This window comes from Trichosurus vulpecula, chromosome 1 (genome assembly GCF_011100635.1).
Source record: "Trichosurus vulpecula isolate mTriVul1 chromosome 1, mTriVul1.pri, whole genome shotgun sequence".
NCBI classification, from domain to species: Eukaryota; Metazoa; Chordata; class Mammalia; order Diprotodontia; family Phalangeridae; genus Trichosurus; species Trichosurus vulpecula.
In genome coordinates this window covers 566,379,423-566,667,780 of record NC_050573.1, presented here as the reverse complement: position 1 = coordinate 566,667,780, position 288,358 = coordinate 566,379,423, and the positions used below count along the sequence as shown (strand labels likewise).

Below are 288,358 nucleotides of genomic sequence, written 5' to 3'. Positions count from 1 at the left end.
TGAGAGCTTCTGTGAAGGTAGACGTGACAAGATTTGGCAACCGATTAGGTATTTGGAGTGAGAAAGGGTGAGGTTGTAAACCTGAGCAACTATTAATATAAGTTATTTGGAATGGATATGTAGAAAAGCTTTGATAGAAATAGTTAAGTTCAGAAGTGGGATATGTTTTGCAGGAAGATCATATCCAAGAGAAGCGTTCATTTAGTCCGATTCGGCTTTAGAAAGGGCATTTAGTATTGCTGTGGTATTTTGTTTATTTGTTTGTTTTAATTTTGGCCACTGAAGACTCCAGCATACCCCATGACCTCTCTCCTTGCTATACCACTGTATACAAATAGGGATGTTCTTCATTGTTTTAGAACCTAAGAAACTCTTAACCACAGGAGTAGTTCACATGCAGGAGTGAACTTGTAGCTCTTAGTGACCTTGGCAAAACTACTCCGAGTAATGGTTTCAGTAGAGAAATCTTTCTGGATATGTTTATTTAAATTTTCTTGGCTTCCAGACGGAAGTGCCAAGCAGACATGTAATTTCTTCTCTATATTATTTTATTTTTAGACCAACATGTTCAGAAAAACTAATGCAAAGCATGTTCGCAATTGTTTTCATTTAGTTCAAATTCTTCATTTTCTCTAGTGTAAGGAAAATGAAGACTCCTGTTCTGTACTTATATAACTTTCCCCATTTACCAGTTGTGTGTGTGTATGTATGTATACTCATGTGTGCCATGTAGCTACCTTTTCTAAGGAAATATCCCTAACTATTGTTTAGCAGGCATTCATTCTTTTCTTTACTGTCTTTCTCCCATCACTTGCTGTCTTTTCACCATTACCCATACCCACTATGTTGAGTTTATGCCATTTAATACTACCACAACAAGAAAACCATGTACTAGGGGGTGGAGCCAAGACGGCCGCATGAAGGCAGCGTCTTACTGGAGCTCTCTCACAAGGTCTGTCAGATTCCCATAAAAAAGTGAATTTGAGCAGATTTGAGAGAGTTAGAAACCGCGAGCAGTCTGCATGGGGCAAATTTCTGAGCCGGGAGAGTCTGAAAGACCGAAGGCCCAAATCTGTAGGCTTGGAGAGTGCTCTGTGTGCGGACCTGCTCCAGGCCAAAGCGGAAGTGGCCGGCCGGGAAATCCACGTGGGAGACAAGCTGGGAGAAAGCTGGGCACCTGAAACCGGCAGAGATCCCCAGGCCTCCCAACACAGGACGGCAGTCTGTGGAAGCAAGGAGAGGCAGCACAACGCCACCGGCTGGGAAACACCAACTTCTGACACTTGCAGCTCAGAAACTCGGATTCTTGAACTTCCAGGAGACATAATGGCCAGGTAAACGGGTCTAATCCCTCCCCTCCCCACCCAGAGAATTCCTCGGGGGAAAAAAAGGAACACTGGAAAAGAGGAGAAAGAAGTGGGGCTTCAGTGGTCAAATAGTAGAAGTTCATCAGTCCCAGAGGGGCAGAGTTAGCAGGGGTCAACACCAGGAGCCCAGACGTAACCTTGCTCCCCCAGGGGAAGTGCCAGACATCAGCTCAAACAACAAACAGCTGAGACCATTGCTGAACAGCAAGTGCTGGAGAGCACCCATAGGGAGTGAGACGCCAGGGAGCCAGACTCCTCCCCCACACCTCAGGAAACTGAAAGCTATAATTCTAGATTCACAACCCCCAGAATAAGAAAACTGGAACAGAGAGCCCTGAGCCCCATAGGCAGAAATTTGTTGTAAAGCCAGGAAAAGGCAAAACAACAAACATGAAGAAGAACACAAAAAAACCGAGGACAATAGATTCTTTTTATGGAGACAGGCAGGATCAAAATACAAATATGGAAGGGGACAGTAATGACACTATAGACGTGTCTGATACCTCAAAAGGTAATGTGAACTGGTCTCCAGCTCAAAAAGCATTGCTGGAAGAGCTAAAGGAGGATTTTAAAAACCAAATTAGGGAGCTAAAAGAAAATATGGAAAAAAAAATCCACTGATGAAATCAAGTCCCTAAAGAATAAGATTGGCAAAATGGCTATGGAGATTCAGAATTCAGAGAGAAAATGACACCCTGAGAGGTAAAATCAACCAATTGGAAAAGGAGACTCAAAAGCAAAATGAAAACACTAACTCATTAAAAATTAGAGTTGAGCAAGTGGAAGCTAATGAATCTATGAGGCACCAAGAAGTAGTAAAGCAAAATGTTAAGAATGAAAAAATAGAAAAAAATGTAAAATACCTGATTGGGAAAACAACTGACCTGGAAAATAGATCCAGGAGAGACAATTTAAGAGTTATTGGTCTACCTGAAATCCACGATGAAAAAAGGAGCCTTGACAGTATCTTCGAAGAAATTATGAAAGACAACTGTCCAGAGATCCTAGAACCTGAGGGCAAAATAGTCATTGAAAGAATTCACCAATCACCCCCTGAAAGAGATCCCAAACTGAAAACACCAAGAAATATTATAGCCAAATTCCAGAACTATAAACTCAAGGAGAAAATACTGCAAGCAGGCAAAAAGAAGAAATTCACATATCGTGGAACTACAGTCAGGATCACGCAAGATCTCTCAGTTTCCACATTAAAAGACAGGAGAAATTGGAATATGATATTCTGAAGGGCAAAGGAGCTAGGACCACAACCAAGGATCAACTACCCAGCAAAACTAAGCATAATTTTTCAGGCAAGGAGATGGACATTCAATGAAATAAGGGAATTCCAGACCTTCCTGATGAAAAGGCCAGAACTCAATGGAAAATTTGATCTCCAAATACAAAACTCAAGAGAAACATAAAAAGGTAACCAGAGGGAAAAACCCCACAAACCTTATTAACCAATAAGGGCAGGTAGTTTGCATCTTTATGTGGGATTATATCATCTTATGTATGTTTAATATATATATATATATATATATACATATATATATATATATATATATATATATACACATATATATGTCAGTCTTGAGAATGGCACAGCTATTATGACAATTGAAAGGGATATACATAGGTTATGAATGCCTGTATAAAGTAACTGATGTAAAGATAAAAAATATAAGTAAGAGATATAAAGGGAGGGCTATGAGAGAAGAGGTAAGGAGGTAGTAGAAAAGGGTAAATTACACCAAATGAAGTGGCACAAAAACATATTATAGTAGAGGGAAAGAAGGGAGGGAGAAGAGCAGTATTTGAGCTTTACTGTCATCTGATCTGGTTCAAGAAGGGAATAATATACCCCGATAAGTTTAGAAATCTAACTTGTCCTACGGGAAGTAGGAAGGGAAGGGGGGAAAAATGGGAGGAGGGTGGTATGAAGGGAGGGGAGAAGTAGCAAGTGGGAAATGGTAAGATAAGGGAGGGGAACAAAGAGGGAGGGTAAACTGAGGAAGGCGGCAGTCAAAAGCAAAATTTTGTTGAGGAGGAGAAGGGGAAAGGGAGAAATAAAAGCATAAACAGGGGGAACTGGGATGGAGAAAAAGACACAGATAGAAATTATAACTCTGAATGTGAAGGGGATGAACACTCTCATAAAACAGAAGTGGATAGCAGAACGGATTACAAAGCATAATCCTACAATATGCTGTTTACAAGAAACGCATTTGAAACAGGGGGATACACATAGGGTAAAGGTAAAAGGCTGGAATAAAATATACTGTGCCTCAGCTAAAGTAAAAAAAGCAGGTGTAGCAATCCTAATCTCAGACAAAGCAAAAGTAAAGATAGATTTAATTAAAAGAGATAAGGAAGGACATTATATCCTGCTAAAAGGCACCATAAACAATGAAGCAATATCATTGCTTAACATATATGCACCAAGTGGTAAGGCATACAAATTCTTAGAGGAGAGGTTAAGGGAGTTACAGGAAGAAATAGACAGCAAAACTATAATACTGGGAGACCTCAACTTCACCCTTTCTGAACTTGATAAATCTAACCTCAAAATAAATAAGAAAAAAGTTAAGGAGGTAAACAGAATTTTAGAAAAGGCAGATATGATAGACCTCTGGAGAAAACTGAATGGGGATAAAAGGGAATATACTTTCTTCTCAGTGGTACATGGCACATATTGAAAAATTGACCCTATACTGGGGCATAAAAACCTCACAATCCAGTGCAGAAAGGCAGAAGTAGTCGAAGCATCCTTTTCAGATCATGATGCAATAAGAATCATTTTTGATAAAGAACCATGGAAAAATAAGCTAAAAACTAATTGGGAACTAAATAATCTAATTCTAAAGAATGAGTGCTCAAAAGAACAAATCAAAGAAACAATTAATAATTTCATTCAAGAGAATGACAATAATGAAACAACATACCAAAACTTATGGGATGCAGCAAAAGCAGTTCTTAGGGGAAGTTTCATATCCCTAAATGCTTACATGAATAAAACAGGGAAAAAGGAGATCAATGATCTGGGCATACAGCTGAAAAAGCTAGAAAAAGAGCAAATTGAAAACCCCCAATTAAATACCAAATTAGAAATACTGAAAATCAAAGGAGAGATTAATAAAATTGAAACCAAGAAAACTATTGAATTAATAAATAAAACAAAGAACTGGTTTTATGAAAAAACCAATAAAATTGACAAACCTTTGGCCAATTTGATTAAAAAAAAGAAAGAAGAAAATCAAATTACTAGTATCAAAAATGAAAAAGATGAGGTCACCTCTAATGAAGAGGAAATCAAAACAATAATTAGGAATTATTTTGCCCAACTGTATGCCCATAAATTTGACAACCTTAGAGATATGAATGAATATCTACAAAAACATACACTGCCCAGGTTAACAGAAAAGGAAGTAAAATTTCTAAATAACCCCATCTCAGAAAAAGAAATTGAGCATGCCATCAATGAACTCCCTAGGAAAAAATCTCCAGGGCCAGATGGTTTTACATGTGAATTCTATCAAACATTTAAAGAACAACTAATGCCAATACTTTGTAGACTATTTGGGTAAATAGGAGAAAAAGGAGTCCTACCAAATTCTTTTTATGACACAAATATGGTACTAATACCCAAACCAGGTAGAGTCAAAACAGAGAAAGAAAATTATAGACCAATTTCTCTAATGAATGTTGATGCAAAAATTTTAAATAAAATATTAACAAAAAGATTGCAGCAACTCATCATGAGAATAATCCACTATGACCAGGTAGGATTTATTCCAGGAATGCAAGGCTGGTTCAATATTAGGAAAAATATTAGCATAATTGACCATATCAACAACAAAACTAGTAGAAACCATATGATCATCTCAATAGACGCAGAAAAAGCCTTTGACAAAGTACAACACCCATTTCTATTAAAAACACTAGCATAGGAATAAATGGAACCTTCCTTAAAATTATAAATAGCATCTACCTAAAACCATCAACAAGCATTATTTGTAATGGGGATAAGCTAGATGCATTCCCAATAAGATCAGGGGTGAAACAAGAATGTCCATTATCACCCCTATTATTCAATTTGGTACTAGAAATGTTAGCTGTAGCAATAAGGGAAGAAAAAGAAATTGATGGAATTAGAATAGGAAAAGAAGAAACTAAATTATCACTTTTTGCAGATGATATGATGATTTATTTAGAGAATGCTAGTGAATCAAGTAAATAACTACTTGAAATAATAAACAACTTTAGCAAAGTTGCAGGATATAAAATAAACCCACATAAATCCTCAGCATTCCTATACATTACTGACAAAGCCCAGCAGCAAGAGATAGAAAGAGAAATTCCATTCAAAGTTACTGAAGGCACTATAAAATATTTGGGAGTCTGTTTGCCAAGACAAACCCAGGGCCTATATGAACATAACTATGAAACACTTTTCACGCAAATAAAGTCAGATCTAAATAAATGGAAAAATATCAGTTGCTCATGGTTAGGCCAAGCTAATATAATAAAAATGACAATTTTACCTAAATTAATCTATCTATTCAGTGCCATACCAATCGAACTACCAAAAAATTATTTTACTGAGCTGGACAAAATAATAACAAAATTCATCTGGAAAAACAAGAGGTCTAGAATATCTAGGGTATTAATGAAAAGAAATGCTAGAGAAGGTGGCCTAGCCATACCAGATATTAAACTGTACTACAGAGCAGCAGTCATCAAAACTACCTGGTACTGGCTAAGAAACAGGGGTGTGGATCAGTGGAATAGGATAGGGACACAAGATGGAGAAGTCAACAACTATAGCAATCTACTCTTTGATAAACCCAAAGAGGCCAGCTTCTGGGCCAAGAATTCACTATTTCACAAAAACTACTGGGGAAATTGGAAAAGGGTAGGGCAGAAACTGGGCATAGATCAATATCTTACACCATATACCAGAATAAAGTCAAAATGGGTTCATGATCTAGGAGTAAAGGCTGATACTATAAATAATTTGGGAGAGCAAGGAATAGTTTACTTATCAGATTTATGGAAAAGAAAATAATTTATGACCCAACAAGAGATAGAGAGCATTACAAAATGGAAAATGGATAATTTTGATTATGTTAAATTGAAAGGTTTTTGTACAAAAAAAGCCAATGCAACAAAAATTAGGAGGGAAGCAGAAAATTGGGAGAAAATCTTTGCAACTACTCTCTCTGATAAAGGCCTCATTTCTAAAATATACAGGGAACTGAGCCAAATATATAGGAATACAAGCCATTCCCCAATTGAGAAATGGTCAAAGGATATGAACAGGCAGTTTTCAGAGGAAGAAATTAAAGCTATCTATAGGCATATGAAAAAATGCTCTGGATCACTACTGATTAGAGAAATGCAAATCAAAACAACTCTTAGATACCACATCTCTCCTGTAAGATTGGCTAAAATAACAAAGCAGGAGGATGATAAATGCTGGAGAGGATGTGGGAAAATTGGCACATTGTTACATTGCTGGTGGAGTTGTGAGATGATCCAGCCATTTTGGAGAGTAATTTGGAACTATGCCCAAAGGGCCATAGGAATGTTCATACCCTTTGACCCAACAATACCACTTCTTGGGTTGTATCCCAAAGAAATCACACAAGGGGGAAAGGGACCCATATGTACAAGGATATTTATAGCAGCTCTCTTAGTGGTAGCCAAGAATTGGAAATCAAAGGGATGCCCATCAATTGGGGAATGGCTGAACAAGCTGTGGTATATGAAGGTAATGGAATACTATTGTGCCATAAGAAATGGGGATGATGCAGACTTCATAACAACCTGGAAAAACCTACATGACATAATGCTGAGTGAGCGGAGCAGAGCCAGGAGAACATTGTACACAATCACAGATATATGGATTCCATGAGGACCAACCCTGACAGACTTCGCTCTTCTCAGCAACGTAAGGTGCAAGGACAACTCCAGGGGACTCACGATGGAGAATGCTATCTTCATCCAGAGAAAGAACTGTGAAGTTTGAATGCAGACTGAGGCACACTACATGCTGGCCTTTTTTCTTCTCTTTTGTTTTTGTTTTTGGGTTGTTTTTTTTTTTTGGTTCTGTCTCTTCTTTCTCATGATTCATTCCATTGGTCATAATTCTTCTCCACAACTTGACTAGTGTATAAATTAATTCAATGCGAAGTTATACATGGTAGTTATATGAGATTCCATGCCGTTTTGGGGAGGGAGGGGGGAGGGAGGGGAGAAAATCTGGAACTGAAAATTATGTAGAACCGTGTGTGATAAACTAAAAATAAAAAAAATATTAAGAAAAAAATACTACCACAACGTATACATTTCAGAAAACTTATTTCCTTGGGCCACTCTCTGGCCATAGAATAACAATTCCACATACTAAGTACTGGCTTCTGTGAAACTGTTGGATTCCAAATCAGAATGAGGAATAGCTGGTGTTTGGAGACATAGTTATACTGTTAGAGCAGTCTTTGAAATGTGAGTCCTGATCTCATCAGGTGTGAGAATCCCCACTTTAAGTGAACTGCAAAGTTAGAATGCAGTCACCTTCTCTTTACTGAAACATTAATGTGGGTGAAGGTAAGAAATCAGAAATAAGGCAAACTTAGATTTTTCTATCTTTGTGTCAGAGGATGTGTTTTCTCCCATGTAAAAGGAATAAATGTGTAGCTGTGGGTCTGTGAAGATTATTTGTATAGGGTAGAAAAGTGTTTTTCCAGAATAGGGAGTTTGAAGTTATTTCTAGGCAACAGTGAGCCACCTGGAATGTAAAGTATTGGAGCAGAGGAATAACTGTGATTAGATCTATGTGCAAAAGCAGTTATCCTGGCAGTAGTTAATGCCTGTTAGGAGGCTGCTGTAGTAGTCTTTTCCGTGTGGCAATGTCGTCCTGTAATACGATGGTGGTGGTGAGGGAGTGTAAGAAACTGTGGAGGTAGGATGGATTGGTCTTGGTAACTGAATGTGAGAGATGAAGGAGGAGAGGCAGAGAATTGAAGAGGGAAAAAATGCACACAGAGGCCCTTTTAAAACCATTACACACCATGCCATCCATAATGTATCATTTATTTAATAATAATTATATCAAATAATATATCAAATTTATATCAAATGTAAACTTGGACATTATCCCTCTGTCTCACCAATACCCTATGCTTCCAAGATGACCAAAGTCTTCCCAACCAGCAGAATGGTCTGGAAAGACAACTGACATTTCCCAGTTATGCCACAAGATTGAATCATTCTTATAAAGGGAGAGAAGGGTAAAGTTTCAAGAAAATTAAGGGATTGTTCTTTGAATAATGATATGACCATTCTCCTACTCAGGCATGTCTGAAATCTAGGAGCCATCATTGACTCTTCCCTCTTCTTTGTCCTTAACATTCTTTTCAAGAAGGAGATTTGTGACAGCAGCAAGAAATTATCAGGATCATTCTTTGACTAATGGCACCACCATTCTCCCAGTCGACCATGCCTAAAATCTAGAAGTCATCAGTGATTCCTCTGTCTTCGTTGGCCTTAATATCCATTCACTAAGTTTTCTCCATTTTACATCCAGAAAGTTTCTTACAGTGGTCCCTTCCTTTCCAACTTTAATCACCTTATTTCAGACCATTGTTGCTTTTTACTCAGTCTCTTTCGCAGTGTCCCAACCTCCATTCTATCTATGCCTTCTCCTTTTAAAACTAGTATTTTTAAATGAATACTTTTGGGGAGGGGACTTCAAATTTAGATCCAATTTTTTCAAGGAAAAATTTCCAAGGAAATGTTAATTAATTAGTTAATAATTAATCAATATTCCAAGGAATATTAAATTTGGACCATGGTAAAGATCTAATGAGATACAGTTTATAAGGTGTTTTGCAGAACTAGACCTAGGGTGGGACAAGCAGGTCTTTCCCCATATTCTGAAATTTTGAAGGGTGCAATTTCTAACCTCTAGTCAGTGGACAGAGACAATTTAGTTACTGGCATCAGATATGAAAACAGCCAGACTCTCAAGGCATTGTCTTTTCCAAAAGCACTGTTTTCTAAACCACTTGTCTAATGTGGTCAGAGCTTCCTCCTACTTGGGTCTTATTTATTCTGCTCTAAATACCCTTAAGACTATTCATTCCACTCCTTTGTTCTAGCAGAACATTTTTAAAACTTGATTTTACTCTCACAGTGAAGCTTTCTAAGGAGAAACTAAAGTTAGAGTAGTGATTCATGTCTATGTTGTAGGTAACAAGCAAAAAGTCTGCTTCAAAGTGTGTGGACTCTCCTCGCCTTGTCAGCTATGTCCTTTCAGGAGAACTAAATGGAAGGGAGTACTCAAAGATGTGAAAACTATCATTGGTTTAAAGCATTTTTTGTTTTAGCTACTGGCAAGCCCCAGGCAAGGTATGGATTTCTGCTGCAAAAATCATTTCTTCCAGCCACCCAACTTGTAACATCCAAAGAAATCACACTGGAAGATTTCCAGAATAACTTCAAAAGCCGTAGTATCAGCATCTGCTCAAAATGCCTCAACAAGAGAGGAGTTCCATGGCAATCAGGAAAGGAGATCAAAGGAGCCTGGAGTAGTACAGGGATGGGGAACTGAAAGGACTGAGAACTTGGGGAGCTAATCCTGAGGCTCCATCTCCTAGCCGCCACCAGCCCTTCACCACCTGTCCCTCTCTGCTGCCCATCCCATCTGAGACAACTCTTCCCATCCCTCACTTTCCTTGGTTACCACTTCTGAAAAGTGTGCACCTCTCCTGGCAGATGGACCAAGGTGCCTGTGGTCCATCATTAATGTATCCCAATATAACCCTGGAGTCATGACTTCAAACTTATGTGTGATGAGGTAGATTTTTTAAAACTCCAAAATCATAGTGATTCTGCCCTCGGAAGTGAGTTATAAAACATATGATTGACTTTTGATTATGTTCCAACTTAGCAGAAACTCTCTAGCAATGGGCTGAGGGGCTGGGATCCCAGCCCTGTACAGAAACAGGTCACTGTCCTTTGTGTGGCTCTTCGAGTTCTCCTGATCATCCATACCTCAAGCGAAGGGACGTCAGGAAATGCAGGGACAGGATTAACTAGCTAGGCAGTGCACTGGATGCAGTGGAAGCCCTAGCATCAGGAAGACTTCAGTTCAGATGTGGCCTCAGACACTAACTGCATGATCCTGAGAAAGTCACTTTTGCCTGTTTCCTCAACTGTAAAAGGTGGATAGGGGTGTTTCGGGCATTCAGAGAGAACGAGCACCTTTGATGTGAGGGCTCTTTTCAGAACTGCTCATCCTCCTTTAGTATTCACCTGGCAGTCAATTTTTACCTGCGCCTCTCTAATGTTAATGGAATAGGAAAATCTTCGCTACCCATCAATAGACCTATGTGACCACATGTGTTCAATCAAGGATGTCTTCCTGCTTTAAGCTCTGGCCCACCTGTGATACATTCCGAGTCACATAGAACCCTTTGGGGCAGAGACTTGCCTAAGGAGAAGCTTGTTTAGGGGAGGCTTGCTTGTAGGAGGGCTTTCACACCTTTTGGTACTAAGTCGATTAGGCACTGAGGCATGAGGGTTGTGATGCCTTCTGGCTCTGAGAAGTTTATATATACTCTGAGTTGGTATTTTGTTTTGGGGGTTCGCTTATGAGAAAGATCTTCTGATTTCCTGGTCAAGACTCTGAGTAGCCATATATTCAGCACCCTCGGACTACTCAGATGTAAAGGCTCTCTCAATCCAGTGATGTGCGTAAAGTGTATAATAGCAACATTGCTTTGATTCAGGCAGTTAAGAGCCCTGTCTGTTGCTAATTTCTCTACTTGTATTTTCTCTGACGTTCAGGGGGTTGACTTTTCCCGTGAACTAGTGAATGTAATTAAAGAAGATTATTGACCCCTTTAAAAGCTATTTTTCCTTTCAAAGCAGATTAAAGAACCTATGCTAGCAGCCACCCTGGGTGTGCCCGTGTAGTTGCCGTTATAGACTCCAAGAAGCTGTAGCATGCACAATGGCCACATTCTGTTAAAACCATTTCAGCACACAGACTAAAGCAGGCTGAGAGTAACGGACAGGCCTCTAACCTGTTAATGAAGTAGGGGGTGTCTGCCTCAAGCATGTGAAGACTTCCCCCTCGCCCCCGCCCAGGGAGAATGGGCAGATGAAAATAGTTTGTTCCAATGGCCATGGAGGCAGCTGAAGCAGGTGCTGGGGAATGCTTTGAGATTGGTCAGACATTGAGGGTACCAAGGTTATCCACTGCATCCCACGTCATCACCAGACATCTTGACTTTTGTCTTGCCACCGGCCTTCAGTGGCTCTGGAAAAGGGAGTGAAGCTGACCACTTTGTGCAGCTCTGGCTCACTTAGATCCAATTCATGCATGAGTTAAGACATATGTGACCCGGTGATGCCATTCATGGAAAACAAAGGACAAACAACAACAACAACACGTGGAATAATAATAATAGCACCTACCTCCCAGAGTTGTTGCAAGCATCAAATGAGATAATATCTGTAAAGTATAGTGCCTGGCACATCGTAGGTACTATAGAAATGCTGGTTATTGTTACTGACCACAGAAGCTTATGAGAAATAAGATTAGATCAATCAGCTACAGTCTGTATTAGAATAAAAGAGGGGAAACCCCACCCTCAAGTCCTGAGCCAGTGTGAGCTTCCCCTCTTCCATCCTGGGAAGAAACACAACTCTCTGGCTATTCAGCAACTTGGGTCCCCTTGCAGGCAGGCAGTAAACTTGGGCCCTATCCAATGAATGTTACACTATGGTTGAGGAAGACAACTTCCATGCTTTTCCTCATGTGCTTTGGGTGTAGGATGGAGTTGGACTACAATCAGTGTCGATGGCTTTGCTGAGTAGCTGCCCCTCCCAACCACAAATGGCTCCTGGGAAAGCCAACCTGGAGACACCGAAGATAAGGGCCAGCTAACCTGGAAGTGAGATCCTGAGGCCTTCCCTTAGCTCTGGTTAGTCTCTCTACGGCCTGGTCCTGCTCTTTTCTCCTGCTAAGATTAGCTTCATGTTCTTTCCCGAGTCCTCCTCAGATGCCAAAATTCCTACTTTCATTTCTAAAACTTTCTAAAATTAAAGTGCATGTTAGCTTTAATGGATAAGAATCATAATTATTAATAATAATTATCATGCTTAATAGAAACACATAGTTTTACCCTTTATTGTTATGATAATTGTCATCATTAATTAAGCAAGTATTACGCATATGTTAGACAGAAAGGTGGTACAATGAATAAAGCCTGGCATCAGGAAGACCCAAGTTCAAATCCAGGCTCATTCACTCAATAGCTTTGTGACCCTGGGCAAGTCACTTAACCCTGTTTGCCTCAGTTTCTTCATCTGTATGAAGAGTCGGATGTGTATGGATTGAGAGTTGGAAGAGCTGGAAGAGTATGAATGAGCTGGAGAAGGAAATAGTGAGCCACTCCAGTATCTGTGCCAAGAAAACCCCAAATAGGGTCACAAAGAGTCAGATGAAATTGAAAAATTACTAAATAACAACTCATTGTGCAGGTTATGGTTATATAAGGATTTATAAGTTCCTACCCTCAAAGAACTTAGAGTCCATATGAAGGTAAAAGTGATGAGCATGCCTTGCCTCCTTATAGGGATATTATGAGGAAGACATTTTGTATACTCTGATGTCCAATATGCATGTGAATTATTATATTTTTAATTATTGCTATGACAGCATAAAAAGTTAGACATTAAAAATCAACACAGGTTAAGTGGTTCAGACAGTAAACGATACAGATATTCCAGCATCTGGAATATCTGGGGCTGTTGGCGTAGCCATGGAGCCTTTACAAAAGGTCTGTATGGCACTTTACGTAGGTTAGCTCTTTAGATCTGAAGATGGCTTCATGGAGGACCTGGAATTTCCAGTTCAGGCAAAGAGAGTGGGACAAGTCTTGGTAATGAAGTAGGAATGACATGGCACATTCTAAGAGCCACGAACAGACTAGTCTGCCTGCCTCGAAGAGTTGACATAGAGTGGTGACTGCAGATAAAGCGGGAGAAGTAGGTAAACGTTGGAGGTTACATGTGGTTTGTCTTCAGCTCCAGGTAAGTCCTGGAGTCAGACTTCAAATGCTGGCTTTGCGATCACTCACATGACATTTAGCCTTTCTGAGTTTTCATATCATCACCTGTGAAATGGGAGTAATAGTACTTGCAATGCCTACCTCACATGGTCATTGTAAGGAAAGCACTGTGGAATATGATTACAAGGATACTTTAGGTCAATGGGAAATCTAGTGTTAGGGTGGCACAGTGGATAAAGTGCCAGGCCTGAAGCCAGGAACACTCATCTTTCTGAGTTCAAATTTGGCCTCTGACACGTACTAGCTGTGTGACCCTGGGCAAGTCACTTAACCCTGTTTGCCTTAGTTTCCTCATTGGTTGGAGAAGGAAATGGTAGCCACTCTAGTATCTCTGCCAAGAAAACCCCAAATGGGGTCATGAAGAATCTGATACAACTGCAAACAACTTCAGATGAGGTCACAAAAAGCCCAAAGCAATTGAAAAGACTGAACATGACAACAATAGAAATCATAAAGGCACAAATGAATTACACTGTGTCATTGCCCCGGGGATAACAGCTGTTCTCTAGTTCCATAACAATTCATTAGGAGATTAAAAAGGTGAAGCCCCAAGTCCCCACCCTTGTATTCCCCTATTCACACGGTGACAGGAAGAAACATGTTTGTACAGGTGAAGAAGACATCCAGCAAAGTGGGTGGTTTAAAAACCTGCCGAGAGAGTTCTGGTGTCTCCTGACCCAGCAGCACCATGTTCCCAATTCTGCTCATTCTTCTGCTGCTGGCCCTCCACCCGACCCCAGGAAAAACACAAGAACCGGAATGTGGTCGAAGCCGCCCCCGGCACCGTATTGTGGGTGGCTCCAATGCCATGCCGGGAGACTGGCCATGGCAGGTGAGTCTGCACAGTGACGGATTCCCCATCTGTGGCGGCTCCCTCATTACTGAATCCTGGGTCCTCTCTGCTGCTCACTGTGTGGTAGAGGATGGGACTCTGAGGCCACCAGAGGAGTTTGCAGTGTACCTGGGCTTGTACTCTCAGTTGAATCAGTTGATGCAGGATCACGGACAGTACCGGGACATAACAGAAATTCTGGTCCCGGACAATTACACTGATGCAGAGTTTGGGAGTGACATTGCCCTGTTGCATCTGTCTGAACCTGCTAACCTCACCGAGTTTGTGCAGACCATCTGCCTGCCCCAGGCCAATCACCGATTCCCCCACGGAGCCTCCTGCTGGGCCACAGGCTGGGGAGACATACATGAAAGCATATGGCTGCCAGCACCTCAGCTGCTCCAGGAGTTGGAACTGGAGATCATTGGACCATCAACCTGTCAGTGTTTCTTTAACTCCAAAGACCCCTTCAACTCAACAATTCAGCTACTACCAGGGATGTTATGTGCTGGCTTTAAGGAAGGCAGAAAGGATACCTGCCAGGGGGACTCAGGCGGTCCACTGGTCTGTGAGGAGGCAGGTCAATGGTTCCTGGCTGGAATCACCAGTTTTGGCCATGGCTGTGCAAGGAGGAACCGTCCAGGTATCTTCACAGCTGTAGCAGCCTATGAAAGCTGGATCCGGGAACGAGTGACTGGTGCGTCCTTCCCTGAACAACCCAAGCCTGTTGCACCACATATGCCAGAGGAGCCCCCTAGCAACTGCACCCTCGCTTTGCCAGAATGTGGTAGTGCCCCCAGACCTGGTCATTGGCCCTGGAAGGCTATTGTAGTTAACGCACCATCCAGTCCCTGCCATGGAGTGATGGTAGCAGAGAAATGGGTCCTCGCACCAGCCACCTGCTTTCTGGGCCTAGAACTAGACCCTACCAACTGGCAAGTGATCCTCCCAAGTGCAAGAAGGGTACCAGTCGCCCAAGTTGTGTTAAATAGCAACTACACATTGGATTATGGGTATGACTTGGCCCTTTTGGAGCTTGAAGTGCCTGTAAAGTTCACTGAAGACAGAAGGCCTGTGTGCTTGCCCAAGTCATATCACTACTTTCTGCCTAAGGGCCGTTGTCATCTGATCCAATGGGGCCCTGGAGATGTACCCTCTGTCAACAATTCCCTGCTGGAGGCTGAAATGATGGCAGCCTGGTGGTGTTATTGCCTCCATGGCCAGGAGGGGGAGGAAGTGCCTCAGCCTCTAATGAACCCTAGAATCCTGTGTGCTCACTACCAAGAGGAGGAGGAGATGAGCAGCTGTTGGTTTGGTAGCCGCTGGAGCCTCCTATGCCAGGAATCTGGGACCTGGTTTCTGGCAGGTGTTTCGGGGCCCACAGAAAGCTGTGTTCGTCCTCGCGTCTTCTCCCCAGTGCAACTTCACAGCCACTGGATTGCCCGTGTCGCCCTTACGGCCTTCCTGGAAGATCAACTGGCCTGGAACTGGGCAACTGGAGTGGTGGCACCAGAGACCTGTCCCCTCAAAACCAAATATGGAGCTTGCGGCCTTAGACTAGAGATGTTGGAAAATAGTAATCCATGGCCCTGGATGGCAGAGGTGCATGGGACCAGGGGTGGAGTTTGCATAGGCAGCCTGGTGAGCCCTAGTTGGGTCCTAGCACCTACTCATTGTGTGACCAGACAAGCCTCCACTGCAGCTGGTCTCCAGGTTCACCTGGGTACAGCAGGATCCCAGGGCTACCAGGTGTCACGGTCAATTACCAGCATTCACTTTCCCTATGGTATGGGATCCAGAGCACCCCTAGTCCTCCTGAAACTAGAGACCAAGGTGGAGTCCTCTCCCTCTACCCTGCCTGTTTGCCTCCATTCTGGACCTCCCCCAAGTGACACAAGCTGCTGGGTGCTGGGCTGGAAAGACTTTGCAAACCGAGTTCCCACGGCCTCTCCAGTCAGCATCTTGTCCTCCAAAAGTTGCCGCTGCCTCTATGATGATACACTGCCCTATGGAACCATCTGTGTCCAGTATTCCAAGGAAATGGACAGATCTGGGATGGACTCAGGGTCATCTCTCCTGTGTGAAGAAGAAAGAGGTTCCTGGGTCCTGGTTGGGATATCCCTAGAGGGAAGCCAGGAACTTTTTACCCCAGTGGGAACCCAGGAGCCCTGGATCTCCCAGACTGTAGGGGAGGCATCCTTTTTGGCCAAGTCCAAGTTCAGTGGAGTCTTGTGGGACACCAGTGGCCTTTGCCCCCCAGACCTGAGCAGTGCCGCAACAGTTCCAAGAGCTGCCCTTCTAATGTTTTTACCTCTGGTTCTCCTACGACTTTGAGGGCAAGGGGAAACGATGCAAATGTCCCTGTTTCTCTTCCCTTCCCATCTGCCTCTTGCTGGAATGTGCTCAGACCAGTTCCAGACTGGGAACCTCGAAAGCTCCCCCCCACCCACACAGCCCCTGTGTGACGGTGATGACAGAACTGTTCAACCCTTGGTGTCTAATTGGACTTGTGTTCCAACCACACCTAATTTGAGCCAAGAATTCTGGTGGTGGAATGAATACCTGAGTTAATAAACACAATACCAACATTGCCAAAAATAAATAAATATGAAAACCCGCCGAGAGGACAGGTGGGACATTAGTTAAAAAAAAAAAATCCTGGAATAGACTGAGAATATTGCTGGGTTTCCAAATGCCCTGCAGGGCACCTCTCTGTGTCATTCCGATTACCTTATGCACCTCCTTGATTATAGATCCCTCTAAAGCACTGAGGTCAGAAGCAATAAAGGATGAAATGTGGCTATTCTCCCTTAGAGACCCAGCCGACAGACCAATATGTTTTCCCTTTCTTGACAGCTGTTAGGAAGGTGATACATAATAAATTCGAGGCTTCCCCTTGGCACCAGACTTTTTCTGATGACAGGTTCTGAAGAAAAAAAATTGAAATGATCAAAGAGGCAATATTGTGCCACCAGAAAATTGCCCTGTTTCCTGATCTGCCTCGAAATACAGCAAAAGGCAATGACGGCTTTTGCTCCATGCTACCAACACTGGTGGGAAGGACTGAATTTCTTCCTCATGACAATCACCCCCACTCCCCACCCCCCATATACACTCCCTGAAATTTGCTTTGCAATTACCACTGGACCATCCTGCATGCAGTAGAAATATCCCCAGGCTTCCCTCACCAGGTTTTCCCATGGTACCTGCCTGCTAGGATTCATTTCTGCCCCCCCTCCCAAAGCCCTGGAGGTCACAGGACTGTATGTACTGGACAGATTGCCTTTTTGCCACCACCCTATGCATTCCTGCCCACCCCCTTTAATTTGCCCCAGGTATACGTTATACCTAGGCATCTAGGTAGGGCAGTGGATAGAGTGCTGGGCCCGGAGTCAGGAAGACTCATCTTCCTGAGTGCAAATCTGGCCTCAGTTACTTCCTAGCTGTGTGACCCTGGGGAAGTCACTTAACCCTATTTGCCTCTGTTTCCTCATATATAAAATGAGCTGAAGGAGGAATCAGCAAATCACTCCAGTATCTTTGCCAAGAAAACCCCAAACAGGATTGTGAAGAGTTAGACACAACTGAACAACAACCAAAACAGTTTTTACCTTAGTTACCTAGTAACTGTCTTTTCACAGTGCCACTGACTGCCCTATTTTTAGGTCATGGCAATTTGGTGCATTGTCATGTGGATAAATTGAAATAAAATTTGTAAAGCATTTAGAACAGTGCCTGGAACATAGTGGATACTTCCTGCTATGCCTCTAAGGTTACTTTGTATCTACTTTTAAATATTTCTATCTATGTAGGTATCTATCCTTCTGTCTATTTCCATGTTGTCTCCTCTACTAGAATGGAAGCTCCTTGAGGGAAGGGACTATTTTCAATTTGTCTTTCTCCCACTCTTACCTTAGTACATGATATCTAAATAAATAATCAATAAAGAATTGTTGATTGACTGCTTCGGGTACACATGAGACCTTTATTTCTGTTTTTGTCTTCTTCGGAATGTATGAACAACAGTCGGATCTTTGGGCCAATAGTATGAAGAGTTGAGTGATTTTCTTCACAAAATTCCCAATTGTTTTCCAGAATAGTCATACCAGTTCACACTTCTGCCAACATTATATTGCATTCTTTTCTTCCCATAGACTCCCAACATTGACTATTTCCATCTTTTGTCATCTTTCCCAATTTGTTGCATGGGAGGTAAAACCTTAGACTTGCTTTGATTGAATTTATCTTATTAATGACTTGTGGCCATCTTTAATACAGCTCTTGATAGTTTGCAATTGTTTTTGAAAGCAGTTTATATTCTTTGATCATGTAACCACTGGGGAATAGTTCTTGGGCCTTAGGTATGTTTTAATCAATCAATAAATATTTTTTCAGGGGCTATATGTCTACAAGTCAAAAAGTATTTAAGTACCTATGTGCCACACCCTGTGCTAGGTGATAGAGATACAAAGAAAGGCAAAAGAAAAAAAAAAACCCTTCTTTCAAGGAGCTCACAACCCAGTAGGAGAGACAATATGCAAATAACTATATACCAATAAGATACATACAGGATGAATTGGAGGTTAAAGAGGAATAGGAAAGGCTTCTTGCAGAAGGCTGGACTTTGGTTGAGACTTGAAAGAAGCCAGAGAAACCAAGAGGTAGAAATGAGGAGGAAGAGAGTTCCTGGCATGGGGGATAGCTAGTGAAAATGCAGAGTTGGAAGGTGAAATGTCCTACTTAAGGAACAGGAATGAGGCCAGTGTCACTGAATTGTAGAGTACATGGAGAAGAGAAAGATAGAAGACCAGAAAGGTACAAAAGGACCAGGTTGTAAAGCATTTTAGAAGCCAAAGAGAGGATTTTATATTTGATCCTGAAGGCAACAGAGAACCGCTGGAGTTTATTGATTTCAGTGAGGAGGGGTAACATGGTCAGACCTGCACTTCAGGAAGATAAATTTAGCATCTAAGTGGAAGATGGACTAGAGTGGGGAGAGGGTTGAGTCAGGGAGAGCAAACAGAAGACTATAACAGTAGCCCATGTGTGAGGTAATGAGGGCTTGCACCAGGCTGATGGAAGTGTTAAAGGAGAGAATGTAACATATATGAGAGAGGTTAGGAAAGTAAGATTGACAGAAATAGCAACTGATTGGCTATGGGGGAGGAAGATAGTGAGAAAGATTGAGGAGTTAAGGGTAACATCCATTTTTAATCCTAGGTGACCAGGAAGATGATAGCACCCTCAGCAGAAATGAGGAAGTTAGAAAGAAGACAGAGTTTGGGGAAAAGATAATGAATTCAGTTTTGTCTTGAATATCAGACTTTTTTTTCAAAAACGTTTGACAAAAATATTTTCCCCAATTAATAGTTTCTCTTTTCATCCAAGCTACATTACTTTGTTCTTTAAAAATAATTTACATTTCAAATGATCGAAATTATATTTTATGACCTCCTTTATCCCTTATTTGTTAAATAATTCTTAATCATTGTTAAAGGTATCTCCCATCCCTTCTAATTTATTTTATGATATGGTATTTTATATTTATGTAGGATATCTATGTGCAGCTAATCGTGGTATGTAAAATGGTGATCTAAAGCTATTTTCTCCCAAATTGCTTGTAGAAGTTCTTGTCAAATGGGGACTCCTTCAGGTGTGTGTATGTGTGAGTGTGTGTGTGTGTGTGTGTGTGTGTGTGTGTGTGTACATGTGCATGTAATGTTCCAGGGCTATTCAGTTGACTTTTTATGCTTCCTTTTCTTTTAAAGACGGAAAATTGGAACTCCAAATCAGAGACCCTGTGGAAAGAGTTCTTTCAGTGTTAACATTTTTGCTCAGTTGTCTTCTAAAGTCACCTCCCCCCCAACCCTGAGTGTAGTTTCCTCAATCTCTGGTAGAGTTTCCCCAATCTACTCAGTAAAACTACTGTTTTCCCTGCTCTTCAGTGACTCCCTCCTAGTGCTCCCTTCCCCTCCAGTGTTGTCCCTAATATTCTTAAAATGTGTCCCTCACTATCCCTTTCTTTCTATTTGATGACCAGTATTTATGGATTCCATTAATATGTTTCAAAGACAAATAGGTTTTTAAAGAATATAATATAAGCTGTTTCTCTTTTTGATCCTGTGAAATAGACAGGGAAGATATCATTATCCCTGTTTTTATAGATGAAGAAACTTGGGCTTAAAGAAGTTAGATTAGTTGCCCATGGATTTATAGATAATAAGTAACAAAGTTCAGACTGGAACCCAGGTGTAACAACAATGTTGCTAGCAGCTGTGGTGGGGGTGTAAGACCAATAACACCAGCACACAGGAGGGCTGCTAGCACAGATTCTTTGATCTGCTTTGCTAAAGGAAAGCAACTTTAAGGGGTTAACAATCTTACTTTAATTAAACATACATTCATCATTCACTTAGTTCAAGGGGAAAAGTCAGCACCCTAAACTTCAGAGAAAATACAAACACAAATTATAAGCAGAAATTATAAACAGAGAAAATAACACAAATCAGACAGGTTTCTAATTGTCTGACCATAGCAATGCATACATAGTTACCAGAGAGAGAAGCACCAACATCTGGGTTCTCAAAGCCAAAGGGCTCATTAGTGGCTACCCAGAGTCTCATCTTGCTGAATCACACAAACACTCTTCCAATCAGTGAGCCCCAAAGCAAAATGCTAACCTCAGAGTATATATACCGTTTTCAATCAAGGACTCTTGATTCAATCAAAGACTCTCAATTCAAACAAAGGCAAGACTCAATCAAAAGCACTCGATTGCCTTAATGTTGAGAAGCACTCCAAAAGAAAAAAATGGCAAAAAGTCCCACTTTGCTTGCATTACACCAGGCTATAACAGCAATTTCATTTTTCCCCATTACGCCTCATTGTAACTTGTAAATGAAATATTCTAGAAGGTTCCATCAAAACATCTACCCGAGATGGCTTGAGTATAGTCTTTCTGAGATAGCAGAACTAATAATAATGACATATTTATATAGGGCTTTAAAATGATCAAAATGCTCACCTTACAACCACTCCTACGGTGGAGTAAGTAGGTAGTTCAATCATCATTAGCCCAGATGAGCAAACTATCGCTCTGAGAGACTGAATGACTTTCTGAAGGTCCCATAGCTCAGAGGTGGCAGAGACAAATTCAGCCTTCCTGACTCCAGGTCTAAAATTCTTTACACTATGGTATTCTGTCTTCTATAAAACTATTCACAAATAAATGGGTAAGATTATTTTTTAGCCAATGCTAGTAATAGTCATTTAATATACAAATATCATCTTTTCTATAAAAAATAAATTTTCAAATACATGATATTTTAAATCACATTAACTTGTCATGAAAAACTGGTTAAATCTACTTTTTTGGAAGATACTTGAAACATATTTAGCATTAATTAAATCTTCAAGGAGAGAGGATTAGGGGAAAAGGAGAATATGGGGTTCTTCAGGTGTTCTTGAATCACTTTGAATTGCCCTTGAATTTGCAAGCAAACTTTTTCATTCAATATAAACTTCCTCTTTTGGTTCTCTATGCATGTTATTCACCTTGCTTAAAGTAAAATGGGTGAAACTTTTACAATCTTCACCTATGTTAGCAGTTTATAATTGTTTTTCATGTAAATAAAGAACTTGCTGTTCTTTATTTCTGACCCCCAACCCCCAAATAACTCTCCGAGAAGTGTGACTCTGGAGTCTCTTTTTATTTTCCCAGGGAAATATATAACTGTTTTAGATAATCAGTTATGTTCATTTCAGCCTTAGCCTCCATCTGGTACAATGCTCCACTATTAGACCTTAAAAAAGATATATTATTCCAATAGCAAAAGCATTTAATAAAGATATAAAATGAGTGATAAAAACAAATAACAAGAGAGTGAATCAAGTAGTAAAATCATTTTCTTCCCATAAACAAATAGACACACTCTACAACTTCCCAAATGGAAGAATAAGATAGAAATTGCCAAGGGAAATTTTATATGGAAGAAACCATTCTTAAGTATATGGGCAAATAGGGTGTCTGGTTCCTCCTTCCCCTCTACCTGCCATTCTCCTCTCACCAGGTCTACCTAGAGATCTCTGAAGCCTCTCATCTGAGTCCTGTGTTTATCAAAATTCTTCCAGGACTCCTGGGATTGGGAGACATCATGGCTCCACATACTCCTCAAGCATGGTAGAGTGGAAAGAAAATGGGTTCTGCTATGCCCAAAGGGCTATAAAAATGTGCATACCCTTTGACCCAGCAATACTGCTCCCAGAGTTGTATTCCAAAGATATCATTAAAATGAGAAAAGGAATGACATGTACAAAAATATTTATAGCAGCTCTTTTGGTGGTGGCCAAGAACTGGAAATCGAGGGTAGGCCCATCAATTGGGGAATGGCTAAACAAGTTGTGGTATATGAATGTAATAAAATACTATTGTGCTTTAAGAAATGGTGAACATGTGGACTTCAGAAAAACCTGAAAAGACTTATATGAACTGATGCTGAGTGAAGGGAGCAGAAACAGGAGAACATTGTACACAGTAACAGCCACAATGTGTGGGGACTGATTTTGATAGACTTAGCCCTTCTCAGAAATGCAAGGACCTAAAACTTTTCCAAAGGACTCATGATGGAAAATGCCATCTACATCCAGAGAAAGAACTATGGAGTTGGAATGCTGAGTGAAGCAGGCTCTTTTCTCTTTTGTTTTGTTTTGTTTTGTTTTCTTTCTCATGGTTTTTCCCCTTCATTATAATTCTTCAGTGTAACATGATTAATGTGAAAATGTGTTTAATAAGAATGTATGTGTGGAGCACATATTAGATTGCATGCCATCTTGGGGAAGGAGGGGAGAGGGAGAGGGAGAAAATTTAAAACTTATGGAAGTGAATGTTGAAAACTGAAAATAAATAAACAAATTTTAAAAAAAAGAAAAAAAAGGAAATGGGTTCTGGAGCCAGGATCTGAGTTCAAATCCCATCTTTGACACTGGTTACCTATGTAACTTTGGGCAACTCATTAACTATTCCTGGGCCTCAGGTTTCTCAACTATCAAATGAATAGTTTGGATTACATGAGTTTTGAGTCCCTTCCAGCTCTATATCTCTTATCTTTCCCATTTAATTATAGCCTAGAGCTTGCCTCAGTAGCAGAAGGGATCTTGCAACTCAGAAGTACCCCAGTAGCGTCTAGATGAGCCCAAGCACCCTTCCAGGCCACTTCCTCTTTCTTCTCTCCCTTTTTCCAGACTGTTGCTCTTGTCCCAGCATGTGTTCCAGAATTTTGATGTCCTGAACTTTCTCCAAAGAACAGTATCTCCCTTTCCCCATAACTGAGGAACTGGAGCTCACACTGGTAGGCTTCAATTAAACCTTCATCAATTATGTATCACCTCCAGGGGCACAATGTTGGGGAGAGCAGATGTCTTGAAGAAAAAAAATACCTTGGAGAAATATTACAAAGGTGAGATTAGAGGTTTCTTGGGGGAAATTATGGGAAAATATCTGGGGAGAGGAACAGAATTGGGGCATATATAGGAAAATGGAGAATCTGTGTAAGTTAATGATCTCTCAGTTTTCTTTGGTTCTAATGTTCTCTGTCTATATAATTTGGTAGGGAGGACAGAAGGGAATAAGAGGTAAGCAATAAGTGCAATGTAATAGATGACCTTGAAGATGACTCATAGGAACTTTTAATATTCTAACTGATCAGAGTAAATGTCTTCACACAAGCAAATACTACATTGAGGCAACTAGGTTGCTCAGAGTATTGGACTTGAAGTCAGGAAGGACTGAGTTCAAATCTTGTTTTCAGACAATTATTGGCTGTATGACCCTGGACAAGTCACTTAACCTCTGTTTGCCTCAGTTTCGTCATCTTTAAAATAAAGATAAATAATAGCACCTAGCTCCCAGGGTTGTTTAGATAACACTTATAAAGTACTCTTTGTTATTGTTCAGTTGTTTCAGTTTCATCAAACCCTTTATGGCCCATTTGGCATTTTCTTGGCAAAGATACTGGAGTGGTTTTGCATTTTCTTCTCTAGCTTATTTTACATAAGAGGAAACTGAGGCAAACAGGGTTAAGTGACTTGCCCCGGACACACAATCAGTAAGTGTCTGAGGCCAGATTTGAACTCCTGTTTTCTTGACTCCAGGCCCAGCCCTCTATCCACTACACCACTTAGCTGCCTCTGTAAAGTATTTTGCAAACCTTAAAGCATTATGTAAATGCTAGTTGTTATTATTTCTCTTCTATGATTCTCCTGTAAACATTCCTTCTCAAGGGTTCCTTTCATTATCCAAATTCATATTCAATGTCTATGTCATACCCATAAATTATAAATTCTGTGTGTGTGTCTGTGTCTGTGTCTCTGTGTGCGTGTGCGTGTGCGTGTGTGTGTGTGTGTGTGTGTGTGTGTGTATGTCTGTGTGTCTGTGTGTCTGTGTCTGTGTCTGTGTACTAAGGATTGTGGCTAATGCCCGCATACAAAGGTTGGATTACCGCAGTGGTAAATCTTCAGAAACAGTTGGTAGCTCTGATGGCTTCCGTACTGCCATCTGGACTGTGGTCATTTTGAAAGTTAACTCTTTACTTCTTCTAATTGGTGTGGATATTGTTGCTTATTCTGTTAGATTAAATATAAAGCGAAGAAAAACCACCCTTCAACCACAAAGATGCCATTTTAGATACACAGTGAGATTCCCTTTGTGAGTTAGTCAGGAATGAATCATCAAGCTACTTAAAGCCAGAGGCCCCAGTAAATCTAAGCCTTTGATGAAACTTGTTTTTGTTTAACTAAGTGAAATAGAGCCAAATATTCAGCCTTTTTCATTCCACATGTGAAAGGGGAACAAGTTTTTCTAAAGGTGTGTGAGCCAGCCTTAACTCCCTCCATACCCCGCTCACCCCCTCCCATACTTCCCCTCATCCACCCCCAAAAGTAAAGACTGCTGTCTTTGCCCAAAGCATTTGCAACTAGCAGGGTTGTGCACGGAGATGACCAATCCATAAGCAAAGCAGTACTAGGATAGTATCCCAGCATCCATCATACATAGTACCTGACATTAATAAATATTGATTTGATTAGGTCTGCTTTGAACATGCTACAAGACTACCTCTCATCACCAAAATGTCCCCCAAGGACTATCACATCACTATTGGTATCACTTTATTTTCCCCAGAAGATCCCAAAGTTCCCATATGCATGGGTTAAGGGAGAGGTATTCACATCCATTAATGCATTAGGCTGTAAGTTTATTTCTGTTTATTAGCTAATTGTCTCCTAGCAGAGAACATTGTCCTGAAGGGGTGGGTCCATTGTTTCAGCACCAGTCCCCACCAGAGCCCAACTTTCTTATGTTTATTCCATACCCATTCTTTATCTCTCCATCCCCAGCACTTCCCAAATAATCCCATACCTGACTAGCATGTTAAATTAGCTTTTTTTTGTATTAGGGAGAAAGAACGAGAACCAAAAAGGAGCAAACAGAACAGTCAGTGGGGAAGGAACCAAATAGCACAGTGGAAATATGGTAGCCATTAACTTTCTGATGGCGAGGTGGAAAGAAGAGACTTCTTGCTGAGATATTAGAGAGAGGGCTATCCATGATCACTTCCCCCATCCAGTGGGGTCTTGGGGGGAGGAAGTGAGAGTGTCTCTGAGGGGGCTATCTCACCCCAAATAAATTCAATCTGTATCACAGGGGTTGTACCTCCTGTGGCCTGGATGTGCATTCAACAATTCTCTGGCTTTCTTGATGCAAGCACCGGGAAAGAAACAAATTGGAGGTACTGACTCTTCCCTACCTCAAGATGGAGAACATATACGGTCCCCTCAAACTTCTTGCTTCCTTCTTTTCTTTTGCCTTTCCCCCCACAAAAACTTCATGAACTATCCTAGTCACCTCCACACGTAACTTCTCAGTGTTTCTATCTAAAACATCTGATGCCATGAATTCTGGGAATTCTTGTCCTTGTAATTGATGGGGGCAAACCAACGTGATGTGTCTGTGTTGAATATATACGGCAGCATGGTAGAGTAGAAAAAGTCCTGGGTTTGGAGTCCTCTGAATCCCTGCTGTGACCCTGAACAAGTCATTTTTCCTCCCTTCACCTCTAAGTTCCCTTCAAGCACTCTTTACATGATTCTGTGATACCATATATAGAATTAAGCTGGAAGCCACTAGGAAGCTGCTCAAACAGGACCCCATTAGCAGATCTATTTCAGTGGAGCTCCTCCCCTTAGGTACAGTAAATTTCTACTATCTAGCCATCTGCCAAAGAATAGATTGAGTCATATTTGTAGTTCTTTCATTTTATTCTATTAACAAAATAATAACAGCAATCCCAGCATTCAGAAATATCACTTACCTGGAAGATTTGGCCATGTCCAATTCTCTTAACCACAAATGGGAGATTATGGTATGTCTAACTGGGGGGCTGAGGACTGAGTTGGCAACACTTGGACGTCAGGAACCAACACCTTACAGAAGGGACTCTTCCACTATGTTAGGGAAATGCTTATTTTATTTCTTAAGTTCAGAATAAAATAATTGAAAAATTTAAAAATGTAATTGTGAAATATTTAATGAAATTAATAAAAATACCATAAAATAGAGATTTTTTTTAAAAAAGGGACTGAGAGATTTAATCATTCCCTGTCATATTCAAGCAGACATACTAGATACGGTAATAATTCAAATGCATATGTTTCCAAGATTGTCACTGGCCTCTATAATTTTCACTGGCCATATTTCCTAAGTCTATTTTTCCCCTTCTAACTTTCTTCATTTCCTATTTATTCCCTAACAACAAAAGATCAAAGAATGTTATGCCTTGTCTGTAGCAGATGTAACCCCATCACAAAATATATTCCCTTGAAAATGAAAAGATACAAACACAAAAGCTAGATGAGATTTTAAAAATATATAATATATTAAATATTTTGGGGTTAATAGCATCATTGAGACTTATCCCAATTTCTTTTGGTTTCTGGACATAACACTCTTTGGTGATGTCATTATAGTAACATTATCCAGTTTTTTTTCAAAACGAACATTTTAGGCACTTTTCTAAGTTTTTACTACTATACATACATTTTAAAACTCTACACTTGGGTACATCTTGTATTATTTTTGATGATCAAAAGTAGTATCTTCTAATCATAGATTTAGAGCTGAAAAGCAGAAATGAAAGTTCTAGAAATGATGCATTACTATGTCTAGAAATGACTATTGTTCCATAGTACGGAAATTTAGACTATTAAAGTCTACATCCTGTTACAGGGCGCTTAATTGCCTGGTTGAAGTAAATGCTAATTTTCTTTTTTGTGGTTTATCAATTTTCTGGTTAAGCTTAACGCCCATGAGTTTTCAGAGGAGGTCTGAGTGATGCACAAAGTTCATGACATAGCCTACCATGTTTTATGAGCTAAACTTTAGGATTTAGGCATATGTTTATATTTGCCTCCTAATATTACTCTCCAGCATTGATTTTCCCAACAGACATTTGAAGTATCAATGTAGTAGAATGTATTTGGTAGGAATTACTTCCTAAGATTGTCTGCATAGGAGTTATGCACGATCTCTGGATTGTGCTTGATGGGGCAGAAGGCATGAGAGAGAAAGTTTTAATACGGTTGTGTGCGAAACTATGACAATAGGATGGGGACAAGGATAAAGCATGATGGAGGACACAAGAAGACCAATAAGAAACACAAGTGTGACTATGAATATGTGTAACATTGTAAATCTATACCTCTCTAGTCTGAGGACTAGACTAATTATCAGTCACATTGTGTTGTAAAGATTGCTAGACACAGTATTAGAAGAGATCTGAGTACGAATCTCATCCCTGTTATTTGTTCGCTCTGTGACCATAGGGAAATAAATTACTTTTTCCGAGTTTCTCTTTCCTCAGCTGTAAAATAGACAGAATAATACCTATAGTATTTACTTCATAGGGTTGTTGTCAGGATCAAATGGTGTAATATATGTGAAATGTTTTGCAAACCTCCAAACACTATGTAAATGCCAGTTATTAAGTATGGAGTAGCTTATAACAAATAAATTGGACACCAGGTCAATGTCAGTCCATGGAGAAAATGGCTCTTAATCCTGTATGACTGGCTATCTTCCCCTTCCATAACAAGTGTGTTAAGTGATCCAAGAAAAGATCCCTGGCATAAGAATGCCAGAGCACTGGACTGGACATCAAGAAGACTTGAGTTCAAACCCTGCATCACTCACTTACTAGTTGTGTGACCTTGGGAAGGTCACTTGAAGTTTCTGTGTTTCAGTTTCCTCATTGATAGAATGCCTCAAGGGTCTCTTCTAGCTCTAAATCTCTGGCTCTTGGAATCACTAGCTTCCTTGAAGTCTCCATTCAAGGGCCAATTTCTACGTAAGGTCTTTCTCTATCTTCTCCCCTATCCTTAGTTACTAGAGGCTCTTCTACTTGGTCAAAATTACTTCATGTATAATTTATATTCATTCATCTGTATACATACTCTATTCCACACCCTGACACTCCCAACAGAATACAAGTTCCTTGAGGGTTCTCACCTCATCAGTTTCCTCTGTCCCTCTGACTGGAGGGTGAAAACATGAAGGCTAAAACTTCATTTAAGGAGGGGACCCGGGCCAGCCAATTTTTTATTTCCAAATAAGCTGTGTGCCCCCCTTTAACATGCCCTCAACACTTTTCAGCTTCCTTTTGTGTGCCCATTAGAGTATAAGCTCCTTGAGGGCAGGTACTTCCTTTATTTTTTCATATTTTTATTCCCCTTAGCATAGTGCCTGGGACATGGTAGGTGCTTAATAAATGTTTATCGACTAACTTAGCCGTGTTTTGGCTCATGCCATTTTTTTGTTTTGTTTTTTGGCAGGGCAATTGGGGTTAAGTGACATAGCTAGTACATGTGTCAAGTGTCAGAGGTCAAATTTGAACTCAGGTCCTCCTGACTCCAGGACTGGTGCTCTACTCACTCCACCACCTAGCTGTCCTGGATCATGCCATTCTTTATGTTGTTTCATATGCCTGGAATATTCTCTCTCCTCAACTGTTAACACTCCTGCGTATTCTTTAAAGCTAAACTCAAATGTTACTTTCTCAATGAAACTTCCTCTAATTTCCACTGTAAGAAATGACTTTTATCTCATGAATCTAACCTGGCACTTTGTTTTCCAACTCTTTAATGCACTTTTAGTGTAACATCGAATGCTACATTCAAAAGTGATTATATTGTTCTTCTACTCTACCGTAAGCCCGTTGCATCATGGACTGTATCCTATCTAAATTTGCATCAAACCTATCACCTAACACAGCTATCTTCACACAATTGATACTTAATAAATATCTGTCAAGTTGCCATTATCACCACATATGTCAAAACTTGATAAGGGCTTATTTCTTGGAATTTAAATGTAGGCTGTTTTTTTTTTTCAAGTGCAATAGGGTTTGTACTGGCCACCCATACTGATAGTGCCTCACACCTCGAACACAGGGTATGTGGACACCTACTACTAGTTTCTGGGCAGGCTTGCTCACTCTAAGCTACATTCACAATGACAGATCTAGGTTCCCAGAAGAGGATCACCACTGGTTGCATTCAGATTATATCAGAGTCCTAGGAGTTACCCTGTTATGAGTAAATATACATCTCCTCTTCACTATTGTAGCTCCTGAGACCGCCTCCCAAAAAACACCATTCACACAAATCAGTTATTTACCTTGATGACATCTTTTAGATATTAAACATAATCACTTACTTAACAACAAAGCAAAAGAACTGAGAACACTACACATACTCATATATTAAAGCAAATACATGAATAATAAATACATCACAATCCATACATACACTTGTGTGACATTTTCCATTGATGCCTGCAGTGTCTGTAAGGGAGACTGGACATACAACTACAGAATCCTGGCAAAGAGGCACATGGGAAAGGAAAACCCATGTGCTAAGGGTTAATCATAGTTCTGGTACTATTGGTGTCTTCTGTCTCAGGAACTATCCATGAAAGTTCTTTGATGATGAAAATAATTGTGTTGAGCAAATGGATCTAATGCTTATAAGAGCTAATCTATGCTTGACTCACAACTCACAAGACATGATATCCCAGCCAAACTAGTTGATCCTTTTAGTTATTTCTTTGAATCTTTGCTTCTAAATTGTTTCCTACTCAGTTGGACTTACTCCATAACAGCAACTGTAGTATCCATCACTTCCAGGTTCAAACTTTGATGATGTATTTCTAAAGTCTATTCTTTCATTACTCATTTTTCTGGGTTCAGACTCTGAGTCTTCTTTGTGAATGACCTCACCTTAGCTGATGATTATTCTCTATAATCAGATAAGTTACATTTGTCCTTTAATCATAGAACAGTTTAGATAGCCATATGTCTCCAGTATACTATAGCCTGTTATATTCAGAGCTAGCAACAACTCTTTTAGAACTGAACCATAATAAGTGCTTCTCTTAGAACTCTGAGTATACCTATTCCCCTAGACAAGTGAAGTGCCAGAGAAACCTTAACTTAGCAATGAACTGCTCCATTTGAAAGGGCAGTACCTTAAAGCAACAGCATTTTACACAAATCAGGAAAATAGAGATGTTAAGGTGATGCTAGAAACATAGAAAGACTAATAACAAATTAGTTTATTTAGGACTAGTAATTACACCGGTTGAGAAAAAAAATTGACTTTCAAAATTTACTCTGTATCACTAGTAAATCTAAAAGATGCATTTGTGTGTGTGTGTGTGTGTGTGTAGGGGACAGATAATTTATTATTTTATTTTGGAAGTATAGGGAACTCAGCATAGGAATTCCCTTCTCAGCTACGGATTGACAACTTCTTTGTATTTATAGTTTTAGAGAATCGTCTAGAGACATTAAAAGGTTAAATAATTTGTCCCCTGGTTATGAAGTTAATATATGTCAGAAGCAAATTAGACACACTTCTTCCCGAACCAAAAGCTAACTTGCTCTCTGTTCACCATGCTGCTTCTCAAAGATGTATTTACAAATAAAGTATTTTAAAATATATAATTACTATGCAAGTAGCTATTTTTAATGGGGAGTAATTTAGGGTGGGTAGAGAAGGTAAGAAGACTAAATTTCATCACAAAATCAACGGGTAAAAATAAACATTTCAATTAAGCAAAAATGAGGAATGTTATTATTGCTGTCCATGGTGCCAACTAACGCCTTCTCAGGCAATTTACATGTGCACAACTTTTTGTTGTTTTGTTTTGTTAATTTGGTTCTTAAGTATATAAAGTTTCATTTCCCCCACTGAATATCTTTTAAAAAATATTTATTTCATTTTTCAATAATGGAATGAAACAAGCATTTCCATAACATAGCATAATTTAAAAAGATGATTGCACATGAAAATGTGAATCTATTATATACTTGCCATTCCTTTTAAATATATAATAAAGTTATCATGTAAATTTTTTTTTTCATTTTTTATTCTTCTGTTTCCCTCCCCCTTGTCCTCGAGATGGCTGCCATTAGACACAAATATTCATACACATGTAAAATAATTTTATACATACTTCTACTTATCAGTTCTTTCTTTGGATGCAGATAATATCTTCTTTCATATGCCCTTTGGAGTTAATTTGGCTATTTATAATAGTCAAAATGACTAATTCACTCAAAGATGTTCTTAAAACAATATTGCTGTTACTGTATACAATGTTCTCTTGGTTTTGCTCATTTTGCTCTTCATTATTTCATGCAAGTGTATCCATGTCTTTCTAAGATCATTGACCTCATTATTTCTTTTTTCATATTTTATTATTTAATATTTTTAGTTTTCAACATTGATTTCCACAAGATTTTGAGTTACAATATTTCTCCCTATTTCTACCCTCCCCCCACTCCAAGATGGCATATATTCTGATCGTCCTGTTCCCCAGTCAGCCCTCCCTTCTGTCACCCCACTCCATCCCAAACTCCCTTCCCCTTACTTTCTTGTAGGGCAAGATAAATTTCTATACCTCATTGCCTATATATCTTATTTCCCAGTTATATGCAAAAAACAACTTTTTTTTGAGCATCTGCTTTTAGAACTTTGAGTTCCAAATTCTCTCACCTCTTCCCTCCCCACCCACCCTCCCTAAGAAAGCAAGCAATTCACACATGTATCAATATGCAAAACACTTCCACAACAATCATGTTGTGGTTTGGGGGGCAGAGCCAAGATGACGGCTGGACAGCAGGGACTTGCTTAAGCTTCCCTCCCAGGTCCCTCCAAAAACCTATAAAAAATGGCTCTGGACAAATTCTAAAGCTGCAGAAGCCATGAAATAGCAAAGGTAAGCAGGGCTTCCACCCAGGACAGCTTAGATGGTTGCTGGGAAGGGTCTATCACATGGAGCTGGGAGCGGAACAGAGCAGAGCCCAGTGTGGGCCATGTCAGAACCAAGAAGACCAGGAGCCAGGCAGAACAGGCATAGCACCCTGAATCAGTGAGCTGTGGCAGTTACCAGATTTTTCAACCCACAAATGCCAAAGACAACAGAAGTTAGTGGGAAAAGCTTTTGGGACAGAGTGAAAGGAGTTCATGGCTGGCCACTGCCATGGGGGTGGCAGAGGTGGTGCAGCTCTGAGGCTGCTTCCAGAGCTACAGCTGCAGTTGCCTCTGACCCCAGGCCCAACTGGTAGGAGGAATTAAGCAGAGGATCAGAGCGGGAGTGCAGAGCCTGCTTGGATCTGAGTCTTGGTCCAGGTTGGCTGTTCTTGGGGGAGGAGGAGTGCTGGTGTGGCAGAGCTTGCTGTGTAGAAGTAGCTCTGAAAATAGCAGCACAGCCCCTCAAGCTTGGGACAAAGTACTCTCTACTCTACAAGCAGTCATACCCTGACAAAAAGCTCAGGGGTCAAGTAGTTGGCTGGGAACGTGAACAGGCAGTGCAAAAGGACTCAGACTCAGACTCAGACTCAGACTTTCTTTGGTGACAAACAATACCAAAACATACAGCCAAAAGAAGTCAACAAAGTCAAAGAGCCTACATCAAAAGACGACAAGAAAAATATGAATTGGTCTCAGGCCATGGAAGAGCTCAAAAAGGATTTGGAAAAGCAAGTAAGAGAAGTAGAGGAAAAATTGAAAAGAGAAATGAGAGTGATGCAAGAAAACCATGAAAAACAAGGCAATGACTTGCTAAAAGAGACCCCAAAAATACTGAAGAAAATAGCACCTTAAAAAATAGACTAACTCAAATGGTAAAAGAGCTCCAAAAAGCCAATGAGGAGAAGAATGCCTTGAAAGGCAGAATTAGCCAAATGGAAAAGGAGGTTCAAAAGACCACTGAAGAAAATACTACCTTAAAAATTAGATTGGAGCAAATAAATGGCAGTGACTTTATGAGAAATGAAGATATTATAAAACAGAACCAAAGGAATGAAAAAATGGAAGACAATGTGAAATATCTCATTGGAAAAACAACTGACCTAGAAAATAGTTCCAGGAGAGATAATTTAAAAATTATTGGACTACCTGAAAGCCATGATCAAAAAAGAGCGTAGATATCATCTTTCAAGAAATTATCAAGGAGAACTGCCCGGATATTATAGAGCCAGAGGGTAAAATAGAAATTGAAAGAATCCACCAGTTGCCTCTTGAAAAAGATCCCAAAAAGAAAACTCCTCACAATATTGTCACCAAATTCCAGAGCTCCCAGATCAAGGAGAAAATACTGCAAGCAGCCAGAAAGAAACAATTTGAGTGCTGTGGAAAAACAATCAGGATAACACAGGACCTAGCAGCTTCCACATTAAGGGATTGAAGGTCTTGGAATACGATATTCTGGAGGTCAATGGAGCAAGGATTAAAACCAAGAATCACTTACCCAGCAAAACTGAGCATAATGCTCCAAGGCAAAATATAGATTTTCAATAAAATAGAGGACTTTCAAGCTTTCTCAGTGAAAAGACCAGAGCTGATAGGAAATTTGACTTTCAAACACAAGAATCAAGAGAAGCATGAAAAGGTAAACAAGAAAGAGAAATCAACAATCATGTTGTGAAAGACTAACTATATTTCCCTCCATCCTATCCTGTCCCCCTTTATTCAATTTTCTCCCTTGACCCTGTCCCTTTACAAAAGTGTTTTCATTTGATTACCTCCTCCCTTAATCTGTCCTCCCTTCTATCATCCCCCCTTTTTTATCCCCTTCCCCCTACTTTGCTGTGGAAATTACACAATCGAGTGTGCATGTTATTCCCTCCTCAAGTCAAATCTGATGAAAGAAAGATTCACTCATTCCCCCTCACCTGCCCCACTTCCCTTCCAACAGAACTGCTTTTTCTTGCCACTTTTATGCGAGATAATTTATCCCATTCTTTCTCTCCCTTTCTCCCTCTCTTAATATATTCCTCTCTAATCCCTTAATTTTATTTTATTTTTTAGCTATCATCCCTTCATCTTCAACTCACCCTGTGCCCTCTGTCTATATATATATATATATATATATATATATATATATATATATATATATACATATATGTATATATTCCCTTCAACCACCCTAATACTGAGAAAGTTCTCGTGAATTACAAACATCATCTTTCCTTGTAGGAATGTAAACAAAACAGTTCAACTTTAGTAAGTCCCTTATGATTTCTCTTTCTTGTTTACCTTTTCATGCTTTTCTTGATTCTTGTATTAGAAAATCAAATTTTCTATTCAGCTCTGGTCTTTTCACTGAGAAAGCTTGAAAGTCCTCTATTTTATTGAAAATCCATATTTTGCCTTGGAGCATTATGCTCAGTTTTGCTGGGTAAGTGATTCTTGGTTTTAATCCTAGCTCCTTTGACCTCCAGAATATCGTATTCCAAGCCCTTCAATCCCATCTCCTGACTCCAGGGATTTTCTCTGGCTATCTCTCATACCTGGAATTCTCTCCCTCCTCATCTCTGTCTTCATCTCCTGCCCTAGCTTTCTTCCAATCCAAGATAAAATCTCACCTTCTAAGAGAAAGCCTTCCCAATCTCCCCTATAATCCTAGTGCCTTCTCTCTTTTGATTATCTCAAATTTATCCTGTATGTATGTTATTTGCACATGTTAGTTAGCATGTTGTCTCCCTCATTAGACATTAGCTCATTGAGGCCAGAAACTTTGTTTTGTATTTTTTTCTATCTCAAATGCTTAGCACAGTGCCTGGCACATAGTAGGCACTAAATAAGTACTTATTAACTGACAGGCTCTTGATCTATCCACCTCTTGCTTATTTAGCTCCTCTGTGTTGAATATAATACCGTTCAAATCACCAAACATATATTGCATACTTACTATGCACAGGGCACGATACGCTAGTTGTTAAGTGAGAGGAAAATGTAATTATGAGTTTCTATACTCATGGATCTTATAATCTTGTGAAAGAATATGACACATACACAAATACATTAAATTATTGAATTACTAATAAATAAAAGAAATATAAACAAAATGCTATGTGGTGACCAACAGTGAAAATATCATTACCAACTTAGGCAGTAGGGAAGGCTTCATGGAGGAGGGAAGGGTTCGGTTGAGCTTTAACAAATGAGGGGCATTTCAATGGATGAGGGAAGTGGTTTTAATGACAGAGGATGGGGGGAGGAGAGACTGTTCTGAGGAAGAAGACTATTTCAGACATAAGGAAGAGATCAAGCAAAGGAATGAAGCCAAGAAAGCAATTGGATGTATATGGGAGATAATGAGTAGTCATTTTGTTGGTATATAGAAATAGAAATCCTAGTGTCTAAGCATCTGAGTATTCGACCATGATCGGTAGTCTGATCATTTCATATATTGATTCCCATATAAATTCTTGGTCAACTAGTAAGACACTAATTTTATGAAGGAAATTGTTAAGCTAATGAGGATAAAATTAAAATCAATCAAAACCCAGTTTTTCAACAGATACAGTCAAAAAGATTTTCATATAGCACATTTTTAAATGATTCTGGAAGTTATTCTAGTGTGGCATATAAACTGTGTATTAATTGAATTCTGACCCCCAGGCACTACAGACCCAAATACTCTATTAGTGGGTGGGATGGAAAGTTGAAATCTCTAGTACATTTTTCCACATAGAGTTTCCATTGGTGACAACAGACATTTTCTCTTTCTAAAAGAGTCCTCCACTTCTTGTTCAAATAAATAAGACACTGAATATGGACCAGGTTTTATTTCACCCAAAATTAATTGTAGAAGAAGCTTATACTCAAGACTTCTGTCAGTGAGAAAAACTCTAGGTGCCTTTTCTCAGGAGTACCAAACATCACTATACATATGACTCACAGTGCCAACAAAGAGATAGGTTTGGGTTTTTCTTTGGTGATTTGGGTTGCCTGCTATGCCCGTATTTCTTGCTGGTGTTAACCACATCTTCATCATGGTCTTCTCAAAGCCTGAATAAGGCCAGGCATTTCTATCTCCTCTCCTACCTTCTCAAATCAAAGCTCTTTCTCTCTCTACAATTCTGTCGGGGGATGACAGCTCCTTGTTTTCTGGAGATGGGGTGAGGACAGAGGACAGGAGCCTTTCTGTCGGTCTATGTGTCTGTCTGACTTAAATATAGTTGAGTTGAAAGAGCTAAAAATTAAAAGACTTAGTCAAAATGTGTTTTACAATCTGATTTCAACCATGTTAAATTGGTACTTAGCCTTCATACATTAATGGAAAAAAAGAGTCTAACACACCATAAATAAATATATTTGAATAGTTAAAAGCTGGTATTTAAACTGCCAAGCTAAATCAGCCACATCTAAGCATGGTAACTATAATACATGTCTTGCTATATGGCAATATACAGCAATTTATCTTCAGCTTTTCTGCTGGAGACAGAGAGAGGGTGGCTACATCAAAGCTGCGAAACATTTCAGAATTCAATAATGCAGATTGATTTCTTCTTCTTATTCTGATCTGTGGGTTTATTTAACTGACAAATTGGACTTTATTTCCTAGTTAACTATATCTTTCATTGGTCGGTCATCATCCAACCCTGAAATAAATGTTAGATGATTAAAGAAGTAAAGGTTAAAACATTTAAACCACATGCTGTAGATCTCAAAAATCAAGTCAAGATGTGTAAGGGAAAGAATTATTAGAGGATTTATGAAATCTGCCCCGAACAAATTAATTCATCAGTTTAGCCAAAGGCTTGTCAATGAATTCAAGAGACATTTTTTTTAAAAAGGAGAACATCTGTTGCATATTTAAGGTCCTGTTTATAAGTGAATGTAGTGGATTAATTTTTCTTGAGAGAGGATACACAGTTTACACAAATTCATTTGAAAGTTAATTTGGAATTGCTCTATGTCTTTCAGGATCAGGGATAAACCTTAGGGGATTTGGACAATTACTGTAATCTCCACCCTTTCTTGATGATTAAGAGAAATTTGAACTCCACTGGAGCAAAAACCAAATGCTACCTATAGTGGCACTCTAGGAATAAGCCACTCTTTAGAAGAGCAACATGGTATATACCTGCATACCTGTGTATGATGCAAAATAGAAGTGTTTTTAATAGATTGAGAGAATAAATTGGAATGCTGTCTCTAAAGTATGCTTCCCAACTTCATCAGAGGGTCTAAATATCCTTTCAAATAATATCATGGCAATAAATTATAGGCTATTTTACTTCCTCATTAAGAATATGAAAAGAAAGGCAAAAGACAGTCGCTGCTCTCAAAGAGCTCACAGTCTAATGGGATGACAGCCTAAAGGTTAAAGCACGATCCACTCAATTATTGAACAGAGTTGGTGACAATATTGGAGTAAGAATACAGGTATTATAAAACAAATCAGGAAATACCAAATATTTTCTAACAATGATCTAATTAGGCAGCTTTCCACCTGTTTGAATTCTAAAAATTTTTTGATCGATCTCCATGAAAATCTTCTTTTCTTTCTTTCCAGACATTCAATCTAGTTTATGCTTACTTTCACTACCCATCCACTAGGGACCTTTATCTCTAACTAATCCCAGAAATATTTTCCTAAATTATCATCAGGGATACTTTGAATTCTCCTTTAGGAAAACTATTAAGCCATATACCTTGGAAAATATTTGTTTAAATAATTCTGACTTAACTCTTAATTCACAGTGAATATATCACTTCGCTGTTCAGAAACCTTCAATGGCTCCCTATTGGCAATAGAATAAAATGAAAACTTTCTAATCTGGCATAATCTGGTTCCAACCACTTCCTATCCTTATTTCACTCTGTTTCACCATCTGCACTCTAGGTTCCAGCCAAATTGGACTACTATTTGTTCCAAAATATCATGCTGCTCTCTCCTTCCATTTGTACAGTGTATCCTCTCTTTCCTGGAATGTCTGCTTTTATTGTCTCTTGTTGAAATTTTTCTATTACATCAAGGCCTAGTTCGGGGTTCATTTTCTCCAAGATACCCCCAATTGAAAGTGCTCTCTTTCTCCTCAAATTTTTCTAAATTTGTCTGGACTTCTCCTTTTCTCTATCACAGTCCACCTTGTTTCATACCTTTTTGTTGGTATATCATGTGTTCCTCACATGGGATTATAATATCCTTTGAGTAGGGGAATCCTTTTTATTGGCGTATATGCCAAGTCAAGAACAATGTCTTGCTCGTAACAGATGCTTAAAAGTATTGGTCAAGTTTAATGGCATTCAGTATGAAATCCATATTTTTATAAGTATTAAAAATGCTCTGTTCCAATGGTCAAAGCAAATTAATAAAAAATGCAGGATTTACTCAATTTTGTTTATTTTACAGAATGGAGGAAAGAAGGCAGAGTGTGGTGGCTTTGGTTCCGCGTTGCCCAAAAGAGCAATCATCACGAACATTGGCATAGCACTCACTATCTACTGGGCACCATGCTAAGTCCTTTACAATCATTATTTCAGTTGATCCTCCAAACAGCTCTGAGAGATAGATGGCTGTTGTTAGCCCCTACTCTGCAGATGAGGAAATTGAGAGAAACAGAGCTTAAGTGACTTTCCTAGGGTCATATAGTTAATAAATGTCTAAGTTTAGATTTGAATTCAGTTCTTCCTGACTCCAGGCCTGATGCTCTGTCCGCTGTGTCACCAGGTTGCCACTAACTGAAGAAAATGCCAAGAAATTGAAGCAATTTGCTAAGAATAACCCCTGATTCAAGAGGACATCTTTTTAGCTTTTTTTGTCTTGGTTATTTGAAGTTTAAAAGTAATGGTTTCTCCTATTCCTTGCAGCTCACACAGTTGTTTAAATGGAAGCAAGGGTAGGTAAGGTAGGATGAATACAAAGTGTGGTATAGTTGTGGCAAAGTATGGCATTTGTTGAAGATCACTCCTTGCTTCTGGGGATATCACGCTTCACTGGCTACAAAGATAGATTCTGGAACAGTGACTGCTCTCCTAACCTTTCAAAACTCATAGGAGCAAAAGCTCTAACCTCTTAACCTAGAAGAGAAAAGAACAAACTTAGAAGCCAAATACTGAGGCCCTTCAATAGGACCATATAGCTTCAAAGGGAAGGAGTGACTAAGATCCTCCAAGAGTAGAAATGAAAGGAAAATGGCTAAAAGGCATGAGACTAGGCCAAGGATGACAATCACTAGAAGATGCCCCCAGTTCTGGCTATATTGCCAATCAAAATAGAGTCCACCTAACCCTTTGGTTAGCAGATTGGAACCAGTTCCAGAATGTCCCTCCAAGACACTGCCTTTCCAGTGCATTACAACTCACCCTGAATCATATGCCTCAGCTCCTCTACCTGGGGAGACACTCTTTCAGGCTCTATGAGTGTGCCAAATCCCTGCGACAAGAGGAATGGTTAGGAAACATATACAAAGCTTTATCAAGAACAGGTCATGGCAGATTTGCCTCTTACCCTTTTTATTGATAGATTGGGGAAATGAAGTAGAAGTAGTTTGTCTCAATTTTAGCAAACATTTTGACAAAATCTCTCATGCTATTCTTTCTTTCATGCTGTTATTATGTACAAGAAGGAGAGATGTAAGTTAGAAAAAAGCAGATTTAGATGAATTTGGAACTGGTTGAATAGTCAGATCTAAAGAGAAATCATTAATGGTTTTATGTCAATGTGGAAGGAACTGGGAGGTTGCCAACTAGTGGGGAGTTCGAGGGACAAATACTTGGCCATGAACTGCTTAAGATATTTATCAATTACTTTGGTAAAGCCACGGATGACATGCTTATCAAATCTCTTGATGGCACAAAGCTAGGAGGATTAGCTAACACATTAGATGACAAAGTCAGGATTCAAAAAGATCTCAACAGGCTAGAACATTTGGCTCAGTCTAAGAAGATGGAACTGAATAGGGATAAATGTTCAGTCTTACACTTTTAAAAACTCAACTCCACAAGTTTAAGATGGGGAAAATAGGGATAGGCAACATGTCTAAAAAAAATTGCTGTGGGTTTCAGTGATCTGCAAACTCAAGATGAATCAGTGGTGGTATGATGTGGCAGTTAAAAATGAATATTATCTTAGGTTTCATCTCGAAAGCCTTCAGCAGACCACATATGGGATATTGTGTTCAGTTCTGTTTATTGTAGTTTAAGAAGGATATTTATAAGCTGGAAAGCACCTTGCGGAGGACAACTAGGGTAACTGATTATTAGTTCAACTTGACTTATTTTTTAAATGTTTAATTCAGTCAGAGTGGTAAAGTCCTAATGCAGCCAGAAAGCATCCGGAGGGTACCTGGTACCTGAGAAATCAGAGAAATTCATGAAGGGGATTTTAAAAAGAAGACAAAAGAGGTATCAAAACAATTTTTTCCACTTTTGCTTAGGCCCATTGCTTAGGCCCCCACAGCCTGGAGACATGCGAATGTAGAAAATCATTTATCTATTTCTGCCAAATTTCCTAGTTCTTAATCACATTTCTAGTGAGAATATGCAAACAAAGATTTACTTTTCCAGGACAGCTAAAGTTTCACCAGAACACAAAGGAAATCCAGGCCCATGGAAATGTCAAAACAAACTAACACACTACTACGCTGCTCTGTATTGTTTGCACTCACCTTCACCGTCCTGCACATCTTAAACTATGTTCCTTCACATTTCTCCCCTCCCCTTATGATAAAAATAAGATCAAAGAAGACAAACTCAGTTCCTCTGCCAAAGTTTATTTTAGCAAGCGCCAGGCAAGGATCAGTTGACAGGGTCAGTGAAAAGCAGACAATCTCAGTATGACTAATTGGCTTCTACTTTTGAGAACTTCCTTTATGAGAAATGAGTTGATGTCTTGAGGTTTCGCCCCTCACATGTTATTACAGATTTCTGTTCTGCTCTATTAAAATTGTAATAAAACCCAAGATATACAGGTGTTATATGTGTCTTTCTTCTGAAAAGAGCTTTTCAGTTTGCTCTGGGCTCTCCCTCCCTCGAGATCAGAAGACAATATCATTCTAGTCTTAAGTACTTTTAAGTACTATTTCTTAAGTGGCTAAATATTATTACTCTTTATTTTAGTTTTTCAAAAATTAATAATGATACTGACAAGGACCTGGTCAGGAGAAAGTCTCTGAATGTAGCAGCCAGATGTAGAATGTTTATTCATTGGTGATTGCCTGCACATTGGACAGTTCCACTTGACGGAAGGTAATGATCAAGTGTGGTAATATTTATACTGGGTTGCAAGTATAGCCTGTGGCTCAGAGATAAAACTTGATTCTAGGAGTTTCTCACATATGTCACATCCCTACCCTCAGTTTCAACTCAAGATATCAGGGTTTAGCTCATCCCCCCCCCACCCCACTCAGGCTTTCTGCCTCTTCTGGTAATATTAGAAATTGAGTTTTGTCACTTAACTATCATATGAACATTCATTTTTAACAAAACATTGAATATAGAACAAAAAAATCTACAAAAGACTTACACCTAAGCACGTAAATAATCAAGGAATCTCCTTTCAGCTCTAATTTTTCAGGGAGTCTATATATATAGTCTTTAATATTTAGAGTATTACTTTAGGTTGGCTTTATATGCAAGGGTAAATAATTTGAGATTGCTAGAGAGTCAAGCAATGATCACTTGGGGGTTTCTGTCTCTGCAGTGTCTTATACAGTTTTTTAGATTTGTAGTAGTAACCTGGTAGGCACCCCTAACAAGAGGGGAAAAATTCAACATTGTAAGGGAGTCATGAAATCAATCCTCCTCTATAGTCGGGCCTAGCCAGTAACAGTGAAAGGATAGGTCTGGGTTGTCCCTGCACTTATGACTCTCTGCTAGGCAGACCCTTCTGCTTTATATCTCCATCTGTAGATGCCTTCTTTCCCTCCATATCTCTGTATGGCAGGAGTTCCTCTCCTTCCATACTTCAGTGTGGTAAGGGTTCCTTCTTTCCTTCTGTTTTTCCACATTCCTAATTTGTCAGGGTCACCATTTAGCAATAGTTTTTCCTCTCCTGGGGATAGGGACTGGGGGCAAGGAGGGGGGAAGAAAGTTTGTGTAGCCACTGTGTATAGTCCCTGATCTGTCTAACATCTCCTTTAGAGGTGAAGACCAAGAGTGAAGCTTAAGTATGTAAATAAGTCTTGAACTTGAGTCAGTCAGTGCCAAGGCCTGATCAATGAAACCGTTAGGGCTCAGGCATAAATGCAATTCATACCTTGTGTAGGGGAGTTCACAGATATCAAAATCCAAGAAAGGAGCCAGCAAGAATATGGAAGACCTCAGAAATCTATATACATATTATAGAATATAAAGCAAAAGTTAAAGTTAAACAGAGCTCTCCGCAAAAGGAGGCAAATTTGACCTTGGATATCACTGAGATTGATAGGATGAGAACCATGGTTGGAAAATGACTCTGGATAGATATACCTCATTCAAAAAAATAGTCAGGGTGTGGAGTGGAGTGGAAAATAGCACTGTATATTAAAAAGATATACTCATTTACAGAAATTCAGTAACCAGGATGGGGAAACATAATGAAAAACACTTAGGTGAAAATCAGGGGAGGTAGAAAGAGAAAAAAAATCACATTCAGATTATGGTCCAAACCATCAGAACGAAAAGAGAGAATAGATATGGAGTACGGGAAACATCACTAGCCTGGAACAGATGTATTATAAGAGTAATTACGAGGGATTTCATTTATTTGGAAATCTTCTGATACTTGCTTTCTGAGAAAAGAAAAGCAGTTAGTTATGTTTTAACTGGTCTTAATGAGAATGTAATTCTTCAGAAGGTAGAGGAACCAACAAGGAGAAATGATTGTTGGAATCTAATTCTCAACAACAGATAGGAACTGATTGCTGGGGTGGAAAAGATGGTAACCTGAGGGCTAGGTGGGGTGGAATAGTGATAATTCTATCTTACGATGTATGATTAGCTGAGAATGGTTTGACATGGATCCTAGACCTTAGCAGAGAATATGTCAAAGAGTTCAGATACAGGATGGGTAGAATAGATTAAGTTCTGCTGGGAGAGTCAGTCCTGGAGGGACAGAAAGCTCTGAGGAGTAAACTTCTCAGGAAATCGAAACAATTCTGAAGAGGAAGAAAAGGAGAGTTCTCTAAAGACATTTCAAGTCACCTGATCATGATAAACTGCACCATGGACACCAAAAGAACTGACATGTGAATATGAAGCTATTTTCAGTGATCTTTGCAAGATTACAGAGGATGGGAGAGATACCGTTGGATTCGAGAAGAGCAAATGTTTTCATTTTCCAAATAGGGAGAGAATGGCATTCTCAAACCAGAGGCGAATGAGCCATCCATTCTTGGCAAAATTCTAGGACATACAGGTGACATTTTGGATACAGCAATGGCTCTGGAGTCAGGAGGACCAGAGTACTAATCCTGCCTCAAACATTTATTAGCTGTGTGACCCTGGGCAAGTCATTTAACTTTTATCTGCCTCAGTTTCCTCTAGAAAATGAGGATAAAAACAGCACCTATCTCCCAGGGCTGTCATGAGAATAAAATGAGAGAACAGTTGTGAAGTATTTCACAAATCTTAAAGCTATATAAATGCTAGCTATTATTAACATATAATTAAAAAGGAAAGTAATGAACACTTCAAACATGATGATCACAAAGAACCTGCATGATTTCATTAAGAAGGAGACATGACACATTTGCCTCATATTCTTTTCTGACAGGTTCAATGAACTGGCAAATTAGGGGATGTGGTAGATGTAGTTTACCTAGATTTTAGCAAAGCACTCGATGTTCCCTCTCATGCTATTCATGTGAACAAGTTAAAGAGATACAGACTAGATAAAGTTGGTTAGCTTTAAAATTAGTCGAATGGCTACACCCCAAAATAGTGAGATTACCTCCCTTTTATCCCCAAATTGCCATCCTCCCCACTTTTTGTAAAACAAACCATGTAAATAAAATTAAGTGGCAGAGCTTGGATTTGAAGTGGTCCTCTGATTCCTAATCAAGCACTTTTTCTAATGAATGAATGAATGAGCATCAGTTAAGTACCTACTATGTGCCAGGCATTCGCGCTAGGTTCTGGATATACAAATATAAAAGAGAGACACATGGTTCCTTTTCTGCCCTTAAGGAGCTTATATTCTAATAGTGGGAGAAAACATTCATAGGGAAGGTGACCAGAGAAAGGAATTTTGAGGAGTCAAAGGAAGAGTAGGTAGAATCCTAGGATGGGTGATCGTCACTTCATTTCCAGAAGCAATTGTAATAGTGATTTGATTGCTGTTCTCAGAGCAAAAGATGGGAAGATGCAGGTCACTTGGAGCGTCATACAATGAAGCATCAAGGCAGACAGGAAGATGTCTAGCGTGGATGGTTGGAAAGTATAGTTTGAGGCTAGCAAGAGATAGTAGGTTGGCTGAATTTTCACTCACTCACCAATCAGGATCACTATACTATCTATCACTGCACCACGATACAGCAGGAGATCCCCAGTAACACTAAACCATCACACCGGGATATAAAGACCTGGAATCAAGAATAGGGGAAATATGTAGAGTTGTTGATTGACTCTGGAGATGCAGTAATCCTATCCAGACCAGACCTGAAGTGTCTCAGGGCCCTCATTCACCTGAGAGGAGAGTCCAAGATTGGGGCATGGTTTAGCCCTAGAAAGATCCTTTAGAAAAGCATTATCCACTCACTCAATCAATAAACATTTATTAAGCATAGAATATGTGCCAGGCTCTGTGCTAAATGCTGGTTCACCCTGATCAACTCTATGAGAAACATCTGTGGGCCCCTGTTTTCACAGTCTTTCCTTCCACCCAGTTCCCCAGGATAGGGTTGTGGTGAGGCAATGGATCATTGGTGTGCTCCCCACCATAAGCACCCATCTGGTACTTTCAGTGGTGGGGAGGGTGGATCCTGGTCTTTCTTCTCTGGGGGTGGGGGTGGGGGGGGTGAATGACAAGAAAAGTATCTAGAGCATTCAGGGATTCTCATTGAACAAGGGTGTAGAGAGGGGTGCGTGCAAACCGATCACAGCGTGTGACAGCTTGCTAGTGCCCTTCTTCCTAAACTATCTGATATTTAGCTACTTTATATTTCTTTCCTTTTATTGATTATGCACATAGATACACACAAAGATATGTATACATGTATATACATGTGTTTAAGAGTAGGGATTAATTCATATTTTTTTGAGGGGGGAAGGCGGGGCAATTGTGGTTAAGTGACTTGCCCAAGGTCACACAGCTAGTAAATGTGTCTGAGTCTGGATTTGAACTCAGGTCCTCCTGACTCCAGGGCTGGTGCTCTACTCCCTGCGCCACCTAGCTGTCCCTGACTCACATTTTGTAATTGTACCTAAAATGTCTACCACAACGCTTGGCACACAATAGCCAGCCAGGAAGCATTTATTAAGTGTCTACTATGTGCCAGATATTTGTTTTTTGATAGAATGAGGGCAGCAATATTTTTGTCTTTTTATCATCCACATTAGTATAGTATTTTGTATCATAATAGGTGTTTAAAAATGTTTGTCAAGTATTTGATCCATTGATGAAGTATTAGGGTTAGGTTTAGTTTAAATATAATGAACCTACATAATCATGTCCAGAAAGATACGCCTCCATACCTTAAGTCTATAAACTCTGTCAAGAAGTGAATGAGTAACACATTTCATCATGTATCCTTTGCAAACAAGGTTGGCAGATCATTGCATTGATCAGCGTTCTCAAGTTTTTCAAAGTTGTTTTTCTATACAGTTCATGTATAATATTTGTTCTCTTAGTTCTGCTTACTTCTGATTCTGAAATTCTGTGGTGCTGTGATTTTGTGGCCCATGAAATACATTGCAAATTTAACAAGATATTTTAGCAAAATATTCAGATATCTACATTATACTCTCTGTAATTACACTCTTATTACACTCATATGCCACATGCCAAGGATCTAAAAGAGAGGCTTAACATGAAGTATTTATTCTAAAACTAAATTTTGTTTAATCTTGCTTCTGATTATCGAACTACTCTTTTCTTCATTTTCTCTATTTATCCTGTTATTCCATTCCATTTATCATTATCCTGCCTTTTCCTAGGGTTGTCTTTCTTTTTCTTTCCCTTCTTCCTTTACATGTGAATACACGGATTTGAAATTATACCAGAGGCAGAAGCAATTTCTAGGAATCATCTTCCTGCAGTGGTTCACTCCCCAAAACAGCAAATGCTGAAGGGCCAATCTAGAAAATGTCCTTTTGGAAATGAACTTGGAATGTTAGATGAGGTGCTCTGGAAGACTAAGAGGAATTTTTTTTAAGACCGACGTTTTTACTGCAAATTGGTATTATTCTCTACAGTTTTATTTTGTAGCCAGGCATGTCGTAGAATGAGTTCAGTCTCCCCACTTTAGTCAATCTTCTCCTTCTTTTGTATCATTAAAAAGGGATAAATTCATGTTCATGAAGCCTTTTATTGAAAGTCTCCAGAACCTCTACAGTTAATCCATTCCACTTTTGCATAGCTCTAACTCTTAAGAAGTTTTTTTTTACATTAAGTCTAGAATCTACCTCTTTGCGATTTTCATCCATTTTCCCTAGCCCTGCCATCAGTGGCAAAGCAGACCAAGTTTCCTTCTCCTCTACTCAGGGTTCTTTAATCAGTCTTCATATGACATGAACTCAAGAAGCTTCACCATCCTGGTTGCTTTCCCCTGAACACCATGCGGCTAATTAATATCCTTCCTAAATTAATAACCTAATATTCAGAACTGAACACAGTACTCCTGATATGGTCTGACCAGGGCTGAGTCCAGCAGAACTGTCACCTCCATACTCTCAGACATACTCCTCTCTTAATGAACCCTAAGATTTAATTCTCTTTCTTTGATGCCATATTATACTGTTGTTTCATATTGAGCTTGTGGTCCACTAAAACTCTCAGACCTCGTTCAGATGAATTGAAATCTAGCTGTTTGTCCTCTATCTTGTATGTGCGAAACTCATTTTTTAAACCCAAAGGTAGGACTTTATATTTATCCTTATTCAATATGGTTCAATATTCTGCCCTATTAATATCCTTGTAGAACCTGTCATCCACCATATTAGCTGTCTTTCTCAGCTTTATGTGATCAGTACATTTAAAATAAACACCATAAAAATACAGGAAAGATAGCCACCTAAGGAATAAAGTAGTTTCAAAGACAATGACCCCTTTTTACCAGAATAAAATACCTGTTATAGATTCAAGAAAGTGCTTTTCTTAATGAGGAGTTTTGATTTTATACCTTGGACACTGATGGCATTCTACCATCACTATATGCTACATCTACTATCGTATATGTGCTCACTACCATTGTGCTTTACAGTTAGTTACCCCATTCCCATGGATTTATCTCCACTTCTGGGAGAGTGAGCCCCAGATTTTCAGAAAATGCTTTAGGAAATATTTTGTACCAACTATTCTTGCTCTACTTTTTTAGTCAATCCCTTTTCTGAGAGCTAATTCATGTCTACTGGTCATCTCATTGGCAGTCAGTGAAAAACACACTGATGGGGACTCACAAGTCATGATACTAAAAAACCAAAATAACAAAGACCAACCAGCCAACCAACCAAACACTTTAGCTTTTTAGCATTACCCCAAGGTTGCTAACATGAGAAGTAACAGCTGTACCATCTGAGAAAGTAGCCCTTGAGTGCCAATGAAGGTCAGGGGAATTGCCCCAGAGGGACTGCTACAGTATAAAATGAGACCTGAAGGAATGATAGATACTCTTATCAGGCTCTGGACATTTCCAGCTCCAGGAAGAATCACCATGAATATACTGATAAGGGTGAGAGGAAATGATAAAAATTATGTGGATAAAAATTATTATTAGTAGCAAGAAATTTCTTATAATTAGAGCTATACAAAACTATAATGGGCTATTTTAGAAGGTAATGAATATACAATACCCTCACTGAAGGTCCTTCGAGTAATGTCTGGATGATCATTTCTCAGGTAATCTGGTATTGTGGTTCAAGGTACGGGTTGGACCAGGGTGTTTCCCATGTCCCTTCTAACTTTGAAATCTCTGAATAGCATTTTGGAATTGTTTCTTTTGTCATAATGTTTCTTTTGTCTTAATGTCATAAAAAGCACTAAATTAAGTAAGCTAAACCAATCAATTTAAAAAAAAAACCAATCCAGGCGCTTATTAGGTGTTTTTTATGTACTAAGCACGATATTAGATGTGGGGATACCAAAACAAAAAAGGATTAGTTTCTGCTCTTCAGGAGAGGAATAGAAGGGCAATAAACATGCAAATATACATAGTCATTGATCTCTAGGAGTCTAAAGCTAAGAAACTTGAAATTAAAAATACAAATTTCCTCATGGGACCTGACTTTGATCATTACCACCTTGGTAAGAAAGAGTCAGAAGCCACCAGGTTATAAAAGATAGTTTATAAAGGCTTTCTTCCCCAGATAATTAGAGAACATTTGAATTAGAATCCCATAAATAGTTAGAATAGAGATGGTCCATATAGTCCAACTTTCTCACTTTACAGATTAGGGAACAGACCCAGACAGGTTTTTTTTTTATCTAGTGTAAATGTTGAGGTACACAGGATTAATGGGGCAGCTTGGAATATTTAAAAGGGGGAGTCTGAAGGGAAAGTTTCCAGAAATGGCTAGGGTAGAGTTGGCTCAGATCAGCCAAAAGATCAACTAGATGAATTAGGTTTAGCAATTTGGAAAGTTTTTAGTTTTGATGCCATGTGCCAATTCAGCAATCTTTTATCTTAATTTGTTTTCTTTAGTAGATTTACTACTGGGAAGAGAATTTCTTCTCTCAACGTATCAAATGAAGTTTTTTTTTTTCCACACAATCATATCAGGGTGATAAGAGCCTTGATAATTTTTTGGTGAAGTTTCCATGATTTCTTTATAATATTATAGCTATCAGCCTAGTTACCTTGTTCTCATGAGTGAAAGAACCTGTTATCCTTAAGGGCATGGAAGGTGATCTTCACTTTCTTGGCCAGAAGAGGCTAATTCTTGGGGATTATAAATGCAAATTTATGTCTACCTGCAGGCAGGATTTCTAGTTTGAAAAGGTCTTTGCTACTTCTCCTTGGGCAAAGAACATAGTTAAATAATGGCACATGCTTTCCTGTAAAATATTTGCTCTTGAGATTAGCAATTTGCAATTAAGTACTGAAGTGGCTAGAGCACTGGGCTTGGAATCAGGAAGATTCATTTTCATGAGTTCAAATCTGACCTCAGACACTTACTAGCTATGTGATCATGGGCAAGTCACTTAACCCTACTTGCCTCAGTTTCCTCAATCTGTAAAATGAGCTGGAGAAGGAAATGACAAACTACTTCAGTCTCTTTGTCAAGAAAATTCCAAATGGGGTCATGAAGAGCCAGACACAACCGAAATGATTGAACAACATAGATTTAGTTTAACAGACAGGGAACCTGAGACAATAAAACCTAGGGAGAAATGAACTCACAGGGTTAGTAGCCTAGATAGGTATCAGGGAAGAAGCAGGTGGCTTTTCTGATTGCATAGATGTTACTCACAAGATAGTAAGTTCTCTTTGGGAGGTAATGGGCTTCCCCTCATCTGAAGTCCTCAAGTCAGGTTTTACCTCTCAGCCATATTGCAGAGAAAATTCTTGTTCAGATTATAGGTTGGACCAAGTTATCTCTGAAGTCCCTTAAAACACTGAAATTCTCTGATTTTGAATAGGTCGAATAATGCATTTTCCTCCTTTAGTGCTAGCAGACACCTAGTAAGTAGCAGGAGTGGTTTATTTGTAATTGCTGAAATATGGTTTCGAATCCCACCTTTGACATTAGCTGTGTGACCATGGGCAAGAGTATGAGCCTCAGTTTTCTTCTCTGTAGAATGAGGACCAAAAAGATCAAATGAGAGAATGTAGACTTGAAAGCACTACATAAATGCTGCTTATTATTGTCATAAAATAGCATTTTAGTTTTGTGAGAACTATTGTATCAGACTTATTAGCAGTTTTGCTATCAAAAATATATTTTCAATTCTTTTGGTAAAATAAAATTACAAATGTCATCAAATTTGCAGAAAATACAATTCTCCTTTATTTATCTACTATCATGATATCTTCTTTATTCTCCATCCCCTTTGCTCCTGTCAAAGTTAATGAATAGTTTGGCAAATTTTAGCTCACTCTGTAAAATAACTAGTAATATAAGGGCAATAAAAATAGAAGACATCTGGAAGAAGTGAAAAAAAATAAGGTTATGGCTATACAATGCCAAAATTGGTCAATCATTGAAACAAACTAGTTTTTTGGCAGGGTACAGCAAAAAAAAAAAAAATCACTTTGACTTTTGAACTTTTCAGTTGGTTTTATTAGGTATGTAGACAGACTAAATAAGATGTAAGTAGTGAAAAGAACAAGTAACAACCACAATTTACAAAGGAAAATTTATAGTCGACCCATATTCTACCTTTAGAAAGGATGCCTTAAAAAGTGCTTTAAAAGCTTCAATCCATAGAAAAGGGTGACAAAATTAGGAACTAAATTTTACTGCAGGTGGCAAGTTGTATTGCATAAATATGCATTTTTAGCAATTTTTAGGTATCTGTTAGAGAAGGGAGAAAAATCAGCACAATGGTTTTCTGTCATTAGCTGGAGATTGGATTTAGGAAGTTTCAATACAGCCTCTGCCAGCCTCCTTTACTTTTAACCACATACTATTACTTGACATAAATTTAAAAAATAGATTATAGGCTCACCTACAGAGACTGTTTTATACATCTTTGATTTCCTTTGTGTTCCCTAAGGAATTTAGGCAGCTTTAATCTGTACTAAAGGTGTGTGTGTGTGTGTGTGTGCATTATGTATCTCCTACCAAATATGGTACCAGATTTTAGAGTTCACAGATGAATGTTTATAATTTTGTACCTTTGCCAAAATTAACTTGACAATGCGTCCTAGATGGATTTTTCAGTGAGTTTTAAAGTGAGTAAACAGGCAAAGAAGAGTTTTGCTGTATTTATTGGAGACAACTGTTGCAAAACACTTTTCTCTGACTCCTCATTCCCATTTAGACTTTAAGATTCTTTAAAGGATTCTTTTCTTATTATCCCAGCTGAACACAAGAGCAGGCTGTCTTGACAAGGATTTAGAAAGGAAAGGATTTGAGCAAGGCCAGTGGTGGGGTGCTGGACTGAAGACCAGACTAGTTAAGGTCTGAAACATGGATTACACCAGGCCATCTACAAGGTGAATAGTTTTTTGGCCACTCTTGGGGACGATTCAGTAAGATTTGTGATCTGTAGGGGAGGAGGGAACTCCATTGATCAGTGCACCGTTCTTTTTAAGTATTGACCTGAATCAACTTCTTGCGTTCATTCCCACTTCTAAGTTTTGGAGACTCCATGGCCCAGTCTGCCGTCACTGGGTGTTTGTGAACTGGGTCAAACGTAGGAAGACTGTGCACTAAACAAAAAACCGGGCAAAGCTATTTTTAATTGATAAATTTCATTTCCTTACATCGTACACACTCCCCCAAATTCACGACTGAACCAAGTCTCAAGCACACCCACAAACCATCTTAAAACAGCAGAGCCCAGGGACTGACTGTATTTGCGACCTCACTATAGGGCAGTGAATTGGCTGCCCCCACTCAAACGAAGGTTAGTCCACCGCACTTGACCGGATTTTTTTTTAAACCATTTTACTTGTGTTAAGTCACTGTGCATGTTATGGTTTTCTTTCGGGTCGGCTCTCTTGCTTTGCATCATCTTATACGTGTCTACACGTATTTTCCGAGTCCTTCGGTCCTCTTCTTTTTTCACTTTAGACTTGGTCCTCCCGTCTTCTCCCTTTTTAGAGCGGGAGTGAAGGGGCTAAGATCCCCCTTCCCCGCTTTTGCCCAGGCCGCTGGGCCTGCGGTGTTCCACTTCGACTTTGCCTCCGACCACGCAATGCTTGGTTTCCTTCACATTTTAGCCCAGGAGTTTTTAGCCCGGGGGGTGTGTGAGGACTGAACTAGCGGATTTCATCCTTGTATAAACGCCCTCCACGGTCTCTTATGGAGCCTTCAAGTTTGCCAGCCCTTTGCACATCCTCATTTGACAACCAACACTTGTGTAACTTTGCAGTCTCGGCGCTGCCAGGGGCACAGAGGGGTCAGGCGACTTCCCCCGGGGTCGCACAGTGTGTCCGAACCGGAGGCGAGATTTGAACCAGGCCTCTCGTCCCCCTCCTCCGGCGCTACAGAACACATCTATTCGCTCATTTCGCAAACGTTAGCCGCAGATCTGGGTTCCAACGCCCCTCCTTAGGCCACACCGGGAGCCCCTGAAGCTGAGAAAACAGTGACCCACCGCTTCCGAGGCTTCTCAAGTCCCGCGAGCTGTCGGAAATCTCGCGGTACCCTGAACGAGAGGAAACCCGGAAAAGGGTTTCGAGACCGATCGGGACCGACCGCTGGAGCACGAGCTCTCGCGAGATTTTCCCGGTAGACGGAGGGAAGGAAACGCTAAGCGGAGGCTGTGTGGGCGGGGCGGAAAGAAGGGCCGCGGAGATCGCAGGTCCCCGCCCCTTTCCCCACCCTCCTTTACCCACTCGGGGCGAGCTTCCGCAGGGCAGCCGGGGGGGCTTGTGAGTTTCACCGCCCGCCCGGAAGTCTGTGCTCCCTCTCCCCTCCCCCTCCCCGCCCCTGCACGTGCTCCCTCTGTGGCCGGGCTGTCTTCCCGGGGCAGTGGTGCACCCTGAGCGTCCTGTCATATTAAGCATCGGGTGGGCCCAGGCCCGGCGGGCCCCTGAACGCCCGTGACAGGCCGCTGTCTCCTCGCCACATGGATCCCTGGGGGAGAAGCAGCAGCAGGTACAGGTTCTCAGTCCAAGGGGCTCGTCATGTCATCCTCCTTGTTGTTTTCCCCCGGGTTTCTTCCTTTCTAGGGAGGGAGTGAGGGGGCTGAGTTCCCCCTTCCGCGCTTTTGCCCAGGCCTCTTGCCTGCGGGGTTCGACTTCAGCTTTGCCTCCTAGAACGCTAAGTTTCCTTCCGATTTTAGCCCAAGAGTTTTTAATTGGGGGCGTGTGAACTTTCTGTTTTAATATGTGTGTGTATGTATATGTGTATGTATGATACGTATGCGTATGTGTGGATAGATAGATAATGGGCATCCTGTGGGTTACGGTGCATATCGGTTTGTTTAATTTTTTTATTTTGGGGGGGAGGGGTTTGGCAGGGCAGTTGAGGTTAAGTGACTTGCCCGAGGTCACACAGCTAGTACGTGTCTGAGGTCGGATTTGAACTCGGGTCCTCCTGACTCCAGGGCCGGTGCTGTACTCCCCGCGCCACCTAGCTGCCCCTTAATGCATTTAAAAACATGATTTTAAAAAGAGGTCACCTATGACCAAAGGAGCCAGTGACACTGAATGGTCCAGAGCCCCCTGCTTTCGCTGTGTGCCGCTTTGTGCTGGCAGCCTTGCCTGTTCTCCCCAGCTGTTCGCTCCCTCCTTCCCCCCATTCAGCGTGTATACAGTTATTCGTTTATATTTTGGATCCGCCTCATAGACAGTGCGCTTCTGGAGTGTCCCCGGCCTCTGCCTGTGTCTGGCAGGACAGGTAGGAGCTTAATCGATGCCTGTTACCTGACGGACCTGGTGGAGGGTCCCAAACCCCACTGGCTCTGGAGCTCCTGGATTGTCCAATAGGTCCCTGCCCTCCTGGCACAGAGTGAATGTAAATACTGAGCGGGGACTGTTTCACTTTTGGCCAGGAACCCTGGGGGTCTTCCCCTCCCAGTTTGATTTTTTTTTTCAAGTTTTTGATTAAAGGGGCCATCCTTTGTTTAAATTCTTAAAGAGTCCAGTTCGCTGAATGGGTACTCACTCACAGTGAGAACCTGAAAAGACCTTGGCCTGAAAGGGCCAGGGTCTCCCAATGCACCCTGGGCCATCTCTAGTCCTCCTGGTGAATATCTCGCCACTGGACCCTGAGGTCTCTGGAGGAGAAGGTGAGGCTGCTGACCTCCCACAACCCTCCCTCACTTGAATCAAAGTCAGCTGCAAGTTTTGTCATGGTCCTCTTCGAGAAGGAAGGACAAACACAACCACCACCTAATAATTCTTATTGGATTAGCATGTTAGGCACGGTGATGAATTTAAGAGAAAAGATGCTGAGTACAGTTGTTGACATTTGACTTTGAGATGGTTCCTGATATCCAAATTGAAATGTCCAGCAGTCAGTCAGTGATGTAGGGCTGAAGCACAGGAAAGAGGAGAGGGCTGGATGTGTAGATTTGGGAATCAACTGTTTAGAGAGGATGTTGGAACCTGTAGAACTGAGAACAGCAAGAGGAAGACTGGAAAGAGAGAAAAGATGAGGGCCTGGAATAGTACCCCAGGTGTACCCACTGTTAAGGGATGGAAGGCCAGGAAAGATGGGTCAGAGAAAAGAACAGCGTACCTAAAACCTAGGAAAGAGAGTGTGTGTCTTTGTTGGAGTGGTAGTTAGCTGTCTAAAGTGTTGTAGAGGTCATAAAGGGTGAAAAATGAAAAAAAGCCGCCGGACAGAGCACTTTCAGTTGAATGATGTGATTAGAAACCAGATTACAAGGAGTCCTGTTACATGTGATTTATGTACCAAAAAAAAAAAAGCTCAGATCCGTACTCACCAGACTTCATCGGCTCCTTGTTGCCTCTAGGATTCAATATAAAATCCTGTTTAGCTTTCAAAGCTCCTCATAACCTTGCTCTTCCTACCTTTTCAGTCATCTCTTATCCTATTCCCTTCCACGTACTCTGTGGTCTGGTGACGCTGGTCTCTGTACTGTTCCTCACACACAGTACTCCCATCTCCCGGTTCTGAACATTTTCACCGTCTGCTTTGAATGCTCTCCCTCCTCACCTCTGTCTCCTAGTTTCCTTGGCTGACTTCAGGTCTTGCTTTCTGCAGGAAACCTGTCAAAGTCCTCTTTAATCTTTGTGCCTTCCCTGTGAGACTACCTTCAATTTATTCTCTCTGTATACATCTCTTTGCTTGTTTCCTTCACTAGACTGAATTTTTTGAGAGCAAGGACCGGTTTTTGCCTTTCTTTATATCCCTTAGTGCTTATCGCAGCTTCTGGCATATAGCAGGTGTTTGTTAAATCTAGGTGACTACCTGACTTACCTTTGGTCATTATGTAGTTAGGTATCTTACTAGCCTCCTTCTAAATTATCTCCTTCTGGTACTCTGTGCTCCAGCCAAGTGACCCTTCTCTCTGTGTCATCCATAGGACCCTCCATCTCTGGGCTCTCTGCAATTGTCCTGGCCATCCCCATACCTGGAATGCACTTCCTCCTCACTTCTCTGAATGTTCTTCCTAAAGCCTTTCCTGATCCCAGGAAGATAAGCTCCTTGAGAGCAAGGATTGTTTCATCTTTTGTCTGTATTCTTTCTTAGTGCCTAGTACATAGAAGGCATTTAATAAATGTTTGTTGGCAGAGAGCTTGTCAGTTCAGGCTTAACCAGAAAACCTTTATTTTAAACTTAATTATTGAAAGTCTTTCTTAAATGTTTTCATCCATTATATTGCTGAAAAACCAAGCTGACCAGTGCTGGCTGTTGCCAGTACAGTTTTCAGTTCCCAGTCCTGGTTATAAGACACTTGGCGGCAGGACTTGGGCCATGGTTAGGTTTCCTGGGTCAGTCTTCCTGAGTCCAGGTAGCAAGGTGGCTGTGTAAAATAAGCTGGCAGTTGAGAAAGCAGTGGTAAAAGTGACAGATTATGGCAAGTTCTTCAGTGGAAGAAAGGAAGAGATGGGGGCTATGGGTTGGAAAATGACACTTCTATTCACTGAATTTCAAGATTGATTCCGTGTTTACTTTTTCAGCTTTGTCCAAGTAGCCAGATTTCTAGTCTGTTAGTTTAGTTGATTTATTATCCTTTGGTTGTTATATATAGAACTTGTCCAATGCTTAATTGTATGATAGACTGCCTCTAATACCTTCATTACCCCTGACCTTCAGAAGATTCACTTACTTGTTATATTGCCCTATAGCAAGTCTTGACACATTTTTCTTTTATTTACATCAGGTCTGACTACAAGTTTGTGTTCTTTTGGGAAAGAGGGGATGGACCTGTACTCTGATATGCATATCATTGTGGAGTTAAAATCTTAACACATGTCTTTATGGGCATCTCCTCATGGATCAGCATCTTAGGGCTGTGACCAAAATTCCTCTAGGCTGCTTTCTTTTTTTTGGTTCATTCTCAGTACAGGGTGTCCCTAAAGTCTGGACACATACGCAAAAATACATATTTTGAAATATTTGGAATATTACAGACCTTAGCCCCTTTGACTTCTTTTTCTGGGGTATGCTAAAGGAGAAGGTGTACTCAATGAAAATTGCAGATGCAACACATTCGATTGAACACATAAAGAGTGAATGTGCTAAAAATGATAGCAATGTGGAATTATAGCATCGAGGTCATGTGAATCTTGCAGAGCACATCAACCTTTGCATCACAAATGATGGAAATTATATTGAAAATGTAATTTTTTAATATTCCAATTAAATAAAATGTTATTGAAAATTTCATTCATTCATTTCTTGAAAATATACATTTTTCCTTTGTGTCCAGACTTTGAGAACATGGTGTACGTGCTGTTCTCTTGAAGAAGCTGGTGCTTGAGGAACTGAACTAAAGTTTAGCTCGTGGGATCATAGACTTTAGAGATAGAAAGCCCTGTAGAAGCCATCTAATTCAGTGTCTCTTGTTATAGATGAATAGTCTAAGACAAAGAGTTTAGTGATTTGCCCACTTACTCTCAGTCTATTGTTTTTCCCACTGTGATGCACACTCCTCCGCAATGCCAGGTAAGTGAGATGTTACTGAGTATCCACATGGAAATTGGCATGTCTGTTATAACAATTTGAAAACTTCTTTTCCTTTATTTTTTTTTCTTTAGATATGTGGCACACTGGAGAAAGATGTCTTGTCCCTGTCGCAGATGGTGGAAAGCTTCGTGAAGCAACAGTGAAATCCATCATGAAAGATGAAAATGGAAAGTCATTTGCACTTGTGTTATTTTCAGGTTCACTGGAAAAGAAAGTACCTTTAAAAAACCTCCAAAAAGCAACGTCTGGTGAAAGTTCTTTCAGAAGTTCCATGTTTGATGATGTTGACTTGGAAAAGCCTTACTTCCCAGACCAAAAACTTCCATCACCCGCTGTTGCTTTTAAACTATCTGAAGATGGTGACTGTATTCCGTATACAATTAATAGATATTTGCGTGACTACCAAAGGGAAGGAGCCCAGTTTCTGTATGGACACTATTCCCTGGGAAGAGGATGTATTCTTGGTGATGACATGGGCCTTGGAAAAACAGTACAGGTATTTATTCTTTTGTTCACGCGGTAGTTAAAATAACAGCTTATTACTTGTAGTATCGCTGTGGCGAAGGTGGACACAGAAGTTACCTGAATCATTACTTTCACATAAGTTTCTTGACAAATGTTTGTTGAATTCATAAATGAATGAAAAGTGTGAAGCCATTTTATACCCATAGCATTTCTCTAAGGAGGGATAGTATTCTTACTCCTTTTTTGACGTATTAAATTAAGATTAGATTATTTTCCCAAGGTCCATTGGATAGGTTGGTTAGAATTTGAACCTTCTTATATCTTACATTCCCTTGTTAGTTATTAAAGCAATATTTATCTAGTTTACAGCTTATTCGTCTTTCTCCTGTTTTCTTTCCCCCTTCTCTCTCCTAATTCTTCATTGTTCTTTCCAGTTCCATATGAGCATTTCCAACTCAGTAGAACAGTGAGGAAGGGCTGAGTTTTAAAAGTTCAGTTAATAGCAGAATCTTAGATGTAAAGGACCTCATAAGACGTTCGATCTCCTGGCTCCTGATCCAGAATCCCCCCCACGACCTTGCTAACAAGCGCTCGCCCAGACCTCAGTTAATGTCTTCTAATAAGATCTCCCGCCTCGTGGGGCAGTCCATTCTGTATTCGGATGTTTTATTTCATAGGGTAATTGATTTAGAGCTGGACGGGACTTTGGGGTCATATGTTTAGCCTCCTTATTTTACACATGGCAGACAGACACAGAGAAGTAAGCCATTTGTCCAGGGTCACACAAATAATTGTTAGAAAGTATTTCATTAAAATGAATCAGAATTTGCAGTTGTAGTTTCCACCCGTTGCTTCTGGTTTAGTCTTTTGGGGGCAAACTGAGCAAGTCTAATTCCTGTTCTATGTTACAATCCTTCAAATGTTTTTTTTTTGGTGGGGGGGAAGGCAGGGCCCTTGGGGTTAAGTGACTTGCCCAAGGCCACACTGCTAGTGAGTGTGTCAAGTGTCTGAGGCTGGATTTGAACTCAGGTCCTCCTGACTCCAGGGCCAGTACTCTACTCAATGTGCCACCTAGCTGTCGCTAATCACTCAAATATTTTAAGAGAATATCATCGATTTAGAGCAGAGAGAGAACTTAGAGGCTGTCTAGTCCAGTCCCCTCATTCTGCAGAAGTAAGTGACATGACAAGAGGCAGAGCTGGGAGCTCGGCCTCCAGTCCGGTGCGTCTTTCCATGCACCGTGCTTTTCTTTTCCTCTTCCTTTAACTGAGTGTACGTGAGGTACTTTTGAGGCCCCTTTGCCATCTTGGGCCTTCCTTTGGATGCTGTTTTTTCTCTTTAGATGTTTTATTGATGCTTTTTTTTAAACATCAGGGTCACTCCTACAACTCTCCTTTGTAATTATTGTCAAACAAAAGAAATTGGCCCTTCAGCAGTGTCTGAAAGTATATACTTCATTTTGTAATTATGACAAGAAGTGGGAGGAGGTCATGATTGGCCTTGCAGTTCTGCTGACAGAACATCTCTCCCACCTGTGCTGTCCTTTTCTCCAGGTGTAAGATCACTCCCCTAGTTCAGGCCCTCTCACTGCTTGTCTGGACTATTGAATGAGTCTCCTAGTTGGTTTCCCTAATCCGTTCTTCATACAGTTATCAAAAGGACGTTCCCAAAGTACAGTTCTGACCGTAGTACTTACCTGCTCAGTGAATGCCAGTCGTTCTCTAGTCTCCCTCTATAAACTGTAGGCTTCTTGAAGTCAGGCGCAGTTTCATTTCTGTCTTGGTTTCCCCAGTGCCATACACAGTGCATGTAGGCTGACTGATTAGTGGTCTCCTCTGTCTCCTTCTGGTAATTCTCCCCTTAGGCTTAGTGCTGAAGGTGCCTGATCTTGTTGGTTCTAATTTTTTTATGGTCCGGCCTTTTTAAGATTTAGGTCATGCATCCATTTGAGCTTATCGTGTTATATGATGTAAGATCTTAACCTAATAGCTGCCAGATTGCTTTTCAGTTTTCCTCTCAGTTCTTCACAAAAAGGAACTCCTCACAGTGCTTTATGCTCCTGGTTTTATCAAACACTGGGATACTCTTTTCAGTTCCTTATTCAGATGTACCACCAATCTATTTTTTTTTCTATTTTCTAGCCTCTATTGAATAGAGTTGATGACTATTGAGTTATAATATAGTTTTATCTCTTACAATGCTATTTCTTACCTTTTTCTCAAGAATTGTTCTTCCACATGAATTTGTTATTATTCTAGCTGCTTCTAAATCGTGTCCCCTTGATAATTTGAGTGGTATAGTACTGAATGTTAATTTAGGTAATAATCATCATTCCAATTATATTGACATGGCTCACCTGTAAGCAGTGAGTATCTCCAGTTATTTTAGTTTTGCTTTATTTCTTAAAAAAACTCAAAGGAAAATGTTTTATTGATGTCTTTTGCCTTTGTATTGGTCATTCCTTCTACCCCCATTAAACCCTTCCTTACAACAAAGAAAGATAATTAGGTAAAAGCTAAAATAAAATCTGATTATATGGAAATTTTGTCTGACATATATGAGACATATTTTGTCCTCGTAGTCCCTCCATCCATAGGTTTTGAGGGAAGATGAATGTTTCCTTGTCTCTTCTGGTGGCACAGTAGATAGAGTACCGGGCCTGGAAGCTGGAGGATCCAAGTGTCAGTGCAGTTTTAGACACCTGTTAGCTGTGTAACCCTAGGCAAGTCTCTTCATTTCTCTTTGCCTTCGTTTCCTTAACTGTAAAATGGGAATAATCATAGTAGCTACCGTGCAGGATTGCTGTGAAGATTAAATAAGATAATCTCTGTATAAAGCGCTGTGCCTGACGCATGGTAGGTACTGTATAAACACTCACTCCCTTCTTTTCCCCTTCCTCTTCTCTAGGGCCATCATTGAGTTTTCCTTTTAGTGATCTTTTTTCATTCACATTATTGTAATTAACGTGTATGCCGTCTTACTGGTTCTGCTTATTTTGTATCGTATCAGTTTGTTTTTCTCATATTCCTCTGAATTCTTCATATTTGCCATTCCTTACTTCACGATAATTATAACATGGCATAATTTTCATAATATGGCATAATTTTTAAAAACTTGCCCTCATCAGTTTGTTTCTAGGTTTTTGCTACCACACAGGGTGATGCTCTGGATATTTTGTATATATTAGACTTATCTGTCTTTGACTTCTTTGAGCCTTGTTATAGGATTGCTGTATCTCAAAGTGAAATTTGAGTCCCCTTTCTTGCATAATTCCATACTGAAATCAGAATAGGTGGGCTCCTTCACAGCTCCTCCAACACTGCATCAAGTCTGTCCCCATGCCCTATTTGTCACTGATTGTTCCTATCTTTTTTTTCATCTTTGCTGGTTTGCCTGGAGTGAAGTGAAAGTTAAAAGCTGTTTTAATTTACATTTCTCTTACCATTAGTGATTTAGATCATGTTTTCTTGTGGTTTTCAAATCTTCTTTTGAAAATTATTCGTATCCTTTGACCATTTTTCTATGAGGGGATATCCCTTCATGTGCTATCTTTGCAAAAATTCCCTATATAGCTCAGATATTGGAATTTTGCTCATATGTTGTATGTAAAATTGTAGGGTTTACCTTTTACTCTATCTCTACTCCTTGTTTGGTTAAGAATTCTTCCTCTAGCCATAGTTGTTAAAGGTACTTGATCCCAACCTCTTCTTATGGGACTTTTTATATTAAAGTCATGCAACTACTTTGTGTTTATTGTGGCATTTTGTGTAAGATGGCGGTCTAATTAGGATTTTTGTAAAACTTGATTTCCATTTATCGCAATAGATTTTTTCAAAAAAGGAACTGTTTTCAGCAAGTTGTGTTCATCATTGTATCAAACACTGGACTGTTAACTTTGCTTGCTGTTTTCCCCCTTATTTACCTGCCTTCTTCTTTTGATCCACTTTTCTGCTTTTTTAACCAGTACGAAAATAGTTTAGTGACTACTGCTTTTATTACTGCTGGTTATGTGCTTTCATTCATAATTTTCCTTTTCACTTCTGTTTGTGCTTCCAAATAAATTCTGTTATTATCTTGTCCAGTTCCAACAAGTATCCCTTCTATAATTAGACTGGCCTAGAACTAGTGTTTAACCTTGAGTTCTGGTCTGTTTGAACACCTTTTGTGCTTCACTCTATTTCTGTCATGAGTATTTTGTAGTTATATTTATATGTCCTATGTGTGAATACCTGATGTAGATCAGATTTCTCTCATTGCTTCTTCCTGGTTTTTGTTAGTAGTGCATAAAAATGCTGGTCATTTCAAGGGACGTTGCAGAATTTGTTATGGCACCTTCACCTTCAGGGATTTTGACTCATTTTCCTTTGTCGGGAAATACTTGTCTGTTCAATTACACTTCTCTGCAAATGTTTGTTAATTTCTCCTCAGTAGGCATTTTGTCTGTCTTCATGAATCACTTTCCTGAGTTTTCCTTTGGTGTCCCTGCTTATTGCCTTTTCCTTCTGAAAGCTCAGTGTTTGTGCCCCTCCCCCAGAGCTTGGCTTCCTTTCCTCTTTTCTCTCAGACCACCAGGGTTGGAAGAGTCTGTTCCTCAGAGGGTGAAAATGAGAAGTTAGGGCACCTCTCCTGGGAGACTGAGTTGCCATTGTCGTTAGGAACCCGTTTCTTTGCTTTTTTCAGTCTGTCTCTTTTAGGCTCTACCCTCTCTAACTGACTTTTTTCAGTCTGTAGGCTGTGCCCTTGGCACTAGCTGTTAAGGGGTTGGGGAAGAGGTTTCCTAGTACACTGCTGAGATATTTGCTCTGTGAAATCTTTTTCCTTAGGTCTGTTCTCCATTTTGGCTGCAGATGAGTTGTGGGAGAGTGTGAACTAGGTGGGAGAGGGTGTGGAGAAATGCTGTGGGAGCTCCATTCTGCAAAGGACAATAACCTCTGATAGACAGACATGGAATTAATTTTGAAATCATTGCCTAGAATTTCCACTCGTGGGGTAGGAAAGGGTCTTAGTGATACCCTGGGCCAGTGTGCCAGTGTGAGAGATGAGAGGAGTCCACAGCTGTGAGTTCCAGGAGAAATTGATTGATGAAATGATCTTTCCTTGATATTTTGGCAGAGGATACTATGTGGTGGATTATCTGACTTTTCTTCTTTTTGTCATTGCTGAGTTTTCTGCATTTTGGGATTTTTGTGCTGTTTGGTGGGGGTGGGTACAGGGTTTCTTCTCACTGAATCATCTTACTAGGATTCCTTATTTTATTGTATTTCTGCACTATGCTTTCCCCCTTCCCTAACTTCATGAGATCCTTGTTGCTTCCACCATCCCACCTCCATACTTGTTATATTGTTTCATGCCATTCATGAGACTCTTAAGTTCTTCTGTTTCTCCTCATTCCTTCCCTTATATATTCTCCCCCGACTCTCTTTCTTTGTTTCCTTTTTGACCCTTTAAGATAGTGGGATTCTGAAGGAACAAATAATTCTTCTCTTTCTCCCATTAGGATGTAAGCGCTTGATCACCATTTAATCTTTCTAAATTGCCCAAACTTGTTTATCCACTAAGTTTCCCTTGAATCTTCCTTTGTGTTTCAAAGGTACTATAGAGCTCTAGTTTTCTTAGAAGGAATGCTTAGGGATAATTGGTTCTATTAAAGGGCCTTTTGTTCCATCTGTATGATTATCTGAAAAATTAAAAATGAATATCACTTAGAAGGCAATGTAGAGGTGCAGGGTAGATGTGAATAGGCTGCCACATATCACATATAAGAAACTTTGAAGAAGAACAAGAGTAAAGTATTTCAGCAGGGAAATAGATGATTGAAGAAGTTGGGGGAGTCACGTGGTAAGGGCGAGGGTTAACGGTAGAACAGACAGGAGGTTCACTGGTCACCTCGTCATGTCAGTAGTAACTGAAGCAGATCAGTAGCATATTAGGCAAAATCTCTGTGGCAAACTGAGAGGACATACAGGTGATGAAAAGAATAGGCAGACTTGGAGGGGTTGAGATCTGCGTTGTTAGAGTGAGCATCCAAACTGAAGAGATCTTAGTTTCTTTTGAGTATTTGGGAGAATTTTGTTCTATTGGATTCTGTTCTTATCTATCAATATCTTTTGGAATCCTGATGCTGTCAACCAGTGTGTAAACTATCCCTCTCAGGTTTGTGCCGTCTGCAAATTTGATAAGCATGTCATCTGTTTCCGTATAGATTATTGAGAAAAATGAGAACAACGTAGGATGAATGAATGAAAAAACATTAAGTGCTTAACACATTCAAGGCATTGTACTAAGTGAGGCCTGGGGATCAAATAGAAAAGTAAGATACTCCCTTTTTTTGGAGCTCACCTTCTAATGAAGGAGATAACATAGGAGGTTTCAGCTACAAGTATATATCTATATCTCTCTATACACACATGTATACGTACATATGCACACACATATATATGTATGTACACACACACGTACATACATACACATACACATGCCTTGGGCACTACATTTGAAAATTCCAAGTTTTATGGCAACTGTTTGGGTCCAGCTATTCAGTAAGTTGTGATCTGCCTAAATGTGTTATTGTCTACTTCACATCTCCATTCTGCTAAAAAAAAAAATCATGAGCTGTTTTTTAAAATATTGTTCTAAAATCTACCAGTATTATAACCCTGCCACAAAAGAAAATAAGGACAGTGTGCAAGGCCATGGACTCCTAGCTTTTCTTTCTCTCAGCTCTTTAAAATATACTTTCAGTGGTCTTTTGGACCTCCTTTTCCATTTGGCTAATTCTGCCTTTCGAGGCATTCTTCTCCTCATTGGCTTTTTGGAGCTCTTTTGCCATTTGAGTTAGTCTGTTTTTTAAGGTGTTGCTTTCTTCAGTATATTTTTTAGTATTTTTTGGGTCTCCTTTAGCAAATCATTGACTTGTTTTTCATGGTTTTCTCTCATCCTTCTCATTTCTCATCCCAATTTTTCCTCTACTTCTCTAACTTGCTTTTCCAAATCCTTTTTGAGCTCTTCCATGGCCTGAGACCAGTTCATGTTTTTCTTGGAGGCTTTTGTTGTAGGCTCTTTGACTTTGTTGACTTCTTCTGGCTGTATGTTTTAGTCTTCTTTGTCATTAAAGAAAGATTCCAAAGTCTGAGACTGAATCTAGGTGCGTTTTTGCTGCCTGGCCATGTTCCTAGCCAACTTACTTGACCCTTGAGTTTTTCAGTGTGGTATGACTACTTGTAGAGTTTAGAGAACTATGTTCCAAGCTTGGAGGGATGCGCCAGCTCTGCCACACCAGCACTCTTCCTTCCCCAAGAAACCCCAACCTGGACTGGACTTAGATCTTAAGCAGGCTCTTCACTCCTGCTCTGATCTGCCACTTAATTCCTCCCACCAGGTGGGCCCAGGGCCAAAAGCAACTGCAGCTGTAGTTCTGTAGCTGCCCCAGGGGGCGGTGGCCGAACCACGAACTCCTTCAACTTCTGCAGCTTTTCCCACTAACCTTCTGTGTTGTCTTTGGTGTTTGTGGGTTGAGAAGTCTGGGAACTGCAGCAGCTCACTGATTCAGGGCACTAGGGCACGCTCCGCCTGGTTCCTGGTCTGATTGGTCCCTGCCGCCCACGCTGGGCTCTGCTCCGCTCCCAGCTCCATGCGCGAAAGACCTCACCCAGCAACCATCCAGGCTGTCCTGGGCTGGAACCTTGCTTCCCTCTGCTATTTTGTGGGTTCTGCAGTTCTAGAATTGGTTCAGAGCCATTTTTTATAGGTTTTTGGAGGGACTTGGCGGAGAGCTCACGCTAGTCCCTGCTTTCCCGCTGCCATCTTGGCTCCGCCCCTAAAATATACTTTCCCAAACCTGGGGTGGGGAGGAGGAAGGTGGAGTGTCAGACTCACTTCATGGGCTTTCTTTCCTTCATCTGTAAAATGACAGATTTGAACTAGATGATTTTTGAGGTCTCTTCCAGTGAAGCCCCTTTGCTTGTGGTGCTGTCTGTATAATTTGACTATTTTTAGATAGACCATCATAATATTTGCAGCATGCCATAGTTTTTATCTATTCCCTTTGCCTATTCCCTTGATTTCTCTCTCTTATGCTACAGCAAGTATTTCTAGCACTGTTAAATAGTATTAGTGGTAATGAGCATCTTTTTTCACCCTTGATCTTATTTGAAAGGCCTTAAATATTATGTTTTATCTTGGTTTTAGATACATATTCTTTACCATATCAAGGCAAAGCCCATTTATTCCTATGCCAATTAGTACTTTTAACAGAAATGGGTATTGTTTTCTGTCAAAGGCCTTTTCAAAATCTTTTGTTTCTTTTTTCCCTCCTTCTTTCCTTCCTTCTTTCATGTGGATTTCATTATTCATGTTATTAATATGAATTTTATGTTTATAGTCTGCTTTATATTGAACCAACCCTGTATTCCTGGAAGAAATACAAGTGGTAATATATAATCTTTTCAAGACCACATTTCTATCATAGAAAAGAGATTGGAAGGGTCCCTTCTTTATCTCTTTTTACAAATAGTTTATGTAATATTGGAATTAATTGTTATTTGAATGTTTGATAAAATTTAATTGTAAATCCATCTGATCCTTGAGTTGGTTTCCTCCCGTCCCCGCTTTGGGTATTCATTTATGACTTGTTCAATTTCTTTTTCTGATATTGGGCTATTAAAATAATCTATTTCATCTTTTGTTAATCTCATTATTTTTTATTTTTATGAGCATTTGTCCATTTCCTCTAAGTCACCTCATGTAATTGGGCAAAATAGTTTCTGATAGTTTCCTTTGTTTCCTCTTCAATTACTATAAATTCAATTGCAATGAATTTTTAAATTTTTGATAAAATTTGATTTTCCTCACTTTTAAAATCAAATTAGCTATTTATTTTATTCCTTTTTTAAAAAGGTCGTAGTTTTATCAGTTCTTTTTTTTCAGTTTTTTAATCTGATTTTTGGAATTTCTACTTTGTATGTTTTTCTGTTTTCCTAAGTTTTTAGTTACATGCCAGATTTATTGATTTGTTGTTATTCCTTTGTTGATGAAAGCATTTAGATATATAAATTTTTCCCTTAGCACGATTTTAGCTACGTTTTCTACTTCTGGGTATGTTTTTTCATTATTGTAATTTTCAATGAAATTTTATGCCATTTCTACTATTTTGTTTTTTACCCACCAGTTCATATGGTCTTCTGATCTTTTTTTTTCTCACTTTCATTACATTTTTTTTCAGAGATCAGAAATCTACTTCTTCCTCACTCTTTTCCACCTCTCACACATATTAAAAAAGAAATGAAAATAAAACTCTCGTATAAATATGCATAAAGAGGCAAAAAAAATTCTGCAATAGCCTTTTTAAAAATATAAAACAAAAGTTGTCAACACAAGTGTATTATTTTATGTAAAACATTTCCATATTAGTCATTTTGCACAAGAAGACTCAAATAAAAGAAAAAAAATGAAAGAAAGTGAAAAGTAGCATGCTTCAGTCTGTATTAAATCAATATCAGTTCTTTCTCTGGAGGCAGATGGTATGCTTCATCATTAGCTCTTCGGGATTGTCTTAGATCAGGGCTGTCCAAAATGCGGCTGGGCAGTGTGATTTATGTGGACCGCCTATAAGCATAGAAGTTTACATAAATGCTTCAGTAAAGGAAGCCAAGCTACCACAGAGCTCTTGCTAAAATGGCAAATCAAAATATATTATGTATTGTTTCAATAAAAACCTAAGATTGGATAGCCCTGTCTTAGATCATTGTATTTCTGAGAATAACTACGCCATTCACAGTTCTTCATCAAAAAATATTGCTGTTACTGTGTACAATGTTCTCCTGATTCTGTTTACTTCACTATGCATCAGTTCATGTAATTCTTTCTGGGGTTTTCTGAAATCATTCTTATGGCACAGTAATATTCCATTAGAATCATATACCACAGCTTGTTTAGCCATTCCCCAATTGATGGGCATCCCTTAGATTTCCAATTCTTAGCCACCACAAAAAGAGCTGCTATAAATATTTCTGTACGAATAGGTCCTTTTCCTGGATGTCTTTGGGATATAGACCTAGCAGTGGTATTTCTGGCTCAACGGGTATGCACAGTTTTATAGCCCTTTGAGCATAGTTCCAAATTGTTCTCCAGAATGGTTGGATTAGTTCACAACTCCACCACAGTGCATTAGTGTCCCAGTTTTCCCACATCCCCTCCAACATCCAACATTTTCCTTTTTTGTCACATTAGCCAATCTAATAGGCGTGAGGTATATCTCAGAGTTGTTTTAATTTGCATCTCTTTAATCAATAGTGATTTAGAGCATTTTTTCTTATAACTATAGATAGTTTTGATTTCTTTGTCTGAAAACTGTTTGTTCATATGCTTTGAATGTCTGTCAATTGGGGAATGACTTGTATTTTTATAAATTTGACTCAGTTTTCTGTATATTTGAGAAATGAGGCCTTTATCAGAGATACTTGTTAAAAAGTTTTCCCCCCAGTTTTCTTCTTTCCTTCCAGTTTTTTCATTGGTTTTGTTTGTGCAAAACCTTTTAAATTGAATATAATCAAAATTATCATTTCACATTTTGTAATGCTCTCTGTATCTTCTTTGGTCCTAAATTCTTCCCTCATCCATAAATCTGACAGATAAATTATTCCATGCTCTCTTAATTTGCTTATGTTATCACCCTTTATGTGTAAATCATGTGCCCATTTTGGTCGTCTCTTGCTTATGCATTGTAAGGTGTTGGTCTATACCTAGTTTCTGCCATACTGTTTTCCAGTTTTCCCAGCAGTTTTTGTCAAATGGTGAATTCTTTTTTTATTTGGTATTTTATTTTCCCCCAGTTACCTGTAAAAGCAATTTTTAACATTCCTTTTTAAAACTTTGAGTTCTGAATTCCCTCCCTCCCTCCCCACCCTCCATTGAGAAGGAAAGCTATTTGATATAGATTATACATGTGTAGTCATGTAAAACATTGCCATATTAGTCATGCGAAAGAAAACATAGACCCCCCCCCCCAAAAAAAAAGAAAGAAAAAGAAAGTTAAAAAAAAAGTACGCTTCGATCTGCATTCAGATACCTTCTGTTCTTTCTCTGGGGACGGATAGCATTTTTCATCATAAGTCTTTCAGAGTTGTCTTGGATCATTGTATTGCTGAGAATAGGTGTCGCTCATAGCTGATCATCTTACAATATTGCTGTTACTTTGTACAAAGTACACTTACTTTGCATCAGCTTGTGTAAATCTTTCCAGGTTTTTCCGAGAGCATCCTGCTCATCATTTCTTCAAGCACAGTAATATTCCTTCATAATCACATACTACGATTTGTTCAGCCATTCCCCGGTTGATGGGCATCCCTTTAGTGCCCAGTTCTTTGCCACCGGAAAAGAGCTGCTGTAAATATTTTTGTACATTATAGACCCTTTTCCCTTTTGTTTTTTTATCTCTTTTGGGATACGGACCTAGAAGTGCTAGGTCAAAGGTTATGCACGGTTTTATAGACCTTTGGGCATAGTTCTAAATTGTTCTACAGAATGGTTGAATCAGTTGGCAACTCCACTGACAGCACATTAATGTCTCATTTTCCCCACATCCCCTTCAATGCTTGTCATTTTCCTTTTCTGACCTGTTAGACAATCTAATAGGTATGAGGTAGTGCCTCAGAATTGTTTTAATTTGCATTTCTCCAATCAATAGTGAGTTAGAGCATTTTTTCTTATGGCTCCAGATAGCTTTGATTACTTCATCCAAAAACTATTCATGTCTTTTGATCATTTATCAATTGGGGAATGACTTTTATTTTTATAAATTTGACTCAGTTCTCTATATGTTTGAGAAATAAGTCCTTTTATCAGAGAAATTTCTTTCAAAATTTTTTTCACAGTCACTATTGCTAACTGTATTTCTCTTCATCCTATTCCACCCCCTCCCCACTGTTTATTCTATTCTCTCTCTCCTCTTCAAAAGTGTTTTGCTTCTCACTACTCCCTCCTGCAGTCTGCTCCCCCCTCCCCCGCACCGGCCGCTTTTTATTCTTCTCTTCCCCTCCTACTTTCCTGTAGGGTAAGACAGATTTCTCTACCTGACTGAGTGTGTATGTTATTCCCCCTTTGAGCCAATTCTGGTGAGAGTAAGGTTCAGTCATACCCCCTCAGCTGTCTTGTCTTCCCCTCCATTGTAAAAGCTTTTTCTTGCTTCTTTTACATGAGATCATTTACCGCTTTATACCTCTCTCTTGCCCTTTATCCCAGTACGTTACTCCCTCACCCTTACCTTTATTTTTTTAGATATCATGCCTTCATATTCAACTCACACCTGTGCCTTCTGTCTCTATATCCTCCTTCTAAGTGTCTTAATAATGAGACAGTTCATATGAGTTACAAGTATCATTTTCCCATATAGGAATGTAAACAGTTTAACATTATTAAATCCTTCATGATATCCCTTTCCAGTTTCCCTTTTTGTGTTTCTCTTGAGTCTTGTATTTGAAAGTCATATATTCTATTCGGCTCCGGTTTTTTCATCAAGAATGCTTGAAAGTCCTCTCTTTCATTGAATGTCCATTTTTTTCTCCTGAAATATTTTACTCAGTTTTGCTGGGTAGGTGATTCTTGGTTTTAATCCTAGCTCTTTTGACCTCCAGAATATCATAATCCAAGCCCTCCCTTTCCTTAATGTAGAACCTGCTAAATCTTGTATTATTCTGATTGTATTTCCACAATGCTTGAATTGTTTCTTTCTGGCTGCTTGCAATATTTCTCCCTGACCTGGGAACTCTGGAGCCACAGCTACTTCTGATCCAGTGCCCTGAGACCTGCTCCAGCCCTTTCTGTGCCTGCGCAGTCCATACTGGACTGAGCTCCTCTCTCAGACTGGTGCAATAGACCTTTCCTGTCAATTTTCCAGGTTGTCTTGGGCTGGAAATTTGTTTCATTCTGTCATTTTGTGGGTTCTACTGCTGTAGAATTTGTTTAGAGTAATTTTTTATAATTATTTGCAAGAGTTTGGGGAAGAGCTCAAGCAAGTCCCTGCTTTTACTCCAGTATCTTGACTTCACCCTGCCCCATCCCATTCTTTTTTTTTTTTTATCATGGCTTTTAGGTAGCCCCATAATTCTTAAATTATCTCTCCTAGATCTATTTTCCATGTCTGTTGTTTTTCTAGTAAGATATTTTACATTGTCCTCTATTTTTTTTTTCTTTTGGTTTTGTTTTTATTTGGTTTTTGACGTCTCAGAAAGTCATTAGTTTCCATTTGCTCAATTTTAATTTTTAAGGAATCATTTTCTTTTATGGGCTTTTATACCTCCTTTTTCATTTGGCCACTTATGCTTTTTATTTTTTCTTTAATTTAAAAATTTTTGGGGGGAATTTTATCATTTTTATTTAATATTTTAGTTTTCAACATTGATTTCCACAAGATTTTGAGTTACAAATTTTCTCCCCATTTCTATCCTACCCACCATTCGAAGATGGCATATATTCTGATCGCCTCATTCCCCAGTCAGCCCTCCCTTCTGTCACCCCATTTCCCTCCCATCCCCTTTCCCCTTACTTTCTTGTAGGGCAAGATAGATTTCTATTCCCCATTCCCTATATATCTTGTTTCCCAGCTGCATGCAAAAACAACTTTTTTTTTTGAGCATCTGCTTTTAAAACCTTGAGTTCCAAATTCTCTCCCCTCTTCCCTTCCCACCCACCCTCCCTAGGAAGGCAAGCAAATCAACATAGGTCAAACATGTATCATTATGTAAAACACTTCTACAATACTCATGTTGTGAAAGGCTAACTATTATTTTCTTCCATCCTATCCTGTCTCCCTTTATTCAGTTTTCTCCCTTGACCCTGTCCCTTTACAAAAGTGTTTGCTTTTGATTACTTCTTCCCCCCATCTGCCCTTCCTTCTATTGTCCCCCCCTTTTTTAAACCCCTTCCCCCTACTTTCCTTTGGGGTAAGATCCCCAATTGAGTGTGTATGTTATTCCCTCCTCTAGTCAAATCTGATGAGAGCAAGATTCACTCATTCCCCCTCACCTGCCTGCTCTTCCCTTCCAACAGAACTACTTTTTCTTGCCACTTTTATGTGAGATAATTTACCCCATTCTATCTCTCCCTTTCTCCCTCTCTCAATATATTCCTCTCTCACCCCTTAAATTTATTTCATTTTTGTAGATATCATCCCTTCATCTTCAACTCACCCTGTGCCCTCTGTCTATATATATGTATATTCCCTTCAACTACCCTAATACTGAGAAAGGTCTCATGTTTACACACATCATGTTTCCGTGTAGGAATGTAAACAAAACAGTTCAACTTTAGCAAGTCCCTTATGAATTCTCTTTCTTGTTTACCTTTTCATGATGTTCTTGATTCTTGTATTTGAAAGTCAGATTTTCTATTCAGCTATGGTCTTTTCATTGAGAAAGCTTGAAAGTCCTCTATTTTATTGAAAGTTCATATTTTGCCTTGGAGCATGATACTCAGTTTTGCTGGGTAGGTGATTCTTGGCTTTAATCCTAGCTCCTTTGACCTCCAGAATATCATATTCCAAGCCTTTCGATACCGTAATGTAGAAGCTGCTAGGTCTTGTATTATCCTGATTGTGTTTCCACAATACTCAAATTGTTTCTATCTGGCTGCTTACAGTATTTTCTCCTTGACCTGGGAGCTCTGGAATTTAGCTACAATATTCCTAGGAGTTTTCTTTTTGGGATCTTTTTCAGGAGGCGATTGATGGATTCTTTCAATTTCTATTTTACCCTCTGGCTCTAGAATATCAGAGCAGTTTTCCTTGATAATTCTTTGAAAGATGATATCTAGGCTCTTCTTTTGACCTTGGCTTTCAGGTAATCCAATAATTTTTAAATGACCTCTCCTGGATCTATTCTGCAGGTCAGTGGTTTTTATAATGAGATATTGCACATTGTCTTCCATTTTTTTCATTCCTTTGGTTTTGTTTTATAATATCTTGATGTCTCATAAAGTCACTGGCTTTCACTTGCTCCAATCTAATTTTTAAGGTGGTATTTTCTTCAGTGGTCTTTTGGACCTCCTTTTTCATTTGACTAATTCTGCCTTTCAGAACATTCTTTTCTTCAGTGGCTTTTTGGAGCTCTTTTACCATTTGGCCTAATCTGTTTTTTAAGGTGTTATTTTCTTCAGTATTTTTTTGTTACTCCTCTACCAAACTGTCGACTTGTTCATGATTTTCTTGCATCACTCTCATTTCTCTTCCCAGTTATTCCTCCGTGTCTATTACTTGATTTTCAAAATCCTTTTTAAACCTTCTATGTCCTTTGACCAATTCATATTTTTTTTGCATGCTTTGGATGCAGGAGCTTTAACATTGTTATCTTCTTCTGAGTGTATGTTTTGAACTTTATTGTCACCATAGTAACTTTTTATGGTCAGAATCTTTTTCTGTTGTTTGCTCATTTTCCCAGCCTAATTCTTGACTTTTAAATCTGTTAAAGTAGGGCTCTGCTTCCAGGTTGGAGACTGTCTCAAGCTTCAGGGGTTTTATGCAGCTGTTTTCAGAGATGCTTCTAGGGCTTTGTAAGTTTTCAGTTCTTCCAAGGTAGTATGATCTGAGGAGAGGTGTGTTTACTACTCTCCTGGCTTGTGCTCTGGGCTTCGAGCAACCACAAGAACTCTTTTCTGCCCTGAAACTATGACAAGGGTCCCAGCTCCACTCAGCAGCAAGCTCTGGTGTTCTAGTGCTCCTTCTTGCCCTGGGAATGCCTCCCAAGACTGTGACCCAAATCCAAGTATGGGCAAAGCAGCAGAGTCCTGCCTCAGTGCTAGTGAAGAGACCCCATGATCTCCTTCTTACCAGTTGTTTGACCTCCTTACCATCTGTGGGCTAAGAGCTCCAGAAACAGCTGCTTCTACTGTTGATTCTGTGACTCCCAAGGCCTGCTCATGTTTCGCTGGGGCCTGGTCTACATCAGCCTGCATTGGACTGTGCTCTGCTCCTACTCAGGTGTGACAGACCTTTTCTGCTGACTTTCTACATTGTCTTTAGCTTGAAAATTATTTCACCCTATCCTTTTGTGGGTTCTGCCACTTCAGGAATTGTTTTGTGGCATTATTTAAAGGTGTTCGAAGAGGTTTTGGGGACACCTCATTTGTATTGCTGCCTTTTCTCCCTCATCTTGGCTCCACCCTCCCAAATAGTGAATTTTTATCCCAGAAGTGTGGGGATGTTTGGGTTTATCAAACACTGGATTATCTTATTGTCATTCACTGCTGTGTCTTGTGTACCTAAGCTGTTCCACTGATCCACCATTCTATTTCTTAGCCAGTACCAGATTGTTTCGATAATTATCACTTTATAACACAGTTTGACATCTGGTACTGTTTGACTCCCTTCTTTTGCATTTTTTTCCATTGCTCCCCTTGATGTCCTTGAATTTTTGTTTTGATGAATTTTGTTATTATTTTTTCTAGGTCTGTAAATTTTTTTTTGATAGTTTGGTATGGCACCGAATAAATAGATTAATTTATGTAGAATTGTCATTTTTATTATATTGGCTCAGCCTGCCCATAAGCAATGAATATTTTTCCAGTTGTTTAGATGTGACTTAATTTGTGTGAAAAGTGTTTTTATATTTGTGTTCATATAATTCCTGGCTTTGTCTTGGCAAGTAGAATCCCAAGTATTTTATATTGTCTGCAGTTATTTAAAATAGAATTTCTCTTGCTGTCTCTTGCTGCTGAATTTTGTTGGTAATATTTAAAATGCTGATGATTTATTTGGGTTTATTTTGTATCCTGCAAGTTTGCTAAAATGGTTAATAATTTCAAGTAGTTTTTCAGTTGATTCTCCAAGATTTTCTAGGTATAATATCATATCATCTGCAAAGAGTGATAATTTTGTTTCATCATTGCACATTCTAATTCCTTTAATTTCTTTTTCTTCTCTTATTGCCATAGCTAACATTTCTAGTAATAGGGGTGATAATGGGCATCTTTGCTTCACCCTTGATTTAGGGTTAGGTGTTAATGGTTTTAGATAAATATGACTTATCATTTTAAGGTAAGCTCCCTTTATACCTGTGCTCTCTAGTGTTTTTAACAGGAATGCGTGCTGTATTTTGTGAAAGGCTTTTTCCTGTATCTATTAAGATAATCATATGATTTCTGTTGGTTTTGTTAGTAGATAGTTTCCCTAATATTGAGCCAGACCTGCATTCCTGGTATAAATCCCACCTGGTCATAATGTGTGATATTTGTGATATTGTAACAACAGTGCTACTCGCTGCTACTGTGGCTGTGTAAGGCCAATAACACTAGCACACAGGAGGGCTACTAGCACAGATTCCTTGATCTGCTTTTCTAAGGAAAGCAACTTTAAGGGGTTAACAATCTCACTTTAATTAAAGATACATATATCATTCAGGGGGAAAAGCCAGCACCCTGAACTTCAGAGAAAACACAAACAGAAATTACAAGCAGAAATTATATAGACAGAGCAAATAACACAAATCAGCAGACAGGGCTTCTAACTGTCTGTCCAAGACATTACCTACATAATTACAAGAGAGAGAAGCACCAACATCTGGGTTTTTCAAAGCCAAGGGGCTCCTTAATGGCTACCCAGAGTCTTGTCTGGTCAAATCACATAACACTCTTCCAGTGAGTGAGCCCCAAGCGAAATGCTAACCTCAGAACATATATACACTTCTTCAGGTTCAGAGGGTGTCACAACCATGGCACTCAAAACCATGTGCCCTAGGCCTTCCCATGACTTAAGCTGGTCATCAAAGATTCCCATTCAGTCAAAGACTCTTCATTGAAACAAAGGCAGGACTCAAGGGCACTTGATTGTCTTAGTGCTGAAAAGCACTCCAAAACAAAAGACAAGAAAAAGTCCCACTTTACTTGCCATTACAGATATATTGCTGTAATCTCTTTGCTAATATTTTATTTAAAATTTTTGCATCAATATTCATTAGGGAAATTGGTCTATAATTTTCTTTCTCTGTTTTGACTCTTTCTGGTTTGGGTATCAGCAACATATTAGCATCTTCAAAGGAATTTGGTAGGACTCCTTCTTTGCCTATTTTTCCAAAATAGTTTGTGTAGTATTAGGATAGATTGTTCTTGGGAGAATTCATTTGTGAATCCATCTGGTCCTTGGGATTTTTTTCTTAGGAAGTTACTTGATGGTTTATTCAATTTCTTTTTCTAAGATTAAGAATTTTATTTCTTCTTCCTTTAATCTGGGTGACATATTTTTGTAGATATTCATCCATTTCATTTAGATTGTCAAATTTATTGACACATAGTTGGGCAAATAGCTCCTAACAATTGTCTTAATTTCCTCTTCGTTGTTGGTAAGTTCACCCCTTTCATTTTTGATGCTAGTAATTTGTTTTTCTTCTTTACTTTTTTAAAATCTAAATTGATTAATTAATTAATAATAGATAAACCAATGGCTTATCAATTTTATTGGTTTTTTTCATAAAACCAGCTTCTTGTTTTATTTATTAGTTCAATGGTTTTCTTATTTCTTATTAAGGCCCGCAGGGATCGGTTTCTATTTGAGTTTTATACCACTGATGTAGATAACTCTCAGATGTTCTTATCCAGCCCTAATCTCTCTTGAGACATCCTGTTAGATACCTTGAATTGGATGTCCCATAGACATCTTAAATTCAGCATGTACAGAAGAAACTACTCTCTTTTCCTCAAAGCCTCCCTTCTTCCTGACTTCCCAATTACTGTCAAGGGTAACACTGTCCCTCCAGTCACCTACGCAATTTGGGTGTAACTGCTGACTCCTTGTCATCTAGGTGCATCCTTGACTCTCTCTCTAGCCCTCTACATCCAATTAGTTATCAAGTTCTGTTGTTTCTGCCTTAGAAATATCTCTTATTAGGGGGAGGAGGTAATCAAAAACAAACACTTTGGAAAGGGGACAGGGCCAAGGGAGAAAATTCAATCAAGGGGGATAGGTTAGGAAGGAGCAAAATATAGTGAGTCTTTCACAACATGAGTATTGTTGAAGGGTTATACATAATGATATGCATGTGGCCTATGTTGAATTGCTTGACTTCTTAGGGAGGGTGGGTGGGAAGGTAAGAGGGGAGAGAATTTGGAACTGAAAGTTTTAAAAACAGATGTTCAAAAACAAAAAAAAAAGTTTTTGCATGCAACTAGAAAATAAGATACACAGGCAGTGGGGTGTAGAAATTTGTCTTGTCCTGCAAGAAAGGAAGGGGAAAGGGGATGGGAGGGGAGTGGGGTGACAGAAGGGAGGGCTGACTGGGGAACAGGGCAACCAGAATATATGGCATCTTGGAGTGGGAGGGAGGGTAGAAATGGGGAGAAAATTTGTAATTCAAACTCTTGTGAAAATCAATGCTGAAAACTAAATATATTAAATAAATTAAATAATAAAAAAAATACAACCAAAAAAAAAAGAAATATCTCTTAGATATGGCTCCTCCTCTCCTCTAACACTGCCACTCCCCCAGAGCAGGTCCTTGTTGCCTCCTGGACTATGGCACTAGCCTGCTGGTTGGTCTTCCTGGCTCAAAATCCCCCTCACCAAATCTCTGTACTCATCTGCCAAAGTGATCTTCCTAAAACTCTAGTGGTTCCAGTGATTATCTCCAGGATCAAATATAAAATTCTCTCTTTGGTATTTAAATCCTTTCATGTCCTGGTCTCTTTCTGCCTTCCCATACCTTACTCCCTTCCATGTAGTGACATTGGCTGTTACTCATGTAATACAAGGAAAATTAGGAACCCCTGAGAAATCCCTAGCTACTGACAAGCACCCCCAGAAAGAATGGACTCAGATATCTTTGGTATTTAGCAAACCCCCTGGGACTCCCTGACTCCACCAGGAAATGAGATTATCCCACTAGTATGATAACCTGACTGAATCTTTTGATCAGCCAGGACCTTTGTCAGTAGCTAGGGGTTTCTCAGGGGTTCCTAATTTTCCTTGTATTACACTCACACAGCATACCCCATCTCTTGTCTCTGGGCATTTTCACTGGCCGCCCCTGATGCCTGACATGCTCTTCCTCCTCACCCCCACCTCATGGCCCTGGCTTCCTTCAAGTCTCACCTTCTGTAAAAAGCCTTTCCCCATTCTCTTTAAGTTTAACACCTTCCCTCTGACACTGCCCTCAGTTTATCCTACTACATCTTGTTTGTACACAGTTGTTTGCATGTTGCCTTTCCAGTTAGATTGTATATTCCTAGAAAACAGAAACTTTTTTTTTTTACTTTCTTTGTGTCCTTGGTGCCTAACACAGTGCACAGAACTCAGCATTTGATAAAGGATGGTTGGTTGTTGTCCTTGGTTCTTCCCAAAGAAGACCAAAATGACATCACTCTGTTAGATTCAAGTTACATTATGTCCAGCTCTGACTGATCAGACCAGTATGAGCTGGGGATGTTCTGCCACAGGTCGGGCACCAATAGTCCATGTGAACATTTGGGGTGGATTCTCTAAATTTGTGCACCTTGCTTTCTTTTGACCTACTTCAGTTCTGCTTTGCTTATAGAGCACAGCATCATCATAGTTGACAGACTGTCCTGCTTTTGTATTTTCATTCTTTGACATATATTATCCTCTTTGACATCTTGAAAATTAATTCCTGATTGTTTATAAACATTTTTTTGTCTGAAGCACAGACTATTTTTTCTATGTACTATTTTCATTTCCTGCATTTCCAATATTAACACTGATGAGAATGAATAGATTGTCCTTGAATACTGGCAAATCTATTCCATTTCATGGCTTTGTTTTCCTTTAAACTTCATTCCTCAGGATGGTCTAAATCAGTGGTGTCTTAAGCTAAGCTCTCATTTGCCCAACCAGATGCCTTTTACCTACTCTCTTCTGTAGCAGTAGTGCATATAATCTTTTGCAGTTGTGTTTTGCAAATGAGCTTGCACTCTAAACTAGTGTTGCCCTTGGCTGCCATTTGTTTTGTCAAGGAGATCAAATATTTCCTTGCTGGAATGGCTTCTGACCCCTTTCTGCTACCTCATTATAGTAATTGGTTAAACTTCTCCAAGCAATGTCTACTTTGTTCATTTCCATTTTTTGGCAATTTGTTTAAATGAGCTGGGTTTAGTAACAGCAAACAGTATTCTTTCCTCATCTTGATCTTGTACTCACAGGATTCTTATCTTTTCTCTTTTAATTAGGTATTGATTTTGACCTTTGCTCTAAGCAGTGCATGATCCGATCGCATAGAGACATTTGATTCTGAAATGACTACTGTATTGCTAAATTTTGATGATGTGCTTGCAGTAAAAAGCCTTGGGTAGTAAAGAACAATTGGATGAAAGATAGGAAGATCTGGATTCTTCTAGTCCCCCTCTGACATACTGGGGGAAGAGGAAGGGGACCTTACCTCTGAGTGCCTCAAGCAGCTTCCCAAGATTATAAATTAGAAAACAATTGCCTTCTTACTTTAGTAGATTGTGTTCCCTTGCTGGGAGCTGCTCACATCCATGAAAGCATAGGTCCAGACCTAAAAAAAAAAGACTTAGAAAAATATGACAAGGACTGTGTCTGAGACCATCGTCTGTCTTATCCTGTCATAAGAAAGCAGATTGTTCAGGTCAGAACAGCAAGTAGATTAATTCATTCAGGCTGGGGTTAGGCAGACTGAGTAATGTCTTTGGGAGGTGCATTCAGGGAATTGTTCGATTTGCATGATTTCTTGCTCCAAATCCCTAGGAAGTAGGTGTAGCCACCAGAGTTGGGCATTCGTAGGTAGGGAGGGAAGTGAGGAGAGTCCCCTCATTTTGGGACAGGGGGAGGTAGGTAGCAGGGTGCTCTTCGCATCCCAAATTGGAATTTGGAATTCATTTTCCCATAGAAACATCTGTTGCACATGGTAGTTAGAAGTTGTATTGTTATTACAGTCTTAGAGTGTGTGTTGTAGTGTAGCCAGACTTTTTGGTCTCAGGTCACCTTTATATTTTTAAAAAATTATTGAGAACCTTAGCCAAAGAGCTTTTGTTACGTGGGTTATATTAATGGTATTTACCATATTAGGAATTAAATGTCATAGCATTATTGTGAAAACAGTTTTGACCTTCTGGCTATATCCCTGAAAGGTTCTCAGAGATTCCCCAGGGGTCCCCAGCCCATACTTTAAGAACTTGGTCTAGTGTATTCAGGATAACCACCACATAGAATACTTTTTCCTCTTCCTTCCCTTCCCCCATAGTCTCTTCCTCCTCCAGTGTGTTTGAAGTGAGAAGTAACAGTCTTACAAATGACCTTTTGGAACATAACCTGATTTGTAAATTGTGGACTGATCCGTAGTAATCCCTCCAAAAGTTGAATAGGTTAATAAATTAGATAGGTCCTAGAATAACATCAGTGGGAATTTCATAGTGAATTTAAAGCATACTTTTTTTTTTTAATTGATGGAAGCAAGGAGGAAAATAGTTAATTGTTCCTCTGCAACTGATACATTATTTCTGTCTTAAATTTCATTAAGTGTGTTAAAGTTGTGGGAGTACCAGTTCACTATTTGGTTTTGTCCGGTTTGATGTATTTTGTGTAATGTTTGCAAATATTCTTTCCCTAGGTAATTTCATTTCTGGCTGCAGTGCTGCATAAAAAGGGTACACGAGAGGATATTGAAAATAATATGCCAGAGTTTTTGTTAAAGAATATGAAAAAGGACTCTTCTATTTGTGCTCCAAAGAAGGTAAAGTGTACAGAAATCCTTAATTCATTGATAGCTGTCTTTGTAAAGTAGTCAACATGAATTTTAATATTTACAACCAGCTAGATTAGTTTGAAAACAGTATTTTAAGGAAAAAACCAAAACATTTACGTTATAGATTTTAGCTCTCTGTGGACTGTTAAATATGATTTAACTTTGAGAAAGACAATCTATTTTCAAGGTATGATGTTATCTTAAAAAGTATTCATGTCCTAGGTTGGTATTGACTATTATGTGTATATTGTCAAAGTATAGATTAGCATAATATGTACCAATTAAAGAATATTTGAGCATTTCAGCATTGTGTAGGTGTATTTTGTGAATGAAAGGAAGAAAATTGGTTATATTTTCTTTGTACTATTCATTATTTTAAAGTATTTCTGAAATTCTTTATTTCCAAATATATCCCTCTTCCCTCTCCTCCCTAGCCTTTCATCTTTTGTAACAAAAAAGCAAAAAAAGAAAGAGGAGCTGAAAGCCATTCAACGAAAGTACCCAGCTCACCTGCTGACTCTGATATGCAGTGCTCCACATCCTTAATCTGCAGAGAATGGGGAGATGTTATTTGTCTTGTCTTTACTTCAGGGTGAAACTTAGTTACAAGTGCAGAGTTCAGTTCTAGTTTTCCTTCCATTTACATTATTACAGTCATGGTGTATAGCTTTTCTTCACTCTGCATCGGTTCATGTAAATCTTGCCACGATTCATTATTATGATGTACCATTAATCACGTACTTGTCTAACTGTCAGTTACATTTTCACATGACGTTAGATTGTAGATACTGTTCATGGAGATGATTTCAGGATATTGCAACTGAGTCAAATATTTAATAGCAAATTGTAATGAAGAGAACATTGAGAAAGCTATAAGGACAACCGTTCTGGGCTCAAAGCTGTTGCTCCCTATAACACTTTAGGTTCTGGGTACTACATTTAAGGACGTTGTTCTGAATGGCGGGCACACAGGAAGTTAACCAAATGGTGAAGGATCCTGCGATCAGGCTGTAGGAGGTTTGGTTGATGAAACTGGAGAAGAGAATTTGTGGGGAAGGAGTAATAATTGTCTTCAGATATTTGAAGGGGTGACATGTGGAAGAATGGTTACTGTCAATCCTGTTCATTTATTAATCACTTAATATTAAGGCACTGTGGGAAGCACTTTACAGGTTTTATTTCATTTTATCCTCACAACAGTCCTGTAATAGGAACTATTGTTATCTTATCAAAGTAACGATTTTATCTGTTAACAATAAATAACAACCCTTATCTGTTATTATATTAACAACCTTATAATAGCCATTATTAGCCTCATTTTACACTTCCGAAGACTGGAGCAGGCAGAGGTTTCAACAACTTGTCCAGGGTCACATGGCTGGGAAATAAGTGTCTAAGACTGGATTTGAACTTAGGTCTTCCTGACTCTGGGTCCAGCCCTCTCTTCACCTAACTGCCTCAAGTAGGAAAAAAAGTGGGAGAGGGTGGGCATAAGTAAGGGAAGGAACTGGTTAAAAAATAGAAAAGTAGATGAGTGGAAGAGACTGGATAAGGAACGGTGTTTTAATTAACCCGAGTACGTAAAGTTCTTTGGAAAGAATTCCCTGTTTGATAAAAAATTGCTGAGAAAATTGGAAAGCATTGCGTTAAAATTAGACATAGAGTAACATTTTAAACCTTATACCTTAATAAGGTTAAAATTAATTTGTATACTGAACTGAATATTAAAAATTATATCGCAATGATATTAAAAAGCTTTCCTACAGATATAATCAACCACACTAGGATAAGAAGGCTAATTTTTAAAAAGTGCCCCATGACGAATGGGTAAGATTTGAACACAGAGAGAGGAAAAAGGAGGATATGTCATGAGGGGGTAGTAGAGTGAGCAAATATACTGAGATTTTTGGCAAATAATCTTTGCATCAGGTATCTCTGACATAAGTAATCTCTGATGTGGATATACGTACACGCAAGCACAGACATCATATATATATGTGTGTGTGTTTGTATACATATGCACATATACACACATAAACACACATACATGTACATATGTGTATATATGGAACTAGCACAAACATATAAGACCAAAAAACTTTCCTTGAAGGGTAAGTGGTTAGATAGAGGATATGAACAAATAGTTCTCAAAAGAATTATGAACTGTTAACAACCTTATGAACATTGCTACAGATCACTGATAATAAGAATAATGCAAATCAAAAACATCTCAAACTTTCACCTCAAATCTAGGAAATTGTCAAGATGACAGAAGATAGGGACAGTCAGTGTTAGTGGGTTGTAGAAAGGTATATTCGTGGTGTGTGGCTATGAATTGATCCAAGCGTTTTGGAAAACAGTTTGGAATTATGTGAAGAACCAGAGATCCTACTAGTAGGGGCATCAGTGAAAAGAGAACAGTCCTATATATGCCAGATTACTTACAGTAGCACTTGAAATGTTTGCAAAGAACTGGAAACAAAATGGAAACCCATTGACTGGGAAATGAGTCCACAAATACACAAAAAATGAATTTTATGGAATATTGCTGTACTGTTGAGTACAAAGAATAGAGAAGTGTTTGAACTTATGCAAAGTAAAGTAAACAGAACCAGGAAAGCAACACACACACACACACATACACACATAATGATTACAGCAATCTAGATGGCAGAACAGCAATTAACAGGACAATTAAAACTGAATGCTCTGTAATTATGATAGCCAAGATTGGCCCTCAAAAGAGAAATTCGAATTCATATCTCTTCCATTTTTGCAAGGGCATAGTAATAGGGATCTATAATACTACATGTAGTGTTGGTTGATATATTGGTTAGTTTTTCTAAACCATTTTATCTCTTTTTTAAGTTTTTTTGCTAAAAGAGTTGGTTTCGCGTTTGAGGGCTAGATATATTGGGAGATTATGATGTTATAAAAACAAATTATATCAATAAAATTTTTAAATGGTGTGTTTGCCTCTGAAACATTTAGAAATAAAAAGTGTGGTTTTATCAGCATTTAGGAATCAAGTACTTTTGCTTTGTTAAAAAAAAATTAGATCATATATTTGTACAGCAGGTATAATTGTAAAGACATTCTGAAAAATGAACTTCAGGACTCATAAACAAAATCATTCTTGAAATGAATTGAACATTATAAATTAAGGAATGGTGGTTTGGAGTATGTGTATGAGATATGATACATCTCTGTGCACATTTGAGAACTTTTCAAGTGTGAATAAATCATCTGAGAATGTATGAAATAGATGTTTTGTGCCAAGAATAAATTCCTAAAGTAAAAAGACATGAAGTATGCCTTTCACATATTGATACTTGGAAAAGCTCCTAAAATTGAGGCCCTTCATTTTGGGATGGGGTTCAGTGGTCATGAAAATGAAACATAGTAAATTCATTTAAAAATCCTCATTTGTGTCTTAAATATCAATCCCTTAAGGATTTCAAGCATATTTTTCAGCAATAAAGTGGAGGAAGACTGATTTAACACTATAGAGGGAAGGCAAGTAGCATATGTAGGAATGCAAGCCATGGTTGAAAAGAAATCTTTTAAAAATATTTGGTATACATTTTTTGTTCATTGAAAATTCTAAATGGAACTCCCTGTATTCTTAATACCAGAGTAAAAATTGCCAGTTATACGTTACCCTCCCTGAAATGAGAAAATTAACATCGCTGACTCTGTTTTAAGTTTGTTGGTGTGATAAAAGTGAATATGAGTAGAAGTGCAATATTGTAGACTTCTCAGAGACAGCAAGCAAGCAAGCAAGACTTTAATCAGTGATGTACACTTTTGTCTCCTAAAGATACCTTTCTGACTTTCCAAAGCTTAACTCTGTACTTCCCAGACTAACTTGTACTTCCAAGTACAATCACTGCCCTATTTCGTTTCTACACATTTAATCACTTTAGTACTGTCATCTGGCCCAGGGGTGGAGAACCTGTGGCCTGGAGGCCACATATGGCCCTCTAGGTCCTCAAGTATGGTCTTTTAATTAAAACCAAACTTCACAAAACAAATCCCCTTAATGAAAGGATTTGTTCTGTAAAATTTGGATTCAGTCAAAAGGCCGCACCCAAGGACCTAGAAAGCCATATGTGGCCTTGAGGCCACAAGTTCCCTACCCCTTTATTCTGGCATGTTCTCTTTTTTCTTCATTTTGTCTATCCAGATATTACTCATTTATTATCAATTCTTATTCTTTATGAGGGCTCTAACTCACAAATTTATTACTTTCCTACAGATTCATAACACTTAATTTTGTGTACTGTACCCTATTATTTATGTATTTTCTTGTGAAGTCTTGTTTATTAATAGTAGCTAACAGTCTTATGTTACTTTGTGGATTTCAGAGCACTTTACATACATTTTTTCATTAGAACCTTTTAACAGCGATGTGAGGTAGATGCTATCATTATTTTACGGATTTGGAAACAGACTCAGAGAGTTGAAGTGAATTGTCCACAGTCACATAGCAAATGTGCCAAGGGCATATTTGAATTTAGGTTCCTCTTCTGGTGCCACATCTAACACTCTTGACTACTCCATGTTTGTTCCCTCTCATATTATTATTCAATTCTTGTATTATTTTAAACTTTTCATTCGTCTAGACCATGGATTTTCTGCATGTCCCTGATAGCACCTAGGACCTAAGTGCTATGCATATAATTAGTATCTATGAGATATTTCATAGAATAATGAAGTTTAGAGTTGGAAGGGATCTTTGAGATCTCTTATTGTACAGGTGAGGAAATTGAGGCCAAAATAATGATATAAAATTCATGCATTTAGTCTTCTTCGGGCCTAAAATGATGCTAATTTTGCAAAACTTTACTGAGAGATACACTTAGACTAAACACACAAGATACCTTTCAAACACGTATCGTTCATGTCATTGTGCCAGTTAAGGTAGCGCTTCTTACTCTGGGGTCTGTGTGTAGACTTCACACACATATGTATCTTTATGTTCATTTCTATCTAAATGAAATTTAGTATTTCATTCAGTTATGAAGGTAGGCAGCAAAGGTTGTTCTGAGAATGGGTCCAAAGTCTTCATCACACTGTCCCATTGAATTACAAAGGCTGTATTTAACAGGATTCTAACTGAAAGAGTATTTTTCTCTGAAGACCTAGGCCAGCTTTCATTTAAGTCAGGGCTGTCCAACCTTAGGTTTTTTTTGAAACAATAGACAATATATTTTGATTTGCTGTTTTAGTGAGATCTCAGCTGTAGCTCCACTTCCTTTACTAAAGCATTTATGTAAATTTCTATGCTCGTAGGCAGGCTGCATTTTGGACAGCCCTGATTTAAGTATAATGTAGCTTAACCAAAAGAAAATTAGGTGATTTAAAATTAAAAATTAGGTGAATTAGCATTCTTTGTTAAGCTTTGGTTCCAGCATAAGAGTCATTGCTTGTTACTTGATGGGATTTTAATTTTGTTTACAAGTCATTTAAGCAATGCATATTTTTAACAAATAGTATTTGAAGACAACTCCAACTTTTTTTTTTTTTAAATCACCCACTGGTATTGAATTGGGAAAGACCGCCAAAATTGTTCTGTTGGTAACTGATGCAGCATTCATACATGTGCTTTCCATTTTATTCTTTGGTATCATTTACTTAGAAAAAGATTTTTAAAATAAACTATTTAAATAAAATATTCATACAGTAACAGTAAGCACTTCAGGCTCTTTCTTCCCTTTTACCTGTAACGGAATTTCCCTAATCATTCTGTTATACTTTACTATAAAGATGAGTTACTGAGCTTTTACATTTGCCCTACATGATTTCTAAGTGCCAGCAATGTTAGCAACCCCTCGAAAGTTCAAGAAATATTGTTCCCACCTTAAAAATTGAAATCCTTTTGGGTTCTTGGGGCTAATGCTATTGGTACTTTCAGATCGATGGGAATCTTTTTATGATGGCCTCCAAAATTTATATCTGTCGACTATGTGCTTTGATGGAATTTGAATACAATATTTTTTTTTAATCATAATAGCTAATGTTTATATAGCACTTTATGTTACCTCATTTGATCCTTCCAGGACCCTATGAGGTAGATACTCGAGTATTGTCCTCAATTTATGAATGAGGAAACTGAGTCGTAGTTTTAGTGACTCATCCAAAAATCACAACCTCACTTAATTCTTATCTTTGTGCAAACATGAAAAGGGGAAAAGAAAAAAAAAACCCTTTAAAAACAGGTTTTGTGTCTAGCTTCTTTAACTTTATATTTTAAGACAGGAATAAAAGAAGGTCAAGGAATAATAATCTTTCCACCAGAAGACAAAATATGTTTAGTAGTGACCAACCTATGATTGGCAGTGAAGTGAGAAGAAAGAACTGTCATTGATTGAGTCATTCTCTTCTTCATCAAATTCTCCCCTTCCCTACTTTCCTGTGGAGGTGAGGGAGAGATATATCATATTTATTTCTGTCCTAACAAACATTATCCAACCTTAACATTTTGGGATAGAGGTGACCTTACCTGTGGTTAATGATATTCTTTCATTTCTTATTAAACCATACTCTTTCAGTGTATATAGCCAGTTCCCATCTTTATATAGGAATAGGATTGACATTGATAAATTTATAGATAATCCTTAAGTCTACCAGCCCAGGGGTAGCCAAGGAATAGAAAACAGATTGATAAAAATGCTGAAAACAAAATTAGATTATCTCAGATTGGACAAGAATTTGGGTGCTTACTAAAGGGGGAAAATGCTATGTACTAAGGGAGTCAGCCTCCTCTCTCCTCTCTCTCTCCCCAAAGACTTTTCAGCAGGTAAATGAAGGGTTTGGTATTTATTTCTATTAAATTTCATATTGTGGATTTCAACTCATCATTCTGCCCTGCCGAGATAATTTAAACTCTTGATTCCGGCATCCATTGCTTTAGGTACTCCTTTCAAATTTGTGTCTTCAGAAAATCTGATGAGCATGCTTTCTATGTGTTCATCTAAGTCAAAACGCTCAGAGTCTAGTCCAGAATGTGAGCTTCTTGCAAGGAGAGATTATTTCATTCTTTGTGGTTGAATCTTTAATGCTCAGTACTTTGCTGTCACATAGCAGGTGCTTAATAAGTGCTTGTTGATTGATTGATTCTCATCTTTTTTTTTTTTTTTTGCTAGGACTCAGAAACAGCCCTGGGATGTCACTATCCTGTTATCATTCTTTGAATTTTACTGCTTCTTGGGAGGTTGTTCAGGTGGAAAAATAATTTTCTTAAGCTATGTAAAAGTATTAGGATGTAGGCTTGTCTTGGTATTGCTCCAGTAGGAGACATGACAATAGGGAAGTCATGTACCTCATCCTGTTCCCACATAATTTTGATCTATTCTGCTAGATCTCTGTATTTTGAAAGCTTCTTATTCTATGTGGCTTGGAGATTATGTGTTTGCTATTGTAACATCTAGTAAAAACATTGCTTTTTACATATCACTGCTAGGTGCAGCCACTTGTGGGCATTAATTTGGTTTGTGAAAATGGTCCGATTCTAATACAGTTTATTGGTTAAGTTCTTTAGCAAAATATGCCGAAAATATGCAGCAAATATTTATAGCTATTTATTTGTAGGGGATTGGTTGTCTCTTGGTCCATGAAAGATAGTGAATCTCTGATGTATCATTCTGGGCATCAGGCTAGTCCTTGTAAATATTCTTCAGGTGCTAAATTTTTATAGCTTGCAGTGATATGTTGCAGAATTTCTATTATTTCCTTGCATAATCTAAGTCCAAGCTCCTTAAAGATAACCCTTCTGTAATTTCTTGTCAGCACAGTATCTGACACATAATAAGCATTTAATAAATGCTGGTTGCCTAACTTGTTGACTGACTGGCAATGACCTGAGCCTAAATTGTTACCATAAACCTTTGCCTTTTCATAACCAAATTCACATGACTCAGCCATTTGTTTGTAATTTCTTCAACATGATTGACTGAGTTCATGCAGATGTTGCCCTTGGAAGGCCTTTTGGTTCTATTCCATTCTTGGATCTTAGCCATTTCCTAGGCTCCATTTGGAGCCTTTCCGTTACTTGTGACAGATCCTATGTCATTTACCTGTTATCAGCCTTGACTATTGCTTAATGGAGTGATATCTGCTTGTTTGAAGATATTTTTGTTGGTTTTAAACTTGTTTTTCATGTGCCCTAAGAATGTCTATGAATCTTCTTGCTCCTTTATTTTTTTGTGGGGGGGGAGTGAGGGAGGGTGTAGAAGCGTTAATATTGCATGGGTTTTTGTTGAGTTGCTTTCCAAATCTGCCTTACGGGAATCTCAAAGCAGAAGACTCAGGCCACTATCACTAGTTTTATCCTACTCATTAGGGACTGAGAGAAGTCCCAAGAAAAAGTCTGCTGTTTTTCCAACTTGCCCTCTCAATGTCTATCTATCCACAAGACAAGATAATATAATACACTGCTTCATGACTAAAATGTTTCCATTGAATTTTGCCTCATCTACAAAGAGAGCAAGGTTAACTTAGAGATAAATATAAATGCATATTAAGTCAGAAAGCTGACTTAAATGTTAGGAATTTTCCAAACTGTGGGTCTTGGAGTGATTATGCTTGTACTCCTAACTTTTCATCTAAAATAAACTTTCTAAAGCCCTAGAGGCAGGAACCATATGGACTTTAGGGGCCATTATTTTGCACAATGAACTAATTATTATAACAGTATTACATGTGTAAATTCAGAAATGTTTTATATCTTCTGTAAAATATTGTGGGAGAATTTCTGGCCATCTCTAGTCATGCTGTCTGTACTGGTCTACACTAAGGCCACTATTTATCTCTCTGCTTTCCCCATTAGAAAATTCCTTTATACCTTGAACCGTGCTGGGCTTTGATAAGCCAACTTTGGCCTTATTTTGTGTGATTCCAGGTATTCGTTGGATTTCTGCCATCAGACTCAAACGAAAAGGGCCTTTCAAAATTCCAGTCCAAGTATGCCCATCTTTTCAAAATTATTTGAGCCACACATTGTCATTTTTTTTGGTCATTTATTTCCCTTCTGGACTTTGCATCATGTGGATTTTCTTTTTAAAACATTTTTTTACACTTAAAAATATTCTGAATTTAATTAACACCAAATAAGAGGCATTTTTTATACACAAAGTAAAACAGAAAAAGAGGCTTATATGTGAAGCTATGAGTTTCTATTACCTACTGCTTGCTTTAAAAAGAAGGTATTGTACTTTTTACAAGTGTACATTTTACTTTCAAAGCTTTCCTGCTTTTTGGTTTTCCTTTGAACTTCCTTCTACTCTACTGTTTATTAAGCACGGATTTTTCAGTGCCTTTTCATTCTTCAGCATTTTTTTTTCTGATATAAAGAACTCAATTCTTGCCCTTTTTTGTCCATTCTGACCTTAGGAATTAAGGTATTATGCTTATCCTGTATTGATCTGTAATATATTATTGTGTAATGTGGAGTTGAAGGTACTGTTCACAAAAAGTGGCATGAAGGCCTTGCCTGTATCTAGTAAGATCTGTGTCCAGTTTTGTTACGGGTATTACCGGCACCTAGTACAAGCCTTTCTATCTTCACTCACTTTTATAGGCCCTCACGGTTTGACGGCTTTAGTGATTCGTGCCCTCAGCACAGAAATAGGCGGAGTATTGGAATTTTTATTTTTCCCAATGTAACTTGTCCTGCCTTCTTGTGGCACCAGAATATGAAGGAACTTTGTTGTCATCATGGGGCAGCTAAGTGGTGCAGTGAGCACCCTGGAGTCAGGAGGACCCGAGTTCAAATTCAGCCTCAGACACTTGACACACTTACTAGCTGTGTGACCTTGGGCAAGTCACCTAACCCCAATTGCCCTGCCTTTCCCCCCTGCAAAACAAACAAACAAAAATAAAGTCATCATTGTAATAGTTTTGAGTAGGGCCAGCCTGCCATCCTGCGCAGCCCCAGCTCACTCTTAGAATCATGGGAGAACTTGCATCACACTGTCTGGGCTGTTATCAGCAAAGCCCAGTTAGCCAGTGTTTCAGGATTCCTGCCAGGCCTGTGTTGTTCCTGTAGCAGTCTCAGGACACATAGAAGGCCTCACTCTGTATCATTTTGTCCGGTCTTCTTTTGCTTAGCTGTTCGTTCCCTGCCCCTACCTTCCTGTACGTGCACCTCATATTGTGTATGAATCGTGAATTGAGCCTTGAAGGCATCATCATCATCATTGTCGTTGTCGTCGTCATCATTATTATTAGTAATATTTTATTCTGTATTAATGAAGTTAAAATAGAAATGGTCTGAGGACAAAATACTTTCTTGTTGTTCTTGTATATTTAATGTTTAGCATACTCTTGCACAATGGAAAAATGACTTTTATAATCAAATAATAGTATTGAATGTAAGCTCACCTATAGACTCAGAACAACTTCAGAACAACTACAGTAGCAGAGAGTGTGGCAGAAATACCACGTTCCTCATTGTGTACCCTCCTGAGAGAAATTAATATTATGCTATTATATTAAAACCTCATTATTTGTGCTAAGCCCTTTTTCTTTTTATTTCCGTTAAAACCCAACTCCTGAAAAAAAAGTCAGCCTCTGAAGGGCATGGCTGATGATAAGATTTACTTTCAGGTGGTACCCCACCCAACTGGGGGACCTAATTTTTGTTTAGAGTATAAATAGAATGTCTGGGGGAGCCTTTGCTTGGAGGACGAACCCCCTGTCCTTAGTCCCCTTCATTAGAGTTCAGGGCAACCCAGCTTATTATGAAGGAGAAAACTAGCTAGAGAGGTCCAGATCTCCGGAGATGGCTTCCCCTTGCTCAGAATCCATGAGACTGCTTGAGTCTCATGATCAAGCCAGGTTCTCAGCAGGAGGAGCTGAAGACTTTTAGCCCACCTACTTATTAAATGTCCACTAATCAGGGTTGGGTTTCATTTGTCAGGGGAGTTCTCTTTCAGAAGGAATTTAAGGTGGTTCAGGGTCTCTCTTGGAGTCTTTGGTTGCTGAGAGAAACCAGTGACCATCAATTTATCCATTGGCAGCTAGCTTAATTAGTAATTGATTATTAATTACCCAGAAACTCTGTCTTTTGGGGTTTTCACTCATCTCATAACTTTAATTTGTTCTGGTAAGGTTCTTTACTTGAAAGCTTTATATTCCTATGTAGTTTGGAGATTATGAGTTATTTGGCATGATAATAGCTTAACAAATGTTGTTCTTAAATCTTAATGGATCTGTTATTTTGTGGTAGTGAGTTTTTGGACAACAGTTATATTTGTATTTAATTCTCAGTGATGTTTAGAGCTTTGCATTTATAGAATGGGGATATGTTGCTCATCATTTTATTAAAAAGTAATGAGCAGCTGGCATATAATTCTAACCACCTGATTGTATCTGTCTGGGTTATTTGCTGTGTCAGGAATTCTCATATTTTTCTGGGCTTCCCATACTCATTGCTTTCAAGAAACATTCCCATTCACTACGAAAAGAAATAAATTGTAGAGTTTACAATGGATATGCACATAAAATAGATTTTTGTTCATAAAGAAAACTTGATTTGGTATATTTTTTTCACTACCACTTTTGGAATATTTCAATAAAATGCATTTATTTATGAAATATTCTCCAGTTCTCCTTTTCAAGAATATCATACCACTGGAGAGATATGTACCCCAGGTTGGTAACCTTGTGCTGGATGTTAGAGTTTTGCAACCTGAAGTGATGTGTTGCATACTTTCCAACACTTTTTTTAAAACATAATTTGCATTTATCAGGAAGTAATTTCTGGAGGCAGTGGCCTGATCCTGAATTATTAAAAACCCAGGTTTCTAACATGTTATATAACTTAGCTACTAGCTTGATTCTTCTTTGTTGACATATTATTGGTTGCATTCATATAGCTGTGATCCATTAAATGACTTTGGATCCCAGACTTGGATCATTGCTGTTTCATAGGCTTCATCCAGAGATAAATCATACTCTTGGTTATATATTATGATATTTGAAAAATACAGTGACAACTATAGAAAGTTTAATACTTTGTAGTCAAAAGCCTAGTCAAAAATCAAAAAAAGGAAAAAGAAAATTAATATATGTTCTCAAAGCATATAATAAGCAGGTTAAAAGTTTACAGAAATATTTGTGATAAACAGACCTCGCTTCACAAGGCAAAAAGACAGGGTCACAATAAACCTTTTTGACTAGGAAGTACTAACCTTCCAAGATTCCCTGCTGTCATGAGCGCTGCGTTTTATTAATTTTCTGTGATTTTTTGTTTGACCGTCTCCTAGATCCTTTTTCATTCCTTTTACCCTGTCTAAAGTATATGCTGTCTAGTATTGCATACATGTTAATTGTTAGATATATTTTTCCCATTAAAATTTAACTTTAGGGTGCCACTAAGTTTCTTAACATATTTAACCACAGCTTTCTCTTTGATAACTTTATGATGAAAGTGTCTTGCCTGGAGAAGACCAACTAAGTCTCATCTTCATTCATTGATTCAGTTTGGCCTTCAGATTAAAACTCAGAACCTCAGTCTTGATAGTCTCACTTGGTGTACATGAAAAATATTATACTTCTCCAGTCCAAATGCCATTTTGATTCATTGGAGGGAGCTTCTGTGAGCTGAAATAGCTGTTTAATGTGCTTTTCAGTGGATGTCATTCAGGTACACTAGGTGATTAATAATAATATTAATAATAAATAAATGAAATTAATAATAAGATGTTTTGGTTATAAATCCTACTTTGATTTGAAAGTCATATTCCATTCTATTCAGGAGTGATGCTAATAGATAGAATGCTGCACATAGCTGGAGGGTCTCAAACTGTCTCATTGGGAATTGCCATTTTTGGTATCGGTTTGTGCATAATTATGTTGGTGATATTTTAAATAGAGAGAAGTTTTCCATGTGGCCATCGAGTACTCCAGAGGGAGTCATGTGAAGCCCCTTGGCTCCGTCTGGTAAAGCCTGTCTTGAGGGCGGCGATGAGGCATTTCTAGTTTCAGTCCACTTCATGTGCTTTGGTGGTCAGCTGTATCAGTCGAAGCATTTTCAGTGGGGGAGAGTATTGGTATTTCTAATATGTTTGCTGGTTTATCTTGCTTCCTTGTCGTACCGGAGCACATTGGTCGTCACAGTCATTTAACCAGCTGTGAATCCAGATAACTTTACTGTTATCCAGCTCGTGTTACTCATATAACTCGTCCACAAAGATATGGTGAAAAACTTTGGCAAACCCTCTGTTGAAATCCTGGCGTGTTGTGCCTGTTACGTTTGCTGCATCCTAACAGTATTTAAGCCCTATTCTTAATAATAATAGCTATAATGTTTACATAGCTCTTTAAGGTTTGCAAAGCACTGTCCATATAGTGTCTCGTTTGAGCCTCACAACAACTCTATGAGGTAGGTACTATTAATTTCTATATTACAGATGTGGAGGTAATTTCTGAAATCTGCCTTTTTTCAACCTTTTGAAAATTAATATATTTTGTTCTTTCTAGTCTTTTGATACTTTTATCATCCATAACTCCTCAAATTAATGGTCGCAGCTCAAAGATCATATTGTGAAGATTTTCTGTGCCTTACAATTTAATTCATTCTAACTTAGGATGTGAGCTCCTTGAGAGCAGGGACTGTCTTTTGCCCTTTTTTCTATCCTTAGTGCTAGCACAGTGACTGGCATATAGAGGGTGCTTACTAAATGTTTATTGACCTACTGACTAACCTAGGGACTTGTACTCATTTTAAGAATCATAGTGTTTTCTTATATCTTCATCTTTCCTAGACCACACTTCTCTTTTAATATGTTCTGCCTTTATCATTTTGAAGCTTCTTTTGCTCGGTGGAGAAGGAAGTGGGTAGTTTTTTGCTTTCTCAGTTTTATCCGAAGTTGTAATTAGCATTTGGTGAAAAGAATTTAAGTTTCATTCCATGTCCTGACATCTGGTGGTCTTCACACTCTCATCCACATCCATTTACCTAGTCCCTCCTCTACCTCCCGAACTGCACTCTGTAGTTAACAAATAACTTTTTGTCCTAGATATTTTCTTCTCATATTCCTTCCATCTGTCTAGGAGTACTTAACTGAAAACTAGCTTTCTTCTGGAGACACTGCATCTCTTGGCACCATCTCCAAGTCTGGCTTCTTATTTCCCACCCAGTGATACAGAGAACCAGGAAGGGAAGTTAATATTCTCCATGCTGTCCATTGTCACTTTCGTTCCCTCTCTGCCACCCTCGGCAACAACAGCCTTTCCTCCTTCAAAGTCCTCCTATCTGCATCATTGTTCCTGTGAATCCTTTTATTGCTCTCCCTTCTACCTCTTATGTTCCTTCTCCTTTGAATAATTCTGTACCCTTCTTTTCTTCTTTCCTTCAGCCCCTGTTCCCTTTAAATACCGATATTTCCCAAATCCTCAACTTTTTCAACTCCCATGACTTTAGTTTGTAATTTACCTCAATTACATATGGAAGTAGTCATACTTTAGGTACCACCTTTGTTCCCTACCCTCTCTTACTGATTTGATTCAGGGGTCAGAATTCCTAGTCATAGACCTGCTGTCAATGTTACTGATCTTCCCTAAGCAGTGGGTATGTCATTTCTGTTACATAGTTTTCTTGTTGTGAATATACCTTTAAAAAGCTCTTTTTTGCCACTCTTAAGTCATTCTGAGATTTTCTCTTTCTGGAACTAGTTTTATGTAGGCCCAGGTCACCCTTTTGTGTTTGTCCTTAACCCCTATTAGTATCATTGCTTTTTGGTTCAAGTTGACAGTTTCTTATCCTAGCATTCAGAGGCTTTCATAATCTGGTCCTAATGACCTGGCCAGCCTTATATCTGACTTTTTACATCTTAACTTTTACTATTCATTGCCCAGCCCTAGATACTCAGTAAATCCATAATAGATATTTAATAAATATTTGTTGAATGAATCAACGAAGACTCAATTTTGCTGGGATATATGCTATTACCTGAGTGCACTAGTTCATCTTTCTACTCATGTAGTTATCCATGACTAGAATGTCTTCTCTCTTCTGTCTCTATCCAAATCCTGTCCCTTCAGGGTTCAACTCTAGTCCCCCATTTTCCACAATGCCTTCTCCAGCTGCATCGAGCTAAATTGCTTTCTCTTCCTACAGACTTCCTGTGCTGCTTATCAGCTCTTACTTGTATCCCAGCTATTGATTGTATAACAATACCTCTTTTGCCCAGAACGTTGAGACGAGGTAGAATGAATGAATTATCTTTTTTAAAATATATTTTAAAAAGTTTTATTGCTGTCTTTTGTTTTTATGGCATAGGCCTTTCCTGACAAAGCTCCCTTTTTGGAATATTCATTTGTAACAAACAAAAATAAAAACAGTAAGCAAAACCAATCAACACAGTGAATGCATTGGGCAGTGTATGCCATACTTTGCATTTGAAGTCCAGAAAAGTGTGTTTCATCATCTGTTTTCTGGGGCCAAGATAGATTCATAGGATCATAGATTTAGATCTGGAAGGGACCTTAGCAGCCTTGTAGTCCAGCCCCCTCATTTTATAGAAGAAATATTGAGTCACTGAGAGGTTATTTGCCTAGGGTCACACAGTAGAACCATGATTTGAAGCCAGGGCATCTGAGCCCATGCCAGTAATCTAATTAGAGGTTGTCTGTCTTTCGGTGTAACTTCCACTAGTGCTTACTGTTCTCCTGGTTTGCCTTACTACATTTTCATTTATACAGGTTTTCCCATGCTTCTGAATGAATTAATTTTCCACATAGTTGAAGTTTAGCCCTTTACATACCTACCATTAGTAGTTTAACTTTTTTGGTGGATATTTTTCCAAAGCGTATTATATGCTTTCCTGGCATATTAAACAGAGTATTGTGAACCCAATGTAACATTTTTCTTAATAATTTGAGATCAGCATTATAAACTTGTTTTAATGGTGTAATATAGGGACAGATAGGTGATGAGGATAGAGCATTGGCCCTGAAGTCAAGAGGACCCCAGTTCAAATTTGGCCTCAGATACTTACTAGCTATGTGACCTTGAGCAAGTCACTTAAGTAACTTGACTTGGAAAAAATAGTTTAATGTAGATGTATAAAAGTAGATGGCATAGGATATAGGGCTGAGTAGGTACTAACCCCAGAAAGTATTATTGCTTTTTGGTCAGCTACCATTTTCTCATAATGGTGAAGACTGTGCAGCATTTTAACCCCCAGGACAATAATAATAAGGCTGTGTTTTAGCAAAATAAGTAAATGAATTTAAGGATGAAGTAGATTTCTCACCTTCCAGAAAAATATATTTATTGCTTTTGCTGATGTTTTTTGACTTGGCAGGATTCAATACATTATTTTTGTATATTTTTGTGGGTAACATAGTATAAGATAACATTTCTAAAATGCTGGCCCAGGCACTGAAAAAGAATTTAATAAAAATAAAACATAGAGTCTCTGTCCTCAAGGATTTGATAACCTCTTGTAAGGTACAGCACATTCCAAAGTGTTTCAAGGGAGCCTGTGAAGAGTCAGTTACAAATTCTAGATATAGCTGGTCAGTGGTGGCAGCATTAAATTGAGATGTGTGATGGGCCCAGTCAATCTCATACACTAATACACCTTTATCTATTTCAGCCTTTAAATTATACTCTGATGTTAAAGAGAAAACAGAATCTTAGCTTTTCTTGGATTTTTGGCAAGAGGCAAGATCTTTGGAAGGATGATAATGGGATGTGTAATTTTAGTATAGTTATGAGGAGGAAAGCTTTAAGGAGTACTGTGTAGTAAGTGGTTCCAGCCTGAGTCTTCCAGAGCCAGGATGGGTGCACCTCTCACTCACATTCTAAGGGTACACATGAGGGGTTGGAGGTGTCTTTCCCTAATGCCATTTAATTTGAGCTTCCATTCTGATGTTTTCTTCCTCTTGTTAACCATCGGTGATTAATATCTCAGTTTCTTCCAACCAATTAACATTCAGCCTAGTGCAGGGGTGGGAAACCTGCAGTTTCAAGGCCACATGTGGCCTTCTAGGTCCGTGGATGAGGCCTTTTGACTGTGTCCAAGTTTTACAGAACAGATCCTTTTGTTAAGGGGCTTTGTTCTGTGAAGTTTGGATTTAGTTAGAGGGCTGCATTTGAGGACCTAGAGGGTCATATGTGGCCTCAAGGCCACAGGTTCCACACCCCTGGCCTAGTGGCTGAATGAATCTTTTCCTCTTTCATTCCCCAGACTTCTAATGCTAAAATGACAGGCTAAAATGACCTGGAATAGACTCTATTCGTGAATCTTGGATAGCTCATTGTACTGTCCTTTTGCAGACCACATATGGACCTCAGATGGGGAGGGCCTGTGACCTCTACCTTACAACATTGTCTCTTCTTTCACCAGAATACAGTTGGCAGCAGTCGGACCAAATGCAACAGATTTAGGCTGACTAGTGCCTTTTGAACAAATACCAATTGCAGCCAGTCAGTCGGAGAGGCTCCTCTTTACCATGGGGTTAGCAGATTGGAAACAGTTACAGAGTGTTCACACATGCTTCAAATCTTCCCATGGTGTGTCCGTTTCTCTTCATTGTGTCTCTCTGGAAGCAGGCTTCTTGGCCTCCGTGTGGAGGATTGCATCAGCTGAATATGCCAATATTCACCTACTCACCAGCCATCCCCAGCAACCATTTTAAATTAAGTAAAAGAAGAGATAAAGATTGAAAAATAAAATAAATTCAAAACATGTGGTTTCTAGTAGTTTATGTGGAGAGAGTCACCAAAGATAGCAAGGCCTTGAAGTCTAATAAGAAGTGTCTTTTTTGCAGTTCATTTGAGTTTAACATTAGGTCAAACATTAAGAATCTTAGTCATAAAAATTGTAGTGAGTCCATTAATCAGCATCTGGTTATGAAAAGCTATAAGAGAACTCTGCATATTTAAGATCAGCTTTGCCAGGAAGGAAGCAGCCGCTCCATTTCACCTGGTCTGCGTTTAACCATTTTCATCATGTTTTTTGCTCAGTCTGTAGGACAGCACACACCTGATTTAGGAGAACGGTGTGACTGTGACATATCTAGGGTTTTTGAGATGGTCATTCATTATTTCCACCTTTTTTATGTTTTTTATGTATTCTGAGTTTGTGTGTCTTTTTCCTTAAAAATGAGTAGTTGTACAACACAACTAATTCACTTATCTTCTCCTAGCCTGTTTTCTTCTCATTTGGAAAATAGGGACAGTACCTATTATACTTAGTTCACACTAATGTTACAAGACTCAAATACATTGTCTGTGTCGAGTGCTTGACAAACGTTAATTCACTGAATTTAACTGTACTCAGTTATTCATACTTGATAGAATTCTTGCAACGTTCCCATATGTTACCAGTTGTCTTTCAGGTATGTTTTTAAACTGTTCATTTCTATTTTTTCCTTTAACTTAAACAGTTACTTATCATGGTCATTATTATTAGCAGTTAAGTGTTCTCTTGTTTTTGGTGATGCTAGACAGTATGGAAAGACATAGGCCTTACTCTGTTGGGAAGAACATCTTTTGAAGTGAACCATCTTCTTTTTTCGCAAGCCACATACATAACTGAATTTTATCATCGTTCATGATTGCTTGCCAGATGAATCCAATTCAGAGAGATCCCTATGAGATTATTTCTCTTGGCTTTTTCATGGTAGTACAACTGTGTTTGGCTTGGGGTAGAACTGAGTAGAAGATCTCAGCTCTTAGGCTGTCAAGCTTGTTACACAAGTTAAAAGTCACAATTCTAGTTTTGGCTCTCCATTATCTATCACTAGGACACAGATATTTTAAAAATATGTTTACCTCTTCTCTAGCTTTAGTAATATAAGTCCTTGGATAGAGGTTAAGTTGATGTTTACAGCAAACTTTTGGAGCATTTCATTTTTATTTTTAAATCTATTTCATTGATATCTATTGTTTTTTCACAACACCAGAATTTCTCCTAGTATCCCTCCCCTTTCCAAAGGGCTATTTTATGTAATAATATTTTTAAAGAAAAAAAAACAAAAAATTAGCAAAACCAATCAGCATATTGAAAAAGTCTGAAAATATATGCAATTTTCCACACTCATGGACCTCTTAGCTCTGCAAAGGAGTGAGCCGGAGGCATCTTTTCATATCACTACTTTGGGGTCGTGGTTATTCTGTGGAATTTTGTGACATTCACTTTGATTGTTTTGTCATTATTTTTAAAATTTACACTGCTATAGTCATTGTATATATCATTTTCTTGGCTCTGCTTACTTCACTATGCATCTTTCCATGTAGAGCTTTCCATGCTTCTCTGTATTCATCATATTTGTTTCCACATGGTAACATTGCATTAATTTATGTACCACATTTTGTTTAGCCATTCCCCAGTTGATGAGTATTTACTTTGAATCTAATTCTTTTGTTATATATGGGGACTCTTTTTTTTGGTCAAGTCAGCTAGCAATTATTAAGTGCCAGGTACTGTGCTTAGCACTGGAGATACAAAGAAATAATCCCACATGCAATGAACTATATAAAGGGATAATCTGAAAGAAGGTACTACAATTAAGGAAGACTGGGAAGGATTTCTTGCAGAAAGTGGGACTTTAGCTGAGTTGAAGGCAACCAGGGAATCTGGGAGTCAGTGAGGAGGATGAAGACAGTTCCAGGAATGGGGGATACCTAGTAGAAACACTCAGAGTTGAGAAATGGAGTATCGTGTGCCAGGAACAGCAGGGAAGCCAGTGTCAGTGGATTGCAGAGTATATGGAAGGGACTAAGGTGGAAGGATACTAGAAAAGCCAGGTTGTGAAGATCTTTAAAAGCCAAGCTGAGTTTTTAAATATCTGAACCTGGAGACTTCCTTGGACAAGGTAGGGGAGTCTCTTGGTTATATTGTGCGCTTGCATTTCCGATTTGCATTCCAAAACGGTTGTACTGAGACATAGCTCTGCCAACAGTGCACTACCTGGCCTATGTTACCACAACCCTCCAACATTGGCTATACCTATCTTTTGGCATCTTAGCCGTGTTGTAAGGTATGAGGTGAAACCTCAAGGTTGTTTTGATTTCTATTTATCTTAATGATTTGGAACATTTTAAAATTTTTGTCAATAGTTTTTCTTTCGAGAACCATTTTCTCATATACTTTGATTATTGCAGAATGGTTTTTAGTCTTATATCTGTTAATTTCCTCTATTTTCATTTTTATTTTTCAAAAATAATTTATTAATGCCTTTTGGTTTTGCATCATTGCCATTTCTGGATATATCCCTCACCCACCGCATTCCCTATTGAACTTTCCCTTGTAACAAAGAAAAAAAGCTAAGGAAAAAAATCACTGATATAAGGACCATATGTGGTAGTGTAAGAATTTATTTTTCTTTTACCATAAGACTGTGACTTAAAGGTTGAGATGGATAAAGGCATAGGAACAAATGATACTGACTGGGCCCATCGTGTAGCTCAGTTTACTGTTACTACCACCAAACAGTCTTCACATGTCCTTATGAAAATTTCCTGACCACTTTGTCTGTTACACTAAATTATTCCACCCTGTCAATAGGAAGTAAGTTTATTACCTGTTCTTTGGGACCAAGATTGTTCACTGTGGTTATTCAGAGTTTGGCTTCTCTTAGTTTTCTTTTCATTTGTATCATTATATGTATGTATAGTCTTTTGATTTAGTTTACTTCGTTACATCAATTCATACATGTACTTTTCACCTTAATTATTTTTTATTGTATAATGATATTACATTATGTTCGTATTCACAGTTTGTTCAGCTATTCACTGGAATTGTTTCTTTCTGGCTGTTTGTGATATTTTTTTCTTTGACCAGGCAATTCTGGAATTTGGCTATAGTATTCCTGGCAGTTTTCCTTTTGGGATCTCTTTCAGGAGGTGATTGGTGGAGTCTTTCAATTTTTATATTACCCTCTATTTATAGAATATCAGGGCAGTTTTTCTTCATAATTTGTTGAAGGATGATATGCTATGCTCTTTTTTTGATCATGGCTTTCAGGTAGTCCAGTAATTTTAAAATTATCTTTCCTAGATCTATTTTCTAAGTCAGTTGTTTTTCCAATGAGATATTTCACATTGTCTTCTATTTTTTTCACTCTTTTGGTTTTGTTTTATTGTTTCTTGATTTCTCATGAAGTCATTGGCTTCCATTTGCTCCATTCTAATTTTTAAGGAATTACTTTCTTTGGTGAGCTTTTGGACCTCCCTTTCCATTTGGCTAATTCTGCTTTTTAAGGCACTCTTCTCCTCATTGGCTTTTTGGACCTCTTTTGACATTTGGCCTTATCTATTTTTTAAGGTGTTATTTTTCTTCATTTTGGGGGGGGGGTGTCTCCTATACCAAGCTGTTGACTCTTTTCTCATGATTTTTTTGTATCACTCTCATTTCTCTTCCCAATTTTTCCCCTACCTCTCTTATTTGATTTTCAAAATCCTTTTTGAGCTCTTCCATGGCCTGAGATTATTCAGATTTTTCTTGGAGGCTTTGGATGTAGGAGCTTTGACTTTCTTGTCTTCTTCTGGTTATGTGTTTTGATCTTCCTTGTCACCAAAGTAAGATTCTGTAGTCTGAGTTTTTTTCTGCTGTTTGCTCATTTCCCCAGCCTATTACTTGACTTTTAACTATTTGTTAAAGTGGGGTTCTGCTTCCAGTGTTCAGGGGACACTATCCCAAGCGTCAGGAGTTTTGTGCAGCTGTTTTTAGAGATACTTCTAGGGATCTATAAGTTTTCATTTCTTCCAAGGTGGTATGATCTAAGGAGAGATGTTTACTACTCTCCTGACCTGTGCTCCAGTCTGTGAGCAACCACAAGCTCTTTTTTCTGCCCTGGAACTATGAAGAAGGTCCTCCTCTCTACTGTGGCCACAAACTATGCTCTGTAGATTCCTTGCTCTGGGACTGTGACCTGGATCCGAGTATAGGCAAAGCAAGAGAGTCCTGTCTCAGTACTAGTAAAAAGACCCCTGTAATCTCCTTCTGAGTAGTTGTTCAACCCCTTACCATCTGTGGGTTGAGTGCTCTTGAAGTGATCTCTGCTGCTGCTGCCACAGTTCTCCCATTTAGCCAATCAGTCCATCAATAAGCATATATTAAACCCCTCAGGGGGTTTAATGGATAGAGGTTTCAGTGAGGAAATGGGATTAGTGTCATCTCTCCTATTATGGCTTTACTGGGAGATGGGATTAGTGCTAAGGAGATGGGATTAGCACTAAGGAGACCAACCTTTCCTTCAGACTGGTTGGCCAAGTACCCAGAGGTTAAGCAAGGTTAAAACATGGGGGCACTCAGGCTGACTGTACCAGTGGCTGACTTTGTATACCCAAAGATCCCATCTGTTGGAACAAGAACTCACTATTCAACAAAAACTGTTGGGGAACTGGAAAGTAGTTTGGCAGAAACTAGGTTTTGACCATCATTACATCAACTACATAAATGATTACCTAAAATTAAGACGTTTGTGCACAATGGTCAAAGGAAATCCAGACTTTCAATAGACATATTTGTAAAAAATGCTGTAAATCACTTACAATTAGAGAAGTGCAAATTAAAAATACTCTGAGGTATTACATTACACCCATCATATTGGCTAAGATGACAAGAAAGGAGAATGACAAATGCTGGAAGGGCTGTGGGAAAACAGGTATACTAATACACTATTGGTGGATCTGTAAACTAGGCCAGTCATGTTGGAAAGCATCCCAGAAAGCTGTTAAACTGTGCGTATTGTTTGACCCAGCAAGCACATATAGAAGTCTTTATAGTCTATACCACAATATGTCTATGGTTGTTGATCTTCAGTTGTGTCTGACTTTTTATGACTTCATTTGGGATTTTGTTGGCAAAGATACTAGAGTGGTCTGTCATGTACTTCTCTAGCTCTTTTTACAAATGAGGAAACTGAGGCAAACAGGGTTAAGTGACTTGTCCTGGGTCACACAGCTAGTAAGTGTCTGAAGTGAGATTTTAACTCTTCCTCTCTCCAGGCTTGGCACTCTATCCAGTGCACCATCTGCCTGCCTCGATGTAAGTCTATACCACAAAGAAATCAAAGAAAGAGTGAAAGGTCCCATGTATACAAAGATATTTATAGCAGCTCTTTTTGTAGTGGCAAAGTATTGGAAATTGAAGGGATGCCCATTAACTGGAGAATGGCTGACCAATGATTACATATGAATTCTAATGTTATACTATTATGCTATAAGAAATGACAAAGAGGATAGGTTAAGAAAAACCTGGACTTACAGCAGCTAATGCAAAGTGAAGTGAGCAAAGCCAGAAGAACAATTTATACAATAAAAACAATATTGTAAAGGTAATTAACTGTGAAAGACTTAGTAACTCTGATCAACATAATGATCCACCACAATTCCAAAGGACTCGTGGTGAAATATGCCTTTGTTCATCTCCAGTTAGAGAATTGATGGACTCATAATGTAGATTGAAGTGTGTTCTTTCCCCCTTCCTCCCTCCCTTTCTTTCTGGACTTGGCTAATGTGGGGATTTATTTTGTGTGATTATACATGTTGATGTTGGGTTTTGTTTTTCTTGCTTTCACAATGGGTGGGGAGGAGAGGAAGGAGACAATTATAAACTGAAAATAAAATTGAATTTTAAAATTATTAGAAATTATTATACCCAATCATTCAGCAACAAAATTATAAACTTAAATGAAAAGGCTAGATAATAGGATCTAAACTGTCTGATCCTAGAGAAATTAAGCGTGCTATAAAGGGGAAAAAACCCTTGGGCCAAATTAATGTATAAGTGAATTCTACCAAACATTTAAAGAAGAATAACTTTATGCTATATTAACTGTTCACAAAAATAAACTATACTTTTTCTATGAGACAGTAGTAGTAACTGATATGTATACAGTGCTTTAAGGTTTTAAGAATGCTTTGTATGCAATATCTCATATGGCCTTTTCAACTGTCCTATATGATGGATCATATTTTTCCCACTTTTCATATGTGGAAACTTAAGCAGAGAGACTATGTGACTTACCCAGAGTCACACAGGTAGTTTCAGAGGCAGGATTTGAACTTGGGTCTTCTTGACTCTTAAGTACAGTGCTATGGGACCATTGTTCTGCCCAATATACCACACTGCTTACTGTGGTCCTCATATTCACACCAGGGAGAGAGAACAGAAAAAGAAAACTATAGATAAATATTGCTGATAAATATGGAAAGCATGAATAACCTGCGATTTTATCAGCGTGGTAAACTGCCTTTGGTACTTCTTTCACCTATGTAGGCAAGACTGTGGCTTATTAAAGAACTCCTAAGAACTTGCTTTAAGCATGTAGGAATTAATGAATCCTCTAGGATCACACAGTAGATGTGGAATGCTGTCAACTCTGACAGACATGGCTGATGTAGCTGTGTGTGTGTGTGTATTTTACGTATATACATATATATGTGTATATATATTTGTTTAATCTTTTCCCTCTCTTCTTGTTGGGAAGTTTTGTGAAATCACAAGGATGTAAAAAAATCAACAGCGTTTTAAATAATTGGTATTGTAATTATGGATTTTTCTATATCTCTGCAACATTAATCTCTCTTCTAAAAAACTTCTGATTATTTGATATAAAAGTTCTTAAAATTTTATCTTCTAAGACATTTGCCTTTACACTAGGTAATCAGTGAGAGTCCTACTATGTTTGGCACTGTGTACACATACAGGAATTGAATTATTATATGATGAAGTTAGTTTTCTCTTAGGATGTAATGATGCCTCATCTTCTTTCAGCTATTTCTGATAGTGGCTCCTCTTTCTGTGCTCTATAACTGGAGAGATGAATTGAACACCTGGGGATATTTCCGAGTTACTATTTTGCATGGGAATAAAAAAGATAATGAGCTGATTCGAGTCAAGCAGGGAAAATGTGAAATTGCTCTGACAACCTATGAGACGCTTCGCTTGTGCTTGGATGAGCTGAACAGGTAGTAAGAACATTTCTTTTATTCACATTCTTTGTCTCTTGTTTTAGAATCTGTTTTGAACTCGGTATTATTCAGCATGATTAAAGTTGATTTCAGAATTAAACCAATGTTAAAATTTCCTATGAAAATGGAAATGATGATGCCTCTGAGTTTGCCGCTTTTGTCAGTGCTGCCGTAATCACTGTGTCTTCCATGTTTAAAAATTTGGGCTTATCCCCTCTCCTATTCAGTTACCACATTCTAGCAACCCTGTCTTACCTCCCTACTCTTTAGGCCCACCTGAATTATTGCAGGCCTCTTCCTCCACTCTTTCCTCCACTCTAAGACAGCTTTCTTATTTTTATGAGATTAATCTTCCTTATACTTAGCTCTGCTCAATGTGATTCTTTTGCTTATTAATTTTCAGTGGGTTTTTTATTGTCTACTTAATAAAATTCAAACTCTTTAGCTTGGTATTCAGGGCCTTCTGCAATATGGACCACTACCTTTTAACCTTTCCTCATATTACTGCCCTCTGTACATGCTATGCCCAATCTACAGTACGGTACTCTGTTTCCTGGGCATGCTCTTTGCCTCCTTGACCCTGAGGCTTTCCTGTGCCTGGAATGCTGCCTCTCCCCTTTATATATCCATCTTTTAAAACTCAGTTTAAATGCTACCTTCTCCATAGAATTTTTCCTGCTGTTTCCCACCGTCTAGGAACAAACTTTGCTTACATAATTTGTTTTGCACTCCTCCAGTGTGCTTACCATTTGTTATAATTATCTTTATAAATTTCTTCTGCCTACTAGACTATAAGTTCCATGAGCATGGGATTTTTTTTCTTATTTAAATTTTATATCTTCCCTAGTGTTTGGCCTAGTGCTTTTCGTATAAAGTGCTTAATAAATGTTTAATTGAATTGGAAGTTTGCTTTAAGTATTCCATGATCGATCATAGACACGTAGCTAAACTGCATCACTGGGGAGTATTTGCATACCGGAGTAAACCAATAGCTAACTCTATCATTTCCAATCCTTATTGACTTTCTGGGTATTTAAACTTTAATTTCATGGCTTGTTAATTGTAATCATTCATCTATGTGGGATTTACTTATACTAACCAGTATGATCACCAAAGAGTGGAGAGGGAGAAAATCAAATGTATAAGCTGGAAGGGAATGAATAGGATAGGAAGAAGAGATTGAAAGGGAACTTTTACTTAAAAACTTTTTTTTTAATCTACAGTATAGAATGGTCTGCTGTCATTGTGGATGAAGCCCATAGAATCAAGAATCCAAAGGCTCGAGTTACAGAAGTTATGAAAGCTTTAAAATGTAGTGTTCGTATAGGCCTTACTGGCACCATTCTTCAAAACAACATGAAGGAACTATGGTGTGTTATGGACTGGTGAGTGAAAACACATTTTTGTGTGGTTATTTTATCCTCTTTCTAGCATACTGGAGGGGTGGGATAGTACAGTGGTTAGAGGGCTTGCCTAAAAGTCAGGAAGCTCTGGATTCAGGTCCTGCCACTAACATATATCTACTGTATGACCTAATATATTTCTTAAAACTGGATGCTGATCTTTTTTTTGGCAATAACTTAACAAGTATCTGATGTTTTGTTATTGCTTTTAGGGCTGTGCCAGGACTTTTAGGGAGCATGATTTACTTCAAGAAGCAGTTTTCTGACCCAGTGGAGCATGGACAAAGACATACGGCGACCAAAAGAGAGCTAGCTACTGGCCGAAAGGCCATGCAGAGGCTAGCAAGAAAGATGTCTGGCTGGTTTCTGAGGCGTACCAAGACTCTGATCAGGAATCAGTTGCCTAAGAAGGAAGACAGAGTGAGAACTATGGATTTTTCCATTTTAAACTTTGTTTTATTTTGATTTTCTGAACTTTCTAGGTTAGGTCCCCAAGTATTTAGGAATTGAGACCCAGAGTTTGAGGATCATTCTTTCTTTTCTTTTCTTCTTCTCCTTTTTTTTTTTGGAGGGGGGAAGGCAGGGCAATTGGGGTTAAGTGACTTGCCCAAGGTCACACAGCTAGTAAGTGTACAAAGCGTCTGAGATCGTATTTGAATTCTGACTCCAGGGCCGGTGCTCTACTCACGGCGTCACTTAGCCGCCCCAAGGATTATTCTTTAGCTGGTGTGAGAATTACATTAAATCCAGGGTTTTTATTATATTTCATTTGGACACTATTTAGTTGCTAATATAACTAGTCTGATTTTACAAATGATTTTGGGTGATCGTCTTCTCTTAAATGTGAGACAGTAGGATAGCAGGAACAGAAAGAGGAAAGAATTATATTCAAGTAAATCTTGGAATATTTACCTTGAGAAGACAGTAAGTTAGAAAAATTTCACCTATTGCGTGACTATTGAGACTCTTCTCTTCCAATGCTCCCAGGGAGCATTAACCCCTCCCTGTCACTTTATGGGTCATAGACCTGGAGTTTGAAGGGACTTCAGAAGCCATTTAGTTTAATCTTCTCACTTTACAGATGAGGAAACAGAGGCCCAAAGATACACAGGTAGAAGATACCAACATCTGAATGTAGTTCAGTGTATAACATTGTGGGTCCATAAGGTAAAGTCAGAATGAGGACAGATGCCTCTTTTACTTAGGAGACTCTATGAGAGAAGTTAGAAATGAAGGAGGGGAAAAGACATCACTGATAGGCAAGCCGGTCTAGTCAGTAAACCAGTCAGTCAATAGGTATTTATTAAGCACCTACTCTAAGCTCTGGGGATACAAAGAAAGGCAAAAGACAGTCTCAGGGAAACTCATGGTCTATTAGGAAACCCGTGGTAATATTTAAATTTTCAGTTATAATGCCCAGACACCCACTATTCACTCTGTAAAAAAATACAGCAAGATGGGATTAATGTGAAAAAAAAAAGTCGAATTCTCTATTTATTTTTCAGGTGAAACCCAAAGACCTTACTAAAGATTTCTTTTAGGCTTAATATTAATTATTTATGAAGTAGAGAAGCAAGGAACCTAGAAAATGGCAACATATTTGTGACATGACTTTGTCCTTTCTTAATTTAATTAATTTATTTTATATTAAAAACAAAACTTTAAAACATGTACCTCTTGAGATTAGCATCTAAAATGAGATAGACACTGTATTTCAAATTCACTCACAGCTTAAAGAAGAAAGGGATATCTCAGAAAATTGAGATGTTTTTATGGTGGTGGAAGTATAGGAAGGAAAATTAGTTTGAGGGTTACTTGAGTAAGAATATGTGGTTAATATGACCTACATGGTGGTTATTATGCCTCTTAAAGCAGATACTAATAGTTGTGTGGGGTTTTTATCTTGGCAGATGGTTTACTGTTCTCTGACAGAGTTCCAGAAGGCTGTTTATCAAACTGTATTAGAGACAGAAGATGTAACCTTGATACTTAGAGCTCGAGAACCTTGTACCTGCAACAGTGGCCGTAAAAGAAAAAATTGTTGCTACAAAGTATGCATTTTACTATTCTGTTTTTATACCTTGTTTTCAATCGTATTGTTTTCCCCTACCTTTAAGTAACAGAATTACATCGTCTCTTCCTTCTGTAAATCATACATTAAGTCTCAGGAATAAGGGACTGAGAAAGAATTGAGCATTCGACTGATGATTGTTACTAAATGTATTTATATTAGAAAAAAATTATGAAGAATTTCTTTAAGTACATCTCAAACTGCTTACTTGACATCCATAGCCAGATATTTTCTGAATCTTCAAACCTGGCAGACACTAACAGCAACTCATCTTCCTGGCAAAACCTGAAAGGATGGTGCCACCATTCTCCTGATCACTTGGACTTTAAAAACACACACACACACACACACGCACGCGCGTACGCGTGTGTGCGCATATGTTGTGTATGTGTGTGTCTGTATATATTCCAATTACATGTAATAATTTTTAACATCTGTTTTTAAAATTTTGAATTCCAAATTCTCTCCTTTCCTCCTTCCCCTCCTCCCTCATTGAGAAAGCAAGCAAATTGATAATAGCTTTATACATGTGCCATAATGCAAAACATTTCCATATTAGGCGTGTTGTGGAAAAAAACAACTACCAAAACCCAAAAAAAATTTAAAGTAAAAAAGTATACTCGATCTGTTCTTTCCTTGGAGGTGGACAGTATTTTTCATCCTAAGTCCTTGGGAATTGTCTTGGATTATTGTATTGCTGAGAATATCTAAGTCATTCCCAGTTGATCATCGTGCAGTATTGCTGTTACTGTGTACAGTGTTCTTCTGGTTCTGCTCATTTTGCCTCAGTTCATGTAAGTCTTTCCAGATTTTTCTGAAAGCATCCTGCTCGTCATTTCTTACAGCACAATAGTACTCCATCACAGTCACATACTACAGCTTGTTCAGCCACTCCCCAGTTGATGGGCATCCCTTCACTTTCCATTTCTTTGCCACCAAAAGAAGAGCTGCCCTAAATGTTTTTGTACATAACAGGTCCTGTTCCTTTTTTTCAATCTCTTTGGGATACAGACCTAGTAGTGGGATTGTTGGGTCAGAGGGTGTGCGTGGTCTTACATCCTTTTGGTATAGTTCCAAGTTGTTTTCTGGAGTAATTGGGTCAGTTCAGTGCATCAGTGTCCCAGTTTTTCTACCTCTCTTCCAACAGAGGTTTCTGTGAAATACTGTAATGTGCAGCTATCGTAATTGACCTGGTTGTTTTGGTGCCTTTTACCCTCTGACTATAAAAATATTTAACCTAGTTTGTCACCATTTATACCCTTTTATGATACAAAACTGTATTTTGTATTTTTCTTAAAAAAGAACCAATGCATCATTCTTTGATTGAAATACAGAGTGTAAATCTGCATTAAAGAGATGAGACAGTGTTCCCTTTAACCTTTCTGGTTAAACCAACAATCTCTTCTTTTTTGAGAAACGAGTCTTACCTTAGGCACCATTTAGCTGTTTCTGAAGCTTCCCATGACTCTTCCTCCCCTTCTCGCAAAAATAAACGTTCTCTCTTCAAATTATCATATATTTATCTACCTATCTCATTTAGAATATTAACTCTTTAAGAACTGTGCAAGTTGGGAGGGGCGGAGCCAAGATGGCGGCTGGAAAACAGGGACTAGCGTGAACTCCCCACCAAGTCCCTCCAAAAACCTATAAAAATAGGCTCTGAACCAATTCTAGAACTGCAGAACCCACAAAATAGCGGAGGGAAGCAGGGCTGTAGCCCAGGACAGCCTGGATGGTCTCTGGGTAAGGTCTATCCTGCACGGAGCTGGGAGCAGAGCAGAGCCCAGCGTCGGTGGTGTGGACCGACCAGACCAGGAGCTGGGCAGAGCGTGCTTTAGCGCCCTGAATCACTGAGCTGCAACAGTTACCAGACTTCTCAACCCACAAACACCAAAGACAACAGAGAAGGTTAGTGGGAAAAGCTGCTGGAGACAGAGTGAAAGAAGGAGTTGGCTGTTCGGGCCCGGGGGCAGTGGAGGTAGGGCAGCTACAGAACTACAGCTGCAGTTGCTTCTGGCCCCAGGCCCACCTGGTTGGAGGAATTAAGTGGTGGATCAGAGCAGGAATGAAGAGCCTGCTGAAGATCTAACTCCAGTCCAGGTTGGGGGTTCTTGGGGAAGGAAGAGTGCTGGTGTGGCAGAGCTGGCGGATCCCCCCAAGCTTGGAACATAGTACTCTTTATTCTACAAGCAGTCATACCCTGCTGAAAAACTCAATGGTCAAGTAAGTTGGCTGGAAACATGGCCAGGCAGCGAAAACGCACCCAGATTCGGTCTCAGACTTTGGAATCTTTCTTTGGTGACAAAGAAGACTAAAACATACAGCCAGAAGAAGTCAACAAAGTGCAAGAGCCTACAACAAAAGCCTCCAAGAAAAACATGAACTTGTCTCAGGCCATGGAAGAGCTCAAAAAGGATTTGGAAAAGCAAGTTAGAGAAGTAGAGGAAAAATTGGGAAGAGAAATGAGAAGGATGCAAGAAAACCATGAAAAACAAGTCAATGACTTGCTAAAGGAGACCCCAAAAAATACTGAAAAATACACTGAAGAAAACAACACCTTAAAAAACAGACTAACTCAAATGGCAAAAGAGCTCCAAAAAGCCAATGAGGAGAAGAATGCCTTGAAAGGCAGAATTAGCCAAATGGAAAAGAAGGTCCAAAAGCCCACTGAAGAAAATACTACCTTAAAAATTAGAGCAAGTGGAGGCTAGTGACTTGATGAGAAGTCAAGATATTATAAAACAGAACCAAAGGAATGAAAAAAAGGAAGACAATGTGAAATATCTCATTAGAAAAAACCACTGACCTGGAAAATAGATCCGGGAGAGATAATTTAAAAATTATTGGACTACCTGAAAGCCATGATCAAAAAAAGAGCCTAGATATCATCTTTCAAGAAACTATCAAGGAGAACTGCCCGGATATTCTAGAGCCACAGGGCAAAATAGAAATTGAAAGAATCCACCGATCACCTGCTCAAATAGATCCCAAAAAGAAATCTCCTAGGAATATTGTCGCCAAATTCCAGAGCTCCCAGATCAAGGAGAAAATATTGCAAGCAGCCAGAAAGAAACAATTTGAGTATTGTGGAAACCCAACCAGAATAACCCAAGATCTGGCAGCTTCTACATTAAGAGATCTAAGGGCTTGGAATACAATATTCTGGAGGTCAGTGGAGCTAGGATGAAAACCAAGCATCACCTACCTAGCAAAACTGAGTACCATGCTCCAAGGCAAAATATGGACTTTCAGTAAAATAGAGGACTTTCAAGCTTTCTCAGTGAAAAGACCAGAGCTGAATAGAAAGTTTAACTTTCAAACACAAGAATCAAGAGAAGCATGAAAAGGTAATCGAGAAATAGAAATTGCAAGGGACTTACTAAAGTTGAACTGTTTTGTTTACATTCCCACATGGAAAGATGATGTGTATGATTCGTGAGACCTCAGTACTAGGATAGCTGAAGGGAATATGCATGTATGTATAGTATGTATATATATGTATGTATATATATATATATATATGTATATATATATGTTTATGTATATATGTATATGTAAGCGTGTATGTATGTGTGTGTGTGTGTGTGTATATATATATATATATATATATATATATATATATATATAGAGAGAGAGAGAGAGAGAGAGAGAGAGAGAGAGAGAGAGAGAGAACGCAGACACAGGGTGAGTTGAAGATGAAGGGAAGATATCTAAAAGAAATAAAATCAAATTAAGGGATGAGAGAGGAACATACTAAGAGAGGGAGAAAGGGAGAGATAGAATGGGGTGGATTATCTCCCATAAAGGTGGCAAGAGGAAGCAGTTCTGTGGGAGGAGGGGAGAGGGTAGGTGAGGGGGGAATGAGTGAATCTTGCTGTCATCAAATTTGGCCTGAGGTGGGAATACCATACATACTCAATTGGGTATCTTACTCCACAGGAAAGAAGGAGGAAGAAGATAAAAAAAAAAAGGGGGGGATGATAGAAGGGAGGGCAGATGGGAGGAGGTAATCAAAAACAAACACTTTCGAAAAGGGACAGGGTCAAGGGAGAAAACTGGATAAAGGGGGATGGATAGGTTAGGAAGGAGCAAAATATAGTCTTTCACAACGTGAGTATTGTGGAAGGGTTATACATAATGATACACATGTGGCCTATGTTGAATTGCTTGACTTCTTAGGGAGGGTGGGTGGGAAGGGAAGAGGGGAGAGAATTTGGAACTCAAAGTTTTAAAAACAGATGTTCAAAAACAGGAAAAAAAAAGTTTTTGCATGCAACTAGAAAATAAGATACATAGGCAATGGGGAGTAGAAATTTATCTTGCCCTACAAGAAAGGAAGGGAAAAGGGGATGGGAGGGGAGTGGGGTGACAGAAGGGAGGGCTGACTGGGAAACAGGGCAACCAGAATACATGTCATCTTGGAGTGGGGGGGAGGGTAGAAATGGGGAGAAAATTTGTAATTCAAACCCTTGTGAAAATTAATGCTGAAAACTAAATATATTAAATAAAAAAATTAAAAAATAAACTGGGCAAGTTGGTCTTTGTATCTTTATCTTCTAGGCCTGAGCTTCCTACCTACGTACTTAATAAATGTTTCTGACTTGAAGTTGGCTTGAATTCGTTTTACCCAAAATAATGGAAAAGAAGCCAATAATGAAAGCAATGTATGAATTCTGTGATGTCTGTACTTTCAGATCTTTGATAATACATTCTATTTTTTTTCCTTTTTCTCTCAATTGTTCTAGACCAATTCGTATGGCGAAACAGTGAAAGCCCTGTATTTCAGTTATCTTGCAATCCTGCAAAAAGTATCTAATCATGCCGCACTGCTACAGGCCAGTAGCAACACTAGTAAACAGCAGGTTTGTCTCTTGGATTTTCTGTGTTAATTTTAGATGAAATTTGTTAAAATATATGTCATTCAGCTGTTTTACTTTATGTTTATTACATTTAGGTAAAAATGGATTTTTCTGTATTTGAATTATTGAAAATAATTGTATGTTTGGAGTTCATATAGTTGGAATATAAAGTCAGGAGAATTTAATAAATAATTAATATAAAAGTGGATTGACGTACCCTAATTCAAAGTGAAGTAGCTTCCAGTTTTTGTGTATATATTTGTATGTATAAATATGCACACCCAGCTATATATACATGTTTGTGTGTGGGTGTCTGTGTATATATTATATATATTTGCATACACACATTTAATGTTATTTATTTGCTTGCCTATATCATGATATATTTAACCAGGATAAGAACATTTAATTTTAATAGTCTGCATTTGAATGGCAAGAGGACTATTTCATAAATCAGCAAAAGCCAGTAAATCCCAAATTTAGACTAATTCTGTAATTTTACTTTGTCCTTCGTCATCAGCGTAATGGATACACATTAAACAACAGCAATAAAGGGTAAGCTTTAGCTAGTAATGGTTTTACCTTTTGAGTTATCTAAATTCAAGGTATTTGGATCATAGGCCATAAAGTATTTGGTTTTAGCAGAGAGAGGGGGAAAATCAAGATGAGAAGTCAGGGTGCTTAAGTGCCTAAATCTAATCCAGGGTTCTTAACATTTTGTGCATGGCAGACTCCTTTGGCAGTCTGGCGAGCCTATGGACCTTTTCTCAAAATAATGTTTTTAAATGCAGAAAATTAAATGCAGTTTGCTTTATGTGTAAACTAATTATAATAGAATATAGTTATCAAGATTTCCTTAAGAGCAAGTTTGTAAGCTGCAGATTAAGAGACCCTGTTCTAATTCCTACTTTGTCACTATTTGGCTGTGTGAACCTGGTTAGCTGACCTTAGTGAACATACATTTTTCTCATTGTAAGTTGAAGAGGGGAGAAGAGGTGTTTTTTAATATCTCTTCCAGGTCTAGGATTCTGCTTTTATTGGTCTAGTGGTTTTCTTTTTGTACCTTTTTCTATTCTGATAAAATGTAACATTATGTTGGTTTGCATTTGGTATCATTATACTTTTTAGAAACGATTGGTACTTGATATTGAAAACCTAGAATTAAGGAATTCTAGGGATGATTGATTATATAATAATTTTTGTAAAGTCCAGTGAAACCTTTTATTCCCTGTAATGTCTGATGAGCTAGTGGTCAAATTGCAAAGAGCAATATGTGCAAAGTAATCCATTACTTCGAAACGACACAGTCTGCCATCAGAAGACAAGTTTCATATTCCCAATTTAGTTCATAATGATTAGTGTCTTAAATAAGATTCTTTTATACGCATCCTTTCCACTTCCCCTATTTTCTTTAGGAAATTCATCTCAAAAGGATATGCAATCAAGTTTTTTCCAAATTCAAAGATTTCATGCAGAAGAGTAAGGATGCAGCCTTTGAAACTATTTCTGATCCAAAATACAGTGGCAAAATGAAGGTAAATGTTTTGGGGGGAGTGGAGGAAATTATATAAAATCCAAATCAGCTCATATACTTCCACTTGAACCTCTGGAAAAATTGACTTAAGAATCTGCCTTTATGGGGCAGCTAGGTGGTGCAGTGAGTAGAACATTGGAGTCAGGAGGACCTGTGTTCAAATTTGTCCTGAGACACTTACAAGCTGTGCGATCTTGGGCAAGTCATTTAACCTTGATTGCCTGAAAAAAAAAAAGGATCTGCCTTTATTTCTAACAGGTATCAATCACATCCTTTCGAGAATATACACTATAGGCTTTTCGTTGCTGTTGGTTTGGCTACACCAATACGATAAAAGGATGACACTCATTTACACAGGTAATGGTGTGCCAGTCAGACCTCCAGGTGTGAGTTTTATGGAATTAGACCAAATAATAATAGCGTTCACGTGGAGGACCAAAGATCTAGACTTTCCAAGGGAAATGGGAAGAAAAAAATAGAAGTAGAGGGGGAATAACAGTTTGACTTCAGACTATACCGTAAGTCTCTGATCGCCAAAACTCTTCAATACTGGTTAGAAGTAGAAGAGTGCATCAGTGGGATAGAAGAAGAAACAAGTTCAGTAACCTATTGTTCATTAAACCTGAGGACATGAATTATTTGGGGAAGCGCTGTTTTCGAAAAGCATCCTGTGAAACCTGGAGACTTGTTGGGCAGAAATTAAACTTTGGCCAGGGATTCTTAACCTGGATGTGTCGGAGGCAGAAACCTGCATATACATCTCTCTCTCTCCATCTCTGTCGTTAACAGTTTCAGAGTTTGCTCCAAAGGAACAGTCGAGAATATAAATATGTGCCTCTGTGTGTTAGACTCCTTGAGGGTGAGCGCTGTCGTCTTTGTGCCCTCTGTGTCTCATAGAATCTCTGGTGTCCGTTAGTGGCTAATGTGGTTGTTAGTTGATAGATTGATTCTCAAGAGAATAATTGCAAATCATGAACATCAAAGGAAAGATTCAAGTCAGCACAGTTTTCAGGTTTCGCCTCACATCCAGCAAGTTCATCAAGATGACAAAAGATGGAAATAGTGTTAGAGGAGTACTGGGAAAGACTGGCACACCAATGCGTTGTTAGTAGAGCTGATCATTGGCCCAGGTATTACAGAGAACAGTTGTAATTGTGTGATTGTTGGACCAACAAAGAGCCAACGATTGTGTAATTGTGTGAAAGTGATGAAATGTCCAGATTCCTTGATCCACAGATTCCACTAGGCACGTATTCCAAGGAAGTCAGAGACAGAAGAGTATCAATCACAGTGCTCATCACGTGGGGAATGACTGAGCAAACGGTCACATGCGAAGATAATGGAGTGTTACTGTGTGCCTTCAGAGCTGCAGAACAAAGCTTGTATAATGTATAGTTCAGTAGCCAGAGACAGGGAAACCATCTACACAGTTACTGCAGCAGTGTGAATGGGAAGAAGAAGAAAACAGAAACCCCTCACCCCCGTCTGATCATAAGGCCCAGGGTTCAGCCTCAGAGAAGAGCTGATAAAACGTGTGTGCTCCTTCATCGGGCGATCGGGAGGTGGTGTGGGTGTAGACATTGGCACCCGTGTCTAGACGCGTCTGATGTCTCTGGTGACTTTGCTGAACTTCCCGTCATCTCTTTCCTTCTTTGTTACAGAGAATGCCGTGCTGGATTGAACAAGGGGAGAGATAAATAAAGGGGGTAGAAAAAACAAATGAAAAGATAAAAGTATATTAGATGCCTGTATTGTGCATAAATATATCATAGTTCATCTCCTAGCCAAACAATGTACACGAGGCTAGCAGTGGCATGACCATGGACAAGTTGGTGAAGCTCTCCACGTCCCCGGGAACCCTCTAAGACTGCGGACACTTAACAATATACATTGGGGGGGGGTTCACCTGAAACCCCCTTTTTGGATGAAACGACAAGTCTAGAAAAATTAAAATGTGAACAATTGCTTTGTGCTGTTGAATTTTTTTATCTACAGATCATGTGACTTTTTTATTTCTTTTCTATTTGACTAGTTATTAGAATAGTTCTTCTAGTGTTGAATCATCCTTGCAAGCCCAGTAACATTACAGCTTAGATATAATGAATAGTATTTCGTACATACAGTCTATGATAAATGTCATTGTAATATGTTGCATTTAATATTTATTGTAATGTTCACCTACAGTTCTTTTTCTCTGTCTTATCTTAGTTTGTGTGTCAGGATCATAATTGTCTTACAGGATAACTCAGGTACAATGAAAACAACTTATGTAGCATAGCATAGAAATTGATTGTTCTTTAAATGTTTGATAGTATTCAATTGTAAATCCACTTAGTTGATGAGGTTTTTCTTTGTAAGTTTATTTATAGCTTTTTTAACTTCCCTTTCTGATGTTGCATTTTTGGGTCTTTATGATTGGTTTTGTTCATTTCATTATTTTATGACAGGACTCAGTAGCAGATTGCGTATGTGGGTGATTCTGTTTGACATCGAGATTGTGAGCCTGAGTTACTGGGAGAATGGTGGTGCTCCTGACAATAAGAGGGACATGTAGAGGGTTTGGAGAGAAAGATTATTAGTTCTGTTTTGGACATGTTGAGCTTAAGCTATCTAAAAGCTAAGAAGGTTGATGCAAGGTTGGAAGTTAGGAGAGATATTGGGCTAGATAAATAAATCTGAGAAATATCAGTATACAAACATATGGATCCATGAGGACTGATGAGGTCACCAAGTGAAATAGTATGAGAGGGAGAAGAGTGTCCAGGACATAGTCTTGGGGCACACCCATGGTTAGTGGTCATAGCCTGGATAGATAGAGATCCTTAGACAATACAGTTACAGGTAGGAGGAGAACCAGGAGAGAGCAATGCCATGAAAACCTAGAGGGGACAGTGTCCAAGAAGAGGCAGCCATTTAAAGTGGCAGAGGCTGCAGAAAGGACTAGAAGAATGAGGATTGAGAAAAGGTTAAAAAAAAAAAAAAGATTTGGCATTTAAGAGATAATTGGTAAATTTGGAGAGAGTTTTAGTTGAATGATGGGGTCAGAATACAAAAGGCTTAGAAGAGAGTAAGAGGAGGGAAAGTAGAGGTACCTACTTTAGATTATTCTCTCAAGGAGTTTAGCCATGAGAAGGAAGAGGGATATAGCTAGTGAGGATGGTTGAATCAAGTAAGGTTTTATTTTGTTTTGTTTTTTAAAGAAAAGAGATGTAGGTGTGATTCTCAAGGAGGACCATGACATCAGGAAGATGATGCCATGACTTGCACATGAATTGGATTTAAGTGAGGGAGAGCTTTGCAAGGTCACCAACCTCACTTTCTCCTCCAGAGCCATTTAGGTCCAGTGGCAAGATGGAGACTGAGATGACTGAAGATGGCTCTGAGTTAGTTGTGTTTGTAGGCAACAGGGAAGCAGACGATCGATAGGGTGAGATTGTAGATTAATGAGAAAGTAGGGATGGAGGAGGCCTACTGAGAATAAAAATGGAATGAGATACATGTTTTGTGAGAATTTTATCTTGACAAGACCAAGATGGAGACCAGGATCCTAAACCCAAGAGTCCTGAAAATAAGAGCATTCCCAGACCATCAGTATTACTTCCAGCCAAGTCCCACAGCTTTCTGGAATTGCTATCTGGCAACTGCTTTTATTGGTGCTTCGGTCCCAGTCTGAGAAGCCACAGATACTGAGACTCTGAAAAGAACGTTCTTGACATCACTGGATCTCATTCTGGTGGTTCAACATCAGAAATAGATAATGGTTTAATCTGTTGGAATAAAGTTCCACAAGAGACATTACTGTCTGCTTGGTTGCTGCAACCTAAGCACCATAGGGCTTTTTTATCTGACTTGTAGCTTAAAATTCCTCTGTGTTTTGCCTGCCTCTATTAGAACGTGAGCTCCCTGAGAGTAGGATGTTTTATTTTTCTATTTGTGTCCCCAATGCTTAGTATAATGCTTTGCACATAATACACACTCAATCATTTTCCCCCCCAAGATTACTCATCTGGAAAGGGAGGTGATGATCACAAAAAGGCAGCATGTCTTCAACAAGAGATCATTCCCTACTAACATCATTTCCTTTTTTGATAGAATTAGTAAACTCAGGACTGAAAGGACTGCTTTGTATAGATTTTACCTAGATTTTAGCAAAACTTTCAATAAAATATTTAGTGCACTTCTTGTGGAGCGGATGGAGAAATGTGGACTAGATAGCAATATCGTCAGATGGATTCAGGTCTGATTGGGAGCTGAATTCAAAGATTATTTGTTAATGACTCAATGTCAGCATAGCAGAAGACTCCCAGTGGAATACCAGGGATTTGGGCTTGGACCTCTGCTGTCTTAAGATTTTTGTCAGTAACTTGGAATAAGATTTATAGATGACACAAATCTGGAGTGAGAGCTGACACCCTGGACAAGAGTCAGGATCCAAAAATTTCCTGACATGTCTGGTAGTGATATATGTTATCAGTTTAATGTGGCAGTCAAACAAAAAGCAAACCAAAAAACGAATGTGATCTTGGACGGTATTAAGAGAAGCACAATTTCTAGGAATAGGGAGATGATCCGCCACACTGCCTCAGTCAGATCCCATCCCATCATGGTTTAAGAAAGACATTTTTAAACTTGACTATCCTGAAGAAGATGTTAAGGAGTCTTGAGTCCATGTTATACGAAGATCATGTGAAGAAATTGGACGTGTTTGGTCTAGAGGAGAAAAAACAACTCAGAGAGCTGTGTTGAAATATTTGAAGGACTGTCACATGCAGGAGGGATTAAACTAGTTCTGCTCTACCTCAGAGGGCAGAACCAGCAACAATGGAATTTTGTTTGTAGTGTTTATAGTTGCAGATTAACTATAATTAATCACCATTGACAGAGGCTTAATTGTGATGATTTCTTTTAGTAGTATTAGAAGTAGTAATAGTAATGTCAGTACTAGAACTCACCTTAATATTTCAACAGTCAATTTTTTGGTTTTAGTTATGTCCTCTGAAATTAAAATAACAGTATGTAAGTTAGGATTCTTCATTATTTTCATAATCTTTATTTCTGTAAAGTATGTGTGTGTGTATGTTTTTGCCAAATCTTTTGAAATAAAAGCTATTTAGTTGTTCAGCTGAAGAATGTAGTTGCAATTCTGCAGCTGGCTTTTCATCATGAAAATGTTACAAACTTTAAAAGTTGCACAAGTTTCTGTTTCTTAGCTAGTAAAAGATAATGGTATAGTGGCTTTCATCCATTTAAATTTCAGATATTTATCTCTGATGAAAAAATTTTAATCAGAATGTTTAAATTGCTAAAATATTTATTATGTGAAAGAAGAAGCCTTTATACAGTAGTTTTTTTATTTTTAAAAATAAATTTGCAATAATATCTTTAGTTTTTATATCATCTGCCTTTCTCAGTATGTTGCCGTTCCCCCTTCCAAAAAGACATCCTTTGTAATAAAGAATGAAAAGCAGGGAGAAAATGTAGAGCAGAGTTCACCAACTGTCATTTTTATGTTTGACTCTTATGTCCAGTATGCCACACCTATAGCCCTCTGCCTTTGTGAAGGAACAGAGGTGAGAGGAACATGGAGATGCGTTCTTATATTTCTTCTTTGAGACTGAGCTTGGTCATTATAATTTCACTGCGTTCAGTTTTCACCATTTTATAAATTTTTTTTCTGGTACAGCTTACTTCCTTTTGCATTAGTTCATATATGTTCTCTCAGACTTCTCAGTATTTGTGATTTCTTACAGTACAATACTACTCCTTTACATTCGTGTACTAAAGTTTGTTTGGCCATTCCCTAATGGATGGGTATATACTTGGTTCTGAGTTCCTTGCTATTACAAAAAGTGCTACTGTCAGCATTTTGGTGTGTGTAGAGCTTTTCATTTTGTCATTGAATTCATTGGCATAGGCCCCCTGGTGGAATCTCTGGATCAAAGACAGATGGACCTTTTGGTCACTTCATTGTTCAAGACCAGCATCCTTCACTCTCCTTTTCTGGTTATACATTTCTTTGCTTCACCTGCATAATTCTTGACAGCCTTCTCAGGCCTTGCTGTGTTGCCTTTTTTTAAGTGACTGACAGCTTTAATTCTTTTAAAACTATGGTATTCTGTGACTTTCAGTCACATAATGTCATTAGAAGACTGTTGTTCTTTAAAAGATAGGCTGTTTTAAGAAGCTTATAATTATTAAAAGACTTCCCAACTTCCCAAATGCTCTCTAACCTATTATCTTCCTACCACTGGTATTTTACATAAAGCTCTGGATTATTTGCTTTTTCACTAAAATAGTGTGTGTATGTGCAGATGATTGTTGTTAGGAAGTCAGTGTCAGGTTTAGGAAGCTAGAGCCATAAATAAACAGGAGAGTGAGTAAGGAGGGACTACATCCTTCTCATTGTTTTGAGAACACATGTCTCAAGACATCCAGCCCATGCATATGATGAGAAAATTTCATTAAATATAGAAAATTTTCAGATATTGTATATATTTCTCAAATAATGGAGGAACATTACTTTGCATTTTAGCCCAGTGCTATACTAAGAAAGAAATGGATGTTTTGAAATTAATTTTTCTTTGGACATCTTGTTAAAATATTTGCTCTTAAAAATGAAGTAAATTGCAAGTTTTTAGAAATTTCTACTATTGCCAACATAATTATAATATAATTTGACAGGAAATCTTTAATTCTGTATTTGGAAGGAATAAAATATAATGAAACAGAAGGCTGAGGTTAGGGATATGTGAAAATAATTTCTTAGACATTCTAACATGATAGATAACTCTATATGTATGAATTATACCTTAAGTGGGCACTAGTTAATTGCTATTCTGTGGTTCACTTCCAGGTCCTTCAGCAGCTTTTAAATCATTGCAAAAAAAACAGGGACAAAATTCTTCTTTTCTCCTTTTCTACCAAGGTAAGTAAGTACCTTATGATTTGTATTCATGGCTGACCTCAGCAATAACTCTCGAGACCTAAAAAAGATGACAGCAACAGCTGTTAGCCACGTTTTCTTTTCTATACATCATTGAAAGTGGTAATTAGGTAGGCAGCGTAGTATTTAAAAAGAGATTTGAATCTTCATTACGTCCAGGACATCATCAAAGTTTAAACTCTAAAATATATATAGATAGATGTATAAATAGTTATATACACATCCTTTTCCCCTGTAAAGGCTATTTCTCTCTGTCATTTCTGTAGCTCTGGAATTTTAGAGTCATTTTTTACAGGTGTTTGGAAGGATTTGGAGGAGAGCTCAAGTGAGTCCCTGTTTTCACGCTACCATCTTGGCCTCCCCTCCGCCGCCGCCCCCATAAAGGCTATTTCTAAAAGATCTGTATTATGAAAGTCCCTGATAGTGCTTTACTCATAGTATGTACTTAACAAATAATTATCAATTGACAAAGTCAGTGATAAAAGGCTAGAATAGTATTCTATAGCATAGCAAACATAATTAGGAATATGTAAGTAAATAACATGGTTGATTATTCATACTTCTGAAGTGGAATTCTTTTGGTTTCTTTGTATTTTAAAAATCTACAAAATAACATTTGAAAATGAAAGAACAAAAATGAAAAAAAAAGTCAGCTACCAATTCTTAAACACTTAACTATGGCCAGGCACTGTGCTATGTGCTGAGAGTACAAAGAAAGACAAAAAATCAACGGCTGTTTTCCAGGAGCCCACAATCTAATGGTGGAGACAACTTGTAAACAACTATATGCAAACAAGATATGTGCCAAATAAATTGGAAATAATCTCATGGGAAAAACAGTAGAATTACGATGGATCAAGGAAGGCTTATTGAAATAAGAGGAGATTTTAGCTGAGACTTGAAGGAAGTCAGGAGGCATAGATAGATGAAGAGGGAGAGAATTCTAGCCACAGGAACACTGAAGAGGCTAGTGTCATTGGATCACAGAGTACCCGGCAGTGAATAAGGTGTAAGATGACTGGAGAGGTAGGAGGAGGCCAGGTTATAAAGGACTGGATATGGGGGAAGTTGGAATGAGAAGTTGAGAATGACACCTTGATTGTGAGCTTAGGTGATTGCAAGATTAGTGGTACCCTTCACAATAACAACAAAGTTCAGAAAGCAGGGAGGCTTTGGGGAGAAAAGATAATGAGTTCAGTTTTGAACATGTTGAGTTTCACATATCTATAGGATACTCATTTTGAGAAATCCAGGAGATATTTGTAGATGTGAGACTGGAGGTCAGGAGGCAGGTTAGGACTGCATAAGTAGAATGGAGAATCTTCAGCTGAGAGATAATAATTGAAGCAATGAGAAGTTTTGAGATCACCAGGTGAAACAGTATAGAGGAAAAAAGAGAGAAGGGTCTAGGACAGAGCCCTGTGGAACACCCATAGTCAGCAGGTATGACCTAGAAGACAAAGAGCAAGTTAAGAACACTGAGTAGAAGTAGTTAGGTAGGTAGGAGGTAAACCAGGAGAAAGTGTTGTCACTAAACCCTAGAGAGAAGGAGAAGAGGATGATTATCATTGTCAAAGGCTGCAAAGGTAGTGGAGGCCACCCTTAGAATGAAAGACAGGTTTTGGTGTTCCAAGGCAGAGGCACAGGTGGAGGGACAACAGAATGATCTGAAAAGGGCATTTCAGAATTCATGAACGGAAATGGTGTATTTGAGGGTGATGGTGGAGTGAAGGGGGGAGGGCATCAAAGTTGGGAAACTGGAAGGAAGGTCAGGGTGTTTGAGGGAATATCAGTATATATGTTGAAGTCTCTTAGTATGAAGGAAAGAGTTGGGGAGGAGAGAAAGATTGTGAGCCAGGCACTTAGCTCATTAAAGAAGGAAGGAGAGTGTCCTGGAGGTTGGTGGACAACATTCACTAGAATCATGATTGGGTGATACATATGGATTGAATTAACCTCAAAGGAAGAGGGGTTCCTGGGTGTTATCAGTGGTAGAGCTTGGAAGGGAGACTTTGGAAGTGGAAATTAGGAACACACAATATTCCAACCCTCTACCAAGCTATGTGAGTCAGGTTTTATGATCAAAAGTGCAGCCAGTCCTGGAAAGGATGTCCAAGAAAAATGTGTCATCTGGAAGGAGCTACGTTTTAGTTAAGTACAAGAAGATGTAATATATAATTATAGGAAAGTTCATTTCTAAGTTACAATTAGTAACATTTTCTGTATAATGATTTGATATTTTTTATAACAGGTATTAATATTTCCTTGTTTGCCTGCCTCTTTTTTTTTACCAGTTGCTGGATGTTCTGGAGCAATATTGTATGGCCACTGGGCTAGATTACCGCAGACTTGATGGAAGTACCAAGTCAGAGGAAAGGGTTAAGATAGTGAAAGAATTCAACAGCACACCGGATGTGAACATTTGCCTTGTCTCTACAATGTAAGAGAATTAATTTTATAACTTAGTTTTTACCTAATTATTTTGTAATGTTGTAGGGCCAACTTTCTAAATCAGCTGTCCCTGGATCAGTATTTTGTCCAGCGACATTAATTTGTATAGTTCCTTTCTGTGAATCCAAATACCTAAAGGAGAATGGACTGTAACATAGGGAATCTTTTAGTTTATAGTTTTAATGATAGTAGTTTAAGATTTACAAAGTACTTTCCTTTAAACAATCTTGTTAGGTTGGTAGTAGAAGCATTTTTGTGTTAGATTTACAGATGTGGAAACTAAGGAACAGAGCTCAGTGTCATGCAAACTGTTTGGTATCAGAACTGAGACTTGAATTTAGATCTGTTTTGACTACAAGTCCAACACTGTTTCCACTGTGTTTTGCTGTAAATTCTATAAAAGGTAAGCCTTACTTACTTTTTTAAGCAACTTTCATTTATTTAATTCATTTTTGCTCTAGCAGTTTAAAAAGGCAGAGGCAAAGTTGTGGTCTGTAGTTAATGCCTGCTAGCGGTGTATTTGACCGGATTATTCCGCTCTTGAAGTTTCCTCTCAATTGTTAGGTATTTTCCTGCTCAGTAGTTCTGTCGTTAATCTGCTCTGACTCACCCAAGGTCACAGAACCAGTATATGTCAGAAATGGGACTCGAAACCAGGCCGTCTTGACTGGACAGTGGGACTCCTCCCCTTGCTCTATCTCAATGCCCCAGCAAACTCGCAGAGACTGTAAATTGGACAGAGAAAGTTCTTTCTTGCAAGTTGCCCATATCAGTGAAATCACAGGACAGCCTCCCCAAATCTTTTCCCTACCCCCCTAGAAAAGAATTATACTTTGCCTATCTTATTCTCTGTAAATTTTGGAAAGGTTTTTGGCCAAAAGAAACAAATTCTGATTTGAAAAACAGTTTGCAATCAGGTTGTATATTTCTATCAGATTTTCCACACTTGCACTTTAATTATATATTCTTTCTTCTTTTTATTTTTCTCCTGTCACCCTTCCTCCTTCTTCTCCAACTTCTTTCTCCAGAATTAGAGCTCCAGCAATCAGATCAGTCAGCAAGTATTTATTACGCTCCTGCTCTGTGCCTGTCACTGAGCTAGGCGCTGAGAATACAAATGTAATGACTGAAACAGTTGCTACTGTCAAGCTTACACTCTAATGGAAAGTGTCAGAGTGGGAGGGGTGTGTCCTATGGTGATCAAATTAAAATGGCATTTGCCAAAAGATTTTGAAACAAATTGAAAGCAGTTCATAGAATTAAAACAAATGTGCAACCTGAGAATTTAAATTATTAACAGGACGCATGTGTGTTAAATGCAGCAGAAAAGCAGGCGTCCGTTACATTGATTCCTGAAGCTGAGCATTTGACTGAGCTCTGAGATTCCTGGGTGGGGGAGGGAATAAGCGTGTATCAAGTGCCAGGCATTGTGCTCAATACTTTACAAATGCTGTCTTTTGGTCTTTACAGCAACTCTGGAAGGTTAGTGCTTATTACCATCCCCATTTTACTGATGAGCAAATTGAGGCCAAACAGAGGCTAAGTGACTTGCCCAGGGTCCCACAGTTCTTAAGAGTCTGAGGTCAGATTTGAATTCAGGTCTTTCTGACTTCAGGTCCAGCTTTCTATCCACTGAGCCATGTAGTTCTTATCTGGCAAAAAGAAATATAAAATATATAAATATAAATAAAAGTATAAATATATAAAATATAAAAAAGTTTTTCTGACATGGAATTCTAAAGGGAAACTTTCATAAGATCTCTTCTGCAAAAGGTTAGGACATAAGATTACATCTCAGTGACTATTCCTTTTCTGAACTAACCAGTTTCTGTCGAGGACATCACCATCCTTCCATGTGCCTAGCTTCTTAATCTCAGCGTCATCTTTGATGTCGGCCAGCATGAATTTACCTCTGCCCAAAAAAGTGCTCCAACTGGTACGTGGACCAGCAGTGGAACTTTGAGAAAGTGCTAGAGGTATTAAATTACTGTCAGCGAAAGCAGAATGTGTGAAGTTAGTATGTGATTAAGTCATGCTTCAAGACTGTGGTAGGCAATGTGTTCATTCGTGTGATCTTTTGGGAAGCAGTGAGTCATTGCGTGGGAGTTAATGTGGTGTCGCGGGAAGAGTATTGCTCATTCTGGATCCTGAGCCAGTTGAGAGGTGTTACCTGCCTTTTGGATCTTGGAAGAATTAGAGACACAGAGGATAGGAACTTGGGTTTTAATGATGGCTGGTATGTTAGTATGCAGTAGATATTGTCTGGGTCCCAAGTACTGATTTCCAATGTAGATAAATGAATGTTGGCAGCGGTGGGGAGGGGGGGCTATAATGGGGAACCTGTAGATTCTATACAAGTGATCGACCCAGTTATTGGGCTTTGTTGCTATTCAGTCTGTCTTATTTCTTATGTTTCATTGATATCTTTTGTTGATTCCCCAGTATCTATGTCCACCCTGTCTTGTGGAACCCTCCCTTGTAACAAAGAAAATTGGCTAAGCAAAACCGGTAGTAACAGAATAGACAGCATTCTGCTCCCAGTGCCCCAACCCTCCTTCACAGGGAAGGAATTTGACTCCCATCTGTTTTCCGAGTTTGTTCATTTCATTTAATCTGAGTTCAGCTGCTTTTTCAGCTTTTTTTTTTAGTTTTTTTGTTTTTATTTATGTGATTGTAGTCTGGCATTTTTCTGCTGGTTCTACTTTCTTAGCTCCACAACAACTTATGTCTTGCCATTTTCCTAAGAATTCTTTATATCCATTGTTCCTTATGGTATAGTAATGTTTCATTCATATACCACGGTTTGTTCATTCCCCAGTCACTGGACTCCCTCTCTTTATTCCTGCCTTCTTCCTTCTGTGCCACAAAAACAATTGCTATGAATATTTTTGGGTATGTCACACTTCTTTCTGTCTTTTAATTTCTTTGAGTACATGCCCAACAGTGGGATATCTAGGTCAAGGGATATGAACCATTTAGGGACTTTCGATTTTTTTCAGAGTTGTTCTTCTGTAAGGCTGGGGAGAGCAATGCGGGGCAGAATAAGCCTTAATGTAGCACATGTAATATGCCGGGTTTAAATGCTTTTTAAAAAGATTGTCCATTTGATCATCACGATGGCCTTGAGAGATAGGCCTGAGGAAATTGAAGCAAACAGAGGTCAGATGACTTGCCCAGGGTCACACAGCTATTAAGTCAAATTTGAACTCAGATCTTCCTGGCTCCGGGCCCAGTGTTCCATCTGCTGCTCTACCAGCTGAACCAACTTTCACTAATTCACAAAGAGGCCTATTCACCGAATGAACGGGTGTAGTCTCACTCAAAGTGAGCCCCTGAAAAGGCCTTCGCTTAAAAAGGCCAAGGTCTCCCACGGCACCCCGGGCCATCTCTAGTCGTCCTGATCGATATCTAGCCCCTGGACCCAGAGGGCTCTGGAGGAGAAGGTGAGGCTGGTGACCTTGCCCAGCCCTCCCTCACTCAGATGAGAGTCCACTGCGAGTCATGGCATCATCTCCCCAATGTCAAAACGAAGGACCAGCCACACAATTCACAGAGTGACTAAAAGCGTAGTATACCAATAAAACAATACTCAGTAAACATTTTTTAGTCACCTGCTATATGCCAGGCACCGTGATAAGCTCTGGAAATATGAATATGAAAAAGAAAGATTGTCCCTACCCTCGAGGAACATACAGGGGAAACGTGAGGGAAGGCAACACGTAAAGGAAGGCTGAAAAACAGCAGTGGAGGGAGCAGCTGGATGGGTGGGGGAGGGTTTGGAGAAATCCAAAATGAAGGTAACCAGAGAAGGCAAAGAAGTCCAAAATGAGTGCAGCAAGGGGAAGACGTCTAACTTTCTACAGCTCCCCTCTTGTCATCTATTTCCAGCTTTTGTCATATTTGCCAATTTTTTGGTTTGTAATGAGTTTTTTTAAATTTGCATTTCTCGTATTAGTAATTTGGACTAATCTTTAACATGTTTTTTTTTTTAAGAAGCATTTTATTTTATTTTTGAGGGGGGGAAGGCAGGGCAATTGGGGTTAAGTGACTTGCCCAAGGTCACACAGCTAGTAAGTGTGTCAGGTGTCTGAGGCTAGATTTGAACTCAGGTCCTCCTGACTCCACGGCCAGTGCTCTACTCATTGCGCCACCTAGCTGCCCCTAACATGGTTTTTGATAGCAATTTGTTTGAAAACTTTTTGTCATATCCTTTCACGGCTTTTTTATTGGGGAATGATTCTTGGCTTTAGCATATATTTTGCTTTAGACTTCCATAGATCTTGAGTATTGGACTTTTATCAGAGATGTTTGATTGTAAAGATTTTTTTTCCCCAGTTGACAATTATGCTTTTTTTCCTAACCATGAGAGGCAGCATGGCTTAATAGAGAGCTAGCCTGGGAGCCTGGGTGAGCTAATTTCAACTTCTCCCTCTTGAAACATACTGGTTATGTGACCGCAGGCAGACATCTTAACCTTTGTTAAAGTTTCTTCATCTATAAAAGGGATGCTAGCAGCGCATACCTCCCAGGGTTGTTGTGAGGGTGCAGGGAGATAATATTTGTAAAGCACTTTATAAATGCTAGTTATTATTATAGTAACTGTATAACCCTGGGCAAGTTCCTCAGCCTCTGGTTCCTAGACATTTCTGGGATCAATAAGCTCCAGAGAATGTTCTGTTCTGCATTAGTAAAGGATGTTCCTAACCAGTAGTATCTTACACAGATGAATCACACAGGTCTCCAAAAACACCCAAAACCCCAGATATATTGATTTTGTTTGTAAAAAAAAATTTTAATTATTTTAAGCAGTTGAAATTGTCTCTTATCTTTATCTGCCCTGTGTTTGATTAAGAATCCCACCACATTCCCAATCCCACCTGCCTTTATTTTTCATTACTACCTTGCCCCACTCCCTTCACCGATATAAACCCTCCCATGTAACAAAGATAAATTGTTAGAAAAAAACATGTCCACACTTCTGTCATATATGACAACGTATGCTTCAATCTATACTGATCGTCCTCTAATTCCCTCCTGAGAGGTGGAAAACATGTTTTATTTTCAATCCTCTGAAGGCGTGATTGTTGATTTAATCATGGTTCTGAAGACTTTTAATTTTGTTTTCCTTACTTTATTATCAACAAGCATCAATTTTCTCTCTTCACTGAAAAAAAAAGTCTTCAAAACAAATATGGAGTGTTAAGTGAAACAAATTCCCATTATCAGAAATATGACTCATCTTGGTTCTTGAGTTCATCACCTCAGTGTCTGAATATGGAGTAACCTTGGTCCTCTGGAATTTTGTTTGGTCATTGCATTGATCGGAGTTCGGGAGCCTTTCAGAGATGTTTGTCTTTACGGTGTTGACATCATACAACTTGCTCTTCTGGTTCTTACTTCATTTTGTATCAGTTCTTAGAAATTCCTCCCAAGTTTCTCTGAAACCTTTGCTTTTATCATTTCTTATGATGCAGATATATTCCAGTGCCATGATGTTCATCCATTCTCCAGATGATGAACACTCGTTAGTTTCCACTGCAAAAAGAGCTGCTAAAAAATTTTTTGTACACATAGGACCATTTCCTTTTTTTCATCTCTTTGAGGTATAGCCTACTAGAGGCATTGGTAGCTCTTTATGTATAAACTTTTTACGTAACTAAAATTGACTATTTTGTCTTCTGTGTTACTTTCCACCACATTTGGTTGTGAACTTTTCCTCTGTCCATAGATCCAAGAGGAAATTTCTTCCTTGCCCCTTTAAATTGTTTATGGTGTAACTTTATATCTAGGTCATATATCCATTGAGAACTTATTGTGGTATATGGTATGAGATATTGGTCGAACTCTTACTTCTCCCACATGGTCTTTCACTTTTCCCAACAGTTTTTGTCCCCCAGTAGTTGGGGACTTCGGTTATGTTAAATACTGGGTCACTAAATTCATTTGCCTCTGTAGCTTGTATACTTAATCTGTTCTGAACAACCTCTATTTTTGTTTTTTAGTACATATTTTTTTTTCTTTATTTATTTTTAGTTTACCACACACGGTTCTACATAGTTTTGAGTTCCAGTTTTTCTCCCCTCCCTCCCCCCTCCCTCCGCAAGATGGCATGAAGTCTCATATAACTGTCATGTATAACTTCGCATTGAATTAATTTATGCTCTAGTCAAGTCGTGGAGAAGAATTTTGACCAATGGAATGAATCATGAGAAAGAAGAAACAGAACCAAAAAAAAAAAAAAAACAAAAAAAAAAACCAAAAAAAACCCCCAAAAACAAAAACAAAAGAGAAGCAGAAAAGGCGAGCATGTAGTGTGCCTCAGTCTGTATTCAAACTTCGCAGTTCTTTCTCTGAATGAAGATAGCATTCTCCATCGTGAGTCCCCTGGAGTTGTCCTTGCCCCTTTAGGTTGCTGAGAGAAGTGCAGTATGTCAGGTTTGGTCCTCACGGAATCCACATATCTGTGGCTGTGCACAACGTTCTCCTGGCTCTGCTCCGCTCACTCAGCATTATGTCGTGTAGGTTTTTCCAGGTTGTTATGAAGTCTGCATCATCCCCATTTCTTATGCCACAATAGTATTCCATCACCTTCATATACCACAGCTTGTTTAGCCATTCCCCAATTGATGGGCATCCCTTTGATTTCCAATTCTTGGCTACCACAAAGAGAGCTGCTATAAATATTCTTGTACATATGGGTCCTTTTCCCGCTTGCGTGATTTCTTTGGGATACAACCCTAGAAGTGGTATTACTGGGTCAAAGGGTATGAACATTTCTATAGCCCTTTGGGCATAGTTCCACACCGCCCTCCAAAATGGCTGGATCAGCTCGCAACTCCACCAGCAATGCAACAATGTTCCAATTTCCCCACATCCTTTCCAGCATTTATCATTCTCCTGATTTGTTATTTTAGCCAATCTGACAGGAGAGATGTGGTATCTAAGAGTTGTTTTGATTTGCATTTCTCTAATCAGCAGCGATCCAGAGCATTTTTCCATATGCCTGTAGATAGCTTTAATTTCTTCCTCTGAAAACTGCCTGTTCATATCCTTTGACCATTTCTCAATTGGGGAATGGCTTGTATTCCTATATAGTTGGCCCAGTTCCCTGTATATTTTAGAGATGAGGCCTTTATCAGAGATACTAGTTGCAAAGATTTTCTCCCAATTTTCTGCTTCCCTCCTAATTCTTGTTGCATTGGCTTTTTTTGTACAAAAACATTTCAATTTGACATAATCAAAATTATCCATTTTGCATTTTGTAATGCTCTCTATCTCTTGTTGGGTCATGAATTCTTTACTTTTCCACAAATCTGATAAGTAAACTATTCCTTGCTTTCCCAAATTACTTAGAGTATCAACTTTTACTCCTAAATCATGAACCCATTTTGACTTTATTTTGGTATATGGTGTAAGATATTGGTCTATGCCTAGTTTTTGCCCTACCATTTTCCAATTTTCCCAACAGTTTTTGTGAAATAGTGAACTATTAACCCAGAAACTGGCTTCTTTGGGTTTATCAAAGAGTAGATTGCTAAACTTGTTGATTTCACCTACTTGTGTACCTATCCTATTCCACTGATCCACACCCCTGTTTCTTAACCAGTACCAGGCAGTTTTGATGACTGCTGCTGTGTAGTACAGTTTAATATCTGGTGTGGCTAAACCACCATCTCTAGCATGTCTTTTCATTAATATCCTAGATACTCTACACCTCTTGTTTTTCCAAATGAATTTTGTTATTATTTTGTCCAGCTCAGTAAAAAAATTTTTTGGTAGTTCGATTGGTATGGCACTGAATAGATAGATTAATTTAGGTAAAATTGTCATTTTTATTATATTAGCTCGGCCTAACCATGAGCAACTGATATTTCTCCATTTATTTAGATCTGATTTTATTCACGTGAAAAGTGTTTCATAGTTATGTTCATATAGGCCCTGGGTTTGTCTTGGCAAATAGACTCCCAAATATTTTATAGTGCCTTCAGTAACTTTGAATGGAATTTCTCTTTCTATCTCTTGCTGTTGGGCTTTGTCAGTAATGTATAGGAATGCTGAGGATTTATGTGGGTTTATTTTATGTCCTGCAACTTTGCTAAAGTTGTTTATTATTTCAAGTAGTTTTTTATTGATTCTCTAGGATTCTCTAGATAAATCATCATATCATCTGCAAAAAGTGATAATTTAGTTTCTTCTTTTCCTATTCTAATTCCTTCAATTTCTTTTTCTTCTCTTATTGCTACAGCTAATGTTTCTAGAACCAAATTGAATAATAGGGGTGATAATGGACATCCTTGTTTCACCCCTGATCTTATTGGGAATGCATCTAGTTTATCCCCATTACAAATAATGCTTGTTGATGGTTTTAGGTAGATGCTATTTATAATTTTGAGGAGGGTTCCCCTTATTCCTATGCTTTCTAGTGTTTTTAATAGGAATGGCTGTTGTACTTTGTCAAAGGCGTTTTCTGTGTCTATTGAGATGATCATATGGTTTTTGCTAGTTTTGTTGTTGATATGGTCAATTATGCTAATATTTTTCCTAATATTGAACCAGCCTTGCATTCCTGGAATAAATCCTACCTGGTCATGGTGTATTATTCTCGTAATGAGCTGCTGCAATCTTTTTGCTAATATTTTATTTAAAATTTTTGCATCAATATTCATTAGAGAAATTGGTCTATAATTTTCTTTCTCTGTTTTAACTCTACCTGGTTTGGGTATTAGTACCATATTTGTGTCATAAAAAGAATTTGGTAGGACTCCTTCTTCACCTATTTTCCCCAATAGTCTACAAAGTATTGGAATTGGTTGTTCTTTAAATGTTTGATAGAATTCACATGTAAAACCATCTGGCCCTGGAGATTTTTTCCTAGGGAGTTCGTTGATGGCCTGCTGAATTTCTTTTTCTGATATGGGGTCATTAAGAAATTTCACTTCCTTCTCTGTTAGTCTGGGCAGTTTATGTTTTTGTAGATATTCATCCATATCTCTAAGGTTGTCAAATTTATGGGCATACAATTGGGCAAAATAATTCCTAATTATTGTTTTGATTTCCTCTTCATTAGAGGTGACCTCACCCTTTTCATTTTTTATACTAGTAATTTGATTTTCTTCTTTCTTTTTTTTAATCAAATTGGCCAAAGGTTTGTCAATTTTATTGTTTTTTTCATAAAACCAGCTCTTTGTTTTATTTATTAATTCAATAGTTTTCTTGGTTTCAATTTTATTAATCTCTCCTTTGATTTTCAGTATTTCTAATTTGGTATTTAATTGGGGGTTTTCAATTTGCTCTTTTTCTAGCTTTTTCAGCTGTATGCCCAGATCATTGATCTCCTCTTTCCCTATTTTATTCATGTAGGCATTTAGAGATATAAAACTTCCCCTAAGAACTGCTTTTGCTGCATCCCATAAGTTTTGGTATGTTGTTTCATTATTGTCATTCTCTTGAATGAAATTATTAATTGTTTCTCTGATTTGTTCTTTGGCCCACTCACTCTTTAGAATTAAATTATTTAGTTTCCAATTAGTTTTTAGCTTATTTTTCCATGGTACTTTATTAAAAATTATTCTTATTGCATCATGATCTGAGAAGGATGCATTGACTACTTCTGCTTTTCTGCACTGGATTGTGAGGTTTTTATGCCCTAGTACATGGTCAGTTTTTGAGTATGTGCCATGTACTTTTGAGAAGAAAGTATATTCCTTTTTATCCCCGTTGAGTTTTCTCCAGAGGTCTATCATATGTGCCTTTTCTAAAATTCTGTTTACCTCCTTCACTTTTTTCTTATTTATTTTGAGGTTAGATTTATCAAGTTCAGAAAGGGGGAGGTTTAGGTCTCCCAATATTATAGTTTTGCTGTCTATTTCTTCCTGTAACTCCCTTAACCTCTCCTCTAAGAATTTGTATGCCTTACCACTTGGTGCATATATGTTAAGCAATGATATTGCTTCATTGTTTATGGTGCCTTTTAGCAGGATATAATGTCCTTCCTTATCTCTTTTAATTAGATCTATCTTTACTTTTGCTTTGTCTGAGATTAGGATTGCTACACCTGCTTTTTTTACTTTAGCTGAGGCACAATATATTTTACTCCAGCCTTTTACCTTAACCCTATGTGTATCCCCCTGTTTCAGATGCGTTTCTTGTAAACAGCATATCGTAGGATTATGGTTTTTAATCCATTCTGCTATCTGCTTCTGTTTTGTGAGAATGTTCATCCCCTGCACGTTCAGGGTTATGATTTCTATCTGTGTCTTTTTCTCCATCCTAATTCCCCCTGTTTATGCTTTTATTTCTCCCTTTCCCCTTCTCCTCCCCAACAAAGTTTTGCTTTTGACCGCCGCTTTCCTCAGTTAACCCTCCCTCTTTATTCCCCTCCCTTATCTTTCCTTTACCCACTTGCTACTTCTCCTCTTCCTTCTGCCCTCCCCCCTCCATTTTTCCCCCCTTTCCCTCCCACTTCCCGTAGGACAAGTTAGATTTCTAAACTTATCAGAGTATGTTATTCCCTTCTTGAACTAGATCAGATGACAGTAAAGCTCAGATACTGCTCTTCTCCCTCCCTTCTTTCCCTCTACTATAATATGTTTTTGTGCCACTTCCTTTGGTGTAATTTACCCTTTTCTACTACCTCCTTACCACTTCCCTCATAGCCCTCCCTTTATATCTCTTATTTATATTTTATATCTTTACATCGGTTAATTTATACAGGCATTCACAACCTATGTATATCCCTTTCATTTGTCATAATAGTTTTACCATTCACAAGAATGACTTATATATGTATATGTGTATATATATATATATATATATATATATATATATATATATATATATACATAAAAAAACATACATAAGATGATATAATCCCACATAAAAATGTAACCAACCTAAGCTTATTGGTTAATGAAGTTTGTGGGGTTTTTCCCCCTGGTTACCTTTTTATGTCTCTCTTGAGGTTTGTATTTGGAGATCAAATTTTCCATTGAGTTCTGGCCTTTTCATCAGGAAGGTCTGGAATTCCCTTATTTCATTGAATGTCCATCGCCTTGCCTGGAAAATTATGCTTAGTTTTGCTGGGTAGTTGATCCTTGGTTGTAGTCCCAGCTCCTTTGCCCTTCGGAATATCATATTCCAATTTCTCCTGTCTTTTAATGTGGAAGCTGAGAGATCCTGCGTGATCCTGACTGTAGTTCCATGATATTTGAATTGCTTCTTTTTGGCTGCTTGCAGTATTTTCTCCTTGAGTTTATAGCTCTGAAATTTGGCTATAATATTTCTTGGTGTTTTCAGTTTGGGATCTCTTTCAGGGGGTGATCGGTGAATTCTTTCAATGACTATTTTGCCCTCTGGTTCTAGGACCTCTGGGCAGTTGTCTTTGATAATTTCTTCGAAGATACTGTCAAGGCTCCTTTTTTCATCGTGGATTTCCAGTAGACCAATAACTCTCAAATTGTCTCTCCTGGATCTATTTTCCAGGTCAGTTGTTTTGCCAATCAGATATTTCACATTTTTTTCTATTTTTTCATTCTTTACGTTTTGTTTTATTACTTCTTGATGCCTCATAGATTCATTAGCTTCCACTTGCTCAAGTCTAATTTTAAATGAGTTAGTGTTTACATTTTGCTTTTGAGCCTCCATTTTCAATTGGTTGATTTCACCTCTCAGGGTGTCCTTTTCTCTCTCTAGATTCTGAATCTCCATAGCCATTTCGCCAATCTTATTCTTTAGGGACTTGATTTCGTCAGTGGATTTTTTCTCCCTTTTTTCCATTTTTTCCATATTTTCTTTTAGCTCCCTAATTTGGTTTTTAAAATCCTCTTTTAGCTCTTCCAGCAGTGCTTTTTGGGCTGGAGACCAGATCATATTAGCTTTTGAGGTATCTGATGTATCTACCGTGTCATTGCTATCTTCTTCTATGTCGATATTTTGATCCTGCCTGTCTCCATAAAAAAAATCTATTGTCCTCGGTTTTTTTGTGTTCTTCTTCATGTTGGTTTGCCTTTTGCTGGCTTTACAACGAATTTCTATCTGTGAGTCTCAGGGCTTTCTGTCCCAGCTTTCTTATTCTGGGGGTTGTGAGTCTAGAATTATAACCTTCAGTTTCCTGAGGTGTGGGGGAGGGGTCTGGCTCCCTGGCGTCTCACTCCCTGTGGGTGCTCTCCAGCACTTGCTTTTCAGCAATGGTCTCAGCTGTTTGTTGTTTGAGCTGATGACTGGCGCTTCCCCTGGGGGAGCAAGGTTACGTCTGGGCTCCTGGCTTGGCCCCCTGCCGACCCTTCCACTCTGGGACTAATGAGCTTCTAGTATTTGTCCTGTGAAGCCCCGCTACTCTCTCCTCTGTTTTAGTTCTCTTTTTTTTTTTTTTCCCGAGGAATTCTCTGGGTGAGGGGAGGAGGGGTTAGAGCCGTTTACCTGGACATTGAGTCTTCCGGAAGTTCAAGAGGCCGAGTTCCTGGGTTTTGCAAGCGTCAGGACTGGGTGTTTTCGCGGCTGGTGGCGTTGCGCTGCCTCTCGTCCCTCCCAGAGACTGCCGTCCTGTGTTGGGAGGCCTGGGGATCTCTGCCGGTTTCGGGCGCCCAGCTTTCTCCCAGCCCGTCTCCCACGTGGATTTCCCGGCCGGCCCAACAACCTCTATTTTTAAACCAGTTTTCTAAATCTTTTTGATGATTACTGCTTTGTAGTATCATTTGAGATCTAGTGCTGCTAGGCCCACTTCATCCCTCCTTTTTTTTTTGTCGTTTTCTTTGAGCTTCTTGACCTGTTGTTCCTCCAGTTGAATTTTATTATTTTTTCTAGTTTTATAAAGTTATCTTCTGGTAGTTTGATTAGTGTAATATTGAATAAGCAAATTAATTAAAATAGTAAAGATTGTTTACACTTTCTACAGAGATAAGGTAGTGAAGTGGTCGAAACTGATGTGGTCAAGTTCTCTTCCACAAATCTCCTCTAAATAGATCTAGAAAATTTACCAGACTGAGTCGTGATGGGGCAAACCAGAAGAAGTCACAGTGAATTGTTGGCATAGGGAGAGAGACAAATACTGCTTATCTGTGGACAGTGGGGACAGGGTTAATCTAGGAGCACACCATGTGCAGAGCACTCAGACACTCCGGGAAAGGTTGTGTACCAGATCAAGAGGAGGTCCTGGACCCATACTGAGGGTCTGCCATACTCATACCAGGGTACTGCTACAGGGACAGATGTGAATTGGCAGCTTTGTTACCCTCTACCCAGTGCCAGGTCACAGACCCAGGCTCTGCATGGAGGGTTCTTGTACCCAGGTAGGGAGGCCCTAGGTTATGTATAGAGAAAGGAAAGAAAGTTCAGGTACTTTCATTTATTAATTCAACATCTTTTCTCTTTTAATTTGGTAATCTCTTTTTGGGTTTTCAGAAATTCTATTTAGTGTTTAATTGGGATTTCTTAATATGTTGGTTTTCTAATTGTATGTGTAATTCTTTGATGCGTTCTTTTCCTTTTCTGATGATGAAAATGTTTAGAAATTTTCCCTTTGGGACTACCTAAGTTGCGTCTCAGAAGTGTAGGCACATTGTCATTTATTTGATGAAATTACTTTTGTTTCTGTGATTTTTTCTTTAGTACAGCTAATTGTACTTCTTTCACAAAGGGCCTTTATTGAACATAATTTGATTGTGATTGGTAAAACATGCTGACCCTGTTATTTTTACTGATTATTTAATTATCTCAGTTTCTTTTCTGATTTTCTGGGGCTAAGTGCCGCATCATTGCAGTCTTCAAATTGGAATAGATCTGTCTCTGTTATGTTTATGTCTTTAGTTTCTTGTTACCATTTCTGGTACTCTGTCAAATAATAACGAAACATTTTGCTTTCTGCAATTGTAAAGGCAATCAGTGAATAGGAAGATCTTCCCCGCCCATTTGAGTGGGCTTTGGGGGCAGGGCTCTCGGGGTCCTGGGGGGAGTGTCTAGGACCAGAGCCAGTGGTGGGCACCTGAGTTCTGGTCCACCTGATGACATGAAGCCTGTGGTGGGAGGGGCTTGCTGAATGTTTGGAGCAGAGCTAAGAGGCAGTTGGTGAGAGCAGTTAAGAGCTGAAGGAGAGAGGAAGCAGTCAGCTAGCTGGAACACAGCTTGGAGATTGCGGCGGAAGCGGCAGCAGGAGCTACAAAAAGGCAGGATTGACCCTCGTGGAGACTGGAGAGTGCTGAGCAGGGGCTTGAGGCCAGTGGGTGGTCTTCCTGCTGGAGGGCCCTGGCATTGGAGGGGGAAGCACCAGTATGGCTTGGCTTGCTGCCATAATGTTTTTCCATGGCCTCCTGGTCACTATTGTGAGATGGGCACACTGGTCTTGGAAGGTTCTTGCCAGGATGTCAGATTGGGGGCACTGGTGCATGGGTCTGCTACTTTTGAGTTTCAATAAATGCTTTAACTCCTCTGCCTTCTACTTAGAGAGTTCCTTATACCTGCGATTCTGGACCATTCAGACATATTCATGGCTATCTTTGAAGTCATGAATTCTGCCTTAATGATGTAACAACTATTAGGAAAACTTAGGATGTTCCTTCGTTATAAATAATACTAGCTTTTGGTTAGAATGTAAAATCCTTGTCAGCAAAGCTTTTTTTGCTTTTTCTTTGTATCCTATCCTTAGCTTGATAGTAGGTGCTTAAAATTCTTGCTGATTAATTGGTTGGTTTGGGGTAGATATCTTTGATCTTTTGAGTATACGAAAAAAGGGTCCACCATGCTTTATTCATGGGTCCAGACTTGTAATTTCCTTGGTGTATGAAATTATTGGTGAGGAAACTCCCACTATTAATTTGCATCAGCAGCTGTTTTGCAGCTTGTCTAAAAGAGTTGCCCTAGGGCACTTTTATTTCCAGGGTCATAGAATATATGTCAGTAGTGGGACTTGAACCCATACCTTCCCAGAACCATAGCCCTATTCAGCTGCACCTCTTCTGCCTGTTTTCTTTTTGTTACTGTTGCTTTTATTAGAAGATAAATTATTGCTGTGGGGGTTGGAGAAGGGTTTTTTCTCCTACTATAATTATTGAAATAACAATGTGTTTCTTGTTGTTTATGTGAGTAATTATTCTGTTTGTTTCCCTCATGTTGAACCATTCCTTTAGCTTTGGTATCAAGGCAACTTGGTCATGGAGAATGATTTTTGTTATCTTGCTATATTTTCTACAATTACCTTTTATTTAAAAATTTTCAAAAATATTTATTAGTGACACACTGGTCTGTAGTTCTTTTTGTCTACTTTATTCCTTCCTGATTTGGGTATTGGAGCCCATATTTGTCTGCTTGACACAGTGTTTAGCCCCACAGAGTTCATATGCTAAAGCAGAGTAGTGGAATGTGATTGTGGTTTGACCATGGGAGTTCTGGTTTGCTAAAACCATTTATAATGCGCTCTCTGACTTTCCTCCTCTTCCAGGTCCGAGCTGAAAGCGATCACTTACTCTTTGAATTTTCTTATAGTACTTGTTCAGGATCTGAGTTTTACATTTTTATATTATTTACAATTGAAAATCTAATCTGTTTGAAAGATTCAAATGATTTCAAAAGAACATTTCTTTGTATTCTTTTTTAAAAAACATTTTTATTGATTGGGCTTAAAAATGTATTTTATTTGCTTAGCTTCATTATGCTAACAATTTTAAAAAATATTATTGTAAAACATTTCAAAAATAGTATTTAAAAGTCTAAAAGACAACAGGGTGGAAGACAACTCACTTGACTTGGCAGTCAACATTTTGGGGGATATTCTATGCCAGTGGGAAAAAGTAATTCTAGAAATGTGGTAAATATTCCTTTGTCATCATATTTTGGTTAGTGTGTAAAAACCTTTGTTGCTCCTTGTTTATTTAATGTTAACATAGCATTCAGTTTTTTTGAAAGTAGAAGCCTAGCCAAGTTAATCCTTCAGCTGAAAACTTAATAAGTTGTGTTTGAGTACTGCACTTTTATGTTTCTGAGGAAATGGAATTGCTAAAGAAGTTTCTAATTTCTTCTTTCCCATTTTTCTCCAAGGGCTGGTGGACTTGGCCTCAATTTTGTTGGTGCAAATGTTGTTGTAATCTTTGATCCTACCTGGAATCCAGCCAATGATCTTCAAGCCATTGACAGGTATATGTTATTGCGTTATTGCTCTCACTTAAAGTGATTTGTACGTACTGCTTGTCATGTAGAGTTCTCAAAAATAGCATTTGATCCTGATGTTTACAGGTTTAGATTGATAGAAAACATACTTATGGGCGGAGCCAAGATGGCGGCTGGAAAGCAGGGACCAGCGTGAGCTCCCTGCCGAGTCCTTCCAAAAACCTATAAAAAATGGCTATGAACCAATTCTAGACCTGCAGAACCCACAAAACAGCAGAGGGAAGCAGGGCTCCAGCCCAGGACAGCCTGGATGGTCTCTGGGTGAGGTCTATCCCGCACGGAGGTGGGAGCAGAGTGGAGCGGAGCGGAGCCCAGCGTGGGTGGCGAGGACCAACCAGACCAGGAGCTGGGCGGGGTGGGCCCTAGCGCCCTGAATCAGTGAGCTGTGGTAGTTACCAGACTTCTCAACCCACAAACACCAAAGACTGTGGAGAAGGTTAGTGGGAAAAGCTGCGGGAGTAGAAGGAGTTCGAGGTTTGGCCACCGCCCTGGGGGGGCAGCAGAGGTGGGGCAGCTACAAAAGTACAGCTGCAGTTGCTTCTGGCCCCAGGCCCACCTGTTGGGAGGAATTAAGTGGTGGATCAGAGCAGGAGTGAAGAGCCTGCTGAAGATCTAACTCCATTCCGGGTTGGGGGTTCTTGGGGAAGGAGGAGTGCTGGTGTGGCAGAGCTGGCGCATCCCCCCCAAACGTGGAACATAGAACTCTTTAGTCTACAAGCAGTCATACCCTGCTGAAAAACTCAAGGGTCAAGTTAGTTGGCTGGGAACATGGCCAGGCAGCAAAAACACACCCAGATTCAGTCTCAGACTTTGGATTCTTTCTTTGGTGACAAAGAAGACCAAAACATACAGCCTAAAGAAGTCAATAAAGTGCAAGAGCCTACACCAAAAGCCTCCAAGAAAAACATGAACTGGTCCCAGGCCATGGAAGAGCTCAAAAAGGATTTGGAAAAGCAAGTTAGAGAAGTAGAGGAAAAATTGGGAAAAGAAATGAGAAGGATGCAAGAAAACCATGAAAAACAAGTCAATGACTCGCTAAAGAAGACCCAAAAAAATACTGAAAAATAAACTGAAGAAAACAACACCTTAAAAATAGACTAACTCAAATGGCACAAGGGCTCCAAAAAGCCAATGAGGAGAAGAATTCCTTGAAAGGCAGAATTAGCCAAATGGAAAAGGAGGTCCAACGGATCACTGAAGAAAATACTACCTTAAAAATTAGATTGGAGCAAGTGGAAGCTAGTGACTTTATGACAAATCAAGATATTATAAAACAGAACCAAAGGAATGAAAAAAAGGAAGACAATGTGAAATATCTCATTGGAAAAACCACTGACCTGGAAAATAGATCCGGGAGAGATAATTTAAAATTTATTGGACTACCTGAAAGCCATGATCAAAAAAAGAGCCTAGATATCATCTTTCAAGAAATTATCAAGGAGAACTGCCCTGATATTCTAGAGCCACAGGGCAAAATAGAAATTGAAAGAATCCACTGATCGCCTCCTCAAATAGATCCCAAAAAGAAATCTCCTAGGAATATTGTCGCCAAATTCCAGAGCTCCGAGATCAAGGAGAAAATACTGCAAGCAGCCAGAAAGAAACAATTTAAGTATTTTGGAAACCCAATCAGAATAACCCAAGATCTGGCAGCTTCTACATTAAGAGATCGATTGCTTGGAATATGATATTCCAGAGGTCAATGGAGCTAGGATTAAAACCTAGAATCACCTACCCAGCAAAACTGAGTATCATGCTCCAAGGCAAAATATGGATTTTCAATAAAATAGAGGACTTTCAAACTTTCTCAGTGAAAAGACCAGAGCTGAATAGAAAATTTGACTTTCAAACACAAGAATCAAGAGAAGCATGAAAAGGTAATCAAGAAAAAGAACAAGAAAAAGAAATTTCAAGGGACTTACTAAAGTTGAACTGTTTTGTTTACATTCCTACTTGGAAAGATGATGTGTATGATTCATGAGACCTCAGTATTAGGGTAGCTGAAGGGAATATGCATATATATATATATACACATACATACACACATATATATACACACATATATATATGTAATATATGTTTATGTATATACATACAAGTGAATGTGTATGTATGTATATATGTATGTGTATATATGTATATGTATATATATGTATATATATACACAGAGAGAGAGAGAGAGCAGACACAGGGTGAGTTGAAGATGAAGGGAAGATATCTAAAAGAAATAAAATCAAATTAAGGGATGAGAGAGGAATATATTGAGATAGGGAGATAGGGAGAGATAGAATGGGGTAGATTATCTTGCATAAAGGTGGCAAGAGGAAGCAGTTCTGTGGGAGGAGGGGAGAGGGCAGATGAGGGGGGAATGAGTGAATCGTGCTCTCATCAGATTCGGCCTAAGGAGGGAATACCATACATACTCAATTGGGTATCTTACGCCACAGGAAAGAAGAGGGAAGAAGATAAAAAAAGGGGGGGGATGATGGAGAGGAGGGCAGATGGGCATGGAGGTAATCAAAAACAAACACTTTGGAAAGGGGACAGGGTCAAGGGAGAAAATTCAATAAAGGGGGATGGGTTGGGAAGGAGCAAAATATAGTCTTTCACAACATGAGTATTGTGAAAGGGTAATACATAATGATACACATGTGGTCTATGTTGAATTGCTTGACTTCTTAGGGAGGGTGGGTGGGAAGGGAAGAGGGGAGAGAATTTGGAACTCAAAGTTTTAAAAACAGATGGTTCAAAAACAAAAAAAAAAAAGTTTTTGCATGCAACTAGAAAATAAGATACACAGGCAATGGGGCATAGAAATTTATCTTGCCCTACAAGAAAGGAAGGGAAAAGGGGATGGGAGGGGAGTGGGGAACAGGGCAAGCAGAATATACGCCATCTTGGAGTGGGGGGGAGGGTAGAAATGGGGAGAAAATTTGTAATTCAAACTCTTGTGAAAATCAGTGCTGAAAACTAAATATGTTAAATAAATAAATTTAAAAAAAAGCATACTTATGATTGGTCGAGGCAAAGGATAAAAAGATAGAGAAGGAAATCTTATTTAAGAAGATTTAGGTCTTTTAAAAAATCATTATTCCTTATTTTTAATTGTTAAGTGCGTTAAATACTACACACATTTTTAAACATATATTTCTGTTCTTAAGAAAAGGTTCTAGGCTCTCTCTCTGATACGCAGTATGGACAGGGGCAAATCATTTCATTTCCCGTAGCCATTATTTCATTATCTGTAGAATGAGGGAGTTGAATGAAGTAATTTTGACAGCATGAACATTTTATGATCCTTTAAATACTATTTTGAAATATAGTTTTGGAGTTCATGCTGGCTTGAAGTATATTGACCATTTTGCTAAAGTGCAGAACCATTTGTAGTATGATTGAACTGAATTCCAGGATTATTAAAATGTCCTATCTTTTGATGGGAGGTTTAAATGCTTCTTAAACTATAGAAAGATTGTTGAAGAAAAATGTAGCCAGCCTTATCAGGCTTTTTTGTGCAGGAAGCTCCTTTTTTTTTAACAGTATGCAATATATAGAAAATTGCATATTCATATACCTTGGAGCTTTTAAGGTAAATTGGATTGAGTAATAAATAACATTTTTGGATAGGAGTCATCTTATGAGAAGACTGGACATAAGGACATAGCGCTAAGCCTAGCACTGAGCTACCTTGTTCTTCTTATGATTTTCCTCAAACCAATTTCATTAATTTTGGGCAATAGCTTCTACTACTATCCAGGAAATTGAGAGAAGAAAGTCAGGCATAAGAAGCTTATTTGAATCAAGTAAACAAAAAAGCAGTGAAAGTATGGCAAAGATAGAAAAAAATAAGATTATGCCTTCCGAGGCCCTTTCCCCACTATATAAACTGGGCAGTCAGTATTCAGAGCAGAAGCTCCCACTTTTCACACCAAACCTCCGCAGCCAGTGTGTGTAACAACTACTGAAACATTCAACTTGTTAATGTTAACGGGTTTTAGTCGTAGGGCTCCATGGAGACTGGAGGGGAAAATGTAATTGTATTTGAGCGAAAAGGCACTTCTGGCTGCTCTACCATTCTGTAGCTCCTAAGGAAAATCAAGGTTATTGTTTAAGAAAAAACAAATTACATGACTAACAGGCCTGTACCCCAAGGAGATAAGTCATTAACAAAAAAGAAAGGCTCCATATATAAAAAAAAATTCATAGCAGCTTTTTGTAGTAGCACAGACCTGGAAACAAAGTAGATGGCCTTTGATTGGGGAATGGCTAAAAACATTATGGTACATGAATGTTATGGAATGTTATCATGCTCTAAGAAATGACAGGCATGATGAACATCGAGAAAGAAACATGAAAAAGACTTCAATGATATCAAATGAAGTAAGCAGAGCCAGGAAAACAGTATAGGCAATGACCTATAAACTGAAACATTGTAAAATTATAAACAGACTCATTCTCCATAACTACCTTAGCCCAGACCTGCCAAGCAGCTGCTCTCTGCCCATCTTTGTGCCATGTATTCTCTTCCTTCCCCATCCTCCTTTCTGCCTCTGGTTCTGTCAGCTGTACCGTTAATGATGCCATTCCTGGAAAGGACATGGCAGGGATTGCCATCTGCCTCTGCTCACTCTCCTTGTGAACTACCACTCTAAAACACTACCCACGGAGAGGTATTGTCTTCCCTTAGCTTGTAAGCTCTTTGAGGGCAGGAACTCCTCTTTGTTTTTGTATTTCCAGGTTCTAGCATAGTGCCTGGAACAAAGTAAAGACATAACAAATGCTTTTTTTAAAAATTAACTTATTAATTATAATGACCAAGCTTGGGCCTCAAGAAGAGAGTGGGCAAGAAAGCATTTTCCTTCATTCTTTCCAGAGGAGGAGGATCTGTGGATATAGAACATCACTTATAATTGGGCTTAGTTGATGATGGTTATTTTTTCTGAATGGTTTTTTATTCTTCCTTTTTCACTCATTGTTTTAAATGATAGCATGTTGGGTATTGGAAGGTCAGGGACACCTTCAGAAATGGTGATGACAGATTAAAAATACATCAAGATTTTGAGTCCTTAAACTACCATAGAGCTACATATTGCCTCCCAACATAAAGCTCTTTCAGTTAATTTGTTTTCGTGTTTGCTTTCTGCAGAGCATATAGGATTGGGCAGTGCCGGGATGTGAAAGTGTTTAGGCTGATATCCTTAGGAACTGTGGAAGAGATCATGTATTTACGTCAGGTATACAAGCAGGTAAAATTTGAATTTTCTTTTATCTGATGATTTAGAAGAAATTGCCTTTTAGCAGAGAATATTTAGATAGTAATAGGAAACACATTTTCGTTATTTTAGCTGTAATATAAAACTTACACATAAAAATACAGATTGAGTTGGTAGTCAAATCTAAGAACTACTTTCAAAATGAATACACAGATTAACAGGTCAGGCTATTTCCCACCCTCCATCCCCAACTTTTACAGGTAAACTTTGGAAGTTAGGAAGGGGAAAGTATAAGGTTGAACTACTGGAACCTTTGTATGCATGTGCAGTTCCGATTCAGAAGCCAATTAGAAGGCTGTTTCTTCGTCATCTGGTTATCAGACTGGAAAATCATAAGACACCAGAACTACTTGTACATGCTCTGAATCGGAGGACAGGGTCCCTGCATCCCATTTCATCCAGCACACACAAATGCTTCTAGGACTGATCTCTTACTGGTCAGTCTCCCATGACAAAGTGATAAAATATTAGGGTTGGAAGAGAAATAAAGTGAAAAAAATATGCTTCATTTTGCACTCAGAGATTGACAGCGTTTTTGATTACGAGTCCTGCGGAATTGTTGTGGGTCATCGTATTGATCAGAGCAGCTAAGTTTGTCACAGTTGATTGTCATTACGTTATTGCTGTTACCGTGTGTTGTATTCTCCTGGGTCTGCTCACTTCACTTTGTCTTACCAGTTTTTTCTGAAATCATCCTCTTTGCCATTTTTCACAGCACAGTTGTACTCCGTTACAATCATATATCACAGCTTATTCAACCATTTCCCAATTGATGAGCATCTCCTTATTTTCCAATTCTTTGCCACCACAAAGAGAGCTAGCAGCACCAGATTTCTTGACTCCTTATATTTTGTTCTTTTCTCACAAGAGTGTCATTTCAAGTTCTTGTCAGAGTGAGCCTTTAGGGCATTAAATTCTACTTTGTTTCACTAAGAAATTCCTTAGTTTTTCATACAACTGAGGCTAACTTGGAGGAGATGGTTCATTGTTATAATTTTAATTTTATATATTTATCATATTACTATAATATAATACATGTTAATATATTAATCATGTCTATCTCTGTTGTATATACTATGTTAGTTATAGTATATATAACATGATAATTATATAATTTTAATTTTAAAAATCAGTTGATCTTTGAGAACAAATAATAAAATCTTTAATTCCATTAGATACCTTTTTTTAAAAAAATGCTAAATTCTGAACTTAAACAATAAATAAAACATGCATTTTCATATTCAAAGTAGAACAGCAAAAGAAGAATATATATGAAACTGAAAATTTATTTTACATACAGCTTCTTTTCATTTTACATAATAACTTTGACATTTCACTTTTAGAATTCTCCCACTTATCTGACTTTATGTTCCCTGCCATACATTTAAAAAAAAACCCTTCAATATCCCACCTTTCTTTTTCTTTCCTTTTTTTTTTGAAGGGAAAGGGGCAATAAATGTTAATCCTAATCCTGTTTCCCCAAAAATTGAAAAAAAAATAAAAGGAAAAAATGAAACTCTTTTAACAAATAGGCAAAGTCAACAAACATTCTTACACTAGCCATTTCTGAAAGTGTATGTCTCATTCAGCTTCTTGAGTCCATCACCTCTTCATCAGGAGATGGGTAGCATGGTTCATCATCGGTCCTCTAGAATCAGGGTTGGTCATTGATTAATCAGAGCTTCTTAAGTCTTTCAAAATGGTTTTTCTTTAAACTGTTGTTGTTATCACATAAATTGTTCTGCTGGTTCCGATCACTTTACCCTGCAGTTGTTCATACAAGTCTTCCCAGGTTCTCTGAAACTCTCCCTTTCATTAGTTCTTGTGGCCTAATTATGTTCCATTACCTTAATATGCCATAAGTTGTTCAGTCATTCCCCAATTGATGAGCATCATATTAGTTTCGTAGTTTCTGGCTTTTTGCTATAACAAAAGGAGCTGCTGTAAACATTTTTGGACATATGGGTCCCTTTCCTTTCACTTTGTTTTTTTTGGGGGGGAGGGGGGATGGGAATGGGCCTGATGTGGTATTGGTGACTCAAAGAGTATGTATGATTTGGTCACATTTTGCACATAGTTCTAAATTGCTTTCCAGAATGACTGGAACAATTCACATTTCCACCAATGATAGCACATTAGTCTGTGTGTTTTCCTGCAGCTTTCTAACAATTTTATTTTCTATTTTGTCCTTTTTGCCAGTGTGATAGGTGGGCTATAGATCCTTAGAGTTATTTTAATTTTCCTGTCTCTACTAATGATTTGGAGCATTTTAAGGTGGGTTGTCTGTTATTTGGACTTCTTTCTCCAGGAACTGGCTGTTCATATTATTTGGCCGTTTGTCTATTGTGACATGGCTTTTATTCTTAGGTATTTGAAACACTTCCTTATACTTGAATATGAGAACTTTATGACAGAAACTTGCTACAGATATATTTTTCTCCAGTGAATTGTTTCCACATAATTTTAGCCTCACTGATTTTTCTTTGTGCAAAACCTCTGTTGATGTCTCCTCTACCCCTTGTCTGGTCATGTACCCTTTTTTTCTTGTTCTTCTGATTTGTTTAAGACTTGACCTTTTATATCTTAGGTTAAGTGCCTATTTGGACTTCATCTTGGTTTATGGTGTGAGATGGTGAGTCAGACCTGATTTCTGCCAGATTATTTTCCATTTGTCCCAGCGGTTTTTGTCTGGTGATATTGTGCCCTCTTAGTTTCTTTTCTCGTTATTTCTCTTGAGAACTCCACACAGTTTGTTCTTCTATATAAACTTTGTTATTGTTTTGTCTGTAAAAAGTGCTTTGTAGTTGTATTATATGTCTTGCATAGATCTTGACAAGTTAATTCCTAGATGTTTTATGCATTTCGTAGTCATTTTGAATGGAATTTATCTTTTTACGTTTTCTTTCTGATTTTTGTTAGTATTTTGTAGAAATGCTGGATTTTGTAGTGTGTGTGTGTGTGGGGTGTTTTTTTTTTTTGCATCCAGCTGCTTTATTGAATAAAATCAGTTTCTTCATTGATTCTTTGGGGTTTTTGAAATATATCATGTCATCTGCAAATAAATAGAATTTTGTTTCCTCTTTGTTCATCTTTGTACTTTCAGTTTTGTATTTGTTATCTTATTGCCTTACATAATATTTCTAAATCTGTATCACTTTTCAGAGGAGATGTAGGGACATCACTGTTCTTACTGAAAAACATTCTAGAGTTTTTGCATTGTGAGCAATGCTAGCTTTTGGTATTAAATATATATTTTTAATCATATTAAAGAAGGGCCTTGGCCTGGCTTCTTAGAGCTTCTAATATAAATGAGTACTGTATTTTTTCAAGTAATTTTCCTTTTTGGAAATAATTATATGGTTTTGTTATTATCTGTTTATATGCCAATTGTTTTCTTAATTAAGGTTACTCTGGCATCACTGGCATGAATATTTTCTACTAGTCTCTAGTGAGAATTTCATTTAATATATTTTCATCAATTAGTGAGATTATCCTGTAGTTCTTTTTCTCTATTATTTCTCTTATTTGGGTTTCAGTAACATTTTTGCCTCACAAAAGGAGGTTAATGGAGTGACTTGACCTTATTTTTAAAATATTTTTTTTGCCTTGGGTGTTGATTGTTCTTTAAATGTTTGATGCAGTGAATTCACTTTTAAAGCCATCTGGCCAAGGTGTCAGGTTTGGTGTTTTTTTCCCCTTTTGCTAGTTCATTTATGGCTTGCTCACTTTATTTTTGTTTAAAACCTATTTCATATTTTGTTAGTTTTTAAAAATATTTTCCCCCTTTTTAAAAACTAGATGTTCTACTTCCTTTGAAAATATCCTGTTTTACTGGCATATAATTTCTAATTAACTTTACTTCCTCTCTTATTGTAAATTCATTTCATTAACTTTTGTATTTTAATAATTTGATTTTTTGTCCATTTCTCAGGTATGCTAATAATTTATCTACTTTGCTTCTCTTTTAAAAACAGCTATTGGTTTTATTTGCCTATTTTGTAGTTATTTTATTTTCAAATTTCCCTGTTTTCTAATTTTGAAGATTTATTTTATACTTGTTTTAGCATTGCTTATTTATTTTCTATTCTCTTAAAATTTATCAGTTCCTTAATCTTTTTGTCCCACCTTGTTAATATAAGCTTTCAGATATACATTCAGTCCTCAACTCTTGTCGGGGTAATATTCCTAGAAAATAGGGTGAAAGTCTGAAATGCAAATGTTGATACATTGAGTGTAGCGGAAATACAGGATTTGGTTACCGTGATCACCAAAAACACGAATCTTTTGCTAGATTACTGAAAATATACTTTTCTGAATACAGTTCTTTATAACAAAATGTTAATTCTGATAAATGCACACTTTTGCTAATATAGTAACCATAAAATGCAATACACAAAATAAAATGTAAAACACAAAATAAAATGTGAAACATTTTTTCTCACCAGTAATTCCCTAGAATCCTGGGACCTTTTGTGCTAATGTCTCAGCTAAAAAAAAAGCATTGATTTCAGGCAATATTTACTTTTTGTAACACAGGAAACCTACAGTACAATAAATACTTTAAAGCAAATAAAATTCCTAAAACTAAAACAATTTCCAACCTGAATCTTACCTTCCACTGTGTCAGATGGCAGTGTGAGGGTGTTTTACTGTATACTTTTCTGCCATAAACCTCTCTACCTTAGCTGCCCTCTGAAAACCCAGGGGAAGGTTGCTGGGACTTTAGTTGAGGTCTTGACATCACCTCCAACATCTTGCCCTTCACGGCTAGTGGGTGGCATTGGAGATCATGAAGGATGAACCAGGCTGAAATTACCTATCAGTGACATCTGCTTCATGCACCGTTTGAGATCCTTAAGGGTCTCAGAGTATGGGAGCCTAGCAGAGGCAAGTTGAGGCTGCAGTTGATGGTGGGGTTAGCAGCCTCTGTGTCTCTAATCAGCTAGTTGATTAGGCCAACAGCAGCTGCAGACATTCTGGCAAGAAGTTTATCTAACACGTTTATTTCCTCACTAAGCCATATCACTGACTTTGCACACTTGGGCTTAGAGCCCAAAGGACTTGTGCTCTGCCTTGGAGGCATAATCACAACACAAAACTCAAGTTTTAAAGGCAGTGAATGCATGGGGAGTAGGGTGGATAAGGCTAATGGAGCATCTAGTGGGTTACCAGCCAGTCTGCAAACTTGTGCGCAACGTGCCTTTCGTTCTTTTTCTCCTCTGCGTGTAGCCTTGAATGTATGTGGTTGCCAACGCAAAAGTGAAGATGAAGTTACTGATAAAACTATGCAGATGCTTGATGTTACAAAAGCTAAACACACGAATGTTGAAGATTGACTGTATTAAATGAACTTTTTGTCTTTCTCTTGCCCTTATCCAGTTATAAGAGAATAACACAGTCTCCAGACTATTTCTATCATAGTCTTTTTGCAGTTCAAGTAGCTTTTGTTTTAAAGCCTTTGCCACTGTGCCATTTGGTGCATTTATACTTAGTGTGGCTATTTTTATTGTTTGCGATGGTTTTCAGCATAACATAGTTTGTTTTCTCTTTTGACAATAATTTTTGTTGTAGTGATATCTGAAATTTTGCCGCCTTCAGAGTTGCCTAAAACATACTGAATTTGTTTCACTATCTCATTTGCATTCTATATGTATTTGTCTTTTAAATTTGATTCTTTTATGTAGCACATTTTTCAAAAATCCATTTCTCCATTCTCTTTATTTTTGGGAAAGGAATTTAATCCATCTATACTTGGAGTTATAACTGTTAAGTTTGTGTTTTCTTTCATTACATAGGCAGGTGTGCACATACATATTTTCCACTTCCCTTAAGTCAGCCTTTAGTCTCTATGGTTTATTATGTGTGCATCATTCTGACTTGGTTTCCTCCAACTTAGTCCCTCTTCCAACAGATCTGCCCAATCTCAGATTACTTGAGTTAATTTTGTTATTATTCTTTCTCTTTTTCTCTCTCCTGTTTTTTTACTCTTCCTTTTCCTAGTATAGATAAGCATATAAGGTACCTAATCCTCAGTCTCCTACTCCTTTCCACTTTATGTATTCTTCTATTCCAGTGATATTCATTTATAATGTCTATTTCCAAGAAGTATTGTTTTCATTCATCCTTTTTTCTGTCTGCTTTTCCTTTCTGAGATGCTCAAGAATTTATTACCAGGAGTATTAATTATCAGTGGAAACAGTCAGGTGCAGGAGGAAGTGTTCTGTAATTGGAGACTTGAAGTCTCAATCCCATTACTTGGTTTTTTGCCTCATAACTTGGCCCTTTTGATATCATGCCAATCCCTCTTTGAACCTGTGGCTTTCTACAGAATTCTTTCTAGGGTCTCAAACCATTGCCTCCCTCCTACTGGATATTAATAGCAATATGCACAGCCCTGTCTTACAGATTCTGATGTCCTATATTGGTAATTAAGGTGGGATTTTTTACTGTTTTCTCTTTTATAATGCTAAAGTAATCAAGTGCCTTTGATTAAGTCTTACTAGGTACAAAGCCCCAGGTCCATACCCTTTTACTAACTAGGTGTGAAGCCCCAGGCCCACACCCTTTTGCTGGTTAGGCATGAAGCCTTCGGGCCCTAGGTGAGCATTTTGTTTGGGGCTCTCTCTCACTGGAAGAGTGTTCTGTGATTCGACTAGAGGAGATTCTGGGCAGCTGTTGTTAAGAGCCCCCCAGCGTTGAAAAAATCCAGATGTTGGTGCTTCTCTTTTTGGTAACTGTATGTGATGTCTTGATCAGACAAAACCTGGCTGTTGAATTGTGTTATTTGCTCTGTTTATATTGTCTGTGTTTGTATTTACCTCAAAGTTCAGGTGGCTGATCTTTTCCCCCTGAACTAAGTGAATGATATATTTATCATATATCATATATCACATATATTTATAATATATATCAGTTTAATTAAACTGAGATTGTGAAGCACTTAAAGTTGCTTTGCTTAGAAAAGCAGATCAAAGAATCTGTGCTGGCAGCCTTCTGTGTGCAGGTGTTACTGGCCTTACACCCCTCCAGCAGCTGCTAGTAACATTGGCGTTACATCTCCCTTGTGTCATTCCCTTTGTGGGATCACTTCATGATGTTTTCAGTCGTTTCCGTTTTGCCCATTGAACTGGTCTTCAGTTTTGAGTTGTTTTTCTTTTTCTTTTTTCTGCAAGAATTACCTGGTGGTAACTTCTTTAAATATTCTTCTTCCATCACTGGTTTTTGTTTTGTTTCTTGGGCTTTTTGTGGTTTTTTTTCCTGCATTTGGAGGTTTATTGTTTTTTGGGAAATATGCTTTTTAGGATACCTCTGACTTCAGTCTCCCAGTATTCCCACATAATTTCTTAACTAAGTTAATTATTAAGATGTTTAGAGGAGCCTAGTCAGTATAACACTAAAGGATAATTCATGCTTCTAATGTTTACTATCTTTCCTTAATCTTTGCCATTATGAACATTCCTTCCCTTGCCTAATTTACTCTTCCTTTTTCTCGAGCTTTTTATAGGCACATTTAGTATTGTCTAATGCCAAGAACAAATTATATGCCCGAAAATGACCCCCTTTCCAATTACTACTTTACTCTTCCTGTCCATTTGGTTTCTAAAATGCGTATATTACTTATTCTCAGCCTGGTTCTCAGATTGGAAAATTTGGTCACAAAATGTCACAGTATAAATTTTATAATGGAACTTTGCTGGTGGAATTTTGCCCTTGAAAATTCAGGACTTGCTTTGGGGACAAGATTTCCTTGTGCTCAGATACTTTTTAATCTGGGCTAGGAGACTAGAAGTGTGTAATGAAGCCACTAATAACAACAAATGGAGTAAAAAAGCACAGAGTAGTTTAGTATTTCTGGGGTACACACTTGTAGTCTCCAGACTTTGTGGCTTACCTCAAAGAATTTAACAGTTGAACTGACAAGGAATAAGCTTGGCTTTCCAGAGCAATTTATTAAGACTAAGTCTTTTTCAAATGGTGTGATTGATTATCTTAATACTGGCATCTTCTCTTGCCGTTTCCTTATGACCTATAAAATAAACTGTTTTACTGTTTATTTTCACAATCATGCTAAAAGAGACCCGAAATCTGGCAAATTCATAGTATCAGAAAGACTCCAGTGCACTTTGGTTAGTTTTGTCAGTCATAGCTGTTCACATAGCATTTAGTCTACAGCTTTCAGCATGTTGGAGGTGCTCAGTAAATTCCCTGACTGGCTGTTAACATGTCCTCTTCCACATGAAGAACAGTATGTATTTCTTTGGGTTTCCAACGAACAATTATGTTGAAGTTAGGTGCAGCTAGGTGGTGCAGTGGATACAGCACTGGGCCTGGAGTCAGGAAGACTCATCTTCCCAAGCTCAAATCTGGCCTCAGACACTAGCTGTGTGCCCTTGGGAAAGTCATCTAACCCTGTTTGCCTTAGTTTCCTCATTTCTTTTTTTTTTTTTTTTAGTTTTTTTTAAATTTATCTAACATATTTAGTTTTCAGCATTGATTTTCACAAGAGTTTGGATTACAAATTTTCTCCCCATTTCTACCCTCCCCCCCACTCCAAGATGGCGTATATTCTGGTTGCCCTGTTCCCTAGTCAGCGCTCCCCTCTGTCACCCCACTCCCCTCCCATCCCCTTTTCCCTTCCTTTCTTGTAGGGCAAGATAAATTTTTACCCCCCATTGCCTGTGTATCTTATTTTCTTGTTGCATGCAAAAACATTTTTGTTTGTTTTTGAACATCTGTTTTTAAAACTTTGAGTTCCAAATTCTCCCCCCTCTTCCCTTCCCACCCACCCTCCCTAAGAAGTCAAACAATTCAACATAGGCCACATGTGTATCATTATGTATAACCCTTCCACAATACTCATGTTGTGAAAGACTCACTATATTTTGCTCCTTCCCAACCCATCCCCCTTTATTGAATTTTCTCCCTTGACCCTATCCCCTTTCGAAAGTGTTTGTTTTTGACTCCCTCCACCCCCATCTGCCCTCCTCTCCATCATCCCCCCCATTTTTTTTTATCTTCTTCCCTCTTCTTTCCTGTGGGGTAAGATTCCCAATTGGGTATGTATGGTATTCCCTCCTTAGGCCAAATCTGATGAGAGCAATGTTCACTCATTCCCCCCTCATCCGCCCTCTCCCGTCCTCCCACAGAACTGCTTCCTCTTGCCACCTTTATGGGAGATAATCCATCCCATTCTATCTCTCCTTATCTCCCTCTCTCAGTATGTTCCTCTCTCATCCCTTAATTTGATTTTATTTCTTTTAGATATCTTCTCTTCATCTTCAACTCACCCTGTGTCTGCTCTCTCCCTCTCTCCCTCTCCCTCCCTCTCTCTCTCTCTCTCTCTCTCTCTCTCTCTCTCTCTCTCTCTCTACATATATATATATATATATATATATATATATATATATATACACACACACATACACACACATACACACATAGATATATACATACATACACATTCACCCATATATATACATAAACATATATGTATGCATATTCCCTTCAGCTACCCTAATACTGAGGTCTCATGAATCATACACATCATCTTTCCATGTAGGAATGTCAACAAAACAGTTCACCTTTAGTAAGTCCCTTGCAATTTCTTTTTCTTGTTCTTTTTCTTGATTACCTTTTCATGCTTCCCTTGATTCTTGTGTTTGAAAGTCAAATTTTCTATTCAGTTCTGGTCTTTTCACTGAGAAAGCTTGAAAGTCCTCTATTTTATTGAAAGTCCATATTTTGCCTTGGAGCATGATACTCAGTTTTGCTGGGTAGGTGATTCTAGGTTTTAATCCTAGCTCCATTGACCTCCGGAATATCGTATTCCAAGCCCTTCGATCTCTTAATGTAGAGGCTGCCAGATCTTGGGTTATTCTGATTGGGTTTCCACAATACTCAAATTGTTTCTTTCTGGCTGCTTGCAGTATTTTCTCATTGATCTCGGAGCTCTGGAATTTGGCGACAATATTCCTGGGAGATTTCTTTTTGGGATTTATTTGAGGAGGCGATTGGTGTATTCTTTCAATTTCTATTTTGCCCTGTGGCTCTAGAATATCAGGGCAGTTCTCCTTGATAATTTCTTGAAAGATGATGTCTAGGCTCTTTTTTTGATCATGGCTTTCAGGTAGTCCAGTAATTTTTAAATTATCTCTCCTGAATCTATTTTCCAGGTCAGTGGTTTTTCCAATGAGATATTTCACATTATCTTCCATTTTTTCATTCCTTTGGTTCTGTTTTATAATATCTTGATTTGTCATAAAGTCACTAGCTTCCACTTGCTCCAATCTAATTTTTAAAGTAGTATTTTCTTTCCAATTCTTGGCTACCACAAAGAGAACTGCTATAAATATCCTTGTACATATGGGTCCTTTTCCCGCTTGCGTGACTTCTTTGGGATACAACCCTAGAAGTGGTATTACTGGGTCAAAGGGTATGAACATTTCTATAGCCCTTTGGGCATAGTTCAACACCGCCCTCCAAAATGGCTGGATCAGCTCGCAACTCCACCAGCAATGCAACAATGTTCCAATTTCCCCACATCCTTTCCAGCATTTATCATTCTCCTGATTTGTTATTTTAGCCAATCTGACAGGAGAGATGTGGTATCTAAGAGTTGTTTTGATTTGCATTTCTCTAATCAGCAGCGATCCAGAGCATTTTTCCATATGCCTGTAGATAGCTTTAATTTCTTCCTCTGAAAACTGCCTGTTCATATCCTTTGACCATTTCTCAATTGGGGAATGGCTTGTATTCCTATATATTTGGCTCAGCTTCCTGTATATTTTAGAGATGAGGCCTTTATCAGAGATACTAGTTGCAAAGATTTTCTCCCAATTTTCTGCTTCCCTCCTAATTCTTGTTGCATTGGCTTTTTTTGTACAAAAACATTTCAATTTGACATAATCAAAATTATCCATTTTGCATTTTGTAATGCTCTCTATCTCTTGTTGGGTCATGAATTCTTTACTTTTCCACAAATCTGATAAGTAAACTATTCCTTGCTTTCCCAAATTACTTAGAGTATCAACTTTTACTCCTAAATCATGAACCCATTTTGACTTTATTTTGGTATATGGTGTAAGATATTGGTCTATGCCCAGTTTTTGCCCTACCATTTTCCAATTTTCCCAACAGTTTTTGTGAAATAGTGAATTATTAGCCCAGAAACTGGCTTCTTTGGGTTTATCAAAGAGTAGATTGCTAAACTTGTTGATTTCACCTGCTTGTGTACCTATCCTATTCCACTGATCCACACCCCTGTTTCTTAACCAGTACCAGGCAGTTTTGATGACTGCTGCTGTGTAGTACAGTTTAATATCTGGTGTGGCTAAACCACCATCTCTAGCATGTCTTTTCATTAACATCCTAGATACTCTAGACCTCTTGTTTTTCCAAATGAATTTTGTTATTATTTTGTCCAGCTCAGTAAAAAAATTTTTTGGTAGTTCGATTGGTATGGCACTGAATAGATAGATTAATTTAGGTAGAATTGTCATTTTTATTATATTAGCTCGGCCTAACCATGAGCAACTGATATTTCTCCATTTATTTAGATCTGATTTTATTCGCGTGAAAAGTGTTTCATAGTTATGTTCATATAGGCCCTGGGTTTGTCTTGGCAAATAGATTCCCAAATATTTTATAGTGCCTTCAGTAACTTTGAATGGAATTTCTCTTTCTATCTCTTGCTGTTGGGCTTTGTCAGTAATGTATAGGAATGCTGAGGATTTATGTGGGTTTATTTTATATCCTGCAACTTTGCTAAAGTTGTTTATTATTTCAAGTAGTTTTTTACTTGATTCTCTAGGATTCTCTAGATAAATCATCATATCTTCTGCAAAAAGTGATAATTTAGTTTCTTCCTTTCCTATTCTAATTCCTTCAATTTCTTTTTCTTCTCTTATTGCTACAGCTAATGTTTCTAGTACCAAATTGAATAATAGGGGTGATAATGGACATCCTTGTTTAACCCCTGATCTTATTGGGAATGCATCTAGTTTATCTCCATTACAAATAATGATAAATGCTGGAAAGGATGTGGGGAAATTGGAACATTGTTGCATTGCTGGTGGAGTTGTGAGCTGATCCAGCCATTTTGGAGAGCAATTTGGATCTATGCCCAAAGGCTGTAGATATGTTCATACCCTTTGACCCAGCAATACCACTTCTAGGGTTGTATCCCAAAGAAATCACACAAGCGGGAAAAGGACCCATATGTACATGGATATTTATAGCAGCTCTTTTTGTGGTAGCCAAGAATTGGAAATCAAAGGGATGTCCATCAATTGGGGAATGGCTGAACAAGCTGTGGTATATGAAGGTGATGGAATACTATTGTGCCATAAGAAATGGGGATGATGCAGACTTCGTAACAACCTGGAAAAACCTACACAACATAATGCTGAGTGAGCGGAGCAGAGCCAGTTGAATGTTGTGCACAGCCACAGATATGTGGATTCCGTGAGGACCAACCCTGACATACTGCGCTTTTCTCAGCAACCTAAGGGGCAAGGACAACTCCAGGGGACTCACGATGGAGAATGCTATCTTCATCCAGACAAAGAACTGCGAAGTTTGAATACAGACTGAGGCACACTACATGCTCGCCTTTTCTGCTTCTCTTTTGTTTTTGTTTTTGGGTTTTTTTTTTTTTTTTGGTTCTGATTCTTCTTTCTCATGATTCATTCCATTGGTCAAAATTCTTCTCCACAACTTGACTAGTGCATAAATTAATTCAGTGCTAAGTTATACATGACAGTTATATGAGATTCCATGCCGTCTTGGGGAGGGAGGGGAGAAAATCTGGAACTCAAAACTATGTAGAACCATGTGTGGTAAACTAAAAATAAATAAAGAAATTTAAAAAAAAATAAAAATAAAAAGTTACCCCTGTTTCAGATATGCTTTGTTTCCAGGAGGGAAATTGCTTTTAGTTCTCAGTGCCATCATGATCATTGTTATTTCCTGTTGTGATCATCACATCATCAATTCAAACTTGTCATTTGGTGATGTACGAACTAATTGGGTCAGTTTTTAGTAGTACCTATTGTAGCATTTCTTTAGAACTACTACAGGGTAAAAGTGCATAGAAATTTACTCTTTTCATGTAAAAGAGAGAAATGATTGACTGCACTTTGCAGGTAACAGGTAGAAAACAGATAAAAAGTATAAAGCTGCTTTGTATTTGGTCTTCAATAAAACCAATCAGATGATTATTTCTCCACGATGGCAGCATCTTCCCGGGAAATTAAAACAAAATTGCCTCCCTAAGGAGTTTCTGTCTACTCCACCTAAAACTGTGTATATACTGATAATGCCAGGAAATTCTGACATGTTGTTGGATCAAACCCTTCTGAAATATCATGTATTTTTCTGTTTTAGCAACTACACTGTGTGGTGGTTGGGAGTGAAAATGCCAAGCGGTATTTTGAAGCAGTTCAAGGATCAAGAGAACACCAAGGAGAACTTTTTGGGATCCACAACCTCTTCAAACTAAGGTCTCAAGGGTCCTGTCTTACAAGGGATATACTGGAGGTGTGAAATGTTCTTTTGGCCTTTTCAGTGAGGTTTTCAGCAATCATTTGTTTTTTTCCCCCATTTGTGCACTATGAAATATAAATGAATATGCCTTTCTAGATCTTGAGGAAATTGCAGTTGGGTTGGGTTTTTTTGGCAAAATATATCACAAGACTCTTAGAATTTACATTTTTAGAGAGCTGCAATCAGACTTTTGAAAAATGAAGCCTTGTGCCTTTAAACAGCTTTTTTTCATATACATTCATAAAGCTCCCCTACCCCCATCCACACACAGGCCTGACCATGTGACTCCTTTCCCCCTCAAAGCCATTTCCACACTGACAAAGGGAGGTGTATTATTTTGGAAACAGCTGCTGAAATTTTAGGAAAAAAAATGTCCTCCACAAATAAACAGAAATATAAAATGTGTTTTGATTAAAAGTTACCAAATACTCCCTGAGATGCTGTCTCATGTGTCATGGAGATTTTTGTTTGCTGTTCCCAATAAAAATTCCACACCAGTTTTCAGACTCTTCCAGTTATGTTCATCTTCAGCATACAGATGTTTCTTGTTCTTTAAATGGAACATTTTCGTATCGTCCAAAAAAAAGTCTTAAAATTTTTCATTACACAAGAAATTTAAGTTCTTCGACTTAAGTATTCTATAATAGATATTGGGAAGGACAAAATGATTCATAGACTCATAGAATGTTTATAGTTAGTTGGTTACAGCCTTAAGTAACACCTCATCTAATCCCCTTTCTTGACAAATGAGGCAGCTAAGACCCAGAAGGGCAGACTTGCCCAAAGTCACACAACTAATGGTTGGCAAATCCTTCAGGTAATTTGTCATGATAATTGGTCAAGATATTTATTTTTGCCTACTTTTTATTGGTCACTGTCCCCGGTACTAAGAATTTAAAAGTTTTTGCAATTATGAAACCTTATAATCTCATTAGAGAACCTTAAAATGGTAAATCACAATATGGAGCATCAAGCTCCAAATATTATAGAAAGTATGTATAGAAAGTATATCACCAGAGTGATCAGGGAGGGCTGGGATAATACTTTTTAATCATTTTGCTTATACTAAGCCTATTTTAAAATATTATGCTTTTATTGTACTTCTGTCTCGGCAACCTTTGCTCCTTTGAGGTCCACTCAATAAAAATTTTACCCCCAGTCTAAATTACGGTGGCTGTTGGATACTGACCCCCAAGTCATTCTCCCTCTTTTCACAGGGAGTTCAGCCTCTGGCTCACCGTCTTCCTCTCCTGTCTTTATATGAGGGTAATTCATTACTTTGATGTTCTCTCAAGCTCCCTAACTTCCAAATGCCTCTGCTTCTATGACCTACTCCTTCATTTTGTATAAGTCATACGTAGGGATGGTTACACATTAGTTCTTTACCATTGCCTACAAGTTTTCTACTTCCCTAACTAGAAAATCTGATATTCCCCCATCAGATCACAATCTTTTCTCATTCCACCTGTCCCTCTGCCTCACTCTTCCTAAATTTATTCATCCTCCTCATTGAGACTGTCAGTCCCTTTACCCTTCACTAGATTCTCAAAGCATAACCCCTTCTCTGACTGCTTCCTCTCCAGTCTATTTTGACTTCTTTCAATCCCTGGCACCCTTGTCTGATCACTGCTTAATTGCTTCTCAAATCTCAGCCCTGGATTGCTCTCCCCATCTACCTTTTCCACTTTTATCCATGAGCTACTGAAGAAGCTGGTGGAAGCCAGAATTTGCAATGCATGCATGACAAAGTCATGTTCCTCAAACATCTAGAGTCTTCCCTGCAGTAACACAGTCCTTTTCTTCCGCTCTGATTTGTTGCCCCGCTCCCTATGGAAGCTATTACAAACCTTTTCTTCCTTCTTCATTGAGGTCTCTCATGCCTCTTCCCCACTTCTTGCATTTGAAGTCTTTGTCTCATACTGTATTGAGAAATTGAAGTCGTTCAATATGAACTCCCCCTTCTCTTCATCCCAGGACCCTGTGACAGCATTCGCCATTCTCCCCTCCTTTCCCCCTGACATAGAGGTGGCCTTTCCTCAGCCCTTCCACATATACACTTGATTCAGTCCCCTCCAGCATTCTCCAACAGATCGCATCATGAGTAATCTTCCCTCTCCTCTACCCAAGTCTCTTCAGCTTCTCCTTGTGTATTGATTCTTTCCCTATGGTCTTCAAATATGCCTGTCCTCCTCTATTCTTTAAATTAAAAAAAAAAATCTTTACCAGATTCTACCAACCCCTGAGGCAATTATGCTGTGTTGCTTTCCCTTTTTTCTTCCAAATTCCTTGAAAAAAGCTTTATGTACTCATTATCTCTGCTTTCTCTCCTCTAAAAAGGGAAAGGAGATAGATTTGATAAACTAGGAACCTGAATGGCAGCTAAATATTTTTTCTGAGAAATTGTCTCAGTTCAGAAATTCAGAGGTTATAACCACTCCCTGTCCTCCCACTCACTCTTTAACCCTTTGTAGTCTGTTTCCCATCCTCATAACTCAACTGGAACCACTCTCCAAAATTACCAGTGATTGATTAATTGCCAAATCTGATGTTTTTGTCTCAGTCCTCATCCTTCTCTACCTGTCTGCTACATTTAACATTCTTGATCATCTTCTGTCCTTGATACTCTCTTCTCTGGGTTTTTGTGACACTAATTTCTCCTGGTTTACCTCCTCCTTGTGTGATGGCTCCTTTTGTGCTAGTTCATTATCCATGCCATACCCCTTAACTGTGAGTATTCCTGAATGCTCTCTCCTTCACCATCTACATTTTCTTTATTGGTGACTTCACCTGTTCTCTTGGGGTAATTAACATTTCTTTTCTGATGACTCGCAGCTATAGCTGTAAAGATATGTCTGTCTATTAGTCTATCAAAATCTATCAAGTAGTTATCAACTCTAGTGGCTTCCTATTGCTTCTAGTATCAAATATAACCTCCTCTGTTAGATTTTTAAAACCCCTTACAACTGGCCCCCACTTGTCTTTCCAGACTCGTTGCACATTACTCTACCTCCCACAATCTGTAATCCAGCCAAACTGGCCTTCTATCTATTTGGTACCCACAACATTCCGTCTTCCATCTCTGTGTTTTTACAATAACTGTCCCACGTGCCTGGAAGGTGCTCCTCCATGCCTCTGCCTTATAGAGTCCTTCTCTTCCTTTAAAACGTAGCTCAAGCACCATCTTCTTCTTCACGAAGCCTTTCCTAATCCCCCAACTTCTATTTTCCACATTATATTTACTTTGCATGTTTATATGTGCACTTCACGTCCCCCCCATGACAGCATAAGCTCCGACGAGCAGATATTGTGTTCACTCCTTGTTCTCTCTCCAGCACCAAGCACGGTGCCTCACACATAGCTGGCACTTTAATAAATGCAAGTGAGTGACTGACTTAGCTTTTATGTGTGTAGTAACACTGAGGTTATTTTGATGCAGTGGTTCTAATTAAAAACTAATTTATTTTCAGTCATCTGCCTAATCCCATATTGTCTAGTCCTTCAAGCTGTCCGTAATTTTATCAATACGGATACTTGCTCCATCAGTAGAGTTTGCAGCTCATCTATAACTCCTCATACTGTGTGATTAATGCTCATGTTCTCCCATAAATCTCCCAGAGGGGATCTGTCCAGTTTGCTGTAGGCCTTTTGGCATTGTCAGTATACCAGTGCAGCCCTTAAACTTTTATCCCTTGCTTTTATTACAGGACCAGTTCATGTCCTTTTCTGGTCATACTTGTGAGACACAGAAACATGGAAGCCACCAAATTAATTATCACCAGTGGTAACATAAACGACTCAACCACAAAAGCCCTACACTCGTGCCACGTACTGGCATGAAGGTGACGATCTAGATTTTTTTTGACACTCTAGATTCATAAAGACCATGACAGTAGATCACAGTCTCTGGAAAATTATTATTCATGGTCATGTCTAGACTAAATAATTAGTTTTGAATCCTGCCTCTGCTGCTTACTAGCTGTATGACCTTAGTCAAGTCACTTAAACTCTCTGAGTTTCACTTCTTGTATAAGTTGAGGGGTTTAGATTAGGATCAAAGGATTATAAAGTTATCAATCTTAGAGGTCACCTAGTCTGACACTCTTCTTTTACAGAGGAGGAAACAAAGGCCCAGAGAGGTTAAGCCACTTACCTAAGATTCACAGATAATAAGTGGAAGAACTGGGATTTGAACTTAGAGCTTTTGGTTTCAAAACTAGTTTTTTTAAAAAAAATTGATAAATGAAGTTTGGTATAATTATTTTCCTTTGCAATCCTATATATTTTATTTTATGCATTTAAAAACATTATTCCGGTGGGGTCGGTAGGCTTCACCAGACTGCCAAAGTAGTCCATGATGCAAAAAACAAATAAGTAAAACCCTGCTCTATAGCCTTTTCCAGTTCTATTTATCTTGATTCTATCACCCTAAAACCTAAACTGAATGAAGGAATGAATCAAGCGTTTACTAAGTGCAAAGCATTGTGGATACAAATTAAGGCAGTGCCCACACTGATGGAGCTCACATTCTAATGGGCAATGCAAAACATAGGGAAGGTTTCCCCTACAGGTCAGATGTGAAATTCCCGTGGTCCTTTGGTGCAGTGGCAAAGCAGACAATAATACTTCTTTTTTGATGTCATCGCCCCTTATAAAGTCATAGCAGTTTCTGATATTAAATCATTTGGCAGTTCCAGGGACTTTGGTGATAAGAATTTTCTTTTCTGGGTCTTCAGTAAATATCTCTAGCAACTGCAGAAGTAATTACGAGGCTTAAAGGGTGGTGGCTGTGGGCATTGGACAGTAAGCTTTGCTAATTCCGAGGCACTTGGGTTCAGGGTCCTGGGCTATCTGTATCACAGTCTCAAAGGAGGTGGTGATGACAGTGGTTCAGATTGCCCAGCACGTGCTGCCTCCTGCCTCTCTCACAAGGTGCCCAACTGTTTCACTTAGTGTGGCCCACCTGCCCTGTGGACCTTTTAGCGAGCTGATCATTTTCCCAAGACTGCTGTTCAAGTAGTGCTTATAATTAAGATTCTTGTAGGGACAGTAATTGTCTTATACGCAGGCATTAAATTATATTACCTTTTAAGTTATATGTAACTATTCATTCTACATGGCTATACATTAATATGTTTCACTCAGGTAATTCCATAATGCTTTTAGTGTTACTGTCTGAAAAGTAAAAGTTTTAAGATAACAAAGCTAAAAGTGTCTAAAAACATGGTATGTTTGCAATGTAATTTGCAAACCGAAGAAGAATGTTGAGAGGACAGGCAGACTCACTGAGTTTCTCTGTCTCAAGTCTGAGAATTAGCAAACCCGCTCTGTTGTTGACCTGGTTGTTTTTATTGCATAGTTTGCATAGCTTTCTCTAAGTGATTTGCATTCTCTTTTGTTGCTGTTGTAGAGGGAAGGCCAAGTGGAAGCAGGGGTCATGACAGCCACTACATGGTTGAAAGAAGGACCTCCAGCACACAAATTAGAAATGGTGAGTATTCTTTGGGTTCGTGCCCCAGAATACATCAATGTATGTGGCTAGAGATTTTTCTTTTTCCCTCTCTTTTATGTTTATGTGTGCCAAGAAAAATCTTTCCTGTTGGTGAGAAAATTAAAATACCGTTTGAGGTTTATTCCAGAAAAAATTAGAGAAATATTGTGACAAAAACCTTAGTAAGACTTTGTCATTAACACCGACTTTCTGTTCCCTTTGAGCTAAATGCATTTATAGCAGGGCTTTGAATCAAACGATGAACCTCAAATTAAATTTTGGACTGTGCTTATTTGAATCACTACCAAACCTGAAGATCCTTTTTTTATTGAAATATGAATTGAAACAAAATTTTTGAAAAATCTAGCAAATCAGTTCAAACTAGAAGCTGACATATATTTTCTAAATTGAAATGAAATCAATATTGTCTCTGAACCAAACCATTTCTTTTGCTTTGAGTCTCATATATTAAAGTAATTATTCTGATCCAGTGACAGCGCTTTCATAGAAAATTACCATCCCCATTACTGGGACATTCATGTAGCAATGATAATTTATCCTTAAAGTTTAAATGAAATTAAAATGCATAAGATTTCCAAGTGCTGTCCAAAAAGGAAATTTCTATTTGTAATTCATGACAAATTGATGTTTGTAAATGGATTCAATATTTGGGATGGAGCCTGTGAAACATAGATGTTTATAGAAGCATAATTAGGTAATAACAATAAGAATATGGTATAGTGGGAAGAGCACTGGAGTCCCAGGACCTGGGTTCAAATCCTACCTCTGATACTGAGAGACTGTTACTTTTAACAAGTCACTTAATTTCCTTTGTCCTCTATTTTCTTAGCTCCAAAATGAGGAAATTAGACTGGATGACCTCTTGAGTCCTTTGTGATTCTCTGTCCATGACTCTGTATAAATATTAAATTCTTGTGAGTGTTCTGGTACAGAAAATATCTTTAATTCTGTTTTATCTGTCAGTAAGGCATGCTTTGCTACTGACTGAAAGCTTTACCAATGATATGATAGAATTTTGGATTTAAACTTGTTGCAGAACGTACTTCCTAACATCTTTAGATTTCATTTACTAATGGTGGCTAAGAGGAATCCCTGGGTCTTATTCTTATTTTTAACCAAATTTCCACCATTATTTGTGCTTTGATGGTTTTGGCTTATAAACTGTTATAATTTGTGAATATTTGATGCTTGAAAGCTCGCCTAGAAATTTCTTCCAAATTACGTTAACCTCTGAATATTATATATTTCCAGCTCTTTAGATTGAGATCTTTGACTTTGAAGGATTGGTCCCTCTGCTGTGGATTTTCCCTATAAATAATTAAGTGTGCCTTAATTTAAGTGCTGTTTCATCTAAAAAACCAGAAGACTAGGCTGGAATAATGCATTTTTAAAGTTTCATTTTCCAAAATCTTGATTTGTTAGGCAAATGAAAGTGTTTCGCTGACATTCACATATATTCTATCTACCAGCATTTAACTTAGGTTTTAGTTGGCTTTTCCATCTGTTAAGTCGTATGAAAAGATTATAAATTTTACATCAACATAAGTCTCTCTAATAGATGGATCATAGTGTCATAGCCCTAGGAATAGAAGGGATCTAGGAGACTCTAATTTAACCTCCTCTTTCGAGTAAACTGAGACCTAGAGAGGTTAAGTGACTCATCATTAATCATACAGGTGATAAAGAGCAGAGCCAGGATTCAGACTCAGTACTTTGACCTCAGGTCCAACACTCTTTCCACTGCACCACCCTGCCTCCTCTTACACCATACCCAATGTCAAGAGAAACTGTGAGGCTCCTCAGCACATTGGGTGAATTTGTGAGAGTCTGTGAACAAGGGTTGCCAAGGATGGGTTGTCATGGATGGGTACTGATACGAATCACTGGAGGGAATACCCACATCAGTAAGATGACAGACACTTTTAAGTCTTTCCGTGTCATGTTAATAAAATTGAGACTAACTTATTTGTAAATAAGCCCTGAGTTCCACTGCTGCTGTTACTTGACCAAGTGCTTCCTTTAGTAAAATAAAAGTTAGTAAACCTCAAAATACCCTATGTATAGGAGCAGACCGTGTGTTGGTGTTGAGAATCAATAGATTCTCAAGAGGAAATAGCCATTGATAACGATGATGAATTGGAATGTTTTGTCCCCGGGTGTTTCCATTTTTCTTCTTTTTTTTCTTTTATGATTTAGACTGCAGATCCCGAATGTCAAGAACGTGACAAACAAGGACAGTCTGGGGAAGTGGTAGAAAAAGAAGTATTTGATCTCTACTGTGACTTCAGTGATGAGGAATCTGTGGGAAGCTCAAGAACAAAAACTGCTAAAAACAAAATTTCTGATAAAAATAATACTACAGTTTCTCCAGGACAGCTTACTTTACTTCAGTGTGGTTTCTCTAAGTTTTTTGAGGAAAAAAGTGGTTTATTTGAGGATAGTGATGAAAATGTTGATTCTAATGATGATCAATCTTTGTTCCATCTAGCAGAAGCAAAAGATAACAGGGTTAATGACTGTCAGAATGGTCAGGGCCCTGGCAATACTTTGTTGCATCAGAAAATAACCAGCAACCTGAAACAAAAAGAAAAATTTAAATGTCAAAGGAGGACAGAGACTCTAAAATGCAATGTTTCTTCTGGTTCTGATAGTGAAAGGGACTTAAAAAGTAAAGATCCGCAGCTCTGTGCTTCACCTGAGACCACAGAGGCAGAAGACAGTTCAGATGCTAGTGATGTCATCTTTCCAACACAGTTTACAACTGAAAGATTGCTCTTCCCTGAGAATAGTGAGCAAGTCTTTAATGTATCTGAAAATTCCAAAACAGAAAACCCCTTTAAAATGGCCACAAGCATTGACCATTACTCAGGTTCCAAGAAATTTGGCTTCAGTGTAAATTATTCAGCTTACAAAAAAATAAATCATCCGCAGAATATTGTCCAAAAATCTATAAAGGGAAGGAAAAGCGTAAGCGATATTAGTGATGAATCAGATGATATTGAGATGTCCGCAGAATCGAGGATGAAAAAGAGAACAATTAATTCTGTTAAGTTTAAACCAAATAGAGGAAGGAAATTGAGCCTTCATGACGAGCTGGAAAGAAGGCAGCAAGATTCAGCACATCTAGAAGGTGACTCTCAGAATATAAAGGATTTTTCATCTTCAGATGATGATTCAGCAGCCAGTAAAATCACTTTCTCCAAACAAAGTCATCGGCGAAAAAGTAAGAAATGCAGGCTTTCTTTTTCAGCAGAATCTACTGGCTATAATAAGAAAAATACCAATTTTCCACGAAGGGAACCCCAAATCCTTTCAAATGAAGATAATGCCATTGGAGAACAGAAAGGAGAATCCATGGATAACTTTTTAGGTGACTATAAATTTACTCTGAAGATTTTTATTAAAATGTTTGTTTGCACCATTAGAAATTCTCCCCTCACACCCTTATCCAAGTTCTATGGCTTCAGTTTCCAACTCTTGGCAGATGACAGAATCTTAGATTTGGAAGTTGCCGTCTATTTCAGTCCATATGTGAACAAGCATACTCAGCAAGTGGTTATCCAGATTTTCCTTGAAGACTTCTAGTTAGGGGGAACTTTTCTACCTCCTGGGGAAATCCATTCCACTCTTTGGACAGCTTTTCCACTACATCAAGCCTAGAGTTGTTTCTTTGCCACTTTTACCTGTTTCTTCCAATTGTGCCTTCTTGAGCCAGGACTCTTGCGAGTAGTCTAATACTTCGCACAATAGTCCATCAGATGAGTCTTCTCTTCTCCAGTCTGAACATCCATGGTGCCTTCAACTAATCTTTGTATGGTGTATACCATGGGATCGCAGAACTAGAGCTGGAAGGAAACTCAGAGGCCATCTAGTCCAACTCCTTAGTTTCACGTATGAGGAAACTGAGGCCCAGGGAGATTTGTCATTTGCCCAAGATAATATAGGTACTGAGAATACAGAGACAGGAATTAGATCCAAGTGCTCTTCCCATTGTTCTCCTAGTCCCAGTCCCAGCACTCCCAGTGCTCCACTCTTTGTGACCTCTTAGAATTCAGTGCTTCAGATGCTCGGCGGAGTACTGCAGTACCTGCGTCTCCGCAGTCTCTATTAATGGAGCCCAAGATCTCAGTTTTTGGCTTGTTTGTTTTCAGCTGCCACATCAAGCTGTTCATAGACAAATCGATATCTCTCTATGCTTTCCTCATTTTGTTCTTGGGAAGTTAAACTATACAACTCTCCATTAGTCTTACTTTTTTCTTTTACTGCATTGGCCCAGCCTCCTAATCTGTTGGGATTTTTTTGATCCTGACTCTATCATCCAGTGTGATGCTCATTTCTCCTAACGTTAGGTCACTTGCAGATTGGATAAGCATGCCATCTGCCTGTTACCCGAATCGCTGATGAGAATGGCAGATGGGCCAGCTTCAGGTGCGTAGGTTGCGCCATGATAGAACTTCTTCCAAACTGACGTTGAACCACTTTTTGAATTCAGCTGTTCAATTAGTTCCAACAAGTTGTTGATTGAGTTTCACTTTCAATATAGCTTCTTTTTTAAAAAGTGCATGAAATTTTTCTTCAGTACCTAGAGAAATACATTTGGTTTTATGATAGTCAGCAAGCGTTTATTAGGCACTTACGTGTGCCAGGCACTATGTTAAGTGATGGCGATAGAAAGAAAGGTGAAAGACAGTCCCTGCTCTCAGGGAGTTCACATTCTAATGGGGAAGACAACATGCGAGCAGGGAATAAATTGGAGATAATCAGCATAGGGAAGGCACTAGCATTAGGGATAGTCAGGAAAGGCTTCTTTAGCCAGGGTTAAAGCCCAGGAGCTGAGGGAGAGAACGTGAAGAGGGAGAGGATTCCAGGGACGGGGGGAAAGCCAGTGAAAATGGTCAGTCAGGAGATGAAGTATTTCGTGTTACAGGAAGAGCGAACAGGCCCATGTCATTGGATCACCGAGTTCATGGAAGGGAGTAAAATGTAAGAAAACTAGAAAGGTTATGAAGGACTTTAGAAGTCAAACAGAAAGTTTTATATCTGATTCTGGAGGTGATAGGGGCCCACTGGAGTTTTTTGAATGGGCTGGGATGGCGATAAGGTCAGACCTTGACTTTAGGAAGGTCATTTTGGTCGTGAGGTTGGGGATGATAGAGTGGAGTGAGACTGGAGGCAAGGCAGCCAACCAAAAGGCCATTGTGATAACCCAGACCTAAGATGATGAAGGCCTGCTGCAGAATTTATCCAAGAGGAACTTTGGGGAGAAAACCTTTTTTTGAGGCACATCAGTAATTTAGGCCATGTTAGGTGTCATGTGAAGGGCATCATGACCTCCTAAATAAAATGGCTCTGTGACAGTGGGCCAAGTCACTTAGCCTCTTAGTGTCTCAAGCAACTCTCTAAGCCTGTAAGTACTGAGAGGTCATTGATCTGTGCTGGTCGAAAGACGTTCCACACCTGGAGTTCCCCATACTATTAGAATTACAAATCAGTACCACAAATCAGAAAAGTATCATTAATACTTAACAAAATTGTTCAGATTTTTAGGACCAGGCTGCCAAATAGACCATGCGTGCCACAATGCTACGTAATGACTTAGTTTTCTCAAAATGGAAAGATTTATCATTTTTCTTTAAAATTACATTTTTTTTTCTTCTTTCATATCACAAAAAATTAAATGGCTTCTTTTTATCTTTCTGGATGTAAAATTGGTGAAGTTTTTATACCAGAAAATATGTTTTGAGAATTCTCTGGGTATTTTGTGGCTAAACTTTATAACATGGTGATTTGAAAATGTAGGGGGAATATTAGTTACAGTTTTATCCATCCCATTAAAATACTTCATAGTTTTATATGATTGGCAGGTTCTGTTTGAGAGAGGCCTAAAACTGAAATACTACAGTATTTTAGGTCAGGATAGGGAGTTCATTGCCAGAGCTGTTGGAGGGAGCTTTCATAGTTTCTGGCTCTCTCCCTATCATTAATGTACATCATTTAAAAATAAATTATAGGTGTCTACAAGCAGAACAATAAGGAATTTAGCCATATTTAAACTTCTTTCAGATTTTTTTTCATTTCCTAAAATGTTACCAATCTTGACATTTTCTGGGCATGGGTACAAAAAAAGATAAAATATAAATAATAAAGCTGAATAAAATCAATCAAACCAAACTCCCTTAACCATAAACCCCATGCTTTTGTTGTCACTATGTCAAGAACGTGCTAAACAAAACAGATGAGTCCAATGCCGTTCTTTAAATGAAGTGTAGTCCTTCTACCACGAGTCCTCTGTTGGCCAAAATGTGCCTCAATTGTGAAGGTTAGGACCATCATTGGGTTGCTGGAAACAGGCCTCTTTGACCAGGATGGAAGGGAAAGATTAGACCTAAACAATTTAAAATGTTTTCAAGAAAAAAACAAATTTAAATACCTGCTAAGCATTAGAATTGTGATTTTTAAGTGATAGCCTGATTGTTTCATTAAAGAATCGTCAGTAAAGTAACAGTGGTAATAGGTTTATTGGCACAACATCAGTTTTTTCTCCATTCCTTTTATGAGTCATCCTCTCGCCTATGCCTACAATGCATTTTCCTACCTATTATTGAAATTCTCTTCCTCCAGGACTCACTTAGATACTGCCTCCTCCATGAAGGCTTCCCTGCTTCATCCCCCTTTCTCCATTTCACCTACCCCAGAACAAAAATGTGTGTCTTCACAAATTTCTCATAAAACTTCATCTAGTTTTCTCCTTTGCCCTTCCATTCAACCATGTGTCATACTAATTGTTATATATATTGAATCCTCTTAATAGAGTATAAGATCTTTATGGACAGGAGAGAGTTCTATTTAATTTTTTTGTAACCCCACTACTTCTTATAATCCCTTGCACTTAATAGGGATTGGGACCAGATCTGGAATTTCATTGACATAGGGATCTCTTGGGTAAGGTGATTCCCTCTACTAGTGCAGATCAGCACCTTCTTCTCTCTTAGACAGTAAGGTCCCAGGGTCACACAGTCAGTATGTATCAGAAGCAGGACTTAAACCCAGGTTTCCCTTGTACACAGTAAGTGATAACATTTTTGTTGATTTATTAAATTGAATTTTTTGGGTAATGGGCATCTTTGATCACTTCTCAGGTGGTGTCCAAGAAGTGGCCTATATCCACTCCAACCAGAATGTGATTGGATCAAGCAAAGCGGAAAATCACATGAGCCGCTGGGCCACACGTGACGTGTTTGAACTGAAACAATTCTCCCAGCTCCCTGCTAACGTTGCCGTGTGCAGTGCAAAGGTAAGCGAGTGCACAGTACTTCTAAGGCACTCTGCAGGAGCTCGTCTAATCATTGTTCAAATGAGCTCACCGATAAAGCGATTGCTGCAGGAATGAAAAGACCTACATATGCCTTCTAGAACGAGGTTTCTGAACCCAAACTCTACTGCTTATCAGATAAAGCATGTGTATTCCTTGTCACAGACCCTATGGCCCTCAGCATTTTGAGTCAGATAGCTCTTGTGAGCAGAACCATAAGTAGGAGAAGGTAACTAGGGTTTTTCCTACATAGAAGAGGGACATATTTCCTTCTCACAGTCGGCCTTTTAGCCAAGGGAATGGTAGGTCAGGGATACTCCAGATTATTGGCAGTTTGTTTCAGGAATAAGGAGCTGGCAAGGACAGGGTCTGATGGGAAAATGTCATTCCTTCAGACCAGGATCTGATGTGGCCCCAGGCAGAGGGCATCAATACTCTCAGGCATCTTAGGGATGGAGAGTAAGGGAGTTTATGATTTCCAGGACTACTTTATATCTATGGGGAAGAGGTGCTTCAGCACTCCAGGCAGCTCCATTAGTAGGTATGTAGAGGGATGCTTCATTTTGTCTGGAGAACATCTTTGCATAGCTCCTGAGCAATCTTAGGACACACTGTCTAAAAAATGGTCGCCCAAGTGCTTCTACCACAACTGAATTGTCCCCAGGCACCAGAATTCCTAGTTGGAAGTCCATTATTTATATCAGGTAGTGGGGACCAAGAGCTGGAGACAAGGAAGAATGCAGGAGTAGAGGATTAGGATTTAGAAGAAGGAATGGCAAAAATATTCAGTATTTTAAATTAATAGGTTGTAAGAGACAGCTAGATGGCTCAGTGAATAGAGCGCTGCACCTTGAGTCAGGAAGACCTGAGTTCAGGCCAGCCTCAGACACTCACTAGCTGTGTAAACCTGGGCAAGTCACTTAACCTCTAATTGCCTTAATCCTCTGGAGAGGGAAATGGCAAACCATTCCAATGTCTTTGCCAAGAAGACCCCTTCAGGGGGTTGGGAGGAGTGAGACGGGACTGGTAGCTGAACAACAAGAAAAGATAAGAATGCTTGGTAGTAAATGGGAGAAGAAGAAAAAACTTTGTGAACCCATAAAAATGTGCTACTCGTCAGTAGCTGAAAGGCCAGTTTTTCTGAATTGTAAAGCACAGAAGACGGAATGAAGTACAATGGAATTTTAAAGGGATATTGGGGCAAAGTTGTAAAAGGCTTCCAGAGCTAAATGGAGTTTAAATTTGAACCTAGGAGCCACAGGAAGCTACTGGAGCTGACTGCGTAGGGGAGTGACACATCCAGATTTGCAGTCTGGGAAAATCACTTTGGCCTTAACATGTAGGATGGACTAGAGTAGAAAGACATTTGAGGAAGTTTGAGCTGCACGTCAGATAGAAATGCCTTTTAAGGTGCTTCCGGAAGGCATGGGTAGTAATGAATTGTCTGTAGTGTCGTTTCCATTGATACAGCCTTTATCCATTGAACCACAAGACGGTTCCAAGGTTTGGAGTTGGGAAAGACTTCTTTTATGGTTCTTCAATAACTGTGACTGTTGAGGATGTTACATCTACAAAACCAGTTGTTCTCCAAAGGTTATTCCCCTGGATGTGATGGCTGTAGGGGGCAGGCCAGAAATAAAGCTGGTACTCATAGGGAATGACTTGTTCCAGAGCTGTTGTGTTTACCTGCTCATTGGTGGCAGTTGGTCCTAGTTGGTGTTGGTGGTTAGAATAGTTATTTATCTCTGGATTTAATTATAATTGACTATCTATGATATCAATGAATGAAGAGTCAGCAAAATCCATGAAGCTTCCAATCTTTAAATATCCTTTTCTTCATGGAAATTTATTTAGTTAGGAATGAGGATAAACAAAACAAAAAAGACCACAGAATATTTCTCAATGTAGTTTTTTTTTTTTATTTTGTATAATTGACTTCTGAATTTGTAGAAAGAAAATCATCTCTTGATTTTCAATTGAATTATTTTTTTTATATTTTTGTCAAAGAATTAATTGAATGCTCTGCATTTTCCTGCCTTAGTCAAAGCATATTTTCTTAGTACACAAGAAGAGAATTGGACGATGGACACAAAAACAAATCTCACAGCCTCATTTTTCTCCCCAGTTGAAGTATGGTTGACCAATTTCTAGTCTTACAGCTATGTTGAGAAGACAGAGAATATATTGGAGATTAAAAGAGTTAAAGAGGTTAAAAGTGAAAGAAATGAAAAGAGTTAAAAGATGAGTTTAGGTAATTTAGGGGTATTACAGTGCTAAAACTACCAAGTGCGAAGTTAGGAGATTGAAAAAGTACTGTTAGTGGTACCCAAGTGGCGAAGTTGGGATCGAACAACATAGAAAGAGTACTGAAAGTTGCACAGATGTTTTCCGTTGTCCTGCCTAGGGACAGCATTCTTTCCCATGGGAATATATTTCCCTAGTTTCCTCACGTTAGCAGTAACTGGTCTACCCCACTCATCAAGAAATCCCTGTGTGCAGTATTGGCATGCTGTGATCCATGGGGTCACAAAGAGTGGGACACAACTGAACAACAAAAAGTCCACCCACAGGCCCTTGTGTTAATGTCACACAGAGCACAGAAATGAGAGAGGCCTACAGTACTAGAAATGAGGTCACTATAACTTTTCCACCTAAAGTTAATAGAATTACTCTCTTTTTAAAAATATCTTCAGATTGATTAGGGAAATGCAAATCAAAACCACATCACACCCATCGGATTGGCTAACATGACAAAACAGGAAAAGTATAAATGTTGGAGAAGGTGTGGGAAAATTGGAACACTAATGCATTGTTGGTAGAGTTGTGAATCGATCCATCCATTCTGGAGAGCAGTTTGGAACTCTGCTCACAGGGCTATGAAACTGTGCATACCCTTTGATCCAGCAGTATCACTTCTAGGGCTGTATCCCAAAGAGAACATGCAGATGGGAAAAGGACCCACAGGTACAAAGATCTTTACAGCAGCTCTTTTTGTGGTGGCCAAGACCTGGAAATTGACGGGATATGGCTGAACAAGTTGTGGTCTATGAATGAAATAGGATACTGTTGTTCCATAAGAAATGATGAGCAGGCGGGCTTCAGAAAAACCTGGGAAGACTTATATGAACTGATGCTGAGTGAGAGGAGCAGAACCAGAAGAACATGGTACACAGTGACAGCCACAGTGTGCGAGGACTGACCTTGATAGACTTCGCCCTTCTCAGCAATGCAAGGACCTGAAAGAACTCCAAAAGACTCATGATGGAAAATGCCATCCACACTCAGAAAAAGAACTATGGAGTCTGAGTACAGATCGAAGCAGACTGTTTGTTCTTTTTTGGTTTTGTTTTATTTTTTCTTTCTCATGATTTCTCCCATTCATTCTATTTATCAGATTGCATGCTGTCTTGGGGAGGGGGGAAGAGAGGAGGTGGAGAAAATGTAAAACTCAAAAGCTTATGGAAGTGAATGTTAAAACTAAAATTAAATATATTAATTTAAAGGATAAAATTACCTTTAGTCCAGCTGATTTTTCAAAACTCAGTAGTCAATGACAGAAAGGAGAGGTAATATGATACAGTAGAAAGAATATTGGTTCTAGAGTCAGAAGACCTGGGTTCAAATGTCACCTCTCTGCTCTACTACCTGTGTGACCTTGGGCAAGTCTCTTAACCTGCTCTGGCCTCAGTTTCTTCATCTGTGACAGTAACTGTCATTTATGTAGGGTTTTAAGGTTTCTATTTGGAAACCTTATGATAGATGTCTGAGACCATGTGTTTGACATGGTCTCTGAGGCCCCTACCAGCTTTGGGTGTCTTGTCCTTTGATTTCCTAATGAGGGAGAAATGTGTCTGCTATCAGTTTTCTGCAGGTTTGCAATGTGTTCTTCATTTGGGAAAATAAAATAGAAATATCCTCCCTCCCTGAGTAGACGTGGTCACAAGTCTTTGACATGAGTGTTTTCAGTGAGAATGTTAAGCTAAGGATTTTTGCAGACACATTTGGGAGCCCTCTTGTAAAGTTGTGTCCATTTAGAGGGGGTGTGGATGGCATTTAAAAAAGCTGTCCTACCAAGCTACTGAGGGAAAGAAAATCTCAGTCACTGATGGCATTTTGTCATCTCAACTTTGCTTCAGTACTCTTAGTAACAGTCCTGACAACACATCATAAGCTGTGGTGTCACTGAGTGCTAGATGATATCTTACAGGTGAGTAGGTGCTAAGACTAGAGCAGCTAAGGCTTAGAGAAATAGGAAAATAAAAGTCCCCAAATCCCTGGACATCTCATCTGTAATGCGATCTCTTTGATGTTGCGCTCTTGTCCAAAATATTTGTTTGCTCCAAGTTATTCTGAATATTTCATGTTTGTCACTAATATTTTATAAGAAAACTTTGCCCGAATTTCAGATTATTTTGTGTATATACAGTCAGATGCAGATACAAGGTCCCCACAAATCCTGACTATTTCTTTGCATAAAGCTCTGAATAATGGCAACAGTTTGTTAAAATTTCACTCTGAAGGAAAACTTCAAACATACTAGATTTCAAAAGTAATTTAAAATGGGGAAAAAAAAGACTTATAAAAGACGGTTCACTGTTGTCCTACAGGATCTGTCTTTTTTATGTAGATAGGCTCTCTGAGCTGAAAAAAACTATGTGTTATTACTCATTATTATTTCAGACTTATAACAAAAAGCCTCAAGTAGAGTGATAGCTTATTTTTTTATCCTACTGATAATCGGGATAAGGACAGAGGCTGTGATTTCATTGGTGTAAGGAGCTCTCGGTAACTTCATATAGCAGGGGAGGAGGAACTTCGTACCCACATTCTCTGCTGTTTATAGTCTGAGAGAGTTGCCTCGACCTTTTTTTGATATATTTTTCTTAATGTTTTCTCTTAGCTTGCCTTTTTTTTTTCCTTTTCAGTTTAAAGTTTATGCTTTGTAGAACCTCATTAAAGTACATCGAATCCAGTATACTGAACTAAAACTTGGTTCTTCTAAAATACTGAGTTCCCTCTTTAACTGGTACATTCTACGTAAATAAAAGTTTTGCCTCCGACTACGGTTAGGTGCTGTAGAGCTCTTTATTAAGACAGTACATATTTAAAGACAAGTCATTTCCTGGCAGCATGGAAGATCCTATCTAGCAATATTTTAAAATTAAAGACAGGAGATATTTAAGAGTTTAAAGGAGTTGATAACCCTTATTAAAGTTAATTTGCTCTTTTCATATGGGGGAATGTGTCACAAAACTTTGCTGTACCTGTTTGTGATGTAGTACCTCTCTTTTTTTCAATCAACTGAATGTTTTCAACTTAAGTTTACTTAAAGTTTTACTGAAAAGAAATATACAAAGAGGGCATTCAATTGAGGATTAATCACTATGGCAACTGAAAAGGGGAGGATACATTCTCCCCTCAGTTTCCTGCCAGCTGTCACATTCAACCTCTGTGGCAAGAATCCAGGCCAAAATATAGACTGTGACCAACTCTAAGAAACTATATCTGTATTTTTATAAATTGGTACAAGTATCACACTATAAAAGACGACTTAATCCCCTGAATTGGATGACAGACACTTGGCACTCCTGCCAGTGTTTGACAGAGAAATAACGGGATGCTTTGTAGTAAAACCTGGATTAATGGTAAACCCCTCTTTATGTTATTGCAGTGTGGTGTAAATGAGAGAGCTAAGAATGCTGTCAGCCTGGGGGGCTGGGAGGGAAGTGCCTTTTGTGTACCCAGTGCAGGTTTAAGTGCCGTTCAGAATACTGTAAATACAGAAAGTTGTGTTATTAAGAACTCCTCTTTTTTGTATTTGTATTAGATGGGCATTTTGTAGATTACTTAAATAAGGGATTTCAATCAGCTATAGTGGGTTTGATTGCAGTATGTTTATATAGCTTTTGAATTTAGCAGTGATGGGATAGACAGTTTACAATGAACCGAATTTGGAGAGTAGAGTACAGCACTCCATTGTACTATTTTTTAAGATAGTGAATGGAGTCATGCTTTAAAATAATGGATCACAAACGATTAGTTTGCAAGTTTGCCGTGTTAGAATTATGATCTCAACATGTTATGGAATTAATCGTCTTGGTATTTTTTTTATCATCTTATATGAACTTTATTTCTGTAGTAAAGTCTTGGTTTTAAGGCGTGTGTGTGTGCATGCACGTATGTGTGTGTATATATGTGTGTGTGTGCATCAGTTGTTTCAGTGTTGGTAGTTATATAAATGAAACTATGTTATTGAATTCAGGTCATGAAATATCTTTCATGTTCTTGTTTTTGTAAAAATGATCAGTTGTGGTTAGTCTTTAGTCTCAATAAGCCACTTGTTTGAGTAAGACCTGTTACCCTCTGAGAATGGAAAGTTCAGAGTGGACTCCAAGTATGGACCTGTTCTCTTAGTTAGAGGCAATAAGAAGCCTGAGCATTAGGCCTCATAGAAATTTTGTGAGGATCAGTGAGATAATATGATTAATGATGTTCTACATATAAAACATGTGATGTTCTTGCAAAAAATGGAAAAAATCGGGGAGCTGTACTAACTCAGGACATAATCCTAATAGGTATTGTAGTCATTATAAGTTTCATTTACCTTGAAGGGTTGGCAAATAAAGCTTCTTCCTTTATATAATGACCTGCTATTGGTGCCCTGCAAATACAGAATTGATCCTTAAACTGATCCTGTGACCGATACAACGTATAAAAAAGAAGAAAAAAGCATAAGAAAGTTTGAATGCATTTGATGAGAGACTAGTCTAATGCACCTATACCTGCTCAGCATTCTACTCGGTGAGAAGCAAACATCAGTGAGAAGAACAAAGGAAAACAGAACAAAGCCCCTCAATACCGCATTGGAGGAAATTATAAAAGAATAATACCAGGGTCCCACTGATATTTGTTTGTATGGAGTGGGCAGCAGGGTGGGGGAAGGAATTTCTTTCCCACTCCTCCTAAGCAGTAACCTCTTGTAGCAGAAATTCATGGCCTTAGGAGTCTAGTTGAGTAGAGACAGGAACTTAGATCTTAGTCCCTGTAGTAGAGATTTTGTTCTAGAAATAGTGGGACCCAGAGCCAAAATTACTCCTAGTCTTAAGGTATATGCCCCCATTCCTTTCAAAAAGAAGGCCGGGATTTCAGCTGATCCTAAAGTTGGAGGTGGTAGAGACCATGAGCAAGAAGCAGAGACACAGTTAGAAAGAGGCTTAAAGGACCCAGACGACTCCTTCACCTAGTATAAAAACCATTCTTATGAAACTATCGTGAGAAGACTTAGGGGGTGCCCTCTGGTGCCGGGATGTAAATTGCTTTTGTCATGTGTATTTATTATGTGTCTGTGTCTTTCCACTAAAGAACTGTGTCACTCTTCCTCACGTATGTGCAGGACAGTACACCCCAGGCTTATGGAGGAGATGTTTTGTTGCTGCCATTCATACTAGCACACTTTAGCAAATGCTTGCTTTGCTTTGAAGTATCTCTGTTCACTAGCCGATTCCCTCAGATACTCAAATGGAACTTTGATCTCATTAAACTGATACAGATTGCAACTCATCAATGCTTGCCAAACTCACATGACTCTTGTCCCAAAGAGACACTACCATGGGTCTCCCCCGTGTGCTGGGAGTGTTCTTTACTCTTTCTGCATCAGCACCCTCGTTGTCCACCTTTTATCCCTCGTTCTTGCCACAGACCTAGCCCATCTTTTCTTCTCATCCCACAGTTCCTTAGTGAAATCTTGTGCTCTTGTTCTTGTTCTGAAGGTAGCAGATCCTGCCGTTTACCTGCTTCTAGCCTCAGTTTCCCATCTGTAAATCCAGGATTATAATAGAACTTACATCCCAGATGTTATAAGGATCGATTGCGATAACATAAAAAGCGCCTTGGAAACTTTAAAGAGCTGTATAAATGCTAGCTATTATCAATGTTATTTTGTTATTGTTATTTGGAGTTGGCTCTGTGTTAGACCCCATCACACCCACCATTGACTACCACATTGCTCTCTGTGTGTACTAATCTTTGGTTCTTCGGAGATAATTGTATTCCATGTTACGCTGATAGACTACAGAACTCGTAAGGACTCGTAAAGGATGTTTGGAAGGAAGCGCAGCGAAGGCAACCTTGCCTATGATCGGAACTTCACAGCAGCCATCTGAGGCAGGTGCTCTGATGATCTCCATTTTACAGTTAAGGAAACTGAGGTAATCCAAGCGTAAGTGACGCTCCCAGATTCACACAACTAGTTAGTATGTGAGGTAGAATTGGAACTCAGCTCTGCTTCATGAGTTACAATGCTCTATTCACTACACCAGCTGGTAGGGCGGTATTGTTATTATTGTTTTACATTTAATTTGCTTTTTAAGAACTGTGTAATAGAAGCTCATAGTTTCAGAGACTGTCTCATTTTCTATGCTTCATCCATTGAAAGGTTCATATTTGTTAAGTTCACGTATTTTTTAAAAATTATGAAGTCATGACTACTTATTATCTGAAACTAGGGTTGAATAAAATTCTTAATTTGTTTCTAGATGTGATCCCCTACGTGGTTGGGCCACTGTGAATCGATATGAGGGATTTCCAGTCTATCAGCCACATAAATGCTCATTGTACTTTATCTTTACTTGTGATTAATCTTCTTTTGGCATCGACTTCTAATACAGCACCTACGCATATGGAGAGAGAACGTGGAACAGAATGTTACAAACAAGTCACCCCACTCCGCCCAAGCATTTCTATAACTCTCATTGTCTAACATCAATAAAAATAAAAATTCACTGCAGCGTAATTTCTTTGCCCTCTAGAAGCTCTGTGAAGTGGTTCACTGAGTTTCCAGTGCTTAGTAAACAAATATTTCTCAATGAAGATCAAAGAATCCTTTTGTACTGAGAAAAATCACTCCCCAACTTATGTGTTTATTAAATTAAGGTTTTTGTGTGCCGGCTTCATTCATTCACTTATTCATTCAGAAATCTTTTATTGAACGTTGACCATATGATCGACATTATGCTCTAGAGCTAAAATGTATTTGTTTTGGTTCTTCCGTGATCAAGCCAACTGAAAATGCTCTCTCCTTGCTTGCATTTTCTTTAAATCCTTTATCTAGATCTTTCTTTTTTCCTTAGCACACTCTGCCTTGTTTTATACTTTTCTCTGTGCATATGCAAAGATGATACACTCTATATCTTTTTATGCTTAGTAAATAGCGTAAAGCTGTGCAAATAATAGGCACAATGTAAATGTTTGTTGAACTTAGTCGAATTGCTCTGGTTAATAGGTAACATCACAGCACGTTGGGATGGAATCCTATATTATTGTTTTTGTAATTTTAGTTTGTTGTGTTTCAACCAGCCATCTCCTGCTGCTTTGATAGCAAGATTAGAATGAGGAAAGTTTACAGCTTTTAAAACGTCTTATTTAAATCTTTACTTTACCTGAGGAGGAAGAATAGAAGATTTATCAGGAATTTTGTGGTACAGCTACTCTCAAAATGTCAGATTTCTAGAAATCTATACACATATAGAATATATATTTAAAGCTCAGTTGACAAGACTCTTCCACTCTCAAAGACCTATAGAGGATTTTTGATTTATTGAGTGAGTATCCACACCAGTGAAATCACAGATCATAGAGATACTGAAGTCCTAAAGAAGTATTTAACACTCATATTTTTAAGATTCTATTAAAATACTATATCCTGTTATTTCAACACATTTTCATAGGTCCCGTTATTGCTACCTAATCGAATAAGTATCTTATCTATAATATCGTTTCTCCCTGACCATCACAGTTGCTTAACGAAAGTCTCCTTTGCATTCTTTTTCTTTTCCTTTTTTTAGTAGTTTATTATCTTTATTTTTCAAGTAATAAGTATTTTAAAAATTAGTCTGTCATTCCTACTTGCCAGGGAGAAACTGGGCCAAGCTGAGAAATTCGCTTAGGTTGGAGCCCTTGGGGAGGTGGCGGAGCATAAGCATGCCATCTATTTTTTAAACTTTATTATTTTTTAAAAAATTTTCAAACAGTAATTTTTTAAAATTTATTTCCCCTCCCACTTCCTTAGCCCCTACTAAGCAAATTAAAGAACAAAACAGAAAGCAAATCCCTTGGCACATATCTACATAATCCAACAAAATAAATTCCTACATTAGCCATGTCTGAAAATGCACATCTCTTTCTATACTTTTAAATTCTTCACCACTCTGCTAGAAAGTGAATGATGTGGTTCATTTTTGCTCTTTTGTACTTATTATTCATCATTGTTCTGAGCAGAGTTCTATCTTTCAAAGTTGTTTTTATCTATAATGTTATAATTGTAGAAATTATTCTTCTTATTCGGCCCACTTTGCTCTGTGTCCATTCATAAAGATCTTCCCAGTTTCCTCTGAAATTGTCTTTTATCATTTTTTATGGCACAGTAGTAGCCTATTGCTTTCATATATCACAATTTACTTAGCTCTTCTCCAATTGGAGAACTGCTTCTTTCTTTCTAATTTTTGGCCACTGTGAAAAGAATTATGATGATGATATATTATTATTTACTAAAATTATTATCATAATTATTTTTGTATATATGGCTCCTTTTCCTCTTTGATATATTTGCGATATATTGTTTATTAAAATTAGACATCGTTAATGGAAGTTGATCAGAGATGTGTATGGGGGTGAAGAGGGTGATTCCTAAATTAGGCCTTTTCCTGGGCGAGATAGAGAAAGCGAATAAAATTAATAAAAGTGGAATCTACTTCTGGCTCTTAGTAGTTTGACTTCCCCATTGGAATGAATTAAGGTTAGGAGCGAGGATCCCAACATTTTGCTGCTTAAAAGAAGCATGCCTAATACAGGGGTGGGGAACCTGTGGCCTCGAGGTCACATGTGGCCCTCTAGGTCCTCAAGTGCAGCCCTTTGACTGAATCCAAGTTTCATAAAACAAATCCTTCGAGGCTGCAGGTTCCCCACCCCTCGGTAAAGACTCTTTTGATCAGCTAAGTCCATAAAAAAGATTGCAGTCATAATTTCTGGTAAGGGAATAGTGGACATAGATACCATTAAGGTATAAGATAAGCTGGGAAACCTCATTCTGATTAAAGACCACTATTAGATAAAGAAAAAATATCAGTATTAAGTGCATTTTACCAAATGGCATGGCAGCCATGCTCTTAAGGTTTACCAGAATGGAAAGAGGCCCAGAAAGAGTGAGGTAATTGTAGGCAACTAACTCTTCTCTGATAAAACTTCCCCAGTTTGACAGAAATACAGTCAAGAAGAAATTACTGGCTTGAGCAGAATTGGGGGCAGGGGGAGACAAGTATTTTGTTGACCTACACTTTTGAATGAGAATTTTAAATAATAGGCATCTTTCTCATTTTTCCATGAGGAAAAAATTGATCATATGCTAAGACATAAAGAACTATAAACAAATACATAGAAGATGGAAGCTTATAGATCTTTACAGATTCTAACACAATGGGATCTTTCATTGGAATCAATAAAAGAATTCTAAACTATTTAAAATATTCAGACCTAATTAGATCTTTTTTTATGAAATCCACATAATCAAGTTTAAGACTAAATTATAGAAACAAAAAATGATATGAAAGAGAATGGCAATGGTGAAACAACATAACATGTTACTAAAGCTTCCCTAATATACTTTCATAGTAATAAAGGAGAAAATAAGAGTACTAATGAGGCATACAGTTTTAAAAACCTAGAAAACCATTAAATTAATTCTGAAACAGGTACAAAAAGCATTTTATTTTCCATTTTACATCAGAATTCACTAGAGATATGATCTACAGTTTTTGTTATTTTTTACAGTTTTTTAGTAATTGAAGCTATGTCACTATTTTGGCAGAATAATCACAGAAGCATAAGATTTTTTTAAATTAAAGTCAAAGTAAAGATGAATTTTTCCCCTCAACTTTTATATTAACAAAAGAGAAGACTAATGAGTTAAGCATTCAGTTTTTTAAGCTACAAATAATATCAAATTAATAATTGCCCCTCAAAGCACAAAAAGTATTTATTTACTGTTTTTACATCAAGATTCATTGTGATATTGGTCTGTATTTCTTTTTCTTTATGTAGTATCTATCCCTGATTTGTGAATCAGAACCATGTTTGCTTCATAGTTGGGTAGACCGATCAAAGAACAATAAGATGTTTTGAAAAATTAAAAGTAGGATAAATTAAATTGAATTTTTAGCATTTAAAATAAATTTGAAAATTAAAATGAATTAATAAAAGGTGTGATATTTTAAAAGACTTAAACTGGCATGTGATTCACTAATTTGATGCAGAGAGAGAGGAGAAGGAAGAGGAAGAAGAAAAAAAAACAAACTACCAAAATAAAATTAAAAATAAGAGGATTCAGGACAAGTACAGAGGAAAAGTGAAAATCATCAGAAACTGCTAAATTATTGATAGCATCAAAACTGAAAAGTTAAATGTATGAATGTTTATAAAAATATAAACTATGAACTTGGGAAGGAAATAACTTGGACTCAGTGAAATTGAGCAAGATCATAAATGATTGCTTGGCAAAAAGCTCTAATAAAAACACTCTCCTCTCCCCCTCACCCCACCTCAAATAACCCCAGGATTAGAGTGATTTACAAGTGAATTTTAGCAAATATTTTTAAAACAAATGATCCTAATGCATAAATTCACTGGGATCTCCCTACCCTAATGAAATTACAAGTCCAGTCCAAAAAATAGTAACAACTTGGGAGGAGCCTTAGAAATGATCCAGTTTGACTGCCCCTCTACCCAAACCCCTGATTTGTAGATAAGAAAACTGATATCCAGAGGTGAACTGACAAGGTCACAGGACTAGGCAACAGCCCATTTAGAGCTAGTGCCCAGATGTCTTCGTTGTCGATGTCTTTTCACCTATATCATCCTTTCTGCTGATTATCTATATCTCTGCTTTATTATGATACTACTTAGAGGTAAAGGCAGTATCATCTCTATCCCAGTATTCTTTCTATTAGCAAAGAACTCTCCTTTTCTTTAGCCACCAATACGTTGCCAAATGATATACTAGTAATTTTCACTCCTCGTGATTTAAATTCTCAGTAATGATGGCTAAACATTTCAAGATACCTAGTACAGAAAAGGAGTATTTGTGTATGTTTGTAAAACATAAATCTCTTAATACAGCTATTTTAAAGTATGTATTAAATTTAATGTGCTTAGTATTAACCCTTCTCTGCTTGTCTGTGTCCCCTTTGGCACAGGACAAAATGAAACACTCATAGGCCGTCTAACAGTTTACAAAAAAAAAAAAAAATTATTTGACTTTAGCGTGGGCAGAGCATTAATTGACTTCATCATAGCTTCCCTGTCTCCACATTTGCCAGAGTATCTCATTGGTCAGAAGTGTATACCAAGCCTGAATAAATACCCTTGACTGCTTGTACCCTGGCCTTTGTATTTTAGGAGACCAGGATACTACATTAATAGTTCAATCTTTATTCCTGCAAACTGGTTAATTCTCATTACCTTTTCAGAAAAAACTAGCCCAGCCTACATGGGGTAGATGGATTTTTTTTTTTCCTGCAGCACCACTAGTCTATCAGCTCTCTGCCAAGAGATTAGGGACAAGTTTTTTCATCAGTCTTCTGGAATCATGCAAGGTCACTGCATTGATCAGTGTTATTCTCATATAAATAGTTCTCCAGGTTCTGCTCATGTCGCTTTGCATCAATTTGTATAAATTTCCTCAGTTTTCTCTGAATCAGTGAAATCAGGCAATAAACAGTAATTGAATGCCAGGTCAATGGCTGGTCTCAGGGAGTTCATCGTCTAATGAAGGGGACAACATGCAAACTATATACAAACAAGCTATAAACAGGACAAGTTGGAAATAATCAGAGGGAGGACACTATTAAGACCTAAGGAAACTCAGGAAAGGCATTCCTTTGGTCACTCTTTACAGTACAGTAACTTTCCATTATATTTCTCTACCGTAATCCTCTCATCCATGCCCCCAATTAATGGGTATTCTTTCCTTCTCCTGGCGCAATCTCTCATTAGGAGTTGGTTCTCTCCCATCTTATGGCCCTGATGAGCCTCAGTACTATGTTGGAGGCTGTGTTCTCAGGCCTTCTGTAGGATCCCCTGATGTGTTCTCAATTGTGGAGCTGGCCCTGTCTCCTGCTGGGTCTCCCAGTGCTCCAGGAGTGAACAGGCTAGCGCTCTCTCCCTGTGCAGTGACCTGTGGTTGATGGCTTTCTCTTCTTACTGTTCTGACAAGCCAGGGCCAAAATCTCACTGGCTTCAGGCCTCACTTACTGGAGTTCCTGCTGGTTTCTGACCTCCTGGAGTATCTCCCTTCAGAATGCCTTCCTACATCCAGGACCGTTTGAGAAAGTTCAGGCTAGCTTCCAATCTCCTTAGAGCATCCTGACTGAAAGCTATTACAGGCTGCAGGCCCATTTACCAGAGCTCTGGCTTCTGCCTTCTCTGGCGTATCCCTCCTCCCAGTACCTGAAGAGTTCTTGCCTTCATGTGTAGTATAGTCCTAGACTGGATGGAGGAACTTACTGCCATTTCTTTTTGTCCTTCTTGAGTATTGTTCTATTTCTCTTTGTTTCTTTGTTTTTTTGTTAGTGCGTTTGGGAAAATTGGATTCCTCAACCACCTTTCGTGTTGCCATAACTAGAAATCTGTATAGTTGACTTTCATGGACAAAATTGCTAAATGTTCCTGAATTTCCTCCATTTCCATGGACCTTTTTCTTTGAGGTTAAAACAGAAATTTGTTAATGATCTCAGAAAATACTTTCAACTCTAGACAGAAAGATTCTAGGACCTGCCCATTTCATCACCTCTCCTTCAGCTCCTAAGCTTTTTGAAAGAATTGATATATTTTGTTTTGGTACAACAGACGTTTCCTCCAGAGTTTCCTCCCCACAAAAAATAGCCTTATAAAATACATTACCAGTACAGTTCAGCAGAGCTGCTGAGGAATATGCATGAGACTGATCGTACATGTTTCGTTACCTTTTTGTGGCTCGAGGTAAAATAGAAGAAAAAAGAATGTCATGGAACTTCTCCCATTTCTTCACTGCATGGTGTTAAACTCTCTACAAAGATAAGCCTACTCAGAAAGAAAAGCACTTAAAAACATTTGTATTTTCATTTTAAGTATCCTTTCCAAGGATATCAACCGGACCATAAAATACAGACTTTTATCTAGAAGTTGTTGGATGTGAGTCTGTGTTTTTTTTTTCCTTTCAGTTTTGAATGTCTTCAGAAATTCCCTATTATGCAAGATATTTGACATTAGTGTGTGTGTTTGTGGTAGGTCCTAGAACCAGTTGGCTTTTGCCCAGAAGGGTGAGTTAAGACAATTTAAAGAGTAATTCATGTCTTAGGTTTTTGTGAAAAATTGTGTTTACAATAACTTTTTCTACCTCTAGACAGAAACCTTGACTGATTAATTTGAAAAGTTGATAAGAACCTTTAAAACACACACATACATACACGTGCTTTTGCAAGGATAGTTAAAAGGTTTTGTCATTTTAGAAGCACTGATGCTATTTGTATTAACTTATTTACAGTGAGCTGTATGTTTTTACAGTAATTCAGGTTCCTTGCTTCGCAAAGACAAGCAAGTTTATGACTTTCTGTGTATTTACAAGGTTTGGCCTTTTCCCAAAGAAGGAATTTTTTTTATCTTTTGTTTGAACAGATGTGTAAACAAAAGTATTGCTGTCTCTCATGCTTCAGTGGTTAATGAAAAGAAAATGAAGGAGCATTTAGTAATTAAAAAATCTGCGTAGAGGTTGACATGTCTAGACTAGTGTAAGGGGTTTATTTGTCACTCGGCGTGTGATAACGTGTCACAGATCTAATTCTTAGGAAATCAGATGTGTAACTTTAGTATTAAGTATAGCTATTCTAGTTATTTTATAATTTAAAGTGCCAAGATTTCCATTAGAAGTTTTTTGAAAGTCTGCCTGTTTCATAGCTTTGTTTTTTGTTTTTTTAATTCAGTTGCAACTGACCTTTCCTCTCCTATTTCCAACTTTCTCATTGACTCACAAATTCGTATTTCCATTGATCTAATTTTCTCAGTGTTGAGTAGTTTTTCTATAAAAGATTACTATAGAAAGTAGCTTTGTGGAGATGACATTTAATGTATGTCATGTGTTTTTTAATGTCCCTAATTAAAGCAGGGGACATCTCATGCTCTTCATTTTGTTTGAGAAAGCAACTGCAAAAAACGAATACACGTTTGATTATTAGAAGATTTTACTACCGCGTGGCAATTTGAAATGGACAAAATACTCGTCCTTTTCGTCTGTTGCCTGGCTTTATTGTGCTTTCTACGGCATCTTAAACTTCTCATGCTATGTGGGAGGTATAGGATGAGTGAGAGGGGCAGGAATTAGTGATCTGCATAGAGAGAGTATCAGTATGTCTCCAAGAATTAGCTCCTAGGAGATTAGAAATATACCATGGGTTACTGATAGTATTTTTTTCTGCCAAAATAGAAATGACCATTCCAAGATTTCTTTTGAAACTAAGTCTCCTGAATTGTAATGTTTCCTTTCCATTTGTTGGTGGTGAGTGAGTATATGAGGGATTCAGCCCCATCATTTTTATTCCCTTCCTTGATGTTTTTTTCATGGTATTCATACATTTCTTCAGAATTTTTCTTCATTTTTCCCCTTTCCTAAATATTAATGAAATTTCTTTGTAGAACTCTCTACTTCTGAGAATGCTCTCAGTGTATCAGAACTATCCTACTGTGACAAATGTTGAGAGGGGAAGGGAATACTATTCCTCTTCATTTTCATCCATTGCCATCAGAATTTGCTTTCTACTACTTATTAGAAGGAGTCAAAATTTTTCCTTTTTTCGTTGAAGATTAACATCTAATTGTTTAATTGAGCCCTTCCATAGGAACTTTTCTACTCAGTGAAATGTTATTTTACAAATCTACTGAAATAAAATTCTCTAGATGCTTTTGGGGATGAGGGGCAGATAAAGGGGATTCTAAGAGAAAAACCTTAGCAGCAGTGTTTTAAGTGGCTTAGCTCTCAGCTTCTAGACCAAAAAACTTCAAGTGCCATAGAAGGGTAAGTTAAAACTAAAACATAACTCATTGCTCTGAAATGTAATTATAATCAATTGTATCTCGAGTAAGTTTAATTTAAATCATTAGACATGAAGGAACAGATTCCCCTCCCCCCCCCAAAAAAAATCTTATTACTTGAAATAGCCTTAGTGTGTGAGGCAGCCTAGTGATAGAGAAGTGACCTTTGATTCAGAAAGACTTATACATACTGACTGTGTGACTCTGAGCAAGTCACTTAACCTCTTAGTTCTCCAGGCCACTCTCTAAGACTATAAGTTTCAGAGAAGAGAGACTCATCTGCATTGCCAGAGAAAGCTTTCCACTGCTGGTTCCTTACACTGATTATATAATGGTTTCATTTAAAAAGAAAAGAAACCTTTAGTGCACATTCTTCACGTCTTTAAAATAGTTAATGGGTTTCATTTTTTGAAAATACACATAACTGCATATTTAAAGCAGTGACATGTACATTTTGACTTTTTGCAGATAAATTTTACAACTGTTAGAAAACTAAATAATAGACCAATAACAACTCTTATTTAACCAAACCAATTAAAGCATATACACCTAAAATCATTAATAAGTGAGCCCTCATAAATTCAAAGATGGATGTGTGGAGCATGTTTTTGTCAAAGTATATGATAAAAGAACAACAGCCAGGTGGTGAAGTGGTTAGAGTGCCAGGCCTAAAAGTCAGGAAGACTCATCTCCCTGAGTTCAAATCCAGCCTCAGATACTTCCTAGTTGTGTGACCCTGGGCAAGTCATTTAATCCTGTTTATTTCAGTTCCTCATCTGTAAAGTGGGCCAGAGAAGGAAAGGGCAAATCCCTGCCTGGGCTTCAGCATCCTCATCTCCAGAATGACAGATTTAAACTTCTATGTTCTTCTAAGGCTTCTAAGGTTCCTTCTACCTCCAAAATCTATGATCTATGAGTCTCTTACTCTATGATTTCAAAGTTGAAGGAAGGTTAGAGGTGTTCTAGTCCAACCCCATCATTTTACAAATAAAGAAACCGAGGCCCTGAGAGCAATTTGCATAGTTTCCAAGAAATCTCCCACTGCTCTGCAGATAATACAATTGACAGGATAGATGGATAAGTGTGGTGAGAAATCAAGGAGAACTTCAAAGTTATAAATGCAACTGACTGGAAGGGCGGGTGAGGCCCTAGGCAGAAACAGGAAAGTTCCGAAAAGTGTTACCTTTGGGGGAAAAATGAGATCTGTTTTGGGCAGGTTGGCTCTGAGATGTCTAAGAGGCACATAGTTGAAAATGTCATACAGGTAGTTGGTGACAAGGGACCAGGTCCAGTAAAAAGAGGAGCAGGGAGAAAGGAGGGGAGACAGAGCGCATGGGCAGGCACAATTCAGGACATAGAGATTTGTTTGGTCAGGAAGGCTAAACTTAACCCTTTGTATTGGTTTTTCACTCCTAACCATACATAGCATTGAAGAACCATCCTGCCATTAGAACTTGATTATCACCCACCTTGACTCCAGAATCCAGAAGATGTGTGGAGTACATAAAGCTCTAAAACATGTGTCTTTTAGATAATGTAACATGATGATGAAAAGTCCAGGCCCTGTAATGAAGAAAAAAAGAAGGTAACAAGCAGAAGGAAATTGGCAGTCCTGTATTCAAATGACAAATATTCCAAGATGTATGAAATTGATACTTTCCTGAAGAATATTAATTTAAGATCTGGAAGGAACTTTAGAGGCCATCTTCTCCAACCCTATCATGTTACAGATGAATAAGCTGAAGCAAGCAATGATAGAGCCAGGATTTCCTACATTGAATCCAGCTATACTGTTGACTGAACATTGTAAAATCAGAGATGGATTCCTTTGAAAATCTCTATGTGAGAAGGCTAGACTAAGAACGTATTTCTATTTGTACAGATTTTTTTTTCTCCAGAAAAGGAGTAATGTGCCCTTCTGCTTAAGAAAGAGAAAGCTTCCTTGAAATCAGGAAAGAGTAGGGTGTGGGGGGAAAATACACACATGTGCACACACACACACACACACACACACACACATCCTGAAAACTTTTTACAAGAGGAATGAAAAACTTAAGGGTAGACGTTACTACTATCTTCACATATTGAAGAAAGTCTGTTATGTAGAAAAGGTTCATAGTATGTTTTTTTTCTCCCCCAGAAAGTAGAGTTGTGACCAGTGGTTAGAAGTTATAGGGAGAAAGATTTCAACTGAACATCAGGAGAAATGTTCTGTCAACTAAAACCATTTTACAGTGGAATGAACTTCCTCATAAGATAATAACCTCCCTATTATTGGTGTTATTCAAAACCATTTGGATAACCCCTCTCTCAGGAATGCTTATGATGGCGTTTTCTGCTTTGTGGTGTAATTAGCTAACTCATAAAGTTTTTCCTAACTCTAAATTCTAAAATTATGTGGATAATAAAAACATTGAATTGAGTGAGGATTAGAAACTGAGAGAGTTTAAACTAGGCTCTAACATTCCAGTATAACAGTTGTTATGCTCAGTTGTGGTCCCTACATATCCTGAAAAGTTTGGTTCAAAAGTCTCAGTAAAATATTGTCATGAAAAAAGAAAACAGGATATGGGAGGCCATTCCTGGATCCCCAGTTTGATAATGCTCTCCCCACCAAAATTGCTTTTCAAATTTACTTTGTATATATTTTGTGTTTCCTTATCTGTGTATATGTTTCCTCCTGAGTATAGTTCATTGAAGGCAGAGATTTTTCTGGTTTTGCTTTTATATTCTAGTGCCCAGTACCCCAGGGGCTGGCACATAGTAAGCACTTAATAAATACTTGTTGAATTATGTGGGGGGGAGGGCAGGGTAGAGAATAATAGTTTGGACAAAAAAAAATAAGCCTCTGTAGCAGCTGCCTTTTTAGCTGTCTGTCCAGATACTATTTTTAGCTGCTTTAGGACAGGTGCCCAGGAGAGTACCAGTGCCAGAGCAAGATGATGACATAGGTATTGTAGTGCAGATGCTTAGAGGGAAGTTGGCTGACTTTGAGAAACAGTTTATCAAATTGTGTCTGCACCTTTCTGGGGTTCAAGATTTGGTCCTCATACTCATTTTATCTGCTTCATCAGCGGCGATCGTTCCTTGGTAAATTAATCAATAACCACTGAGGTAAAAAACCCAACAATTTGTCAATCAGCTCATTAATTTACAATGGGAAATGTGCCTTTCCTCTGACCATATGTGGCTTGTCTTTGTTTTTTATGCAGGGCATTCTCTGTCCGATATCTAGGTAACTAAGACATACAGTTAATAATCAAAATGCTGCTTTGTGAACATTAACTTTCTTCCCTTTTTGATATTGTTCATCACAACCTTCCTGGACATTCTCTCCTTGCTAGGCTTCTATGACAGTGTTTTCTTCTGGTTCACCTTGTGCCTGTATCATCTCTTCATGTCCTTTGCTAGAAGAATATCATTCATCTTCCGTTCTCTAAATATGTCCTCTATGGAGAGCAATGGACTATTTTCTTTATACTCACTTCCTATCGGTTGCCATGATGCCACAGACCATAAGATCGGTTCCTATCAGTACACGTGACTTCCAGATCTGTGCACCCATCCCTAATCTCTCCCCCAGGCTCCAGGCTTGCATCGCCATTTTCCTGCTGACAAATCCCAACTTCATTGTCCCTTTGGCATCATAAATTCAACATGTTCTTGGGCATGTCACTTGATCTCACTGGACCCTCATCTACTTCTCTGTAAGGTGAGCGGTTTGTAGTTCGTATAGCTTGCAATCTACGTTCCTACATCCAGAAGGGAACTCTGTACCTTTCACCTTAGACTCGCCTCTCCAGTGACCTACCCTAGTTCTTTTGAGGTCTCCACTCTCCTTCTAGTCACCCAGGTTCACAATATCAGAGTCATCTTTAACTCTTCCCTCTCCTTTATCCCCCACATCCGATAAATTTCCAAGTGTCTTAATTCAGTTAATTGTGCCTCTATAAGAGCTCTCACATTCATCCCTTCTCTCCATTAACAAGGTCACCATCCTAGTTCAGGCCCCCATTACATCTCATTTGAGCTAGTACCATAACCTTTTATTTGGTCTCTCTGCTTCTAGGTTCTTACTTTTTCTAGTCTTTTCTCCACACGGCTGCCAAAATATCATAAAGATGAGGTCTAATCATGTCACATCCCTGCTCAAGAATCTTTGGTAGCTCCCTCGTCTCTCAAAAATAAAATAGAAAGCTTGACATTTCAGACCCTTCCCACTCTGGCTCTGGCTTACCTCTCCATGCCTACCTGACCTTACTTTCTGTTACACTCTTCATTTTCTAGCCAAATTAGCCCACTTGCTCTTTTCAGAACTCACGTCTGCAATGTATTTCCTCCTTATCTTAATCCATGACTACTCAGAGGCCTCTTCCTCCATGAAACCTTACTGCTCCATCCTTCCTCCAATTATCCTGTATTTATCTGTTGACATGTTTTATGCCTCAGTAGAATACAAATTCCTAGAGGGGAGGGCCTGCTTTTCATTTTTGTCTTAATACTCCCGTATATACTATGGCGCCTTGCACAGAGGTACTTCATTGATATTTATTCAACCAAATGTTTCAAGGGGGATCATAGGCCTCTAGATTTAGAGCCACAAAGGTCCTTAGAGATCACCTAGACCTGGTCCTAATTTTACCAATAAGGATATTGGAGCTGAGAGAAGTTAAGTGAGTTATCACGTAAGTGATCGGATCTGCATTTGAACCCAGGACTCTGGCTTCAAATCTAGTGCTATTGGCCAGATAGGCCAAACCGTTGCAGTCACCACCATCCCTCCTCTACTCACTCATCTCTACTGAACAGTAATGTCCCATCCTTCTCCCCCACTCCAGCCAACTGGCCATTCATCCAGTCTGATCTTGGCAGTGATTGCCCAAGGGAGCCATTCCCATAGAGACCTGATCTCTGCCTCCCCCAGCTACCACTAGAGTCCTTGGCACTGTAGTTCATCATCGGAAGCAGATGCAGTCTTGTCAGTAAAAATGATGAATTTCCATCCGCCGTGCCCTGCAAGAGCAGGGGCCATCTTGCTTTTCTTTTCTCCCCCACTGCTTAGTGCATTCCTTGACGCATAGTGAGTATTTAATGAAGAGGCTTAAAATGCCCCAGTTCACTCAGTTTTAGAGATGGAAGGGACTTTAGCAGCTCTCTAGTCCAGCTTGGTGGTGAGTCATTTTCAGTTGTGTCCATCTCTTTGTGGCTCCATTCGAGGTTTTCTTGGCAGAGATACTGGAGGGGTTTGCCATTTCCTTCTCCAACTCATTTGACGGATGAGGAAACTGAGGCAAACAGGGTGAAGTGACTTGCCCAGGGTCACACAACTAGTAAGTGTCTGAGGCCAGATTTGAACTCAGGTCTTCCTGACTCCAGGGCTGGCACTCTATCCACTATACACCTGTACATCCCGTACGTGGTTACTTGCCAAGTCGTCATCCAGATTCCATCTGAAGACCTCCATCGAGTAAGGTCCCACCGCTTCTCCAGGCAATCATCGCCATTGTTGGACAGTTCCAATTGTCAGCAAGTTTTTTCCGGACATCACACCTAAATTTATCTTTGCAGCTTCTACTCATTGCTCCTAGTGCTGGTCCCTGGAGCCAAATGGAACAGATTCAGTCCTTCTTCCACATGACAGCCCTTGAAATACTCGAAGCCCGCTATCATGAGCCCCCAGAGTCTTCGCTTCTATAAGCTGAACATCCTCCATTCCTTTAGCCAGTCCTCATGTCCTGTGGACTCAAAACTGACCTGCACCATGCTGATTGCTTTCCTTTGGGTTCTCTCCAGCTTCTCAGCATCTTATCAATGTGTCTGGTGCCCAGAACTGAATAGAGTGTGCCGGATGTGGCCTCGCCAGGGCAGAGTGCTGAGGGAATATCCCCTTTATTCCTGGAAGCTATGTCTCTCCCTCCTAATGATACGGTTCAAGATCTCATTAGATTTTTTGGATTCTACATTATACTGCTGATTCATAATGAGTTCATTAAAGTGCCCCAGATCTTCCCAATTTTTTCAGATTTCTTTGTATGCCTCAAACCTGTAGGTCTCGATTGCATTATAGGATTGCATTGTGATGATGTACCACAATTTATTTAATCGTTCCATTCTTGTTGTACAGTTGAATTGTTTCTGTTTTTTTGTCATTACATCTGTTACTGTTGTGAAAGTCTTTGTCCAGATACCTTGTTTTTTGTTTTTTATAACTTTCAGCTTATTATTCCCCATGATGAAATTATTGGGTTAGACAGTATATGCCCGATTGCTGTAATTCAAAGGACCCCACCATCTTTTTGTCACCAGCACTAGTACCAGGTTCGATTGCACTGCTGGTCATAAATGAGCCATTAAACAGTCACTTCTGGCTGCAGACAGGAGGATTTGACAGAAAGAGAAGATCCACATGTCTGATAGTTCTGGCTAAGAGAGCCTGTTTATACTGAACAATTCGGAGGAGGGATTGAAAGAAAATTTATATATATGAAGCATAAACTTTGCGATACTTGCCAAGGTCAGAAAGACCCTGAGTAATTATGTAAACAAACAAACATTCACATTGGCTGGCCGTAACATTGAGGAATATTTAAAGATGAGTAGAGTGTTTTTTAAAAAATGGTAATTGGTTCTATTCTTTTTACATCTCCACTCATGTGTCAACATTCCCAACCTTTTCCTCAGTATTGGCTAATTGTTGCTGGGGTTTCATCTAAGATCACAAGTTTTCAGGAGTCTTTATTGTAAGCCTTTAATGTTTACTCAACACGCATTCATTTTCTATCATGAGAAAACATCAGTATACAAATCCCTTTGAACCTTATTTTTAAAGATCAGAATTTCCTTTCATATATAGTAATAATTTAAGATACTTTTTAGGAAAAGGCATGTGTTTTAAGAACAATACATTCTATATTTTTTACCAAACTGAAGTCTCCTTGTTCAACGTTACCATTCTGCCCTTTGTCTTTCTATTCAACAACAGCTTTTAAAAGGGACAGTTGATTTTGACCAGATTTAGTATGGTACTGAAAATTGGTGCCTGAGGCTGTTATCAAGATAAATGTCTTACAGAGACAGAGTTCAGTCTGCCGTCTTAAAGTAAATGGACACGTCACCCTTAAGAGTAGTGGAAAACCCACATTGGTTATGTGACGTATACAATTCACTGACCAGTAACCATATAAAAGAAGGTACTTGTGTGTAGTAACTGAAATTTCTTTTTTATGGAAGCCTTCACTTAAAAAAAACTAGATCTTAATTGATAACACTGGATTTGCAATTAATGAGGAAATTCCCCTAACAAGGGAAATTGGCATCTGCTCTGTATCATATAGTCACAGAGACTTGCTTTTAACAATGAGAGGTTAAGTGATTTACCCAACATCACATAGCCAGTATGTGTCAGGTAGAAGTGGAACCCAGATGTTCCTATCTCAAGGCTAGCTCTCTGCTCTCTATAGTATACCATACTGCCTCTTCATAACATAAACATGACCCCAAATTCCAGCTGACTGTGATTGTCTTCCCTGAATCACCAACAAATTCTTCAAACATAATGGGTGCTGAAAAGTCAAAAATTATTCTACCAACTCACCTACCACATAAAAATGATACCGTATTAAATAATTGTTTATAGATTTATTTGGCCATGCAAATATAAAATTCTTACTTTAAATTTTTTAAGAGAATTCAGTTTTTGAATTTATTAAAAACAGTATAGTGTCAAAGTACCCATTTGTCTTGGAATTTGTCCTGAGATCATTATTTTGGTATATTAGATTTCTTTTAAAAAATATGCCCCATGAATAACTTTCAAAACTTTTTGTTGTGGAAATTTCTTCCATGTTCTTTTTTTAAAGTAAATCACATCAAACCCTTCCTCCCTGTCTTATCTGTGTTGAGATCTAGGTTAAAAATCATACATGATTTCAGTTATATTTAACTGAAGCATTTGATGGGGGAGGGGAAGAATAAAATTCTTCCATGAAAAATGAAAGTAAAGAAAGATATAGTGTGCTTTTTTTTAGACATTTGTATCTTTTCTTGTTTTAGACATATGAGAGGAGAAAGAAAGATTCATACACAAAGATTCTTAAGAAAGGACAGCAGCCAAGTGAAGAAAACCCCTCTCTTCCCCTTTACATTACAAATCCTGTGATTTATAAAAAGAAAGAAGTTCACCATGTGGACCAGACCACCTTCATAATGGGAGAAACTCCAAAAGGAATCCGAAGGTCAGTTGCTAAAAATGTAATTGAATATTGAAAAAAATAAGGTGTTGAGTAAATCCTGTTAAGTAATCTAGAATTTTTTGTTAAAAGTCCAGATTCTTTGAGTTCTGTCCAAATCTGGAATCTGAATATTTGAGAATAATGTAGTTTTTTTTTTCTAAATTGAAAATAGATCTAAAAAAATCTTTTAATGTTCTAAGTAGAATTTATCCAAATATGAACAGATTGCCTAATAGTACTGGAGATGGTTTTGTAGATTAAAGACAGATTTGCAAGGCCACACCTCTCCAGCACAATTACTCATAAATGGATTTGGGGCTGACCTCTTGGATATTTTCTCAGTCATTAGTGGGCAATAATTGACAATGGGCACTGACTGTGTATTTAACCAAGCTGTAAGTCATTGGTGTCAAACTCAAATAGAAACAAAGGCCGCTAATCTATACACAAGGATCTCTTGTTGTTGAGTCATTTCAGTCGTGTCTGACTCATTGTGACCCCAGTTTGGGGTTTTCTTGGCAAGGGTACTAATGTGGTTTACCCTTTCCTTCTCTAGGCCATTTTACAGATGAGAAACTGAGGCAAACAGGGTCAAGTGACTCACCCAGGGTCACATAGCTAATAAGTGTCTGAGGACAGATTGGAACTCAGGAAGATGAGTCTTCCTGATTCCAAGCCCAGTGCTCTATGCACTGCACCACCTAGCTGCCCAAGGATCTGTATAGGCTGCTAATGTTATCTGTGTTTTATTTTATTTTTATTTATTTTGTTAAATCTTTCCAAATGCATTTTAATCTAGTCCAGGCAGCAGTCTGGAGTGTCACCTCTGCTCAAAGAGAAGTAGAAATTTTCAGCCCTTCAGCCCTGGGCCCTTAGCATATCACCACTTAAAAATATTAGCCACAGTAAGAGTTTGCCTTTCAGGGATAAACACTTGATGCATTAAATAGCATGCTGGGCCAGAAGTCAGGGAGACCCAGAAACAGCTAGTAAACTGTGTAACCCTGGGCGAGTCACTTAACCTCTGCCTGCCCCAGTTTCTTTAACTGTAAAAGGAGGATAACAGTAACACCCACCTACCCGGGTTGTTGGGAGGATAAGATGAGATAATATGTGTCTAGACAGTGCGTAGAGCAGTGCCTGGCACATAGTAGGTGCTTAATAAATGCTTGTTTCCTTCCTGCCTCCCTTAAGGAGACCTGGAACCAAGAAACAGAAGCGGAGAGATGTCAGTACATTTCCTACCACCACTTCTTTTCCTCAGTATGGTAGCTGTGATAAATCACTTTACTCCTTTGGTACTGGATTGGACTAGATGACCTCTAAGGTACCTCACAGTCCTAGGTACCATGATGGGGAATTTGTCCTGTTCTGTAGGTGGACTTTTCACCCCCACTTTCACTTTGCTTCAGAAAGAGGCATAGAGGCAGAGCACATTCAGCTCTGTTCTGTTTTTCCCCCAAAACAAGAACAAGCAAAATTGGAGTCTCAGTATTGATGATAAAAAACACTTCTGATATATTTTTGGGGGGAGTGGGGTGGGAGTGTGGTTAACTATATGAAAGGACATTTGAAAGGGAGAAAAGCCGTATAAGGGAAGGAGCCTTGGATTTAGGGTCAAAGCAGTGAACCCCTGCTACTTAGCACCTCTTTGGGCTAAGTCAAGACATTTCACCTCTTGGGGCTTAAATTGGGCTGTTCACTAAACTAACTCCGAGGTTCCTTCCAGCATTAAGACGTAGACTAGAGTCAGCTAGCTTCAGTCTGTTTGCTTAAGAGGTTCTTGAGATAATCATTATGGCGGTAACCTGTGGGAGTTAAGAGGCTAACGCCCGATTGTGGCTTGTGGCTCCTTCAGTTACTAGAGAATGTAGTTTTAAGACCAGCAACCTCAAGTCCAGTTAGATAAAGGCAGAAATGAAAATAAATTCTTCCACATAACTCATTGTGTAGAATGCAGTATCATATACAATGAGCTTATATACTTATGTCCAGAAAAAATAGGAACAGAGCCATTTCTTATTCTGGAGATAGTAGAACTGTTAAGTTATAGCTGAGATCATCTTTTTGGCATGGTAAACGTGAAGCCTCTTTAGCAGCTATGGAGACAATACCAAGTTTGCGGATAAATAAAGACTTCAGCATCTAACCTTGCCACTTAATCGTGCCAATTAATCACTTAATCTTCACAAGCACAAATATTTATTAGAAAGCCCATGAAATGGATTTGGATATGGCTAATAAACAAAATAATCTTAATCTCCTTTTAAGGCCCCTTTGGCCTCCTTGCTTTGAATGTCCAGTACGAGCACTGCTAGGGTCCAGAATGGAAATTTGGAAACGTGCATCTGCCTTGTTAAATATTCCGATGAAGTTGCAGATGACTGAGATAGCAGCAGCGAGGCTTTAGGAAACGTAGCAGAAACTTTCTGATACAGGGAGTAAAGATAAATGAGCAAACGTGGATGTGCTTGTGAAAATGGAATTGGCATTGCAGTCCAGAGAAAAGGAAATAGTGACGCCCGCTTCTAATGGGAAGCTATGGACCCATGCATAAACAGGAATGCATCTCATCGCTATTGCTGATGGTGATTTTTAAGAATATATATAGTAAGAATATATTCAATATATTCTTAACACAGTTCTTGGAATTCTTATTCCTACTAGTAGCATCGTTGGCTAGGACAGTTTGGTTCTCTTTGATAAATTAGGCCAAAGAATGGCATAGATTGCGTAAAGACCTCATGTTTAGAGTTATCAATAAATACGTCAAAGTAACAGTGTGTGTTTGCGGCACTCTTTTTCCCAAGATGGTTTTTGTTTCCTTCGTTGAGACCAGCTTAGCTTGGTGCCTGTGGAATTCTAGCCATTGGGTTTCTTAGGATTGAAACATTTTTTGTTGCTCAGTGACCTTTCAGTTGTGTCCAGTTCTCTGTGACCTCATTCGGGATTTTCTTGGCAGAGATACTGAAGTAGTTTGCCATCTCCTTCCCCAGCTCATTTTTATAGATGAGGAAACTGAGGCACACACTTAAGCAGTTTGCCAAGGGCTACACAGCTAGTAACTATCTGCGGCCAGATTTGAACTAATGGAGATGAGTCTTCCTGCCTCCAGGCCCAGCACTCCATCTACTGTGCCACCTAGCTGCCCTAGACTTAAAATATATAAAAAATAATGCAAATTATTCTCAAGTCAGAAATTGCCTGACTGACATGAATGACATGGTGGAAGTAAATAATTCTTTGGGAATATTTGCTAGTAATATTTTTTTTCCATTGACCCTTTGACTCTAGCTATGAAACCATTTGATATTCTTCTGTCAATTAAAAACACCTATTTATTGCAGAATTTAAACCTTGTAATTAAATTGAAAAGATCACATTCCTTTTCCTAAATTACATATTATTGATGGCTCTATCTCCCTTTAAAAGGAAAAGGAAAGGAAAAATAATCCCTGATTTGTTCATTAATACTGCAGGAAACAGTTTCATGAAATGGCCTCTTTCTTCAGTTCATCTTCTGCAGAAGAATTCGCTAGACATGTAACAGGCGCTACATCAGAAGAACGCCAGAAAATGCTAAGAGATTTCTATACTTCCAGGTATCCAGAGGTAACAGAATTTTTTGCAGATTGTGATTCAGAACTGATCAAATCTGACTATAAGGAAGGAGAAAATGTTAAGACTAAATCTAGAAAGAAAAGATTCTTGGTGAAAAAAAACCTGTCAGATTGTGATCCTTCAGCAATTAAAGTTTCTACAAGTGGGACTGTACAAATTTGCAATCCAAAAAGACATAAAGGAAATGTAAATAAGTTTCAAAATGATGATTCCTGTGGAGAAATTTTGTGTAATAATGCAGAAACTAAGGAACTATCTGGTGGTTTTACCCAAGAGATTGTCGATGGGAAAAAGAGCCAAACATTCAAAGATACTTCAGTATCCAACTCCTTGAACAGTAAATCTGAACCATGTAAGAGAATGTTAGTAAATACTATTAAGGACCAACAGGACTTTACAAGAACAGACTGTTCGAGAAGCGAACCTCTTTTGAAATCTGAAAACAAAAAGATAGAAAACCAAACGTTAGAGGACAGCGCTGTGGTAGACTTACTTGGTGACACTTCTATTCTTGATGACCTCTTTAAAAGTCACGGGAACAGTCCTACGCAGTTGCCAAGGAAAGCTCTTTCAAAGCCCGTGGAAAAAGCAAAGCAGCGGCCAAGGGATTTCTGGGACATATTGAATGAGCAGAATGATGACAGTCTTAGTAAATTCACCGACTTGGCAGTAATAGAGATGTTGTGTGAAAAAGCACCCCTTGCTACATCCACTAAAAGAAACGAAGAGCTTGAAATGTCTCTGTGGAAATCAAATGAGAAATTTTTGTGGAAAAAAAATGAGGCAGATGATTCACATGGAAGTGCACCAAGCACATAGTGTGATGCCTAGAAATGCAAGTGAATCACAAAGCCGGTAGAGATCAGTTTTAAATGTTTATGTTGGGAGGAAATGCTAAATGTGATTAAATGAATTCATTTCTGAAAAGTATATTTAATTTAACTCTATCCTTGGGTTTTGTTTTTCTTCTCAGAGGATAAAACATTATATTCTATGTGAATGCACTGTTAAAAACGTAACTAATTTAATATTTTTAAGTATGCTATTCTCATTGTAGAGTAGTCTTCGGTTATAAAGCCCCTCACCTAAAAGAAAGAGGAGACAAAATAGCACCTCACTAATCGTTGGGAAGCCTGTTTCTACTTCTGGATGTTTACCCTGAGCTCAAACAAGTCTCTCCATCTCCCTAAAGCCCACTGAGACTGAGCTCTCCTCTCCTGCTGTATTGGCCTCAGACCAAACCATGATGCACATTCCATGCAGTAATTGAGCTAGTCCTGGGCCGTTTTGCCATCTGCCCCCTTTGCCATCCATACTGTTCTCCCTGATGCTGCTTTCTACCTCTCGCTCCAAGCACTCTAATCACATCAATACAACTGTTGTTTGAGGAAAGGGGACATCAGTCAGATGCCTTGTAGATTAACTCGCTGTCCTTTTGACTCCCCGGACCAGGGGTGGGGAACTTCACAGAACAAATCCCTGTAATAAAAGCATTTTTTCTGTAAAATTTGGACTCAGCTGTACCCAAGGACCTAGCAGGCCGCCTGTGGCCTCGAGTCTGCAGGTTCCCTACTCCTGCCCCAGACTAACACCCTTCCCTATCAGCCATTCCCCAATATGTATTGTTTCCTTCCATTAAAACATAAGTTCCTTGAGGGTGGGGACTGCCTCATTTTTTTTAATATTCCCAGTGCTTGTTAACACAATGTCTAATACATAGTAAGCCCTCAATAACTGCTTTTTTCATCCATCCATTAATTCATCTATAAAATGAAGGGGTTTGAACTCTCGTTCATCCACCCTCAGAATTCTTATTTCTTACTGTTGATCAAATCAGTATCATCCCATCTCCTCCTTTTCCTCCTCCAAGGATATAGCAACTCATCTATCTCACTGTACCTTGGAAAACCTTAGTTCAAGAATTCTTTTCCTGTTAACAACTGCGTCATTGTGAAGTTCTAACATATTCTTAAAAGGGTGATATTTTAATGGCTCTCTGACTTCATCTACACCTTTTCATCGTGTGTTACTCTTGTCCATGTCCTCCCCTAAATCTTTCAGGGAGCGTCTGCATACCAGTTATCCTTTGTGGTTCTTCACTGGTGATAAGCTGTAGCCTGCTCATGCCTACCGTCGACCTGCGCATTGCCCTTTGAGAAACCTACAGCTTTAATTCTTGAGAGAGTGTTGTAGTCCTGCCTTCATATCAATATAACATCAGGGAAAAAATATAGGTAGAAAAAAGATAGGTCTTTGTTTCAAGGAGAAGAAACAACTTAGAGTTGTTAAGAGTGCAGTTAACACACCCCAAATACCTCAGGCTTCTCTCTTCCTCCAGTTCATTGTCTTTCTGCAGGGGCTGTCCAAGATACTGTGATTGTACATATATGTATATACATATATTTTTGTGTGTGTATATGTGTATTTTGTGTGTCTGTGGACAAAGCCATATATATGGATTGTCCGTTTAACTATGAATTTGAAATAAGCGTTCCATATCCATGTGGTTTTTGCTATGTGAACGGTTAGGCTGAACACTTTTGAGCAATTTGTGTCTCATTTAGAAGGCTACACAATGTTCCCAGCCTTTGCCCCAGTGAATGGGACCACTCTACCCCCCAGAGCAGCCCATTTTACTTTTGAATAGCTATAATTTTAAAGAAATTTTTTCCCTACCTCTAACCTAAATATGCCTCTTTGAAAATGTAACATTCTGAGGCCAACCACAGCAAGTTTTTCCCTCTTCCAAATAATATCCTCTTAGATATTTGAAAGCAGCTATCATGTCATCCCCTAAAGTTTTCACTCTTTTAGACTAAGTATCCCCAGTTTCTTTAGACAGTCTTTCATATACATCAACTTGAGGCCCCAGACCATCCTTCTTGCCCTCTGGATGCTTTCTAGTTTCACAGTGTCCTTCTTAAAACATGGCACCTACAACTGAAAACAGATGGGGTCTGATTAGGGCAGAGTTCACTAGGATGATCACCTGCTTATTCCTAGACCCTATGCCTCTCTTAATACAGTCCAAGATTCATTAGCTTTCTTAGCTGTCATCTCCCACTGTTGACTCATTCAGCATGCAGTTCTCTAAAAATCCCTGAACTTTTTTAGGCCAAATGATATCTGCATGGATAAATAGAACATTTTGAAGCACTTAATTAGATTGTGAACTTCTTGAGGGAAAGGACTGTCTTTTGCCTTTTTTTTTTAATTCCTAGCACTTAGCACAATGCCTGGCATATAGTAGGTGCTTAATAAATGCTTATTGACTGACTGACCACTCACTATGTGGCGGGAATTGTGCTAAGCAAGCAAGCAAGATGGTCCTTTTCCTCAAGGAGTATATGTTCTAATAGTGGAAGACGTCATAGAAGGGGAGCTGGAAAGCAGGGAAGTGGCTTGGTTTGGAGTTGACCAGGAATTGAATCAACAGTTCACCTGTCAAAGTCCATGAAGAGTTGAGGATGTTGACTAGAGAACAGATAATGTGGTTTATGCAGCCACTTCTATATCTTGCACCACCAAAGTTAAATTTTTGAATCTAAATCTAGGCCTTTACATTTATTAGACTTGGCCTACTGGCCCAGTCTATCCAGACCTTCTGGTGTGCTCTCCCTTCCCCTTTCTGGCCTTCAGTTTCCTACACTATAAAAATGAGTGGGATAGATGAGACGATTGTTGAGATTCATTCCAACTCTAAAATTCTGTCATTCTTCAGCTATGGAATCCTGTCCTCTGAATCCTGACTCTCCCATGCCATCCTAGCTATCCCTACCATGTTTGTCTCAAAGGCAGATAATTTGGTGAAAATAACTCCTATCCCTTAATCATTGATAAAAATACTAAATAGCTAAGGTCCAAGCAGAGTTCTTCAAAGCATTCCCCCAGAGTTCTTTCCAAGGGGACATTAAACCATTAGGGACTGCGCTTTGTTTCATATTCAAATAATTCCCAATCTGCCTCATTCTGCTATTGGCTAATTCACATCTCTCCATCTTTTCCACAAGAATATCGTGAGAATATTTGTAACATGTTAAGCTGAGATCTTTTAGTCTAGTAATTCTATTAAAGAAAAAGAAGAAGATGATGATGATGATGGTGGTGGTGGTGGTGGTCGTGGTGGTGATGATGGTGGTGGTGGTGGTCGTGGTGGTGATGATGGTGGTGGTGGTGGTCGTGGTGGTGATGATGGTGGCGGTGGTGGTGATGGTGGTGGTGGTGGTGGTGGTGGCGGCTGCGGTGGTGGTCATGGTGGTGATGATGGTGGCGGCGGCGGTGGTCATGGTGGTGATGATGGTGGTGGTGATGGTGGCGGCGGCGGTGGTGGTGGTTATTCTGGTAGGATCTCTAATGATAAAACCGTGACAGCTTTTCACGATCACCTCTTCTTTCCAAGATATTAACTAACCATTCCTTTAATGGTACATTCTAGAAGTTTTCCAGGAGTCAGTCAGATTCACTGGCCTGCTCTGTAGATTCTCTTCTCCTCTCTAATTTCTCTTAGTGGTAAATGATGGCATACCGAATAGAATGTTTAGGACTTCAAGGCCAGAACGCCAGGGATCCAGGCTGCCCCAGTACTGACGATGGAAAGGACTGTCAGTGAGTCACTCTCCAGGCCCTGGTTTTCTCCCTGTAAAAATGGGAATAACAACACATTTAGTGCCTGCCTCACAGAGTAGCTGTTCAGTCAAATCAGAAAGCATTTATTAAGGGCTTGCTGTATGCAGGCATCGTGCTGAGTGCTGGAAATACAAATAAAAGCAAAAGGAATGACTGCCCTAACACTAGTGTCTCCCCTTCAGGTTATCTTTCATTTACCTTGTATACATGTGGTATATAAGTGGTTGTTTACATGCTGTCTGCCTCGTTTCGTTAGAATATGGTCTCCTTGAGGGCCAGGCCTATGTACGTCTGTCTTTGTGCCCCACACGGTGGGGATCAGCGCTGCGTGTGGCCCTCAGTGAGCACTTGGTTGGTTGGTTGGCTGTCCTTCAGTCTCAGAGAGGACCAGAATGACATCACTATGTTGGAGTCAAAGTACAGTGTACCCAGCTGTGGCTGATCAGACCGATACCAACTTGGAGTGTTCTGCCACAGGTTGGATGCCGGTAGTCCGTGTGGACATCTGGGCTTGAGAGGGCACTAAATTTGTGCACCTCACACTTCTACTTTGCTCTTAGAGCACAGCTCCTTCTTTGATGTGGGCACATCGTGCTGGACTGTCCTTTGCCAGCATCTCCCATGTCATGCCATCAGAGAGACCTTGAGAGTGTCCTTGTATCACTTACTGACCTTTTATCATAGGTTAAAGTCAACCCCCCTCTGGTCAAATTTCCAACTGAAGAAGAGGTTTTGAATGCCATTGGGCTCCTCTCCTGTGGCAAAGCATCTCATGCTGATTTTTTTCCAGCTGAGATTTACAAGGTAGGGGTGTCCATTGCTCACACAAAAGTTGTAATTTTCTGGGTCATATGGCAAGAGGGGGTTATTCCTCCAGGAGTTCAAGGATGTCTCCATTGTCCGGCTCTATAAAGATAAAGGAAATAGATTGTCTTGGGACAATCAGAGTGGGGGAGGGGAGGGCAGTGAGGGAAGGGTTCCTCTCTTTTGGTCGTTGTTGGCAAGATTCTTTCCAGAGTCCTCCTTATTAAACTAATCCTTCACCTGGAAGATGGTCATCCACGTGAAAGCACTTGATAAATGTTTCTTGATTGACTGATGTTTCCTTTTGGTTTTTATGCATATCTGTTTGAGTTTGTGATGTAAGTATCATAATATAGTTATCCTTCAGCTATATAGCATTATACTCCTCAAATATAAAGAAATATTAATAATGAGATATTTTTTAACAACATGAATTCTGTGAGCTTCAGAACTTGGGCCTAAACTTTAGGAAGGAGTTTCTAAAACTTGTCTTTGGGATAACTGTCATAGTTATGTTTATTATTTGTTTTCATCACCACATTGACAGTATGCCAATAAAAGTTGTAGAATTTTTCATTATTTTTGAGTGATCCTTGTCCTTAGGTTTATACCTCCAAAGATGTTGTTGACAGACAGAAAATGCCAGTCTGTATAATAGTGTTTCTTGGCAACCCTGTTTGTAGTAGCAAAAAAATGGAAACAAACTACATGCCCTATGGAATGGCTGAAAAAAATGCTGTGAAAATAATAGAAACAATAAATATTAAAAATTTAAATTCAAAGACATATAGAAAATCTTGTGTAATGTATTAAAGAAAACAATTCCAGAAGAACTATATACACATTAGCTACAACTATGTAAATAAAACATTACACAGCAACAAAACTAAATTACAAAAGCATATAGTAACATTCAGTTGCAGTCACTCTTTTGTACTATTTTGCTAAACTGTTCTGAGGAGTATACTTGGAGTCTTTGTGCATTTGTGTATGTCTGCTTTCTCAAAATAGGATTTATCAATTAACAAAAAATTGTGCCTGTCCTGCTGAACCCAACCAAATGATGTTTGTTCAGTAAGGAAAACGAATTAAACGTGTCTATATGCTAAGAAATAAAAACAGAAACGAGTAGTATGCAAAGCATTATATGAAGCCTATACATAATAAAAATATAATCCATGCCCCTATGCTTTAATGTAGGGAAAAAAAAATTCACCAAAGTTTAGTTTAAGCATCCGTAGTGTGGTGAAAAGACCAGTGGACTTGGAATTAGTCAAGAAATGTGAATCTTAACCCCAAGTCTACCATTTTGATATCAGGAAAACCAACTTCTTGGTTGAGACTTAAAGACTTAAGGGTCTTTACTTTTGAAATTAACTGTTCTGATCCCTTCCAAATCTAAACCTGATGACACTGAATTTGCCAACTCTAGTGATACATAGGGATTGGTTTTTTACAAGGAATCCATTAATTGTGGGCAATCAGCAAGATTTTGAAGATGTCATTTTCTATCAAGAGGTGGCATAGCATAGTGGATAGATGTATCAATAAGGCAAGATTCATGACCTTGAGGATGACCATGAACATGCCTAAATGGTTCAGAATTGCAAAGTATGAAAAACTCTCCATGTAGATGGCAGAGGAAGTATAACATTTATTTATACTCCAGAGGATCAAATCCAAGAACCAGTGCCCCCAATTCGATATAGTAGCAATTATATTCCACAACCGGTAAGCCCACCTCTATGTAGTAACAAGGAAATTATAACAGTATTATAGCAAGGAACCAAGTCATCCTGTAGCCTTCCCCCCTGCTAGGGCCTTCCGGTAAACAATCACTCACAAATCCTAACTCTCTGCTCAGCTCTCTCTCTGCAGCTCTGTCCACTCTTGAGTTCTTGCTCCTTCTCTCTGGGCTGAATTTCCATTCCTGTAGCTCTCTGCAGATTCTGTTCTTTGATCTCTGCAACTCTCTTGTTCTGCATTCTCTACTCTGCAGTCTCTCTCGATGCTGGCTCTTCCTCAATATATGCTGCCTCAATGTCTTCTTGATGTCTGCGTCTGAATTCTGCTGCTCTCAGTTCTGGACTCTCCTTTTATATAGTCCTAGCTGGAATCTGATTGGCTAGAACTCAGGTCTGTGGTTGGCTGAATTCATGATTGACTAGAACTCAGTGCACATACTATTGGCTCTGGTCTTAGGAACTCCCCTTAGGGCCCTGAGGGCTTCATGTCCAAATTTGCTTAGCACCTAGTAAGTAGGGGCTTTAGGCCTGCTTACAAAGATATAATCAAGCTTTCCCACCCTGGTCCACCTGAGGCCTTTGAATGGGTGGGGAAGATCTTCAATCACATTAATACTATGTTCTTTCACGCCACTTACATAGGCAACTTGTGTCTGACTAGGTACTAACTTTTTTTCAGATACAACAGAATCCCCTCAAAGTGAACACATCACATTTGCAAAATACTTAACATAACAGCTCATCACCAGAGTGGCCACATGGCTCACTGGTCAACCTCTAGATCTTTGTATCCATTATGTAGGTCAATGGGAAACTGGTGTCAATAATACCTTAACAATATAACAATACAGGGATAATACAAAATAAGTACACAGACCAGTATCATCATTCCCCCCCTTGAACGAATGGGGCTCAAAATCTTGGGGCAAGGGGCAGAGGTCTCATCCTCCATAGCTTCTTCCTGCTGAAATTGGATGTAGAGCTGCCCTGCCCCAAGAGATCAAGAGTCCTATTCCAGAGGTGAGTTCTTTAGCAACCTGGCACCCAGGAACTCCATTGACACCAGATCCTTAAGTAGTCAGTCATCAGAAAGTATAGGGTATTTAGGGTACTTAAGCCCAGAGGAGACAGAACTAGCAAAAAAGTTAACCAAAACAAAGACCAAGGGGGGCGGAGCCAAGATGGCCGCATGAAGGCAGCGTCGTACCGGAGCTCTCTCACAAGGTCAGTCAGATTCCCATAAAAAAGTGAATTTGGGCAGATTTGAGAGAGTCAGAAACCGCGAGCAGTCTGCGTGGGGCAAATTTCCAAGCCGGGAGAGTCTGAAAGGCCGGAGGCATGATTCTGTAGGCTCGGAGAGTGCTCGGTGCGGAGCTGCTCCAGACCAAGGTGGAAGCGGCTGGCCGGGAAATCCACGTGGGAGATGGGCTGGGAGAAAGCTGGGCGCCCGAAACCGGCAGAGATCCCCAGGACACCCAACACAGGACGGCAGTCTGTGGGAGCGACGAGAGGCAGCTCAACGGCCGTGAAAACACCCACTCCTGACGCTTGCAAAACCCAGGAACTAGGCTTCTTGAACTTCTGGAAGACTCAATGGCCAGGTAAAAGGCTCTAATCCCTCCCCCCCTCACCCAGAGAATCCCTCGGGGGAAAAAAAATGCTGGAACTGAGCAGAAAGTAGTGGGGCTTCAATGGTTAAATAGCAGAAGTTCATCAGTCCCAGAGGGGCAGAGTCGGCAGGGGTCAACGCCAGGTGCCCAGACGTAACCTTGCTCCCCCAGGGGAAGTGCCAGACATCAGCTCAAACAACAAAGAGCTGAGACCATTGCTGAAAAGCAAGTGCTGGAGAGCACCCACAGGGAGTGAGACGCCAGGGAGCCAGACCCCTCCCCCACATCTCAGGAAACTGAAGGTTATAATACTAGACTCACAGCCCCCAGAATAAGAAAGCTGGGACAGAAAGCCCTGAGGCCCACAGATAGAAATTCGTTGTAAAGCCAGCAAAAGGCAAACCAACATGAAGAAGAACACAAAAAAACCGAGGACAATAGATTCTTTTTATGGAGACAGGCAGGATCAAAATATCAACATAGAAGAGGATAGCAATGACACGGTAGATACATCAGATACCTCAAAAGCTAATATGAACTGGTCTCCAGCCCAAAAAGCACTGTTGGAAGAGCTAAAGGAGGATTTTAAAAACCAAATTAGGGAGCTAAAAGAAAATATGGAAAAAAAGATTGGCGAAATGGCTACGGAGATTCAGAATCTAGAGAGAGAAAATCACACTCTAAGAGGCAAAATCAACCAATTGGAAAAGGAGACTCAAAAGCAAAATGTAAACACTAACTCATTAAAAATTAGACTTGAGCAAGTGGAAGCTAATGAATCTATGAGGCACCAAGAAGTAATAAAACAAAACGTAAAGAATGAAAAAATAGAAAAAAATGTGAAATATCTGATTGGCAAAACAACTGACCTGGAAAATAGATCCAGGAGAGACAGTTTGAGAGTTATTGGTCTACCGGAAATCCACGACGAAAAAAAGAGCCTTGACAGTATCTTCGAAGAAATTATCAAAGACAACTGCCCAGAGGTCCTAGAACCAGAGGGCAAAATAGTTGTTGAAAGAATTCACCGATCACCCCCTGAAAGAGATCCCAAACTGAAAACAACAAGAAATATTATAGCCAAATTTCAGAGCTATAAACTCAAGGAGAAAATACTGCAAGCAGCTAAAAAGAAGCAATTCAAATATCGTGGAACTACAGTCAGGATCACGCAGGATCTCTCAGCTTCCACCTTAAATGACAGGAGAAATTGGAATATGATATTCCGAAGGGCAAAGGAGCTGGGACTACAACCAAGGATCAACTACCCAGCAAAACTAAGCATAACATTCCAGGCAAGGCGATGGACATTCAATGAAATGAGGGAATTCCAGATCTTCCTGATGAAAAGGCCAGAACTCAATGGAAAATTTGATCTCCAAATACAAAACTCAAGAGAGACATAAAAAGGTAACCAGGGGGAAAAACCCCACAAACCTCATTAACCAATAAGCTTAGGTTGTTTACATCTTTATGTGGGATTATATCATCTGATGTATGTTTTATATATATACACACATATATAAGTCATTCCTGTGAATGGTACAGCTATTATGACAATTGAAAGGGATATACATAGGTTGTGAATGCCTGTATAAATTAACTGATGTAAAGATATAAAATATAAGTAAGAGATATAAGGGGAGGGCTATGAGAAGCGGTAAGGAGGTAGTAGAAAAGGGTAAATTACAGCAAATGAAGTGGCACAAAAACATATTATAGTAGAGGGAAAGAAGGGAGGGAGAAGAGCAGTATTTGAGCTTTACTGTCATCTGATCTAGTTCAAGAAGGGAATAACATACTCTGATAAGTTTAGAAATCTAACTTGTCCTACGGGAAGTGGGAGGGTAAGAGGGGAAAAAGGGAGGGGGGTGGTCAGAAGGGGGAGGAGAAGTAGCAAATGGGTAACCGTAAGATAAGGGAGGGGAATAAAGAGGGAGGGGTAACTGAGGAAAGCGGCAGTCAAAAGCAAAACTTTGTTGAGGAGGAGAAGGAGAAAGGGAGAAATAAAAGCATAAACAGGGGGAATTAGGATGGAGAAAAAGACACAGATAGAAATCATAACCCTGAACGTGCAGGGGATGAACATTCTCACAAAACAGAAGCAGATAGCAGAATGGATTAAAAACCATAATCCTACAATATGCTGTTTACAAGAAACACATTTGAAACAGGGGGATACGCATAGGGTAAAGGTAAAAGGCTGGAGTAAAATATACTGTGCCTCAGCTAAAGTAAAAAAAGCAGGTGTAGCAATCCTAATCTCAGACAAAGCAAAAGTAAAGATAGATTTAATTAAAAGAGATAAGGAAGGACATTATATCCTGCTAAAAGGCACCATAAACAATGAAGCAATATCATTGCTTAACATATATGCACCAAGTGGTAAGGCATACAGATTCTTAGAGGAGAGGTTAAGGGAGTTACAGGAAGAAATAGACAGCAAAACTATAATATTGGGAGACCTCAACCTCCCCCTTTCTGAACTTGATAAATCTAACCTCAAAATAAATAAGAAAAAAGTGAAGGAGGTAAACAGAATTTTAGAAAAGGCACATATGATAGACCTCTGGAGAAAACTGAACGGGGATAAAAAGGAATATACTTTCTTCTCAAAAGTACATGGCACATACTCAAAAACTGACCATGTCCTAGGGCATAAAAACCTCACAATCCAGTGCAGAAAAGCAGAAGTAGTCAATGCATCCTTCTCAGATCATGATGCAATAAGAATAATTTTTAATAAAGTACCATGGAAAAATAAGCTAAAAACTAATTGGAAACTAAATAATTTAATTCTAAAGAGTGAGTGGGCCAAAGATCAAATCAGAGAAACAATTAATAATTTCATTCAAGAGAATGACAATAATGAAACAACATACCAAAACTTATGGGATGCAGCAAAAGCAGTTCTTAGGGGAAGTTTTATATCTCTAAAGGCCTACATGAATAAAATAGAGAAAGAAGAGATCAATGATCTGGGCATACAGCTGAAAAAGCTAGAAAAAGAGCAAATTGAAAACCCCCAATTAAATACCAAATTAGAAATACTGAAAATCAAAGGAGAGATTAATAAAATTGAAACCAAGAAAACTATTGAATTAATAAATAAAACAAAGAGCTGGTTTTATGAAAAAACGAATAAAATTGATAAACCTTTGGCCAATTTGATTAAAAAAAAGAAAGAAGAAAATCAAATTACCAGTATCAAAAATGAAAAAGATGAGGTCACCTCTAATGAAGAGGAAATCAAAACAATAATTAGGAATTATTTTGCCCAACTGTATGCCCATAAATTTGACAACCTTAGAGATATGGATGAATATCTACAAAAACATAAACTGCCCAGGCTAACAGAGAAGGAAGTGAAATTTCTTAATAACCCCATATCAGAAAAAGAAATTGAGCAGGCCATCAACGAACTCCCTAGGAAAAAATCTCCAGGGCCAGATGGTTTTACATGTGAATTCTATCAAACATTTAAAGAACAACTAATTCCAATACTTTGTAGACTATTTGGGAAAATAGGTGAAGAAGGAGTCCTACCAAATTCTTTTTATGACACAAATATGGTACTAATACCCAAACCAGGTAGAGTCAAAACAGAGAAGGAAAATTATAGACCAATTTCTCTAATGAATGTTGATGCAAAAATTTTAAATAAAATATTAGCAAAAAGATTGCAGCAACTCATTACGAGAATAATACACTATGACCAGGTAGAATTTATTCCAGGAATGCAAGGCTGGTTCAATATTAGGAAAACTATTAGCATAATTGACCATATCAACAACAAAACTAGCAGAAACCATATGATCATCTCAATAGACGCAGAAAAAGCCTTTGACAAAGTACAACACCCATTTCTATTAAAAACACTAGCATAGGAATAAGGGGAACCTTCCTCAAAATTATAAATAGCATCTACCTAAAACCATCGACAAGCATTATTTGTAATGGGGATAAGCTAGATACATTCCCAATAAGATCAGGGGTGAAACAAGGATGTCCATTATCACCCCTATTATTCAATTTGGTACTAGAAACGTTAGCTGCAGCAATAAGAGAAGAAAAGGAAATTGAAGGAATTAGAATAGGAAAAGAAGAAACTAAATTATCACTTTTTGCAGATGATATGATGATTTATCTAGAGAATCCTAGAGAATCAAGTAAAAAACTACTTGAAATAATAAACAACTTTAGCAAAGTTGCAGGATATAAAATAAACCCACATAAATCCTCAGCATTCCTATACATTACTGACAAAGCCCAACAGCAAGAGATAGAAAGAGAAATTCCATTCAAAGTTACTGATGGCACTATAAAATATTTGGGAGTCTATTTGCCAAGACAAACCCAGGGCCTATATGAACATAACTATGAAACACTTTTCACGCGAATAAAATCAGATCTAAGTAAATGGAAAAATATCAGTTGCTCATGATTAGGCCGAGCTAATATAATAAAAATGACAATTTTACCTAAATTAATCTATCTATTCAGTGCCATACCAATCGAACTACCAAAAAATGTTTTTACTGAGCTGGACAAAATAATAACAAAATTCATTTGGAAAAACAAGAGGTCTAGAGTATCTAGGGTATTAATGAAAAGACATGCTAGAGAAGGTGGCTTAGCCACACCAGATATTAAACTGTACTACAGAGCAGCAGTCATCAAAACTGCCTGGTACTGGTTAAGAAACAGGGGTGTGGATCAGTGGAATAGGATAGGTACACAAGTAGGAGAAATCAACAAGTTTAGCAATCTACTCTTTGATAAACCCAAAGAGGCCAGCTTCTGGGCTAATAATTCACTATTTCACAAAAACTGTTGGGAAAATTGGAAAATGGTAGGGCAAAAACTGGGCATAGACCAATATCTTACACCATATACCAAAATAAAGTCAAAATGGGTTCATGATTTAGGAGTAAAAGTTGATACTATAAGTAATTTGGGAAAGCAGGGAATAGTTTACTTATCAGATTTATGGAAAAGTAAAGAATTCATGACCCAACAAGAGATAGAGAGCATTACAAAATGCAAAATGGATAATTTTGATTATGTCAAATTGAAATGTTTTTGTACAGAAAAAGCCAATGCAACAAGAATTAGGAGGGAAGCAGAAAATTGGGAGAAAATCTTTGCAACTAGTATCTCTGATAAAGGCCTCATTTCTAAAATATACAGGGAACTGGGCCAACTATATAGGAATACAAGCCATTCCCCAATTGAGAAATGGTCAAAGGATATGAACAGGCAGTTTTCAGAGGAAGAAATTAAAGCTATCTATAGGCATATGAAAAAATGCTCTGGATCACTACTGATTAGAGAAATGCAAATCAAAACAACTCTTAGATACCACATCTCTCCTGTCAGATTGGCTAAAATAACAAAACAGGAAAATGATAAATTCTGGAAAGAATGTGGGGAAATTGGAACATTGTTGCGTTGCTGGTGGAGTTGTGAGCTGATCCAGCCATTTTGGCGAGCAGTTTGGAACTATGCCCAAAGGGCTATAGATATGTTCATACCCTTTGACCCAGCAATACCACTTCTAGGGTTGTATCCCAAAGAAATCACACAAGCGGGAAAAGGACCCATATGTACAAGGATATTTATAGCAGCTCCTTTTGTGGTAGCCAAGAATTGGAAATCAAAGGGATGCCCATCAATTGGGGAATGGCTGAACAAGCTGTGGTATATGAAGGTGATGGAATACTATTGTGCCATAAGAAATGGGGATGATGCAGACTTCGTAACAACCTGGAAAAACCTACACGACATAATGCTGAGTGAGCGGAGCAGAGCCAGGAGAACGTTGTGCACAGCCACAGATATATGGATCCCGTGAGAACCAACCCTGACATACTGAGCTCTTCTCAGCAACCTAAGGGGCAAGGACAACTCCAGGGGACTCAAGATGGAGAATGCTGTCTTCATCCAGAGAAAGAACTGTGAAGTTTGAATACAAATGGAGGAGCACTACATGCTGGCCTTTTTTGCTTCTGTTTTGTTTTTGTTTTGGGGTTGTTTTTTTTGTTTGTTTGGTTCTGTTTCTTCTTTCTCATGATTCATTCCATTGGTCAAAATTCTTCTCCACAACTTGACTAGTGCATAAATTAATTCAATGCAAAAAAAAAAAAAAACAAAGACCAAAAAGAATAGGCAAATCGGGCTATTATCCTTCAAATAAAGTCATCTCCATTTTGATTGAGACTCCCAACTATATGCAAGGTCAATTCAACCTCATAGCCAAACTTAGGTGGGAAATGTTTCTTTTCCAAAGGAACACAGTGAGGAAAACTAATTCAGGAGGATCCCATCCTAGATAGAAACTAAGATTAGCCTCCATCACAGCCATCACAGTGGTGATGTGGATCCCTAAGGATTAAAAATAATATTAAGGGTTGCTTTTTCAGTACCTTGTGAGGCCCCTCCTGAGCCTGAGGGCATCCTAGAGTCTCTGCCCTTATCTTGAGTTAGCACATAACTTCCCCCTTATCCTGGAACATGGAATTCCTTGTCTCCTCCCCACCCCCACCTCCACCCCCACCTCCCTGTCATAAAATATCTGGTCTCCCTTATCTTGTGTGGTTTGTTGTCCTCTACCTGCATCCTTACCTTCTAAGACTTAGCCTATCCCTAAATCTCCAACCCCATAAGAAACCCTAAAATCATCCTACAGGCTGTATAGCTTTTGGTCTATATAAGTCTGGTTCCTTCCCTACATCAGTGCCTTTGTGTAGCTCCCTGCTAAATCTCAGGCCCGCTGCTTTTGCATCAATAAAGCTCCTAGTGGTTACAGAGGAGGTCTAAGTGAATTCTTTCACGTTTGATGAACCAGCTTTCCCAACACTGACCTCATCTATGGGAAAACTAAGCCAGGAGGATCCCACCCTAGATGGGAGACTAGGATTGTCCTCTTGGCTTTTTCCCCCAGATACAAACTTCACTTCTTAATCACACATTCCCTCTGAGTGGCCTTGTGGCATTGATCTAATCTGGGTCTCCCTGAAGGTGTGACAAATTCGTGTATGAAGGTTCTGGATCTGTAGCGTCTGCCTGTTATCAAGCCCCTTATCTTGGTAAGTTCTATACAGTTCATTGGTTGGAATGCCATTTATCACTTCAGAGTCTATTCCTGCTCTCAATACTGCAGTGAACATTTCTTTTCTCATCTCTTTGTTCTGATGCCGAATCTGCTGGCTATTTTCTTTCTCGAGGAGGTCTATCTCTTCCCCAGTCTCCCAAGTTGTTTAACTGTGAAATCTTATCTATCACCTCTGAAAGAGGGTGCCCTGCTTCCCCAAGTAGCAGAGTCAAAATCAAAATAAACTAATGGACTTGGAAACAAAAGATGTAGCTTCAAACCTACTCTGATTTTTACCGGTTGTGTGACCAAAGGCAAGACAACCTCAAACAACTCTCAGAAACTGTAGGAGCCACAGCAGTCCATCAGCATTTGTTAAGCTCCTTCTCTGTGGCAGGTATTGTGCTACCCGTTAAGGTTACAGAGACAAAAGCAATACCATTCCTGCCCTTGTGCTTCTATTTGGGAATATGGAAAAGGGATATATATTCACAGATAAATGCGGAGTGATGGGAGGATGAGGAAGGGCAGACTGCCAACTAGAGGTATCCGAAAAGGCCTACTCAGTAATGATAATAACCAGCGTTTATATAGCGCTTTGGGGATGGCCTGGCAAAGGTGCGACAGCGGGAGGTGAAATACTGTGTATAGTTCTTAGTAACTAATGCAGTTGGGTTGGAACATAGTGTGCACGAAGGAAGTTATGTACAGACTGCCTGGAAAGGTAGATTGGAAATAGATCATGGAGGGCTTTAAATACCTAGCAGGGGAATTTGTACTTCATCCTAAAGTCATTAGACTCAATATGGCCAGACATATGGGCTTAGTAACATCAATTTAGCATCAGTTTAGAAGGTGAATTGGAGAAGGAAAAGGCTAGAGGCGGGGAACCTTGTTAAGAGATTATTGCAATAAGTATAGACAAAAAATTATGAGAGTGTGAACTAGGATGGTTGTAAAGTAGGTGAAGAGAAAGCGTGGAGGTGGACTCTGTCAATCAGCAGGCATCAAGTACCTATTCTGTGCCAAGTATTGTAGGAACTGAGGATACAAAAACAAAAATACACTATTTTCCTACCCTGGAGGAGTTACATTCTATAGTGCTAGACAACATGTCTACATAAGTAAATAAAAATGAAGAAAAGATACTTTGGTGGGGGAGATACTAGCAGTTGAGGCAATGAAGAAATGTAAGATGTGGCTGAGCTTGGAATGAAACTATTAATTCTAAGTGAGATGGTAATAGACCATGGCAAGCATGGAGGATCCCCCAGGGGCAAGCTGAGCCGTGACTCTCTGTGTTGGTGGAATGAAATTGAAGAGTCAGTGGTGGCTTCCAGGGGTACCATAGGCTGTCTGGGAGAATGGTGGTATTCTCAACAGAAAGAGAGAAATTAGGAGTGTCATATTCAGGGAGAAGATAATGAGTTCAGTTGGGCATGTTGCATTTGAGATGCTTGTGGCATATCGTGGTGGAGATGATCATCAAGCAGTTGGAGTAACCTACTGGTTGGTTGGTGCAGCCACTTTAGCCATCCAAAATGTCTCTAGATCTTGCCCAATGGTGTTTTAACACTAGGATGTCAGGTGTGCTAGAGAAACCATTCTTAGATCCATTTTACAGTCATGGTTTGAAAACTGAGACTAACTTCTCATTGTCACAGGCACCCTGAACTTTGGGACATTTTTTTTCTTCTAATTTATCATTTACCTGCTCTCTAGCCAGAGATGCAGGTGGGCGGGGCAGGGGGAGAGAAATCACAAAAATGTAGAAGAAATTTTAGAGGTTATCTAGTCAAACCTTCATTTTTTTAGAAGAAGAAAGTAGTATGTAGAGATACTATAACTTGTCCAGGAACACATAACTTGTTGAATCGTTTCTCTCATATCCAAGTACATACACATATTTATATATACACACACATTTAACTATACATATATATAGATATACATATATATATATATATGTATGTATGTATGTATAGTTGTTTTTCAGTTGTTTCAGCTGTGTCTGACTATGACCTCTTTTGGGGTTTTCTTGGCAAAGGTACTGGAGTGGTTTGCCATTTCCTTCTCCAGTTCATTTGACAGATGAGTAAACTGAGGCAAACAGGGTTAAGTGACTTGCCCAAGGTCACATAGCTGGTGAGAGTCAGAAGCTGAATTTGAAGTCAGGAAGATGCGTCTTTCTGATTCCACCTCATTGCCCCACAGAGCTAGTTATTGACAAAATTGAAAATTAAATCTATTTCCCCACAACTCCGATGAGGCACATACCCCTTCAGAGAGCCAAGATTACAAGTTTCTTCATTAGGCATATTGCTTGATTTTCATTTGAGTCATCCTAACTTTTTTAGGCCTTAAGCATGCATGTCCAGTGTCAAGGTTGTCCTGAAGTATTTTTAATGTCATAGCATCATAAAAACTCCTCATGATAGCCCCTACTTGATTTTATTCAATAGACGTACAACAAATAATTTCTCTGCAAGTTACCTACTTGTGCTTGTATCATTTTCCCACTGAATTCTCAAAGGTAGAAAATCTTTTAGTAATATGTGTATGGGCTGCCAAAGAAATTGTCCCTCCGACATTCTTTGAGTTTCCCCACTCTGCTGTGATTAAAAGCAAAGAATTGCCGTCTCAATGGATGTCTTTGTGGTAGCTAATAAAGTCCCTTGCCTCTGAGAAGAATCACATAATAAATATTTTACATTGTTCTCGGTGGTCCAGTGGGAAAAGAAATATGTTACATCACTAGATAAGATTTTCTCCGAAGATAACTGTTTCAAGGAACATTGAGTAGTTAATCCTTTTGTAAAGCTAAGATATCCTTTTTAACATTCCTGATTTGTGTTTTCTAAGTAGGAGGTTTTATTTTCCCCCTAAAATAAGGCACTGTAGTCTGAAAAATAAGTCTCAAAAATTACTATTATGTGTAAAGTATGCATCTTTCATAACTGGCACCAACAATTCATCTTAGCAAACTTCTATTTAAACCACCAAACCACTGTTCTGGGTATGGGGGATTTGAAGATAAAATGTGTGTAATGTAGTAGCTGTGACCCAGGGCCACCACCCCCAAATGGACTCTGGAGTCGCATAGACTGGATCTGCTCTCTGGAACCTGACCATGGAGGAGTCAGTTACTTTGTTTAGTGCTACCCCAAACTTGGAGGCAGGGAAATCTCTGAAACAAAGCTTAGGCACGTCTAGAGACTCCCAATACATGGGTTAGAAAGTGCCTTCCCACAAAGGTACTCAGTATACAGTATCAGTGTCAGGTACCAGGTAGTTTTTATTTCACCCGCCACAGAAGCAAAAGATTCCCAGACCTGCATACAGGACATAAGACTTTCAAATAGTCTGTTACTCTCAAAGTCTCCCAGAGGGTAAAGACTCCATACTGAACAACCTCAGATGTGCACTATACAAGTCACACACAGCAATATTGGGGAGAGATAAGGTGCAGATTGTCTGATCCATCACCATGTGGCCTTTGTTTTCGAGGTACAGGGTCCTCCTGTTGGTGGTGGTGGTTTCCTTCTCTGATGAGTGTGCTGTTAAGGAAATCTCCCTTCCAGAAGGCCAATGTCTGAACTGTGGAACTCAGGAGCACTTGTACTGGGGATTACCCATGAGTCAGTTTTCAAAGCTGGTGCTGCCCAGGAAATCTCCCTTCTCTGCCAGCGGGCTATGTTCCAGATTCATGCTGCCTAGGGAAATAAAAATCCTCCCCTGCAGAAGAGGTTTGATTGCAGGAATAGTGTCCTTGAATTCCCTTTTCAGACCAAGAGAAAGCACGTCTCCTATCATGTGCTTCACTGTAAATCTATAAATCTCTAATGGTGCTAGGAGTGGGAGAGGAAGATGAGAAACATCCCCTTCAGACTTCCTCCTCCGCATTCCAACCTAGAAGTTCAAGGGAGAGAAAGAGTGCAGAGACTCTCCCAGAGGGGTACATTTTGCTCAACTCACTCTTAGAGACCACAAGGAGGACAGTTCCTCAGCAAGAGCCCATCCTGGGGCCGAGACAATTCCATCACTGGAGACAAATCAGAGGGATTCCCTGTGTCCCCTTAGCAAGAGGTGAGGAGAGAGATCGAGTTCCATGGGAGATTAAAAAAACCTTATGATAAAGGCCCATGCTCTGCAATACCATCAAGTTGATTGTGAAACTTACTAAACTGGCCAGGGGTTCTCCCGATCGCCCCCTTCTCCATCTAGTATTGGATAATTTGAGGAAGTGAAAAGCCCTAACAGATAAATCAGAGAAGCTTCACTGAGGAGGTGGCAACTCAGCTGAGTGTGAAGAAAAATCAGGATTGTGAAAGGTTGAGGGAGTACACAGGAGCAGGAAGTACTTTTGGTTAGGAGTAACTTTGGCAAAAATAGCTGAATAAATGTTGGCCTCTTAACCTGTCTTTCCCACCTCGGAACTAAAGAAATGTGTCAAATAAGGCCATCTAAATGTCTAAGTGTCTAGGAGGGAGCCTAGAAAGAAAAGAAGAAATTCTTAGTAGATCCTGCATTGCCAAAGAAAATATCCCCAGGCTGACCACTAATGAAGCCACACAAAGAAATAATTTACAGAAGTTCTGATATGTTTCCATTTGTAATAGCTTGCCATTCTGCAAAATTGTCCCACAGTGTGGTTGGTGGCCCTGTAAAAGCCACATATGTCAGTCATCAATTGCCCCCTCTCCAGTTGGTTAGTTTTTATGATAAACAGGAAAGAAAAAACAGAGAAAAGTCAGAAAAACAGACTTAGAAGAGTACCTCCACCAGTTATAGATAGACTTAAACTTCAGGTAACTCTTAACATTTAAATAAGGAGGTCTAATCAACAAGTACAGTTGAATAACTTTGGTTCTCATGGAATTAACTTACAGTAATTCTTGATGATATATCTCTTTAGAAAAAATAATTTTTTGGTTTTTTTACATTCTTAAATCATGATATTGGCTTGCTTTACATGTATAGTTTCATGCTGCAATGTAGATCATGGGTGCTTTAAAGTAGTCTTCATGGCCTGGACATGAGCCTGGGTTCTCAAAGGCCATACCAACAAAGGGCAGCTTTGACATATCCCACCCATCTAAGCCACTGAGTACAGGTAGCTGTTCTGTGAGGACTAGACTAGCCAAGTTGTAGAGGCTCTTCACTAGAAGACTGACCACTGAACTGTTGGTGGGATTGTGTACTGGTCCATTCATTCTGGAAAACAATTTGGAACTATGCCCAAAGGGCTATAAAATTGGGTATACCCTTTGACCCAGCAATACCACTACTAGGGATGTATCCCAAAGAGATAAAAAGAAAAGGAAAAGGACCTGTATGTACAGTTCTTTTTGTGGTGGCAAAGAATTAGAAATCTATCGGATGCCTGTCAATTGGGAAATGGCTGAACAAGTTGTGGTGTATGGTTGTGATGGACTACTATTGTGCTGTAAGAAATGTGAGGAGGACGGTTCCAGAAAAACGTGGCAAGACCTACATGAATTGAGGCAAAGTGAAGTGAGAAGCAATGGAAGATCACTATGCACAGGGACAGCGATGTCATAGTGATGATCAATTGCAAAAGACTCGGCTAATCAATATTCAGTCATTTTTCGTCTATGCCTGAATCTCCATGACCCTGTTGGGGTTTTCTTGGCAAAGATACTGAAGTGGTTTGCCATTTCCTTCTCCAGCTCATCTGACAGATGAAGAAACTGAGGCAAACAGGGGTAAGTAACTTGCCCAGCATCACACAGCTAAGTGTCTCAGGCTAGATTTGCACTCAGGTCTTCTTGACTCCAAGCCCAGCACTCTACTCACTGCTCCACCTAGCTCCAGTACGATGATCCAAAACAATTCCAAAGAATTCATGGTGAAAAACTGATATCCACCTCCAGAAAGAGAACTGATGAACTCTGAGTGCAAATTGAAGTCTCATTTTCACACTTTATTTTTCTTGGTTTTTTGGGAAATATGGAAATGTTTTGCATGATTTCACATGTATAATTGACAACATATTGCTTGCCTTCTCAGTGAGTAGAGGAGGGAAGGAAGGAGAGAATTTGGAACTCAAAAACTAAAAAGAAAAAATGTTAAAAAATAAATTTTTTAAAAAATAAAACGTCCAACATATGTATTCAAATAAAGTTTTGAAGTCACTTTAAAAAAGAAAGATGGACTGCTGATTCATGAATCAGCTTTGGACACAAAAACCTGTAAAGATCATCTCCTAAGTGTTTTAAGGACAGCAATGTATATCAATGGAAAAAGTACACCAATAAAAGCATTCACTTTTCAAAGTATATTCTATTGGGCTTTTCTTTTTTTCTTTCTATTTTTTCCTATGAAATTCTTGCTTTAAATCCTGTATGCTCATCTGATATGGTTTTGATATAATTTGATGTTTTTTATTATTAATCAAGAGTAGGCACTCATTAACCTCCACAAGGCTTACGGAGAGCATTTCATGAAGGGCTAATGGGGCCCAAGAAGTTTTCTAGAGCCCACAACTCTCAGCTACTCCTCATAACCTCAGAAAGTGTGTGTTAGAAAACAGACTATCTGACTAATTTTGCCCAGTAGTCCCCTCTTGCACAGTCATCTAAATATTTTAACATTTTATAGGAATATGAAGCAAGAAGTTCAATCTGAAAAAGTCTCTTTTCACTAGTATTAGGGACTTCTGTAACAGAAAATAGTTGAGCGCTCCCTGTGTGACAAATCTAATTCTAGGTGCTTCTGTGGAATGGGGAAAGTCACAATGCCTCAAACTTCCGTGGCTCCTCCTCCTTCTCTTCTCATCTGAGAACTTGGCTTCATACTTCACTGAAAAAAAAAAACAACAAAAAACAAAAACTTGAGGTCCTTCCCAAGAGCTCTCTGTTCTCTCTTCTTTCTCATCTCACATCCCACAGATACCATCCCCAACCATCTCTTCCTTCACCCTCTCTCATGAAAAAGCATCTTTTCTGGCCAAGTCAGACTCCTTTATGTTCCCTTATTTTCCATTCCCTGCCATCTTCTTCAGTTTATTGTTTCCCTATCATCCACATTCACTAATCTTCAGTCTCTCTTTTGGCTGCTTCCCTGTGGTCCACAAACACATCTCTGACTCCTCTATCCTAAATAAATGAATACATAAATAAATGATGGAACAAATGAACAAATGAATGAATAAATAAAACGTTAAATCCTCACTCGATCCATCCATTTCCACTAGCTTTATCCTTTTATCTCCTCCCTTTCAAGGCTAAATATCCTTGACAAAGTATCCTTTCCTCTCACTCTTTTCTAAAACCTATTGCTTCTTACTTCATCGTTCAACTGAGACTACTCTCCAAAGTTACCAATTAATTGCCAAATTTGCCTCTTAATTGCCAAATCTAATGGCCTTTGATCAGTCCTCATCCTTCTGGACCTCTGCAGCCTTTGACCCTGTCAGACACCCTTTCTATTTTCTATTCACTAAGTTTTTTTATGACACTGCTCTTTCCTATTTCTTCTTCCTATCTGTTCCTTCTCAGAATCCTTTACTGGATTTTTCTTCAGGTTATGGCCACTGACTGTCACCCAAGGATCTGTCCTGTACTCCTCTCCTCACACTATACTCTTTTGCTTGTCGATCTCATAATTTCCCTTGGCTTCAAAAATCATTCTATAGAGATAATTTCCATGTTATATATCCATCCCTAGTATCTCTCTTAAGCTCCAGGCTCATGTTCCCAACTGCCTTTTGGATGTCTCAAACTAGATGTCCTGTAGGTATTTCAAACTCAACATGTTCAAAACAGCACTCGTTATCTTCCCTGCCTCCTCCCCCCCCAGATACCTCCCTCCCCCCACCCACAAAACCTTCTTCTCCCTCTAACTTTCCTATTACTGTTACCACCAACCTTCCAGTAACCCAGGCTCGTGACATAAACATCATCCTTGACACCTCACTTTCACTCACCCCACATATCCAGTCTGTTGCAAGGTCCTATTATTTCCACCATCACAACTTCTCATCTCTGTTCCTGTAACAACAGTGTTGCTAGCAGCTGTTGTGGGGGTGAAGGACCAACCACAAAAGCACACAGGAGGGCTGCTAGCACAGGTTCTTTGATCTGCTTTTCTAAGGAAAGCAACTTTAAAGGAGTTAACAATCTCACTATAATTAAAAATACATATACCATTCATTTAGTTCAGGGGGAAAAGCCAGCACCCCGGACTTCAGAGCAAACACAAACAGAAATTACAGAGACAATATAAACAGACCAAATAACAATACATAGTTACCAGAGAAGCACTAACATCTAGGTTTTTCAAAGCTGGGGTTAGGGCGGGGGGCGGGGGGGCTGCTTCAATGGCTACCCAGAGTCTCACCACCAACATTCTTTCAATGAGTGTGCCCCCAAAGGCCAAATTCTAATCTCTGACTTTATATACACTTCTTCAGGGTCAAAGGGTGTCGCAACCCTGCGACTCAAACCCACGTGACTTAGGCCTTCTTGTGACTTAAATGCTTTCTCAGAGTCAGAGAGTGGAGCTAGGCCTTCACCTGATGTAAGCAGGTCATCAGAGACTCCCGATTCAAAGATTTCTTATTGCTGAGAAACACTCCAAAACAAAGACAACAAAAAGTCCCGCCCTAATTACCATAACAGTCCCCTTCTCTCCACTTACACAACCACCACCCCAGTGGGTCACCATCACTTCATTCTGACGGCCACTCTGCCTTCACTGTCTCTTCACTCCCAGCCTTCCTCCACTTAGCTTCCAAAGTGGTCTTTGCTAAAACACAGGTCTGACCTTATCCATCCCAACCCCATTCCAAATCCATAAGCCCCAGTGTCTCCCAAGATAAAATGCTCTATTTGGCTTTTTAAAACCCTTCACAACCTGGCCTCTGTCTACCTTACCTCACTCTTCTCGTGCTCTGTGGCCTTCTTGCCTTGCACACGATCCTGCATACCCCAAATTTGTACCTTTTCACGGGCTCTTTCCCAGCCTGGCACATTCTCCCTTGTCACCTCACAATTCCCCTGCCTTCAAGATTTAGCTCAGATCCCCCCAATGACTCAGCTTCTCGGTCTGTACATGGGGATAATAATAGCTCCTACCTTATAGAGTTGCTGCTGTCTGTCCTTCATTTCAAAGAGGACCAGTGACATCACTAGGTAATGTCTTGACGTACATGAATTGAATTGAAGTGAGGCAGAGCTGCACAAAGTTGTCAGCCTCACTCTCTTTTCCAGAATCATTGAAATCCAGTGGCAAGATAGAAGCCAGGGTGGTCCAGGTTGCAGTGGATGACCTGGGAGTCTTTGAAGCCTGACCAAGCTCTAAGCACCCTACATTTCCTGCATCAACCACCTTCATGAGCATTGGAACACATTGTTCTCTTTGCTGATTCCACTGGGGGATATGTTCACATACTTGGAGTACACATCCCCCTAACTAACTCACTGACCTGTCTGAGGGCCATTGGTTACCCTCAACCTGGTTCAGCCTGCCTGCCGTGACAATTTACTGGATCTGGCTACTGTGCATGCTACCGCTTCTTGGAGCCTCAGGTGAGAGTTGGTGACCCATTGGACACCAGAGCTGTGTGAGCAGACCTTGAAAAGGGCTCAGCAAGCCCTGACACCAGAAGTGCAGTACTTAAAGTAGTATATAAATGTAAACTATTGTTAATTTATCATTTCAGGAGATCAAGATTCCTTAATCTGTAAAATAAGGGGATTTTATCTCATGGCCTCCAAGGTCCCTTCCAGCTCTGAATCGATGATCCTGTTATCAGCCAGGCACAAGATAACTGTCTAATAATAAAAATAATTACAATAACTTTGTAAAGCGATAACTCCCCTGTGTAATAAAATATACTTGTAGCATTGTATGACAATTCCATTTGATTAAAATTCAGAAGCCCGTAGTAGTAGAAATTGTTGTTGCCCCGTTCTTTAGGTATGCTCCTTGGAGCTAACTTACGCGGAGTGAAAGTATTTGTTTTTGGGAGGTGGAGCCAAGATAGCAGAGTAAAGGCAGGGATTCCCTTGAGTTCTCCCCCACGTCCCTCCAAATACCTCTAAAATAATGGCTCTAAACAAGTTGTAGAGCAGCAGAACCCACAAAAAAGATGGCATGAAACAATTTTCCAGCCCAAGACAACTTGGAAGGTCAGCAGGAAAGGCCTGTTGCACCAGGGTGAGAATAGAGCACAATCAATAATAGAGCACAGACCCAGCCCCAGCAAACCAGGAGCAGGCCTCAGGGCAACCGAATTAGTGGTGGCAGTGGTGGTTTCCAGAACTCTCAGCCCACAAAGAGTAAGGGGATCAGAACAGATCAGAAGGAGATGTACAGGAGTCCCTTTGCTGACACTGGGGCAGGACTCTGTTGCATTGCCTACGCTTGAATCTGGGTCACAGTCCAAGATCTTACTCCTAGTGCTAGGAGGAGCACTAGCACAGCAGAACTTGTGGTCACAGGGGAGCAGGGACTCTGGTCACAGTTTCAAGGTTGAAAAGAGTGCTTATGGTTGCTTACAATCCAGTGCACAGTACAGGAGAGTAGTAAACACTCCTCTTCCTAGATCATACCACCCTGGAAGAGCCAAAAACTTACAAGTCCCAGAATTACCTCTGAAAACAGCTGCACAAAAAAAAAAAAAACAAACTGAAGCTTGGGACAGTGCCCCTTCCACTTGTGAAACAAAGACATAGGCTGAGGAAATGGGCAAACAGAAAAATTTCTGACCATAGAAAGTTACTATGGTGACAAGGAAGATCAAAACACACTCAGAAGAAAAGTTAAAATTCCTGCATCCAAAGCCTCAGAGAAAACTATGAATTGGCCATGGAAGAGCTCAAACAGTGTTTTTAAAATCAAGTAAGAGAGGTAGAGGAAAATTTGAGAAGAGAAATGAGAATGATGCAAGAAAATCATGAAAAAAGAGTCAACAGGTGAAACAGAGCGCACAAAAAATAAAAAACAGAAGAGGCCAAATGGTAAAAGAGGCACAAAAATGCAATGAGGAGAAGAATGCCTTGAAAAGCAGAACTGGCAAAGTAGAAAAAGATATACAAAAATATATTTAAGAGAAGAACTTAAAAAAGTAGAATTGGCCAAATGGAAAAGGAGGTACAAAACTCACTGAAGAAAATAATTCCTTAAAGGTTAGAATTGGGCAAATGGAAGCTAATGACTTTATGAAACATCAAGAAACAAACAAAATTATAACAATGAAAACAATAGAAGAAAGTGTGAGATCTCACTGGAAAAACAACTGACCTGGAAAATAGATCTGGGAGAGATAATTTAAAAATTATTGGATTACCTGAAAGCCATGATAAAAAAAGACCCTAGATATCCGATATTCTAGAACCAGAGGGCAAAATAGAAATTGAAAGAGTCCATCTAATCACCTCATGAAAGAGATCCCAATATGAAAACTCCCAGGAATATTATAGCCAAATTTCAGACCTCCCTGATCAAGGCAAAAATACTGCAAGCAGCCAAAAAGAGATAATCTGGGTGGAGAAATTTATCTTACCATACAGGAAAGTAGGAAGAGAAAGGGATAAGAGATAGGAAAGGTGATAGAAGGGAGGTCGGTTTGGGGAAGGTAAAAGTCAGAAGAAAAACACTTTTTAGAATAGACTGGGTAAAATGAGAGAGACAATAGGGAGAAAGTAGGATGGAGGGAAATACATTAGTTGGTAATCACTACTGTAAAAAAATTTTTTGCAGTGAATTTCTCTGATAAAGACTTCATTTTTAAAACATACAGAAAACTGAGTCAAATTTATAGAAATAAGAACCATTACTCAATAAATAGAGCATATGAACAGGAAGTTTTCAGACAAGGTAGTCAAAGCTATCTATGATCATATGAAAAAATGCTCTCAGTCACTATTGATGAGAGAAATGCAAATTAAAACAACTCTCAGCTACTACCTCACACCTCTCAGAATGGCTAATATGACAGAAAAGGAAAATGATAAATGTTGAAGGGGATGTGGGGAAATTAAAACTAGTGTACTATTGGTGAAATTGTGTTCTGATTCAACCATTCTGGAGAACAATTTAAAACTATGCTCAAAGAGCTATAAAACTATGCATGCTCTTTAACCAAGCGATACCACTACTAGGTCTTTATCCCAGAGATAAAAAAACAAAAAGCAAAAGGACCTATGTGTACAAAAATATTTATAGCATCTCTTTTAGTGCTGGCAAAGTATTGGAAATTGAGGGGATGCCCTTTCATCGGTCAATGGCTGAACAAGTTGCTATATATGATTGTGATGGAATACTATTGTGGTTTAAGAAATGATGAACAGGGTGCTTTAAGAAAAACATGGAAAGACTTACATGAACTGTTGCAAAGTGAAATGAGCCGAACCAGGAGAACATTGTACACAGTAACAGCAACACTGTATGATGATCTACTAGCAATAACTTAGCTATTCTCAAGGCAATTCCGTAAGATTTATGATGAAAGGTGCTGTCCATCTCCAGAGAAAGAACTAGTAGAGCCTGAATGCAGATCAAAGATACAGTTTCCTTATTTTTCTTGGTGTTTTTTTTTGTTTGTTTTCTTTCACAGAATGACTTACATGGAAATGTGTTTTGCATGACTACACATGAATAACCTGTGTCAAATTGCTTTCCTTCTCAAGGGGTGAGAGGAGAAAGGGAGGCAATTTGGAGCTCAAAATTTGAAGAAAAAAAGGTTAAAATTGTTTTTATATGTAATTAGGAAAAAATAAAATACTAAATAATATATATTTTTTTATAAATTTCTTTATTTATTTTTAGTTTACCACGCACGGTTCTACATAGTTTTGAGTTCCGGTTTTTCTCCCCTCCCTCCCCCCTCCCTCCCCAAGACGGCATGAAGTCTCATATAACTGTCATGTGTAACTTCGCATTGAATTAATTTATGCACTAGTCAAGTCATGGAGAAGAATTTTGACCAATGGAATGAATCATGAGAAAGAAGAAACAGAACCAAAAAAAAAAAAACCCCAAAAACAAAAACAAAAGAGAAGCAGAAAAGGCGAGCATGTAGTGTGCCTCAGTCTGTACTCAAACTTCCCAGTTCTTTGTCTCGATGAAGATAGCATTCTCCATCGTGAGTCCCCTGGAGTTATCCTTGCCCCTTAGGTTGCTGAGAAAAGCGCAGTTTGTCAGTGTTGGTCCTCACGGAATCCATATATCTGTGGCTGTGCACAACGTTCTCCTGGCTCTGCTCCGCTCACTCAGCATTATGTCGTGTAGGTTTTTCCAGGTTGTTATGAAGTCTGCATCATCCCCATTTCTTATGGCACAATAGTATTCCATTACCTTCATGTACCACAGTTTGTTCAGCCATTCCCCAATTGATGGGCATCCCTTTGATTTCCAATTCTTGGCTACCACAAAGAGAGCCGCTATAAATATTCTTGTACATATGGGTCCTTTTCCCGCTTGTGTGATTTCTTTGAGATACAACCCTAGAAGTGGTATTGCTGGGTCAAAGGGTATGAACATTTCTATAGCCCTTTGGGCATAGTTCCAAACCACCCTCCAAAATGGCTGGATCAGCTCACAACTCCACCAGCAATGCAACAATGTTCCAATTTCCCCACATCCTTTCCAGCATTTATCATTCTCCTGATTTGTTATTTTAGCCAATCTGACAGGAGAGATGTGGTATCTAAGAGTTGTTTTGATTTGCATTTCTCTAGTCAGCAGCGATCCAGAGCATTTTTCCATATGCCTGTAGATAGCTTTAATTTCTTCCTCTGAAAACTGCCTGTTCATATCCTTTGACCATTTCTCAATTGGGGAATGGCTTGTATTCCTATATAGTTGGCCCAGTTCCCTGTATATTTTAGAGATGAGGCCTTTATCAGAGATACTAGTTGCAAAGATTTTCTCCCAATTTTCTGCTTCCCTCCTAATTCTTGTTGCATTGGCTTTTTTTGTACAAAAACATTTCAATTTGACATAATCAAAATTATCCATTTTGCATTTTGTAATGCTCTCTATCTCTTGTTGGGTCATGAATTCTTTACTTTTCCACAAATCTGATAAGTAAACTATTCCTTGCTTTCCCAAATTACTTAGAGTATCAACTTTTACTCCTAAATCATGAGCCCATTTTGACTTTATTTTGGTATATGGTGTAAGATATTGGTCTATGCCCAGTTTTTGCCCTACCATTTTCCAATTTTCCCAACAGTTTTTGTGAAATAGTGAATTATTAGCCCAGAAACTGGCCTCTTTGGGTTTATCAAAGAGTAGATTGCTAAACTTGTTGATTTCACCTACTTGTGTACCTATCCTATTCCACTGAAACCCCTGTTTCTTAACCAGTACCAGGCAGTTTTGATGACTCCTGCTGTGTAGTACAGTTTAATATCTGGTGTGGCTAAGCCACCATCCCTAGCATGTCTTTTCATTAATATCCTAGATACTCTAGACCTCTTGTTTTTTCAAATGAATTTTGTTATTATTTTGTCCAGCTCAGTAAAAAAATTTTTTGGTAGTTCGATTGGTATGGCACTGAATAGATAGATTAATTTAGGTAGAATTGTCATTTTTATTATATTAGCTCGGCCTAACCATGAGCAACTGATATTTCTCCATTTATTTAGATCTGATTTTATTCACGTGAAAAGTGTTTCATAGTTATGTTCATATAGGCCCTGGGTTTGTCTTGGCAAATAGACTCCCAGATATTTTATAGTGCCTTCAGTAACTTTGAATGGAATTTCTCTATCTCTTGCTGTTGGGCTTTGTCAGATTTTTTTAAAAAAAAGAAAGTACTTGGTTTTTGTATATAGCCCAAATTTTAACACTAATTTAAAACAGTTTGATGTTGGCTATAATACTATTCCTGTAATTTAAAATTGTAATGTCATTCAGGTAGCATTTCTGACTCTCTAGTCTACTGATTCTCCACCATCTAAAAATTTGTTTTTTTAAACAAATCCCCCCCCCATGCACATACACCTCTACACGCATATCTCCTTCTCAAAGTATTGTATAGCATATTTAAAAATTAATAAAGTGAATATACATTTGATTTCTATGGATTTTTTGAGAACTTCCTGGTGCTTCTTGAGATCATTGGAAATCCCCTGACATGCCACAGAATCATTGGGAATCACTGTCTAAAATTTATGGAAAATCTGTTATCAAAATCAGGCTTATTTACTCTTTTGGAAAAAAAAAAAAGAAAAATATAAAATTCTAACCATGTTGATGGGATGCTTTGGAGACCTTTGCTTTGTTGGGTACATTAACTTAGCCTCAAAACCACACACACACACACACACACACACACACACACACACACACACACACACACACAAACCCCTAAATCTAAATTTCTTTCTGGGCAGAAAGAAATGGATGGTCAAGATTCTCATATTTTCTTGCTGAATCTCCTCTCTCATCTAGGCTGCAATTACTCCCTCCTGACCCCCCCACCCCCACTCTGAAGTACTACATTTTCAGACTACATAAAAGGAAGTTTGTTAAGATGGATCAGACCTTTGTGCTATTTTATGCCACCTCCATCCGGAGGTATAACTTGAGATTTCTAAAGCAGGCAAGAAAAGCAATGGATAGTTCAGAGCTGGGGTGGCCCAACCTACCAAGAAGAAAGGGAATTCCTGCTAGTGGCTCCTCTGTCATGTGTCCTAGAATTTCAGATAGCAGACCACTAAACGGGATTTTATCTTGACAGAATGCTGGCTGTAGAGGACCCACTGGGCTTGGAGGTAACCTATCCTAACCTTACACAGAGTTTATTGGGTTTTTTCCTTGCTGCAAATTCTGTAGAACAAATCATGCTCAGAAGTCTCATATCCTTGAACACTGAAGCTGCACAGCCACCGTCTGTGAACTGTGGCGGTTTTTGTGGTCTGGATGACTGCCCATTACAAAAATGAGCTCCAACTTGATCTGGAACAGATTCTCATTTAGGTCACGGGAAGCTGTTGCAGGCTTCATTGTGCCCCAGTGTTAGCCATTATGTGCTTAAGGTAACTGGGAAGCATTTGGGAGTTTTTAAGAAAAGAGAAATTTAACTTGGGTCCTATGCCTCAGGGAGGAAGGGCAGGAAGACGCAATTATTTCCTTTTTCAAATATAACCCACAACAATCGGGATTGGAGAGAAAGGCAAGGACCTTAGGTGCAAAACAATCCTAAGTGTGGTTTCAAAAGACATAAAATCTAGGGTTCCTGGGAACAACTGAGATGTTTACAACATAATCCAATTTAACCCAAAAGCATTTTGTTAAGCATCTCCTAGGAGGCAGCCGGGTGACTCAGTGGATAGAGCACTGGAGCCTGGAGTCAGGAAGGCCTGAATTCAAATGTGGCCTCAGACACTAGCCAAGTGACCCCGGGCAAGTCACTGAACCTCTATTTGCCTAGAGGAGGAAATGGCAAACCACTCCAGTACCTTTGCCAAGAAAACCGCATGGACCGTATGGGTGTGCTATGGTCACGAAGGGTCAGACATGACTGAATGAATGGACAACAACTACATATTCCTAGGCACTGTGCTAGGTACTAGACATACAGAGACAAAAGGAAAAAGTCCTACCCCACTTATGTTGTCAAGACAAACATACTCGAATGAGAGAGGATGTCTGCAGCCATATTCTTCACCTGTGTGAGGTGTTTCAATATTAAGGGGATATTGAAATGAGTAGTAACCAAATCTGGGAATGATTAGTCAGACGAGGCTGTGTAGCACTCAATATTTTTAAACTAGTTTTTATTTTACAGTAAATTGTATTTATATTTTTTGTTTTTATAAAACCTAAGTTTCTTCCTGTCCTCTTCCTCTTTCACAGAGAGCCATCCCTTTTAGCAAAGAATTTAAGATGGAAAAAGAGGAAGAAAATAAAAGAAATAAGATAATCAAGACATTAAAAAAAGGATGCGTTAGTGTTCCATACCTATGGACCCCACCCCAAAGCCCCAACCTCCCTTCAGAGGAGTGGGTTGAGGTGACTTCTGGAGTCTCTTCTTTGTGTAGTGACTTGCTTTGGCTTTACTCTCTCAGGGCAAGCCTGGCTACATTTCTCCCTCAGGTTCTAGGCGTCTCCTTGAGAGGCTGAGTTTGTCTTTCTGTAATGGTATCAGCTCATGTCACTGCTCTGAGGTGTTCATCCCATTCTGAGATGCCAATACTTAGCTTTCCAGTTACCTTTAACCAATTTATATCAATTGACTTTTACAAAGGCATATTTACTTAGCATATCTTGTAATAATAGGAGGACAGAAATTTTGTCCAACACTTCGGAGCATGCAGTCTGCTATAGCAACTCAGTCACTGGGGATAACGGACTTAACAGGGCTTCTACGTGGCAATGGCCCCACCAAATTTACATAGAAATGCACCATTACTTCTGGATGAGTTCACATCTTAGCTATTGCTGGGCTGGTTCTAAAAATCTCTCTATCCTTGGGAGCTAGATGTTGGATTGATTAGGTGCAAGTCCCAAAATGACCTCTAGCCACTCTAGCCATCTCTTGGTGGTTCACCCTTCTGACTTTTTGAAGATCCCAAGGTCATAACTATCTCCAGTCTCCTCCACCTAAAACAGGAAAAAACAAACAGTGAGGACTGTATTCACGGGCCACATAGCAGCCTTAGGTGGGGGTGCCTGAGATTTCTTCCCTTTACAGCATTGATTCTCTTCTCTCATTGGAACAGAGCCAGGAAGGAAGGAGTCAGACCTAAGGTGCCAGCTCTGGCTGATAAATGCCTTTTGAATGTACCCCAGTTCTGCTTACACAGTCTATCACATAGCTAGCAGACTGGAACCAGTTACAGAAAGTCTATGCTTGTTCTGGATCTTTCCAACATTACATTATATGCCATCAGACCTCCCTGGATGCAGGCTCCCCAGCCTTTTCCAAGTGTGATATTGCTGATGCCTGCTCACTAGCCTTTCATTCCTTTCTAAATTTTTAGCATTCATTTTCTTATTTTTTTCACTTAATGTTATTTTATTTTTTCCAATTATATATAAGGATAGTTTTCAACATTCACTTTTATAAGATTTTGGGTTCCAAGTTTTTTCCCTCCTTCCTTCCTCTTCCCCCCTCCAAGATGGCAAAATGTTTGATATAAGCTATACATGTACAATCATATTAAACATATCTCCACATTAGTCATGCTGTGAAAGAAGAGTCAGAACAAAAGGGAAAAACCACAAGAAAGAAAAAAAGGAAATATCTGCTTCAATCTGCATTCAGACTCCATAGTTCTTTCTCTGGATGTGGATAGCGTTTTCCACTAGGAATCTTTTGAAATTGTCTTAGATCATTGTTTTGCCAAGGAGAGCTTGTTTCAACAATCCGGCTAGCAGCTGCTGTGGGAGTGTAAAACCAACAGCAACCAGCTCACAGAACACTGAAAGCGCAGGTCCTTTTGATCTGCTTTACTAAGGAAAGCAACGTTAAGGGGTTAACAAGCTTACTTTAATCCAGCATACAAATACCATTCACTTGGTTCAGGAGGAAAAGCCAGCACCCTGAACTTCAGAGAAAATACAAACAAATTACAAACATACATTTATAAACAGACCAAATACAATTCATAGTTACCAACATCTGAGTTCAGCTGGGAGCTCAACAACAGCTGGCTCAGTTATGCATCACTACTGCTGCAGCTCAGAGCTCCGAAAAAAGAAAGCCAACCCCTGGTTTTTTATATCTTGTTCAGGGTCAAAGGTGAGTCACACATGTGACTCACCCATATGACCTAAAATCGTCACAAAAATGCTGCTTAAACCCACGTGGTCTGAAAGCCTCACAAATATGTCACTCAAACCCATTTTGATTGCCAATACAGAGCTAAGTCTATCAAAGCTGATCATCACACAGTGTTGCTGTTACTGTGTACAATGTTCTCCTGGTTCTGCTCACTTCACTCAGCATCAGTTAATATAAGTCTTCTGAAATCTGCCTGCTCATCATTTCTTATGGAACGATAGTATTCCATTACATTCATATACCACAACTTGTTCAGCCATTCCCCATTTGAGGGGCATCCCTTCAATTTCCAATTCTTGGCCACCACAAAAAGAGCTGCTGTAAATACTTTTGGTACATGTAGATCCTTTTCCATCTTTTATGATCTCTTTGGGATACAGACCTAGAAGTGGTATTGCTGGATCAAAGGGTGTTCAGGGTTTGGTTGCCCTTTGGGCATAGTTCCAAATTGCTCTTCAGAATGGTTGGATCAGTTCACAACTCCATCAACAATGCATTGGTCTTTCAATTTCCTCACATCTTCTCCAACATTTATCATTTTCCTTTTTTTGTCCCTCAGAGTTGTTTTAATTGTAGCTATTCATTTGTTTCATGGAGGTTATACTTTTTGTTTACATTATTGTAGCCATGATATGTGTTTCTATGTATATATGTATCTATATGTTTGTGTGCATACATATGTGTGTACATATGTGTATGTGTGTATGCATACATACCTGTGTATATTATTTTCCTGGTATTGGGCTAATTTTTCAAAGAGGTTAGATACGTGGCTAGACAGAGACAGAAGGTATTGCAGGAAATGCAGTTCTTTAAACTCTCATGCAGTTATTTAAATTTCAGGATTCTGGACAATTTGGAATAGCTTTGAGAGGGCCAGCCATGGCCCATCCAGAGATTTGGGAGCATTCTAACCCTCTTCAACATCTGCTTTCCTATTTTTCCAATTTACCTTATTGTAAGTTTAACCCTCTAGAACAGTGCTTTGCAAATTTTTTTCATTACATACTCTTAGCAGCAGAAAAATTTGCAAATACACACCATCAGTATTGCATATTTATTTACTTATAAATTTTGTCATGAAGTACTAACAATTATACATATAAAACTTATACAAAATAGAAATTTAAAAAGAATGATTTAGAATGAAATAATATTTGATCTTCTAATGAATAGGGAGTCTTTGCTGAGTGGGGTGCTACATAGTCAGGACTTCACTTTAGCTACTTAGAGGATGTACTGGAGAGGGGAGAGACTTGAGGCAGGGAGACCAATTAGGAAGCTGTGGCAGTAGTCCAGGTGAAAAGCAGCTGGCTATACAAGCAGAGGTAAAGGAAGGGATGGGAATGATTATCATATATGTAGAAACAACAAGATTTGGGAACTGATAATATATGTAGGGTGAAGGAAAGTGAAGAGTAAAAGAAACTTCCAAGGTTATGAAGCAGAATGGCTCAACAGAAATGGGGATGTTTAGAAAAAGGTTTGGTTTTAAGGGAAAGGCAATAAATTATGCTAACAAAACTAAGAACACAAAAGAAATACCTTTGAAAATAGAAAACACTCAAACTAACCAAATAAATATCTCAGAAATGGAAATAAAACTAGCTATCAAGGAATTAACAAAAGGGGAAAACAAAAACAAAACTCCTGGTCCAGATGGACTCACTGGAGAATTCTATCCACCTTTTAAAGAACAATGTACCAATGCTGCACAAATTATTTACAGAAATTTAGAAAGAAAAAACCCCACAGAATCTTTTCATGAGACAAATATAGTCTTAATGACTAAACCAGAGAAGGATAAAACACAGAATGAGAACTATAGAGCAATATCAATGAATATTGATTAAAAATTGTAAATAAAATTCTGTCAATTTACAGCAATTATTCATGATGACCAAGTAGAATTTATACTAGGGATGGAAGGATAGTTCAATATTGGGGAAATAAGCAATATAATCATATTAAAAACAAAAATATCAAGAACTATGTGATTATCTCAAGAGATTCAGCAAAAACCCTCAAAAGATGCATTTATGCAAAAAAAATCATACAACACATTAAGACCTTTTTTCAATACAAGAAAAAATATTTAAAACCAAAAGGAAGCATCTCTACAGTAGGGATGAACTAGAACCTTTCCCATAGCTATGAAAGTAAAGCAAGACTTCTAATTCTCTCCTCTAGTAGTTGATAAAGTTTTGAAAATGTTAGCAAACAATAATTAAAGAGAAAAAATAAAGGCATTAAAATAGGCAAAAGAGGAGATATAATTGTCCCTATTTGTTGATAATATGATAGTTTACTTAGAAAATCCTAGGAAATCAGCAAATATAGTAATCAAGACAATCTGTTCAGTGCAGGTTCAGCTACAAAATAAGCCTTCAAAATCAACTACATGTCTATATAATAATAACAAAACCCATGAAGCAGTAACAGAAAGAGAAATCTCATTTCAGAGAACTACAAAGTATAGAGAGTATCTTGGGATCAGTCTACCAAAGCACACCAAATACTTGTATAGATTCAATTTCAAAGTACTCCTTAAAGAAATAAGCAAAAAGCTGAAGAATTATTCAGGGCTCATGGCTGGGCTGCTCCAACATAATCAAAATGACAATCCTACCAAAGTTAATTCATGCTTTTGATGCTATGCTGATCAAATAATCAAAGGAACACTTCCAGAACTCAACGAAATAATACAAAAATTCATTTAAAAATAAAAATTCTGGAACCTCAGTGGTGGTTAGGAAAAGAGGTGGATCTGAAAGAAAAATAGCACTTCCAGGCCTTTAAAGCAGCGGTCATCAAAACCATCTGGTACTAGTTTAAAAGAAAAGAGAGAAGTAGATCAAGGTTAGACAAGGGAGAATCAGAAACAATGGAAGGCAATAGCAACTCAATGTTTGATAAACTAGAAAATATAATTTACTTGGGGAAGAACTCTTCGTTTGATCAAAACTGCTGGGAAAACTGGAGAGCAATCTGGCAGAAATTAGGCTTGGACCAGCACATTGTACCACATGCCACAAAACATTCTAAATGCATACATGTCCTTAATGTAAAAGATCATACTATAAAAACATTAGAAGAGAAGCAGATCATATACCTCTCACAAGGACAGAGGCAATTACCAAAGATAAAATAGATAATTTTGGTTACGCTTCTATATACACACACAAAGAGAATGAATACACCCTGCGTAAGAAGGGAAGCAATCAAATGGGAGAAAACCTTTGTATCAAATGTCTCTGATCATGGCTTGGGAGCCAAGATATATACATTACTTATAAATGTATACGTATACACACACATAGATACACTATATATATGCACATATGTCAGAGTGTTAATGGGAGGATCTTCTTACTATATTACTTCCTTAAATGCCTTGCTTTGAACTAATTGTATCCTCTGGTTGACTAGAGAAAAAGTACACATTTTAATGGGGACTCGTAAGCTATACTGTTCTGGGTGGATATAGACCCACAAAAACATTAAATCTGGGAGCTGTCCTGGAGGGTGCCATGTTTGAAAGAGGTTTCTCTTTAGATAGTGGAGATGTAAAGATAAAAAAGGGATGCTGTCCGTTCCTTAAAGGAGCTTATATTCTATAGTAACTGTATTGGATTGGGAGGGATAAGGAAATGTATGCTAACACAAATAAATAAAAGGTAATTGAAGAGGGAGAAAGTACTGATAATAAAAAAGAGTTAGTGAAGGCCTCTGGGAGGGGGTGACTCCTAAGCCTAGCTTTGCAGGAAGATAAGGATTCTGAGTATCAGTCTTAAGGAGAAGTGATGAAAAATTACTGAACCCAAAGGGCCAGGGCACTATACCGACTTGTCCATAAGTGGCCCTTATGCTATGGACACGTGTATGTAGTTCAGACTAGGTTCAGTCCTAGGAAACTCTAATGCTTCTAGTGAGAGGAGGGACAGGTTCTCTTTTCTCATATTATTTGGCTTGTAAAAAACCTTTTATCCTGGTATGTTTGGGCATAAATTACTTAAAGCTTCAGGTTGGACTCTTTTTTAGGTCTCTCTAAAGATGTAGACAGTTATTTAATGTGTGATATAAGTCAGATATGGAACAGATATTTATATTCTCTGCACCGAATAAATGCTACCAAACATAAAAGATTCATAGCACAAATTGACAAGACAGCTAAAAACTAGATTTAGTAACAGCTAACAGCAAGGGCAGCTGGGTGGTGCAGTGGATAGAGAGCTGGGCATGAAGTCAGGAAGACTGATCTTCCTGAATTCAAATCTGGCCTCTTACATTTATTAGTTGTGTGATCCTAGGCAAGTTGCATTACCCTGTTTGCGTCAGGTTCCTCACTCATAAAATGAGATGGAGAAGAAAATGTTAAACCACTCCAGTATCTTTGCCAAGAAAACCCCAAATGGGGTCACAAAGAGTCAGACATGATTGAACAATAGCTTACAAACTCCTTATACTCCAAAAATATAATGAAATTGGCAGGACTGACAATTAAGCATTTTACATTTGACTTCTGCTCTTTGCTTTCCACACAATTTTGTTCATACTGGCTGATAAAAGGGGCAAGACTTGAGCTGAACTGTTTATTGGTGGTTATCTTCTCTAAGAATGCTGGAGTCATTGCTGGAGACACCTGCCCTTGCTACCAGTCAGCTCTGACTTGAGGGAAACAAGGACATGTGGACTTGTCAAATTCACAAAATCACCTCCAAGCCTGAACATACCTGCCTCAGGATAAATTCCAATTTGCCTATGATCAGGAAAAAAACAAACACAAAATAGGCAACCCAAACCCAGGTTCAGACTTGCCTAGGCAGGATATGTATTTTAGATACCATGTGTTTATGGCTTCATGGTAGCCAGAGTAGGATTTAAGCAAGCAGCTCTAGCTCAGCCTCTGTCAGGAAGCAGCTCAAAAAATATCAGACATAATTCACAGCCAGAAGGGAAGAGATCCCTGAGGGTGGGTGTACTCCCCTTTAAATATCCACTGAGTCATGAGCAATTATGGCTTGGTAATCGATAGGGAGACTTCATCATCTCAAAACGTAAGTCCTTCAGCACTGAGTCACATATGACCAGAAACTGGCCCCAGAGCCAGAAATAGTAACTTTAAACCTGTTTCATGGGAAAGTCCTTGTTACAACAACATCAATAGAGATCATCAAGGAAACTATATTTAAAGAGACAATAGACTGATCCAATATCAATACTAAACATAAATACCAAATTATACAACATCCTAATTCATTAATAAAAATCTAATTAGATTGTAAAAAGATATATAGAGAGATGTAGATAGATAAAAAACTTTGTATACTTATGTATACATATGTGTGTATAATAACAATAATAAGAGGAGACTTTAATATTCTTCTTTCAGAGCTGGACAAATCCAAAAAATGATAAAAGTGAAAGTATAGAACTGAACAAACTGTCAAAAAAATTAGAGCTGATAGGTTTATGTGGTATTTTGAGCTTGAATCACATGATACATTTACAAAATAGGCCATATACTAAGAAACAAATAAGTTGCAAATAAATGCTTAAAAAGCAAACTATTAAATTAAGTCTTTAAAAACCATAGCACAATAATAATAATAGGAAGCAGAAGTAAAAGATACAGCTCTAAATGGAAACATAATAATGATATACTAAATAAGGCATGAAAGAACAAATCATGAAAACAATAACTATGTAAAAACAATGGCAATAATAAGATAATAAACAAATATCTCTGGAATACAATAAAAAGTCCTAAGAAAAATTATATCCCTAAGAACATGCATTAGCAAAATTGAAAGAGAATAAATGTATTGATTTTTTGATATAAAAGTAAAAACAATCTAAAATATGCATAAAAGAAAAAATTATAATAAACTGGGAGAAAAAGGACTATAGAACCAACAAATAACAAACTAATAAAAATAAAAATAAATAAATAAAACTAAAAAAGACTAAAAAACTGATAAACTTCTGGTCTACCTGATTTTTAAAAAGAGAAAAAAAACCAAAATATTAAAATGAAATACAAGTAAGATGAAATTACAAGATAAGAAATAAAAAGAATTCCCAGAACCAAAGATATGCCAGCTATATCAGATATGCCGGAAAAACTGAAAATTCTTAAGAAATGATGGATTACCTTATATAAAATGCCTAAGTAAACATAACACCAACACCAAATAAAGACCTTAAATAGTACAATCTCAGAAAATGAAATTGTTCCAGCTTTAAAGGAACTACCGAAGTGGAAAATAAAACCTGGTTTTGATGGATTAAAGGGAAATTCTATCAAAGTTTTTAAAGAAAAATTAATATGTGCAGTATAGCAGAAATATGATTTTTGCTATACTGCATGCATTTTTGAAAATTAAAAAAAATAAAACATTCTACCAAACACCTTTTATGAGTCAAATATAATTCTAATGCCTAGAGAAGAATAAAGAAAAGAAAAAGAAATACATAATGACTATCAATTCTAAAATTTTCAATAAAATCATAACTAAAAACACACAACAATTTATCCAAAGAAATCATTCCCCATGATCAAGTTGGATTTATATCAGGGATACAAAAATGGCTTAGGAAAACAATTAACTTAGAATAATTAGGAAGACAATATATTTAGAGATAGGAACTGTGTCTGTGACTTCATTGATAATGAGGAAACACTCTCTCCCATTTCAGATCAGCATTGCAACTCAGAGGCTTAAGAGAGTTGCCTAGAATACTTAGGGGTTAAATGGCTTTCTATCCTGGGAAATGCAGCCAATGTGTGTCAGGGGCAGGACCTAAGTCTTTCTGGCTCTAAGGCCAGCTCTCTATCCACAAAGTCTGAGCTGCTTCTCTGACATAATTAATCCTATTCTAAACTTCCAAAGCCACATGATTATATCAGTAAATGGAGGGAAAGCCTTTGACAAAATGTTATTCTCATCAATGGTGAAAATAGCAAAAAGCACACTCATAGAAGGACCTTTTTTACTATGATAAAAAGAATCTGTCTAAAGCCAAAAGCTAGAGTTAAATGCAGTGAGGAAAGTTTTCCCAGTAGATACAAGAGCAAAACAAAAATGTCCTCATTTTCTTTTCCCCATCTCGACCCCTTGCTGAATGAACTGAACTGTACACTATCCTCCCCACTGGTTTCCTTGCCCCCTTATCCTATTGTCAGTTTTGTCTTGCCAAGTCCTGACTGGATTATTCTCATCATGTCTCTTTCACTCCTTTTCCTGTGCTCCTAAATGGAGCTGTTAGAATGATGAAACAATGCCAACTGAGCCTACTAGAAATGTATTTTTATATAAACTTAACTGGGTCCTCCCTAATTGGTTTGCTGACCCACTCTTCACAAGTGGATCTTCCAAATCTCATCTCTCCTCAAGCTTCCCACTTAAACTCCTCTCCCTATCCTCTTGGGTAGGGACTTCACCTTTTATCTCAATGAAAAAAAAATGAGTCCATTCACCAAGAGCTTTCTCTTCTCCCCTCCACTTCATCTCACATCTTTCTCCAGTATCTCTTCCTTTACTCCTGTCTCAGATGAAGAGGTGGCCTTTCCCCTTACCAAGGCAAACCATTGATCCTATTTCCTCCTGTCTTCTCCACTATCATCTTCTCTTCTCCTCTCTTCTCCTCTCTTCTCCTCTCTTCTCCTCTCTTCTCTTCTCTTCTCTTCTCTTCTCTTCTCTTCTCTTCTCTTCTCTTCTCTTCTCTTCTCTTCTCTTTCCTTCTCTCTCTCTCTCTCTCTCTCTCTCTCTCTCTCTCTCTCTCATCTCAAGTCTCTATCTACCATCTACATCTCTACCACCTTCAAACATGTTGATATCTTCTTTGTCTTTAAAAACCCCTCACTTGATCTAACAATCTTGCTGAGAAATAGTCCATTATCTCTCCTACTCTTTGTGGCTAAACTTGTTGAAAAAGACATCTACACTAGATGCTTCCACTTCCTTCTTTCTTTTCTAAACCCACCTTAATCTGGCTTCCATCCTCATCATTCAGCCAAAATAGCCTTCAATTGAAACAGCCTTGTCCAAAGTTACCAGTGACCTCTTAATTTCCAAATCTAATGGTTTTTCCTCAATCACCATCCTCCTTGACTTTGTATGTAGCATTTGACATTGTCAATCACCTCCTTCTGGATACAATCATCTCTCCTCTGTAGGCGTTTATGACTAGCCCTACCCTGGTTCTTCTACCTATCTAACCTCTCCTCAATCTTCTTTTCTTGTTTTTCATCCATGCCTTGCCCTTTAATGTGGGTATCCCCCAAGGCTCTATTCTTAGATCCCTTCTCTTTCCACTCTGTGCTGTCTCACTTGGCAAAATCATCTACTTCCATGGAATTGATTATAATCTCTATCCAAATTATTCACAGGTTTACAGATCCAGCCCTACTCTACTGATCCAGAGTCCTGCATTTCTAACTGTCTCTTGGACATCTCAAATTCACTATGTCCAAAACAAAACTCACCCCCCAAAGCCAACAATAAAAAATAATCCTTCTTCTAAATTACCCTATTATCATCAAGGGCACCACCATCCTCCCAAGGAACAAAGTTCACTTATATTGGTGTCATCTTTAACTCTTTAGCTTTATTTACCTCGCATAATCTGTTGTGAGATCCTATTTCTACTTTCATAGCATTGGTTTTATCATCTGTTTTCTCCACTCATACAGTCACAACTCTGGTTCAGGTACTCATCATCTCTTACCTGTACTGTTACAATAGTCTTTTAATTGTTCTCCTTGCCTCAAGTCTCCTCCCACTCCAATCTATCCTTCACTCATCTACCCAGGTGTTTTTTTCTAATAGGTGTGACCATGTCATTCCCCTACCTATTAAAGTCCATCAACTCCCTATTACCATAAGAATGAAATTTAAGTTCCTTTTTGGGACATTTAAATCTCTTCATAATCTGGTCCCTTCCTCCATTTCTAATCTTCTTACACCTTACTCCTCTCATGTAATGGCAAGCAGGGTGGGACTTTTGCTGTTTTTTGTTTTGGAGTGCTTCTCAGCACTAAAGCAATCAAGTGCCTTTGAATCCCACCTTTGTTTCAATCAAGAGTCTTTGATTGATTTGGGTGTCTTGGATGACCTGCTGAAGTCACAGGAAGGCCTAGGTCACATGGGTTTGAGTTGCATGGTTGTGACACCCTCTGACCCTGAGGTTAGCATTTTGCCTGGGGGCTCACTCGTTGGAAGAGTGTTGGTGTGAAGACTCTGGGTAGCCCTTAAGGAGCCCCCAGCTTTGAAAGCCCAGATATTGGTGCTTCTTTCTCTGGTAACTATGTATGTATTGCTATGGTCAGACAGAAGCCTGTTTGTTGATTTGTGTTATTTCCTCTGTTTATATAGTTTCTGCTTGTAATTTCTGTTTGTATTTTCTCTGAAGTTCAGGGTGCTGACTTTTTCTCCTGAATTAAGTGAATGATATATGTACGATTGATTAAAGTGAGATTATAAATCCTTTAAAGATGCTTTCCTTAGAAAAGCAGATCAAAGTACCTGTGCTAGCAGCCCTCCTGTGTGCTGGTGTTGTTGGTCTTGTTGTTGGCCTTTCACAGCTACAGTAGCTGCAAGTAACATTGTTGTTACACCTCTCCACAATTAATTTCAATATTACATAAACGATTTATAAAAATAAGAAAAGAAGGGATCCTCCCAAATACTTCCTATCATACAGATATGGTCCTAATACTTAAATGAGGAAGAAAAAAATCAGAAAGTAGTATCTCTAATGAACATTGATGCAAAAACATTAAATAAAATATTAGAAAGAGGCTACAAGATACTTAAAAAGAGTATATATTATGACCATGTTGAATTTAAACTACGAATTCAGGGTTGGTTCAATATAAGGAAACCATGAACATAATGGACCATATTAATAACAAAAATAATTTGAAAACACACAATTATAGCAATAGATTCTGAAAAAACTATTGGTAATAGGCAACACCCATTTATGTTTTAAAAAGAACAACTTTAGAAGGCACAAGAATAAATGGACCTTTCCTTTACACGATAAACATAATCTGTCTTGTGCCAAGATCTAACGTTATATGTAATGGAGAAATAATAAAGGTAAAATAAGGTTGTCCATTATCACAAGCATTTATCTGATATAGTCCTACTAGCTATAGGAATACAATAAGAAAAGAGAATTTGGGGAGTAAGCTTAGGAAAAGAGGAAACAAAATTATCATTTTTGCATGTTGTGATTGCCCAAAAGAAGCAACTAAAATTAATTGAAATAGATAATAAATTTAGTAAAGTTACAGGATATAAGATAATCCATATAAATCATTGTCATTCTGGCATGTTTCCAATAAAACCCAGTAGGAAGAGATGGAAGGAGAAATTTCCTTCAAAATAACCGCATAATGTATAAATTATGTGGGAATCTCTCTCTACCAATATCATAAATATGAGGTATATAAATACAACTATAAAATGCTCTCATTACAAAAAAAACTAGTCTAAACAATTGGAGAAATATTAATTAATCATGGCTAGGTAATAAGACTATCATAAACATTACAGTGCTACCTAAATTACTTTTCTCATTCAGTGCCATACCAATCAGACTAAAGGATTATTTTATAGAGCTAAAATAAAAATTAATGAAATTCATCTGGAGGAACAAAACATCAAGAATCTCAAAGGCACTAATGAAAAAAAGTAGGCAAGAAGGAGGTTTAGAAGTAGCGCTTCTCAAAATATAACACAAAGCAGTAATCATCAGAAGCATTTGATACTAGCTAAAAAATAGAAAGGTAAATCAGTGAAATCGTGTATGGAAATAATATACAGAAGCACATGACCACAGTAGCATAGTATTTGATAAACGTAAAGACCCCAGCTAGTAAAGATTCATTATTTGATTTTTTTAATTCTAGAAAAAAATTGATATCAGTCTGGAAGAAACTAGATTTAAACCAGCACCTCACACCATACACTAAAATAAGCTCCAAATGGATAAATGACTTTCATATAAAGAGTCACATTATAAAGACATTAGAGGAGCAAAGAAGAAATTTCCATTTGGATATATAAATAGAGAAAGAGAAGAACTAGAGAAATCACAGAAGATACAACAGAACATTTTGACTACATAAAATTTAAGAAGGTTTTTGCACAAATCTAATGCAGTTAAAATTAAAATGGAAAGTTAACTGGGAGAAAATCTTTAAGTCAAGTTTCTGGGATAAAGACATCATTTCTACGATATCTAAGGAACTGTTTCAAATTTATAAGAACAAGCTCCATTTTCCATTTGATAAACGGTCAACAGGTTAGTTTTATTGAACTTTTTGTTATTTCTTATAAGGGATGGCTCTTTTGAAGGAGTAATAGGGAACAACACAATAAGAAATGAAGATTTTGTAAAGTGAAAGATAAGAATAAAAATTTATTTTAAAAAAGACAGTTTCTGTGCCTAAAAAGATGAGTCACAATGAAGTCTCTCTGAACACAGGCTTAGACTTGTAATTCATCATTGGGCCCACCTTGAACCTTTCCTTAGTTGGGGATACCTACTCAAAAGGTCATTCTCCTAGCATGGCTTTTGAGAACTCAGGGTCACCTCTACATAATGATAAGGGATCATTGAGTCCTTTCTAGTACATGACAAATGTTGAATTTTGTCTTTGAAAAGTATCAACTAATGCAAACTGTGACAGACACATCTGGCCTAAGCAGCCCAAATTCCCTCCCCTCCCTCCTCCTATAATCTAAGGAGCATTAGACTATATGAGTAAGGGAGGTGTTGCTTGCCTCACTGAGGCTTATACTCATCTCTCCTGATTTAAAACAGACACACACACACAAACACATACACACACACACACGTGTGTGTATGTGTGTGTGTGTGTGTGTTCAGGCAGGGTCTTGTCCTCAAATATCCATCTGGTTCCTTAAAAGGCATGAGGCCTTTTGCTTCCAAAATGTAGCTCCAGGCTTTTTATGCCTTCCCAATAATTTTTAAAACATTTCAAAAATGAGCTTTTATGAAGCAGTAAAACTAAAACGAGCCAGATTCTTCTAGGGCTCAAGCAGCTCACTGAAGGCATGCAATGCACTTTGGGAAATCCCATTAACTCTTTCAGGTCTTTGAGAATTCAGGTGCCCTCCAATAGGACCCTACCCTATGGGGAACACGTGTGACAAAACAACTCCAGCCTAGGAAGACCATCAGCAGATCCCATAGCTTTGTTTATTGTTTCAGGCGCAGGGAGCAAAGGGAGAGAGGTTAAGGGAAAGGCGTAGCAGAATTGCCCCAGTTGTGGATGGTCAGGCCCTCTACTTCTAACCCTCCTCATTCAAGCAAACAGCCTTCACTTATTCCCCTACTTAACTGGCCGCAGAAGGAAGAGCTAGAAGCAATAGGCAGGAATTGTCCAGATATAGATTTAGTCTTGATATACAATAAAACTTAACAGAACTATTCCAAAGTAAAATGGAATACCTCTATAAGTGTATGCTGGATAATCACTTACTGAAGATATAAAGAGGAGTTATATTCTAATTTAGGTTGGGCCAGATAACCAATAAAGTCCTTTCAAAATCTGAGATTAAGGGGAAGGAGAGGAAGGAGAATCAACCAATTTTGCTCCTCAGATATTATCACCAATAAAAATAGACATCAAGAGAAAACTAAAGGCTAAAATAAGGTGTTATCTTATCTCTAGGTTTAAGCTCCCTGTGAGCCCCTTAGATTGTGAGCTCCTTGAGAATAAAGACTTTCTTTTGCTCTTCCTTGGATCTTGGCACACAGCAAGTGCTTAATAAAAGTTAGTTGACTGACTGTCCTCAGTTTTGACACATAATTAAGTACTTAGAGGAGATGACAGGTCTATATTATGCAGCCCAACTTCTTTCTTCTTCTGTGGTTCAAGAACCTCAAGGGAGTAAAGGTTCATGGATAAGGGGGAGGGAGGATTAAGATGTGCTTCAGTTTCTACTACTGGGACTGCTGATATTGTCATGCTGTTACTAGTCTAATTAAACTGCTTTTAAAAAAACCTTATATTGAGGTCAGAGTGAATGGTAACAGTTTGAATATACCAGAGGAAGTGGCAAGTGGGTACAAGTAACATGAACCAAAGATTGATGAGAGACCCTAGGGACAGTGCAGGAGTAATGGGAAGAGGTTGTAGTGCTGGGTGACTGGCATCCACCAGGGAGCTGTGTTTGCAAGAATTCCTGACTAAGGGCCAACGATCTGCTGATGATCCTCTTGGCCTTTAAGTCCTTGAATGACAGTCTGTCATCAAAGGCTTTCCAAATCTCCTTCAGCTGCAAGAGTTTAAAACGGCCAATATAGTGTTAGAAAGCTGGGCTAGCTCCCATGCCACGATGAGACCGTGATGTAGAACATCGGTGGAGGAATTAGGCCTACTATCACTCATCTTAATTTATGAGGTAGCCATTCTGTTCTTGGATTCAACAGGAGAAATAAGAGATGTTCTTTGCCCCTGTTTTTGGACAATGTACCAGGGTATCATGACACCCACTTTCTAAGTGAGGAAACTGAAGCTCAGAAAAGTTGAGTGTGACTTACCCAACTTCATAATTGTAAAGGTTTATATAATCACAAATTAAGAGCTAGAAGAGATCTTTGGGGCCATATAGTCCAACTCCCTCTTTTGACAGATGAAGAAACCAAGACCCAGAGATGCTGTGATTTTTGGAAGGTCACGCAGGAAGTTATCAAATATCAGACCATGGATTTGGTTAGCATCATAGATATTTTGATACTTTAAAAGCTCTATGCTTTCTGCTGTGTGGCTGTGTCCTGCATCAAATGTGGGGATTGTGACCCTCCACATCTTAGGAGAGTTGATGTCTCCACCTGGCAAGAAGCCACTTGAGTCCTAGAAAGGACATGCCCCAGAGACGTTGTAGCATTGGCAGGTGATTCAAATGGAGAAAAGGAGGAGTCTGCTGAACATTCCAAGGGAAAAGCTTTTGATCTGGTGGGTGGTCTGAAATCTGAAAACCTTGATGTCACAATATTGGAATGCTTGGAAAAGCTAGAGAAACAGTTTGGCATTGTGCAGAATTTGCAGCAAACTTGGCATAAATTCCTCAACACACTCCAGCACAAAGAGGAGAATTGCTTTGAGTTCATAAGCTGTATGTGGAGGGTTTGTACTTCAAAGCCTAGAAGGTGAGGAAGCGTTGAGGCCAGACGATGTGGGTAGTTTCAGGTTGCTCCAAGTAAGCAATGCACTGATAGGTAGCAGGTAGCCATTGCTATGGGGGTAACTTAGTGAATTTAGAGTAGAGAAAGTGCTAATTAGATACAAGGAGCTGATCAACAAGCTACAGTTATTTGAGCAAGAATCTGTTTTCTTAAAGAGACAGTCCAGCCAAAATGATACCCCCAAACACCTATTAAAACAGTATCCAAGACACTTTCAAGTGTGTAGTATCAGCCACAGAAGCAAAGTGAGAGTCCACCGCCTGGTCTCAAAGATCTGAAGTCAGTAGCTCAAGGAAATTCTCCTAAAAAATGGAACAATGGGCAAAACTACTGCTCTCAGAGGAACAGAAAATTGTAGGACCAGAGGTCATGGCAGCCTGAGCCAAGAACAACAGCAACAGAATCCAGCCAAAAAGGCAGTGCTGTCTTTTGTTGTAACTGCTCTGTAGTGGAAAGAGCTTCAGATTTGGAGTGAGATGTACAGCAGTGGATGAGTCACACTCAAACCCCTCTCAGCCTCATTTCCTTATCTGTAAAATGAGGGGGGTTGAAATAGCTGAGCTCTGTGGTCCCTTGGAATTCTAAACCTATGATCCTATAAGATAGATGTACATGCTGAATGTACTCAAAATCCTAAAGTAAAATGTCTGGCAGGAGCTGCTAACTGACAGACAGTATCAGGTGAGTGGTTCTCAATGTCATCTGATGGTTAAATCAAAATTCCAAAGAAATCCTGGTATCAACCAAGACCAACCTTTTGGTTTCCAATTGCTCACCTCCCAGTTCGGACCTGGCCCCAGTTTTTTCAGGCTAGAAATATCCTTTACTCCCCCTAGTCTCTAATCTCTAGCATCTATTGACTTCAATCAGGATCTGACTCTGCAGCAAATTTAAAACCAAATTTCCAAGCCCCAGCCAGTGGTAGGTTCAGCTATGATAGATTCAAAGACTTATGCAAATATTATGAACTCAATTCTAGCTGAAAGAGAGAATACCCAAGAATTAGCAAGCTACCTTGGTAGGAGATGAAACAATTGAAGGATGGACCAATGAATGACCTAAAAGACCAAGCTTTTACAGGTCCAAGCTGGAAAATATTGCGAAGTATATAATGTAATGTAATATGATATGGTTTGATATGATATATGACACAATGATACAACACAACAGTTGGTTGGTTGGTTGTTGTTCTTTGTTCTCAAAGAGGATCAAGATGACATCACTATGCTAGAGTCAAGTTTCAATGTGTCTGACTGTGGCTGATCAGACCAATATGAGCACGGAATGCTCTACCACAGGTTGGGCACAAATAGTCCATGTGAACGTTTTGGTTGATAGTCCAAATTTGTGCATCCCACGTTTCCTTTGAGCTGCCTCAATTCTGGTTTGCTAATAGAGCACAGCACCTTCTCTGATGTAGGCACACCATGCTGAGTGGTCCTGTGCCAATGTTTCCCATATCATACAATCAATTCCAAGGTTCATAAGAGAGACCTTGAGAGTATCCCCGTATCGCTTCTTCTGACCACCATGTGAACACTTGCCCTGTGCGAGCTCTCCATAAAATAGTCTTTGGCAAGAGGACATTTTGCATTCAAACAACATGGCCAGCCCATCAGAGTTGTGCTTTCTGAAGCAGAGTTTGAATGCTTAGCAGTTTAGTTCGAGTAAGGACCTCAGTGTCTGGTACCTTATCCTGCCAGGTGATCTTCAGAATCTTCCTAAGACAATTCAAATGTAAGTGATTCAGTTTCCTGGTGTGGTGCTAGTATACCATCCAGGTTTCATAGGCATACAACAACAACAAAGTCAGCATAACGGCTCTGTAGACCTTCAGTTTGGTAGTCTAATACCTCTTCTCTCCCATATTTTACTTTGGAGCCTCCCAAACACTGAGCTAGCTCAATCATCTGCAAACAGAAAATCATGCACCAACACTCCCTCCACTTTGGTCTTGGCTTGTACCCTTTTCAAGTTGAAGAATTTACAAGTAGTGTAGTGGCCGACCTCAAGGCTACTATCAATGTCATGTTCATCCTCATTGAAAGCATTTGACAACATGGCTGAAAATATTATGCTAAAAAGCATGGGAGCAAGCACACAGCCTTGTTTCACTCCATTGGTGACTGGGAAAGCACTAGAGCATTGTCCTTTATCTAGAACCCGGGCAAACATGCTGTCATTAAATTGATGTACAATGCTGGTGAATTTCTCCGGGCAGCCAAATTTTGACATAATTTTCCGTAAGCCCTCAGGATTAACAGTATCAAAGGCTTTGGTCAGATCTAAAAACATTTTGTGCAGACCTCTGTTCTGTTCCTGGCATTTCTCCTGGAGTGGTCAGGCAGCAAATACCATATTGACTGTTCCTCAGTCCTTTCTGAAGCCTCTCCAGGAAGGCAGATGAAATTCAGTTCTATGCTGATAGTAACAATCCAAAGTGCTTTTATGATGCCCTGAAGGCTATGGATGGGCCAAAGATGTATGGTGCATCTCAACTACTCAGTGCTGATGGATCCACGTCGATTAGTGATAAGGATATGATCCTAGAGAGATGGACTGAACACTTCCATGATGTTCTCAACAGACCATCGTCAATCAATGCTGAGTCCATTTACCTCAGGTTGAAGTCAATCCCTCCCTAGCTGAAATTTCAACTGAAGAAGAGGTTTTGATGCCATTAGGCTCCTTTCCTGTGGCAAAACTGAGATTTACAAAGTAGGGCGTCCATTGCTCACACAAAAGTTGACTGAAATTTTCCAGGTTGTATGGCAAGAGGAGGTTATCCCCCAGGAATTCCTGGATGCCTCCATTGTCCTTTTGTTGATTTTATTACATTGTGGTCGGTTAAAAATGTATTTAATATTTCCATTTCTCTACATTTATTGATGAGGTTTTTATTTCCTAGTACATGGTCAATTGCCATATAGATTCTATGCACATCCAAGAAATATGTACACTCCTTTTTATTCCCATTCATTAATTTCCAGAGATGTACTATATCTGTACGTTTCTAAAATTCGATTCAAGCTTTTACTTTCTTTCTTATCTTTTTGTTAGATTGTCTAGATCTGAAAAGGTACACAACTGTTATAGTTTTGCTGTCTAATTTTTTCTGCAATTTGATTAACTTTTCCTTTAAGTACTTAGATGCTATGCCATTCAATGCATATATGGTAACTATTGCTATTATTCCATTGTTTATGGTACCTTTAATCATAATGTATTTCCCTGTTTATCTCTTTTAAGCATGTTTATTTCTCTTGCTGCATTATCTGAAATCATAATTGCTACTTTTGTATTAATGAGCTTGACTAAAGCATAATAAATTCACCTCTAGCCCCACATTTTAACTCTATGTTACTCTTTATATTTTAAGTGTGTTTCTGGTGAATAACACATTATTAGATTCTTCTTTCTTATCCATTCTGCTATTCGCTTCTGTTTTATAGGTGATTTCATCCTGTTTATGTTCATAGTTATGATTGTTAATTATGTTTTTCCATTCACCATGTCCTCTTATATTTCCCCTTTCTTTGCCACTGTTCAAAGAAGAAGGCCATCAAAGAGATGTAATAAATACTAATGATAAGAATTGAAGGGATCTCTTTCCTTGCTACAGCCTCTCTTCTCTTCCCTTCACCCAGATCCTAATAAATGGTTCTTGTTCATTCTTATTTCCTTTTAATCCTCCTTATGTTCCACCTTATGAATTTGAAATTTATTTTGCTTATGATTATTCTCTCCCTGATACTACAATCTGTCTTAAACCCTTCTCTCTCTGATCTCTATACCTGGCTATTTCCCTGTTGTGTTTAATGTATTTCTACACCAAATTCTCTCTCTCTCTCTCTCTCTCTCTCTCTCTCTCTCTCTCTCTCTCTCTCTCTCTCTCCCCTCTCTCTCTCTCTCTCTCCCCCCTTCCCTCCCTCCCTCTCTCTTCCTCTCTCTCTCTCTCTCTGTCTGTCTCTCTGTCTCTCTGTGTTTTCAGCCTTACTTTGTCTGGTTCAGGTAGAAGGGAGGTTCATGTCATGCCCATTGCCCCATTCCCAACATCATGACTGTATATTGATGGAAGGCAGCATGGCATAGTAGATAGAGTCCTGGTCTTGGATTCAAGAAGATCTGCATTCAAATTCTGCCCCAGGCATTTACTAAATGTGTGCAAGTCATTTAACCTCTCTGTTGACCTGGTTTCCTTATCTGTAAAATGAGAGGGTTGGAATCAATGGCCTCTAAGGTCCCTTCTAGGTCCAAATCTATGATCCAATGACCTTTTCACTCAACTCCACTATGAGAAATGATGAGTTCACTCTCTTCTCCCTCCATATTTTCTTCCCTTTTGTTTTCTACTTTTAAGAAGAAAGGAAATAAGCATTGACTAAGCACCTACTGTGTACCAGGCATTGTGCTAAACACTTCACAAATATTTTATTTGATCCTTGCAACAATGCTGTTATCCTCATTTTACAGTTGAGAAAGAGTAAGGGACTTGCCCAGATTAAGTGACTCTAGGCCCAGCTCTATCCACTGCATCACCTAGCTGCCTCTAAGACCATCAAAACAGAACAAAATTACCATGAGGGATCTGAAAGCGGACACCTATCCTTTTCCCCCATTAGAACAAAGCACTTTATCCTCATTTGGCCCTTTCCAGCTGCTCAATTGTATTTGTCTTTTTAGATTTCTCTTGATTTCATTTTAAAATTTATATTTAATTTTAATTTTTTCATGAGAAAATTAGTGGAGAACTGAAGCCCTCCACCCCCCCAACAATGACTTGCAAAAGGGAAGTAGCATAAAAGTTGTCAACAAAGATATCAGAACAACAAAAAGAAGTAGGCCAAACGCATAACAAGAGTGAAAAATGATGGATGGCCAGGCCAACTGCTACACTAGTAACCATGGAATGTTAAAAACAAAAACAAACAAAAAATAACCCCAGGGAAAAAAAAAACCAATCCCTAGCACATTGAGTGGAACCTTTCCGGGGGTATTACGAAAGGACAGAAATCATACAGTATAAGAAAGCCTAGACCAGATGCGGTGTGATCTCTACTGATGGAGGAAGAGGAACCAGACCAATGGGCCCATGATAGAACAAAGAATTGAGCATAAGACGAGGGGTGCTATTCCTCTGCACTCTTCCCCTTGGGCGTCCTCTGACTCTGTCTAGCACTCATACTCAGGACAATTAAGGGAGCGGAAAGCTGAAGTCAAGAGTGCTGTCACAGGACTTTTGAAGTAGAGGACTGAAATGTCTGACAAAAAGGGGAGGGGCATAAGCGGTTATTGATATTTGCAACAATCATGGGAGATAAATGCTGTTATTCATATTTTACAGTTGAGGAAACTGAGACAGAGAGAGGTTAACTGTCTTGCTAAGGGTCACAGGCTAGTGAGTACCTGAAGTGGGATTTGAACTCAGGTCTTCCTGACTCCAGCTGCTACACCTAGGGAATGGTCTCTCTCTGTTCATTCTGTTGAGGGCAGAGAAGGATCAGCCACTGGGAAAGCAACATCTAGAGTGTGCATTCAGCACTCAAAGGGAACCTGGAAGCATGATTGTCACTCTTGAGTAATACGAAATAACGAAGATGCTACCTTTCCTGTTCACAACTGTTCATTCGTGCATTTCTTCAACAAATGTTTATGAAGTGCCTGATTAAAAAAAAACCTGCCTGGTTTCTGCCCTAAAGGAACTTATGATACAATGGAGGCATGTGGCACAAAATAGAAAGTGAGAAGGGCCAAAGAGACGTCCAGACAAAGTGGTCTAGGAATATTTGAGGAGGGAGATCACTTTCAGCTGTTCATCCAAAAACAAACTCCCTCCATTGCTCAGTGAGCGAAGGGCTCTAATCCAAGAGCAAATCATTTTCCGACATCAGTAAAGTAAAGCTCACATGCCAATCACATAGCTCTCCAACAGTCCTGAAGCTGGGACTCCCAAACACTAAGACCCCAGGGGAAAAGGTTGGCAATGAGACAGGAACCTGAGGGCTGCAATTCACTTGCATATGTGTTTACATAACTGTTTTTCAGATAAAAAATAAATACACACAGCCATAAGGTTTCTTTGTTTTTCTGTCTCCCTCGGGAGAAGAATAGGAACTGTTGCTTATTTGAACTCAGCAGCCATGTAAACGTGCAGCCAGTTAGCTGGGTCCTGACCTGGATACTCTGGGGAGAAGACAGAAGAAGCTTCAGTTCATGTCTCTGAGCGAGTCTTACTGTGGCTTGCTGGGTGCTCCTGCGTTCAAGATAATCATCCATATGGAGACGGAGTGCCAGAATTTCTGACATAGGCGCTCTAGAGAAAAGAAGGAAGGCTTAAAAGTTCAAGGATGCAACTATTGTTGACCTTATAACCCAGATTCATCCCCCTATTCTATGTGCCCAAGACCTTGGGCAGCATAACAGGACCATCCAAAGTATATGATGTCCCCAGGGCTGCCTACATAGTACAAGAAAAGAGGTGAAGGCACCGTGAAAGCCAAACAGGAACACCAGTCCCTTCCATTTGTCTGTCAGGAAGAGGTTTCACTGAGTTTTCTCTCCCTTCCTCCTTGCAGGACAACTGACTCTACAATGGCAGTTTAAAGAGCCAGCCTATAAACACTAGCATAGACATTCTATTCCTCTCAGACTTTGTGTGTTAACAGCTTATATTCACAGCACAGGCAAGAGACTGATGCCCTCTTCAAAGAAATGGCTAGCGACTGTTGACTTTCTGTCTCCGTACCTCAACTATCCTGCCTTCTGTAATGTGGTGAGAAAGAGACAGGGCTACCATTTTGTCTTCTGCTGGACCAAATTCATTTGGGATAATGCTACAGTTAAAATAGGAGCAGAAAAGTCTAAATTAAGGGGCATCCGTTGGTCAACCCTGGCCTATTAGTTCACTAGTTCATTAGTTCATTAGTTCACAAACCTTACTAGACTGATCTCCAAGTCCCTTAGATGAAGGATCTTCTTGTAGATTCAATGGACAAGTAGTCTAAAAGGCATTTTGAGATTACAAGATAAAAGCAAGATAATCCTTGCTGTTAATTCTACTGAATAATATGACATGTCCAAAGAGGTTAGAGCAAAGTAATTTAAGGAGAGAGAAAATGTTAACTAGGAAAGTCTACCCGGAGGAGACTGCTTTTGAGTTGAGCCTTGAAGGAAGATTCAAGGAAGGTTTCTGAGAGGTAGAAATAAGGAGAGTATGCATCTCAAGGCCAGGGAACACCTTGAGTGAAGATAAGATTGCAGTTTGGAGAATAATTAGAAGTACTACTTGGCTAGAAAGGAGAATCACACAGACACCCTCCTCCCCCCCCTCCCCCCAGTTCAGGCCCTTATAACCTTTTGCCTGGGCTATAATAGTAGCTTCTAAACATGTCTCCATTTTTCAATCTCTCCCCTCTCCAATGGATCATCCATAGAGCTGCCAAAATAATTTTTGTAAAGGACATAAATCATTACATCACTCAAAAACCTTCAGTGGCTCCCAATTACTTTTACAAAAAAAAAGTATAAAATCCTCAGCATGGAATTTAAGGTCCTGAACAATCTGGCTCCAACCTATCTTTCCAGCTTTGTTTCATATGTAAAAAGAAAGGGTAGATGTGAGAGATATTACAGAGGAGAAATCAACAAAATTTGGCAATTAATTATATATAGAGGGTCAGTGAGAGTGAAGAGTCAAGGATAACTCACTTTGTGATTGGGAGGTTGATATCTACTGCATGAATGCTTATATTTTGAGGCTGAATGTCAAGGAGCTGGATTCCTCTTCTCTGAATTCCTTTCACCCTTAAAGTCGGAATCAAAGGGATTCTACTTTGGGCACACACTACCCTGTCTCTGTTTCATCAGAAGCAGTATCTTAAAGTCAGTGGTGTGAAAGACTAGATTTTTTTTCTACTTAACCTCAGAAGGTGAGAATAATTAAGAGTTGCAACAACAAAAAAAGTCAATTTTTACCTCAACAGAGGTGGAATGGGATAACTAAAAGGTAGTGAGTTCCCCATTACTGGACACTGGCCATAGATGATTACTTGTTGAGGATACTGAAGAGGGAATTCTTGGTTGTAGAGATGATTCAGATACGGGGTGGTTAAGATGATCTCTGAATTTCTTTCTGCCTCAAAGCGTCCAGGGAACTACGAAGGAGCCAGCTAATGCTGCTTTCTGACTTCTCTGGCAATTATACATACCCTACATTCAAGAAACACAACCTGGTAGAGGTCACCAGTTCAAACACAGGAAATATAGAATGTCCAGGGAGGGCAGGGGCAGTTACCACATGGAGCAGCCTCTGTCTCTCTAGCATAGAAACATTATCACAGGAGGGAGTCAGTGAAGAAGTTGGATGCTTTGGGGTAACAGTGGAAACATTTATTCTCTCACCGCTTTCATTTAGTGTTTCATCTCTTCACTAGCCATCTATTCATGCAAGTACTTATCCTTCTATCCATCAACTTCTCCCCATCCCCTTCATAATCAGAACAATGGAGTTCTCTATCTTTTTTAGATTTACAAGGTTTTCTTCACCATAACCCTGGGAGTCAGTTAGTCCATTATTAACACCATTTTATATGTGAGGAAACTGAGGCACAGTGAGCCAATTTACTCCAGGTCCTTCCTTTTTATAATTTGCATGGAGAAGAACACAATGATTGGCATTTCTGAAAATGAAGCAGAGAACACAGCACCTTGATGATAGTAGATAATAAACGAACAAGAATTTAAGTGACTACTGTGTACCAGGCACTTTTCTGGGTGTTAATGACTCAACAACCTAAACACAATAGTCCCTTTCCTCAAAGAACTTATACTCTTTCAAGGGAGACAATACATACATATATAAGCATATATAAAATATATACAAAATATACATAAAATAAAGATGAGGCAAATTTGGGAGTTGAAGCATTAGCCCCTGGAGTAGTTAGAAAAGGCATTATATAAGCCAAGGCATATATTTAAGCCGAGCTCTAAAGGAAATTGGTTCTTAGAGGTGTAAGTCAAGAAGGAGCTTATTCTCAGACTGGGGAACAGTCTGGGTGAAGGTATGAAGATGGGAAATGGAATCTGCTATGGGAGAAACAAGCCCAGTATAGTATGTATTGACCGTATAGTGTATTGGGTGGAGTAGTGTATCAAAAGCCTGGGAATGTAAGTTAGAGCCAGGTTGTAAGGGACTTTAAAAGTCAAAGAGATCTAAAGGTAATAGGGAGCAAATGAAGTTTATTTAGCAAGACAATAGCATGACTTCAGAACATCACTTTGGCAGCAGAATGAAGCTGGGCTGGAGAGAAGACAGACCTGAAGGAAGGGAAACCAGTTGTTGTTGTTTGTCGTTCGTTCTCAAAGAGGACCATGACATCATTGAGGTGATGCCATGATATGCAAGTGAATTGGACTTAAGTGACAAAGTCACCAGCCTCACTTTCTCCTCCTAAGCCATCTGGGTCCAGTGGCCCAGACACACATCAGGATGACTAGAGATGGCCCCAAGATGCATTGGAAGACCTTGATCTTTTAAAGCTAAGATCTTTAGCAGGTCTCAATTTGAAGCAACTCATTCAGTGATTTAGGCTAGATTAAAAATGAGGCAAAGAATGGCCCCTTTAACCTAGTCCAGAAAAAAAAATCAAACTGGGAAACCAATAAATAGCCAATAAATGTTTGCTGAATTAAGTGGCGTCAAACACCCCCATCCCTCTTGACACTCTGTCTTCTTTGCTCCCTCAAGAAGATTCTTAAGTAGCCACCTCTAATCCTTAGCGCCAGTCTTTGAAGAAAAAGATTTGGGAAGAGTCAAAAGGAGAAATCAATCAATAAATATGGATTAAGCATCTACCATGTGTCAGGCACTGTGATTAGGGCTGGGGATACACAGAGAGGCAAAAAACAATCTTTGCCCTCAAGGAACCCACAATCTAATGGGAGAGACAACATGCAGACAAATATGTACAAACAAGCTATATACAGGATGAATAAGAGTACATCAGTAGAGGGAGGGTGATAGAATTAAGAAGGATTGGGAAAGACTTTTACAAGATCTGATTTTACTTGAGACTTAAAAGATGGTGTTGTCTTCTCTGGTAATAGGGAAGGTGGGAGTGGGTGCTAGGTTTAGGGCAGGGAATAATGAGTTCTATTTTGGACATGTTTAATAGACTTTTAGTTAAAGATGTCTAAAAGGTAATTGGAGATGCAAGACTGAAGATTGGTAGGGAGGTTGGGGCAGGATAGGTAGATTTGAGGATAATCAGGATAGAGCTAATTAAATCCATGGGAGTTGAGGAGGTCACCAAGTGAAGTAGTATAAAGGGAAAAGAGAAGAGGGTCTGATCTGGATGAGGAGCCAACAAAGGACACTGGGGAGTGGTTAGGTAGGAGGAAAACCAAGAGAGACTGGTGTCTAAAAACCTGGAGAGGAGGGAGTATCAAGGAGGAGAGAGAGAGATCAACAGTGTCCAAGGCTACAGGGGGGTCAAGGAGAATGAGGATTGACAAAGAGCCATTGGATTTGGCAATTAAGAGGTTACTGGTAACTTTGAAGAGAGCAGTTCTGGTAGAATGATAAAGTTGGAAGCTAGATTACAAAGGTTTAAGAAGAGAGTAAAAGGAAAGAAAGTAGAGGTAACTATTGTAGATGACCTACAAAGGATAGAGGAGATATGGGGACAATAGTTAGTGGAGACAGAAGGATCAAGTGAGGGGTTTTTTCAGGATGGGGGAGTCATGGGCGTGTTTGTAGGCAGTAGAGGAGCCAATACAGTTATGTGGCTCCCACAATCTGGAAAATCTATGTAAACTTTTTTGGCCCTCCTTTTGACCCAGAAAAAGAGTCTGAATTATTTATGGCATTAAAATATTAAATTTCTTAATATTATACAATACTATACAAATATTTTGTGCATTTCTGAGTTTCTAAACTTTTTCTGCATCATCTGCTGGCTGTGTCATCCATGGCTTCATGGAACTCACAAAAAAATTCCCATTTAATTTCTTATGCCAACTCATGATATATCAAAATCACGATGGGGAAAGTTGCGATGTGGAAGGGATAACTGTAAATAGGGAGAGATAGAAAATATGTGATTGAGTGGAGATGGCTGCAGGGGCAATCTATTGGAGGAGACAGGATGGAATGGGATTGATTGAGCAGGTAGAGAGGTAAAGCCCCCTCATCATATGAGACAGGAGTGAGGGAGGAGATAGTGGCAGAAGGCATCTAAGTGATAGGAGATGAAGAGAGAAGAGGAAGCTCACATTAAACGACCTCATTTTTTTCTGTAAAATGTGAGACAATGTTCTCAGCTCAGAGGGTCAGGGTAGGGGAACTCATAGGAGATTTGAAGAGGGATGAAAAGGTTTGGAAGAGCCCCTGTGGAGAATAGTGAGGTGATAAGGCCTAGCCATAGTAAGGGCCCAGTCAACGTTGTGTAACATAAATTTGTAGTGGACCCAGTCAGAATGGTTGCATGATTTTCTCCACCTTTGTTCAGTAGAATTCATGTAGGAGCAAGTGGTAAATGGTGGGAGTGATCCAAGACTGAGGCTTGGCAGGGTGTAATTTGTAAAATGACAAGAGGCCTAGGGATTCAAGAGAGGAGTTGAATTCAAGCTATGGAGTTTGAATTGTGGAGTTCAAAATGTGGAGTGGAACTGGTTCACCAAGGGGTAAAGATGGGGAAAAGAGAAAGTGACTAGTGCAGGGAAGATGGCCTGGGGGAGAAGTGAGGGGGTCACAGTGTAGAAAAAGAGTAGGGTTTTGTCGGTATGGAGAAAGATCAAAAAGTCAATACCTTATGTCCAGATAAAGGGATTTCAGAATTCTTGAACATGGCAGTGGTAGGTACGTTTGCAGGTGATGACTAAATCAATGGAAGGTTCAAAGACAGTTCCAAAAGACTCATGATGGAAAAAGCTATGCACATCCGGAGACAGAATTATGAAGTCTGAATGTAGATTGAGGCAAACTATTTGCTCTCTTGCTCTCTCTTTTTTTTGGGGGGGTGGGGCGGTTTGTTTCTTGTTTCTGATGGTTCATTCCATTGGTTATAATTCTTCTTTACAACCGGACTGTTATGTTAATAAGTTCAATGTGAAGGTATATGTAGAACCTACTTTGGATTACATGCTGTCTCGGGGGGAAGAGGGGAGGAGAGGGAGGGAGAGAAAATTTGGAACCCCCAAAATTGTGAAACTGAGTGTTGTAAACTAAAAATAAAAAATAAACTTATAATTGAAAAAAAAAGATCAAGCATATGAGTATCTGTGTGTGGTTGAGATGGGATGAAGGAGAAGCTCATGAGAAGTAAGGAGGTTGAGGAAATGAGTAGTTAGGGTGTTTGAGGGAAAGTCAGCATCTATCTTAAAGGTCCCTAGTATGAGGCTAGGAGTTGAGAAGGAGACATGTACAAAGGTGACCATGTACAAAGTCATTGAGGAAGGAAGGGGAGTGACTTGGGCGTCTGTAGGCAACAGCTACTAAGATGTTGTTTGGGTGGTAGTTGTGAATAGCATGAATCTCAAAGGAGGAGAGCTTCCCAAGTGTTGGAGGTAGGAGGATAACCTGGAAGTGGCCAAAAGGAGCAAGGAGGATTCTAACTCCCCCACCTCAACCAGTGACCCAAGGAGAATGAATAAAGGCAAAGCCAGTACTAGAAAGGCTGACCAGGGAAACTGTGTTAAAAGGAGCTTCTCATTAGAAAAGTTTGGGGACCCCAAGTCTAAATATTCTCCATATCTCCAGCTAGACCCCTTGTTTTGAAATCATCATCATCAAACATCTCTGGCTTGGCAGATAAAAGAGTCAAACTTGGAGTCAGGAAGACCTGAGTTCAAGGTTCTACGAAAACTGGCAGAAGAATTTCTTCCCTGAGAGTCTCCCATACCAAACGTAACCTTTGGACCAAGGGCCTGGAGGTAGCAAGGCCTCCTCTCACCAAAAGGGAGATGCCTTATTCCACTGCCACTACACCACCCCACATATGAGTCTGGCTCTTCCGCAGCAATAATCCCCCCAAACAGCATAGGTTAATGAAATATGCCAGTCAGTGACACTCTCTTGTGAGCACACTTCCTATTAGCTCTGACAGCTGAGAGTGTGGCCCGTTCACTGATGCTTGTGTGTTTATCTTCCTGTTTGATTCTGTAATTCTGTCTCCCACCAACTCCTGTTTGGCAATTTACACTAAAGTAGTTCTGCTGTTTTGATTCTGATAATGAGGAGGGGGAGTCATTTTCTCTAAGAGACAGGCATCAGAGCTAAATAAATAGAAAATGACTTACTTTTACTGTTAGGCAATTTAAAACCAGCAAAGCTTTCTCTATAAGCTGGGAGTTGGGGTGGGGGAGGGGAGAGGAAGACTGACATAGATCTTGAAAGCAGTATCTCTTGGACAGAAAGATCCCACAGTGAAGCAACAGCCTGTGGAACAGTTAAGTGATAAAAGACGTTGGTATTCACCTCTAAAATGCTATTGTCCTACGCAAATGTTCCCCAGCACTTAATGACCTGTGAAAATACCCATTCCTCCCCTAACCTCTTCCTCCCCCACTACAATGTAAGTCAAATCTTGAATTCGGTAGGCTCCCAACTGGTTTAAAAATGTCAACAGTGAAACTTTGCACTTATCCAGAGATTTCTATCTGTCCATCTCAGACAACAGTCTGGAAGACATGGAGCAAATCTCCTGTTCAGTCGTGAGCACCAAGGGCCTCCACAGCTCAGTGACTGGGATTCTGCAAGCATATATGTCCGGCATGACCGCAGCCAGATAAATCAAACCTTTAGTGGCTGAAAGTACCTGAGAGCCATAAAAGTAATTTATTTGTTTATTCACCCAATTATCATATTAATTTATTTGTGTAACCCCACTAATCATCAGCCTTTCACAGAAACCGAAAGAAAATGTATCTAAGGTAGGATTTATTCCCAGACATAGTTTCTAGTTAGCATCTGACATATTATACCTGAGAGGATAGCATCAAACCATAAATAATTGCAAATTGCAACTGGGGATGGGGTGCTACGTATAATAAACACTTTTCATTGCTTATGAGGCTGGAAACCAAGTTTCCTAGGAAAAAGGAGCCCAGGCTGCAAGGAAGCTACAGCCCCTCCCTCCTTTGCATCCACTGCAAAATAAAAATAGATATCCCCCCTCCCCTTTTGAAAGCTACAGGGATCATTTCGGTAAATTAGGAAATCATTTTTGGCTTTAGGCGAGCGGTTCAAATCCAGGTGCACAGTGCATGATCTCAGGCCAGTGCCACACAGGAAACGAGCAGGTTTTACCAGCAGGATTAGTGGGAAGAAAACAAAGAGAGAGATGGAGGAATTCAGCCTGGTTTCTTGGCAGGGCTGTAGGGAGGGAGAATGGAGTGGCTTCCCAAGGCATGTCTCCACAGGGCTGCAGGGAGCAGAGAGGCCTGTCAGACTCCCAACGGCCTTGGAGGCAGAAGCAGAAGCCTTCATGGTGGTCATCACACGAACTCTTTCACGGAAATCAACCCGCAGATGAAGGGCTCCCTTGTCTCTGGAGAGATTTATGTGTGTGCAGTTCCAAACCCTCCACTTTCAGAGCTGCCAACCCTACTCTCCCTTTGGTCACTGGGAAACAAAACAGAAACCTGGCCCCATAAAGCCTCAGTTCTCTCAGGTTGAAAGAAAAAGAATCAATCTTCAAAAGCTTTAGACAGGAGGCCTCTAAGTCACCGCTAGCTGACCACTTGTCTTCCCAGCTGGCTTCATCAGTTCCATCATCACATGTTCACCTTGTTCCAAGCAGACCCGATTGAAAAGCTCATCCTTGTCTTTCCCAGGGCTTCTGCGTAGGCAGCTCTAAATTTCCCGGTCATTATCTGCAATGGGAACATCCTAAAATGGACTTCATGTCTTCATATCTTATCAATTCTGCCCCTGAAAGTGAGGGAAAATCTAAGGAACTGCGGGAAGATTCTCTTGTTCATAAATTTATTTGAAACAGGAGTCAACGAATTAGACACCAACTCTGAGTTTGTATAAATTCAGGGCAAGTCTGGTGGAGGAGCTGATCAGGTACTGACCACATACATTCGCTGCCTATGGTTTTAAGGGTGGTTCCCCAACAGGTCTGTCAAGGTCACAGTTTTGGAGTCTAAGGAAATGCAGATACCATTGTCAATCAATCAACAAGCTTTGATTACTTCTCTCGGCATTTTCACTGGCACACCCCCATACCTCAATGCTCTCCTTCACATTTTCATACCTTGGCTTCCTTCAAGTCCAGCTAAAATCCTGCCTTCCATGGGAAGCTCTGCCCAATCCTCCTTAATTCTAGTGCCTTCTCTCTATTGATTATTTCCAATTTATCTTGTATATAGTTTTTTCATATATTTGTTTTCATTTTTTCTCCTCTATTAGACTGTGAGCTCCTTCAGAATAGGGACTCTGTTTTTTAACCTTTCTTTGTCTCCCCAGCACTTAGCAAATGCCTGGCACATAGTAGACACTTAATAAATGTTTACTGACTGACTGACATGCCAGGCACCCTGCTACCTGCCATGCTAAGAAAGGCAAAAGACAGTCCCGGCTCTCTCACAATCTAGTGGAGGAGGCAACATGCAAACAAGTATGTGCAAATGAGATACATAAAAATAAACTGCAGATAATCTCAGAGGGAAAGTGGTGAGATTAAGAACTGGTAAAGGCTATGAAGAAGATGGGACTTCAGCTGAGACTTGAAGGAGGTCCGGGAAGCCAGGAGGCAGAGATAAGGAAGAAGAGCATTCCAGGCATGGAGGATAGACTGCCTCTTTCCAAAAGGACAAGCAGAGAACAGCAGGGGCCTGTAAGGAACAGGGCAGTTCACACGCACTGGCTCATAATAATCATTCCCACCTCTCCATCACCTTGAGCTGCTTCCCTTGTTTGGATCCAGATAATTAGTTTTTTCACTTCCTAGTCAAAGCTCCCTTCTTCAAACACTTTTCTTCCTCTTCTCCTCTATACAGACAAATGATATTTCTTCCTCTTGATTATCTCTCTTGGCTTTCCAGAATTCTTCTTAAGTTTATTTCAATGAAATCTTCACATTGAGCTCTAGCTTTATACATGCATAGTCAGAGTGGGGGCTCATTGATAGGATGACACTTTTATAAAGGAGTTCCACAAGAAACTCGTGCCCCAAAGATCAGTGCCATAGCCTACTGCCATGATTGAAATTCAGTCACTGGAGAGGCATTCCTTTACACACTGAAAGCTTTTTTGGGGGGAGGGCGTCCAAAATCCCCTGTCAAAATACAACTATCTCAGGAAGGGATAACTACCTTATGTCATAGCTAATAGTCACCTTATTAGAGATTCCCAACTACAACACCAAGCTGATAGCAGGATGCTTTCAGAATGGGGCACAGACCAGGCCCTGGGTTGGGAAATGGGAGAGAAATCTGGCTAAGATAAAAGGGGGCTCAATATAGGGAAGAAGGGCAACGAAATGGGAAGTGGGAGGTGTCGTAGACGCATTAGTGTCTCCATAGTTTTAGCAACACTGGTCCTACTTGCAGCCCTCTTTTCCACTACGGACTGTTAGTCTTTTCCCAGCTCCTCCATGCAGTTTAGCCCTGATCATAAAGACTGAAACTCCTGTATGCTTTTTGTCAGTTAAAACCTCCCAACTTTCCAATCTAAGCACTTTATGAACCTTCAAGCACTGTATAGTCTGAGTGTTGTTGGCTATTTAAATCTTTTTGTCAACACCATTTACTTTCTTTGGCTTTATGCCTGTTTCTCTCATTCAAATAACCTAATTATCTCCTTATTTGGCAATCCACACACATATAGCACTTACATGTGTGTGTGTGTAAATATATATTTATACATTTGTATGTGTAATATATATTTCATACACACACGTGTGTATGTGCAGAGAGAACAATATGTGTGTGTTGTATTTACACTTACATCCCCATTGACTTTTAGAGAGCTTTATATTCACTTCAATTTGAAAAGTGTCTGCTATACAATTCTGCTACTTTGTTCCATTGCTGGGGATTCAAAGACAAAAAAGAAAGTAAATCCTTCCCTCAAGGTGCTTGCATTCTTCTAGGAGATGGGAAGTGAATAAGCACTTATATAATGCCTATTACATGCCAGGCTAAGTACTTTACAAATATCTCATTCTATCATCGCACTAACCTTTTGAGGTAGATGCTGTTATGATCCCCATGTTATAGTTGGGGAAACTGAGGCAGAGTTTGAGTAACTTGCCGAGGGTCAGTAAGTGTCTGAGTCAGGTCTTCCTGACTCCAGATCCGGGAGCAGAGTTTGGTCCTTAGCCTGTTTATACTTTTAAGTTCTAGGTGAAGGGAATAAAGTCTCCTATGTGAGGAGTTTCAGTGGTTAGGAGAGAGAGCCACAAGAATCCAGGACTCAGAATCCAGGCTGAATTTTGCAGCCAGAGCAGCATTGAGATCCTGAGGAGCAAGGATAAATTTCCAGGACTCAAACACAGCAAAGGACTCACCTGGCAGTCATGCAGCATCTGGACACAAACTTGATAAGACCAATGCAATGTAAAAACTGAGCTAAACTGTAAGCCTAATCTCTGCCATGAGCAAAAGAATCACTGAGCTCCCCCAGACACAGGTGAAGCAAAGAAGCCGTATCTGAATCCTTTTTGCAATACCTCCAAAGCAATTAAAAAGTCTCCCCTCTACCACATGCCTACCCGACTGGAACCCATTACAGAATATCTACCAATGTACCATAGTATCCCCAAGGCACTTTTCTTCCACATCATGATGCTAATTCCGGAAGAAAACTCCCTAATATACTCTAAGTCAGGGCTGTCCAACCTTAGGTTTTTATTGAAACAATAGACAATATATTTTGATTTGCCATTTTAGTGAGAGCTCCTCGGTAGCTCGGCTTCCTTTATGAGAGCATTTATGTAAATTTTCATGCTTGTTGGCAGGCCACATAAATAGCACTGCGGGCAGCATGTGGCCCTCTGGTGGCATTTTGGACAGCCCTGCTCTAAGTGAAGAGGTTGTTTCAGCTAACAAGCTGATGGGGTGTGTGCATGTAGCTGACCCTCATTTTACAGTAATAGGGGAAAGCCTTTGAAAAAGCATGGAAGCAGGAAATGGGAAGTCATATACAAGGAGAACAGCAAGCGGAAAGTACAATTGAAATGTTGCTCTTTTGAAGATTGCATCACCTTTTTTTTAACACCAATGTTCTTCCCTTGAGGGTTATAAAACACAGACAACCAAAATGTCCCCAAAATGGAAGGAAAAATGCAGAGATTCATGGTGAGTATAAATAGGCTGAAGCATGCTACACATTATGAACTGTACGCAAAAAAAAAAAATGACATACAGCACATAAAAAGATATATTCCTGGAAAAGAAGAGGGCCTAGTCATATGTCTTAAGCAAGGGATGACCATGGATAGCCCAAGTGTTTCAGCAGTACCAATACAATGTCAAGAGGCCCAGAGAAAGGTCTTCCACCCATTAGGTGGGCTCCTTGTGAAGCACATACGAGAGTACATGGAAAAGGACAGTATGAGATGAAATGCATATCAGCGGGTTAGGATTTGCCCTGCTGAAGATGTACCAACATTTCTGAGATCCAAACCAGTGGTGGGATTCAGCCGGTTTGCACCGGTTCAGTAGAACCAGTACCTAATTTTAATCTTAGCTCCAGGAAGCAGTTGTTAGCAGGGGCAGGGCCTGCGCTGTCAGGTCTGCAGCTCTGCTCCGGTTCTGTGGAGAGCAGGTTGTTAATTCGTTTGAATCCCACGCTGATCCAGACCCATTGAAGTAATGTAGTATTTTATTCCCAATTATCAACAGACATTAATCTTATCTTCCCAACTAGATGGGTAAGTTTCCTGAAATTGGGAGCATGCCTACCCTGTGCTCAATACTGAGTGCACGGTAATTAATCGTTCCTGACTGACCGATATATGGATGACGACCTCACTTCTGCCTTTGTACAGCCATTAGTTCTTAATCTTTCTTATGTCTTGAACTCCTTTGGCAGTCTTGTGAGCTCTTCTTTAATAATGTTTTTAAATACATTGGGTTACAAGGCAAAACAACTATATTATATTTTAAATAACTTCGCAGACTCCAGGTTAAAAACTCCTATCGGCAGATTGAAACAGAACCCCTGTGTCTCTTATATGAGTATCTTTTTTCCTAACCAGACCTGTGATTTCATCTGCCTAGGGTTGTTTTTGTTGTTCAGTCGTTCCAGTCACATCTGACACTTTGTGACTCCATTTGGGGTTTTCTTGGCAAAGATATTGGAGTGCTTTACCATTTTCTCCTCCAACTCATTTTATGGATGAGGAAACTGAGGCAAACAGGGTGAAGTGACTTGCCCAGGGTCACACACTAGTAAGTGTCTGAGGCTGGATTTGAACTCAGGAAGATGAGTCCTCCTGACTCCAGGCCTGGCACTCTATGCACTGCAGCACCACCTAGCTGCCTCTACTGAGGGACCTCCCAGCAAAAACCTTACTCTATCATGCACAGATCAGAATCTTCTTGGTGATTTCCAATCTTTAAGTGTTGCCTAGGGCTCTGAGGGGTTAATGTTGGCACTGCTAGGTTCACATGGCCAGTATGTGTCATAAACAGGACTTGAATCCAGATCTTCCTGGCCCTGAGGCCAGATCTCATTCACTATGCAATGTTGTCTCTCATTCTTTTACATATTATTTATCGATTCTATTTTGCCCTTGGAAACAAGAAATGGAGACTTATTGACAGCTCTCTTTCCTTTCCCTTCCCCCATGCTTTTTGCTTCTACCATTTCCCCTTACTTGTTCAGATTCCCTAGTCTCAGGCCCAGGCAAAGTCAAGATTATAAGGATTTCCTCTGGCCCTTCAAACTTGTCTCTGCACTCTGATAATAGTATGCCAACTTCTTAGGTGTTTTTAAAGGGAATTATTAGGAAGAAGAGAAGCAGTGAGGCAAAGTACGTAGGGAGCCAGCCTCAGAACCCTGAAGACCCGGGTTCAAGTCTTGCCTCTGATCCACATTAGCTCTGTGACTGTGGGCATAGGACACTTAGCCTCTCAAGGCTCTAAGCCGCTCTCTAAAATTATACATTGGCAGAGACGGTGCTGACCTTCACTGACGGAAGGCATTTCCTCACCAGTGAGTTCCTCATGTCAGTGAAATTGCTGACCCGGACCCTATCCCAGTCATTACTATGAAAAACTACAGGGGAACACATTTGTGTGAATAGCTCCACCATTCTGCTCGTCATTGTTTCTACTCTTCTTCTTATGCCAACGTATCACCCGCTGCCTTCATCTCCAGAACATCTCTCTTCTCCCTCTTTTCTTCGTTATTGCTGTTACCACTGCGCTAGTAAACACACAAAATGACTAGCATACGCCTACGCTTGTGCAGGTCTTCATTCGCTCTCCCCGGGGCTCGCCCTCCTCACTTCTAATCTGTTTGACGCACAACTTCCAAATCAACAATCCCAATGTCCAACTCTGATCATGTTTAACAACTTTCAAATTTTCCCCATTTCCCGTCTGAACTCACCCTGGCATTCAATGCCCTTCATAATTGGATTCCAATCTACTTTCTCATAGTATTATCGCCTTATATATTGTATCGGAATGTGTGCTCTGGGCCCAAGGGCTCTAATCTCCCCCTTCTCTTCTAAGATGCAGTTTAAGCCACACTTTCTACATGAAGTCTTTCTCAATCCTCCAACTGCTAGTGTCTCCCTCTCCCACACTGCCTTGTATTTATTCTCATCGTATTTAAGCTATGTATGTTTGTACTTATTGTCTTCTCTATTGGAATGTAGGCTCCTTAAGAATAAGAATTGTTTCATACTTTGTATTTCTACCCCCGGGACCTAGCACAGTACTTGGCACATAGTAATAAATAAATTGTTTTTTTAATAATAAATGCTTTTTCATTGATTGAAATAGGGAATTCCTCATGAGAAAGCCCTCTCTACCGATGCAGATCAGCATCTGCTCTACAATTTATAGTCACAGAATTGCCAGGGGGGGCACTGGGAGGCTAAGCAGCTTGCCCAGAATCATATGACCAGCATGCGCCAGAAGCAGAAATTGAACCCAGGTTTTCCTGACTCCAGCTCCTGCTCCCTATGTATTAGTCTACACTGCCTCTCTGAGCTCATAATACCAACAAAGAGCAGCATAAAAAGTATCATCAAAGAGGTGAATGACAAGCTAAAGAGGCAGACTGTGGGGCCATGGCAAGTGATGACAAATGGGTGATCGTTGGTTCTCTGTTGATCCTAACCTAATGTGAAGAGACTTTGTGACAGGCCCTCAGTATACTAGGTCTCATCCTTGTGGAGCATTTACAGGGGGACATCCCTAAGACTCACAGGATGAGAAGGTGTGAATGGGTTGCGATCAAGGAGGTGCTGGAACTGGCTCAAACTGGCTCATGAGAGCCAATAATATAATTTTTGCTGTGAGCATTTATACCTTAGAAACTGGCAAATGCTATAAATCAGGACTTAATTTATTATTTTGTTGGTGGTCTAGACTTGATAAAGTGATGGAGAAAATGTTAATAATTCAGATCAAACTCTATTTTTCATACATTTTGGTGGGGGGAAAGCCGATTGTTAAACATTCACCAGCATACTCCTGTTTTGCAATCTGTATTATTTTAAGGGGTGTAATCAAAGAGCCTTCTGAGTAGCTATGCATTAATAATATGTTTTTTTTGTTTAGCTTCTAGAGTCCAGGCCCTTTGATGGGGCTCAACCATTTGGATGAGATAATGAATACTGTGTCTTTGTGTTGTTTCTTGAACTTCTCTAACCACCTACTTTGTCTCCTGTCCAATGTAACAACAACATACACTGGCATTCCAGAATCACACACTGGCAAAATTTGCTGAGAAGAAGATTCTTTAAAAGTACAACTGAAGAAGTAAAAGGGTATCATTATAATACATTTGGATGTTAAATCTTATTCTTTTGTTTTTTCAAGTGTTTAATGTTAAAATAAGTCAACTGTAAGCTGCTTAATAAATGAATACCAGCTTGAATCCTAGAAGGATTTGGTTTACTTGAGGGAAGCTGTTTATGCTAAGGGCTGTGTGTGTGTTTGTGTTTGCCTCTTACATAGTTTGATTTATGTTATCCAGAGTTGTGTCCATCATCTAGACACTACTGTAAACAAGATAATCTACGTCTACATGGAATGAGCCCTATGCCAATAACTTTAAATAAATACGAGCACAACTTCATGTTTACATTGTCTGAAGTAAAGCTCACAACTGTTTCTGGTGGTGCCATCTGTTGCCCCCTTTCTACCTCCCACACACACACATACCCAACTAAGTATGTGTAAGCTCTTGGGGTTGACCTTGTCTGGAAAGGACTGTAACAAAGAGGAATTCATATTAAGTATAGCAGGACTTATATTATTTCATGTGGTTTGGGCATTTAAAAAATTCATCAAATTAATATTGACTTCTTTCTTTCCAAATCCCCATCTTCCCTCCTTACCCCCCAAAATGTGGTTGGGGGGGAAATCCTCCCAGGGCATAGTAATGCTCTATCTACATTTGCATGTCACAGAGCTAATTCATAAACATCACCTATGTAATATATCATATATCCTATCAATTTTGATATTCATGCAGTAAACGAAACCAGAGGAGAGAGGGATGTTGCTGCTAAATGAAAGGAAATCTTATAGGTGTTCCTTGGAGAGGCAAACAAAGGAGTTGGCCGAGTAGGTTTTATCATATGCCCAAACAACAAAAAACCCATTATTTAATGTGATATTCGGTCATCACTTAAGTGCAATGCTAATAATTAACATTTGCAAAAAGAGTATTATGAAAATACTTTCAACTTATATACTGACATCCATTGCTGAAGATGAAGTGGTAGAGAAATTCTAGAAAGAACTTGATAAGACCCTCCAAATTAAATCAACAAATAGTCACATACTTGCTAACTTTGGTGTAAAATTGGAAAAAGTTGATGATGAAAACAATATTGGAAAACATGTTTTAAGATGAAGGCATGAGAGAAGACAAACATTTGGATATTATGCAAGAGCAATCTCTCTCATGAAAACTGTTTTTGAGAAAAGAATTGAGTGGATGTGGAGAGCACCAAATAATATCATGAGGAATGAAATAGGTTATATTTTGACAGAAAAATGCAAGTTATTGATGTAATAATTATTCCTGAATCAATTGCCTGTGTACAGTCAGATAGTCAACTCAACTAAGATCAGAATTAATCCTTTTAAAAAATTAAGGACAATAATAAGAAAAAGGTGTGACAGACAAATGATCACTTAACTATTTAAACAATGGGAAATGGACAATAGGAATGACATCAACACCAACTATGATAGTTTTGTCAAAATATTTAACGAGTATAAATTAATTTCCACAAAGACATAAAGAGCTAGAAAAGAATGGTAGTCAGTAAACATCTGGATGACTTGCCAGAAAACATTGTCAGAATAGGAAGTCATTTATGAAATGATGCAAAATAAGGATGGTGGATGATTATAAGCAGTGCCATCTCATAAAGCAGAGAAAAGTAAATGGTAAAAACCAATTTAAAGAAAACTTGGTGAGAAATCCAACTAATAAAAGTCATCCAATGGCTTTTAAGGATAAAAATGGAAAGACTATAAATAGAAGAAAAATGGAAACAAATATAAAAATTATTGAAACTTTTTCTATATCAAGGAATTACAGTGGAACTACAGCCACACTTGGGCCTTAACATCTCTCTTCCAAAGAAGTTTTAAATCCTGGTCAACCATGCCTAACAGGGCTCTCATCTTGTTTGTACAACCTGGAAATCAGAAAGTATCTTAGAGGTTATTTAGTCTAACTTGTGCCTGAATAGAAATCCCCTCTATTGTGCCCAATGGTCATCCAATTGCCATGTTACCTGCAGTGATTGCTGGGGGTTCTATTTCCCAAGGCAGCTCATTCTACTTTCAAATAGCCATAAGTGTTAGGGAGTTTTTTTTTCTTTATCTTAAGCTTAAGTTAGCCTCTTTGCAACTTCCCCCCATTTGTCCTAGTCCTATTCCCCAGAGCCAAGCAAAGCAAATCTTTATTTTTTGAGGGGGGAAGGCAGGGCAATTGGGGTTAAGTGACTTGCCCAAGGTCACACAGCTAGTAAGTGTGTCAAGTGTCTGAGGCCAGATTTGAACTCAGGTCCTCCTGACTCCAGGGCCGGTGGTCTACTCACTGCGCCACCTGGATGCCCCTTCAAGCAAAGCAAATCTTATTCCAGATATTAGAAGATAGCTATCATGACTTCTTTCAAATTCTTCACTTCACTGGGCTAAATGTGCTTAGATCCTCCAATTGAGCTTTGTATTGCATGATTTCCAGTCCTCCCAATATATGTGATTCATTTCTCTAGATACGCTGAAACATATCAAGTGACCTTTCTAAAATGTGGCATATAAAACTGAACCAAAATATGTTCTGATCGATACAGTCAATAGGATGATTAGGTTCTTGCTTCTAGAAACTATATTTATATTAATGCCACTTAAGATTACACGGAAAGGCAATGTGACATTGTAGCTACAGAGCTGGTCTTCAAAGTCTTCAGTTGGTCCTTGGAAGACTTGCTTATGACACATAATGGCAAAGGGCTATGTGACCCTGGGCAAGATACACATCCTAGTGCCAAACAGTTGCTGATCTGCATTGGTAAAGACAAGGAACTCACTGGGAATTATCTGCATAAATGAAATCACAGGTCTGAACCCCCCCAAAAAAACACACACACAAAAAATAGATATAAAATCACACCAGCCTTTTTGGCTTACATGTAACACTGTTGACTTGGACTCCACTGAAATCATCAGATTATTCTTACATAAAATCTTATCTACTCTCCCTTTTGCCTTCCCACCTCTTTATCCCATCTTGTAATTTATACAACTGATTTTCGAAACCCAAATATAGTACCTCATATTTATCAACATTAAATTTAATCTTATCAGATATAAGCTATTGCTCTAGCTCATCTAAATATCTTTGGAATTAGATTTTATTATTCAACTTATTATCTATATCTCCCAGCTTTAAATCATTCAAAATTTAATAAGCCTGCAATCCATGTCTTCATGGATACCGCCAAAGAAAAAGCCATGCACTAGTCCACAAGAGATTCCATGCTGCCATCAATCCAAAAGGAAGCAAGAGTCAGTTCAGTCATATCAAACAAGGGATAGAAGTGATCACAAAATATCATATCAACAATTTCAATTACATTAAATTGAAAAATGTTTGCATGAGCAAAATCAATGCAACTAGAAGAAGAACTCAGTTCAGTCATGTCCAACTCTTCATCACCCCATTTGGGGTTTCCTTGGCAAAGATACTAGAATGGTTTGCCATTTCCTTCTCTAGCTCATTTTACAGATGAAGAAACGAGATAAACAGGGTCAAGTGATTTGCCCACAGTCCACAATTAATAAATGTCTTAAGCCAGATTTGAACTCAGGAAGATGAGTTTTCCTGACTCCAGGGCCAACACTATATCCATTATACCACCTAGCTGCCCCAGTAGAAGAACAGAAGCTGTTGTTTGGGGAAAATATCTGTATTAGCTATTTTTAATAAGAATCCAATATTCAAGTTATATAGGGAACTGTAACAAATATGTAAGACTATTGTAAGTATTGTAATTGTGTTGTAATTACTATATCTAAGCTATTCCCCAATGATTGATCAATATGGCTACAGGAGGGGGGGCAGAGCCAAGATGGCGGCTGGAAAGCAGGGACTAGCGTGAACTCCCCGCCAAGTCCCCCCAAAAACCTAGAAAAAATGGCTCTGAACCAATTCTAGAACTGCAGAACCCACAAAATAGCAGAGGGAAGCAGGGCTCCAGCCCAGGACAGCCTGGATGGTCTCTGGGTAAGGTGTATTCTGCACGGAGCTGGGAGTGGAGGGGAGCGGAGCAGAGCCCAGCATGAGCTGTGTGGACCAATCAGACCAGGAGGTGGGCAGAGTGGGCCCTAGCACCCTGAATCAGTGAGCTGTGGCAGTTACCAGACTTCTTGACCCACAAACACCAAAGACAACAGAGAAGGTTAGTGGGAAAAGCTGCTGGGGACAGGGTGATAGAGTTCGTGGCCACCCCGGGGGCAGTGGAGGTGGGGCAGCTACAGAACTACAGCTGCAGTTGCTTCCAGCCCCAGGCCCACCTGGTGGGAGGAATTAAGTGGCTGATCGGAGCAGGAGTGCAGAGCCTGCTGAAGATCCGAGTCCAGTCCGGGTTGGGGGTTCTTGGGGAAGGAGGAGTGCTGGTGTGGCAGAGCTGGCTGTAATAGCTCTGAAAACAACAGCGCATCCCCTCAAGCTTGGAACAAAGTACTCTTTACTCTATAAGCAGTCATACCCCGCTGAAAAACTGAAGGGTCAGGTTGGTTGGTTGGGAATATGGCCGGGCAGCGAAAACGCACCCAGATTCAGTCTCAGACTTTAGAATCTTACTTTGGTGACAAAGAAGACCAAAACATACAGCCAGAAGAAGTCAACAGGGTCAGGGAGCTTACAACAAGGGCCTCCAAGAAAAACATGAACTTGTCTCAGGCCATGGAAGAGCTCAAAAAGGATTTGGAGAATCAAGTTAGAGAAGTAGAGGAGGAATTGGGAGGAGAAATGAGAAGGATGCGAGAAAGCCATGAAAAACAAGTACAATGACTGCTAAAGGAGACCCAAAAAAATGCTGAAAAATACACTGAAGAAAACAACACCTTAAAAAATAGACTAACTCAAATGGCCAAAGAGGTCCAAAAAGCCAATGAGGAGAAGAATGCCTTGAAAGGCAGAGTTGGCCAAGTGGAGGAGGAGGTCCAAGAGACCATTGAAGAAAATACTACCTTAGAAATTGGATTGGAGCAAGTGGAGGCTGGTGACTTGATGAGAAATCAAGATGTTGTAAAACAGAATCAAAGGAATGAAAAACTGGAAGACAATGTAAAATGTCTCATTGGAAAAGCCACTGACCTGGAAAATAGATCCAGGGGAGATAATTTAAAAATTATTGGACTACCTGAAAGCCATAATAAAAAAAGAGCCTAGATATAATCTTTCAAGAAATTATCAAGGAGAACTGCCCGGATATTCTAGAGCCACAGGGCAAAATAGAAATTGAAAGAGTCCACCGATTGCCTCCTCAGATAGATCCCAAAAAGAAATCTCCTAGGAATATTGTCGCCAAATTCCAGAGCTCCCAGATCAAGGAGAAAATATTGCAAGCAGCCAGAAAGAAACAATTTGAGTATTGTGGAAACATAATCAGAATAACCCAAGATCTAGCAGCTTCTGCATTAAGAGATCGAAGGGCTTGGAGTGCGATATTCCCGAGGTCAATGAAGCTAGGATTAAAACCAAGAATCACCTACCCAGCAAAACCGAGTGTCATGCTCCAAGGCAAAATATAGATTTTCAATAAAATAGAGGACTTTCAAGCTTTCTCAGTGAAAGGACCAGAGCTGAATAGAAAATTTGACTTTCAGGCACAAGAATGAAGAGAAGCATGAAAAGGTTTTTTGTCTGTCAAATTTGTTTCCTAGATCTCTTTCCTGAAAGCTTAGTACCCTCCATCTGCAGATGCCTGAACATTTAAGCTGGATGTCACCCTCTGTCCATGATTGTAATGTGTCACCCTTTGACCTGACAACTGTGATGTGTCACCCCTGGACCTGGCTTCAACCAAGCTCTGGATGCCAGCTAAAGAACTGACCACTTGAATGGGACTCTGGACCTCTTGGGTGGAGACAGCTCTATATCCAAATTCAGCAGGAAGCAGCTATGGAGGACGAGACCTTCATCCTTTACCCCAAGATTCTGAGCTCCATTTGTTCAAGGGGCGGGGGGAGGGGGGAATGATGATATTGTTTTACATGCTTCTTTTGTGTTATCCCTGTGTGTTGGCAATCACAATGGGCTCTTTGCACTCAGTTCAACCAAGTGCCCTTGAAGAGTTTGACCTTTGTTTCCTTGATTAGATTGGGAGTCCTTGGTGACCTCCTTGCCTCAGGGGAGGGCCTAGTTTACATAGGTTTGAGTAGCATGTTTGGGACATCAGAGGCTTTTAGACTATGTGGTCGCCTCTTTGTGACGATTTCAGGTCATGTGAGTAAGTCGCATGCGTGACTCACCCTTGACCCTGAAAAAGATATAAAACCACGGATTGGCTTTCTCTTTTTTGGAGCTCTTACCCACAGTCGTGGTGGCACGTGACTCTGGGCCAGCCCTTGTTATGAGCTCCCAGGATGAACTTAGATGTTGGTAACTGTGAATTGTATTTGGTATTTAAGAGATCAAAGGGCTCGGAATACAATATTCTGGAGGTCAATGGAGCTAGGATTAAAACCAAGAATCACCTACCCAGCAAAACTGAGTATCATGCTCCAAGGCAAAATATGGATTTTCAATAAATAGAGGACTTTCAAGCTTTCTCGGTGAAAAGACCAGAGCTGAATAGAAAATTTGAATTTCAAACACAAGAATCAAGAGAAGCATGAAAAGGTAATCAAGAAAAAAGAACAAGAAAAAGAAATCGCAAAGGACTTACTAAAGTTGAACTGTTCTGTTTACATTCCTACAGGGAAAGATGATGTGTATGATTCATGAGACCTCAGTATTAGGGTAGCTGAAGGGAATATGCATATATGTATATATATATATATATATATATATATATATATATATATATATATATATATATATATATATACACACACATGTATATATGTGTGTGTGTGTATGTATATGTGTGTGTGTGTATGTATGTATATATATATGTGTATATATATACACATAGAGAGAGAGAGGGCGCAGGGTGAGTAGAAGATGAAGGGATGATATCTAAAAAATAAAATCAAATTAAGTGATGAGAGAGGAATATATTGAGAGAGGGAGAAAGGGAGAGATAGAGTGGGGTAAATTATCTTGCATAAAAGTGGCAAGAAAAAGTAGTTCTGTAGGAAGGGAAGGTGGGGCAGGTGAGGGGAAATGAGTGAATCTTGCGCTCATCAGATTTGACCTGAGGAGGGAATAGCATACACACTCAATTGGGTATCTTACCCCACAGGAAAGAAGGAGGAAGAAGATAAAAAAGGAGGGATGATAGAAGGGAGGGCAGATGGGGGAGGAGGTAATCAAAAACAAACACTTTCGAAAAGGGACAGGGTCAAGGGAGAAAACTGGATAAAGGGGGATAGGTTAGGAAGGAGCAAAATATAGTTAGTCTTTCACAACATGAGTATTGTGGAAGGGTTTTACATAATGATACGAATGTGGCCTATGTTGAATTGCTTGACTTCTTAGGGAGGGTGGGTGGGAAGGGAAGAGGGGAGAGAATTTGGAACTCAAAGTTTTAAAAGCAGATGTTCAAAAACAAAAAAAAAGTTTTTGCATGCAACTAGAAAATAAGATATACAGGCAATGGGGTGTAGAAATTTATCTTGCCCTACAAGAAAGGAAGGGAAAAGGGGATGGGAGGGGAGTGGGGTGACAGAAGGGAGGGCTGACTGGGAACAGGGCAACCAGAATATACGCCATCTTGGAGTAGGGGGGAGGGTAGAAATGGGGAGAAAATTTGTAATTTAAACTCTTGTGAAAATCAATGCTGAAAACTAAGTATATTAAATTAAATAAAGTAGAAAAAAAGAAAGAAAAAAAAGATTTAGAGACAGGCTCATTAATTACTCAGGAAACATTGATTTGCCTGATTCCAAGATCTAAACTGGCTCTCCCAAGACTGCTAAAGGATAATTATGACAATAAACACATATATAGGGTTCTCAACCAGTACAGGCTAAATGAAAGAAAATAAGGCTGTGTGTGCACATGGAGTAAGGACACAGAACAAGAGGGAAAAGAACTGGCTTCCAGCACCAGCCTGGCCACTAATCCAGCAATTCTCAAACTTTTTGTTCTCAGGATCCCTTTACATGCCTAAAAGTTATGAAGTACCTCTAGAAGTTTATGGCTATGTGGATTAACATTATCAATATTCACCATATTAGAAAGTAAAACTGATAATTTTATGGAAATATTTGTTCATTTAAAGTAATGATAAACTCATTACATGTTAACATAAATAACATATTTATGCAAGATAATTTTTCTAAAATGAAAATGTTTTACATATTTTACACATTTTTGCAAATCTCTCTATTGTCTGGCTTAATAGAAGACAGTTGGATTCTCAAAAAAAAAGATGGTTACAGGAAAGAAACAAACATAAATTTAGCTTCCTCAATCCACTTGATGTAATTAAAAGATATAAGAGGCAGGTAATAGATACTGAGGTAGAAAAGTCTGTGCCATTTAGACTTTTCAGGGTCACATTTATGGATTATAAAAGCATCCCCCTTTCAGGCTGTTGAGAATTAGCAAAAAAAAAATGTACCAATCCCAGTACCTTTTTCTCCTCTCACTTACTGATAGGGGTGAATGGAATGAACTGAGTGCTTGAAAGTGAAAGAACTGATCTTGGTAGCAATTGAGGTGTGGAGTTAGCTTTAAAAAAAAAGCAAGCTTTGGAGGAAAAATTGCTATTGAATTTGTTCTTCACCTTTTCTCTGATACCTCTTGAAGACTATAGTAGTTGGGTAGGGAGATATTTTCTCTGTTCTTTCCCCACCCCATAAGCAATGGTATCTTTCAGCAGATACACATAGTAGTGCCCAGAAGGGCAGGTAGAGCTGTGGAGCTGAGACCACCTGCAGAGTCAATTAGTAATAGGAATTGAGAGTCCAGTGCCTGGCTTTGGGAGCCTTCTTGAGATATGAAAGGTTAGAACTTGGTTCTTTACAAAATACAGAGCACTGCCCTATTTCAGAATTTTAGCTTAGCATCAAACTGGAGATGGTGGAGACCACAGTGACGCACTGGAACCAAAAACAGGCCCAGGGAGATCAGCAGAGCCATTCATCCAAGAAGAATACTATGAACATGAGGATACAAGAAAAAGACATTAGAAGAGCCCTATAGGTCCAGAGGTTGACTTGGCCACATGTATTCCCAATGGGCTTCCACTCTTCACACTGACACTGTGTATTTGTAGGAGAGTAGTTGCATTCTTTCTAGCAACAAAGAACTGGGAACAAAGTAGGTATGCCCATCAGTTGAGGAAAGGCTAAAAAACTGTGGTAAATAAATGTAATGTTACTGTCATAAGAAATGTTGAATATGAAGAATACAGAGAAACACTGGAAGACTTACATGAACTGATACAAAGAGAAGTAAGCAGACCCAGAAAAACAGTAATTCACCTGGATTCTTTTAATATCATCTTACTCTGTCATGTTGGTTAATCTGATTCTAATCTGTAGGTCCTTGATTCTAGTACCTCCTTGAGGGCAGCCACTTTTTAGTTTGTGTCTTTGTATCCCAAGAACATAGCACAGTGCATTATAGATGTTTAATTAATATTTGTTGAATTGAACTGTACCTGGCTTAAAGTAGGAATTTCACAAATACTTGCTGAATCCGATAGGTTTTTACTCCTCTGATTGCCTGTTTCTGATTTTGGTCAGTATCTTATCTGTGTTTTCCTGCCATTATGTTATGATTTTGGCACTTTCCAAAGTTCCTGACTTGCCTCCTCCCTCTGGATTATGTCCCTGAGATGTCCTTTGTCTTCTAGAAACTCAATATTGACACAAACTATTTTCCTGGCTCAGGCAAACCAACCCAGACATCCTCCATTGTGATGGTTTGTTGGTTCTTAGTCCAACAATGAGCTTCCCTGCACCTGTCTCTGGTTCTTCTCTGCCCTCCAGTGGTTCCTTGTAGCATTAATCCACCCTTGCTGCAGGTTGACATTTTATGTTTGAAGTAATAAGGAATTTGCAAAAGAGGCTGAGTTGGACATGGACAGTGACTCTTTTCTGGACAGGAATTCCTTAGGTGTGAGCAAAGTTTGAAAACGGTTTCGCTTTTTCCAATTAAAAACCAACCTACAAAATTTTCCATACTCACTCCAGTATTTTGCAAATATTTCAATAAACTCTGACAGGTAAAATACTGGAATACTTACCTATGGAACTAATAGACCCTTAAGCACTTTTAAAATATAATAAACATACATAAACATGTAATCGAAAAACTAAATTCAGGTGCTTGGATATTGGCTAGACTCCATCTAATCTCTTCAATCCCACCCCTCTTGCAGCAATGAATTAGTATGTTACCATACTGAAACCAAAGTGCAAAGTTGGATATGATTTCAAAAGTGCTCCTGGTTTAGCTTGCTTTCAAAGAAAGAAAAAAAATAGCCAAGAGGAGAGGTCATTATAAAGATATGTCTTTTCTTGTTAAGCCCTTAGGTAATCTTTCAAAATATCAAACTTCTTCCCTATATGGTAATCTTGGCACATAAATACAGGGGACAGCGACAAAACTACTCAAACTTCACTCTTGTGGCAATACCTAGGTCATTCTGATTCATGTCCTTCTCTCAGTAAAGTTATGCCTTAGGTCATTTTTGTTTTTGCCACCCTTCCACCTCCCCTTTCAGATAACTGTCTTCATTCTAGATACCTATCTGGTTTCCAATTCCTTCGGTGTCTCCTCTGTCTTATGTACCAATCAAAAACTCAATTAGCTCTTAGCTTCTAATAGTATAAGGTATTAAAATATTTGGAGGGTTTTGTCTTTCTACTCTGTGTCCAGTAAAGTTCCTTGTACACAGTAGGTACTAAATAAATGTTTGCTTAATTGAACTACCTAATAGCCAGGAATATTTGCAAGAGATTCCTAAAGAAAGAGGGGAAGGGAATAAGCATTTATATAGCACCTATGATCCTCATTGCAGGCTTGTGAGATATATCATCCCCATTTTACAGTTGAGGAAACTAAGGAAAACAATGTAAGTGACATTCCCTAGGACTGAAACTCCATCGAATATGAGAATGAAAAAATCATGTGACAACAACAATCTCCTCAAAGTCCAACGCATTTTCTATGTCTTATGTGAGGCAAAGTGAAGGGATGTTGGCTATTGTAATGTATAGCCGGATCCCTACAGTATCATGAAGGTCTGGCAGGAACCCTGAAACATTGGCCAACTGGGCTCTGATGAGGCCATCAATTGTGTTAACACCCTGTCTATTTTAAATATATATATATATATAATATATATATATACATAATATATAAATATATAACACAACATAAATATGAAAATAAACATAATAATTTATAAAATTTATGAATTATAAAATTTATGAATATAAATATAAATCTGTTGCATAGGGCTACAAGACCAGCCCTATTCAAAACTGTTTTGATAATCAGTTTGACACAGTAGCAGGTGTTGCTCCTTTGTATTGTGCAAGATAAACTGGAACAACTCAGAAATAGCAATTACTCCCACCCCACCCCACCCCACTTTGCTGGAAACCGTTTGGTGAAATTGGCACTAACCACCAAAATGGAGAAACAATTGGTATGCATGAAATAAACAGAAGACATGAACATCTTCATTATGGATCAGTATTATGTCATAACAAGATTAGAAACAGATCTCATGCTTTACAGAGGTGGATAGCGTACTTATTTTATCAGCCCAAGTCACGCAATAACATATTACTGACCAGTGAATAGAAATCATAAAAAATGACTTTTTCCTTAAATTTAGATTAAAGATAATAAGAGGTTAGATCTACTAAAGGTTAGAGCTACTAAAAGTCCAAAGAGGGATGTGTTGAATATTGAGCTCATCGAAAAATCTTCACTTAATGAAAATTGTAGAAATTATACCAAACAACAAAATTAATCACAAAATCAACTCATATCTCAAATAATTTTGAAAAGGAGATGGGCATACATAGACTGGAATTCCAAGAAGCCCCTTTTCAGTTTAATTGCATAAATCCAAAGAGCCAACAAATGCTAAAACAGAGTACTTTGAGAAAACTGGTTTTTGCTAGAAATATATTCTCTCACAGTTTTTGACAAAAAGTCTAAAAACATGTTAGGACCTGCACACAGCAGTATACGTGACAGCTTTCACTTTTCTATAGTAAGACCATAGGAAGGTGGAGCTATCAAGGAATTTTCCTGGATAGGTGTCAAACACTGCTTTGATAGAATAAACTTGAGGAATAATTTAAAACTGTGGAAAGGCACTGATGGAGATTACATCAAAATATAGTTGGAACACGGAGTTGAAAAATTAAAAGTCACCTTGTCCAATTAATAGCAATAAAAAAGAAATGTGGAAATGAATCTAGAATATAAAAGGCCATCACAAACTTGAGATTCTGTTAATAAGAAATTGAATGAAAGCCCAAAGTTTAAAACAATGCAAGAAGTTAAAGCAGCACAAAAAATAAACCACTTGACATCAAAAACTTGATGACAGAGATTCGAGAAATAAAGCAACCGGAGGTAAGAGAGAACCACAAAGAAGGAGGTTATAGAAAATTTCTGGTCATCTCTATGGCCACAAGAAATCTAGGACAACAGAAATCCAAGCTGAATCAAAACTTGTACACTATAATATAGTTACATACCCTCCAGTGGATAACCCCCCTCAATCACCTCTCTTAACCAATCTGAAATTTTTTCTTTTCTACTGACTTCTTCCCTACTGCCTTCAAACATGCCCAACTCTCCCAAATCCTTAAAAGCAAAATAAACAAACAAAAAAAAACCCTCTTCACTAGAGCCTGCCATCCCCTTAAGCTATTATCATATCTCTTTTCTGTTTCTCAGCTAAACCCTCTGGAGAAGGTGCCAATACTCATTGTTTCTACTTCCTCTTCTCTTGCTTACTCCTCAACCCTTTTCAGGCTGCCTTCCAATACCATTACTCAACTGAAAAAATTGCTCTCTCCCAAGTTAGCAGGGGTCTCTTAATCACCAGATCTTATGGTCTTTTCTCATTTTTCTTTCTTTTTGATCTCTCTGCTTCATTTGACACTATTTGCCCCATTCCCCTTCTGAATATTTCTCAGTTTCCTTTGCTAGCTCATCATTATTTCATACCCTCTCCCTTACTTGGATGTTTCCAAGGTTCTGTCTTCTTAACTCTTCTTACATTTTCTTTCTGACCACTTCAGCTCTCATTGGTTTAATTCTCATCCCTATGTAGGTGACTCACAGATCCATATTTCCAGCCCCAATCACACCCTTGAGCCCCATCAACAACTACCTATTAGACATTTCCTACTGGATGTCCCAGAGACATCTCAAACTCAAAACATTCAAAACAGAACTCATTACTTTTCCCCAAACCTACCCATCTACCCAATGTCCTTATTTCTGTTGAAGGTGCCATTGTCCTTCCAGTCTCCTGGGGTCATAACTTCAGTATTACTATTGATTTCTCATCCTCTCACACACCACATATTCAGTCAGTTGGCAGATCCACTTCCACATCTTTCCATTCCCTCCCCATCTCCCTACTTACAAAGCTACTGCCTTAATATAGGCTCTCATCCTCTCTTGCCTAGACTACTACAGTAGCCTCATGATTGTTCTCTCTGGCTCTGATCTCTGGTCTCCATACAACTGCCAAAGTGATTTTTCTTAAGTGTTGATCTGACCAGGTTGTTAACCTACTGAATAAGCTCCAATGAATCACAATTGCCTCTAGGATAATATAGGAACTCCTGCTGAGATTTGAAAGTCCTTCACAGTCTGGCCCCAACCTGTATTTCCAGCTTCACTGTACAGCACTCCCCTTCCACTTGCTTTCTATAAGAAAGTCAAATTGGCCTTGTCTCTGTTCCTCAAACACAGCATTCCATCTCTATGACTATGCACCAGCTCTTATTCCTAGAATGCACTCCCTCCTCACCTCCACATCTCTTCCTCCAAGATATAGTTCAAACATTTGTTGTTGTTCAGTCATGTCCTACTCTTCCTGAGCCCATTTGGGGTTTTCTTGGCAAAGATATTGGAGTGGTTTTCCATTTCCTTCTCCAGCTCATTTTACAGATGAGGAAACTGAGGCAAACCATGTTAAGTGACTTGCCCAGAGTCACGTAGCTAATAAGTGTCTGAAGCCAGATTTGAACTCAGGTCTTTCTGACTTCAGGCCTTGTACTCTATTCACTGTGCCACCTAGCTGCCCTGCTCAAGCACATACACACACACACACACACACACATACACACACACACACACGCACCTTACGAAAACTGTTTTTAATAAATGTCACCATACCAAAGACTTGTAATCTGCAAAGTACATGGAATAAAAAATATTGTACATGAAGCCATTCCTGATCCCTCTCACTACCTTGTATTTATTTGTATTTATTCTCCTTACGTTTGCCTATTTGCCTCACCTAATGTAATATAAGCTCCTTTGGAATAAGGTTTCCTTCATTCTTTGTATTTTTCCCCTAGTGCCTAAAACAATGACTTATATAGAGTAGGTACTCAACAAATGCTTATTGATTGGTCACGGCAGATAACTAAGATCTTAGCTTCTCCACAAAACTGGAAAGCACCTAGGCTGGATAAGATTCATAATTAATGTCTCAAACGCTTTGGAGGGGTGTATAAATTACTAATAAAGTACTTTATCAATATTCTCTTAGATGCAAATCTGAGGCAACATTTATTAATAAAAGGAATCACACAACTATTAGCAAAATACATGAATACCAATGATTCCTCCAAATATAGGCCAATTATAAGCTTATTTTTGTACAAAGTTTTCACAGCTTGCATCACTAAAATTAATATATAAATACAAGAAAATAATACATTGATTGAGGGGTTCAAAGTCTGGGGAGTATCACTATCAGCTTATTAATAGTCCCCTAATTATTAAGCAAGCTTCCCGAAAGTTCCATAACTGCCTTTGTGGACTCTCACAAATCCTTTGACTCAGTTCCACACTCATGTATTTTTTGTGTACTACAAGTATATAAAATGGACTCAAATATAGTAAGAAGCTAGAATATTTGATGTCCACATGGAAAATTACTCTTTATTTAAAACATGCCACCAGAAAAGTAATGTCAAAAATCACTGCCATAAAATGTGGCATTTTTCAAGAAGAGAGTTTAGCCTAACTTGGTTCTGCCTAGCTTTAAATACAGTGTCATTTTTCCCAGATAGAACTTAGTATGGCTTCTAATTCAAAGAGGTATTTGAATCAAAACATATTAGTTATCACTTTATGTAAAAGTATGATGTCAGCCTATATGGCAACCACAGAAAAATTCATTAAACAGTTCCTTAATCTGATAGAATCTCTCTATAGTGATCTCAGAATATCATTTGAACTCATGAAGCAAAAGGTCTTAATGCAAACCAAGGAAAGACAGAGACTTAAGATATTAAGCTTGAACTAAGATGTCACATTGAACTAAGGGATGAAAGTGATACAAACCAATATCTCGGTCTCTGTCAGGCAAGGCACATAGAGCCTAAAGGTATCAAAGAAAAAGGTATAACTGAATATGTTAAGAGGCTTATTAGCAGCCTGAAATCAAAGTTGAATGGGAAGAACATATTTAAAACAATTAATACCAATACAGTGCCAGCCTAAATGTATACTTTCAGGCTCAAAAATGGACCGTAACATAATTTTAAAGCTTCCTTCCCCAAAAGGGCATTAGCCAAACATAGGGCCCATCACCTTAGATAGCTATGGAAATATTTAACACTTATCAAAAAGGAGGAAGAGTATTATAGATAGATGTTCTTAGAGTACATGATAAACAGGTTTAAAAAAATCCTATATAAACACTTTTGGAACAAGCAAACACCACTGAGTAAT

General features: G+C 38.9%; 2 protein-coding genes across 4 annotated transcripts; both read left to right on the top strand.

Annotated features, from left to right (window-relative positions):
• Positions 1-14,195: 14,195 nt before the first annotated feature.
• LOC118841991 (polyserase-2-like) lies at positions 14,196-16,673 on the top strand. The gene has a single exon (XM_036749706.1). The coding sequence runs from the start codon at positions 14,196-14,198 to the stop codon at positions 16,671-16,673; it is 2,478 nt and encodes an 825-aa protein (XP_036605601.1).
• A 36,548-nt stretch (positions 16,674-53,221) lies between these two features.
• On the top strand, positions 53,222-272,629 carry ERCC6L2 (ERCC excision repair 6 like 2). 3 transcript variants are annotated; one of them, XM_036741899.1, is made up of 19 exons: positions 53,222-53,588; positions 57,665-58,089; positions 80,618-80,740; positions 105,493-105,686; positions 106,913-107,074; positions 107,305-107,512; positions 109,003-109,143; positions 113,909-114,025; positions 115,438-115,557; positions 122,410-122,481; positions 124,794-124,939; positions 140,977-141,072; positions 146,249-146,348; positions 159,759-159,911; positions 165,325-165,405; positions 167,623-168,796; positions 172,566-172,720; positions 197,903-198,084; positions 201,561-203,366. In XM_036741899.1, exons 2-19 carry the CDS (start codon positions 57,667-57,669, stop codon positions 202,519-202,521), a joined length of 4,608 nt encoding a protein of 1,535 aa, XP_036597794.1. In that variant the 5' UTR covers positions 53,222-53,588; positions 57,665-57,666; the 3' UTR covers positions 202,522-203,366. The 3 variants fall into 3 exon arrangements, with proteins under 3 accessions (XP_036597794.1, XP_036597795.1, XP_036597796.1); XM_036741900.1 differs by lacking the exons at positions 197,903-198,084; positions 201,561-203,366 and adding an exon at positions 272,320-272,629; XM_036741901.1 differs by lacking the exons at positions 197,903-198,084; positions 201,561-203,366 and adding an exon at positions 181,273-181,393.
• Positions 272,630-288,358: the final 15,729 nt, after the last annotated feature.

Excerpts from the sequence above, each read along its gene's own strand:
- LOC118841991 (XM_036749706.1), top strand. The coding sequence starts at position 14,196 with ATGTTCCCAATTCTGCTCATTCTTCTGCTGCTGGCCCTCCACCCGACC.
- ERCC6L2 (XM_036741899.1), top strand. The coding sequence starts at position 57,667 with ATGTGGCACACTGGAGAAAGATGTCTTGTCCCTGTCGCAGATGGTGGA. Across the intron at positions 80,741-105,492 it reads CTATTTGTGCTCCAAAGAAG|CTATTTCTGATAGTGGCTCC; the intron begins GTAAAGTGTACA and ends ATCTTCTTTCAG. Across the intron at positions 124,940-140,976 it reads ATTTGCCTTGTCTCTACAAT|GGCTGGTGGACTTGGCCTCA; the intron begins GTAAGAGAATTA and ends TTTTTCTCCAAG.